At 42.4% G+C, this 286,616-nt stretch overlaps 8 protein-coding genes across 20 annotated transcripts in view; 5 read left to right on the forward strand and 3 right to left on the reverse strand.

Moving 5' to 3' along the window:
* Positions 1-2,028: 2,028 nt before the first annotated feature.
* STRA8 (stimulated by retinoic acid 8) lies at positions 2,029-15,576 on the forward strand. Its single transcript, XM_030003219.2, has 8 exons — positions 2,029-2,228; positions 2,510-2,585; positions 4,023-4,107; positions 4,510-4,662; positions 7,779-8,061; positions 9,356-9,432; positions 11,088-11,199; positions 14,750-15,576. Exons 2-8 carry the CDS (start codon positions 2,579-2,581, stop codon positions 14,822-14,824), a joined length of 792 nt encoding a protein of 263 aa, XP_029859079.1. The 5' UTR covers positions 2,029-2,228; positions 2,510-2,578; the 3' UTR covers positions 14,825-15,576.
* Positions 15,577-19,477: 3,901 nt separating this feature from the next.
* On the reverse strand, positions 19,478-45,892 carry LOC115336373 (solute carrier family 23 member 1-like). 4 transcript variants are annotated; one of them, XM_030003216.2, is made up of 13 exons: positions 45,873-45,892; positions 42,217-42,296; positions 38,495-38,644; positions 37,035-37,192; positions 33,104-33,263; positions 31,568-31,749; positions 28,103-28,223; positions 27,622-27,778; positions 27,172-27,425; positions 23,806-23,970; positions 23,335-23,443; positions 22,174-22,269; positions 19,478-20,977 (listed from the first exon to the last, which is right to left on the reverse strand). In XM_030003216.2, exons 2-13 carry the CDS (start codon positions 42,268-42,270, stop codon positions 20,709-20,711), a joined length of 1,875 nt encoding a protein of 624 aa, XP_029859076.1. In that variant the 5' UTR covers positions 42,271-42,296; positions 45,873-45,892; the 3' UTR covers positions 19,478-20,708. The 4 variants fall into 4 exon arrangements, with proteins under 4 accessions (XP_029859076.1, XP_029859075.1, XP_029859078.1 ...); XM_030003215.1 differs by lacking the exon at positions 45,873-45,892 and adding an exon at positions 42,694-42,736 and having other exon boundaries at positions 42,217-42,292; XM_030003218.2 differs by lacking the exons at positions 42,217-42,296; positions 45,873-45,892 and adding an exon at positions 42,121-42,153.
* Positions 45,893-47,117: 1,225 nt separating this feature from the next.
* On the forward strand, positions 47,118-56,471 carry LOC115336366. 2 transcript variants are annotated; one of them, XM_030003193.2, is made up of 6 exons: positions 47,118-47,210; positions 49,099-49,517; positions 51,266-51,454; positions 53,034-53,181; positions 54,317-54,496; positions 54,824-56,471. In XM_030003193.2, the coding sequence occupies exons 2-6, from the start codon at positions 49,340-49,342 to the stop codon at positions 55,062-55,064; spliced, it is 936 nt and encodes a 311-aa protein (XP_029859053.1). In that variant the 5' UTR covers positions 47,118-47,210; positions 49,099-49,339; the 3' UTR covers positions 55,065-56,471. The 2 variants fall into 2 exon arrangements, with proteins under 2 accessions (XP_029859053.1, XP_029859052.1); XM_030003192.2 differs by lacking the exon at positions 47,118-47,210 and having other exon boundaries at positions 48,961-49,517.
* A 7,514-nt stretch (positions 56,472-63,985) lies between these two features.
* On the reverse strand, positions 63,986-149,350 carry CNOT4 (CCR4-NOT transcription complex subunit 4). 8 transcript variants are annotated; one of them, XM_041120536.1, is made up of 13 exons: positions 149,239-149,350; positions 110,755-110,998; positions 103,014-103,211; positions 100,153-100,239; positions 99,519-99,620; positions 98,564-98,689; positions 92,607-92,740; positions 88,663-88,818; positions 85,937-85,994; positions 85,403-85,652; positions 83,032-83,529; positions 66,160-66,372; positions 63,986-65,389 (listed from the first exon to the last, which is right to left on the reverse strand). In XM_041120536.1, the coding sequence occupies exons 2-13, from the start codon at positions 110,926-110,928 to the stop codon at positions 65,088-65,090; spliced, it is 2,298 nt and encodes a 765-aa protein (XP_040976470.1). In that variant the 5' UTR covers positions 110,929-110,998; positions 149,239-149,350; the 3' UTR covers positions 63,986-65,087. The 8 variants fall into 8 exon arrangements, with proteins under 8 accessions (XP_040976470.1, XP_040976471.1, XP_029858815.1 ...); XM_041120537.1 differs by lacking the exon at positions 149,239-149,350 and adding an exon at positions 148,515-148,613; XM_030002955.2 differs by lacking the exon at positions 149,239-149,350 and having other exon boundaries at positions 92,616-92,740.
* LOC121232637 (formin-like protein 16) lies at positions 146,995-156,161 on the forward strand. Its single transcript, XM_041120421.1, has 4 exons — positions 146,995-147,078; positions 149,228-150,453; positions 151,731-151,913; positions 152,091-156,161. Exons 1-2 carry the CDS (start codon positions 146,995-146,997, stop codon positions 150,182-150,184), a joined length of 1,041 nt encoding a protein of 346 aa, XP_040976355.1. The 3' UTR covers positions 150,185-150,453; positions 151,731-151,913; positions 152,091-156,161.
* An 11,569-nt stretch (positions 156,162-167,730) lies between these two features.
* NUP205 (nucleoporin 205) lies at positions 167,731-222,838 on the forward strand. The gene is made up of 43 exons (XM_030002954.1): positions 167,731-167,849; positions 172,731-172,873; positions 174,488-174,659; positions 175,629-175,773; positions 176,742-176,901; positions 178,862-179,090; positions 179,256-179,420; positions 180,193-180,368; positions 183,467-183,583; positions 185,150-185,287; positions 186,434-186,584; positions 187,357-187,562; positions 188,935-189,117; positions 190,283-190,333; positions 190,932-191,141; positions 191,945-192,044; positions 193,722-193,859; positions 194,111-194,300; positions 195,387-195,507; positions 196,005-196,086; positions 196,511-196,675; positions 199,013-199,137; positions 200,093-200,207; positions 201,213-201,362; positions 202,418-202,492; positions 203,227-203,384; positions 204,323-204,403; positions 205,302-205,493; positions 207,142-207,412; positions 207,836-207,934; positions 209,138-209,286; positions 210,037-210,228; positions 210,430-210,551; positions 211,721-211,859; positions 212,079-212,205; positions 213,143-213,219; positions 214,725-214,853; positions 215,400-215,526; positions 218,385-218,551; positions 218,952-219,075; positions 219,984-220,112; positions 220,849-220,922; positions 222,140-222,838. The coding sequence occupies exons 1-43, from the start codon at positions 167,822-167,824 to the stop codon at positions 222,290-222,292; spliced, it is 6,045 nt and encodes a 2,014-aa protein (XP_029858814.1). The 5' UTR covers positions 167,731-167,821; the 3' UTR covers positions 222,293-222,838.
* A 1,127-nt stretch (positions 222,839-223,965) lies between these two features.
* Positions 223,966-230,422, forward strand: ARL1 (ADP ribosylation factor like GTPase 1). The gene is made up of 6 exons (XM_030002962.2): positions 223,966-224,103; positions 226,154-226,291; positions 227,700-227,781; positions 228,816-228,927; positions 229,640-229,818; positions 230,035-230,422. Exons 1-6 carry the CDS (start codon positions 224,100-224,102, stop codon positions 230,063-230,065), a joined length of 546 nt encoding a protein of 181 aa, XP_029858822.1. The 5' UTR covers positions 223,966-224,099; the 3' UTR covers positions 230,066-230,422.
* A 472-nt stretch (positions 230,423-230,894) lies between these two features.
* UTP20 (UTP20 small subunit processome component) overlaps positions 230,895-286,616 on the reverse strand; it is a 64,479-nt gene continuing 8,757 nt past the window's right edge. Inside the window, exons 11-62 of one of the 2 annotated variants that reach the window (XM_030002953.2) lie at positions 285,498-285,575; positions 284,641-284,819; positions 282,491-282,634; positions 281,868-281,956; positions 279,246-279,351; positions 277,854-278,004; positions 277,410-277,472; positions 276,923-277,081; positions 275,200-275,276; positions 274,328-274,407; positions 273,449-273,692; positions 272,279-272,479; positions 270,455-270,545; positions 269,165-269,250; positions 268,478-268,603; positions 267,751-267,917; positions 267,021-267,229; positions 263,858-264,001; positions 261,348-261,427; positions 260,203-260,429; positions 259,093-259,237; positions 258,588-258,675; positions 257,071-257,214; positions 256,385-256,435; positions 256,143-256,295; positions 255,441-255,596; positions 254,901-255,041; positions 253,855-253,992; positions 252,427-252,566; positions 251,828-251,907; positions 250,680-250,969; positions 250,118-250,257; positions 249,477-249,633; positions 248,579-248,677; positions 247,816-247,983; positions 246,953-247,119; positions 245,871-246,012; positions 245,459-245,575; positions 244,445-244,615; positions 243,528-243,656; positions 243,057-243,167; positions 242,216-242,295; positions 241,415-241,484; positions 240,192-240,374; positions 239,116-239,247; positions 237,499-237,631; positions 236,115-236,314; positions 235,686-235,757; positions 234,626-234,898; positions 233,775-233,901; positions 231,676-231,821; positions 230,895-231,296 (exon numbers count right to left, since the gene is read on the reverse strand). In XM_030002953.2, the coding sequence (XP_029858813.1) occupies positions 231,141-231,296; positions 231,676-231,821; positions 233,775-233,901; positions 234,626-234,898; positions 235,686-235,757; positions 236,115-236,314; positions 237,499-237,631; positions 239,116-239,247; positions 240,192-240,374; positions 241,415-241,484; positions 242,216-242,295; positions 243,057-243,167; positions 243,528-243,656; positions 244,445-244,615; positions 245,459-245,575; positions 245,871-246,012; positions 246,953-247,119; positions 247,816-247,983; positions 248,579-248,677; positions 249,477-249,633; positions 250,118-250,257; positions 250,680-250,969; positions 251,828-251,907; positions 252,427-252,566; positions 253,855-253,992; positions 254,901-255,041; positions 255,441-255,596; positions 256,143-256,295; positions 256,385-256,435; positions 257,071-257,214; positions 258,588-258,675; positions 259,093-259,237; positions 260,203-260,429; positions 261,348-261,427; positions 263,858-264,001; positions 267,021-267,229; positions 267,751-267,917; positions 268,478-268,603; positions 269,165-269,250; positions 270,455-270,545; positions 272,279-272,479; positions 273,449-273,692; positions 274,328-274,407; positions 275,200-275,276; positions 276,923-277,081; positions 277,410-277,472; positions 277,854-278,004; positions 279,246-279,351; positions 281,868-281,956; positions 282,491-282,634; positions 284,641-284,819; positions 285,498-285,575 (7,200 nt within the window). In that variant the 3' untranslated portion in view covers positions 230,895-231,140. Of the gene's footprint in view, positions 231,297-231,675; positions 231,822-233,774; positions 233,902-234,625; positions 234,899-235,685; positions 235,758-236,106; positions 236,315-237,498; positions 237,632-239,115; positions 239,248-240,191; positions 240,375-241,414; positions 241,485-242,215; positions 242,296-243,056; positions 243,168-243,527; positions 243,657-244,444; positions 244,616-245,458; positions 245,576-245,870; positions 246,013-246,952; positions 247,120-247,815; positions 247,984-248,578; positions 248,678-249,476; positions 249,634-250,117; positions 250,258-250,679; positions 250,970-251,827; positions 251,908-252,426; positions 252,567-253,854; positions 253,993-254,900; positions 255,042-255,440; positions 255,597-256,142; positions 256,296-256,384; positions 256,436-257,070; positions 257,215-258,587; positions 258,676-259,092; positions 259,238-260,202; positions 260,430-261,347; positions 261,428-263,857; positions 264,002-267,020; positions 267,230-267,750; positions 267,918-268,477; positions 268,604-269,164; positions 269,251-270,454; positions 270,546-272,278; positions 272,480-273,448; positions 273,693-274,327; positions 274,408-275,199; positions 275,277-276,922; positions 277,082-277,409; positions 277,473-277,853; positions 278,005-279,245; positions 279,352-281,867; positions 281,957-282,490; positions 282,635-284,640; positions 284,820-285,497; positions 285,576-286,616 lie in introns of those variants that run through there. The other variant, XR_005931488.1, reaches the window with a different exon arrangement.

Genomic DNA, 286,616 nt, shown 5'->3' on the forward strand with positions numbered 1-286,616 from the left:
TCACGGGTTTCCCCGGGAAGAAACAGCAGGGGCAGGCGTTCTTACCTCTAGGCCGTACTTGCGGTCGGTAACAGGGCAGGGGGCATCGGTCCGGTTGCCAGGAAAGGGCTTCCCCAGGCGGGCGCCTGGGGCTCTGTCAGGCCGGCGGGGTGGCTGCAGCGGGCCCGGCTGGGCGTGGATCTGGCCCTGTCACGCGTGTAGATGTCTGGTTATCGTTGCCTGCTCTGGTGTCACAGTTAATTGGGGGGGGGGGGGGGGGGAAGAAAGGCGATGCTGTGAAGAAGTCTGTCTTTTAGTACCGTCGGTGGGAGCGGAGGAGTCTCAGCGCTTTGTGAAGCCAAGCCCTGGATATCCCATGGAAATGGAGCATCAGAGCATTGCAGGGAAGGGTGCAGGAGGTGGGAGGTTTGTCTCGGCTGTGTTTTGTGCTGCTCAGTTTATCAGCGGTAGGTGAGGTTTTAGTCAGTACTTACAGACAGCATCCTCCAGGCAAAGAGAAGATTTCAGACCCCATTATTTCCTACAGAAAAATGAGCTGGAGTGCTCTTGTTAGTCACCCTGAGCTTTCCTTTTTTTGTCTGTCCTCTATGCAGGCTGTAAGATTTCTTTTTCTTCACTTACATATTTATTCAGTAGAAGTAAATGTTGCATTGCAGCTTTTGATGGAGACAGCTGGAGACTGTAGGAAGACACATGCCAGAGTGAATCCCAATCCCCTGACACACCTGCAAGAGGTGGAACCCCACGTGGCAAAGCGGCGCTTGGCACAGGCACGCCACCGGGCTACGCTGGCAAGACTCTTCAGCGGATTGCGGGAAGCTGTTTTATCCCAGTCAGACAACTCAGCCTTAAAGGTGCGGAGCAGTGACCATTTCTCTATGCATAGCTACTATACATGGGTATGTTTAAATTTAAACAGGTTTATTAGGATGACCACTGTATCTTCACGGGTGCCAGTGTGTGTGTAATTTCACTGTGTGCAGCTTTCCTGGATCTCTTTTACTTTAAAGCTGCCAGCTCAGCGTAAGCAAATTGTTCACTTTGTAGTCTCTGGGTCATGGGTTTATCATGTGCCTTATCTGCACTTTTATTACAGGGCTTTTGCAGCTTCTTATAGCTTTGTGGCTTCTTTATAGTGTTCTGGAAACAAACCAAGGGATCCCATGATGAAGCAGAATAGTGAGTTTAGGAACAGAAGAAGTTGTAGGGGAGGGAGTAATTCATTCAGCCTTATGAAGTGCACTCTGTCTTCAAGACACTCTGGAAAAGTAAGTCAGGAAAAAAACACTAGTATTGCTTATTGGTCTCTACTAAACTAAGAAACTATTTAATTGACCCAAAATGCTACTGAAAAGATGGATATTACCATGCTCAAGGCAGAGGAATAAACATCAGGAGTCCTTTTATCCTCAACTCTGCCACCAGTTCATTTAGTTAGATTGGGTACTTTCAGTTTTCCAGTGTGTAAAATGGAGAGGCTAATGACTGTTTAGGACAGGAATTGTCTTTGTAAAGGGCTTTGAGGCTCTGAACATGCGAAATAGTGCTATCTAGGGCTTGTGCCTGCTGAGCCCCTTGCCTCTCATGCAGGTCGAGGTGAGAGTTCAGTTTGCCATGTTCTGAACAAGATGCAAGTTAAGCTGAAGTCACCGTGATCTCTGAAGACAAGACTAAACAGATACTTGTTCTGTCTAGTCTAAGGGGACTATCTCCACATACCAATTCTTAAAATTGCTTTTTCATAGTATCATGTGCCCCTTGTGCAACTTTTGGGGGCCAAGGAAGTTCAATATCTTCAAGAGCCTAAATACAGAAGTTCACTTGTAATCCTAGTGCTTAGTGCTGGCTAAAATATCCAGCGTGAAAGCTCTGCGGGGTAGGCATCCTGTCTAAGGTGATTGTGGATGGTCTCACCAATCACATAAGTCTTGAAATATTTTTGAGATGTGTATGCTTAAATGCGTTGCCCATATGTTCTCAGTTATGCTTGCTATAAATGATGAAGGAATGATGTGCAGCACTGAAGTTATTCCAGTTAACATCGGTGTAGCCGAGAGTAGAACATGGCAAAGGCTTCTCCTAGCTAAATTCTCATGGGAAATGATTAGTAAAGTCTGATGCCTAAAGTTGGTAGACGTCCAAGAAGACTTCACAGCATGGTATTTCTGGACATACTTCAAGAAGAGAATGATCCAAACAAGACCATTTGCTGATGAAAGAAGATCAGAGTTAAGTAGCAAATGTCTATGTGACTGGGTGTTCTGTGTATGTAATGCATAATATATACCCAAATATTTTTATTCTGTATTTAAGTTTGCTCTGGTATTAGTTCTTTTCCCTTTTCATGTGGATAAGGGTAGCTGGTGAAACAACACAGTTGTTTTCACAGAGACATTGAGATAACTGAAGGTCAAAATGAAGGACGAGTGAAGAAAACAACCAAGGCATGTTAAAACATGAATCTAGTCAGAGCAGAGAGCAATCAGTTCTGATTTCTTCTTATGTTTAGTATCAGGTTTTGCGTAAGGCTAAGAAATCTATCCAGAAGCTGGAGCAAACCTTGGGTTCTTTTCTGAAGATGAAAGGTAACTGTATGCAAATATTTGCCTTAGACAGAGTGCCTGGACTTGTTTTTTATTTATTTCTTAAATAGACAGATAGGTACGCAGCTGAGCCCATTAAAGCATTAGAGCTAACTGTGGCTTTAGTTGTAGCAATAAGCAAGGGATAGTGAAAAGTCTGTCGACCCACTAAGCGCTGCACCTCAGAAATCCCCCTCTGACTCTCAGCCATTCCTACCCCCTCCCCAGCCTAGGTGAAGGAAGGAAACAAGTAATTCCTGCTATCCCATGGCAGCAGGCAGTTCAGGCAGAGTGCCCTTGTCACCCTGCTGCCGATTCACCCCCAGCAGGTGTGGGGCTGGCATGGGTCCCCAGGCTGCATGCTTGGGCTCCCACTGAGAGGCTGCAGGAGCATGTGTGCTCCTCCCAGCTGCAGCGATGCGGGGCAGTGCAAGTCACAGCCGTCACAAGCACCCAGCGTTGCGAGTCAAGCACGGCCAGAGCTTAAATTTCGGCAGGCTCTGGTGTGAGGTAAAAAAGGACAGAGAAGCTGTTGAGGATTTCCTAGTATAGGAAAGGGAAGCCTCTATTTAAGGATTTACTCTGATAGAAATGGGTAAGAGAGATGCTGCAGCTTGGCAGGTCGTCTTCATGCGCTCCTCTGTTACCATCTGTGACACCATGCGTCACGCTGGTCTAGCATGCGCTGTCCGCAGTTGAGGCAGCTCCTGCTGTGGGGCTTCACGCCCTTGCCAGCGTGCCTTCTGTTTACTGATGCTGGCCACTGCCTCCAGGGGCGGCAAGTAGGCCAGGGGGCTGATGGGGTAGAGACTTTGGACATACTTTTGTGTCCCTTCAAGTGTCCAAATTAGCGTCAGCTAGAAAAAACCACTGCTATTCATGCAACTTGCACCTCCAATAATTTTCATCAATTAAAAGTCCCAGTGCTTAAAATAAGCAGTCTTCTCTGAACCCACATCCTTGGATAACCCATAAAAGTCAGTCATAGGCAGAAGCAATAGTTTGACAGAGCAAAATTGAAGGGGTAACTTCCCCTTGTATTTACTTGCATATATGTACAATTCGTACTGCTTGTGAATCATGCGTTGGTTGTCAGAGGTTTTTACATGCTATTTCCTCATTATGTGGCAATCACAAAATACTGTGTTGACTAGTGCTTGCCTGGACTTTGATTTGCTGGTTGTTTTCACCATCAGTTCTGTCAGACCAGCATTAGGAAAAAGGCATTGATTCTAAGTTCCTCAATGATCATAAACTCCCAATAATGCTAGTTACATTGTAGGAGGGGCAGAAGTTTCTCCTTTCACATCATTTTTGCCTGACAAAAAGCTCTGGCTCGTGAAGAACCAGTTGTTGAAATTATTCTGTTTGATTGGGGCTGAGAGAGAGAGGGAAGCCAAAAGTGCCACTGATGTGACAGTACCTTTCTACTCACAACAGAGTCCTTCAGTCTGGAGGATGGGAACCCGTCCAGCTTGGAGGAAGTCAGGGAGGAATATGTCAAGAGGCACTTCAGCAATCACAGGTAAGGGCTTATACCAATCAAGGAAAGATGATAATACTTTGGATTTGCTTCCCTCCCAGCATCTCTGAACCTCTTTGTCATTGTTACTGAATTTCCAAGCAGAGGCCTTTCATCCTGAGGAAAAAAATGAAGAGATTTCACCTGGACCCTTGTAATCCTGTACAGTGCACAAACACTTTAAGTGTATTGTTGGTCTCATTTCCAGTCAGTGCTTGTATTTCCTTTCCCTTCTATGTAGCTGATCTCCACCAAGGACTTCTCATTTGCCTGCAAAGCGAAAGGAGGAGGAGAAAGCTGGCTTGGGAAGAATGGCCCTGGACTTGGGAGTGACGATGACAAGGGCCTTATTAATCCAGTTAAGAAGTTGCTCATGCGGCTTTTTTTCCTGTGTGTTCTTTCCAGCACTGCATCAGCCTTGGAAGCTGTGAGTGAGAGTGACTCTACCGTCTGGTGTCTGACTGGAGGATGTGAAAAACAAACACTGGAAGAGGATGGGAAGCCAGAATTGATCCAGTCTTCAGAGACTTCATCCCCAGATCTGGTGGAATTTGAACGGTAGGTGCACCCCACGTTGCCTTCAGTTTTTTAACTTGTTGGCATTAACACCGTGCATCCAGTCACTGCCATTCGTGCAGCCCTGCTGGAGCCTGCATCTGCTTTGCAGAAGCCTTGTGCCAGCAGCTTTGGCCCTGCTGGTGATGAAGCTGAGCACCTCCCAAGTTCCTTACCTGTGACTTGCATGTGAATGGACTCCCAGCGTCGTAGCAGCCCCCAGTTCTCCAGGCCTTGGAAAATCCCTGAGGAAAGACAAAAAAATTTCTTTCAAGTGTGTCAGTCCCTGTGTGGCCATGCTTTACCACTCTCCATAGGGCTTGCAGAGCAAGATGCAACATACCTGCTAACAGTAGTGGTTTAACAGGCAAGCACAGATGGAATAGGAGGTTATTCATCCAGAATGATTTATGCAGGTGCCTGTCCCTGTGTGTTTGTGGTATCAGTACCACTATCAAGCTGTATCCCTGCAATGGGGCTAGGTTTTAGGAATGTAGGAATTGCTGCACCAGATTAAATTCTCAAGAGTCTAGCTATATGTGTTCTGGGGAGGTGCAGGAACCAAACGTAGGCAGATACTTTTCCCCACAGTGATGTTCATCCTGCCTCTAATGGCATTGTTATGAGGAGCATTGTTATGAACACTGTTGCTCCTTCCAGAAGTAGACCCATAGCTCCTGGCAGCTTGGAGTACCTTTTTTGTTGGATCGGAGTAGGGTAAGGCTGGATGGGACCAGGGAAGATCATGTAGTCCTCAGCCTGCGGGCTGCAGAATAGTGGTGGTCTGGAAGATATCAGAAAGCACTCCTCAAAATGTAACACGGGAAGGTGGAGGGGAACCTAAACACTTACATGTGTGTTACATTTATAGCTAGGGGGTGTGAGACTGTAACACCCTTTAGGATCAGCTCCTAAGTGCCTGATTCAGGACCTAAAAAGACCACTGTTCTCATGTCAGTGGTCCATGTATTTTAGTCTGGGGTTGTAATGGTAAAATTACTGGGTTTTTTCAAAGTTATTGATATCTTAAGACTGAGTACATTAGTCATCATATTCTTCCCCTTGCTGTCAGACAGCACTAGGAGGTACTTAGAGGTCATGGATGCTTTTCCTAAAGGATAAATTATCATTTCATCATAAAGATTTGAGAAACAGATGGATGTCTAATCTATCCTGTACCACCAAGCAGAGTCAATTTCACCCTAACTGTTCCAGAGTTAAGAATATGCAGTGCAGGAGAATCCACAGCTGCAGCTGGCATCCTCTTCCACAGCGTCACCACCATAAACAAAAACTTCCGCAGTTCCTTCTTCTCTTTTGCTTTGAACTGGTGCTTATTTATAAAATTCCCTTGGATTATTGAGTTTTTCATCAAACTGAGACTGCAGCTGTGCCAGCAGATGGCACCAGCCTCCTGCTACTGTTCCTACTTTTGCTCTTGTGAGACTCAGAGGTGCCTGTGGTAAGGTATCATTTACAAGACCTTGAAAAGTGCTGAATCAAGATTTTCTGGGGGAAGTAAGCTCTATTCATCAAAGACTGCACAACAGAGCTGTAAACACCTGACTTTCTCCTTCTTCACTGACAAGGTGGACCAGGGCCTGTACTGTGTGGACTCTGGCACTTATCCTGCAGTCTTATGGCAGACGGCAGCTGGTTTGTAGCTAATTCTTCTCAAAAAATGATCTTTTATAACAGGCATAAAACAATAGAGACTCTTCAGCAAAGAAAATAACAGGCTTTTGGTGATTGTCCAATCACATTATTTGGGCAGCATCAGAAAAGCTTTGAGCTTCAACGGACTAGTTTTTTTTTTCCATGTCCAGCAGCAGGAGCTACACTGGTAGGACTACACAGTACTCTGTCCAGTGCAAAATGTGGTTGTCTCCTTGCAGCTGGGAAGGAAATAGTGAAGTCATGGTTCAAGCTTAGTTTCTTTAGCAAAGCAATCTAGTGGTGATTGATTCATATTCTTCTGTTTGAGAAACTCCAGATCCTTTGTTTGGAGCTGGACATCCAGAATCCTTAGTGAGCGCAATACCTTACGTGAGAACGCTTATTCCCCTTCCAGTATTTTGTCTCCAGCAATGGTGGAAAATACTGCAGAGTATGGAAACTGGAGTTTAAACATATTTATACTTGCATGCAGAATTATCTTAAGATTTTCAGTATTGATTTGCTGCAACAAGTAATTTTTTTTTTTTTTTTCCAAAAAGAAAAGGCTGAACTCTTTTGAGTTACTTTGTTATGCAGTACTGTTCAGTTAATCAGGAAATGTGCTCATTTGGGACATCTTCCAAGGAATCATTTTGAGCCCAAACTTAGTAACAATGACTGCTGTTTATAGAACTCTTGGTTTGTACTCCTTTGATCTTGTTATTTTCATCTGAGAAGCTCTAAGCATGTAATTAACGTAAAATAACCTTTAGTGGTGCTTTCCAAAGTAGACATTCTTATCCCTGGTTCACTGTGCCGCACAGTGCTAAGAGAAGAAGCGGGCTCGTTCTGAGATTTAGTCACCGGGCTGAAATTGCAACACTTGGGTTCCCTTACCAGTTTCACTACAGACTGCATAGAAGTAAGTCTTAGGGATGCGTTTCCTCACATGTAAAATGGAGGAAATTGAGCTCCCATGCTTATTTAAGTCAGAGCATCCAGGCCTGGGGTAGTCTCTTTCTATCTGCATGTATAGTAACTAATATGTCAGGATATGACCTCAGCCAAGGCTTTTAAGTGTAGTGCAATTCCAGTAAAAGTATAAAAAGTGACTTATAGTGTAAAAGCCTCAGGATACAAAGGCAAGTAACTCAAAATTTATTAAATGCCAGAATGAGGTTTGCCTGTGCAACAAGTACAGCCTGCAGCGCCTGGAGCTTCTGTTGTGAGGCAGGCCGCTGAGGCTGTGGCTGGAGCCTGTCTTTTGCAGATGAAATCTTGGCAGAACGGAGTTGCTAAAATCTTCAGTGTTGGGCAACCTTCAGTAATTGTATGGAGTCTTAGAGAGGGGAGACTGTGAAGTAGTTATGAATCAGAGCTATTCCCCAGTCTCCTGCTGATTTACAGTAGATGGCTGCCTCATAGCCTGCTCTTAAGAGGTGCTCCCTTTCCTTTCATTACAGATACCTGTATTTTTATAAGCACACAGTGGACCTGCTGATAGAGCATGGAATTGTTTGCACTGAGGAGGTGCCTCTTCCTGAGGTCTCCACAGCTATTTCCCACCTCTGGCAAGAGCTTTCTGAAGAAAGGAGAGACAGCATCTTGCAGTACTGTAGCCAGAGAGATTTCCTCGTGGATCCTAAGGCTGCTTGTCAAGAGCCTGCGTGCACTGAAGGTAGTGTGAGGGACAGCCGAGGTAACAGTGAGGAAGCCAGTGGTTCCTCAGTCTCCACACCAGAGGAAGTAAGTGCTGAGTAACATACATGGTCTGCCTCTGAAACTCCAAGCCTTCAGATGCTAATTGGCTCTGCAGCTTTTAATTGGAAACATACAGTAGTTGTAATTAAGCTTTCTCAAGACTACTTGAATGCATAAGTGGAGACAATAAGCAGTCTTTGAGTAAACGCCTGCACCAGATTCTCTCTTGGTAAGATACACAGCAAGCTATAGGAGTGCAGTGGTAGTAATCCTGCTAGTCTCCACTGACCTGTAGAGTGTCTGTGCTAAGTAACAGTTAAATTTGCTCTAACTTGCTCCAGGGGGAGGGAAGAAGAACATGAATTATAAAGTTACTGTGCTCTGCAAACTCTCCAAGAAGCACAGATTATCTAAATCCAGAAGGAATACTGAGTTTGCCAAGGCCTGCTGTGTTTTGGGTTGGGTGTTTTTTTTTCATCAAAGCACTTGGTAGCAAAGAGGAAGTATTTGTAGACCAGTTCCAGTGGAACAGGGCTAATGACTGCCTGTGCCATGCATCTCTGCAGATCCAAGAAGTCAGTGACTGAGAAGACCAGGGCATTTGTTAAAAAGAGATGAAATAACAGCCAACTCTTTGTAAACTGTTCCTGGAGCACTGATTACTTGAGCAACTAGCTGCTCAAAGACATGTGTAATTTTATTAGCTGCAAGGGAGGGACAGATGTCTACCTTTAGCATATAAGTAAATTGCATTGACAAGTGCTTTTTGAGTCACAGGACACAACTCATATTACTGACCTTCTTAGGAAATGTCATGGGGATGTTGTATGTACAGTACTTTCTGGCACAGAAAATGTGTGAACTGCATTATGGCAGAGTGAACTAATGAGCTTATCGGTCTGTCACAGGATGCATCTTAACTCATTTGTAAGCCAGGTTGCACACTGGAAATCAGATTTGGGGAGACTGGCTGGTATAGCTGAGATCTCCAGCCATAAGCAGCAGCCCACAGTCAGGTCTCTAAAGCACTGATACAATTCATGGTTTTTACTGATTTTGGGGCACATGTAATGTTAAGTCTAATACCTAGAGGTTGAAGCACAGGCCTAAGGGAATGGACTAACCTTGTGTTCCTAGTCATGAAATACAGTTATTCCTATTATTCCTGTCTCCACAAAACCCTCTTGGTTTACTCTATGTTTACTCTAGCCGTAAATGTACCTGTTAAATGGAAAGAAAAAGTATCGTGCTTTTAAAGAATTCTTTTTTAAAAATGATGCCCTAGGTAAAACTTTTAGGTGGCTGGATATGTTGACATCTGAAGTGTTTTCTCTGATAGGTAATGTTTGAAGATGCATTTGATGTTGCTGCTGGTTTCCTTGACAGAAGCGAGACTCAGGGAATGTCTAGCCAGAGGTAAAGTACCAACTCACCCCTTTTGCTAGACAGAGTAAGTTAATAGCCCACTGTCAATACTCCATGGCAAGTTTTCTGTGTAGTAATGCAATAGCCTAGCTTCCTTTTTTGTGCCTAATTTTTAGTAAATGGTTAGAATAGCAGCCTCCAGCAATTGTGCTTGCAATAATACTGTCTCTTAATGTGCAAAAGTGAAATTATTAGTAGGCATTTATGGCAGAATCAGCAAGAATCCCTTATTAAGAGCATCACTTCAGGATAACTGGGGTCCTTCTGATTTTCATCTTCACTCTGTGTAGCTTTCCATCTTTTCAAATTACAATATTTGTAATGTTTTCCTTTTCTCTGTCTCACTTGCTAGGTCTATAAGGACCATAAGGCATTCTCTGGATAAGTCAGTTAATCATAAACTGTACTCTCGTTTAATGAGACAAAAAATGATAATTTTTTAACACTGTCTCAGTTACCTTTTTCAAGTACCCTAATTCAATCACAAGGAGGTGATCAAGCTTAAAGTGTGGTTGACCTGAACAGTAACATCAAAGAAACACAAGACCAATTAAATAATAACATCTCTTTCCTCTGCAGGTCAGATGAGTTATCTGAAACAGAACATGTCAGATACAAAGCTGGCACTGCCTTTGATTTTTCGCAGTGGACCAAAGAAAGGAAAGGGTTGCTTTCCTCAAGAGGAAAATCACATTATGACTCATCTTTTATGCATTCTTGCTACTTAGTCTTCATTAGGATTGTTTCACTTTGCAAATAGTGTTTTTGATCTGTTTTTTTAAATCCCCTTTTCTACTTAGTTTTCCATATTTAGAGAGTTCTTTAGTGTGAATCTCTTTTTCTTTCACCAGCATTCTACCTTGCACTTCCAGAACAGAATGAATGGAAATAAGGTTGTTTTGGCTCTTGATCAGAATATACTTGAATACATAATAAAGGTTAAAATAAGACTATGTATTCCTTAATACTGCAGTGTATTGCCATCATCTTTGCAATCTGTTTTAGGTCCCAAATTAGATCAGTATTTCAGTAGTCAACACTTCTCTTGCTCCCTTCCTTCCTTATCACTCTGCCTTGTAATTCTGGACAGAGGCATGATGGCAGAACTTTGTAAAATCCCAGGGAGAATATAGAGGTGAGGTCCAGAATGAATATCTTAGCTTTTTGCCAGTTACCTGTTACCTGAGTACAAACCTGCCAGTGATAGCTAATATGTTATTTCACGACCACATGTTACCGCATTCACTCTAAAACTTTACAGAAGAAGTCAAAGCTGCTCCTCTGAACAACCCTACAAAATATACTAGCAAATAACCATTGTTGCTCTCTGTTATAATGGATATATACTTTTCCTCAAAACAGTGTTACTATAGCTGTCATGTATCAGTGGATCTCTTTGTTGTTTCTGGTTTCTTGTCTTGCTGTTCTCTGTTCTTACATATCTTCCTTGCATTTATTGGACAGTATCTCGTCCATACGTCCACCTCCACTCCCCCCTTGCTTGGCTATTGTCTTTAATATCAGAACCATCTTGAAAACAATTTTAATCTTTTTTAATTTATAAGTAAAATGTGGAGGAAAGAAAGTAAGTAGGAGGAGAAATGAGGGAACAGGAAATTAAATATAGTATCTGGTTCCATTTTCAGTTCAGCATTTGCAAGCTGCACTTCTGAAAGTCCAGAGGATCACCATGGACTCTATCTGCAGATCACTGACTTCCTGAAAAGACTTTTCTTTGCTAATACACAGTTTTGCCAGGTAAGCTTTGCCAAAGGATTCCTTGTAGAAGGAGAAATGTATTTCTGTCATTGTCAGAAAGGGATTTCTGTTTTCTGTGATTCTGATCATATTGTCCAGAATCATTACAAATACGAACTTGGGGTTCATCACTTCAGATGTGTCATTCCAAAAGGTCAGTAGAATTGCCTTTGTAAGAGGCAAAGTGCGAGGGGTTATTACTGCTTTGAATATTACTCAAAATGGCAAATGACATGAGGAATTTTTTTTTTATTGTTTGCATGAAAGTTCCTTGTGGAAAAGCTTGAGTGATCTCATCTGAGCAGGCAAAGCTCACTTTGCAGTTCTCATTAATCCCCGGCCGCTTCATTCTGAGCTCAGTAGGACCACCTTCTGCTTGTCTGGGTGCCAGGTTCCCTACCCTGAGCCCTCCACTGGCAGGCCTTAGGAGTAGGGTATTCGTGTTCTTGAAAGAGCTGATAAACAGCTACTGAGCTGCCTCTTAACCTCAGCCTACTGTTGCAGGTTTGCTGAGCCAGAAGTCGTCGTGTTTGCAGTGTTCTTCCTCCCCTTCTTGCCCTCCTGCCAAGGACGTGGCTCAGAGCTTGCACATGGGTGGAGGACTGAAAGGGAGATATCCCTCAGTCAGAGCGTGCTTGTTTGGGCTCAGAGTCAATTGTATCTCCACAGTAGCCACTGTTTTGCTATTTTCTATCGCCTAGCTTCTACCCAGTCTCTGTTACTTGAGCTCCTTTGAAGGAAATCGAGTGTTAGCGATGAGGGGTAATTAGGACAGAACACAAAGCAGAAACTAGTGTTGCACCACTATCTGAATCTATCACATAGTGACTGCTGTGTGCCATTTGGTTCCACCATCTCAGGGAGACAGTAGAACTAGAGGAGGTGCAGAGAATGGCAGCAGGCACAGCAAAAGGCATTAAACAGAAGCTACCAGAGTAGGACTCTTCTGCAAAAAAAGAATGAGGGGTACCGTGAGAGAATTTTGATCCTAAATCGTGTAGATTTGGTACACAGAATGATTATTCATTGTGTCTAACACCAGAAGAACTAGAAAGCACTCAATGAAATGAACAAACAGCATATTAAAAAATACTTGCACATGCAAATTACCAGATTTAACTGCTGGGGCATCAAACCATTGACAGTTACTAAATCTGAAGGTACAGATACAATTTCCAGCTCAGAAGGTCCTCACAGCACAGTTTGCCGTAATGTGGGAGCATATATTGTGGAACAGAGCACACTGGATGCACAATTCTTGCACTTTCTGTCTAAACATCCACTCCTGGCCGTTGTCAGAGACCAGGCACTGATCTACATAGCCCTTTGGTCTGTGAATAGCTATGTTCTTCATAAGGGCAGCGCTCTTCCTGTGTTTATGTAAATGACCATGAACTGAGCATGCCTAGAAAAGAAAGAAAAGCTTTAGGCAAGATACTGTATTTTCCGGTTTAAAATTTCTTTTGTGAATATCATGCCTGGCAGCATTAGGTGGACCCATTTTGTCCGTCTGCTTGGTGCTGCATTGTTGTATGTGAGCCCAAGTCCACCTCACAGGTCCCAGATGAGGTGGTATGAGAAGAGATAGTGTCTCTTTCTAGCTTTAAAGAGGCACATTTGAAATAAGACTAGGAGAATGGGAGTGATGGGAAGGAACACAGGCAGCAAAAGAAGCTGTACTGCAAATTGGCAGTTGACTCAGCTCTGTGGATCCAAAAGGAAATAAAAGGCTGCACGCACTTCTTTTAGGCAGGAACTTTGAGTTGTCTGTAATAAGACAATAAAAAGGGAGTTTGAGCAGAAATCACCCAGGCTAAAGAGTGCTGATAATATGAAGGTCACAGTCTGTTTTGGATTAGATAACTGCAGTACAGCACATCTAGAGAGTCCTGCCAAGAGGCAAAAAAATAAAATAAAATAAATGACTGACAAGAATTTTTTGTTTTGAGAGCAGAAATTCAGCTCCATCTTAAAGCAAACAGATTGAGGCAGTTATGGAAGTGGTTGCAGAGTGGGGATAGGAGATGTTCCACCTGGCTTGAAACACACCAACTCAGGCAGCAGCAGGGAGCTCAGTCTAGGCTACATACCTTACCCCAGAAATTGGGCTACTCAGAGCATCGGAGACTCCTGAACTTCACAGGGAAGGGAGGCCTTCCTGCTTATCTTATGGGTCTGACTGAACCCCTGCAGACCATTCCCCCTCCCTTGATAAGGTACTTGTGCCAGTGCTACACTAGCTCAGGAGTTTGGGCAGTGCTGGGATAAATTATCCCAAGGATAAAGTGATATTCTGGTGCACTGTGCACACACCTTGTAGAAGAGAGAGAGGCGGGTAGCAGGTACATTACCAAGGCAAGGCATGTGATGTGCACCTGACTGAAATATGAAAGGCAGCCTATGGTCTCCTTTCCTTTCATCTGCAGAGCTGATGAGGTGACGGGTTTTATTGCTGGTCATTACATGCCAGTGCTATGTTATGCTATTTCTGGTTAACTGTCCAGGTACAAAGTACTACTGTCGGCTTGTGTATGTTCACTGTTTCGTAGTCACAGCTCCACTGAGTGCAGCTCCTCTTGAGCCGCTGCCCTGGCTCTCAAGGCTGCCAAGGGCATGCACTGGTATAAAATGCTTGAGAAAGACTCACACAAGAGGAGGGAGGAAATCATTTGGACAAGGAAAGGGAAGGCTCTTAAAAGGACAGTGACCCAAAAATGAGAACAGGAGCATGCTTCCATGGTACATGGTAGAGAAATATTTCTGAGCATGAGATTATTTAAGCAATCTTGTCATTTTTCAAGAGCTGTTGTCTTAAGGTCACATCATAAGATGCTAGACAGCAAAGGCAGTAAAGAATTAATTTAGATTGAGGTCCAAAGGTTTTACAATATCTAAGTGAAAGACTGAGTTTTTTTCTAAATAGCACTGAGCACCTTTGCATCTTCAAAGGCACATTTTCTTTTAAAATTATGGATTTTAGATGAGTCACTTGACAAGCAAGGGGGATTTAGTGCTCCTTAAGCTATATATTTTTTAAACAGCACCTATTTTTAAACACAGTCTTGTCCTAAAGAGTCTTGCATCAATGCAGAAGGTGGACTAGATGAACACTTTCATCTCCTAGACTTTGATTTCTCAAGAGCCACTTTTATTCTCTGTAAGCTGGTGAAAGAGAAGGCCATTTCCTTCTGTTGCTAAAAGAGCAGCAAACTCTGAAGTCAGTAGAAGTTAAGGCCTCGAGGAAGCTCCCATATCTTCAGAGCCTGTTACATGACCCACTTGCTACCACAGTCAGTAACAGCTGTCTAAATGATGTAAATAGACACAGGGTGGAGCCCTGTGATTTTAGAAAGAAATTGGTTGAAAATTTGAGTCATTCTTCATCAGGCACCTCAGGCACTTGACAAGTGCTGGTTGCTGATTCAGAGAGGAAGGAGGGCTCATGGCGCATTAGCTGACAAACGGCAGCATTTGACCAACCCACTGTATATTTGAAACACAGTCAACTCCTGTGTTTTTTAATTCTGCTTGCCTTTGGGGGGGCTTTCAGGAAGAAGATCTTCAGTTCGATTATGAGACTGTGATGCTGAGGTGCACTGAGACCTTCGATGATGAAGATTTCTAAACAGTATCTCTGTTTGCTAATGTTTTGCCAAGCATTGCTGGGTATACCAGGCACGTGAAGAGACTGCACCTCTTTCAGTGAAGCCCCTCTCTGAGCAGAGTGTGGAGACACTGTGTTAAAGTGGTTTGTTACCATTGACTTCCCATTCCCTCATCAGTGCTTCTTGATATATCAGTTGAGTAATTTATACCTTTAAAAGTTCCAGGTTTTAGATATTTATAAAATCTTAAGAAATACTTTTGTCTATTGCTTTTTAATGTTTAACCTCACTTCACAAGTAAACTGAGGCATGTACAGTTAAGTGACCTTGCCTAGCATAAGCTGTGGAAGAGCTGCAGAGAGGTGACATCAGTGACAGCCTGCACACCCCCAGAGGATGCAGGTCTCAAACTGCAGCCTGCAAAAAATCACAAAAAGTGCCCTGCACCCTGGCAGTGATTACTTTTCTGGTGCAATTTTTCAGCTCAGGCTGACAAGGAAAGAGGGATTTCCTCACAGAGAGTGAGATGAGTCTCCTCCATCTCTTGATGAGGACAGCAGCAGTGGCCACCCACTCCCAAATTACCCAGAGAAGTGGAGGCACAATAACACACTTTGGATTATTTACTTTTGCACAGTGTGTAAAGCTGAGTGATCAGCCCTGAGCTCTTCTGCCACATCTCATTCTTTGATGAGTAGTGCTGCTCAGATAGTGTCTTGGAATTAAAAATGCTATGAAGATAAATAAAATCCTTCACATCTCAGAGCTATCATTAAAGGCTCTCTGCCGATTTTGACAGATTGTATTGACAGTGGTTATGCTGAAGTCATGCTAACAGCCATCACAGAGAGAAAGGCTAAAAGTTCTATTTTAAAATCTAAACTAAAGCTGGCATGCCCAGGTATCCATCAGTCTACAGCAGCCAGGCTTTTAGGCTGAATCCAAGAGGGCTGGGCTGTGGCACAGCTCTGCCTTGATGTGTAAGAGCATGCTACATGCAGCTGCATTCAAGCAAACACATTTGGAGCCAAGTACTGAAGTACAAGGGGAGAATAATTCTTCCAGAGCACCTTCTGTCCCTGCGGTTGAGGCTGTGGTAGCACTCCCAGGTGGATGTTTGCCAGGCTGTTGTGGTTGGAAGTGGGGGTGGGGGTCCTAATTGTAAATGCTGTTTGGGTCTAAGAGCCCCTCTGAGTTCTCCAGGGTGCAGCCCTGCCTTTCCCTGGCCTTTCTAGTGTGCTTCTAGTGTACAGGCTGTCATTGTTCTGAGGCTATAAGCAATGCTGGCTCTCCTCCTCCTCCTCTCCCTCAAATTCCAAAATGCCAAGCGTGTGCATTCCCTGGGCAGTCTGGCTTTTGGGACACATGCTGGCTGAAATACATGTACAGACTTTGCAGGGGATCCAAGGTGAAATCATTCTTTCCTTTAGCTAGTATGAGACATACATATATATATATGTACCTACAGTAGTAAGTGTTTACATTAAGTTTCTGCCCATGTTTTCTTATCTTTGTGTAGTTTTGGAGGGAAATACATTAGTTTTTCTCAGTACTGAGGATATTTTTTCTACAAGCTTTTAGCTGTAGAAATCATACAGAGTTCTCTCACCTCTGGTTCCATTTGCCACACAACATTTGGTCAGGTTTGTTACATTAATGATTCTTTCACCATGTCCATCTTAATTACTGCATCAGCTGAGGTCAAACTTGGCAATAGTGGCATGTGCCATAGGACAGCCATGTGAGTAGATAATGTTCGAGGGTTAACAACCTTTTCTTATTAGCCCTTCATCCCCGCCCTTTTGAAGCCCAGTCCAGAACAGAAGTTAAAACAGTAGAATATTTCATTTTCAGATGACTTTCAGCCTGCCATCTACCAGGAGAGACAGTTGTAGATGGACACCATACACTATTGTAGATGCATTCCCTTGATCATCACATGTGAGATCTTCTGATGCTTCACCAGGAGAAGTTTAGGTGTAAGACTGGCCTGAACATTAATGTGAAACAATGGGTGTGAAAATGATAACTCCTCCCAATGGTAGCAGGCTTTGTGGGAGGTGTTATGACATTAAGGAGAACATGAAGAACACATTACTTTGGCTCCTCCTGCCACATGATCACAGTCTACAAGAGTGCAGGCCTGCCTGTAATGTGGGAAGGCAGTTTCCCCTCCTGCAGAGCTGACACTACACAGACAATAGCTGCTCTGCCTTGGCAGGGAAGCAGCCTTAATTCCTGAGCGCGTTATTGCTACATGTGCGCGGGTACCACGTTGAGCAGCGCTCAGTGGTTGGTCTGATGGAAACTTTTCATGAAAAAAAATCTGGAAAAACGTAGGCTAGCAGGCTACTGGGGCAGGGCGGTGGGAAGGAGTTGGAGGCAGAAAGGCAGCAGGGAGGGAGGAGTGGGAAACGTGAATGCATCCATAGAAGTACGGCCGTTGCAGGTTTTTTGGGTGGACCAACCTGAACAGGGCAGAGTGGGACCCAGTACACGACCGCTGTGCTGCAGCGTGGCAGCCCCTCAGTTTACAACACATTGAGCATAACATAGGGCAGTCCTACTGCCCAGGTCATGTCTTCGTGTGAGAAAGCTGTGAAATATGAGCCTCTGATTAGTGCTGGAGCCAGTGAACCTAGGTACAAGCAAATACCCATCACTGGGTCTCCTCTGCCAAAACAGCAGGAGCATCTGCCTGGACTTCCCAATTAGCTGTCTGCCTCTCTGCAAAGTGCAAGCAGGGTGACCACACACCTGGTTGAAATCAGTAAGTCTTACTGCACTCGGAACTCAACAGTAGCACAAAGGGTAATAATACAGTTGACAGGTAGCTGGCTGTTCTCCAAGCAATCTGGGATAGCCCTCAAGTGTTCAGTTTTACACTTGAGGATCCTCTGATTTTCATTTATTTTCATTAAGTAGCAAATAAACAGAAGCTGTGTCCCTGCGGTGCAAAGCCAAAGCTGTTTCCAAACCTCAAGTGGCCACATGCCGCTGGGAAGAGTGGTGGCCCCGCAGCCTAACCCCTGCCTACTTCGTTTTAAAATTTGGAAATGTCCCCCTGAGGCAAATAGAAGGATATTTTATAAACATATAACAAACACACCAAAGGGTGGGATTTTAAAGGACATTTAGGAGCCTGAGCTTGAAATACGGACGTAAACAGCTTCTGAAAAACTGCCTTCTAAGCCTTAGCAACAGCAGACACAGCTTTCCCACCGCAGCCGTCTGCACGTCCTGGGCCATAGGATGTGCCGGCGTAGGAATGAGCCTCCCCTGGGGATGAGGGCCCCCCCCATGCCAGCAGCTGTAAAGTCATGCCCAGCTCTACTCCGAGGAGCTTGCAAGCCAAATGCAGGATGGGGACGCAGACACGGCAGCAGGCTGGGAGAGCAGGGCAGTGTTCTCCGTCTTTGGGGTGGGGAACAAAAAGCCAACTGAAGACTGATTTTTGTAGGAAGCCTATGCCAATATTATTTTTTTTAACAGGGCTAAAGCAAATCTAAACCTCTGGCACTTGCCAGCATCCTAAGATGTCTTACGAGGAGAAGCAAAAAGATACGGCTGCAGCCTCCACAGAGCTGACACGGAGCCAGTAAAATTACTGAGGGTTCCCCGCTTGTGCTTCCCACCTTGCTTTTTCCGTGTGGGGATCCCGACCATAGCACCAGAGGAAATAGTCTTGCACGGAAGCCGGAGCATCTGAAGGCTGTGTAGTACAGCAGGTTTTGGCCCTGTTGGTGTGGCTCGTGTACCTCGTTCATTAGCCGGGTATCCCGTTCCCATCTAAACCACTCCTCGGTGTGTGGCGGGTCTGGCCAGCAGCAGCCTGGCAGCTTCAGTACAGGACAGGGGAAGAGGGTGATGTAGGCTAACAACTCGCTTCCACACACGTGCTCCAGCACAAGTAAATTGCAGAGTGATGATGAGTAAGACCACGGGTTTGTCTGCCGGATCCCCTGGGAGCATAGGCTGGCTCTAAATGAGCTTAGAGACGTAGTCAAGGTTGAAGAAGATACCAGAGCTGAGATGCCTGCGAATAGTCATCTCTCTAAAATCTGTGATGGCGGGTGGGGATCAGATATACTTAAATGTACAACTCATTTTTTTCTCCCAAAGACATAACAACCACAATCTTCAACGGAGGCACTCCAACCTGCCCATAGGAGCAAACTACTTATACCATAATGTTTCCTCCCTTAGGATCCCAGTGCTCACACAATTGATCTATTCAGGCTTCATTCCCTCCCAAAGCAAAAAAAAAACCCCAACAATATATTACTTACCAATAAAACAAGCCACATACCGCTCCAGCTGCATGACGGGACTAAAGAACAGGACTGTAATAGGCATGAGGAATAAAGGCTTTTCATTGAAACCACCCAGGTTTTGTTCAGTCTTGAGACAAGAGGGCAAATGGGGCATCGTACCATGGCCTTCAGCTGTCCGATGGAGGGTGCAGAGAAGATGGGGTCAGATTTGTCTCAGAGGAGAACAGTGACAGGACAAGAGGCAACAGACACAAGGTGAAGCATTAGAAATTCCAGTTAGCCACAAGGGAAAACGCTTTTCACCGTGAAGGTGGCCAGACACAGGAACAGGCTGCCCACAGAGGCTATGGCTCTCCGTCCCGAGCTCACTGGACACTGTCCTCTGCAGCCTGGTCTAACAGGACCAGCTCTGAGCAGGGGCTGGCCCAGATGACCTCCGGAGATCCCTTCCAACCTGAATTACCCTGCAATTCTTTGAATACTACCTGCCACTTGCTATGGCAGTCACCCTGAGAAATATCATTACACTGTACATTTTATTTATTTTTGAAAAAAAAAATCTAAGTATAAATCTCAGTGCAGGAAACACAAGCTTATGCTACAGCAACAGTGTTATCACACACCACCGGCAACCAGCACCACGTGCAATCACATCATATATGGCCATATAGGTTAAGGCTGTTTCTGCTGATAGCGGACAGGAGCAAGAATCTGCAAACCATTTTCCAGAGAAGTGGTTGTCACCACGCAGTCACCACACCAGACCAAACAGGTACAGTGGGGGGACACAGGACATAGCAGGGATGCATCAGATTGAGCAGAAGACTTTTCTCCTTCATCTTTGATGACAATTCTTTCATCTTTGTAGGGTTTGGTGCCCGGGGAAGCTGGCTCCCCCGACACTGCTCCCAGCACCCCAGGTGGGACTCATTTCAGTGAAGCTGGGTTTTTCTGTTAGGTCAAGAACCTAAGTAAGATCTCTAGATTCCCTCTGCGGTCTAAGGTGGGAGAGGCATGTACAGAAGACAATCCATCCCATTAACTTTAGACTCCTCTCTTAGAACAACATTCATTTGACTGACTTTAAAGTATGGCAATAGGGAATGAGATGAATCATGACCTAGAGGTGCCCACTCCTTCCCCTTGGCCAGGATGAGGTGTAAACCACAAGCTGAGAGGTAAGCGTTGCCTTTACAGATCTTTAAGGTGGTGGGGATTGGCCTCAGCCCAAGGGATGCCACATCGGGGATGCCTTCTTCTCCTGCGGCCCCTTGAGCGGCCAGGGCAGGGGACAGAAAGAGCTCTGCTTCAGCTGAACGGCTGCTCCTTGGGGTCCCCAAGGCTCAGCACAAGGAAGGAGACTGAACATCTTTTTCAGGCATTTCTTGGGCTTTCGTGTTCCCCAACAGGGATTATGTTTTTCCTAGAGGTAGGCAGGCAGGAGCAGAGAGGAGAAAAATAACTCCTTCATGGTCACCAGTGGTGCAGGGGACAGAGCTGGGAAGAGAAAGACATTATCATTCTGCTGCTCCAGCCTCTAACAGCTGCCAGCTTATGTTCAAATGATGGGGGCTGCAGACACACTTTTCAGACCTCTGCTTCTGAGACGAGTTCACCTGCAGGCCAGTTCTTATATCCTTGTATCAGCACCTATCTCAGAGTCTCTTTCTGAGCTTGCTTTAACGCTGCTTTCCTGTCCAGCAGCCTTCAGTTCATCCATTCTCTTGCCACCAGGTTGTCTTTTGGGGCAAGCGGGGAGATACCGAAACCAAGAGACAGCGCCGTATTTGGTACCTATGCCAAACGGAAGATCATAGACTTTGGAAACCAGCTGAGAGTTGTCCGCCTCTCCCTTGTGGCTATGCTTCCATGCCAGGAGCCCCCGCTCCTCTTGTGTTCCTGCAACAGCAAAAATGAGATCCTTGTGTTTAAAACAGGGGGTGTTCCAGGCATAGGACTGCCTTGTGTGTCTCACGCCCACTTCTCAAATCCCAGCAGACCCAGCACAACATACAGATCCCTTGCACTTAAACCCTTCTAGCTCCGAAGCTCTTTACAAAAATTCACTCATGAGCTTCTAGACAATGCCCATCTTCCTGCAACAGCTTCCAGACAAGCAGTCTTCTCCACCGCTTTCCATGGGAATCAAGTATACCAAAACAGGTTGTCACAAGCCATGGGGGATCCAAGAACTGTTCAAAGAGGGGGTTCATACAGTCCTAAGAAAGCAAGGCTGGGTGTTAACTGCCCAGATACTGTGGAGTGGGGCAATAAGGTTTAGCTCACAATTACTAGTCGGTCACAGGCGTTTACCCTAGCCAAGGAATCGCTAAGTGCCTGTAATTGTTGCAGCAGCTGCATCCCTCTTGGGAAAAGGAGTAAGCACACCTGTAAATTCTGCCCAGAGGAGCTGAAGATCAAGGGCTACAAGAAAATTAATGAGCCAAAAGGAGATTGGCTTTCCAAGAAGCCCGAGACGGTCAAAGAATCTGGTTAACAGAGTTAACAGAGAATCTGGTCCTTCCTGCTCTTTTTATGTAGCAGAAAAGAGGGTTTCCTCTCCTGTTCTTATGCCATCCCTCCCCAGGCTCGATGAAAATCAGAGGCTCTTTGCTGGCTGGGAGGGCCAGCTGCAGGTGCTATATCCCATCTTTGGTCACCAGCCTTTCCTACTGTTTTCCACTGCTGTGGCACCAGTTCAGCCCCAGTTTTAGCAGCTCTCACAAGGAGGCACACCTTGGCTCCTTCCATTCTTGTAGTTGCCTTTCTCTCTCCTTTCAGCCAGCAACATGGCTCTAGGCTGGCTTTTTCCCTAAAAGACATTTTTCCCAAATAAACATTTTCCTCAGACTGGGTCGTTCCTGAAAAATGAGTTAGTTTTTGATAGCTGCTGTTTTCCAGCCAGAGACCGTTTCAGTGATGGTTCAGTCTCCGGTTCCTCACCCCTCTCTGGGAAGAGCTCAGTCACATGGTGTTTCATGGTTGCTAGCACAACTCCTACCCACAGAGCAGCAGTCATGAAGACAAAAAATACTAGGAAACAAACCTTAGGGCAAGCACAAACTAGTAGCTTAGCTCATTTCAGCAAATCCTACCTGGAATGGTGTTATCAAGGATAAACCCCAGGAGTCCGCCCACAAACATGCCAGTGGTGAGAAGCACCTGGATCACCTGGTCCAGCTGGATGATTCCTAGCAGAAAAATAAAGCTTTGGATAGTGGTGCAGGGAGACGCATGTTTGACCAGCAACATACCCAGCGCCAAGAGGCTGCAAGCTGCATGCTTGTTTAAACAAGACTTGCGAATCCCAAAGCAGAGCTTAAAGATTTGGCAATGCAAGGGAGATTGATCTCTCTGCCAGTTTCAGACCTACAGTTTTATTCTGCATAATTATTCACTGACCCAGCTGCCGGTGGGCAGGAGATGACTCATAAATACATTAAGAGCCTATTAACAGTGCAGACCACAGCACCGCCCCAGAAAAAGCCACCTTCTGCTCCGAACATGTTCTGCACCTCCACGACATAACACCAAGCAGTTCCCTATGAAAGCAGGAGCTTCAGTTCCCAAAGAAATACCGGTATGTTTAGCATGGGATTTCACCACAAGTTAATCAGGTGTGATGTTTCTCCATAAGGGCTAAGAGACAGGAGCAAAGCTCAGTGGCACCGAGCATCTGATAGATCGTCTATAGCGTGTGTGTTTTGTGGGCCCAGGTCTTTCAACAGCCCACCCAGCATGCCATATATACCTTAAGAGAGGACACTACGGCCTCTGTGAGGAACACATTAGTCACACGAAACACGATGAAGGGGTAACTGTTGGAGGACAGGAAATTTCAATAAAGTGAACCTGGTGGAATTTAGTAGAGGAGTCTGCTCTTGCATTTTAGTAGCACAAAGTTTTATTGTGTATGAGCAGCTAAGAAAGCCTCGTTCATCGAGATCTTGATCAGGATTCAGCCCTGGAGTATTCTCTTGCCCCAACCCAGGAACATGTCCCAGGGAAGCGCTCTGCAAGCCTTAGCCCAACAGGAGTCTGGCGAGGTGCAGTCACTGATCAAGAGCAGAGATTTCTGCACCAGAGGTGTGCATCAGAGCAAAGGGCAAGAACAGCCCTCCCAGAAAGAAACAGGCAACAGGCAAAGCACAGGTTTCAGGGTTTTATCAGAAAAACCTGCATTTTAAAAGATTTCTCTGGATCAGCCTTTGCTTCAGTTTTATGGTACGGAAAATGTGTCTGAGGTTGCTTCTTACCTGTTCCCAGCAGTGTACTATTTTTGCTTGCCCAGTTGGGAACCGTGAGGCCAGCAAATACAGAAAATCCAAAGATGAAGATATTTCTGGAGGAGTTCATATCTGTGTACTGCGCAGAGAAATTGTACACGTTATGTTTGCAGTTACCCAGATCTGCGGATTACTGCCGTGTTCGTGAGACACGCTCGGGTGTAAACACTGCACGCAGGAGTGGACGCCGGCAGCAGCCCTGGTGCTGCTGGGGCGTTAGTGATCCTCCTGCCCCCGGTGCCAGCAAACCCTGCCCCGACCAGGGAGCCCTCTGCGATTTAACCCCTCCGGGTACGTCCCCTCGTCTCCACCCGAGGGACTGCCAACGCACAGGTTTGCGTTCGCTGCAGCGCGGTTACGCCTGACTCAGCCTGGTGAGAACCTGACTGGAAACCAAAGTCCCCTTCCCTGGGGACGAAACGGCGCTCGCACAGCTGTTACCTGCAAATTGGAAATCCCCACTGCCGTGATAACTCCGAACATCACGAGGAACATGCCTCCGATCACAGGGGCGGGTATGCTGGCGAGCATCGCCCCGACTTTCCCGAAGATGCCACCCAGGAGCATGGCGCAGGCTCCGGCAACGATCACCGTTCGGCTCCCTACCTGGGGCAAGAGGAAGAGGAGGCAGTCGCGCACCGACCGGTGCGGAGAGGCGAGGGACGGCGGGCGCCGGCGCAGGGGCTGCGCCTCTGGCCGAAGCGCTCGATGGCACATTCGGCCACAGGTTCAGGCGCAGCCGCCGGCGAGCTGGGATGCTCACGCTGCGCGGGAAGCATCGGTATTTGCACGCTAGTAAATATTCATCATGAAAGGCACTCCGAGAGCAATCGTGGATCCACACCTATTTACTTGGTGTTATCCTCTTTCCTACTGTCGTCAGGACTTTAACGGTTTGCTGTTAAACAAAAGATTTATTATTAAGAGCACAGTAATCCCACACACACAGCTTTGCTCTCGCTCCAGCCTAGAAATGTCTTGGCATATCCACAGGCTGGCACTGCAAGCACCCAGTCAATTCACACAACCCTTCCATCAGGGTTTGGATTGCCATCTAAAAATGGCTTTCAATGAGGTGTCCCACACCAATCCCTCCATTCCCTGGAGACCAAGATTTGGGAGACCAGAGTTGGCTGGCTGCTCCAGTCCCAAGCTCTGGGATCTGATATATCCTTTCCATGGTCAACAAGTGGCTAATAAGAAGCGGAGAAGTCTCTTGGTCTGTCCCTATCTCTCATCACCCATCTAGCTTCAGTAAAACCATTTTTTTCTCTTTTTTTTCCCCTAGGAAGAGCCAGGGTGGCCTTTTCTTGGTTGGGCACTACAACAAAGACAGGACAAAGCACCAAGCCATGCCTTTCATCCAGATCTGTTAGAGCATGCGAATAGGAAAGAAAAAGAGTATCTGCCGAACAAAGGGATGAAAGAGAAATTTACAGACTATGGAAACTAAAAAGAAAAGCAGCAATATTTATTAGACTTTCAATTCAAGATACCCCTGGCCACACCAAAACTTGGACAGCTTCAAGAATCATGCTAAGATTTAAAATGTTCATGTCTTAGGCAGGGAAACTCCATAATCCTCTGCAAACATTTTATAATTCAATTAAATATTTTAATCCCTCCCTTTAAATATCTGAAGAATGTCATATTTACAGGACAGGCTTTTTGTGAATGCTTTTACCAAAAACATTCCCAGTAACTAGTAGTTTCTCTTTTTAAGTATTTCTTAACCATGTCCCTTTAAAATACTTTAAGTCTTACTTGATTGTGAAAGATAAATGAAAAAGATTTGGTGGGGCATTTCAAAATAAAATCATGCATTGCCTTCAGGTGGTCTTTTTATATTCCTTGGCTTAAAACCTTGGCACACCATTACCATCAAAACTGTAATCCAATAAAAGCCAACAGATCTATTTGTTCCAGGATTAGAATGAAGATTCAGATTCTTAATTTGCCAAAATGTCAAATTACCCAGTTGACCTTAAAGGCAAATCCACTGATACCACAACTGTGAGCATATGCTGCTAAAGCCTCTAGTTTAGAGTTTGTTTCAATTATGTCAGGAAAACAAGAAAATCAGTTCTCTTTCTTAAGGTCGAAGGAACTGCACAGTTCCCTACTATCTACATGGTGCCTCTGAGGTCTTTACCTCGCCTTAAAATCCTCCTCCTCTTTTCTTGGAAATGAGAGCTTAGTACTGGCATGCTGGGCTTCATCAAGCAGCTTAAATATAGGTGCCTGGTGCCATTTAAGATGTTGCACCGTGGCAGCTTCCAGCAGCTTCTCCTTGCCTTACCTGACAGCCCCTGTGGATATCTGAGATCTCCAAAGCTGTTTCAGGTGGTGCTGGACGCCTCTGCTTAAGCAGAGGAAACAAGTCCCTTGCATTTCTATTTGTTACGGAAAAATGTGTTTCCCACGTAAAAAAACCAAAACAAAATCTGCCTTGTGCTCTCAGCATCCCCATCTATCCCAGCCGGAGTCTTTACACTGATTTAAGGTTGACTGAGATGAGACTGTATTTTCTGCTCTCTTCAGTGCGAACAAAGTGAGCAGAGGTGGGATCTAAGGGAAACATCTCTCCTGAGTCGGCAAGGGTGGCATGTCCACGTGAAGGACTTAGCGTACATGGGGCCAACACGTCCTATACTCTGATAATTACGAGTCTGGGCAGTTCTGCACTCTGCTACATCCCATAGGCACAATGTATGCAGCAAACTACATGTCAGGAAAGAATGGGCTCAGGAATGTGGTCAGTATGCACAGATTTCATAGTGACAAGGTACATGTGGCAACAGACTAAACTGGGCTCCATGCGGACATCCAGACAGCCCTTGCTGCTGGAAGCAGCCACCTCGGTCAAACACTAACGCTTCAGTCTGTGAAAAACGGTTATTGTGAGTGAGGTTTATAAAATCCAGTGAAATAAGCAATATTATAGAGTGGGAGCCATAAGTCAAATTCTGCACCTATTTACTGACTCATAGCTCTGCTGACATGACATTGCTTATTTGACAATGATTTTAAAATGTTCTCCAGTTGGCTGCCGGATGTACCCATCCCCCTGGCTGTAAAGCTTAGCGAAAATCTACCATCTGATTGTCAAGCTTATCTCTGGAAATTTCTTTCCTTTGTAAGAGCAGTAAGATACTGAAGGGATTCACAAAACTTTATAGAGAAGTAAAAACATAAACCTTTGCCATCACATTTTATAATCCCAAAGAAACAGCCTACCTTTCACATGATTGCCATCCTTGGGTTATAAAAATTCTGGATTTGAAGCCCTATTAAATCTTTTCTTTTCCTTTGTTTTCCTTTCTTTCCCTTTCTCTTCTTTCCTTTTTTTTCCCCTTTCTTTTCTTTCGTTTTCTCTTTCCCTCTCCTCTCCTCCCCTCTCCTCTTTATAAATGTATTTAGGAAGACAGATAGACAGAGAGAGAGAGACAGGCGGATCGTCTTTGATAAAGCCAGTCCTCGGGGAGTTTCCAGGTGTAGCTCAGGTGCAACCCGCTCCCTCTAGTCTCACCTAATCCACGTGCCCTGCGTAACAGCCGCGGGCGCTCGTCCCACGTGCAGACCACCGGCGGACGAAGGGACGGACCGGCCGCCCCCGTGAGACGACCCGTCGCGCTGCCGCGGCGGCCGCCCACGCGCCAGGGCACGTTTTATCCCCCCGTGCCTTGCAGGAGGTGGGCTAAGATCGCATCCCCGGTCCGGCAGGCACCCACGCGCGCCCCTCCGTCGTACAAACACCCCCCCGGGGAGGGCCAGGGCACCGCAGCCCCCTGCCGCGGCGAGGCTCACCTTGGTGATGCCCAGGGCCCCCACGTTCTCGCTGTACGACGTGGTGCCGTTCCCCGTCCCCCAAGCCCCGGCCAGGAGGCAGCCGATGCCTTCCACCCCGATCCCGCGGCTGACGGCGTGTTTCGGCGGCGGCGGGGCCCCGGACAGGCGGGCGCAGGCGTAGTAATCTCCCACGGACTCCAGCATGGAAGAAATCACCCCGGCTAAGATGCCGAATATCCCAGCCGGGCTGACGGTCGGCACTCCCCACTGGCCTGCAAGTAAAGAGCTCGGTTCGGGCTGGTGGGGCACGTTTGCCCCGAAATCTGTGGTGGGCTGGGGCGCGGAGAACAGCGGGGGCGTTTATGGGTGTTTGCTTGATTTTTGGCATAAGCGGAGGCGCGAGCCGGAGCGGGGAGCGGCACGGCGGGATGGGGAAAAGCAGGGCGGGGGGGGGGGGGGTAGCGGTACCTGGGTAAGGCAGCCGAAACCAGGGAGCCTGGGACAAAACGTCCCCACGGGTGTCCGTCCGGGCCAGGTGGCCGTAGCTGGAGGGGTCCGCGGGGAGGACGTCGGTCACCGTCAGCACGTAGCAGAGCAGCCAGCTCAGGGAGAGCCCCAGCAGCACCTGCCCGTCACACGCAGCAGTGGGGTCCCCTTAGGGTACGGCCGCGTCGCTGGCACAGTCGGGGGGGGACAAGGTGTCCTCCCCGCCCGACCCTTTCCCCTGCACGTGGAATGGAGGCGGAGGGTCCCGGTGGCCCTCCCTCCTTCCCTCCCTCCCCACGGTCAGGGCCGTGGGGACCCTCTCCCCCTCTGCCCGCTCGCCGCGCAGGCTGGGCTGGGAAGCGCTAATTCGGCTGGACAGGAGCGGGAAGAGCCCAGGCAGCCCGGGGAGGGTGAGGAGAATCCCTCTCCCGCGATCGCCGGGTCTCCAAGAACCCCAACGTACCGGGAAGATCTGGAAGAGGTAGACCGGAGAGAGGTGGCACTTCTTGCCTCTCTGGTAAAATGGCAGCGGCACAGAGACATCCTTCAGGTACTGAGAGAACAGAACTATAAAAGAAATAGTCCTAGGAGGAGGGAAAACCAGACCATGAGACAAAGTGGGTGCCCAGCTCCCCACCTGGCCCCACATTAACTGAAAACCTGCTACCCAAGGACCCAGGACTCCAGAGGACCCCAAAAAACAGGCTCTCAGCACCGGAGGGTGGCTCCCCACGCCACCAAGCCTGAGGTGGAACAAGCTTTCCATCGTACTCCACCCATCGCTCCTCTGCATTCGCGAGCATTTTTTTCCCCCCTTTTGTTTCAAGACTGATCCCCCACATAGTGCATCAGTGGGTACGACACCGTTGCAGGAAGCTTAAAAATGACACTTGAGTAAAAGAAAGACCTGAGAAATGTGCAAGGTCCAGGCAGGTTATGTAGGAATCTGTCCCTGAATCTCTGTGTAATTCAGATATACTGGAAATACAGGATTTAGTGGTTTCCTGATTTCAGGTTTACCGACGCTGCACCGCAAGTGGCAAAAAGCTCCTAAATGGCACAGAGTAAAAGAAAGAGGATTTGATTCGGCTGTGCAAGTGCCTGTTTTGAAAGAAAAAAAGCCACGGTGGGACTGCGGGGCCGCACAGCGGAGGGGTCCTCCAAGGCTGGGGTGCTCACGTGTGCCCCCGGCAGCACCCGGGGCTCGTTCTGGTGGCAGCGACCCCGAGGTGCGGCCCCTCTCCCACCCCTCGCGCAGGACACGTCCCCTGCGAACGGCAGCGCAGCCGGGAGCGCTCACAGCACGACCCGTCTGCCCGCCGTGCGTCCCCCCGAGAACGGGCAACCAGGTGAAGGTGGAGGGAGCACAGACTGGGCAGCCCACCCTGATTGCCGAGCTGGTAGAAGACCTTGGACATTTTCCTCCTGTGTTAACCAGGCCTCTGAAGGGCTCCTTTTTTTGTAACAGGTCTAAATTGTATACATTGAGTGAATTCATCCAGATAGGGTTTGGCGAGAAATCGATTGCACCAGCTGAAGTGCACTGACAGTGCAGGGAAAACTGGTAGTTTTCCACGCGTGAAAAGGTGACGAGCTGTAGGTGCAATATTCACGGGCAGGCAGAATACCAGCGGTGCAAAGGAAACGCTGGCCTCACCTCGCTGCAAAGACACACCACGACATACAGCCGAAGGTTGTCTATCAGTCACAATTCAAAGCACCGAATGGCGGGAGGCGGAAAGTCTGAGGAGGAACTGGTTTCCATTTCTGAAGCTACAGAGCCCAGACAGACTGCGTCAGTGCACATTTTGTGCGTTTGCACTAACAAAGGTGCTCGTAGCCTTATGAATCACTGCAGAGCCATCGTCTATCTCGGGTAGGTGTCACTGCTTGTTATTCAGGTTGCCTGACACATTCCATTAACAAATGCTATTTTCAGCTGCTTATAATTCTGCCTAACTTTACCCATTCAGGATGAAAATTTCCATGGAAAACGTCTGCCTCAGGGCAAGTATTTCTGGAAAAATAAATCCCAAACCTATTTCAAAGTGTGATGTTCAGGAAATAGACATAGTATGTAGCCTGTCTTAAGAGGTCATTTTGCCTGGAGCAGTAGCAGGGTCTGCTTATGACCTGGAGCAGAAATTTGACGTTTAGTAGAACTTTTTCTTTGAGGTAAATGATACTGCTCTTTCTCACAAAAATCTGCTCAGGTATGCTCAGTCTGTAACAATGATCATTCATCCCAGGTCCCAAGCAGTCAGGAGAAACATCTCAGGCTTTAGCATTTGCAGCCCATAAAGATTCTGAGTCTTCTGAGTACGTCCCAGCCTTGCCCAGCAATGAACTGTGTATGGACCATCACCAGGGAGCAAGTGAGCACGCACTAGACCAGTTTCTTGAGGCAACAGTGGGTATCGCCCATCATGGGGGCTCTGGGATGTGGTGGGGCTGAACAGAAGGGCTGAGACCACATGGCTCATGTCTTCCACCTTCTTCATCACCGCTCTCCCTCTTTCCCTAATGACACTCATGGAGCATGGAGAAGGCAGCAACAGAGGACACAACTGAGATGGCTGAGAGCACAACGATCAGGTTGGGGCTAAGGTGTCAGTCAGGAAGGAAAGGACTGGGATTAGTACAGGTAGAGGATGGGACAGAAATGAACCAGACAGAAAGGGTGACCCGGGTTGAGAGTAGGGGCACGGGCTGGAGGACTGGGACCCTGTTAATGGAGCAGCACAGTTGGACAAAGAAGTCAAGCGAGAGTCTGAGGTTAGGAGCCAGTGGCTGGAGAAGGGAGGCAGAAAAAGGAGGTAGTCCAGACAAGGATATACAGTTTGAAGGGAAAATTCAGACTGGCTAAGCAAAGGGGCTAGGACAAATCACCAGAGCTGGAGAACAGGACAACAAGCCAGAGATGTGGTGGGAGAAACAATGGTGAAAGGAAAGCTGGGTCGCAGGCAGGATTTGGAGTTGTATGGGATGCTGGTGGAAGAGACCAGTTAGGTGAGGAACTGGGGGTGGAGAAGAGAGGTGGCTTTGGGGTCTGGGAGGGCAGGCGCAGGGAGGAGAAGAGAATGAGAGACCAGCGGACTGGAGCACGTCCCCAGAACGGCACGCTGCCTTCCCGGGGCGCAGTCAAACCCGGCCCCTGGGTCTCCAAAGGCAGCTCGGAAAGCACTAGCAAACTGATGGGAGTCCATAGAGAGGGTAACAACCTACTCCTGTTGCATGTTATCCCAAGCTGAAGTCTGCATTAGGGATCTGAAGGTGCCAAATCTGCAGGGGAACCACGCAGTGGCATCTCTACCTTTTTAATTCATTTCTGAAATACCAAGGAAATTCTGCCACCAAGCACACTCGTACACTCACGCACAAGGGCACTCACACCAGTGTGCCTGAAAGAGCACTCAATGCTGCAAAGCCACATGGGCAGACATTTCCAGAGCCCCCCAGGCCCTCTGTGGAGAAAACAACTCCTCTGCATCATGTGAAAACAACACATAAAGTACCAGCTATTTTAACTCAAGGAGTACCTAACTTTGAGTGCCCAACTTTGTCATTTTAGGAATGTCTTTTTAACTTAAATAATGGGTGTGTAAGACAGTGTACGCACACAACTGTGATGGAGATTGCCCCCAGGAACAACACACAGGAAAGACGTTTCTCTGCTGACCCATGACCTTTGGATTTTCACAAAAATCAGATTTTTTAACTCATTTTGGGGGTTTTGCTTTGTTGCTGAGGGCTCTAACCTCCTGGGGGTGGGGGAACTATGCCACGCTGCTGCCTTGCACAAGCCTGCCGTACGTTAGCGCTCAACAAATAAACCTCGAACCCAGGGGAACCCTGCTACAGACTGCAACACTTAGTTTTGTATTAGAGGTAGGTGGTTTCAGCTTTCCCATTGGGAAGGGAGACTCACATGAATGCTATGCCCCAGTGCTGCCCAGCCTCGTCCCCAGCCGAGTCAAAGAGAGGTAGCGCAACCAAGGTGATGGTGGGGGCAATTGTCAGGGGGCCGATGAACCTCATCAGAAATCCGATCAGGCCAGAAAATCCAACGAAGATTTGAAAGCAGGAAGCTACGATGACAGCTCCTTGCACCTGGAAAAATGGAGGAGAGCAGCGGTCGAAGGGAGCTCCAGCTGCTGAGCCTTTCCTTCGTACGTCGGTGCAAATCCAGCGTCAGAGCCAGGCTCAGCCTCCAGGGACAGACCGGCACGGAGGCCTCCTGCTGACTACAGCAAAGCCTGGCTGAGCATTACGTGTGGGGAAGGACCACCAAAGCACCAGCACACCAACTCCCCCCTCGGCTGATGGAGTGAGACCTCACCGGGGCTCATTTTGTTCCAGAGACCCCTTCCTCCCCGTCCTCTTGGGCCACCCAAGCATGCATCGGCTTCCCTGCACTCTCTCCTCCTGCTCCCCCAAAACGCATGGGAAAAGCTTTTGCTCTGAAAACGGGAGCAGGGCCATGGTCTCTACTCATCTCCCATCTGGGAAGGGCTTGGGGCACTTCAGCACACTGGTAGGGCAGGTGGGTCATTACAGCCTCTGTTTTTTTCTGAATATTGGTTTCCCTCCAGGGACACATTTATCACCCTGAACTTTCCTGTGTTGGACAATCACTGCTAAGTAGCCAGCAATTACAACCTGAAACGCCGTTTGCTGCTCATGTCAGCTCCAGGCAGGGGACTCGGGGTGAGGGTGCTCTCTGCCTTCATCGGTTTGGTGATAAACCCAGGCTGGGTCCTCTGTGGTGCTGAGCACCTTCCCTTCCCCGGCTCCAGAGGGAATAGAAACACGAGGGCCGGGGTTTCTCCCAGCCTGAAGGGAGAAGGCAGCAGTGCCCTTGTGATAGATTTACAGGTACCAGTAGGGAGGGCAGCCTGTGCTGCACAGCAAATCCTTCGTGAACTCGCAGCGCTTCCCAAGTGCTTTGCAGAGCAGCCCAACGATCGGATCAACAGAGGCAAATTTAGCCACTTACTCTGGTGAGGCAATAGATGTAGAACAAGACAGTGAGATCCCTGACCTCTCCTCCTCTCTTTTGACTACCTAAGAATGCACTTTTCCTTAATATTTACAGTAAGTTTTGCCCTCGCATTTCTTTTTGCTAGGTTTCCTGTGCTTAGACAGGGTCCCTTCCTTGGAAACATCTTCCCTCCCTTCCTTCCTCAAGGCTAACCATGCTTCATGGAGAAGGAATCTGGCTGGACCAGTGGAGACTTGGCAGGGACCATAAATCACCCAAGGTCTGCGTGTCCCCTGTTCAGCAGCAGTGAAGCACCTGCTTTTTTGCCAGAGAAAAGATGCTTAGGAAGCTGCAACAGGGTGAGGGCCAAGGTCCATTGGGGATGGAGGGTTCTCCAGCAATGATGGCCCTGCCACAGTCAGGCGCTCTTCTGAAAGCAAACAGCCCTGACACAGAGCAGGTGCCACTGAAAATGTAATATACCTCTCGCATCCGCGTCTGCCAGACTTCGATGAACTCTGGTGAAGAGGCATTCACCAGGGTGGCGTTCTGTGTCCAGGCAGGGCACTTCCACTTGGGGAGAGACAGCATGGCCAGGGTGGGGGTCAGGAACGCAAAAGTCCCTCCTTGAATAATGGGCAACCTGGAAGGAGAGCAGAGGGAAAAGATGATGAGTGGGAATGCTAGAAACCCAGCTCCATAGGGGTGAGAGAAAGGAAAGCAAAAGAAATTTAAAAATCAGTCTGCCCATGGCCTCTGGCAGTATCTTTTGAAATGTTCTGGCAGGTCTCCAGCACTGACCATGGGTGGGAATTGCTGCCCATTGCACTCAAGAGCAATGGCCCGGGGCGGGAAGAGCTCAGGTTCAAACGCCAGCAATGGAGGGACACATCAGTGCTGCAGTCAAACTCTGCTACCCCACGTTAAGGAAAAAGTAATCCTCTTAAGGCACGGTGAGACAACAGAGCTGCACAGAGTAAAACAACAACCAAAGGAAAAAGCTGGAGGAGGGGAGAAGACCAAGGAAGAAAGATGGTGAAACTCTGAAGAAAAGCTCAGCATCAGCCTAGGCCCAAATCTTGCCAATATCCAGTTGCTTCCTCCGTCCCATTCAGCTGCCTCGGTTTTCTTCACAACCTGCTCGTGAACACAAGGACATGCACTGGCTGCTCCCCGCATCACAGCCATCCTCAGACTGAAGGCAGTAGAAAATGGGACTTGGCTTTCAGTACACCAGGTTTTAAAGCTAATTCCTCTGCCCTGTTTCCACGGACACTGAAAAGGAGACCTGCATGGATGGGTCTGAGACCATGGCTCTCCCCCAACACCGTGTGTCTCCTGGCTTAGAGGAACCCTCACCCTGGAGACCCTCAGGCTATATAGCAAGGAGCTCGCACCTCCAGAGATGCTCAGCACCGGCTTCGTACAGAGCTTCGTACAGCGGAGCCGGTGCTGCCGGGAGCTCCGCCAGCCTCTTCTCTGTCCACCCATGGAGAAACGGAGACAGAGACCTCAAAGTCCTGACTGGCTCTTCAAAGCCCCGCAGGCATTAAGCCCCCACTGCAGTGCAAGTCGTTTTGGCCCTAACGTGCTCGAAAACCCCAAAGCTGCCCGAGGGCGCGGGATGGCACAGCAGCTCTGAACCAGCCGAGGAAGAGCTCCGAGGTGCCTCTGGTTCCTCCATTTAGGAAGCGGCCCCCAAAGCAACCTCTCCTTGCGCCAGGAGCTCTTGTGCTGCCTGCTCAGAAAAGCAGCGGGGCAATGAGCCGGGTGAGTGCTTTTGTAGGGCACGGATTTCCCTGAACCAGAGGCATTTCCACCACTCTCTGGAAAGCACTGAAAAATAAGAGACGGCATAGCTGTATCAGCACCACGTCTCTGTCACCTAAAACAAATATTTATACCACTGCAATTACTCATGCCATGCACAACCAAAGCACTGTCAAAGCTTTGCCAGTAAGTTATATTTGAATATCAGTCATCCGTGGAGTCACTTATTTACGGCACTCGGCCAAATATGTTGCAGCCTTCAAAGGATTTTGCTGGGCAAGGCAAAAAGCAAACAAAAAGAAACAGAGAAGGCCCAGTGCCACCACTGTTGAATTAACAATAGATTTATAGCTCCCGCTGCATTGGCCCTCAAGCTATTTCACAGCCAGTGCTGGCATGGGTGGGCTTGGGGCAAACGGGGGTGCTGAGGCGATGCATACGGGGCACGCTGAGCTCTTTCCAGCGGGGTTTGCAAGAGGGAAAGCTGCAGGTTTAGGGAAGGAAATGTCACGCTCTGATCATCACTACGTGATGTCCAAGCGTCTGCTAAGAAGAGCTCACCATGATGGCAAGCGACCTGTCTCTCCCCTCAGGAGCCTCTTGGATAGTGTCTCCAGTGACTGCCTGGGACACATCGCTGCTTTTTCACGCTGTGTAACGTGACTGAGCTGCAGGTTGCATTGGGTCGGGCTTTTCTCTTGGCTATTTCTTCTGGAGGGCTGCTCCTGAACTGCACTCGCTCTTGGTGGGAACCTCCCCAGCTTCGTGGCCAGTTCCCATCCGTTCGTTCACGTGCCAACATTGTCTTTTAGCCAAAATGGTTTCTCCCTGCCTGATGCCCCCCTGCTTCTCTCCCAGACTAGTTGCAGGCTGCAGCCGTACCCCCCTGAGCCGCCCCTTTGCCACGCTAACCAGGCCAGCCTCTGTAAGACAGACGGTCTGCCTTCCCCATGCCACGTGAACAGATCATCTCCATACCTCTCCTCCTCTGAATTAGTCTTTCTTAAATACAGACACCGGGAACCATGCAGAGTGCTTAGCTGAGGGCTCCCCAGGGCCTTGGAGAGTGGCACGGATGTTTTCCAGGAAAAAGCATCCCTTCCAACTCGTTATTTACCACTTTTCTGGCTGTCTTGCTGGTGACTTATGGCTATCAACTACTACAGGGTTTTAGAAAACAGTAAAAGGAGAAAAAAAAAAAAATCTGCTTCCAGCTGTCTCCTCAGGCTTGGTTTGCCTCCGGCCACACGGCAGGCTGAGTCCCACCTTCCCTGCAGGAATGTCCTCAAGCCTCACAGTTGGGGCCAGCAACAAGGCAATTGCATCCTCAGCACAGCAAAAGCCATTCAAGCTTATCTTATGGGAAGAACTCCTTACCACTTAATTTGAGCTCTCGTTCCTCATTTAGCTGTTCAGCCCCAGGAGAGGCTCCCTGCTACTCTTTCACCCTCAGCTAACAGCGAGCAGGGGACGTCACAGCTCTCAGGTATTCACCGAGGCGTTTCGGGGCTGCCTGGGAGGACTCCAGCCTGAATCGCACCAGCAGCCACAGCCGCGCTCAAGCACCCCAGCCTGAATTTAACCAAACTGAGAACAACCAGATTCTGTCTTTTTTGTGGCCAGGGTGTCCCCCCCACCTCCACTAATCCTGTTGTACTGTAGGAGAAGGGGAGCACCCTCCGGGGAGAGGTTTGCCTACAGCCATTTCCTAAGACAGAGATGGAAAAGTTGCACTGGGGAAAGAAACAGGAGAAGTAAAAACATTTTGTGGAGCTGGCAGTTGACCAGTGATTTGACGGTAGAAGAGTTTTAACCAGGTCCCTCAGATTCAGAAGCCAAAGAATGTGTGATTTTTGCCTTTGAGGCAAGAAACACAGGTTCCCACCATACTGGAGGTAAAAACAGCCTGTGGAAAGCAAGAAGCAGCCCAGTGTTATGACAAGGGGAATAAAAGAAATTTTGCAAGGCTAGCAAAGATACAGGGTCTTTGTGGCAAGGGGGAGTGCTTGCAGTCATGTCTCTTATTAAGTACTTCATTCTCTGGGTAGTGAATGGCAACTCCATGCTCATCTCCTCACCACCAGCTCTTCAACAGCTCAGCAGCAAAGAGGATTTACCTTGCTTACATTCAGATTGTGCCACAAATCCCTGAACATGGGAAGTGGCATCGCTTAACAGGACGTGCTGCAGAGCTCCTCCCTGAGTCCCGAAACGGTGGCAGATGGGCTTCAATTTCTCCCAGTTATCCCCAGCCCTAAAGTTTCCTACAGGATCTGTGCTCCCTTGATCCCAGGTCCAGATCAGAAGGGTCCTGCCTCAGCTGGAGGATCCCTGGGATAAGGAGCAAGCAGATACTGTTTAATGCATGTTTCAATGCTTTATTATTTTGCAGGACACACTCCTTATCAGCCAAACAAAAGGTGCATCAAGTACCAGGAGATGCAAAAGTCAGAACAGCGAGGTAGCCCTGCAAAGCTATCACGTACAGCTATTTCAGGGTGCTTTGGCATGTGCCCCGACTGCCGAAGGGTAGCAAACGTCCCTCGCTGTCAGATGAACTCTACAGCAGACTGGTGGCCGAGCACGTAGTAATTGCATCTACAAACTGTTTTGTCACGTGTCCCGTTTCTTGCATTTGGCCTACCTGACTCCAAAGAGGACTTGCAGCAGGGTGCAAATCCCTGAGACAAAGAAGATGGTGCTGATCAGGTGGCTCTGGGTGAGGAGGTCGTGCTGGAGGCAAAGCTCTTTGGAGAGGATCAGCGGGATGGCTACGAGACCTCCCATGGCTGTCAGGAAATGCTAGGAGCCACAGAGAAAGACTGGGTGAAGAAGGACACCGAACTGGCTGTATATTATTACCAAATTGTTGAGGGAAATCTAAAAGTAACTGACAAGTGTTTGGGTGATACTAGCATTACCCATTCTTCTTTTTTTGGCACCTTTAATGCTCTGTTAGGAGCTGTTCCAAAGCACCTACAAGAACTGCAATGCACCCCCCCAAACTTCTCCCACTTTCCATACCCAAAGACCTTTTGTAGTGCGCTCGACTCCCCACACCACTGTCAGACACAACCAGTTTACCCCCAGCATCTGCAGACAAAGCTGTCGGCAGGACTCTTCCAGGAAGGTGGGGACATCCCAAGGCAAAGGGAGAGAGCTATCAGGCAAAGTGAATGCCAGTGCTTCAGTCCATCTCATTTGCACCACAAAAGATAACATAAAAAGTTGGCAAATTGGGGCTACCCATTCTTTGCTATCAGTAGCTTTTCTCAAACAGTGCAATTATGGATAGCCATAAAAAATTCCAAAGAATGGAAAAATCAGGCATTGCATTTTTCAGAAGAGTCACAGACGTATTTCTACAATGACCTTCCATTAGTTACTAAATCTGAAAATAAATTTTCAAACTTATTTTTGCTTTAAATAATTAACCTTAGTTGTTAGTTCTCACCTCAGAGCACAGGACTGCAGTGGTGGAGCTGGTGGCATTCAGAAACTCACTGTGTTCGTTAGAGGCATGTTTCATTAAAATTATGATGCAGATGTGTTCAGAAAACCTTGGTTTAATACACTCTAAATTTGAGACGACTGTTTCAGGAAACAAAGTACAAACTGCCCACCAAGCTCCATCGTTACCTTAATGACTCTGAGGTCTCTCTTCCCTGAGGCTCTGTACCCAGCACGGCACTGGTGGCACTGGGTCATTTAACACGCCCGGGCACGGACACCACCCAAAGCAGCCTGGGCCCTTCTGCTTAGTTTTTCTTGCCGTGGGAAGGCAGAAGCTAGAAGCCCTTACACATTTGGCTGCCTTCAGCCGAGGCATCCAACCCGCTCTTATTAACTATTTGGCCCCAGCCCCGGCGCTCTGCCTTCCCATTTGCGCTCCAAGAGGCGCAGCGCAGCCGCGGGCACGAGGATAACCGTCGGCGCTGGGGGGGCTTGGGAAGGACTCGAGTTCACCGAGACCCGGCCCCACAGCTCCAGTCATGCCCAGCGAAGGTAAAGCACTCCCAAAATCAGCTTTCACCCCCCTTAACCAGCTGAAGAGCCATTAAACTTCCACCCACCCCCAGCCTCCGCCCGCTCCCCCCCTCGCACCTGAATGCCCAAAAGGATGCACAGGTACCAGGGGGGCACGTCGGTGACGGTGTAGGCGAGCTTGCTGCCGCCGTGGCCCGCGCCTCTGCCTTTCCGTGGGTCCCGGGCAGCGCGATCCGGCAGGGAGCAGGACTGGCTCCCGTCTTCACCCTGGACAGCGGGGAAGAGCCTTCGTTAGCCACGGCCCGGCCCCGCGGGCGGCCAGCAGCCGCCTCTCCCGCGGCCACGCTCCGCGTCTGGCGGGAACACCTCGTGTGTGGTTCTCAACGGGATAAAAAGGAAGAGCAAGGGGGGAACTTAAAACAGAGGTACAAACGCCTATGGGAAATTTCTGTATGCACGTGTGCGTCTAGACCAGAAGAAACATTAGAGGGTGTCTCAACCTCAAAGGGACATCTGGACAAAGCGCGTTAGTAGCATTAATGTCTAGCTAAGGATGGAGAAACCGCAACCAGAAGCAAGGAAGAGTGTGCCGTGGGTTAATCAGTGAAAGCTGCACTGTCCCCTGGTCTCTGTCCCTCCTGGCTGTCCCACCCAAACAGCGCTTTTGATAAAATGTGCTAAAACAACTCCGCCATCGCTAATTACAGAGCAGAAGCACTTTTTATATTTCATTTTCTTAAGCCTTCCACTTTCCAATCTCCTCACGCTCACCCTTACAAACATTCTGCCTCGATAAACACCCCTGCCCTGTGTCTTACTAGAACAACTCGTTCCTACAGAGGAACAGGGTGAAACGCAGGGACACCAGTGTATGGGGAGTCCCAGCGTCCGTTTCAAAGGAGCCGACTGGGAGCAGGGCTGGCGGGGTGCTGCCCCAGGTATGCGGGATGGCTCCCGCAGGGATGCCCCAGGGAGGGGGACCTGGACACGGCCTGGGGACCTGGGGTCTCAGGGAGGTGGCGGGGTCTGAAGTGGCTCCCCAGGAAGGCTGGGATCCCCTCCCAGGCAGCAAGAAGCCCCGGGGCTCCTCAGGGAGCTGTATGCCTCGCAGAGCTTAGTTATACAAAGACGCGTTTTGGCAAGGAAAATAAAAATAATTGCTTTGCTTCAGTTGCCACAGCTTTTAAGCTAAGTAAATGCCCCCAGTCATCCGCTCCTCCTTCCAACCCACCCCGACCCCTGTGCACACACGTGTGCACACACACACACGTGTGCACGCACACACATGTGCACACACACACACATGTGCACACACACACACACACACTCTGCCTGGGCAACATGCACCCCATGCACACATACCTCCCATGCACATCCCGCCTGCACGTATACATCTCCCCCCCACAAACACACACGCATGTGGTAGAGGGAGGCTGCCTGGAAAGCCACAACATTTTGAGCCAAATGCAAAAGGTAATTAAGATCCCAAACCATTTGTTTCATCGACCCTTCTCCAGCCAGCCGGTCCCTGGCACGCTAGCAGCGGAGGGCTTTCCTGGGCTGGGATGCCCTGCTCTGTCAGGCAGGGACAGAAACCTGCTGTCAGGAGAAGCTCAACCAGTTTGTCAGCAGCAAACTTTTTTTTTTTTTTTTTTTGTTTTAATCCTCCAAGTCCTGCTGGAACCTGAGGACACGGAAATGCCCAGCAAAGAGAGGTGCCTGCAGTAACACTCAAAGCCTACCTACCGATGGAGGCAAACAGCTAACGCTGCGGTCAGGGAATAAGGAAGTAAAATTAATGTTATGTTCAGTTGTAAATTTTGCAGGTGTGGCAGATTAATCCTGAAGGACTTTGTCATTTGCCTGAAACCTCCAGGTTTCCATTCTCGCGGCTGAGTGTCCAAAGTCCCATTTTAGATCACGCTGTTGAAAATGTGCTATCCAGCCTAGGCAGGCTGGGAGCATTACAAATACTTCAAAATAGATAGGTGAAGACGGAGTTAATTCAAACTGAACTCAGGCATGAACTTCAAGACCAAAAGGCATTCCTGAATAACTCCCTGGGGAGACATTTTCATTTCAGAACAAGAGAGCCCTAGCCATGGATTAACAATTGTACAGCAAGGTACTTAAGACTGCCCATGCCCGGAGTTATTTGGGGACAGCTACTCCTGAATAACACCACGGGTAGATGGATCCTAAGCTAGGCAGACAGCCGTAAGCTCCTTTCCTTGCATTGCAACTTTTCCCATGTTAACCAGGAGGCATATTCCAACCGGGCAGAGCCTGTGCCAGCCACAGCCCCGCATGATCATCACATGAAAGCCTGAGCCTCCCCAGGAGCTGGAGGGGAGCGAGCAGGGCTCAGCAGGAGAAGGATGGAGCGGAGATAACAGGACGAGACAGGACCAGAGGCAATGGGCTCAAGCCGAAACACAGGAGGTCCTGTCTTAACATCAGGAAACACTTTTTCGCTGTGAGGCTGACAAGTACTGCGCAGGTTGTCCAGAGAGACTCCATCCTTAGAGAGATTAAAAAACTGTCCAGACACAGTGCTGGGCAACTAGGTCTAGGTGGCCCTGCTTGAGTAGGGGGGCTGGAGAAGTCGACCTCGGAGGTCCCTTCCAACCCCGGCCAGGCTGTGATGCGGAGATGCTGGCAGGAGGACGAGGCAGGAGCAGTCTGGAGCAGGGCAGGGGAACCGCTGCTGGTGGTCTCAGCCCAGCTGCTGCCATGAACCCAGGGGACCAGGACACCCTCCGTGTGCCTCAGGCTCCTGGCACAGAATCGAGGCCCTCCACAGCATCTTAAATAAGCGCATCGGGAAGGCGGTCAGAAACCGAACTGCTTGAACCGCAGGTAAAAGCCCTCTGTCTTCCACCTTCTTTGGGGTGATTCAAACCCCAAGGCACAAGCCTGATCTGCGTTACGGCAGAACAGGTAGAAACAGAGACCCCGTTAAGAACAGCAAAAGAAAACCTCTGGCTTGCTCGGAGCATCTCCCTGAGGCTCTGCCCGCCGCTGGCACAGCCCCCGACCTCCAGTGCTCACAGCAAGCTCACCGAGAGTGACCCAAGAAATGGGAGACACGTTCACCGGCAGGTTAAACGTCCGCCAAGGTCCCCCGGGCGGGTGGTCTGTACCGAGGTAGCAAGATGGATGCAGGACCCCACTCCACTCCTGCTGTCAGAGCGTACGCAGCTCTTTTAGTTTCTGATGGAGGTGACCCCTCTGCTGGAGATAGGGAGGGGGCTGCCCTGCCCCAGGCCCTTGCCCTACGGCTGTTACAGCCCGCAGCATTTCCAGGGCACTGCACACCCCATTTACAGCTCTTACTACCCTGCTATAGCTCTACAGGGTGCCCTCCCCAGCAGACTCCCAAATCCCTTTTTCACCTGCCCCTCCGACAATTCACCCCACTAGAAATAGGTCCAGAAGACACAGAAACACATTCTTCACTAGGCTAAATATCTACTGTAATTTTACTAATTAATACGTTAAATGCTCTACCCAGGGACACAGCCAAAAGGAGCCACGAGTACTGTCTTGCTCTTCAGTACAGACACACTTGCACTGCCATTCATCTATGCTATCGTTTTAGAAACAATGGAGAGAAAACAACTTAAAAGGGCACCAGAGAGTAGAAAGTACGCTGAGTCTTCAGCAGCAGCAGCAGGCTGTCCTGAGGAAATAATTCCTCGGATTCCTGAGATAAAGGAGGCGAGACAGACGTTACCACACACCAGCATCCTTGCAGCCAGCCCAAGCCCCCTGGCTCTCCCTTCCTCCCCCTTTCGCCGTTTATGCAAGAATTACCCTTCAGAGATGAGCAGACTCACCACGAAGCTGGGGTTATCTAGCCCGTTGAGCTCTTTGTCTGAGGAGGGGGTCATGCCTTCCACTTGCCTTCACCAACTGCCTTGAAAAAGAAAGACCAGTAAGAAGAGGAAAGCCTCCCAAATCGCCACTTCTCCCAGTCAACACAGCCCTAAAGAAATGGGGTGAGAAGATGCAGAAGCTGGGCTTCAGGAGTCAACCAGTGCTCAGTCCTAGCTCTTCATGTGAGCTGTATCACAGAAGTATTTCCTTTCCCTTGGCTTATATAAGTGACTCCTTTTCTCCAGCTGATTAGAGGACCGGCATTCAAACCAAACTGGAAAGCAGCCCTTCCCTGGACTGAGTGAATCAGTAATTGATGGTACAAAAAACTTCTTCCGTAGGTAAGGATGGGAGGAGGTATCAGAGAGGTGAGACATTTCCTTGTTTTCCTGGCACAGCCTTGAAACTTGTTGCTTCATTATTGATTCAACAGCAACTTGCCTTTTCCCTGTGGGCTGGGCGTGTTTGAAGAGCTTTGTGCTGATCTTTAGAAAATTCAATTTCTAGATGGTTTCACTTATTCTGCATGTAAACTACTGTGTATTTTGGCTTAGGTATAAACATTGTCATCTTGTATGATAATCCTATTAAAACATGAAAAGAATGAGGATTTTACCCGGAACCTATTTAAGGCAGCAACCAATAAAGTCATCAAAACATGACATCAGGGAGGGATAAAAGACATAAGACTGAAAAAGGAATACTTCCTACTAAGGATCCTAGCTGAATGGGTGATCATTGGATGCCCCAAAGCATAATTACCTTCCTCTTAATAAGTAGCAAATGGTGTTAATGCTCTATCAAGCCATTCTAGCCACCCCACTCCAGCCCTCCTCAGATTAAGTATCTATTTAATTTAATGGCTTCCCAAGGCAGTGAACTTCCCCGACCAGCTGCAGAGAGCTCCTGAGAGAGGGACATGTTATCGCCTACACTGAGTGACCACCCATTGGGAACATCTCCTGGTTTCCGCACAGGAAGCAGAGTAACTGAAATAAACTCCAGTCCCTATTTCTCCCGTAGGGCTTTGGTATTCTCAGACCTTCTCTTCAGACCAGGACCGCATTACAGGACGAGACAACCTCGCCCTAAACACCATCAATGAAGCTATCAGCTGCTGGACAGCTAAATATTAAGGCATCAAAATCATCAGATGTTCACAGCTTTGCCAGATCTCCTCTCTAAAGTCCCATTATGTAGGAACGTCCCCGTATTTTTAACTGCAGGGAGTGCATTTCCAGCCCCACTGACCTTGGCACGAGGCCACTGCTTTTCTGCAAGCTATAAACAAGAATTCTTTTCCTGGTCAAACTAGCCGGGACACTTTTGCCCTCAACTCTACCAATTCCCAGCACAGAGGGAGCAGCACAACCCCTGCCCACCCTGTTGTACAGACTTACTCATCCCTCGTCCAGTGCACCGTATGGTTGCGGTTCATTGCGTCTTTACTGTTTCACCATATATATCGGCAGTATCCATTAAGCAATACCAGTGAGGACGCAATACCAGTTAGGATGCACCATTGCAAGGCTCTAAGAAAAGGAGCATCAGATTTTTATATTCCTTTTTTGAAGGTACATTCCTGCTTGCATTTCTTGATGGATAGAGTACAGTTCTCCAAGCAGCCATCTAAGTCTGTCCCTTCTGATATCCTCCACTAACCCTTCCACTCCACTGCAAGAATCAGCCACCCTTTGTGCCTCACAACATCTCTTGCTGTGAATTTTTTTTGTAAAGCCACAGCACAACATTCCTCTGAGGCTAGTCTGTCTTCCCAGTAGACTTTTATGAGACCTCCCATCAAAAAAGTCCTCCACCTTTTAATTTCAGCCCAGCATCTGTTCAATGACTCCTCAGTCCTGCCATAACCTTGTTTTCAGATGAGACCTAGGCATTCAGTAACCAAGGTTTCTTCTTCTCTTTGGTTGTATAAACTTGTGTAACAACGCGGGTGCATAACAATGCCTGTGTCATCTAGGCTAGCATGTGAAACTGCCCACACAAAGAGTATTAAGTGAACAGGGTGAGAACAACAAAAAATAATAATAATTTTAAAAAATCAGTAATGACAACAACCCCTTTTCTCAAAAAAGCTGGGCAGAAAACAATTTTGCCGTTCTGGGAAACTCTGCAGTGCAAGAAACACACTGCAGGAGTACCAAGAGATTGCGGGTTTCTATGAAAAACACAGGAAATAAGTCCAACATAGCCAAAAGCCTGGACATCAGAGTAGGCCTGTTAGGAATGAAGAGTTTAAGAGTACCAGCCTCTGGCCAATGAAAGGTTAGTGCTGTAATCTGGAATCTAGAAGAAGGTTACAAAATAGCACAATGTACATGTCAAAGTAGAAATTTATGGAGTCTATGTGAAATGCCCTGGCCTGGAATATCCTGCCCTTGGAAATAAGCAAAGCAAGTAGTAAGTCTCTGTGTGCATGCAACTGTCTGTGTACGTCATATGTATATGTACATGCATATGTTTGTGCATATATAACAGGATTAGCAATAAATTACTAAACTGTGAGGTTTTCCAGAACAATGAATTGCTCAATTAGCAAAGACGCATGCTTAAGCAGTAATGTTGTCAATAACTGGTTGTTGTGGTTTAACCCCAGCCAGCAACTCAGCACCACGCAGCCACTCATTCACTTCAACCCCACACCCAGTGGGATGGGGGAGAAAATTGGGAAAAGAAGTAAAACTCGTGGGTTGAGATAAGAGCAGTTTAATAGAACAGAAAAGAAAAAACTAATAATGATAATGATAGCACTAATAAAATGCCAAGAGTAACAATAAAAGGATTGGAATGTACAAATGATGCACAATGCGATTGCTCACCACCCACCGATTGATGCCCAGTTAGTCCCTGAGCAGCGATTCCCCCAGCCCCACTCCCCCCAGTTTATATACTGGGCATGACACCACATGGTATGGAATACCCCTTTCACCACTTTGGGTCAGCTGTCCTGGCTGTGTCCCCTCCCAAATTCTTGTGCCCCTCCAGCCTTCTTGCTGGCTGGGCATGAGAAGCCGAAAAATCCTTGACTTAGTCTAAACACTACTTAGCAACAACTGAAAACATCAGTGTGTTATCAACATTCTTCTCAGACTGAACCCAAACCACACACTGTACCAGCTACTAGGAAGAAAATTAACTCTATCCCAGCTGAAACCAGGGCTCTGGTTACTGATGACAGCCCAATCATTGTATGAATGGCTTTTAGGAATAAATGGGCAGGTATCCACCTGTTCGACTTATTCATGATGTATTAGGAAAGAAAACAAAACCAAAGTATAATACAGATTCCCTTTAGACTTGTGCATCTGGCATATCTCCTGCTATCAGTCAAGCTACCTGGCCAGCTGCTGGTACCAGTAAAGGCTGTCTCGGTTTATGCCCCCGAGGGCAGAAGCAGCCAAGTGAGCGTTGGGTCCTGGATCCCACGGCTGCCGGGGGAACACGTCAGTCCCGGGGGATGAGCGCTTCTCCATGCAGGGCTGCTCCTGCCACCACCGCCAGCCCTCGTACGGGCCAAACCACGGGGTGCACCGCGATCGAAACGCCAGAAGGCAAAGCACCACGTAGCCTGTTCTGGTTACCCTTGCAGTTGATCTACCTGTGCTCCTCCGGGGACTCTCCCCCAGACGTCCTCGCATCACGAGGTGGAAGAAAAGCGCTTGTTCTTCTCCAGGGCTGTTGCTTTTCTGTGTTAAAGCAGCACAACAACAAACTGCAGAGCTGACAGGAGCTGTGCCAAAACCAGAACAACGGTGTGGGCTATGCCAGGATGGAAAATACCTACAGGAGATTAAAGGAGGAATCTCCTAAGTGTCATGGTGCCATGTTGATGCCAACACACCTCTGCTTGGCTGCCTGTGCCCCGGGAAGGGGGATGCTGCTTTCTCTGGCCGGGCGCACCAGCAAACGGGAGGCAGGGTACCGGGCGCACCAGCAAACGGGAGGCAGGGTACAGGGATGGGACAAGGCGGAGGGTGGTCCTGCACCATCCCCAGGGCTGGGGACATGCTGGCCTGGTGAGGCCGTGGGACTGGGGAGCCGGGGTGCCAGCTTTGAAGCTGTAGAGCAGGGGCTGGAGGAGAACATTGCCCAGGGCAGGGTGACACTCGTGCAGGTGGGAGCATGTGAGAGGGGCACTTTTGCAGAGGGGGGGATTTAAAAAGTTCAAAGGGACACAGGAGAAGGTAGGGAGAAATGCCACCATGGCTCAGCAAAGCTTTATCCCTAAGTGGATGCCCATCAGCCAGCAAGGAGATCCGAGAGATCGGAGGTGAACTTTGCCTTGCAGGCTGCTGTGGTGGAGGAGCAGCCCTTGAAGGAGGTGACCCACGGGTGATCTGCCGGGAAGGTGGAAGCCCCCAGCCAAGACCCTGGAGCTGGGAGAGCTGCAGCCCCTCGGCCACGCCAGTTCTCCCTTCTTTCTTACCCTCCCCACGAGGAAAGGGCTTGCTGAGCCGGGGCACGGACACGCTCCTCTCCTGCGCCCGGGGTCACAGCCGGCGCCCGGCTCCCCAGCTCTGCACAGAGAGCTGCCACCAGAAAGCAGGGAGAGGAGAACGGCGTTGAAATCCCACCCCGGCAGGATATTGATTTTGCAATAATAAGCCCCTTTATCTCCCTCGGCCCCAGGAATAGCTCTTAAGAGCATTAGCAAAGGAATAATCCGTGTCATCTACTCAGCATTTTGAGCACAAGCTCAAGCATGGCTATTGTGTCCCCAGGGTTTTGCTGAGCCCATTCATTCCCCGGCACATGTGACGAGATTTACCACCGCCGGCCCCGTGCTGAGGGCCATGCTTGCGGCACGTGCTCGGTCCCCAGCTATTTCGCATCGGGACACATCCAGCAGCGGGGAGGGGGACGGCAGGCACCGGTTTGGCTCTTCCCGCTGTCCTCCAGCCATCGGCAGCGGCGGGGCCAGCCCTGGCAGAAAAAGGTACACGGGCACCGGGCTTAGGCTCTGCGGAGGGACCAGTTGATCGACGGGTGCATCCCCAGTGCCCACGGGGTTGCCTGCACCCCAGCTCCCGGCTGCTGGGAGATGACTGCATTTGCACCCGAGGCCGGCTCCTCTGCTGTCACAGCCCAGCCTGCCTCAAAGCTTACCTACGTTGCACAAACAAACAGCAAAATCCCTGCAGTCAGAAGGGGAAAGGAAAAAAAACCAAAAAAAACCCAACCCCACAAACAAAACAAGAAACCAACTGAGCCGGGGCGGACCCCCCCTCCTCAGCCTGCTCTCCAAGGGGAGCCAAGGAAATCTCACTGTTTAAGAAGGATTAAGCAGGAAAAAGAAGAAATTAAAGTAGTTTCTGAGCAAGATCATTATGAGTCACGGGAGGTTGAAACAGGTTTTCCTGATAAAGCAAGTAAATCCCTTGGAGAGAAGCCCAGAGAGGCACCAGCACAGGCAAAACCAAAAAGAAGTGTCTGAGAGACAGAAGGATACACAGACAGGGAAGGATTAATGCGTTCCCAGGTTCAAAGGCCCACGGGGGTGACGAGAAACCTCTCTGCAAGCGCAAGGAGGGCCGGAGCACTGCTGAGCCACCCTGGCTGCGAGCGAGAGGGTGTCCCAGTGCCGGGGAGGGACCGCAGCCACGGTGCAGCCACTGCCCGGCCCCGCAGATCCCCTCCTTGGCGCAGACCCCCTCGGCTGCATCCCTGGGATGGGATGGGGGTTTGATTCCATCCGACATGTTTATTTCCCCTTTATGCGCTGCAGTAAATCACACTAAGACCGTAAGATCGCTGTTTGCTTTTACAAACAGGAGCTGCCCGCACATCCAAGGCAAAATTTTGGGCCCCCCAGACCCAGGCGGGCAGCCATGCTCAGCCAAGCACATTGGCTGCAGCTACAGGACACAGATAGAAAAGAGGCGAACAGAAACCGACCCACAGAGGCAGAGCAGCTCCCTGCCAAGCTGTGAGCACTTGCAAATGTCTTCACACCCAGCCGCGGCCAAGGCTGCCAAGGCTGCTGTATTTGTGCCCGTGCTGTTAATGAGTAACAGCCTGGGCTTTAACCCTTACACCTGCAGTAAGTCCCAGGTTGCCCCAGGACAAGCAAGGATGCAGGACAGGAGGGGCAAAGGAGACCCCAGGGTGAGCGGATCTCCAGGGGCTGCAAGGAGGGGAGAAGATAGCCACAGCAGGGGATGCTCCAAAAAAATGCCACAAAGCCCCGCTGGTCCCACAGCGGGTGCGCTGGCCACTGGGGAAAGTCTTGGGACAGAGGCATTGCCTGCTCGAAAACATCTTCGTCTCAAGTGCTCGGGCAACGCGGGGATTCCTGGGCACACACAAGGGACCAGGCGGGTAGGGGCAGGTAAGAGCAACCTACAGTCCAGGAGGCAAGAGCTGGTCGCTACTACAGCTATAAAACATCATAAAACATCATAAAACATCAGGGACTGAAATGACAGGCAGAGGTGCTGCGCAGAGGGAACCCCAAGGAAAAGGGAGAACAGATTTCTCTGTGGTTCCCACAGCGGCAAAGCTGGCAGAGTTGCTGCTATGAAACCCTTTTGATTCCCGTGGCTCGTATCCCGCTCCGCTGCTGTTTACAGAAAATCAGCCCTAGGGTTGGGTGGGAGGGGAGAGGTGAGCACAGGAGGGTCTGCAGCTCAGGAGTCTCGGCAGCAAGCTCGAGCGTGGATTTCGGCAGGTAGAGGAGGAGGAGGAGGAGGAGGAGGGTGCCCGACGTGCGGCTCCAGCACCCGGAGAGATGGTGACAGCCAGTCCCTGCAGGAGGGAGCTGTAAAAGATGGATCCCAAGCGCTTGCTGCTTCTCCCTGCCTTTCCCACGCCTGGTTTCTCCGCAGGGCTTCGGAGCCGCTCAGCCGAGCGGCCAGAGCAGGGCTGGCAGCGCTAGGAGCGGGGACGTGGGGTTTGTGGCACGGAGAGGCAAGGAGGAGAGGCAAGCGCCGGGGGGAGAGCGGCTGCTAGCTTTGCTGCTCAAGGCTTAACGCCCTAAGAGCCCAGCTGACTCCTGCTCAGAAGCAAAGGGAAACCGCAGGCGCTCGGGACGGCCAGGCACCCGACGATGCCGCGTTTCCCCAGACCATGACGGGACGAAGGTTCGGGAAATGCATCGCCCTTTGCCTGCTGCCCTGGAGCTGCCTGAGTTTTGCCTGGAGCGATGCCGCCGGGCCGGGGACCGCCTCGCCTGGGGCAGGACACGTCAGAAAGGGGCTGCCCAGAGACGTTGCCAACGGGACCGACGTACGCAGCAACATCTCAGGTACTTGAGCGAGCGATCGCCCACCTCTCCTCCCTCTGCAGGGCTGCTCGGGACCCCCCCGGTGCAGGCACACACATGGTGAAGGGCGCGGGGACGCGTCGCCGATGGCGTGACGATGCTTCTCGCGGAGGCACGGCTGGGGCACGCGTAGGGCTGCGCGGCTTCGCGTGGTCCTCACGGCCACAGCGGCTTCTGCGGTCTGGGAGAGATGCGTTGCGTCAGAGGCAAAGTTAAGGAAGGAAATTTAAGGGTCAACTGTCTTCCTTGGAGAGTAAAGTCCTCCTTCACGTTAACCTCTATGCGTATCGTGATGGACCAGCTCCCTGCGCAGGGTACGGGCGCGCTGAACGCATCCCTGTCCCCAAGGGCTGAGCTCCGACCCTTGGGAAGAAATGAGGATGGAGATTTTTTTAAAAGCACAAATAATCTCCAAATGCTGAGGGTAATTATTTTTTTTCAATCCACTTCCTAGAGCAGAGCACTCGATGTTCCCCGGCAAGTGGGACACGGCATCGGGGCTGCCGTGGGGTGACTGCCTGCCCGGTGCAGGCAGCAGCGCAGAGCAGCCCGTGCCGTACTGTCGAACCCTTCACCTTCCCAAACCTTTATGAACTATCTGTTGTTTCCAAACTGCCTGTTAGGAACAGTCCCTGGACCACCTCACCTCCAAATCACAGCGAGGGATTGTCGGGGAAGGTGCCAGCCAGTGCCAGACAATTTAACCGTACAACAGATCCAGTCCAGGCACGTTGGCAGCCTCCCTGGCACTGCTGAATTTACTCATATAGACACAACTCCACTACCTGTTAACAGTATTGCTGGACCTGGAGGAAGTCTGATCTTACTCAACCTGATTTGTTTCTTGTCAGCCCCTGTGGAGGAGAACCCTACATCATCTCAACAAAAGCAGCGGCAAACCAAACCTCTCTCTCACATTAGCTTTACTGCTGCGCTCGGAATTTCCCTCAAAAGTTCCCCCTAAGCTAGATAAAGCACAGTTCCGCCTGCAGGTTTTAAGCTTGGCTTAACTAGAGTTGATCAGAGTATTTTCCCTTAATTCAGAATATTGGTACCTGTGATCCTGTTACATGAGAACCTAGTCATTTGCATTTTCTTGGCCTTGTGTTACTATAGCCAGGGTTTTTTTGCAAGCACACAGTCAGACTGGCATCCCTTTTGGAGCCTGCCTCACTCCCAGCTCTCGCCAGGTACTAGCAAGCTGGAACAAGGACTGCAATAAAGATGCAAAGGGTGCAATGCAGAAAGGATGACCTAAGCAGGATAACTGAGTAACTCTGGACAGTCGTGGGTAACAAATCAGAAAAAAAATTAAAGGCTGGGATGGAAGAAGTATCTCTATAGCATAGGGTAGTAGTTTTATTGCTTTGAGTTCCAGCCAACAATATTCTCCCAGAATACTGGGGTATTAAGAAATGCCTGTCCTCTTCCTTTCCCCTCCTAAGGGTTGCCCTCTGCCCACCGTCCCCATCCTGTACCTTCCCAGCCCCACTTCTGCTGTTCAGCGGCTGCTCACCCTGCAGAGTTTGCAACCAGAAGACTTATTTTCCAGACAAAGCCACTAGACTTCCCTACGCCTCTCCTTTAGGATTACACATAAAAAAAAAAAAAAAAAGTCAGAGACTTGCAGGACCGGCAGGAGCGACGCAGGGGCCACGCAGCCTTTGCGAAAGCATCCCCAGCGAGGGCTTTGTCACCGCCTGCGCCTAACATCTCCCCTTCTCCCCCAGCGCCGTGCACGGCTCTCCCCCCGCCGCGCCACGGATACTACTACGTGGAGAGAGGCTCGGGCGTCTCCGTGGGCTCGGTCCTGGTGTACTGGTGCCAGGACGGGTACCAGCTGGTGGGCAGCCAGCGGCTCTCCTGCCTGCGCCGGGAGAGCGCTTCGTCCTGGAGCCACCCCCCGCCCCACTGCCAGGGTAAGGAGCCCACCGGCGTGACACAGAATTTGGGGGTCCGAACAGGGTGCGGGTGATTGCCGACCGATGGCTGAGTCGGGAGGGGAGGTGCAGCCGCCGGCCCTCGCGCTGGGGTTCGCTCACGAGGAGAGAGGAGGTGGGATGCCCCGGCCACCCCGAAAGGGGACGGGGGTCCAGCTTCGCCCGGTCGGCGACTGTCGGTACAGGTGAAATGCCGTGCTTCAGCGGGGTCCCTGCAGCGGCGTTTCGTGAGCTGCGTAAGGCAGAGGGTGAATCCACCCGGCGTGGGCCGCGCGGATGACCAGCTCTTCTCTCGCTCCCAGTACCCGGCACAGAAGTCACCAAGTCGGGTCAAAACCTGGTAGCGGCTGACGCCCGACTCTGGGTGCCAGGCACGGGGACTCCAGGGCACAGCCAAAAGTTTTCAGGAGGAGGAAAAGCTGAACTTGGCAACAACCCAGCACGTGCTGGTCCACGAAAGCGCGTGCAGAGCATGTGCCAGTTGCAAACGGCCTTCGTGTTTTTTGTGGCCTGAGCTCAATCGAGAATGAATGGCTTAACGTCGAAGGAACAAAGTTTATTGCTTTAAAAGCTTTCCCTCACGCACCGCGTGTTGTGTGCGTATATAAAATAATTTCAGGAAAATTGCTCTCAAGAAAGTTTTATGTTTTTGCACCGGCAAGCAAAACCACAGAAGTTGTAAATGCTATATAGCTTACGTGTGAATTATATTGGTCGTGCTGGATGCTGAGAATCAAAGACCCGGGGCCCTCTCAGAAACAGTTTACAGGCAAACCTGTGGTGCAATGGCTGGCTAAAAAAAGTTAGAAGTAGAAAAGGTCTGCCACATTCACTTTTGCTGCTTCTCTTCCACTTGCTCAGGAGAAGCAAATCCGTTTTGAAATGGTAGCACCTCACGAAGGTCAAATTAGAAACCAAAGTGCCTCAACCATAGGACAACCCTGCAGGTGCTTCACCTCAGAAGCACCCCAGGCAGCCTGCCCTTTAAAAATGAAAACAAAAATAAAGCAATTCACCTCAGCTCACAGCTATAAAACCTGGTGATACACAGTCAGTGAGTACCTTTCATTCACAAAAATGAACACAGCAAAATAAAAGCAATGAACTTTGTTGCAATAGGTCACAGGTACTCCTGTAGTAAAACATTCATAAAGCTCATTAGCAAACCTTGTCTTTTTCTTCTTTTTTCAACTTTTTCCTTTTTTTCCTTCCCAAGGAACAGTTACACAAAAATAAATGTTCCAGGTCAAAAAAAGTTACCACCATTTTTTTTTTTTGAGGCTTAATTTCCGCTACCTTTGTGCTTTATGCAAGACACATCGAACACGTTCCGTTTTCGTCTGATGTGATTATTTTACTTTAATTATCTAAAGAAAATATCAACTTTTAATATGATTCCCACCCCCAACCCTCCATTAACTTTCACGTTTATCGAGCCAGCACGGCATCCCCCACATTCACCATTCTTTAAGTGGCTATTAATAAACACTACACCCTGAAGCGTAACTTCAGGTTATCCCCCCGGCCCCACTCACCGCCCCCCCGCTCTGCCCCGCAGCCGCCCCCCAGCCCTCGGCCGCCGGCTCCCGCGCTGCGGTGGCCGCCTCGCTGCTCAGCGGAGCCGTTATCCTGGCCCTGTCCGTCTCCTTCGCCGTCTGTGCTGGCGTCTGCTGCTGGCGGGATAAGGCGAGGAGGAGCCGTGGCGGGTGAGTATGTGGCGGGGGGGTCGGTGAGGTGGTTTTGGGAAGGGGGGGTAAGGAGCCGGAGCTACGGGAGAATTGCGGAGACACGAAGCCAGGCGGGTTGCACCCACCCGGGACAGACGCGTCTTGCGACCCACCTCTCTCTCTGCACGACCCTCCCCGTTCACGCGTCCGAAACCACCTGCAGCTCGGCACGCTCACGCGTAAAAAAGTTAAAAGCGCTGCTCCAAAGCGGAGCTATGTTTGTCCCTGGTGAGGAAGAGGGGGCTTCTTCGCGAGGGGTCCCGGCAGCGGGGATGCTGCTGGTGATGGCAGAGGGGGCTCCTGCAAGGAACGCCGCAGCGCGTGCAAAGCCGTTAGCTCGGTGATTTACAAAAAGCTCTCCGTAACGGAGGGAGAAGGGAACAGACAACACACGGAGAACGGTCGGTGCGAATATCCCTTTCTGAGGCTGAGGTCGGCGCGACTGCCCGCGCGCGGCCCAGCGGGGCGAAGAGAGGAGCACCCTCCCCTGGGGAGGGCAGGGAGAGAAGCTGTGGTGGGGAGCGGGGCTGGGCGAGCGGAGGAGCCACCAGGCAGGACCACGCTCGCGGAGCAGCCTCTCTGCAGCGGCACTTCCCCGTTCTCCCAACCCACGGTCCAGCAGGACCGCTTTGGTTTTGCCAGCGACGGTATCCTGAACAAGGGATCGCAGCGACAGGGACCATGCAGGAGCCTACCTAGGGACGCAGCTTGAACCGAAAGCCTAATTCCTTACTATCAGAAGTGCATAAGGACAAGGAGTAAAAAAAACCCTGCAAGAGATAACATCTCAATCTCTCAGCAGGCACCAGCCATACCTCTCCCTGCTGACCTGCTCTTCCCCGGGCTGGCCGGTGCCTCGCCAGCACCCCTTTTCGGCAGGGCTGAAATAGTTTCGGTGCTTTCTTGTGGGAGTGGAGGAAGAGGGTCAAAACCACTGGGTGCCAACCTTGGTTTAGGATACAAACATCAGGATACATATCAAAATACAAACAGTAGTATACATACATACATACATGCCAAATCTTTCCATGGCCAGGGAGGGTAAACGAAAACAACCAGTCCACAAAGTGCAAAGAAAAGCATCCGCACGGGCATCTCTCTCTCCACCTTGCAGGCAGCAGCACAGGAGGAAAGTCAGAGGAGGATGGAAGCGTGACCCCTCCACCCCCGAGAGGGGCAGGAATGCTTTCGGGAGACTGAAACACTACCACCGGCGCGACTACCACCTCTCGGCCCTCTCCAGCTCCGTGTTCCCGGGGGCGTTCGCGGGCTGCAATAACCTGGCTTTCCAAAGGTAGGGCTCAGCCCCCGCGCCGGCACTGCTCCCCCAGCCCCTCGCGCAGGGGCAAGAGCTGCTCCCAGACGACCCGGAGGCAGGAGCAGCCAGATCTAAAAGCCCACGTCGCTCGGGCATTCGAGCCCCTGCCTCACCCGCTTACGCGCTCCCCACTTAGCGCCTAACAGCAGTGAAACCCTTCCACCCGCTCTTTTCCAAGGGGGAGAGGATCCAGAGGCGCAGGGCGCCGCTTCGCCCTGCCTCAGCATCGCCTGGGCGGGCTGCGGGCTCCCATCGGCCCCGCAGCCCCCTCTTGCTACCCCCTCGCCCTCTTGCCTTTACCAGGAGCCCCGAAAACCTGCCGGAGGTGCCCCCGCAGAGCTGGCACCCCGAAGCCGGGGTCTTGCCCCCGCCGGCGTCACAGCCCGGCGCAGCGCCCATCGCTGCCCTGCCCGGCCACCCGTCCCGCCGCGTCCTGCTGACTGCCGTGCCCTGCCGCGCCGACCTCCCCAGGGACCTGCTCCCCCTCTGCTACAGAAGCTACGAGAAACATAAGCTCTTCGACAAGTTCGGGAGGCTGGTCTGAAAATTTAAACATTCCACTTCCCCCCCCCCCCTTTTTTTTTCTTTGAACACCATCAATTCCTTGAAACGCTGCAGAGCTCAGGAAAGAATCTCACAAGAGCCAATTACTGCACCTGGGTTTTCAAATGGAGAAAATTTGACACTTCACATTGAAAGGCTTTTTTGATAGAAACCTTTTATTTCTCTCCCCTGTCCAGAAGTGCACATTTCAAACAAGAGTTCCTGCGTTACAAGCTTCTTAATTGATCATTTTGGTGAGATGCATAAAGCCAAGTCTGAGCAGCTCCAGCTTAACCTACAAGCTGAGCATGTGCAGACTTCCAGGTTTTAAACACAAGAGGCTGATTTTCTGTTTAGGGCTCTTCTAAAGGCTGAAAGTGAAGACAGCCAGTTACCAGGAACAAGGAATCTATGTCATTAGATAATTGGAAGCATTTACAATTCATTGCACTTGAATGTAGGCTGAGATTTAAAGGGGGGGTTTTGTTGTTGTTCAGAACTCACCATATCTTCCCATTTCTACACAGACAATCTTAGACTTGCGAGATGCAGTGACAAGTGTGCAAAGACAGCCAGTCACGAGGAAAACATGAATTTATCTTTAATACAAAGGACCTACCACATTCGGGGAAAAAAATCCCAACGACAAAGTAAAAAAAAAAAAAAAAAACCCCAAAAAAAACCACCAAAAAAACCCCCACACTTGGGGTTTTTCATCCCCTCTCTCCTGCATTAGACATTCTCATCAGGACCTACAGCAGCACCCGAAGAGCTAGCCTAAGTGCCATCATTTGCATTCAGAAAGCAAAGACACCCATATTTCTGTCCAGGATTTCCTGGGTGGAAATAGAGGGGCATGTTCCAGGCAGCACATGCAGAGCCTGGCCAAGCAGCGTCGGGACACCTCGGCCCCCGTTCGCACCGCAGGACAGACGTATTCCTGCATAGCACGCCCGACGCAGTTTGGGCAGATGGGGCTCGTTGAGTAACGTGGCATCACGTGTGCGCAGAGATGCTGCTCTTAATTTGGGAGGCGTTACGGTGTTAGTCAGAAGAGGTGCTGGCAGCCCCAAAAGCTGCCGCATGCGTGGGGCAGGGAATAAGAACGAGCACCCAGGACGTGAACCCCCAGCATCACCTGCCATCCAGTGCTCAAGGATGCAAACTGCAATACTCAAACAATCCTGCTGCAAAGGCTAGGAGTTTTAGTCTGCTGACTTCATTTCTATCAACATTTGCATCCCATTTCAAGGAAAGAAGCCTTAAAAGATGCAAGGTAGCACATTTTTGTGCTAAGGCAATTCCTACTAGTGGAAATCTGGGAACCACTGCTGCTTCTCCCTGGAAAGAGGGCTAGGTACGCTGTTTTTTCTATTTCTAATAATAATAATAAAGGAAACTCTCCTCATTCCACCTCCTGTGTCTTCTTTTCACATCACCAAACTATGGAAAGTCTAGTTTGGGGGCTGGGTTTGATGGGGGAGGGAGCAGGTGGTAAAGCTTTTACAGATCCCTCGCAAAAGATGACGATGCCGGCAGTGGCCATTTACCATGGCCACTGCACCATGAGAAGGAAAAAAACTTTCTTTCTCCTAAGACAACTGAAGCTGTAGAAAGGACAGGAAAAACAGGACCTGCTCCATGCTTCCCTTTGGCTCACATCCTCACCTTACCTTTTTCTCCTGCCTCTTTTTCCAGCCAAGTCTAAGGCACAGGGAGGGGAATAATCCTGCTTCGAGGTACGCTGTTCTTCAGTCCCCTCCTGGATGCTCACCAGACTGCCCAGACCAGCTGTGGGAAAGGTGCTCTGTGCGCAGGCACGCCGGCCGCGAAGTTGGACACAGCACCGCACGTGGTTTTGGTTTGTGTGGTGGGGTTTTGGTAGCGGGAGAGGGGCCACAGGGCCGGCTCCTGCTCGAAGCTGCTCAGAGCTTCCCCGGCTCTGAGCCACACCTGCCTCTGGCCCAGGCCGAGCCCATCAGTGACAGTGGTAACACCTGTGGGAGAGCAGAGTTAAGAGGGGAAACCTGCAGTGAGTAGGAGATTGGAACGTGAGAACACCACCTCTGCAGACAGCAAGGTCAGTGAAGAAGGAGGGGAGGAGGAGCGCCGGAGGAGGGGATGCCCCTGCAGCCCACGGTGAGGCAGCAGGCTGTTCCCCCCAGCCCCATGGTGAGACGGCAGGCTGTCCCCCCCAGCCCACGGAGGGGAGCGGGGGAGCAGATGCCCACCTGCAGCCCGGGGAGAGAGGAGCCCACGCCGGAGCAGGGGGATGCCCCCCAAGATGGCCGGGACTCCATGGGAAAGCCCGCGCTGGAGCAGGCTGTGCCTGAAGGACTGCAGCCCGTGGAAGGGACCCACGCTGGAGCAGTTCGGCAAGAACTGCAGCCCGTGGGAAGGACCCACGTTGAGAGAAGTTGGTGAAGGACTGTCTCCCGCGGGACGGACCCCACGGTGGAGCAGGGGACAGGTGAGGAGTCCTGCCCCTGAGGAGGAAGGAGCAGCAGAGACAAGGTGGGATGAACTGACCCCAACCCCCATTCCCCGTCCTCCTGCACCGCTGGGGGGAGGAGATGGAGAGAACTGGGAGTAGAATTGAGCCAGGAAGCAGGGGGAGGTGTTCTAAGGTTTGGTTTTACTTCCTAATATCTTTATTTTTATTTGATTGGTAGTAAATTAAATTGATTTTGTTTCTTCCCCAAGTTGAGGCTGTCTTTTGCCAGTGACCATCATTGGTGAGTGATCCCTCCCTGTCCTGGTCTCGACCCACAAGCTTTTCTTTATATTTTCTCCTCCCCATCCCACCTGGGCCAGGGGGGAAAGAGTGAGCAAGCAGCTGCCTGGTGTTTTGTTGCCAGCTGGGCTGAAACCACAACAGGGTGTTTTGGGCTCTCAGGAGCACATCGATGCCATACCCACAGACTACGCTTCCACTTCTGTCTCACCAAACGAGGTTTCATGGCCAGGAATTCAGCCCAGGATCTGCCCTGCAAACAGCACTGCCCAATTGCTTGTTTACATAGGAAGGAGTTGTCTTGTTAAGAGACAAAATCAGGAAAGAAAAAAAAAACAGAAGGGAAGCTGAAGAGGGTGGGAAAGAGACTTTTCCTATCAATTTCCTTCTCTGTTCCTCTCCCTTGTCATGTTTTAAGAAATAAATAAAACCTCAATACAATTTCCCCTCTCTCCAAGGAGATTTTTGTTCAAAAAAATACATTTGGGACATAGAGTTTTTGCTGTTCCTTGGATCTGAGCGAGGCTTTAAAACCAAAAGTGGGATTTTTTGCTACATAAGATTAGAGATTGACACCTGCTTTCACTGCAAACTGAAATGACGCACATTTTAGATATAAAAATCTTTTGCCAAACATGTCCAGAAAGGTGCTGATTTTGAAGTGTCATAACAGAAAGCTAGCATTTTCAATAAAAAACCAACACAGTAGTTTTTCATACAGAGAAAACTGTCAAAACAAGCATTTTATACAACTGGTATTTAAAAAATGATTTACTTGACAAAATTTAAAAGTTTCCTTGGGGTAAGGTTTTCCTGACTTTTGTGTGTGTGCAAAATTAAGCTTTCTACCACAAAAATTTGATCCCAAAACCTTGGCAGACTTGGCTAAGTTCCTTCAGCAGGGAGGAGCACAGCCAGGTCTTCCTCAAAAGTCATCTCAAGCTCGCAGGAGACTGAAACCCCCAGAAGAAAGATGGGTTAAGGGCAGGAAGCCCAACTCTACCATCAGTTTCCCTACGAACCCCTTAGTCTTTGCCTCGGTTCCTTCTCACCTTGGACCAGCACAGCAGAGCCAAGTCAAGGTTCTGCAGAGCCACGCTCAGCTTCACCCCAGGAAGGCACCCAGAAGCACTGGTTGCATTTATTTGCCAAACAAGGAAGGAGAAGGAAGATAACTACGCAAGAAACAAACCTCACAAGCCTATCATCGCATGTGTTCTCGCCACATAACTCAGAGATTCCTGTCGGAGCCACCATCTACCCAACCTTTCCCCACCAGAGCAGCACGTGAGGTGCTGCCCTCCCCACCGTTTCCCCCCTGCAGACCCCCAGAGGAACTCCAGCTCTCTCCACGCTAGGGAAGGGGGTTTCCAGCTCTCTAAGACCCTCACCTCCCTACAGCAAAGCTAAAGCTCCAAGAGGTTTAGTTCTCACGTTTTATGCAACATCAAATGCAATATCCAGTTATGCAATACGTTATGTATCACATTTCTATTTATTTTTTTATTTCAATTATATACATGCAATAACCAACAGAAAGGTAGGCCCTGGAACTGGAGGAAACTATCTGAAGAGGGACGGAGATGGCTGCAAGGGCAGCTCATTGCCGATTCTGTCCCAGGCAAACATCACAAGCAGTCGCTTTCTGCTCAGCATCTGAACAAAGAGAGAGCACCCTCAGGTTTGTTTTTTTTTTTTTTTTTAAAAACAGGATTTTAAGCTTCAGACTGCACATGGGAAACCTCAGCCCGTATATGCTTATCTAGAAAGAGCTAAACATGTTTTGGTCACAACTTTAAGTTCTTCAGTGAAGCTCAGCATACCAGCCTCCTAGGAGTGCCGGCACTGACAGAAGAGGTTGCAGACCCTCTCTGAAGATCTGCACAAGGTTAATGCTGAGACCTGTAACATTCAAAGGCTAAAGCCATAAAACTCCAGAAAGATATTTGTTGTGATCTTGAAAAGAATGGCCACCCTCTGCCAGTACAATCTTTCTAGACTACCACCTTAAGTGTTGCTGTGCTGGTAGGAAGAGGAGAGAGCTCAGCAAGTCCCAATCTCTCTAAGCATCTCTGAAATGAAGAGGTATTTGTCAAGTTTCTAAGTCTGAGGACTGGGGCAAAGAAAGAGCAATCTAGCAACGTTCCACAGGAGAAAGCAACAGTAACTGTGCAGTGACCGTATCCCACTGAAGGACTCCACCTCATCTGTGCTGCAGGAGATGGGCTCCTCCTGACCACCACAGGTCTGGCAGATCACTCCTCCATCGGCTTTAGATTAACAGGGACTTTTCTATACTGTTTTCCTCCACAGTGACACCACCTCTGCTCAGATGACTTCCACACCTAGTATCACTGCATCAGACCACCCTAAACCAGTGCTTTTCATCGGCAAAGCCGGTAACAAATCTGTTGCTCCCAGCATCACCCAACTCACCTCAAACCTCCACCAGGCAGCAGTTCAGACTCCTGCATCCCCACGAGTTGGTCTAGCTCCCTGTACTTGTATGGCAAGAACTTCATTTGGCCATTTCCATCTCAGGAGCCTTGACTCTGCCACATAAACATAACAGCGGCAAGCCTAGGGCAAAGGCAAACCCTAGAAAGAAGGGAAGATGAAGATATTGCTCATGTACAGTGCTCTCACACGTAGATCAGAGCATACAGAGGCGACACCATTTCTTACAGTGTAACCCAAAGCTTTGACAATACTTCACCTTTTTCCTCTTTAGGAGCTTTGTTTACAGTCACAGACATAAACAGAAGAGCACCCGAGAGCTGTTTCCCATCAGTGGAATGTCCCAAAGTAGGGGAAAAGAGATGCTGGAATGTGGGCAAAGAGGAAGGAGCACAACAGTTACTACACCCACACTGAGCTCAAACAGATGATAATAAATCAGTGAAGAGGGAAGCACTTCTATAGTTAGCCATATAGCCACACACCACTGGAAGACGTAAAGCAACAACTACTCTTGATGCATGGATTCACGTCAAATGGCACTTCGCTTTATTTGCTCTGTGCACGCCAAAAATTCATCTCACTGGCAGCTGGACTGGAGGAGAGTTCACTCCCCTCAAGAAGTTACGAGTACCTACAACCCCTTCAAGCAGGGCTGGTGACAGCTCCAGTGGCCTAACCCTTCAAGCACTGTGCCACCTCTCAGTGCTTCCTGACACACCTCAGCCCTGAGCAGTAAGTTTTTATTCCAGCACTACAGCTTTCCCCAGAGGGAATCAGTCCCAGGCAAAAACAGCACCTGCCACGCAGTGGATTTACATGTGCTGGAGACCAACACCAAACCTAAGCTCCTTTGCAACTTAGTGCAACTTCCACACACCCCGAGGAGAGGGACGAACAAGAAGCACCCAAGTAACTGTTCTACAACCTTTTCAAGTGTCTTTCTAAGCTCCGTTGCAAGGATGAAGGAGGAAATGGGTGCATGACCCCTCTTCTCCCCAGATGAAAAAGAAGGTGTTCAAGCCAAACATGCAGCATAGCCAGCTCTACCAAACTGTAAAAAAACCCAAACCAAAACAGAAAAAAGCCACAAAGCCAAAAAAAACAAAACCAACCCCAAACCAAAATAAAACCACACCCCACAGGAAAACCCAAACACACTGCATTTTCCCTAAAATCTAACATCTTGAATGCCTATGATTAAACAAGCATCTCAGGGAAAAAAAAAAATAAAAAAAATTTGGACAACAAAGTCTGTGATAGAGGAGAAGAAAAACAGAAGTTCGGAGTTCAGGAACTAGAATACAAACTCAGCTTCATGATTAAACACTGTCATGGAAGTTGGCAATACTGTTTTAAGTATGGTTAGAGCAGCCCTGTCAAGACACTGAATTTATAAGGGCACATACCTGCTCACACTTGACTTACAAGTAGGAAATGGAAGTTACAAAAGGAAGGAAAAAGAATTTATGCAATGGCTCTTCCTTATCTAGAAGGTGACGTTATACTCCTTGCTGTAATCCAGAGAAACATCATTCCCTTAACAAAAACAAGCCAGGAATCCTTAGTATCAGTCCAGCACTGCTGACCCCAAATTATTACGTGCGAATTGAGACTTCTTTGAAAACGCAACACAACTTCTTGTGCCAACATGTTCATGGCTAACAACTCCCTTCCCTCAACGCACATTCATATCCATTTTGGAGGAGGAGTCTGGTCCATCATCTTTCTCCAATTCCATCTCCACCAGACACCATCTACCAAATGTGTTGCTAGTCCTGGGTCACCAGCCTTTTAGTCAAGCACTGTTCTTCGCTTAATGCAAGGAAGAGCTGCCAGTGTCCACACAATATATAAAACAACAACAGACCATGCACCGAGATGATCACAGGGACAAAGGAGACACATGGATGCTCTCCTTTCAATAAAGGTTCCTGTGCAGAATTTCTTATCACAGGAAGAGTCCATCAACAACAAAAACCTCAGGAAAAACTAATTGAGCTCCACACAGTTGAACAGAGTGAAATGCCAGGTTGCTTCCCCACTGGGGGGCTGCAGGAATCAATATCAGACAATAGACAAAACTAGGCTAAAAGAGGCAGAATCTGCACCCCCACACATCAACCTCAACACTGATATATTTTAATGTTATAATACCAATGTCACCATAAAGAGAAAAATCATTCTAATTGCAAACCTCTTCCTGAAGGCTGAGTTTGTCAGTAGGCTGCCCACACAAGCTGTTGTATGGCAGCAGGGAATAAGCGCTCTCCTGAGCGGCCGAAGCCTATTTTCTAGTGGTAGCAGACCACAGGCACAGGTTTGCCTGAGCACATCCTAAACTGCAACAGAGACAAATGAAGAGCGAAGGCGGCAGCAGCTTCAGGAATTGCTGTGGTACCTAGGAAGCAGTTACAACTGCTTTGGGAGGTCTGCTTATTTTCAGGCTCAGGAAGGGCACCCTTCTAAAAGAGAAACGTTAAAGGTTGAATAATGTCTGTCTCTAACAACTGGGGAAGGAGAAACATAAGAAAACCCATTGCATTTTCACCAGCACCTCCAGCAGACTGTTCCCACTGGGTTGCATCGCCAGTGCCAGGGGCAGCAGCAGGCACTGGCACAGCAGAGGACATTCCCAGCAAGCAGCACTTCTCCTCCCACCACCAGCGGGGGATTGTGCAGGGGCTGACTGGGTGACAAAACCAGTTTGCTTTGTGGGGGAGTGCTGGCATCAAAGGGTACGCGCGTTCTCCCAAGTCACCAGGGCACACTACTATCTGCAGCAACAACGCCCGTCCAGAAACAGTACATACAGTTCCTTAACGCAGACAGTAAATACAGCACTTATCAGCAACAGAGACAAGAGAAGAGCAAAAGCAGGCAATCGTCAACAAATGATGTTTTACAAAGCAGGATATTTAGAGTCACTTTATGCAGATTCAGTGCCCGGTTCCCCTGTCCAGCGACTGATTCAGGACTTGCTCCCACTCCCTGGACCATGACCGGGCTGTCCTGTCCTGCTCCCGTTAGGTGCCCACAGTCCAGCGATGTGAACTCCCTTCCTTGCCCCTGCCAGCAGCAAACCTTTTAGCAGGGCAGCCAGCCTGAACTATACGGCTCACACCAGGTGAGAAATCCTTCTGCACAGGCATCTCTAGGATTTCAGGCTCTCTGCCACCCTCATGAGCTACATCAATCCAGCACCCCAATCAGAAGGTTGCTAGTTTTAAATATCTCTGGCTGGAAGTGTAAGAGCTTGTTGGAGGCCTTCTGTATGTTAAAAGCTCTTCATTCCCTGTTGTGCAGTGACAGTATTTTACACCTGTGAGCGAGGATGCTGACAGAAACAGGGAGTTGTAACTATAATTCTCTGCCACACCTTCAGACGCATTATTGCATGCTACCTGTCCCAAGTGCCATGGCATTTAATTCAGAAAGTATAAACAAGTTTTTCATGCTTCAGATTTAAAAGGATACCAAGAATAAAGGTTAAAGACAGACAGCCTCTAGCTATTGCCATGAATAAAGACAACAGAATCCCTTTAAAAATTTGAAGCGTGTATGGTTTTTCCACCCTTAAATACAGAAGTCACTGTGCAAAGCACTGTTTCCATGAAAAAGTAGCTCCAGTTTACATGAACAGGAAAAAAAAAAAATGCAATGACATACAGTTCTACCAGATGCAGTAATTAAAAATCCAAGTTTAAAAAAACCAAGAAGCAAACACGAAATCATCATCAAGTTTTCTGTTTTATTTAAGATTTTAGTTTTAATTCTGAAGAAAGAGGTACATTTCCTTGGTTTTAGTTTTAGCGTCAGGTTATAACCATGTTTATTTATGTTTCTTTTTTCCTGTCTTTTCAATACTGCACAAACGTCCAGAAACTACAGGGTTAAGTAAAAGCTGCAGGCAGAGGAGGTCAGAGGTTGCTCCTGATGGTGATCATGTGGCCCCAATGCAGTGCTATCCCAGAGTGCCCTAATCAGGTGAATCTTTGTTTTTTTTAAAAAAAAGAAAGAGAGACTGACAGAGGAGACAGAAAGACTGAAGTAAATATCACTCGTGTTTCAGCTGCTTATAATTATATTATGTATACGCTAGGTATTAAATCTGTGAATACTTTTAAAACATTAAAGTTTACTTTAAATCTAAAGCCAAAATTAAAAGAAAAATCTTATTCTCCCCTCTTTAAACCACTCTTTAGCAACATGCCAGTTACTCATAGCTCTAACTGTTTTGTCTTTCAACACACTTCATGTCAAACTCTGACACAATGAAATCCCCTTCTCAAAAAAAAAAAAAAAATCCAACATAGCAATTTCTCTGTGTAGTGCCACACTGAATGCAAAATAAATGCTAGGCCACTGCTTGCCCCACATGTTCAGTAACTTCATTTAAATTAAATACCTTTTTCATGTTTCTGCATTTGATTCTGCATTGCATTTTTCCCCTACTGCAGATTGACACTTTTCCACTAGGCAGAAATACTCATGTGCAAAAGACATAAGACAGTAATATTCTCCTTAAGCATTGAGACTGCATTTTGATTTTCCTCTCTCTCTCTTTTTTTTTTTTTTCCATAGAATGGTTAGAAAATATTTCAAACAGTGTATTTCAAACACTGGCTCAGCAGAAACTTAACGAAAAGATACGGTCATGACCCTGTGATGGCATTGCATTTGGGGGGGAGGTTTGATCAGGAACTGGATTCTTCAGAAAGAAAGATATGACAGGGAACAGTAGGTGGGCATGGGGAGGAGTCAGGGTGGGACACTTCCTGCATTTCTAATGTTTTGGGTTTTATTTTTCTTTTTTTTCTTTTTCCTCCTTTCCTAATGACGATCCAGCGCTGAGCTCTGTAGTAGATCTGTGGGGGTTTTACTGGGGGGTCTGAAGGCTGTCTGAAAGCCTGGAGGTGGGGAATGGAAGCTGGTGGGGTTTGAAGGAGGAGAGTAGGGATTCCAACTGGCTCTGTGCAGAGGGATCTGTGTGCCGAAGGGGTTACTGTGGTGCGTCTGTGATGGCGCTGCACTGGGGCCGTCCACTTCTGTGAGGGCCTGAAGAGATTTTAGCCAATGTGGAGGATTGTCATCTTGAAGGGTGTCTAAACTGTTTCCCGTGGAGGCTGGGATACCTATGAAGAGAAGAAAAAAGAACAGGGATACAGACAAGTCAGAGCAGAAGCAATGAGCTGAGCATGAAGGAGGTCAATTTAACCTAACAAAAAAACAACAGTGAGAAAACATGATTAGTTTGTACAGAGAATGCATTTTACATTATTATATAGAATTACCCTGCCCGCAAAACATTTAACATAAAATCCAGATAGGAGAAAGCTCCCCCTCAGAGCACTTCTTCATAAACCACAGATTTTTCTATCAAACATCCTGCGCAAGGGCTGCATCCCTGTTGACGTGACCTTACCACACCAAACTACCAGTACACTGCATGCTTCACCTCCTACTCTGCCTACTTGAATCATGCTTCAGCCTCTCTAACAGGGAAACACAACCAGACAGCCTTATAAAAGAGAGCTTTATAAACAAGTGGAGTACGTCCCTTTTTAAATAACAAAGTCCAGTGAATGCCTTCCGTGCCTCAGGACCAGCGGCGCACATACCGGACATGCCATCCAGCAGAAGGGACACCTACGTCGACCCTATAGATAAGCGCTGATCCGCCTGACTGCCTGCAGAGGTCCCGGGCATGCATTGCAAAGGCCTAAGTGACACTGTTATACCTAGCGGTTCCACAAAAATTCCTGGACCCTTGAGGTTTTGTGGATGGAAGCTGGAAGAGACCACCGCATACTGACTTTTTTCTTTTTTCCAGATGTAAATCAGTTTGTGCCAAATACCCATTTGATGGTTTGCCAGCGGAGCTGAAGGAGTGAGAAACGGTTACCTGTGATGATTGCGGGGTCCATCCAGCTGCCAGGGCTGTCCCAATTCAGGCTGTCGGTGGTGGCAGTGTTGGACGTTGGTACACTGTGGTTGGCGTTGGAGGGGGAAGAAGCATTGGGCAGTCCACCAAAGTTGATGTTAATGTTCGGTAGAAGTGCCCTTAGCCCGTCCTGCCATTCCTTCATATTTAAACTCTCTACAGAACTGCTGTTGTCTGGGAGATTTACCAACAAAAAAAAAATGAAAGATAAAAAAAATAAAAAGCTGAAGTTAGAAACAGATGTCCTTCTTTGGTGGGGTATGGGATTTTCTTTTTACTTTAAGCTAAGCATTTAATACTTTCCCTGTCCAAAAACTTGGGTCAATGTTTATGATTGATGAATTACTCAGAGGGGCTGGCAGGTTTTAAACCAAGTGTAAGGGAGTGGGAGAAAGATTTAACTCCTCCCCCAATTAATATTTCCCCATTTTTTTTCAGTTCAGACTTGAATATTCAGGGGCACAGTGGCTCTCCCTCTGTTACTAATAGGGGAAAACCTACCAGATCCTTTATGAGAATACCTCTGTTGCAAGCTAGATAACCCAATTCGGCTGCTTTATTAGTGGGCAGCAGGCTCAAAAGGGTTGTTTTCTTTGAAGTATATTAAAATGAAGAAAGGCTAGGTAGGGCTTTGCAATAGAAACCGAACATGAGGAACCAGGGAGGCGGAGGAGTATCACAAAAGTTGTTTGTTTTGTTATAGCTCGCTCATTCACAGCCCTACAGATGTTCTTCCGAAGGAAATGGTAATTAAGTTCTCATGAAGTTGGAGGGAGTGCAATTTCCTCTTGCAGTTGAAGAACAGTAGTGAAAATTCTTTAGAGACCTTTCAGAATAATTCCCGACACAGCAACATCCTCAAAACTTTGGTTAGAAGCAAACCAGCTGGACACCAAAACAGTCGAGTCTCAACTATTTGCCTAAGTGTTTCAGGGCATGTATTGAAAAAAGAACAACAGGATAACGTGGCTATTAGCCTTACAGCAAATGATCCCTGAACACAAACATTAAACCATGCCATCTAGAACAGACTATCAGGTTCTACAATCCATCTCCTGCTTTAGGTACCTCAAAGCAAAAGAAACTAGACACGAGCATCCCAGTACTCTTATCAGCCAACACAGAAAGTCATACTTAACTTGTGGTCAAATATATTTGAAAAGAAAACGTTGGGAAGTACATTGGGGCAGTATGCTCTTTTTGACAAAAACCTAGAACAAAACTTTTTTTTTTAAACCATCTCTGCCTGTCCTAATTGAAGGACAGACCTTGATGTCAATCAGAAGTGTTACAGTGAGATACTTACATAACACTGCTACTTCATCAACAATGGAAGAGATTTAAGTCTTCATGGAAAATTACAGGATATCAATAACTTGCAACTCTATGTTGCAGAGTGAAGAAAGCAGTCTCACTTGCTATCAAAACCTGCCTTGGCAATTTCTGTAAATCCAAATGCTCGGGAAGAACTGATGTCTCAAGTAATTACCTTTTTGTAACTAGAAGGGGAAAAAAAAAGCAAGTTCTTGAAATCCTGTGTGTTCATGCAGAAATTTCCTTCCCCAGGCCAGAGTTTTTTTTGAATAAACTTTATATAAGATTATGCTTCTGTACAAAATTACAGCAAGCAACTTCAATCACAATTCCACAGCAAGTCATACCTCAGTCCATGTCACCAACATCTTCAAAACAAATTACTATGCAAATCTGCTATATCCACTCTGCCTATGACGACTGTTGGAGCAATGCATTCATTTCTAACCCTATGCATGCCTAACGCAGCTGTTCTAGCACAAGCATCCATCTGCATGCATAAATGCCCCCACATAGCAGGACAGCAGCTGACACCTAGAACATCCATGGCCAGAGTGATACTGTGCACAGAGCCTGGACAGGGATAACAGCAGATGCAAAACTTGTACTACAAAAATCATCCTCTGTGCCTGGACAAGTTTGCAGAGTACATTTGACCACAGGCTCTGGAAGGTTGACAGCTGACTGCTGTTATCCCCACTCGCTGACTGTGGCTGGGGAATCACTCCTCCTCAGAGGTTACAGCATGAGGTACCTCCATGGGGAACACAGACAATTCCTAAGCATTCCCATAAACAAAAGAAAAGACAGGTCAAAAATCAGGTAGCAGAAATAAACCCCAAAGCCTGCCCGCTACCACCTGCGTCGTGTTACATCTAAAGATTAAAATTTTAAGTGCTACAGGAGAAAAAAAAATAGCAGTAACAGACCTGCAGTTCTGCCTCAAGCAAATAACCTAAGATCAGCTTTTTAGTAACACCTTAGTACACAGATACAATCAAGCCTCCAGGCATAAGTGTGACTGTATCCACACACTGTGTGCAGCAATGTGCTCTGTGGGGCCTGGTGTACAGGTCACTTGGGGGGGGGGGGAAGCAGGCTTATGAGCATTTAGCATCGAGCCATAGTGCATACAACTGGCTTTCAATTCTACTTTCATTTCTCCAACTGCAAATCAAATCTACTTTCTGTTCCCTTCCGAGCTCCCACTTTTTTCTTTGCAGTACTAATGCACCCAATAAACAGTTTAAGAGTTTGGTGCAATACATTTTTCATTCAAACCTATGATCCTGGGGTTAAAAAATAAATAAATCAAAATTTTTAAAAGTATTACAAATATCCGTGATAGATATGTGCTCACCATCCTCTTGGACATCCATAAGCCTATTTGACACAAGTTCCAAGTTCATTTTTTTGAACAAAAGTAGCCAGCTCACTGTCACAGAAGTAACAGTGCAACAGATTCTGCATGGTACACCATTAGTTTCCACTTTATTTTCTCACCACTGCTTCCAACAGCTTGTGCAAAGAAATGCAGCTCAGTTTAATTACTTGCTTCTACTACAAGGCAAAAAGCACACACAAGATGCTTACTAGGACCACGCATGAGTGAACACACTCATCGCAATACCTGTGAGCTGGGGATCTGCAAGCTCATAATGATCTTAATCATGGACATTATAACTCCCCACATGCCCTCAAAGCTTATGTCCAAGAAAATAAATGTGTAGTAAACTATGCACCTGCAACGTGTCATTGAGGAAGTCTAATGAAGACGAAGCCAGCAAGATGTCATAAGGAATGGGATCGGAAAATAAATGTAGTAGGGCATTAGGCCACCTTGGGCTAAGAAAATATGTATATTTTTGTCATGTTATTCTCCATTTAAAAAAAAGACATAATACAGCATACATAAGAGTCCAGAAAGATAGCAAGCAGTTGAGATATAAGATTTTCATGGAATGGAAAAGGCTGGCACTGTTTGGTGAGGAGACATTAATCTGTGAGGCAGGCATAGTGCACCATTGCTGTGTACCCTCTCTAACACAGAACAAAAGAAAAGAAGGAGAAACTGAGGAAGACTGTACTTTATGTCAACTGTCAGTATAACTTCTGTGATTCCAAGCAGTTTTTAAGAGATGAAAGGCCTAAAAGGATTCAGTATCTATAAAAATGGTTTTACTTCCTAGCAATAAGGAAGTTTATTTATTAAAATCTTCTGCTCCTGGGTACAAAAGTGACAAAACAGAATTCCAAAAGATTTATTGTTTTTCCCAGACAGCTTGGTTTGTGGGGCTGAAAGTCAAGCTGTGACAAAAACATTGCCCTCTGACACCAAAGGAAAAGCAAGCAACACATTGCTAGGGTGTCCGTAACAGGGTTTTCCAGCGTGGCTAATAAATGCACAAAGTAAAAGAATAAAATTAAAAAACCAACCATGACCAAAGTCTCACAGCTTTGCCAGACTCCCAGCCTCCAAGAAGAAATGCTGCAATTAAATTATTCTTGTAATATGGAATCTGGTAAGGGATTAAAATGCATTAAGGCGTTAAAATAGATGGGATCAATAGAGAATGCAATGCTCTACAACACTCCCTGCACTGCCCTCCAAGGCTTCAGTTACTGGCTATGATAGGTAAAACATCCAGTTAGAAAAACTCCTGATGCAACCCAAGTATGTGAGCTATCTCCAGGCACCAAACAGCAATACCCAAACCAAACAATTAAATCAGCATGTCTTTGCTGGAGTCTGAGAAGTTTTAAAGAGCCTAAGTGAAAATGCAAGTCCACCCCAGGGGCAGGAGTTACATCCACCAGAAAATAAGTATCTTCAGAAGAAATCACCACTTAACCCTCAGCTAATTTGTCCCTTTTGTTAATAAAGTTTATGCTTCACCATAAAGCTAGTACCATAGTTAAAAATGAGAAAAGGTTAACTCTCAGTTAATACAGATCTATTAAAAAGGGCATTTGCCTATTATCTTCCCCTACTTCTAAAATTAATTGGTTGAAGGGAGTAATTTTTTTACTAGCTAGCAGACTTCTCAGTTGGATGTCATAACCTAGGGGCGTAAGAACCAAAACACCACCGTTTCCCTTTCTCAAGGAGTAGAAACACTGTCTTCCTTCCATAGCCTCATCCTAATTTAAAGCAGTATGTCCACAGACAGTGGGAAAACACAGAAGAAAACAAGTTAAAACCCAGTTGACTGCAATGAAAAGATTTTACACAAGGAGATAAATTGGAGAGTCCTACCCCCATGCCCCATCTTTGTCTCTGAGAGGAGACAATAACCTGGTGAAGCATCACTGAAAGGACTGCTATTCATGTGAAAAATAGGCTCAAATACACATCCTGAACTCTAGTCTTACCTTGATGTGCATTCCATAATCCTATCTGGTTTAGTGGAAACTTGTGTTTAGAGGTGAACAGATCCCACAGTTCTAGCACTGAACTTTTTCATGTGTCTGAGGTAGTATGCCAACATGAAATAAAAGCACTTGTATGTAAAATTTTCAAAGCTATCCACTGTCTTAAAAGTCAGCAAAGGGAAAAAGAAAAAAAACAACCTTCATCACAAATTTGTCTACCCAATTTAAATAAAAGATAAAGTCAGCTTAAAATAGAATATGATTGAGAAGGCTGAACATTCATATGTATAAAAGCTGATCATTTAATGAATTTCTAAACTCATTGTCTCATCATGACATCTTACCAGACAGTCTGGTAGCATTACTTCAATATCCTCTACCTGCAATGCCTTAACATTATTCCTTCAAACCAGGCAAAGCAGCATGTGTCTGGGGGAGAGACAGCAAAGAGGACAATGGCCAAGCCGGAAACACTGTTCTGTTGTATATAATCAATACTTTAGAAGATGTTTACACAAGCATCAGCTGCATTGACACGGGCTGTTCTGTGACTTCATAAATTCTGACAAATGAAACCACAATGTGCACCCAAAGATGTTTCAGATTTGGCTGCACCACGTTTGTGATGCTGACGCATTTAATCTTTTATATTGAGGATAATGGGATAGCATGTCTCACAGTTTACTTGGCGGGAGACAAGCCCACTAAAATGAATGTCCTACAGAGACTAGACCATTTCAAATTATTGCCCCAGTTCTGACACAAGTCTATGGTCAAATCCATATCAAAATTGACACAGTACAGGCTTAAATATGACTAACAGCAAAGATCACAAGACCATCACATTAAGTAAGTGTAAAGCAAGTCTATTTCTTTGCTCTGCCAAAATTATATTCCAAGCTATTATATGATTTTGTACTAATTATGTAAAACCATTTAATATCTTCATGCCAAGAGTCCTAAATATTCTAGTCCTGCTGAAAAGCAAGCAGTCCTGCAAGTCGAGGTTGCAATTCTTTATGTCTTTTTTAAGAACCCATCAGTATGTAATGTATGTGACCAAAGCACACAACAGTGCTACAGAAAAGCTTCAGACAAGTAAAAGAAATTCAGAGGAAAACTATCAATGAGAGAAAAATAAACTTATTAGCAATGTCACGTACCTGACTGCACCGAGTAGCAACAAAAGAAGTGAAGTGACTATCAAGGTGTATTCGGTAATAGAATGGCTATTGCAATGACCTCCTTGTAAGAAGGCCCTCATGAAATCTTCAAGGACATTGTACAGTAACAGTTAGTTTTGAAGCCTTGGCAAGACAAACAGAATGCCAAAGTTGGGCCCGGGTTCAGGGGCAAGAGGGAAAAAAAAAAAAAAAAAAGGGGGAGGGGGGGAACAAACAGGAAAGACTACCAGAACAAGTTCACCAGGAGTCTTTCAACTTGATTAGAAACAAATGGGGCCACCAGAAAAGCATACCCTTTGCAGTGACATCCCTGTTAGTCCCACCCTGCACTTTATGCTACCATTTTCACAGATACCCAGATAGTCTGTGCCTTCCATGAGACAGCCTGTTACCCTATTCCAAGAAGTGACTGGGGCTTCTCTATTTTCAGCTCAAAATTACTTTCCCCTATTGGTATTTCTATTTTTGCAAAAAATTGTCCCAATATTTCACTCAGAGGGGAGGAGGAGGAGAGGATGATTTGCCACATCCTAAAATAAAATTATGCCCATCACATTACATAAACTCAAAAGCCTTTCATTCAAAGCTTATATACTTAACCATCAACAAAACAGCTATGATAAAAACTGTACCTATGTCACTTTAATATGAATAATAAGCTTGTTTGCTCATGGATATTTTTACCTGGGATTTTACTCATGGTTTTAACTCCTACAGTCTGAAGGACTTCACTCTTACTTCATTGATTCTGTGTACCTACAATTTCTAGGAATTCCACAATGCTTAAACCAAATGATGGAGTTTCACCCATTCACAGAGGCCTGAGAATGTCACTGGCAGATTAAAGATTGAATCTGTCCACATTTAAATAGCAGTGCTGTCCATCAGGAATACAAGTAGCCACTTCATACTAGGGAAGTATCAAATGACAGCAGCACTAGAAGATAAAGCTGTTTGAAGGGAACATTTCAAAGCCTCACTGACAATCTCTACACACAGGAAGCAACTTGGCAATCCACAAAAACAGCTTTCTAAGTGTCATTCCACAGTGCGGATTTCAAATGAAAGTCTTATGGTCACAAGCTCTAAGAGCTGGGGAAACAAAAGACGTATACATACATACACACATGAATGTACATACACCTACAAAATTGGCTTCAATAGTTGAGACACACGTCTGCACTCAGCTTTAAAATAATGCAAGTAAAGCAGCTTTTATCTTGATTCCACATTGATTTCCATGGTTATATTAATTCCACATAGACCCAATTTAAAAGATAGCCATGTAAACTGAAAAAGCACTATTTTAAAATAAGTTTATTTAAAATAAATTAACATGCCAGTAAGCCAACCTATCAAGTAGAAGAGGAATATATATGAATTCTAAATGATACACTTTAAAGGGGAAAGTAAGTTTTTCTAAGTAATTTTCCTTTTTGATGAGGATCTGACAGTATAACTTTTAAGCTTTCTGTGACTAAGTAAGTGTTAAGAGTCAGAAAATTTAATTTATTTTGAGAGGAAATCCCTTCTGCAACATCAGGGACAGCTCATCTTAGATATTCAATAGGAAGATTCGTATTTGCTTGTATGTACAGTGTCAGAATTTTACTAGGTTTGAGAAAAGCAATTTTACATTAAGTATTCTGGAGAGTTCTTATGATTGACTCATACTTACCATGGCTCAAGAGACAAAATCTAATACATAAGTATAGCAGCCAGCCACCCAATTTTAAGCTATAAGTAAATTTCAAACCGAGACTCTAACTTGCTTCGAAAACATGCTTGACTTCATATAAGATGTTTCCACAGTATCCCACCATTTTTTATTACTGACTTTTTAATTGTTTATTGCTAAAAACGCATAGTGGTCAACTGCAGGACTTCAATCAAGTTGGGGCCCACTGTTCTGCATGCAAAAAAGACAATATATTCTGTAATGCTTTCACCTTAGTCAATAAATAACCTCCTTCTTCATGTGAGCTAACAAGACACTTCTCATCCAAAAAAAGGACCCCATAAGAAAATAGCCAGTTCTCGCCACTGATAATTATTAACAAACCTAAACTGAGCACACAAAGACTTAAGATACTGAAATGAAGGAAAGAGATACTTGAATCCTGCATACAGAACGTCAGAAAGACATGCAATTCCATTAATCTGAGAAAAAGCTCATTTTAACCTAAGTATACCTGCTGCTTACTCTTAGATCCTGCATCAGGGTTCAATCAATCTCACCAGGTTACCCTGTCAATAAAAAAACCAAACCACTTTGACCTCAAATGAAAATCCTGTGTGTACAAGTGTACTTGTGGGTACATGCATAGATATAATGCATAAACAAAATACATGGAATTTGCCCTATGGCCAATGCAATCAATAACTAGAACTGGCAAAGAAAAATCAGATCTTCAAAGCTATATCAATAATTAGCAAGAGCTTATCTAGTTATGAAGGTTCTAGATTCCAGGAGTACCCAACCAATCCTCTGACCAAAGCTGCGAGACCAGCATTACCACAGTGAATGCATACTCTGAGAAATGATAAACTCATTTTTAATTTTTCCACGTGTAACAAACAATTAAGGCTGATGTTTATTTGTAGATACTTCAATCATTCCGTGGGAAGATTAGATAAACTCCAAGAAAGCTGAGAAGAAAAACAAACCTTCCATGACATGAAGTTCATTCTGATTACTAAATGCTGTCTTCCAATAGAGGTGACCCACTTTTTAAATACAGGTGGGTTTTTTTAAAAATAATTCCTTTGGGAAAAAGCTGAAGTTCAAATAAGGTTGTGATGTAGAAGGAACCAATATGGCAAAGCATGGAAAAGAGTAGATTTCCCCACCCTTCCCCTCCCCAAATTGTGACTTGGTATCGCTGGGAGGAGAAACACTTTTTGTAAAGCTGCTCTTTCAATTGCTGTTATCCCTTCAGGATATTTCATTTATGCTCCTCTCCCAATACAATTTTTAAAAAGATTATGCTTGCCTTTTCTCAATGGTTCTTCAAGTTGGTGCATTTCAAAATGTGTTGACACAGAAAGCCTATGAACTGTCTGTGCTTTTTGCTAAAATTCCTCAGTCATAATTGATATTTTGGAAGACAGACTCGACTCAGAAGGAGCCAAAGTTTCAGGTCCATGCCCAAGGCACAGCCTCTTGTTAGACACTGCTATTAGCAGGTGGCACTGCCAAGTGTACTAATTTCCAGTCTTTGAAGGGAAAATGCCAGGTTTTTAACATCACTAAGACAATTACATATTTTAACTCATGCTAGTGGTTTACTGTATATTTTGAAGTGCCAGTTTGTATTTTAGAAAAGCATTCAAGAGAACACAGCACCCCAAGGCTAAGCATCTGCCTGCTGGAGGAGGGAGACAGATGCTACACCAGCCAACGGAGCTGCCTCTTACACTAACTACTGCAGACCCGTCCCAAGATCTTACGGGTTGCCTATGAAAGGTAACAGCCTTTCTAACTTCTGCTGAACCAGCCCTAAAGAGGAAGGGGAAAGCTTGTTCTGTAAGTAATAAATGCAGTCTTCCATCCCTAAAACACAGGCAAAGGCCCAACATTTAGTACAGCTGAAGCTCATTTGGTGACACTACTGGAGACACCAACAGCCAGAAAATTTCATGTAAAATACCTCCTGTGTGCTTGTTTCCCCCTGTTCCTGGGGAAGAGTTACCCGAAAAGCTGTCAGGACTGACAGTCCAGAATGCAAATTGGGTCAGCCACTCAGGCCACCTATTTCAGCCAACACCTCGTTTATTTCAAGTCTAGCAGCATTGATGTGATTAGTCATTCCTGTGATGTATGGCAGCCAAGAGAAGTTAGAGGTTTTGGGGTGTGGTTTTTTTTTTTTTTTTAACACTTTTTTCTTCATATTTTTTTGTCACACTTTCTTCTTCCGAAATAAAATTACACATTTAAAAATAGGCATCTTGCTACTCAAAAAAGCAGGATGCCTGTCTTTCACTGCCATCCCTAATAATCTTACAATCAAAGATTTTAAGAAACTCGTAAGAGCTTAAAATCAAGCTCCCAGAGATGAGGGCACAGTTATTTATATAGAGCTTTATTTGGAACAGTATCTCCTATACAATCATAAGGAAAAATTCCACAGGGTTTTAAAAACAGTTGCAATATTAGCACCAAAAAGGTACTGGGAGGGAAGGGCAGGCGGGCAAGATGAGATTTTGGAACAGATGGAAAAGTAGCAGGACTTAAAGGACAGGTGCTGTGGATGAAGTTCTCTCAGAGATCGTGACAAGATAACACTAAGGAAGGCAGGCCTTAGTAGTAAATGTAGAAAGCATATGGGAGTTAAGGGACAAGACATCAGAGGTAGGACAAGGAATATCCATAGCAGATTTCGAACAGTGTGACTTCAATCTTGACACTGATTTAATATTTTGGAAATTCATAAAAAAAACCCACTTCATTTACTTTATTTTAAACCTAGCAGCACCACCCTGAGTGCATTAAAAAAAAACAAACAAACAAAGAAAACCAACAACAAAACACCCTCCAGAGCAATGGAAGCGAGCAAACCAGAAGTTTACTTTCAAACTGAATTTGTTCCACATTGTGCTGAACACTTCACCTCTTCACCAGTGAAATAGAAATTTAGTTATGACGCAGGAAATAAAAGGAGAATTAATTTCAGGGGGGGAATACACACAGGCATAAAGCACCTCCTAAAGAAGGGGGGTGGAGGCCCGAGAACCTCCATGGAAAGAAATGGTATGCAGCAGGCATAAGTACTGATGAGAACAACAAAATATTCAGTGGCAAAGGCTGCACTAAGAACAGTCATCTTTATTGAGGAAAACAGGACACACAGGGCCTATGCAAGGGTCAGTAAAAGCAATACTGGAAACAACTGAGGGTTGTTTACAAACAGTACTTTTCATTTTTCAATTTCAAAGCAGTATTCAGGCCTTTATTTTCAAATGAGTGACCTTGTTATCAGGGTAACAAATCCACTTCTGAGAGGAGCTGCCACATGTGGCACCTACAACTAATAGCTGTATCAGCCAAGATTTTAATCAGATTTCCTATTTTCTATATTTATACCTAATCAGAGAAAGACTTCAGCTATAGGAAGCCATAGAGCTAACCAGGGGCACAGAAAAGACGACCTTCAGCTGCCATGCTTTCTGCCCAGCTGCTGTCGGAAAGCCAAACATCAAGCAAGACCATCAAGCAAGCAAGCAGTCTTTAAAGGATTAGGACAGAAAATTAATGGACTAATGCATCTCTTACTGTTAAGAGTAAGGCCATCAATACTTAAAACTGGCATTAAGCCTTTCACATATTGTCAGGTCAAGAGGAAAGTGTAGCAAAATGCTCTTTCAACCACTGCATCCAAATAAAGGGATGTGAGGCAGCACTGTTTAAGTCACATTCCCGTTGCTAGGGTATGGGATTAAATGCATTTTGTACATAGCATTTGGAGAATTTTAAGTTTTACAACACGCTGAATTCAACAGCCATACCACACGGGCCAGACCCTCTTTTAAAAAGGCACAGTAGCAGAAGCAGAACCCCCCCGCAAAACTCCATACCAAATTACTATCCTGAGACCACAGAAAAGTGACAGCTGCTATGCTGTGAATTCAATTTTTTTGGTTCCACAACTGGATAAAACAAGCCTTTTTCTTTGTTCAGGAGACAGAATCTACTATTAAGAAGCAACCCAGAGAGAGGAGACAAAGTCAAAAGGACAAAAGTCAAATAAGAAATGTGTGTCCCAAATGGAAACGAGGTTATGTTTTGAGAAGATATCAAGTCAGACAAGGACTCTTAGTATTAAAGGCAGAGCATGTCAACGCTAATTCTGGTATCTCATCCTTCTCTGTGGTCTAAATAAAGTCTTTTAAACAATATGATCATAGCCAACATAAAGGGATCTTCCCTTGTTTTACTAAAACGTTGTCCAAAAGGCAGCATTAGGCAAGAAAGGATTTGATGTTCAAGACAAGTTCAATAGCTGGGGGCACAGAAGACAGAAAATTTAAAGTGGAAGAAGATGCAACACTAAGTTGTTCAAATATGGAAGAGCTCAGGACTTAAAAATAAGTGGGAGTAAGCTGGACATTCTTAATATAGCCTTCACTGCTTTACCTTCCCTGCTACCAGCTACTGCTTCACAAAAACCTAAATGCAGGCAAGACTCAAAAATGTGCACGCTAATCAGTGTCTTGATAAGGAATGCAACACCACTACCACAAAGGCTGCTGGATGGCACCCAAACTTAACAGAACTGTCTACCTATTTATTGTCTCAACCTCATTTTTAAATATACATAATTCCATCAATTAGGCTGTGCACATTCAAGAGATATAAGCCACAACATCAAAACAAAAAGGTCTTGAGAAAACAAAATTTTGATTTGTCAATTATATTCAACTACAAAGACTTATGGCACTCAAGCCCCCTGTTTTGAAGTTTCAGGAACAGTTCACACAAGTCTACCACAATCTCCACATCATTGGGCTTTATGGCTAAAATAGCTTGATGGATTTTACAGTGGTTATCTGCAAGGACAACAGGTAAAACTTTTTTCTTCCCCTACCCTAAACGGGGTTTAATTCTCCATGTTTCCTATCTGTCTCTGTGTCCACTTGACTATTTCCTCTATCTTTGATTTCTAATACATGCACGATACACATAAATTGCCAGTCTGTGTTCAAGAACCATTTGGACAATGCTTCGAGATGTATGGTTTAATTTTTAGGCTGCCCTGTGTGGAGTCAGGAGTTGGACTTGATAATCCTTGTGGGTCCCTTCCAGCTCAATGGCTTTCAATGATTTAAGTGGGAAGAACATACACACAATATTGCGTAGCATTAGTTTGAAATTTGAACTCTTCCAATACTATCTCATTATTAATGAACTGGTAAGTTCTTACAATTAAGTTTTTTCCTCATCTGGATTATGTTCAGGATAATTATGAAATTAATAAATGAAATAAAAGCCAGTGGTTCAAAATGTCAGGTACTTCATCTTGCATAGAACTGACAGAAAGGAAGACTAAACATTTATAACTTTTTCCTCATACTTTTAACTGTGTGAATTTGTTGTTACACTTCTTCTATGTAATAAAATCAATGACTACCAACCACTCAGTAAACTCAAGAAATAAAACTATGTATTTCTACTTTCCCATTATTAATATGCATGCATCTCATTTTATAAGCATCTGTCTCCAAACACACTGTTAATGAGACCTACTTTACACTATGATCCAGTACCTATTATTTTACAACACACCACCAGGCAGTAGGGTAGCAAAGATGATAGCGTATTAGCTATCAAATTACAGAGTTTCCAGTTACCCTAAAGTAACATGAAAATAAAGGCACCCACCCACCCACATTGCTAGCAGTGGATCTTTCCTTCGGACTTATCTGCAGAATAAAGGATAGCTGCTGTCCTATATTCTTAGGATAGCTTGCACACAATCTAGGGTAAGGTTGCTTTTAGCAACAATCATGCTGTCCATGAATAAGAAGTCACTTAACTTTTCTCCTGAAGCACAGTTACACAGTTATAATTACACAGTAAATCATCTAATCCATCCCACATGAGAGAACAGCAACAAGCCTAAATTGTCCCTTACAATGAGAACATGTAACATCTGCTATGGTTTGCAAAATCATACGGTGGAGGGAGGAAAAAAAAAAATGCTAGTTTGGGAATCAGTCAATCAAAAAGTTCATTTAAATATGGGTTGGGGACAAATGTATGCCTGATGAATATGACACATTTCAAGTATATGCTTAATAAAATTATGAAGTCAATCGTGTCATTTCACTGGAAACTGTAGAATGAGTTGAATAAACACTACTTCCTCTATGAAACAGGCTACTAAATTCCACATAGAAATTATTTTAAAATGAGAGCTTAGGGAAAAAAAAAAAAAAATGTAGGTAGTGCCTGTGTCCTCCATTTAAATCTGGTGCACATCACAAAACAGCCCTAGCTGGAGCTGTGGGGTTATGAATACAGCACAGCTCTGATTCTTGACTAAACAAAAGGTAGCTTCAGAACATTACATTTAACATGTTACACATGAGCATTTAAAATTCATGTGAATACTAATGCCTACCTAAAGCAGAAGCAGCAGCAGTTTAAGAGATAGTTTTCTTCATACAAGCTTCCAAACAACAAGTACGCTTAATGAAATCAACTAAAACTGGATTTAGAATGCCTAGAAAATAGTATACTAACTTCATACGAAGTTATAAAAGTTTAGATCTGCTTGTTTTCACATAAATGAAATAGAAAACTTGAAAAGGGCTGATTAAATAGAGCAGGCAAACACACAGAATAAATGAATGGGTTTTGTTTTGTTGGGGGTTTTTTTTGTTTGTTTTTTTAAATGACTGGTCCAGTATTATCTGCTTTAGGAATGTACAGTCCTGTAAAAAATTGTGATCAAAAGACCTTAGGAAACATGCAGAGACCCTCAACTGGTCTTGAAGTTGCTAGAAGACAGAATGTGAAGTTTCACCTGCCCTAGGTTTCTTTTGCTGTTACATCTGAAACAGCTGAGTTGACATTTTCCAAAACATCCCAATACAGACTAACAAAAGAGCTAACAAAAAGGAGCTTCAGGTATACTACAGCTAATCTCTCCATACTACTAAACAGCTATTATGATACACACTGCCTTTCTAGCAGGTCAGTGAAAGTCTGTTATAAAGCACTGTAATAACATCCCATTGACATGATTTCTCTGTACTTGTACACCACTTTCTTTCCCCAACCCCACCAGACAGCTGTATCTATAAAGCAAATGAGGAAACTAGGAAAATTGTGTAATTATATACCTGCTACTGATAGATTAAAAGCAAGCATAAAGAACAGTAATTACTCTTTCAAAAAGAATATAAAAGGAATTCATTGAGAGACGTGTACACTGGATATGAATTTGAAAAGACAGAATAATCAATAAATTGGAAACTATTAAGTCAGCACACAAAAAAGAAGTATGAGCGTATCTCCCGACTTTCAAATTATTTGTACTTCTGAAGCAGTTAGATCGCTAAAGAAAACCCTAGGCACTAAATATCATACAAATAATACAAATCCATAACCCAGCAAACAAAACCAGAACTATCTGAGACTTCAGCTGATTTCTGACAACAGGAAAAGAAAAAGGAGTAATCTGTGTTTGTGCAAATGGTTCTTTTTTCAAGATGTATCAAAGCTGACATGTAGATCAGCTGAGAAGTGTTTGCACTGCAGCAACTGCTGCTATCTAATTGTCAGCCAGGCAACTAACAATGTTTTCTATAACAAGAGATTAAGACCAACTCAAAGGAACTTTCCATAGAGACTACAGCAGATGTTTATTTTCTGTTTTTAGCACTGTATCTGCCAAAAATATTTTGAGATTAATTGGTTCTAGCAGTTGCATACAAAAAGAAGAATATACTTAAATATCAACTCTGTTGCCTTAAAACATATGGGGGGAGTACATGGCATAGGCTGTGCATCAACCAACACCACACAACTGGCTCTTCAGGAATCATACCAAGGATCTATGGAGTCTTCTACAAACACAAAGTAGTCCACTTTCAAACTGCCAAAGGCAATTAAAGTAATGCAATTTAAATAATACTTTCGCAAATCTACAATCAACCGGTACTACAAACAGATCTTTTTCAACACTACAGGATTTTTCTGGTCCCCCTAGTCCAGAAGATGGGTCTTGTTACCGGCCCCTTGAACTAGCAACTTTTAGAACCCAGTGGTGAAGTTAAAACTTGATGTCCTGCAATGTTCCTGGAAGTTCTATGTAGTTTAGGGGAAAGGGAGAAACAATTTGCAGTGCTATGAATGCTGCATGTCAAAAATAATTTGGTTTTGTTTTGGTTTGGTTTTTTTGTAAACACTTCAGTGTAACCCATATCAGTCATTTTAGTCTAAAAACTTTGCCACTGCCAGTATAAAGAGTTTTGAACTACTTGCATTTTTAGTCTGGACCAAGTGTTTATACTATGAATCAGCCTAAGGACCCTACAGCAGTACTGTAGCTTCAACAAGCCTTCAAAGAGGACAAAGTACAGGGAAGTAACAGCCAAAATCAGCTCTTGCACTAAAGCATCAAAAACACACTGACTTTTTCCAGGTCACTTTCTTACAGTATAGCTAGTCCCCCTCAAAACCCATGAAAAGAAAATAACATTGGCAACACCTCAAGAAGCAGTTTTCTCCATCTCAAGGCTACAAAGAGCTTACAAAGACTTTCTACCTGTAGTTCTTTATACACTTAATACAATTTTTTTTCTGCAGGAGGCTATCAATCCATTCAGGGCAGCCTGAACTGGCCTGACTACGCATTTATTTTCCTCCAACATCACAACCCTCACAATCAGGATGAATCCTCTTATACACATTGCAAGCATCCATTCAGTGAAAGATTAGCATAATATTAAGGCCATCTGAAGTACAGAAATGAACAGCACTGAATGTTTTATTGTGCAGCCATTTGGTTATGCGCAAGAGGGAACAACCCAGCCAAGACATCTGGCACAAATTACCATCATTACAATTTTTTGCACAATTTTAAGAACTCTGGTCAGCACCTGCATGTCGACATGGAAGTCGCAATGCGCTTCCAGGGCCTACTCTTAAGGAAAGCCAGTCTGGCAAGACTGAAGAACCAAAATACCAATCTGCTTTGGCACAAAATTAAGCGGGCACAGAATACTCCACCTTCCTTATAAAGCTCAGTATTACAAGGCTAAAGATCCAGATACATTTTTTTTAAAAAAGGAAAGGGCCTATTTAAAACAATATTCCTCCCTCTGTTCATAAACCTGGTATGACAGTCAAGAGATACCCCTCTACCACTTGCAGCTGGCTATTCCCTTTTCCTGTCCTGGCTCAGAGAAGCTGAAAGCACGAATTAAGTCATATTCACAGCTGTCCCGATTCACCTACCTGATATAGGGATCCCTCCCAGACCTGTGCTGTGTTGTGGTGGAAGATTCAAGTCCAAGAAATTACTATTTGAGGTGGGATTTGCTGTGTGGTTCAAGTGCATGATGCTATTGCGTGGGAAGGCCATCCAAGGATAGCGAGCTGCTTGGCCTGGAAAACTGAAGGAGTTGTAAACTGCTCGATGCTGTTGAAACTGTGGGAACCTCTGTGGCATGACTGGGAAGGTGCTACTGAGAGAGTTGGCATTTGTGGGTGCAGCAGGATGCAGGAATCCAGAGCCCGGCCCTTTGGCAGTTGTAGTGTGTGGGGTAGGGTTCTGAAGAGATGTGGGCGAGAGGGAAGGTTGGTCTTGGACTGACAGTTCCTTCTCAATCAGGTCTGCTAAGGCTTTGCGGGTGATGTCAAAGGGGTCAAACCCTAAGTCGTCCTCTTGCTGTTTGGAGGAACCAAACCCAAAAGCCGCTTGCCAGTCTGTGGAGGAGGATACTGGTATAGTTTCTGTCAGAGAGGAACAGGATTTAGAACAAGAATTAGTAACTATTTACCCATACGAAAATTTCACCCTCAGTGTATCTGAATCTATGCTGCCAGTTGTCTTTCATCTCATATTTCTTTATACAATCCCCAGAAGACACCTTATTCATCAGCTTAGAATGCCATTTTCAGATCGAGCTGTCAGATTTCTACTTAAGGGGAAGTGGTAGAACTAGCAAATAGTATTTTTACTGCAGAATTGCTCTGTTCCTGAACTACAGAAAAACCCTGTCAAATAAGTATTTTCAGTAAAAGCACCAAGTAGAAAGAGACCAATAAACACTTGCCTAGAACCTTCTTTACACCCATATTACTTGACAGAAGTGTGAACAAGCAGAGTTTAAATAAGGTTGTTATTCAGTTCAGTATTTTGCTTTCAGTATTAATGCTGTGCTTCAGCTCTGCTGTGCAAGAAAGGTGAGGAGGAAATGTTCCCTCTCAAAGGGGGAACCTCTGAGCAGTAGTTAAAAAAAAACCCCAAACAAAACACAAACCCAAAAAAACCCACAAAACCCCACTGTCTACCATTATGAAGAAAACCAAGCCAAATTCTTGAGTAGATGCCTTAACAAAAGGAAATAAGGAACTGCATTACAAGATATTGTTAAATATTTTGAGGCAGTGTTGCAAAAAAGGGTTATCAGAATTTCCCTGCATTTTCAATTACTACTTCATTTCATTATACTGTAAGTTCCTTATTCAGGTTCAGTGAATGCTGGGTCTAGTTTCAGTTTTTCCTCAAAACTGTGGTAATGCAAGCTGATTTGAGTACAAGGTAGTATCACTCACATCATTATCTCCCTCTGCTGGTAGGGAACCTGGTCTGCTGCTTGAAGTAGTTAAAATTAAGCTCAGTATCCTCTCTTAGAAAAGGAATCTACACTTCTATTTTCACTCTAAAATCCATGACGATAGATTAACAGACTTGCTAGATAGACAAAAACTTGTCCTTTGTATTCTTATTTAAATAGCAACCATCCATTTTATATTGATTATAAAACAAACAAGATTCTCTACTACCTGGAAATTGTCTCTCACTGCTACATAATCCTCACAAAATTGGTGCATATAGTACCTTAGCAGCAGGTAATTTCCTTGGTAATAAATATTGTTTACAAACAGGATTATGACATCCAGAAGTCAGATAAACATCAAAAGGCGACTAATCACTAAGTAAACAGTGTCCTAAAGTATTGTTTACATTATTACTGATATTGTTTCATTTAATTTTCTAACTCCCTCAGATTTATAATTTGTGAGCTCTTAAGTACTGTTAACGACTCCCAAGACTATATAAATACACCTAAAATGATGTTTCATTCATATGAAGTGGTATTTCATAGGAAAGTACCTGGAAAATACAGGTACCTTTCATTTGATGCAATTAACCATATTTTTATCTTTTCTGTATGTATATAATTTCATTGCACCTTCACATTAGGCACCTACTGCAGAGCTTCCGATGCTAGAATTACAGATTGTAACAGATGATTACACCAACATATACTGATACCACGTATTTTCCCCACTCTCAATAAAAACCTGTAACATTAAATATTAAGCACAAATGTCACATCCTATTATTTAGTTTCTCAGCTGTGTGCCTGTCTACAATAAGCACTCTGATAATTTAGCCACGCAGCTGGAAAACTCTGTAAAAGTTTCTTTTAGAAGAAACCCTTAGGTCAGTGCAATTCATTTGTAGTTAAGTGACAAATTTTAATCATTTATGAAGAGGGGAAAAACAGTATGGAACAAGTCCTAGAGTTCTTGGTTCTACACAGTTTTAGACATCAGTTGCAAAAGCAACACCCAGCCATATAAGCTGTGTACATACCTGATGTGAAGAGGCTCTGTGGTTCTGGTGCTGTGGGCCAGTCATTTGAAGTCTGTGGAGAGCTGGGGAATGGAGGAAGCCCACTAGGGATGGGGTTAGGGTGCCGAAAGTTGTCAGAGAAGAGCGACTGTGATTCTGTTACAGCCCCTTCAAAAGGAGACCGTGCACTGTGATTAGATGAACTGATGGGTATGACTGGATTGGGTTTTGTTAAACCAGGCGGTGGTGAAGGTGTGTCACTGTTCGTTATCTACAGGCAAGAAAGGAAGAGAAACAGTTAGGACATGAGTGTTTACATATAAAATATTCTTCACTAATACAGCTGAAAAACTTCCTCAAAATTTTTGGCTACAGTTAGGTTAATATATAGTTCAGTACAAGGTCAAACACAAAAATCAACTTAGCAGTAGCATTTTTAATAGTTTTGCTTAAAATTATGATACACTTCAGAAAGTACTTGCTTCTCCAACTACAAGTTGCACCAATCCCTCAAACTCAGTTCTTACTTTCACAGCATTTATCTTTAAGTCTTACCTGCTGGGAGCTGTCACCATTTCCTATACTGAGGGAATCTGAAGGTTTGTCGATAGGGCTGCAAAAGTGGGAGGGGAAAAGAGACAATAAGACACAAGTATTTAACATGAAAATCAACATTTGCTTTTGTAGTGGTAGAAAAGCCTTGAAATAAAGACAAAGAAAAATTAATTAGGAGGAATCAAGAAGGAAAAAGTCCACTTTTTATTTATGAGACTGGTTTTTTTCATCATAAGCATTTGCCATATACTGTATACTTCTTCCCACCACTCTCCACTCTGCTTGTTGACTGCCCTGTTAAGGAACAAAAGGAAAGTTTTAAACACTCTCGTAGTAACTCTATGCCATTCAAAAAAACCAGGATTCTTGTACTATGGCAGTATTCCATAGTAGTCAGTTCCATCTATGCTACTACCAGAGAGAAAGTTGGGAACAGACTTCTTTTCCAAATCCCTAACCTGTAAGTTCCCATACAAGTCCTAAATAAATCTGGGGAGAGATACAAGATTAATTTAACTATTTAATCCTGGTGGCAAGTTAAGCTTCCCACCAGCCTTCAAGCTTTAACTAGCAGGAATTACTTCCAAGTAAGAAAACTGAGTTTTGAGATGACAGAAGGGTAAAAACACAGGAAAAGACATAGCATAAAAACCTGCCAACAAACATAAAGAGAATAAAAGATAAGACACAGCAGAAAACCACCTCAGAAAGCTATTCACTGGAATTAACGGGACTTGGCTGAAATGGTACATCTCAGGATTCAAGATTCTGACAGGCATCTGTCAGTTGCCTTAATTATGCTAAATACCACACTAACGAAACAGTATTACTTCCAGTTCAGATTAAAATCTCTGCTTTACAACTTCAAGGTACTTTCATTTTTATCTACCCATAAGAGAAGATGGACAAGCATCAGGCTGCACAGCCCAAACCACAGGTCCTTGTACGACCAGAAGTAAGAACATGAATTTCACTTCCATTACGAGACCAGAGTGTGATACAAGTCAAATTACAGGCAAATTACAAGACAAATAGAGAGAGAGTAATTATTTTAACTGTGTGCAGACTTCAGATTTTAGCTACAACTTGTTTTCAAACATCCCTTGCTGCTGCAAATTTTAAATACTGCATAAAGCCACATACCAAGGTCAAAAATTCTTAAGATTGCTTCCCCCCATATTTGTTCTCCCCATCCCAAAATAACTGGAGTTGAAACCCAGCAGAATTAGTTCTTCTCCATTCCAAAGAAACTGCATACAAGTAATCCATCAATAAAACCAGTTTTTGTGTGAAAGAACACTGAGTCGGTATCTCAGAAAGATAACTGAAGCTGAAATATTTATGACTATAAAAGTCAGGGGAATATACTTACAAACAAGCATTACTCCAGTGAAGATTTACAAATACTTTCTACTCAGTGGTTGAACAGCATGAACAAAGTTCTTCCATTTGAAACAAACTGCCTTGGGTTAGTAATTTCTGAATACCTATAGCACAAAAGTTTGATGTAGACTTTTCACTACACAATCATTCTGATTGCAGAGCTGATATTCCAGCCAAATTCTTTTCCCAAAGCTGCTGACAGAAAGTCACAATGCTGCAGTTCAAAAAGCTATGTGTAAGACAACTTTTAATGACAATCTAAATGCTGAAAATGTTTATTATACTTGAACCTGCCTAAGAACCCTTTAATTGTAAGACAGACTTCCAGCCCTCAGGAACGGACAAGATTAATTATCTATTGGCTACAATATTTTTACCTACATTCAGTACATTCTTTTCAGAAAAGATAAGGAAGCTGCAGGTCACTACTGAGATGCAACCATAGGATCTCTGATCACACCTCAATGGGACTGCTATCAAGCCTAACAAGAAGGTACCACTTCCAACAGCACTCAACATTAATGCATCGGTTCAATATTGATTTAAAACGAAGATCAGCCACCTAATCGGCAACACCACTTCTTGAAATATTAAGAGTTTACCTTGTTATTTTCCCATCCAACCTCTGAATGAGCCCAACCGGTATTACCTCAAGGGGTCCATAAAAAACAAACCAGCATGACTACAGACTACCACTGGAACTGCAAGTGATGCTTCTGATGGAAGAGGACATCAGTTCTATTCAAGGAGGACACCAAAAGAGGAAAAAATGTTGGCTAGCAATAAGGAAGTTATTGCAAGCAGATGAATTACTTCTTCTGCACAAAGAAACCTCAGTTGAATCTGCTGGCCTGTTGTTCCTATTACTGAGTGATAATCAGGGAACCCTTACTTCTGCAGTTGTGTTTCTGGAACACACCACTGTAAAGAGATGACAAATACTCAGTCCTAACATTCAGCTTCCTTCTGTTGATGCTTTTCCAAGTGACAAGCCTCCTGATGTATAGCAACTAGCATGTTACTGTTGTGGAAGCTTCTGTATAGAAATTAAGGGCTCAGCTCTGGCTGGGACCATGCAGCTATATAAGCTGTTGATCCCCCAGTTATTCAGTTCCCCTCAGCCCTTACCTGTACCATCACTTACTAACTTCACATTAGGGTTCTCCTGTACAATCTGCCAATCGGTCTTTGACACAGGCTAGACAAAGCCCAGGTTTTTGTGACCTGATCAGGATTTGAATCCAGCTCTCCAACCAGAGAGAGAGACTGGAGAATCATTCCCTCCACACCAATCAGTGAGAGAGAGAGCAAGCTATCTGAAGTATAAAAGGCAGCACAATTACCCGAAATCTGAGTCTGCACCATCTGGAGTCATGTGTTCTGGGTCTGTGCCATTTTCTAATATAGGAGGCGTTTTCCTGTGTTCCATTGTTAAACCGTTGGCTGATTTACTTGAACTCTGTAATGATGGCCAGGCATCTTTGTTATTACTGTTGGGTCTGAAAAAAGGCAAAAGTAAAAAAAAAAAAAAAGAAAAAAAAAAGAAAATAGTTCAAGTTATGAAGAAAGTGTTCTTAAAAATTGTAAGCACTGGGGAAATGAATCCTTGTGCCAGACAATCCATAAGAATAGATTTATCTGGATGTTATTTCTCAGATTTTAAATGGTGATGACTTAAAAAAAGACTTAGTGGGGTAGGGAAGGGAGAGAGAAAACTGGGGGAAATTCTGTTTTCTTCACTGAATAGACAGCTGCTCTGCCAATGCTGAAGTCCAAACTTGTCCATTTGGGGGATAAGAAAAAATGAAACAAAAAAAAAAATATCCATCAACAGCTTCAAGTATCCAGACCTACAGACAACTCATTTAGAATTCTTTGCTTTATCCCATAAGTATTTGCAAGTTCTGTAAATCATGAACTAAATGATTTTTTTGTTTTTTAATAAATGTTTTATATTTGAGGCCCTATCAAGCCTGGCCCCAACAGATGAAGTTTGTGTTTTACACCTACACAAGAGTCCGCAGCTTTACTAACAGAGCATGAGACCAGTCAGACCAACACACTGTTCATTCAAGTTACTGCTCCCTTCATTTCTAGTTTAAAGCCATAATTACTTCCCTCTTATAAAGTAACATTAAATTTCATTTCAGAGTGCACATTAGATCTGAAAGAAGTTCAAGAGAAGACTCAAAGCCCAAGTTTTTGCTAAAAATAGTTACATTCTATACAAATTGAAGCGAGCTGGAATATCATGTATAACCAAATGCATTCGAATACAGTGTCATTTGCTAACCCTACAATCTTACTATAAAAGATTTGCCTTTGTGTTCTTCAGTTTGTATATTAACTTTAGCTTTTCATTTGCTTCAATTAGGATGCTGGTTTTTGTGTCCAAGTGCTGTCTTCATAAGGAACAATATTTAAAAAAAATTTTTTTTTAAATACGTATGTTCCTCCTGATATCCCCCTTCATTAGTATGTTCTTACTACATGGTCCAACATTTACTCTACATCTCTAGGTCAATTTAGGAAGTTCACATTCAGAATCTGGAAATTCCTATAGCTGCTTATAGCAACACAAGTGTTTCCTACTCCTATTTAGACAAAATTGGTATTACTAGCTACCCTCAAATCTCAGTATTGTAAGATTTGCTACTCTACCTCCATCTTCTCATATAACTACACAATATGTGCACAGATGAGAGCCTTGACCCAATTTACAGATCTCATCTTTGCTTTGTACACATTTGAAATAAGTTAGAGATCACAAGTTGATCAGATATTGAACATCAAGGAATGAAGACACATCAGAGCAATGTCAGTCATTTAATATTCTCACTCTTACAAAAACGAGCTGTAATCTAGATGTAACAAGATTTTCAATCCATTAACAGATTTATTTTAAATATTAAAATTCATGTCTGCTGCAGTGCAAAGCCATCTCTATACTAAAACTAACTTTAAAATGTCACAGTTAAAAGTCAGTTTTCATCCAAGGAGAAAGGTAAAGAAACTGGCTTATGTTTTGGGGTGGGCTTTTGCACATGTGGGCTTTTTTGTTTAAGTTCAAAGCCACACACTTCTAAAGGGCTATTCTCTAAAAGACCAGCAAGTGCTTAACAGGTGTTTCCACTTGTAGCATAAGAAAGCATTCATTTCAGTTCTTTAGCAAAAGGTCAGCAGGAAAAAAGGAAAGAAAAAAAAAAAAAAAAAAAAAAAGAGCTTTATCTGTTCTAAATGTGGAAAACACCTCTAATTTTAAGAGAATGCAGTTACCGTGACTATCAACTGACATACCAAGAGATGAGTACCGACATAAATGAAGTGGCACTGTGGGATTTTAACATTTGCCTTCAGCAGCAAGAAAAAAAGGTCTGCAAGTAGGACCTTTCAAATTAGGACACAATTGTGAAAAAGCATTTATGCATAGTTTCAGAAACTGTTTTCTACTACTGGATATTTGTAATTAAACACCTACTATTTAGAAGTCAACTTCTGTTCAATTCCAGAGTGAAACAGAAATCCTGCACCCCAGAAACACAGGAACAACCACAAAATTGTCAGAGGCTTTGACAAACTGCCAGAAATATATTAATATCATATTAATGAATCAGACAAAAACAACAACCCGATTGGGTAGAAAGCTGTGAAGGAAAACAACATGCATTCACCAGCTCACAAGATACATTTTGTACTGATGAGACGGGACTTGAAGAAACATTTCAAAATCCTAGCTGCAAGAGGAAATTCACTTTGCAACCCAAAAGGTAGTGCCTAGCCTTTAGCAAAGAACAGACTATGTCATCATGATGCTGTTCAGCTGACAAAGAGAAATTAACTCTAGACTTGTTGCCTTTGGAGCAACATGCCGTTTTTTTCCCACAAGTGCCAAAATGTTGGCACCACAGACTGGCCAAGCTCCAATTTGTAATTTCTTTCTGAAGGCTTAAAAGTTTGCTGCAGTTTCAGATAGAGCATTCTTTCCCCGCTGGTATCATTTATTTTGCTGGGATCTAACTAGGTTTCAAATTAAGATTAGTTCAGACTTTGAACATAAATAATCAATACTCAAATGAAGGAAACGGTATATCTGCTTCACTCACTGCAGTCTGCCTTCCAAGTCAATACTGAACCAGTGCCCAAGAAATAAGAAGTAGCACAGTCCTTAAGAGAAGATCCAACTGAAGGTCCTGACCACTTGCAGTCAAAGAGCATATGACGCATCCTCCAGAAGTTAAAGAAAATAATCCCAGTAACACCAGCTGGGATACCACTTCTCAGAATTGTATTCTGCTTGTTCAAGCTCAATTGGCAATATTTTAGATACAGTACCCACTTTCTTGCTTAAAATGTTGTGCAGTGGTGCTGCCAATGGCAAATTATTGTCTGAAAAATTCAGTAGTGGATAAACTGGCACACAACACAAACCCTGATTACAAGGCCAAGGTGTGTGTGAAGTGCAGTCTAACTTTTACATTCCACTCTGCCCATCTCATTATGAAAATCCTACAAGGAGTGGATGAAGTTGTTAACAGTTTTCATTTCTTTATCTTAAATATGACATTTGAGTGGTTAATTCACATAAGGACTGATGACCTTAAGCTTTCATTTATCTTTGTATGTCTATGTACTCATATGGAAGAAATCTCTTCATAACTTACTGAACAAACTACTTCAACAGAATATTATTTTAACAAGCTGTAATAAGTGATATCTGCAATTACAACATTGTGAAAAATATTTAAGTTCACTAGATAAAAGCAAGGAACCTTTTATCTGTATCTTGTGAATTTTTACTCACACAAAAGAAACAAACTGATTTTACTTCCAATTTCTAAGGTCCTTATACCTAATGTAAGGACTGCACTACAAATCATGACGTAAAAACCACGTATCAAGACTGTAAGGTACCTCAGCTGTAAAAGTACAGACTGCATTCATCATGACACCATACCAAGAAAGCTGACATCTGGTCTTTAAAAAAATATTATGTGTTTACGCAAATATGAAATACAAGGTTGTCTTTCAGAATAAGAATACCTCATTCTGAACTAGTGATCCAAATGCACACAGCAGAAAAACAGATCTTAACTAAGACTTACACTCACTTTGTATGAGAACAAAGTGGTGCATACGTCTTTCCACAGAGAAAACCGGTATCTGAGTTCGTCATATAATAGCCACTAAAAAGAGCAGGCAACTTAGGGGATGCAGTAGGAATAAGAAAGTTTTCTTTGGGAATAACCAGAAAGAACACATAGCCAGGCAGTCCAGCATCAGTACTTACGCATCATACCTCTGCAGTGCTGTCACTTTGTTCTTGTTCTTGTCAACTGTACCCGTAGATAATTGGAGAAAGTTGGGGTTTAGTTTGTATAATTCTTGCAGTAGTTTCTGTTCATATTCCTGGTGCTTACCCGCCTAGGGAAAGAAACACTCACAATGAATGAATACTGCTTTAATATATATTTTTATAGATTAAAAAAAAAAAGTTTTTTATATATAAATGTACATACGCAAGTCCCAAAGCTTAGTAATTGAGCTTTAACAACTCAACAGGGCACTCCTGAATGAAGCCTAAAATAGTGCTTCTCAATCTCAGCACAGATGTGATCTCCATGAATCTAAAGCTTGCCTACAAATCACTTGGATGTATTTACCAATTTATAATTTTGGCAATAATAAATTACCAAAGCAGACTTCCAAAGCAGAAAAAAAAGTTACCACCTTATTCAAAGTTGCTTTTCAGTTCTAATCAAGAGCTTCTCAATATACCTTCTAAATCACAAATGGCTAAATCTCCAAGGCAGTCTGCATTTGATGTATCAACCATACTAAGCTTTTCAGAAGATAGGAAGGAGCAAAGAGTCTCTCTTTTAAACCCAAAGTTCCAAGATGGAAGTAATTTCTATCAGCTTAATAAAAACAGCTGAGGTGGTCTGAGTGTTAACTATCATGTGACAAGGAATATATTCTGAGCAATAACTGATACATCATTCTTTTTTAAAAACTGAAATATTCTTTTAACTAATTGAATTAATTGAGAACAATTTCTTGCTTTCAGAAATTGAGGACCACCAATCCAACTCCAGAATACTGAATCTGGCGAGTGAAGGAAGAGAGTATTTTTCAGTCTGGCTTATCTATAACATGTGGCTAAATATTTAAAACAAAACCAGCAATATCCACCCTCCTTCCTAACCTTTAAAGTGACATCTGAAACAAATTCAAGATGAGCATTCACATTTTCTGTAGGTTGTTATACCACTCCAACCTAAGAATTACTATTTGCAAGTTAAATATTGTAATGAGTTGAATCAAGATGCAAAATAGAACAGCGAATTTGAAGTTGTCAATAGCTTTTGTCTAGAGTTTCCAGATACCAAGAGATGTCCCTTAGCAAAGCAAACAAGAGCCAAGACTTATGGTCAGGCCTTCTGAATCTTAAGTCTGGAACACATATGTTATTATCTATCACATCTTCAGTATTGATTTAAAAGCCCTCCCACTACTTGTACACCTAAAAATTAACATTTGTACATTTCTTAATTCATTCCCTTTATAAATATTTTGCTGGAACAGGAATGGAATTGATACACAGGCAATGTGGACATCCTCCCAGAAAAACATTACAACCTAAAAGACAACTATGACTTGCTTTTAAAAAAAATTAAACAGGAATATTTGACAAAATTCAAAAAACAGTACTGCTGAGAAACTAAATTCCCTTATGGGCTCCTTTAGAAGGCCAACTTCATATCCCATTTGAATACTCCAAGTCAGTCAAACAGTATAAATGTCTCCAGTTTTTTGCTACTTAGTTCTCCAGTTCTTCATTACTGTTTGATTCTGAACGCGTCTTTATGTAGTCAACCTACACAACCCTCAAAAGGACACTGAAACATCTGGTGTATGCGTCATCTTACCCAACTTTGTCAGTGCCTACACTCAAGCTACTACCTCCAGTAGAAAAAAGTGTGGTTCTAGAGTGTGGTTCACCTAAACGTAAACTTTATGGGATATACTGCACCCTGGAAACGCTTCTCTCGCCACCCACCATGAACAGAATATAAGCAATTAGCTTAGATGCACAGATCTGCACTGCAAACATTAAGCAGCTGAGTAAAAAGAAACCTCCCTGGATAGCTCATCTTGCTTAAGACTTCAGTGGCAAAAGACTGAACATCATGGCCAGGAACATCAGGCCAGTCCTAAGCTCACTTGCCTGTCAAAAATGTAAGAAAGAAGCAAGATTTAAATCCTACATAGGAGCTTGCAGTAATGATGCTTTATTTGTAACAAGCAATCCGGAGGCCATACTTAGCGTCTCCAACCTACCTTACCTAAATTCCCAGTTTCACTTTCAGAGACTTCTGGAGTTCTGCCAGTTCTTTTCCATTTGTCACAACATTTAGCTCTATTAACAATTATTGAGCCTAGAACCTAAGTTCACCCATTGACATTTTTTTTTTTTAAAATAGAGAATCAAAGTCTGTAACAATGAACATTCAATATCATTAAATGGACCTGTAAATTCATTCACACTAACCCAAACTCCAGAAAGCTGGTGCAGTGAAAGCAAATGCACTTTTCAATAGTTGTGTAATTTCCAGTGACTTCCAAGAAAGCAATATGAAATCAAGAAGAAAGATTAAGGAATGTAAAAAGGAACAGGAAAGGAAGATTCATTTAAGTTACCAAGATCAAGTATAATCCACTCAAGATGTCTGAAGGAACTCATATGTGAAATTGAATTCCTGGCCAAGCTATGTAGCCTATCAATTTTAACCGGTAGTTAGGCCAGAGGACTGACAGATTGCCATTGCCTCCTACAAAAAGGGCTGTAGAAAAGATCCTGTGAACTACAGACTGCTAAATTCAACCTCCATCCCTCCTAAAATCATAAAGTCTACCTTAAAAAAAACAAACAAAAAAAGACAGAAGTTAATGGATAAACACAGTCTGCTGGGAATGAACCTGAACATCTTCTGTAAAGGGGAATCCTATTTCACTAACATGATGGAATTTTATGACAGTGTTTTGGTTTGTGTGGTGGGGTTTTGGTAGCGGGAGAGGGGCTGCAGGGGTGGCTCCTGTGAGAAGCTGCTCGAAGCTCCCCCGGCTCCAAGTCAGACCTGCCTCTGGCCAAGGCCGAGCCCATCAGCAATGGTGGTAACATCTCTGGGAGAACAGATTTAAGAAGGGGAACCTGCAGTCGGGGAGGAGATTGGAACGTGAGAACACCACCTCTGCAGACAGCAAGGTCAGTGAAGAAGGAGGGGAGGAGGAGCGCCGGAGGAGGGGATGCCCCTGCAGCCCACGGTGAGGCAGCAGGCTGTTCCCCCCAGCCCCATGGTGAGACGGCAGGCTGTCCCCCCCAGCCCACGGAGGGGAGCGGGGGAGCAGATGCCCACCTGCAGCCCGGGGAGAGAGGAGCCCACGCCGGAGCAGGGGGATGCCCCCCAAGATGGCCGGGACTCCATGGGAAAGCCCGCGCTGGAGCAGGCTGTGCCTGAAGGACTGCAGCCCGTGGAAGGGACCCACGCTGGAGCAGTTCGGCAAGAACTGCAGCCCGTGGGAAGGACCCACGTTGGAGAAGTTGGTGAAGGACTGTCTCCCGCGGGACGGACCCCACGGTGGAGCAGGGGACAGGTGAGGAGTCCTGCCCCTGAGGAGGAAGGAGCAGCAGAGACAAGGTGGGATGAACTGACCCCAACCCCCATTCCCCGTCCTCCTGCACCGCTGGGGGGAGGAGATGGAGAGAACTGGGAGTAGAATTGAGCCAGGAAGCAGGGGGAGGTGTTCTAAGGTTTGGTTTTACTTCCTAATATCTTTATTTTTATTTGATTGGTAGTAAATTAAATTGATTTTGTTTCTTCCCCAAGTTGAGGCTGTCTTTTGCCAGTGACCATCATTGGTGAGTGATCCCTCCCTGTCCTGGTCTCGACCCACAAGCTTTTCTTTATATTTTCTCCTCCCCATCCCACCTGGGCCAGGGGAGGGGTGAAGTGAGCAAGCAGCCTCCTGGTTCTTTGTTGCTGGCTAGAGTGAAACCACAACAGTCAATAAGCATAAATAAAGACGATCCACAAAATTTTCAAAAAAGCTTTTGATAAGGTTTCATACCAGAAGTTATTTACAAAGGTGCCCTGGGATAGAGGAAAGGTTCTTGTGTGGTTCAAAGATAGAAAGGCAAAGGTAAAACTTACTGGTCACTCCTTTAGGTTGCAGAAGCAAGAGAGGACGACTGATGACTGGCATTAGTTTTATGCAATACCATCAGCATGTACAAGAAAGGAATGAAGAGCGAGTTCTTTGCTGACAATACCAAACTCTTTGGGTTGTTATCAGCATGGCAGTTTATTAAGAACTCCAAAAGAACCCCAGAGAACTCACAGGCAAAAACATGGCAAAAAAGCTTCACCAGAGATATGTCAGGTAACACACCAATGGAAAAGCCTAAACCACACTAATGCTGTATTGATCTGTGAACTGGCTGTTACAGCTCAGAGAGGAGCTACTGAGGTTGCTGCCAACAGATCTCAAATTATTAGTTGATTAGGCACTGGCAGCCAAACACAAAAAGTGTGCTAGACATCATTAGGAAGGGCACTTAAAAAACCACAAACAGCACAAAACAAAACAAAAAAGCCCCCCACCACCACACTACACACAAAAACCTGAGGGCTGCTGTATCAAACTTTGCTTCCTTCATGTCATGAGTATGATGTGTCTGACCTCTGCATCTCAAGGAAGACACAGTTAGAAGGCAGAGAAGGGCAACAGAAATTATCACAGAAAGGGAGGAACTGCTTTAAAAAGAAGTTTAAAAGCCCAGAAACTGTGTGATTTAGAGAGAAGGCTGAGAGAGATAAGATCAAGTTTTACACCACGACAAAGGCAATGGATAAGGTGAATAAGGGGTTTGCTTTCAGCAAGTACTACAATGCTAAGATTAGGGAACACTTAACAAAACTAACTGGAGATCAGTTTAACACAGGCAAAGAAAGCACTTTACAAAACAGCTGGTGAACTTCTGGGGCTTGCTGCCACAAAAGACTATAGGGTTGACAGTATCAGCATGTTCAAAATGGATTAAATAAATTCATGGCTGACAGCTTTATAAAAAACCTAAAAAGCCTAGACAGGAACATACCCTCAAACATGTATTGATATAACAGATCTAGTTGGTGGGAGAAATACAGGGAAGTGAACAGGGAAGGTGGCCTGGTTTGCAAGTTCTCCTTGAATTTTACCTCCTATTGCCATTATGTGTGACAAAATATATACTACGGGGGACTATTAATCTGAACCAGCAGAGTATTTTTTAATTTATGGAAATGTAGCTGAAGTCCTCAGAAGTAACTGCTAATTTGTGGAAAAAAATCTTTAATAGATAGGGACATTCTTCCTTATTCTCTGGCTTCCATCAGCCTAACGTGAAATAAAATCTCCTTGTACAACATTTGTGCTAGCACTAGGTGTGGGGACCACCTGCTTCATGGACAGACCACAAGCAAAAGTTACAGCCTGGATGCAAGGCTGGCATACTTGAGATCAAGTTTAAAAGCTTCACCATACCTCATGTAGAGGGACAGACCCAGACCCAAAAGACCTCAGAATGCACCACCTTTGAAAAAGTAAAGCTTTCCATTTACTTGCTGCCCTACTCTGGCTAATAAGCATGTGGATGTTGAGATGAGTCAAAAAATCCCCACATCAGTATTTATGCTCTATTACAGTTACCCTCAATGTTTTATTTCCAAACGCTTTCTATACCCTTCACAGGCTAAAAGGGATATCATAATTCAGACAGCACAGTCAAATCACAGTACAACAGTTAAGTCATAACTGGCCACACACACAAAACCTACAGGAAAACCCAGATCTGCACTAACTTCTTTCACAGAGATTTAAAATAACATATGTTACTTTGAGTTGTTATGAACAAAGGGCTAGTAGCTAACTCAAGGTTATTTGAATGCTTGGCTAAGAGTTTATCTGTATCTTTTTGACTCATGAATACTCAGTGGATTTTTCAGCCTTTAAAAGCAGCATGCAATGAAAAAATTTAACTAACAGTTCACTTCCAATATCCAACTTGTTAATCACCTTTTCAATTTCAAAATTAATCTCTGCCATATCATTCAGCAAAAAGCTACATTATACACATATTAGACTAAATGATATACAATAAAATACATACATGCCACATTTCGTGTATTTCCCATTCACTACACTTACCTGCATTTCTTCTTTTGTGAAACTGGCTGCTTCGTCTCCCAGCTCATGTAGATACATGCAGTCTGGTTTTGGACACTGCATATTTTTTAGAAAATAACTGCAATATTTTGTTGTACCTAATGATGCCTGAAGAAGAGAAAAAATCATTACTTAAGTAATGGAGGTTAAGAATGCTTTTTACAGTATAAGAAAAACAAAAAGTTATATTTGCAAAAAAAAAAAAAATCCTTCCCAAGATTTGGAGTTCCATCATAATGCAGTTTTTGATGCAGATGGACTAGGAAGTCCATTTGTAAGAAGCCTATATACTTGAGGATTAGATAATTAGGATGTATTTCTACTTTCATCCAAACTAAATGCTAAAATAAGAGCCTCAGTAAATATTTGCATTCATAATCATAAGAAGCCAAATAAATAGTTAAGAATTCGTATTACATGAAACCGGTTAATGTTTTGTAGCAGGGTCAGGAAATGAATATTAACTAGATGATTTTCTGTAGCCACCAATGTGGCCAAGTCAGCCTGAATAGCTGTTTACACAAATACTAAAAGGAAAAAACTTGCATTTCCCAGGAAGCTTTTGAGAGGTGTGGTGCTTGGACTACAGAATTGCTCTGTAAAAACAAATAATCGTGTTTTCACACTGTGCTATTAAGCTACACAGTAAAAAAGCCACTGTGGGAAGGGGAAGGTGGTGCATCTCTTTCTTTGCCTCAAACTTTTGTTTTAAGAAGTTACCTGCTAATCTCCTGGAGTTACCTGCTAACTTCCTGGAGCCTGCTGGAAGCTCACTGAACTTCCATGTTGTGATTAATGCTATGAAAATAGGTCAAAACCCAATAAACTGGACATTTTTGTTCATCAACACAAGAATATCGATACAAGTAAAATTTTATATTATGCCCTGATACTAGTGTCCTAGCACATACGCAAAAGAACGTAAAAATATTACCACCTTAAGTGTTCTGCCGTCTACCACCACGTTATTGACGCATTGTATGGCTCTCAGAGCATCTTCTGACCGAATGTAGGTTACATATGCACTGGCACTTGGACCCTAGAAAGAAAACATACCATTTTTTTTTTTTAGTCCCCCCAGACAGATCTGAACATTAAGTTGTCTTTTTAGCAGCTCACTTCATAAACTGGTATATTCACAGCTAGATGTTTTTAACAGGAAAACTAACAAAAATGGTAGAATTCATAAAAACTTAGATGTGATGCATAAAGAATGGGGAAAAGAAGAAATGCATCAAAATGTTGTTTGAAAGTTCTAAAAATAATTAAAGGTATTCTATCCCTGAAATGCAGATTAGTCAATAAATGTCACATTGCTGCTGCTTTGGAGGTTTTCATCCTGTCTCCCAGTTTTTAATCTTTCTACATTGCATCTTGCATCCAACTTTGAAAGTCTGGTTGGACAACGTCTCAGTAACTTAACAGTAATTTGATTTTTTGCAATGCTGTATTTTTTTTTCTTTTTACTTCTTTAACATATTGCTTAATCAGAAATAGGGAGCCCGAGATTTACTCTGCACACATGTATTTTCTCTAAAGGAATAAGAAAATCACAAGGGCTTCTGACTTACCTGTGACCCCGCATATGATGTGCTGTTATTAATGACAACTTTATGTATTTTACCAAACTTCCCAAAATATTCTGGTCGTTTCAAAACCTACAAGAGAAGAAAGTTAAAGTGGTATACTGGAAAGTTAATTCATACAGGGCTGTACTTATCCTTCTGTGTAACTGTACAACTTTAATAAAAAACAGGTCTCTTCTACAAAGAGGAGGAGAGCATGTAGATTTGTTTTCCAACAAAAAACACGGCCACTTGCAATACAAAGTATGTTGCCACTGCAGTAAAGAACTTAAATGAGGGATATTCCACATTTTATGTTGTATTTTTTACATTTCTTTTGGTACTCGGATTACCCAAACCCTACCCTGGCAAGATACATCCCATTCAGCATGAAATATTCCTGTATGTATCTATTTTATAATTTGAGGAAAAAATAAAAATCACATTCATTCCAGTTTTAAAATAAATGACCATCTTAAATTTGCATTCAGATATATTAACTGCTAGGAACAAAATGCTGAATCCTGACTCACTTCCTCCACTCCAAACAGAAAGAGAGTAAAGCAATTAGCTTGAGATAGCCTCAAGTTTTCAGAAGACCAGACTAAATACAGGAAAACAATATATGGCACTTCCCATGGGCAAGAAAAAACGTTTCAGAATCAACATCACGCTGAAATAAATGCGTGACTATCACATCCCTGAAGGGAAAAAAACCCCTAAAACCACTCCTGTCTTGCCCTTCCCTGCATCAGTAATAACACACCATTTAGGGATCCTGTGCAAAGCAGGAACATTTCTAGCATATTAAGCAACTCTGTTGAATAACGGTTACCTGTGTGCCAATGGAATTGGCAATATATCTGACACATTTGGTCCCAAAAGCCTTTTCTTTTTTTTTCTATTCCCGTGACAGAAGGAGGTGCAGAAGTACTGACTACTCAGACTGAAGCTAGATAAGCTAAGGGTATTTCTAGTTCTAGAGAATAACCTCAGCAGTTAAAATGGAAGATTCATTTCCCCAGCTCCATCTTCATATTAACACTGGATAGTACAGTTACACTGTACTGATCCAAGAACTTCTTTACCTAACCACCTCCTCTCCCTTCTCAAGGGAGCATCAATGTCTTCAAGATCTAAAAGCGTTAATCACATTTGGAACATCCTGTAGAACTACAGGGCACGTTGTGTAGACCACCAGTCACTCACTGGTCTCCTCTGACTGCTCTTCACTTATCTACAGCCTCTTGAGAGATCCTACACCCACTCTTGGGCATCATTCCAGAGGAGACTGACAATCCTAACTAAAGCAGAAGACTTTCTTCAAGTGTCTTGCACATTATACTCCTGATGAGATGTGGCAGCATGGCCTTCACAATTTTCACAAGAGCACGTCAACAGAAGTGGATCCACCTGTAGTCCATTATGATCCACAGATCTATTTCCAGAAACAGTAAATAGCAGCCAATCTCCCCTTCTAATTCATCTTTATTTGTGCAGGAGTTTTTTGCTTGCTTAGGTGGAAAACTTAAATTGAATATATTGAATACTTTTGTTTTTTAGTCCACCTCTCTCTTTCAGGCTAGGTTTCTTGGAAATCAAGTCATCTTTCTGCTATATGCAATATTCAGTAAGTACACATTATCTTCTGGTACATCCGTGAGAATACTGCTACCACCAAACCTAGTACAACACACACATAACCCCCCTTACTACACCAATAAACCCACTTCTAATTACTTCAAGTATTCAGTGTGGAATTATCTGAGGTTAAAAAAAAATATTTAACTGTATATATTATTATTTCTCTTACTCACAAATCCTCTATCTGGTCAAAGAAACTTAATACATTTTTCAGTAATAAATAGCACCAAGCCAGTGTTGACAGTTGCTTGCAAATACTTGTTGCTACATTCTTGCAGAAACTGAAGTGTTACATACTAGATCAGTTTAACTTTGATTTTTCTCTTCCCTTCACACCCCCCTTTTTTCCCCCTCCACTAAAAGCAGCTTTTTACGTTTGGTCCTTCCCAGCCTACCAAAATGCAGCCCATACTCTGTGAGTCCTCAGAAACAGCCACTTCTATTTGAGATTTCTCCAGACAATTTAGTCCAATCAGGTGAATTTAATGTGGCACAGTCATTTTGAAGACATCTATCTTATCCTGTAGTAGATTTCCTCCATATTCTAATTCAGGGTACTTTTATTCATTAGCACTAATTCCATTAGCCACCTGCAGCTGGCTGATGATGGAAGTAAATAAAACATTTTAAACACAATCAGTTTTCTCAAATGAAAAGCTTCTTTTTGATGATGCAGACTAGCAAGCCGACTCTTTCCTGGGTCTTCCTCTTGCTAAATTTTCCCCCCCTCAACTGACATCAGCCTTACGCTCCTTCCTAGTTACACTTCAAGTGTTGGCTTTTTTCTTCCATCCCTACAGGTTTGTGCTACACTTCATATTTGTTTATAATCCAACCAAGCTCCCGTTTTAGAATTGGTGGTGCATGACACAGCTGTATAGTGCCAGAAGATCCAGCCTAGGAAAATAAGTACCTAAAAAAAATCCTTAAGTTTATTTTTAGCTTATCAACAAGCCATTTTTAAACAAATACAAAGAACAATTTCCTTAACTAACAGAGAATCTGTACTACCAAAAGCAGAGACAAAACCTTTATTGAGGTTATTTTAGAGGAGAAAGCTGAGGAGGTTCCCTTAAGAAGTGGGGGCCTCAGCAGTAGTGAACCTTTTCAATGCTGCTTCATTTTGTACCCATCAGAGACACAGACAAGCGTGGGTACAAAGGTATTCCAATGGTTCCTTGACCGTAGGTTAAGAGCAAGATCTGCAAGTGTGAACCACTCACCTCTGGATCTGCTAGGCGCTGAGACAGCCCTACCACGAAGACAAGGTTCTTCTGTACAACCCGTACGCTGGCCAAGTGTTTGCGATTCTCTGATATCTTCTGTTTCCTCTCATTTTGTTTCTGTTTCTTTTCATTTTTTATCCTTTGCAGCTCTTCCTGGGAGAGTGGTTTGTACACTGCTGGATCTTCTGGATATGGCTAAATATAACAAATACCATTAAAACAACCCATATAAGAAACAACACATTTGAAAATCATTAAACTCAATGTTTTAACGCACAAATTTCTTTCTTCTGTTACACTGTTCTGATTGTTATGGCCAGCCACATTTTAGAAGTGGCATATTCACTCCTTTGGGAAAAGCGAACATCTTGTCTATTTTCATGAAATTCTCCTATTTATAGACATAATACTGATTTGGGCAATAGTCACATGTAAACTCAGCTGCCTGGTCAGTTTGGTAACACTACAAGCAGCTGCAACATGACAGCCAACATATCCTGTTAAAATTTTACTAACAGCATAGTAAGCAGGATGAAAGCATGCCCTGCATATTCACTTTATATTTAGTTGTCTGATACAGATTTGGATACTTAAGTATATTAACAAAGTAAAGACTACAGGATAAGAAATCAAAATACAAGCGAACTTCGTGGGCCACTGAAATTGCAAGACAGTAACACCATTTCACAGCTCCCTTTTTACATGATAAACTTCTCCTAGTGAAGAGGCAGTTTCAATACAGTTACTGCATACTGATTTAATAGTATTCTTGCCATGCTTGTGTATCAGTCTGAAACTTGGGCTTTATCTTCCCTGGACAAAGGTGATTTTTTAACCTCAAGATTATCGTCTACAGATAACTCCTCAAACACAGACACAACACTACAGATTTTAGTCTCAAAAGTATCTAGCAGAAGTACAAGTGTCCTCAGAGTTACCTAGAAAGACTGCTCTATTCATGCAGAGCGTTGCTATAAAGGCATTATTTTAGCCTGATCTTGTAGACTACAGTGCACTGTCCTCTGCCCCAGATTAGTCCTCAAAACAGTCCAATATTCCTTACCTGTCCTAGTTTTCTCAGACTGAAAAGTTAGATTTCACACTTCATATACAAAGCAATGCTAAGCACAGAAGCAAGTATATAAAAACATCTCCAACAAAAAGTTTTTCTGAACACTGAGATGAAATAAAAAAAATAAGAAGAGTACAGGAGATGTGCATTAAGGTAAAGACTTAAGATAAAGAAGTTAAGCTCACCAATATGTTGAACTAAGTTCTTTGCTTGTACTACCATAACCAAAGGTTTCAGTGTGCAAGTCCAACAAAAATTTAACTGTTTCCTCACTGTCCTCTGTTAATGGTACAATACAAAACTAGCAGTCATACTAAATGACCTGAGCAAAATCTACAGCAGCAGATGAAAATAAGGTTTAAGTTAAAAGCATATATTCCCATACTTGCATGATGCTACTAAAAGAGCCACCAAGTCCTCAGACCTGACAGTCTTCTGAGTACATCCTCAAACAAAACAAGATCGATTTTACAGTTTAAAGAGTTTAATGTTCAGTATCATTATGCTATACTTGAGACATGTTCTGAAAATATGCTGCAGCCAACTTCAGCAGATGGCATCTCATGGTTAAATGCCCAGTCCTCTGGAACATGTTTTTAGTATCACAAAGGAATTTAAACTTGTATGAAACTTTAGGAGTAGCCAAAGGTACACAACTAAGTCCTTAACATGAAAACACAATAAGGACTCCTGTTACCCTTGAAGAACAGTTAAAACAGTATCATTTCTTAAAAAATTATGTTATTCCCAAGTAACACTGAATACCTTACACAGATTTCACATACTTGATGAACAGCAATGACCTGTTAGTAGGATCATTTGAGATTAGCTATAGCCAATGATTACCTTGAGCTTTAACATATGCACGCATGAGGACTTCGGAGATGCAGAATAATTCTGCAAGGCATTTCACTTATTTAAAGAGCTTTCTCAAAGTCTGTGTTAGTCAATCATGTAGAATAAAGAATAGATATTGTTTTGTTTTAGGGAAGGGAAAGACTGCTCAGCAAAGAGAGAGTTAATTCAGTTATCACAGTCAAGCTGAGTTCAGGTAGGAATGGGAAGAAAACAAGTGCACCAGTGTAAGGTAGATATAGTTCCAAAAATAAAATAGCTCGCCCTACGTGAAGTGATGTGGTATCATAACCACAATCCATCCTCTCACAGGTTAATTCCTTCTCCACCTCCCATACTACGCAAGGCAAGGCTTGCAAGCGTGCTGCTCTCTGGTACTGTGCAAAAAATGAATTCATGGTTTTCAGCAGGTTCAGTAAGGCTCCTGAAGGTCCAGGAAAACTACAGCAAACAGTGCCAAAGTTCATCAGCTTCCTTCTTGCCAAGTATAGCCACATTCAGAGCATATTCTCAAATGAGAAGCAAGTCAGACTGTATGTTCCTTCTCTGTACAGTTATTTGCTACTGAAGGTCCTGAACATTAGTCACAAAACATCCCAGGTAGCTCAAGTATAACCCTGAGCAGAACATTTATTTGCCCATAGTAAAACTAGTAGTTTTTAATTGTACAGGAAAGCACAAGAACTGCTGGGAGACACACAACTAAAGAGCAACTTCAGAATCAGGGAAGAGAAATGTCTTCATCTCAGCAGAAAGTACAAGACTGCCTGAATAAGGATTTCAATCATTAAGAAGTAGCAGCAGTTGATTTGCCACCATGGATAACAGCACTTGTTTGAGCAACAGAATCATCAAAAGTTCTAGCTAGATACTGTAGAGCTGTACAATATATAAAATGTTTCACATGTATGTTTATAACTCTTATGACATCTTTAATGCCTCTAAGGAATATTAGTAGTTGGATATCCTGACTTGCAGGACCTGTAAATGAATCTGCGTGCACCTCTTGAATCCCAAGAATAAAACAGAAACCCAATCCTAAGAAGTGATAGACGATTTTCTGATCTATATATAATGTGTGGCATAACAGATAAGAGATATTGCAAATTTAAGGAGGAAGGCAAGTAAGCACAGCACCAACATTTCAGAGGCTAATTCTAAACAATAGTAGTAGAAATCCTGTTCCTTTCAAATAGGGACATAAAGTCAGTCTACAAATATGACAATAAATGATTTCATCTTCAGAGTGACAGCTGCCCACAGTGTTGAAGTTCATGAACTCAGATGATAGTTCAACTACAGACAGAACGCATGCAGGGAAGCATGGCAGAACATGGCTCTGAAAGCCAAGAAAGGTGGATGGACTGCTGGTGTATCTTACAGTACTGTTTCATCTGCTTACTCTCTGTCCAACCCTACAAAATAGGGGTAGGACCACAAGTACCAGAAGCAATCAGGTCTTGCAACAGCTAAAGTGGCAATGCTACTTACATGACTTTTTTTTTTTTTTTTTTTTACAAGAAGTATAAGATACTTGTTTAACCTACTATTACCAATGCCTTAGCTGGTAGAGGATTTGAGATCCAAGCAAAGTAGCTACATCAAGTATTACCAGCATTTGTGTATTTTCAGATGCAAGACATTAAGAGATGTCAACACCACTGATTCACTAAGTTTAGCTGACGCCCTCCACTTAAGTTATACAAATCCTCTTCAGCAAAAACCATGGAAGCCACCTGAACAAGATGTGCCAACAAGGAAACCGACTGGATTTTGTTTACACTAACTGCAAGTTGCTGGTAGTCCTACAAGAACTTCATCAAAAGTTCAAATGTCTCTTCTGTAGTCTCGTTTCTTTAATCAGAGATGGCCCTTGATGAATTCTCAGTCTTCCTGACTAAGTTTGTCTTGTCATTAAGTTTTGTTTTCTTTCAGACTTTTTTTTCCCCACATTTTCCCAACTGATGAAAGCTGAGCTGGGATTTATCAAGCACTTTGCTTCTGTCATTCCCAGATGGGTCACATTCCTTCCACACAATGGATGTACCAACATTTGCCAGTTGTTGCATTGCTACCAAATAGGTTCTGAAATGAGAAATACAGAGAAAGTCAATAAGGTTTATGCATAGTATACACCATACTACTTATATCAAGAATAAAAAAATAGCTATTTCCTATATACTTCTAAGTATCAGTTGTTGCACCAAACTACTCAGTTGTGGGATTAAAAGCAACTGAGGAAACAATTGACATTTGGAGACTGTGCATTAAGACCAGGTGTTCCTTTTACACAGAAGCAGGAGTCTGAGAAACATGGACAAAAGCACGCTTAAAACATGTCAGTGTCTGGTCATAAATGTAGCAGTTTACTATTTCTCTCCATCTCTAATACAAGGTGCTAGGAGCAGTAAAGGCCCCTAAGTCAAGGAACTGGAGAACAAGGCAAAGCCACACCACAAGAACAGCTGTGTATCAAGCTATATTATTTGGTGGAAGGGCAAAGCAATTAAGTGTGAAAGAGCTAGGCTTTTTTATCATTGGATTTAAAAACTGCAACAACTGACACTAAGGTCTGAGAGTGTTATGCTGTATTAAAGCAACACAAGGGACTGAAATGGTACATATTATTCATATGACAAACAGTACCTAGGCGGGGGGGGGGGGGGGGGGGGGGGGGGGGGGGGGTGGTGTGGGGGGGAGGCAAGGAGAAGGCAAAAGGAAAGGGGGTGGGGGGAAGAATCACCACAAAGATAAAAATCACTGCCTTCACAACCAGAACCAGAGTCTGGTAACCTGCAAACCAGCTTTTGGCTACAGTAGTCTCTTTTGAAGACAGCATATTTTCATTTCTAATTTGACCAGTTAGCGGCTATTTCACTCACAGTTAAGAAATCAATTGACTGGAAAAAACAGGAAGGCTTACTTAGCACCTTACCATTGACTACACCTACAATTCTGAAGGGCATCAGGAACTCAAAGCAGGTCAATTCTATTTTTTAAAAGGAAGTACTTTTCATAGTTAAGGAATTAAACAGAAACAATTTCCAAATCCATTTCATGTGTTACGACTAACAAGTACTAGTTTCCAACCACCACTCAAGTTAAATTCATACTAGCACCTTACTTTCACAGATCAGAACAAAGCAAATGTTTGTCTACTACTGTTACTAGCAAGAGGAGACTTAAGACACACTAACTCAATTGACTGCAACCACATGAACATATCTGCACATGCAAGTGTTAAGCTACATAACAGTTCAAGCATGTAGAAGTATTTTCTCCTTAGTAGAAAAAAGTAACATCCTTTCAGTGAGAAGTAAATTAGAGAAGCTTAGGAAAATAACGGTATATATGCAATGCACATTTAAGATCCATCAAACTAATGGCATAGGTGCCACTATAGCGTATAGCCAAATTATTTTATCACAGACTTTTCCAAAATCTCCCCCAAACCTTTCAATCAAAATCCCTGGATAGCAAACTTCTTCATTGCTCCTCTCCACAGACTAGTGATCAAGCCACTGGAGAACTTGCACTGCATTCAATACCATTGGCACAAATAGCAGTTTTCTGTTATGTAATTGTGCATAACATACTTAGCCTTGCTTTAATATATGTTTAGTCACAGTCCACTTTGCAGTCAGTATTCTGCACTGGTATACACATTATAAACATGACATACCTGTTGAAACCATAGCACCTACCATAAACTTTCCTGCAAAGATTTTGTTGCTTTGCTATTTTTTGTGCTCCAGCATTTTAAGTGGTCACAACCAATACACACCACAGTAGATATGAATTTGAAAACTGCTTAGATCTTTTTGCCAGAAACCTCGCTACACACAGATAAGAACTACTTAGGCACACTGCACACAAAAACACATACCTGGTTCAGATGGTCCAGCACACTTCAAAAGGTGGCTTCTTCAGACTTATTTGATGCTGCCATCAATTGTGTAGCTCAAAGTTATTTATGCCCAAGATCCTAATAGTGTCTCTGTGCCACAATGTCTTTGTCTTTGCCACAAAAGGAGTGTACTCCTCAGCCTCCTCCATGCAAATCTCCTACAATCCAGCAATACAGCTGCAACTCTACTCAAGAACATCTTGCAGTCCATGCATGAAGAAAATATCAGGAACATAATCCTCATCCATTGTGAAAGAAGAGGTCTCCTTCCTCTCCTGGAATGGCTGGTGTGCTTCATTCCAACTGTAGCACTGATTCTAGCTTTACTCCCAGAAGTGTTTTTCTGAGCAAACTGTATCCAATTCAGCAAAGTATTTGCACATCCAATCACATGCCAGATTATTCCACATCAAAAAGTTCAGCTGTGGCAGTATCCATATTTCAAACAATTCAGATACCCAGAGGCAGTGAATAGCATGCTGCTTCTGTGATTTTTCAGATACATTCCACAAACTTCCAATAATGAACAGGCAGAGATGAATCAAATTGTTGTTGGCAAAAAGTAGCATAATAAATCCAGGTAAATGAAGCAACTTAGACAAGGAAATTCCAGAAATCTCATGTTGTACCAGAAGAGTAGAAATTTGCTTGTACTATGAAAGTTGCTATACAGCATGTGTCATCTACAGCAGGTATCACATGTAGAAGCTGACTTGGCTGATGACAGGTGGATCTTCCTTGTAGAACATACAGCTCAAATACTGCAGCAAATTTGCGCAATTTGTTAACAAACATATGCTGCTGTGGGATAGCCTTCAGGCTTGCAGAGGTGTCCAAACACAGGTTAGCAGCGATAGCTCTAGTGTAGCCAAAGGCCAAAAGAGCAGCAAGAAAATTACTGGAAGTGCTTATAGAAAGCTGTGGCAGGGAAACCAAGTAAGATTACTTGGGGTCTGAAAAGGGAGCTATGAGACAGGAAGCCAACAAAGGCACAAACCAAGGATAGGATCACAATTCAGTAGCAGGAGAAAGAGGAGACATAAGTAGCTGCGATTACAAGAAGAGGAAGGCCAGGCAAGAAAGTTAGAATCGAGGGAAGTCATTGAAGAGAAGAAGATATTAAGAGAGAATTTTATTAAACACTGAAGATAAGGAAATAACGAGGTTAAGCAAAACACTAGAAGGAGGAAGAAAATAATTCAACAGAAAAAGCAGGCAACTTAGTGAAGTTGAAGTTTATAGTTGTGGCCTACCAAAGTATCAGCCAGACATCAATTAAAAGACAGAGAAATTAAGTGTAACTCTCAAAGTACTACCTTTAAGCATTTGGCAACAAGATCAGAATACTAGACGAATAGACTTAGCCTAATTTTGAAATGCTTTGAAGTTTAACACCATTGGATATATCTTCCAAAGGTTTTATGTGTTTTGTGTCCAGAAAAATATGGATTAAAAGCTCCAGTGCCACCAACAAAGCAAACAGGTGCTTTATAAACTTGCCTCAGACAACTCTGGTAGTTTACCTGAACCTTGGCCCTCAGCAAACCCCTGACGCTGGAATCCTCACCGTCCTTCCTGAAAGGACTTTGTCAGTGCATGAGCACCCCAACTCAAAGGATTTTTTTTTTTTTTTTTTTTTTGGCAGTTCTAGCATCAGCACGCCTTGGTTCTGATCCACAGCTTCCCCTATTAATCCAGTTATAAATTTAACAAACCAAGACTAGCCACTGCACAACAGCTTCAACACATATGCAGATAGAATCTGAAAGATCCAACACCTTACCCTTGATCTAAGCCATGACTAGACGAATGTTTCCCCGAAGGAAAAAAGATGTCTTTGGTACCAACACAATGCAAGAGCCTTGTGATATGTGCAAGACAAGCCGCTGTTCCAGGATATTTACCTTTCTGCAAGCAGGACAAAGTCCATTCTCATCAGTGCGGATACGATGCCAACAGAAACGACAAATTTGGTAGCCACAGGTGCAAGGGAAGAAGTTGATGTCATCAATTTCCAGAGGCTCCATGCAAAGGGGGCATTCCACAGGGTCTTCCTTAGCATCAGGGCTGCGAGACATCTTTATATGTTCGCAGAGCAGCAAAAGTTTATAATAACTTAATAGACCAAGAAGGTCAGCACTTGAAGGTCTGCAAGAGAGAGGAAGGGGGGAAAGAAAAAAGTGATTAGTACTTTTGACAACCTTTCTTTTGCACCTTTTAATATTTCAGTTCTTCACCACTTTCCTTCTCCCCACACAAATTACCTACTAACACACAAGTTACTCCCTAATAAACTTGAGTGTCTCTTCCTACTTACAAGTCACACAAGTTATGTGAAAGATATATGTGATGTACCTCCTTACCTGGATAGACAAGCACTTCTTCAGCAGTTTACTAACCTATTTGTGTTTCAAACTGTACAGTTGCAAAGAAATGCTTAACAGTGTATACCATACATTGCTTCTAAGTTCTGCCATTTCCTTTAACTATTGCTTTCTTGAAGTTTTCTACAAATCCAAAGTCAAATCCTTGAATGCAGGACTTCATGTTTAAGATCAATATATTCCTTTGCTCAGAGACCTGGAACAACATTTAGGCCATCCATTCAAACTTTTCAGTAGGGTTACAGAATTATCAAACAAAACCAAGGAATTACTTGGATATTTGAAGTTGTATCTAATCTCAGCAAGCCATCTCAATCTGCTGCATGAGACATGCATGTAGATGGGATAGAATTAAAGGGCAACAGTAGAACTTTTAGGTAGACCTTTTGAAGAAAAAAACCCACCACCAATAACAATAACAAAAAAACCCCTAGAAACGCACTGAAAAAGATGTGACCAGAACTGCTAGTTGGATGGTCACTCTATCTGTAACAAACTACACCACTTCTTCACAAATAAGCGAGCTCAAAAGTTTTTTTAAAAAACCCAAATTCTTTTTACAATTATGCCTTTCCCAAAACATCGGTCATGCAATTGTGATTTAACCATACACATGATCTGGAGTCCCCTCTACTTTCTCAGAGAGTTTTCTGTCTCATTTCTAACCAAAACCTACTAGATGACATACAATCCAATCCTTCTTTCTATAGGCTTTTAGGAGCAAGTCCAGAAACAAATTCTCACATCCACCTACTCAAAGAAGAGTGACATTTACTCCTGCCCTTGGAAATAAGATGACTGGATGTTTTGAGATCAAAGCCTTGCTCACAGATTTCAGTATGCTGTAGTGTTAGCCTTGCGTATCTTTGGTTTGATACTTTAACCTCAACAAACCAGTCCTGTTTATGATCTTCCATGTGCTAAACCATGCTTCCTAGCATGAAGTCTATCTTGTAAAGCCCAAGAGGTTCCAGCTCAAGTTGGGACCTCCCACCTTACAGGGTAGGATCCTTTTAGCATCAGTCCGCAATACTTGTCCCCGTCCTGCACATCTCTTCAGGGACAGAAATTCCTCTGCAAGCAGCCCGGAGAGAACCCTGAAGAGGAACAGCATACACATACACAACCGAAGCACCATCCAAATACACAGCAGAGAGTATATAGCTTTGTATGGGAATGCTCATGTTGTATTTAGGTTAACCTGTGTTCACAGGCTGATAGGAGAAGTCTAGACAAATTGCAGTTTCGACCAGTTTGGTAGGGAGTGTAGCCTCTAGGCATAAAGCGCAGTTCTGGTAAACATGTACCACTACCCTAGAGAGAAGTTCCACTGGATTCTCACATAAAAGTAAGAATGAGGGAATGGATTTTAGATGCTGTAAGCATTAATTTCTCTATATGGCATGCACTAGCAACAACACTGTCCTCTTTCTGACCTTCACAATGATTAAAATCAAAAAAGTTAAACTCCTACAATAAATATAGCAGCTTTTACTTCATTATCTACACTTTCATTAGTGCTATATTTACAACCATGTTGACAGGCCTAAAACCAGGTTCTGGGACCCTACCAGTGTTTTTTTTACAGAGAACACTAGCAGAACCTGACCTGAAGGAAGGAAAGGATTAGTTTGTTTGGGAGCTTTGTCTTGTTTTTAAGAACACATTCCCACTGGCTGAAGAGCGGGAGGGACTGTTAAAAGGCCACAGCACATTATTTAATTGCTTATTATGCAGATAACACACATTTCTGCAGCAACCTTTACATTTCCCATAAACTTTTCACACTTGTACAGCAGCAAAACCATTGCAGTATGAAAGTGACTTTAAACAGAAGCACAGGATAAACTGAACAGATTTTGTTCAGTTTAGATTTGGATTTGACTTTGTCACAGATCTCCAAACAACAGGTCAGTAAGCAGACAGCATATTCCCTTTGACTGTGTACTCATTCCACCGCATGCTCAGCAGCTTTGAGCCTACTGAAACACATCTAAATAAAGCTATACTAGTACTAGTGAAGCTGTAGTTAAAAGCACAGTTTTGAAGAAACTTCAGCCACCACAGTAAAACTACTGATTTATGAAGTTACTATTTGGAATTTCCGCTAAGAAATGTCATCAGTTCATGTGAAAAAAAAAGTGTGACATATTAGCTAGTGCCTCTGGGATATGCAGACAAGCTCTAACAAAACTGCAACATGATTAACATTTATGAGCTGTTTAAGTTAACGCTAAGAGTTCAGCTGCTGCTAGCAATAATGCCAATAGCTTGCTTCAGTCAGCAAATGGCCCATTATTTTACAACAAGGAGTAAAGAGCAGCTCTGTGTGCCATGTTTCTTGAAACTAAGCAAGAAGCAATATTTATTTACTTGGGAAAAGACCATTCAAGCATCCCATTTAAAGATTCTCCACTGAAGTGTGTCTCCATTTCAGGAGGGTTTATATACCAGGGTCTGTGTTTCAACTCTGCAGAAGAACAATGCCTGTTTTTTCAAAACCGGAATAACATGCATAGTGAGGCATCATTAACGCATTGTTCATATAGCGCTACCAAGAAACACAGAGTAACTAGTCAGCTCTAAGGCTATTCCAAACAATTCAAGATTAACGTCACAGGAAAAGTAACACAGCGATGGCAAAAAACAAAAGGCAGTATTACATGCTATGTTTAATCCAGAGTATTTGGTCTTTGGGATCAGGTTCAAAGAGATTAAATTAATAGCATCTCAGGAGAAAAGGAGGAAGGTTGCACACATGTACACGCACAATACAAGCAGCTAGAATTTTGCCCATATGCTTTCCAAAACGCCGACAACTGCAGTCAAACAGGGCTCCGACAACTCCACATCCTGTTTACAGGAGACTCTGCCAAAACATTAATGCACACAGGGATGGAGCAGAGGTGGACAATGTCCAGCAGCATCTTTTAGATTTAGTGAATTTGTAATAGGTAATAACCAAAATATGGAAATATGTAGTTGTGTATCTTATCCCTTCCACCACACCAACTAATAAGTTCCTTTCTTTTCCAAACACATATGCAAAATGGAAAAAAAAAGATAATTTTCCATCGACTTTTAAAAGTGCTTACTTAGTGGATTTGACAGCTGTGTCTAATCAGCTTCACTGTACAATTGTTTCTCTTGATGAAATCCTCCAAATTTTGCAGTTGGGAAAAAGAGATCCTGCTATTTGAGGGTACTCACCTAAACACAGTTTTACTTCTAATATAGCTAGCGATTTCAGTCCATTTAGGATGCAGGCATTATCTTTCCCTTTTTCACTTGAGGTGAGCGAGTTTAGCTTCCAGCAGTTTATCTTCCCTATTTATTTTTAAAAGGGGCAGAGGAAAAACCAGCTAGCTTGTTACCCATTCTTTTTCCTCAAGTGCACTGTTTTGAGACTTGACACGCACTACCCCTCATCTCCCCACAGCAGACACCAGAACATATCCATTTGCTAGCAGTTCATTTTGGTAAATGTGTCCCTTAAAGTTTAAGTCCTCCTCCAGGAGGGCAGCTAGATCCAGGGGATACAGACACATTTCCCCCCCTCATGCAGTGGGCCGAATCCAGCCTTGCTACTTGCTTTCAAAGTGTCACAGCCAAAAACTGTCAAAATCTAATCGTGAAAAATTTGAGTAAAGGACTTGCATCCCAGCAAATATTTTGAGACTTAGGGCCTCTTGAAGGAAAAAATCCAGACATGTGTTAGCTAATGTTTCACTTAAAGTTCAAACATACCTGACACTTGAAGTGAAACAGGTCGGAGTCTATGCACTGAACCTTTAGTATGGGCTCACTAAACTTATGCAAACAGAAACTCATACTGTTTCCATGGCCTTGTATCTTTTGAAACCCATCAGCCCCCAGCAGTCTCAAAAACATGCTGTGGACGCTGCCTGTGTAACCCCACAGGGAAGGCAGCCCCCCGAGACCCCTGTTCCCACCCTGCTGAAGGATCGGTTCCCCTTCCCCACGTCACCTCTGTGGTGATCCCACATACAAGCTGGAGGCAGAAAGGCAAGCAGACTACAAGCAGCAGCTGTAATGGGTTATCCCTTCTTCCTTCAGGCAGGGGAGCAGGAGCAGTTCTGTCAGCGCAGGGCTCTCCTCCAGGCTGGCACGGGGGCACAGCAGACCGAGGCCCACGCTTGGATTACCTCCTCCCACTAGTGACTCTGTTGGAAGGAGGGCAACCTTGATCTCCTTCGGTCTCTGAACGTAAGAAAGGCTATTGCTGCGCTGCACTGACCACTGGAAGGTTTACATCAAAACCCTTCCTAGGCAGGCTGCAGAGAAAAGCCCATTTTTACTTTTTTTAAGCACGCAGAACTGAGGGAGATCCAGAGTTAGTCGTTCAGGGCCTCACGGAGAGCCCATATGGGATAAAGTTCACGAATGCCTGTCCTAAGTCATGGATGGATGGTCTAGTCATTAAAACATCTAGTCTTGTGTATCAAGTCATCCACACAATTCCGAAGAAATCTGGGGAACTTCCCCAGGCCACCTCCTTGACATGCTACCCTCTACTTGCCTGTCATTTTTTGGAGCACTACACAAGGAGAGCGATCCCTTTCTCCCACCAGCCCTTCACTCACATCAAAATACAGTGATATTTTACAATCGCCTAGTTAGCAACACTGATATAGGAGACGGCAGGAGTGCTGAAAACAGGCTATGCTTTTCTAAAGTTTTATGGCACTGCTACTGACTGAGAACAAAGACACCTCAGTGGCAAGCGTGCAGGCTCTTGAATTCATCCAAGTTAATTTTCATTTGAGACAGAGGGAAAGTTCACTTCCTACTTCTTTTTCCTAACCATGCTGAACATTTAAAGCAAAATGTTCTTTAAGTCAAACTGTACTACTAATTGCAAAATCATTCCCAGTAACTATACAGTTCTTTTTCTCTCATGTCTTCTCTCTGGAATAATTTTTATTATTCTGCCTGTGGTCTGCAGCTACATTTTGATCACAGTACAAACAGTGGTTAAGAAAAGTAAGAAGTAGACAAAGTCCTGAATGTTTATAAAGTATGACCACAAATCACATAGTCATCTCAGTATTTCTAAAAACGGCGTTACAACTGACTGGGATTATCCCTAAGTTATTTAGCTCAAAGAGGTCAAAACTGAAGTCTCTAGAGAGGACTCCTCTGCTTTAAGGCTCCCTGCAGGTGCTTAGGGAGCTCTCTTGTGGTTTCAGACTTTGAATTCTGCCAGCATAAGTAGTTGTACTAACATTTGAACCAACAAGACCAAAACATAACTATTTTTGCTGGGTCCTTTTTTACCTAAATCAGTCCTCCATCCAGTTCATCACACAGCCATGCAGAAGCTTGCACCAGCACAGTGAAGACATAGAAATGAGCACCTAGGGTAGCACCTGCTCAAGTAGCATATTCAGCAACAGTGTAAAAATCAGCCGAAGAATTCACTAGATAAGTTTCAACCTAATGCCCTCAGGCACCTAATAAGAGTCAGATGCCACCTGCTAAATGAAAGGGGAATTAATAATTCTTTATAAACCCAGTGTGAACACACACTATGTCAAGACAGTTATGTGGCCAAAAAAAGTTATGTACCACAAAAAGATGCTTTTCTCATTTAAACTGAACCAAGAATGGGCCACTGTAGGCTTATTGTTATAACAGTCAGAGGTTTTATGCATAAAGGGCTGCATACTGATAGTGACACATGAATGCCAAGTAAGAGATTGTTTACTCTAATTTCTTACAAATCATGAACAGAATCAAGGTGTTAAATTTTGTTTAGACAGAAAATAGGCCAAATAAGATCCTGACAAATACATCCACAAGCACATAAAGTTTTGGACACAATTATCCAAGACAACAACACTATCCTAGCATCTAGGTCAACTTATTCAATGACATTAAAAGCATAATATTGCTCTGTAATTGTCTAAATTCATTTCCCACATTCATTCACGTTGGAACTTGAATGCTAGTATTCCTTATTTTCTCTTTCTGCATGCCCCCATTTTTGTACCTATAGCACCACTATATAGGCATGATACGCCAAAAGAATTTGGATAATGAATTAGAAGTGGGCTATACAATTATTAAATATTTTAAAAGCCTATGTCACAGACAGTGACCATCTAATATTGGTATACATATTGCAGCATGATTATTTCCAACTCCTCAGGAAACTACCAGGAGATGGTCAAACAACAGGTGAAACAAAATTGCCACACCTACACAGATTTGTAAACAGCAAATTACGTATCACAATTTGTTGTCAAAGAATGTTGCAGAGACCATAACATACCATGCAAAAAAAAAAAAATCTGTCAAAAGATAGATCCACCAGCTCCTGTTAAACATGAAGTATGTTCCATCAGAACTATCCTGAATTCCCTAAATCTCTCATTACTGGGAAAAAAAGAGTGCTACTCCATTTCTTGTACTTTTTCTTCAGAGCATCTGCTACCAGTCACTGTCAGAAAGAGGATCTAGAAAGATCAGCTTGCCAATCATGCAGCAACCACAGGCAGCTATTAAACAGGCTATTTGGGGAATGGAGAGTCTTTATTCTGTTCACGCAGCACCCTAGCACAAAACACTCATTCTGCAGTCGGGGTACCTACACATCAGCATACCATAGTTCAATTTTTCCACAATGCCATGTTCTATTTAGTCCTTAGTAAGGTGACACATACTCACACACTTGTCGTCCTTGTAAATCTGTAACACGCTACTAGCATTGGAAAACTCCTATTCTTTCCACGTCCTAATATACCAATTTTCTCTGGTTTTGAAGACTAGCATATTGATTTCATTGTAGAAGACGCACATTCTAGCACAGAAGCACTATCAGACAGTTGGAGCAGTACTTTGAAAAAACAAAGTGTTCTCTAAAAGACAGGTGACTTAGAGATTAAAAGCTTTGTTAATGCATACATATGCAGTAATTTGTTCATGATATAACACTTAATTGTAAACATAGTCACTAACATAATAAAGCACATTCAGCACCAGTGCAGAGTACCCCAGCAAATTGAGTTTTTTCATGATAACATAACAGGCTAACACTGTTCAGCCACTCAAACTCCCTGCAGCAAGGCACAGAGGCTGGGTGAGCAATGGCAGCTCAACCCCACTGACCTGTGCTTCCATCTGTTTCACAGAAGTTTCCAACATCCAGTTTTTCCAGTGCATTTACCTCTGCAGATTAAAAGCCCTAGACAGATGTTTCATTGGTGTTATCCTGAGTAAACTTGGGGACACTGGTTCAACAGCTTGAAGCTTCAACTTATCCCATGCTGCAACCCTCTGAACCATGTCTTTGTGCAACTGAAGCATCTCACTTATCTATGAATTTCTTATCCTTCTGCTGTCTTTTAGTCACTATGACTTAAAATCACCAATTTTCAGACAAACTGCAAGTTAACCCTCCCTTCAATTTAAACTGATTTTAACTTTTCAACTACAAAGTATATTTTTTCTTATTGATAACTATATGTGTTGATCTACAACTAAACAAGAATACACTTTTTTAAACTAACTCAGGAGAAAGTCTGCATTACCCACACTTACTTATGCTGTTGCTGTTTCAGTATGTAACATGTTCCTCTGATTTTTGAGGGTTTGTTTCTTAATCCAGTATCACTGGTGCATTTAATAACTTCTTTTAGAAAATCTACATGGAATTTTTTAACTAGCATAGTGCACAAGAGTCATACAAACTCTTAGATGTGCTGGTAATGTAAGACTATGTTCGCAAAACTTGAAACCAATTAAGTTATAACCTACTGTTAACATTGCTACTTTTAGATATCTCCAAATCCTTCAAGATTTCAGAACTAGTATAGCATATCCTCATTTTCCTTTCCTGAGGGTAAAAAAAGAAAAAAGCTTTTTCACCTTAAGAGGTTCCTCCAGTGAAAGTGAACACATCATTGAACTAGTAAATTAAAGTGATATGGCCTGACTGTGCCATTAACAAAAGAAGTTGGTACAGCAGGTATACAGATTTCAGTTCTTTAGCTAGTGAACTCTACTAACATAATTAATGCTAGAACTCAGTACTAGTATCAATGTGTATTGATTATATGTTAAATGTGTTGACTACTAGAGGAAATGCTAATTTAAGTGACAAAGATCACTAAGTAGAAGACTAACATTATAACACTTGTCAAACTGATTTTGATGAGGGAGTTGAGCAAACAAACTTATTTTAAGAAACACAATCTACAAACCAATTTAAAATTTAAAAAAAAAAAACCAACCCCAAACCCAAAACACCCCACTCCAGAAAACCCACAACCCAAAAACCACAACATGTTGCCTCGGTCACCACACCAGTGCTACCCTTTCCCTTTGCACAGCAGTCCAGGCTGTTCTCCTCCCTCTCCCGTGACACAGCTCAGCTCCCTGCCTGTCTCCTAGGCAGCCCTCTCACCATCTCCCAGTTTTCGTCAGTCTCCCTGGTACCAGTCAATATATTCACATTTTCTTAGGATGCCTTAATCCAAAAGATGAGGAAACCAGTGTTTGCTCCAGGCTTCCAGCTACTGGAGTTTTTATCAGTCTCTTTCTTTCTTCACTGAAGAAGAGAGGTAAGAGCATGCCATTCTGTAAGGAAAACTTCTTGTGCTAGCTTGTAGATTGCATACTTAAAAATAATGGCCAGTATTCCCAGATCCAATTATAAAGAAAAGCTCAGCTCTGAAGAGCTCCACAACCTTTAAAGAGAAACGACCCAGAAATTCTCACACACACAGAAAAAAGTCACCCTACTTGAGGTTGCAAGACTGTATTTGAATATAACCCAGTTTGCAACATCCTGCTGGCAGCCGCCACCTTCTGGATAATTTACCAGAAGTTCACATACACTTGTATTACAACTGGTCTGATCTGAAAGGATGCCTGAAGAACAAGGAGTCATACCATTACTGAAGTACAATCTAGCACAGAGCACCATCAATGCAGTATGCTCAGAAAGAAGCATATGCATTAAAAGCCATCTCATTTGCATTTTCATGGTGCAGCACAAACAAAACCACTGCAGCATCTTTAGAAGTCCTAGCCTGCCTGTCCAGCTGTACTCAGTAATTACAACAGTTGTACTATCAGTTCAAACATTTTGTAAACAGTTTTCTTATTAATTCCTGGATATTTATGTTATCCAAATGAAGGAAAAAGAATATTCAGTTAAACCTCCTGCAAACAGATCTCCAGAGATTTTTTTTTTTATTATCTATTAGATAAATACCTTCCTCTATAGCAAAAGGATTATCTGTTACCTGCCCCTGAAGAAGCTGTTACAGAAACCCTATCTGCCACAGAAAGCGTAACTAAGGAAGATGCCATTGGAGCTAAGGTGCACTACACATGACATTTTTCTCTTTCCATTTTTATGAAACTTCAAGGATCTTTAATTGTTATAAATGCAGCACTATCTTTTGGTCTTAGATGAACAGTATCCAGTAGAACACTTCTGAAATCTTGGGAACAATACTAAAAGTTAGAGCTGCTGGGGGTAGGGGGGAAGAAGCACAGAAAAGGAGGATAAAAGCTGATCACACCAAAGAGATACACATTCTTATTTGTAGCATCATGCATTATAAAGACACACACATACTCCTTTAGCACATAAGAACTCCAAAAATTACTTGTAGAAAACTAGGTATAAAATGGAAGACTGCGTGATCACAGGTCGTGGCTTCTTGTCTCTCCCTGCTAAGTATCTCAGGAACCTTCCAATTTCCTTAACTCTCCCTTATGAGCTGCTGAGTTGTCACAGCAATATTAAGTGGTAACAAACCAGAAAAGTGTATCAGTCACATATTAGTATTGCTAAAAAACGCTCACACAACGCACATGGCAAGTAGTAAGTTTTCTCTTTATGCATAAGTAGGGGGCATTGAGCACCCCACCCTGCCTTGCCTCTACCTGAGAGCCCCTTAAACATCGTTCTTAATTCCACAGACTGCTTGAGATACACTCCTTCTGCTCAAGAAGAGCAAGTGAATGCACTAGGTAACCCTTTTTCTGTGTTACCAAGACATGAATAAAACTAAGAATTATTCACTCTGAAGCTTAATAACACAGCTGAATACACTTTAGATCTAGGGAATGGGAGATCCAGCCAGTGCTAGCAACAACCCCTCAGTTCCCTTCAGTAGCATCCTTGATATTAGGAAAGCATAAACTAAGACACCAGAAAACCTGAGAGCAAACACATTTTAAGTAATTCTCAAAGCTTTTTGTGTAGATTTTTAAAATTTGTTTAAAATAACCTTCAGAAAATGGATGATGAACTACTTAATGTTGATTTGTTTTCTCTCCAGCTTCTCAATTAAGGTGTATTTATTCTAGGCTTCAATTCCTGCAGTTGTTCAACATTTTCAAAAGAGAACAAAAAGGATAACTTGACCTTTAAGTGTTGCAGAGCAACAGACCTATTACACGCTTTTCAAGTCATTTTAAACAGCAAACACGAACATAATATCAGCCTAATTATTGTTTTCTTAGCAACAATGGTATTAGGTCTCCCTTGTTTTTCCATAATCCGTGAAAGAATAAAGACTTTTTAATTGGCTTGGAGGGGAGAGAAGCACCAAAACAAGTCTAAGACTGAGAAATCTGCACAGAGAAAGCCTTATACAGCTCATCTATAGGTTCTGGATGAGCAGCGATTCCAGCTTGAGTGCTTCTGCTAATCAAGTAATAATGCAAAGCATTGAGCTCAGAAGAATAAAAACTCTTTGTGAAAGTCCATGCACTCCTCAGTGCCCACAACTCTATCTTGAAACTCACTGGCAGCTGATGCCAGAGATTATACGACTGGCATGAAGTACACTGTATGACACATTGATTAACAAATCAACAGCCACATACAGCACTAGATTGAACATGCCTGCTTATTCTTATACAAGTAAAACATAAACTACTACGTCATCACTTCCCTGGTCAGAAACTGTGAAGCACCTATGTCAATGACTCCCCTCAGTTCTAGTAGTAACTTGTACTTTAAGACTAACCTTAACCTATGAAAAAAAATAAACCACAGTAATTCTTGATCTTCATTTCACTCTGGAATTACATGAATGCTTTACAAAGAACTCAAATCATCTTCTGATTCTCCAGGCCGTGGCTTTACTTCTGACAATTCAAAGTGTCCTGCTGGATGCCATGAAGCAACCAAGCCTTCACAGGACTTAATTAAATAAGAACTGTCATAACCTGAATAGTCTGAATGGTACAGATTCAGTATCAGCAGGAAGCATGCCTCATTCCTGGAAGTTTCTACAGACCTCAGAAGGAAAAAAAAAAAAAAAACCAAAACAAAACACAACACAAAACCCTAAGGGAAAAGCAGCTCAATGTCTGTGTAAGGAAATCTACATTCTTTAAAAAGAGTCAGAGAACGATGGAGAGAACTCCAGAGACACCTCTCCTCCAGAGCTGAAACTGCTCCCCTGGAAAGCCAGCAGGACTCACACTTCACCTCTCGCTTCTCAAGGCAGAAGTTCCCACACCAAGGTTGGCCCTATGAGCAGGAACCTCAGCAGGTGGTTACTAACTAGACCTCTTGGCTTTAACTGAAGACAACAGCAAGAGTGTGACAATATGATCAAAACCCAACTGCTAATCACCACACAAGCCATTCTTGAAAAGGTCAGGAATGGAACAGAGACAGTAAAAATTAAATTCTAAAACTATTACATCACTTCATATTTCTGGACCCAGAGGTACAGTGTAGGAGCAATAGCACAGCTGCTGCCATTCCCCCTGTATAGGAGAGAGTGCAAGGAAAACTGCTGGAGCAGTAACAGCTTCTGACAGACTTTGTGGTCTACTCTATCAGCTTTTTTGCACTATACTATTTAAAATATTTCCAAGTCTGAATCATGTACTTTGCCTTTTAACGACTCTGGTTACATATGGTCAAACCAAGATGAACAGCTTTTTTTTTTTTTGCTTTTTTTTTTTAAATCAGGTAACTTGGCAGTAATTTCTCTTCATGTACGTCACTTTTTTGACTATGCTATGGTCTAGAGTTCACTTGTAAAGAGCAGCCATAATGCAGACAACTGCAATACATGACAAGGTGAATTTCCAAATTCAGGTCTGATGTGAAAATAAGCCATTACATTTTGTCCAGTCATTTCTTGAAATGGGGCTAAGGGGGGGGGGGGGGGGGGGCAGAATCAAACAGATTCCCTGGTTCAAAGTGTTCCTGACTCAACAGGAAGCACAAAGGCAGAATTTTCTCTTTAGGAGCATCAAGCCAAAGTTACTGAAGTTGCATTTTGAATTTTCAAGGAACACATGCTCTTTGGGAAAGATAGTGACAACCAGCAACCAGTCACAGAATGCCAAAATGTGAACTGCCATTCCCAGTCATTAAATATTACAAAAATCCTGAATATATCAAGCAATAGTATGGCACTGGAACTTCTTGCTTCCATAGGGGAAACATAACCCCCATTTTTAAAAAGGGGAAAAAACAAAGACCTGGGGAACTACAGGCCAGTCTCACCTCTGTGCCTGGCAAGATCATGGAGCAGATCCTCCTATGCTCCTATGCCTCCTATGCTAAGGCACATGGAAAATAAGGAGGTGATTGGTGACAGCCAACATGGCTTCACTAAGGGCAAACCGTGCCTGATAAATTCGGTGGCCTTCTACAATGGGGTTACAGTGTTGGTGGATAAGGGAAGAGCAACGGACATCATCTACCCGGACTTGTGCAAAGCTTTTGACACTGTCCCGCACGACATCCTTGTCTCTAAATTGGAGAGACATGGATTTGATGGACGGACCACTCGGTGGATAAGGAATTGGCTGGACGGTCGCACTCAAAGAGTTGCAGTCAACAGCTCAATGTCCGAGTGGAGAGCAGTGACGAGTAGTGTTCCTCAGAGGTCGGTAGTGGGACCGGCACCATTTAACATCTTTGTCAGTAAAATGGACAGTGGGATTGAGCGCACCCTCAGCAAGTTTGCCGACGACACCAAGCTGTGTGGTGCGGTCGACACGCTGGAGGAAAGGGATGCCATCCAGAGGGACCTGGACTTGAGAGTCCAGGCTTGAGAGGTGGGCCTGTGCGAACCTCATGAAGTTCAACAAGGCCACGTGCAAGGTCCTGCACGTGGGTCAGGGCAATCCCAAGCACAAATACAGGCTGGGCGATGAGTGGGTTGAGAGCAGCCCTGAGGAGAAGGACTTGGGGGTATTAGTGGATGAAAAACCAAGTATGACCCAGCAATGCATGCTTGCAGCCCAGAAAGCCAATTGCATTCTGGGCTGCATCACAAGAAGCGTGACCAGCAGGTTGAGGGAGGTGATCCCGCCGCTCTACGCCGCTCTCGTGAAACCCCACCTGCAGTACTGCGTTCAGCTCTGGGGACCCCAAGGTAAGAAAGACATGGACCTGTTGGAACAGGTCCAGAGGAGGGCCACCAAGATGATCAGGGGGCTGGAGCACCTCTCCTGTGAGGACAGGCTGACAGAGTTGGTGTTGTTCAGCCTGGAGAAGAGAAGGCTCCAGGGAGACCTTACAGCAGCCTTCCAGTACCTAAAGGGGGCCTACAGGAAAGATGGGGAGGACTCTTTATCAGGGAGTGTAGCGATAGGACAAGTAGTAATGGCTTTAAACTCAAAGAGGGTAGATTTAGATTAGATATTAGGAAAAAATTCTTTACTGGGAGGGTGGTGAGGCACTGGAACAGGTTGGCCAAAGAGGCTGTGGATGTCTCATCCCTGGCAGTGTTCAAGGCCAGGTTGGATGGGGCTTTGAGCAACCTGGTCTAGTAAAAGGTGTCCCTTCCCACGGCAGGAGGGTTGGAACTAGATGATCTTTAAGGTCCCTTCCAACCCAAATCATTCTATGATTTGTTAGAATATCATTGTAAAAGCCCCAACATGTTAATACACATGGCCTGAAAAATTGGCAAAAGAGTTTTCCCCTCAATTCCTATACATTCTTTTTTTATCTGATAACTTTTTTCAATACGAGCTCTACTTGCTACCAATGAGGAGTGCAAATTTATAAAGTGAAATGTAATTTATGCTTGATCAGACAATTTTGAATCAAATTTCAGTGGGGTAAAGGATAAATCTCTTCACAAACATTTTATGCGAGAGTGCTATAAATTCTAGTCTATATTTATTTTTAAAGCCATTTTGCTTAAAAGTTTGACTGGGTTTGTCTCTACAAGTTTAGTTTAGAAGTTATTTGCAGGTTTACTTTCACAGAGTCTGGTCAGTTATACATGTTGATCAGGCAGCCAGGGAGGAGCACAGTTCTTCCTTGCTGAGCCTGTACTTCAAAACTTTTGCTAATGAGTTTACACAATTGCTTTTTAACAGGTAGCTGCAGTAGCATATTTTTAAGAACAGGAATTGATAGTAAAAACATTTTAGAAGGGACATTGCATATTTGTCCTTTACTGAAAGGGAACGTTTTGCTTATAAAAGCACTAAGGTATTTCAGAGAAAATAAGTAGATTTAATTTCTTTGCCTCTCCTCCCATTGGGTTTACAGAATCAGATACACCAGTACTTACAGTACCGCACATTATTTCAGCTTCCAGCCAGGTATTAACCATCCAAAGAAGTATCCATTCATAAACAGAAACACATCAGATTCTCCAGGTGTGAACAAATACCACAAAGCCTGCAGTTTTTAAGATTTAGTCTGTAATCAAGTCTGATGACCACACTAGTTAGAGCTAGAGTTAGGAGGTAGTCAAAACAAAGGGAGAAAATATCCAACTGTTCATGGAGAGACAAGTCACCACCCATAAATAATTTTCTCAGGAAAAAGTCACAGATCATGTGGACCAGAACAATTTTGTTTTCTCCTTAAAACTCAAAAAGGCTTTCAATAGGGTTCTGCTGAGCTCTCTAAAGAAACTAAGCTGCCATCAGAAGTGTCTGTCCTCTCATGGATTAAGAATTGATTTTAAAAACTTGGAAGCAAAAGAAGGAACAAGGGAAGTCAGCCATGAGAGCTCCACATGATTCTCTGCTATCCGACATAAGTCATTCTATTTACTAGTGATCTGAAAAAGAAAGTGAGGAGGAAGTGGACAAAAGTTACTACACCAAAGGACTTACCATTTAAGACTAGCACAGAAATCTGAAGGATCTCATGACATTGAAGAGTGATAAAATAGTATGAAATATATTGTTGCTAAATGCCAAATGATGCAACCAAGGAAAAGCGACTTCCAAATGAGCACAATGATGCGCCAATCTACCTAGTAATTTTAAGGAATAAGCTCTCTGAGCTGTCATAAGTATCTCCTGTAACATCAGCTCAGTAATAAGTCACAGTCAAAAGCCAAATTAAATACAAGGAATCATTAGGACAAAAAGCACCAAACAACATCACTATAGAAGTCTACAGCGCACCTGCATCCTGTACTCAGGACAACTCTGCTTTCCTCTCCCCACATGCAGAAAGAACTAGCAAGCACAGAAGGAATAACAAGAATTACCAAGTGTTTCCTAAGGAACAAAACTGGCCCACTGGAAAAAGGGTACTGTGGGTACACAAGTAGAATGGAAGAGACAAACAGAGAATATGTATATTCACCTTTATGTATGTGGGCTGGGTTTGGCTGGGATAGAGTTAGTTTTCGTCATAATAGCTAGTACGGGGCTGTGTTTTGGATTCATGCTGAAAACAGTGTTGATAACACAGTGATGTTTTCGTTACTGCTGAGCAGTGCTTACACAGAGCCAAGGCCTTTTCTGCTTCTCACCCCACCCCAGCAGCGAGCAGGCTGGGGGGGGCACAAGGAGTTGTTAGGGGACACAGCCGGGACAGCTGACCCCAACTGACCCAAGGGCTATCCCAGACCATAGGACGTCATGCTCAGCATATAGCCCTGGGGGAAGGAGGAGGAAGGGGGGACGTTCAGAGTTACAGCATTTGCCTTCCCAAGTCACCATTTTGCATGATGGAGCCCTGCTTTCCTGGGGATGGCTGAACACCTGCCTGCCCATAGAAAGTGGGGAATGAATTCCTTGGTTTGCTTTGTTTGCATGTGCAGCTTCTGCTCTACCTATGAAACTGTCTATCTCAACCCATGAGTTTTCTCACTTTTACCCTTCTGATTCTCTCCCCCATCCAACTGTGAGGGAGGTGAGCAAGCAGCTGCATGGTGCTTGGTTGCTGGCTGAGGTTAAACCACAACAATAAGTTACATTATATATATTTTTGTTTATATATAAAAATGTAACACTGTGCTTGGTTAAACCATGAAACTCCTTCCTATCAAAGGTTGCAGATGATAGAATTTAAACAGTTTAAAAATAATCAATCAGACAACTGACTAGGGTGGAAGATGCAGTGTGAAGCGAGTAGCTCAAACAATATTAAGCAGAAAATATACTGCCGAGGAAGTGGCTGGGCTAGACAAGTCCACAGACTTAGGGACTGCTATCAGAAAGCATCCTAGGACGTATCACTATGTTCACCCTGATTTTACAGTCTTCCCCAGAGCATCTGCCGCTAGCCACCAACCACAGCAAGATAGTGATCTAGATAATTTCATTCTGATCCAGCACAGCAGTTCCTGCACATGGTATTGGTCTAACCTGCTAGGAAGTTTCACACTTTTAGAAACGTAAAAGGAAGCGGAAAAGAACCACTACCATATACCACGGAGTCTGAGTGGTTTTGGACACTGGATTCCTTCCACATCTTTTTATTTTTATTTCCTATCCCTAGAGCCGACTTTACCATTTTTATAAACACACTTTTACAACTACAATTTGACAGAGCAATTATAAGCATAAGCAGCTATTTACCTAGCATTTGCTAAACACAAGAAAGTGAAAGAAATACACCATACAGAAAAGACAGTGCAAGTATATAAAGACTTTCATGTTTAAGTTAGATCAAAAAAAGTTCTCACACCGTAACCTCATTAGAAGTCCTGAAGCCAGTTACCAGCAGTTAGCCAGGCAGCAGATACACAAACTGTGAAGTTTCACAGCTCTTTGCAGAAGTACATCAGGAAATTATGTTGAACTGCTGAGAAATATTCCCTAATTTAGATCAACAAAACCTATGAGAAGCTAGTTTAATGGTACAAATCTCTGCATCAGCCAGGTAACCACACATATACTGCATGAGCGGAATCACAGCTGCACCACTTCCATTTTCACGCTATAGGTACTACCTGAGGTTCCCAGAATTCACTGCTGTCTAGCGAAGCTTTCAGTTACAAGCCTTTAAAAGGCATCATGAGCAAATCTACGGTGAAAAGCATCTGTGTCCAGCAATACCATGTATTATGATGGAAAAAACACTTAGTCATAGCACTGAGATACTGTCCATAAGTAGGCTTTTCTAGACTCTTACAACTGAAAAATTTGAGGAAGACATTAGTTAGAACAAGATTGGTTTAATCTACTTGTAAAGTGGGCGTAGACAGCCATTTCTGTAGTCTTACTTGAAGAACACTACACACACACACAAAACAAAAAGCAGCTATAACCCAGCTCCAAAGCTTCAGCATTCACAGAAGAGACTAACTTACCTACTGCTAATATCACTTGGAACAAGCTGTTTGCAAGCATACTATTTTTGGTTTGTTTACTTGTTATTATAAACAAAACTTAGCTTCTTGACACAGCAATATCTCAAATAACCACATCCAAGCACCTCGACCTCCTAATGTGCTACAATATAAAAGCTGTAGTGGCAGCCACAACTGAAATCTTAACCATTTGAAGAAAAAAAAAGAAGCAACACATCTACAGTCAGTAGGTTTCATGGCCTCATATTGCCTGGTTAGGCCTCTCTTATGTTTTTCACACTGGTGCTGTCCCTTCTCATTAGCAAATGGCTTTCAACAGCAGAGAGTGTACAGTTTTATCTAAAGAGTGACTGAAGTCAATTTTGGAGAAGGGTAGCATCAGAATACACAGAGCTCAGAGTTGCAGAGAGTTACAGCTACTGCTACACGGGAAATGCAAAAAGTAAAAACCAAGAGAGGCTACATAAGCCCAGTTTGAGCAGCGTCCGGGAGGGTCCCTGTTTATCACCCAGTAGCAAACCTTATCACATCCAAGACTCCTACTAGGTGGAAAAAGGTCATCCTCAAACATTTTCTGCTTGTATCCTCTCAGCTGGACAATATCATCAGTAGTTCAAATCCACACATTTTCACTTTGCCTTGGATAAGGTTTCTGCGAAGAAAATTAGTTAATCATGGATTTGTTCAGATTAAGAGTTCAACCCTACTTCTGCCAATAATTTAGGGCTAGATTTTACAGTAATGCTACACTTTTGATAAAAGTAAATCACAGCCAAGTTACAAGAGCCTGTATCCCAGTGATCCCTCTGGTTAACTGCTAGAGTAAGCTTGCCCTCATTGTATTCTGCCCTCATAGGTATAAAATAGAGGAAGCAGGCTGCCATGGATTATAATAGACTATCCAAATCTTTAGGATCCAAGGCATGGGGAAGACCCCACAATGGACCAAAAAGCCATGGAAAAGGAGTTCTGCTGTAATGGGAAGAATGGCAGAAGCACAGAGTACATCCTTCAACCAGCATCAGTAGGCATGAACAATCATCACATGCAGCCTCATCAGGTTCAGAGAAAGTCCGTATCTCCTTAGCAAGGGCAAGCATCTCAGAGAAGTCAGTATCACAATGAAGTGTGAAGAAATTCTTCACTTTTTCTGGAGATGATCAAACATACAACAATAACAACCAGGAATTAGAGATAAGTCTCTAGAAAGACATTCACACAGCCAGCACACAAGCATCTGATCATCTTTATAAATCTGGTCATATCACAGAAATTTGAGAAAAGCCTAAATCAGTTCCTCGAGAAGAAAAACTACCAATCACAGCCCAGAGCCACAACTCTAAGAACTAATTCAATGTGTTCCAAAACTTTTCATTTACAAGAAAATCCTGTAAAGAATTACCACAGAATTTCTCCAGCAAGGGAAGTCAGTATACAAGAATTTTGTTTTAACATTTAAAAGGCTGCAGTTACCCCCATCAGCTAAATGGCACCTTGCATGAAGATGAGGTCTTTTCTTTGCCTTCCCACAATGCATCTATCCTGTGAAAGAGCAACATTAAACCTTGCAAGTCAGGCATATTACCCTGAGTTGTAGGCTGTTCTCACAGTTTGTTTTTTGTTTTGGTGGTTTTTTGGTTGGTTTTTTTTGGGGGGTGGTGGGGTGGTGGTGGTTTTTGTTGGTTTTTTTGGGGGGGGGGGGGGGGTGTTTTGGTTTGGTTTTTTTTTAAAGAAGAATCAGTCACTTCTAAAGTAGGTCCGCTGTGCTCAACCATTGCATTAAACATAAAGGACACACCATACGTTATATCTACAGACCCTGTCTTGCAGAAGAGGAATTCAGAGGGCTGGTACTAACAATAAAGCTGAGATGACTGTAGTAACACTCCGCCTCACAAGAAAACGCCATTGGTTTTCCCTGAGATAGGGCTACACAAGATTTCAAGAGCAAAGGTGGAAAAACTTTTGCTTGTAAGGGGAACATATTCTCTATGGTCATTGAATGACTGGGCTGCTATTGAAGCAATTAATGTTCGAAACTACAACAGAAATCTCATACCAATGTCAGGTGCCACAGCTCTTATACCCAAAGTCAACTTTCAGAATATATTAGCAAGTATGTTCCATTCCTGGAAAATCTGTAACTCATTCCTTAATTGTATTGTATTAGAGACTGATCCAAATAGACTTAGGAGGCTGATGTTTAGACCTCAGTAAAATCTGAATGCACTTGTAAAATATTTCTTACCTTTCTACAAATTAAGCTGAATGAGTTTGCCCTGTAGCCTTCCTGAGTAGTTGAGATCCTTGCCTTTGCAAAAGGTAGTTTACTGCATTAAGGTTTCACACTATCCAAGCTAATATGATTAAAGATTGTGGAAGCATCAAAAAAAGCAAGTAGAAAAAAAAAAAACCCACACCACAAAAATACCACCCACCCACAAACCAAAAACCTAGTATGTTATCATGTTGTCTCTGAAAAACTATAGCTCCCTCTGAAAATCCTTGGCTTGATTATCACTGCCCTTTTGCACCCTATGGGAAGAAGCACAAGAAGAAACACAGCTGTCTTCCACTAGTAACGGTGTGAGGGTTTTTTGTTTGGAGCCAGAGATGTTAGTGTCTCAGATTAGGAAAGGAATTTTTCAGACTGTACCCTTATATTCGCTCCAAGTTTCTCCACTCTGAGACAACTAAAAAGCTTTGTTTATTGTGATCTGCTCCAGTGCCAGACTCTGCATGGCCAGCACAGCGATAAGCACCGAACTCCTCAGTGCAAAACAGTGCCAGAAGCATCATGGTCCTCTCTAGATAAAAAGTCAGGAACAGAGATTCAAAAGAAGTCTCAAAGTAGGTCTAGAGGATTAAATGCAGGAAGAACATCCTAGTTTCTTGATCAGTATGGCAATCCATCGTAAGCCTTTGAGCAGAACACTTTCTCTTTCAAGACACTGGTCATGGGAGATAGGCCTCTATAGGCTCAGGGAGGCTCTCCTGGCATTCCTTCCAGACAAGCTGAACCCATACAAAAATGTATCAAAGCAGGTCATCAAGAAATAAAGTTACAAGCTGCAGGGATTTCTTAAAAAAAGAAAACAAAAGTTTCAGGTGCTTTATTCTCAAAGTCATTAGCACCAAACAGCAATCCGAATGAGCAATATATTCCAAACAAGCCTCACACTAAAAGCAGCCATATAATCTATCATACATCGGAACAGTAATTCCTGAATTCAGGCAAGAGAGAGAACCAAGAAGCAGCTGCACCCTTACTTTTCCTTATTCTTTTAGCAGCCCAGCCCAAGTACAGCAGCTCCTGAGGACAGAGCTGTTCAGCATGTCCACACTTGCGTACAAGGCCCTGAGAACAGAACCCAGCAAGCATCAGAACAACATCCTTTTCCCTTGCTATGATCACGTATTTGAGATGTGCTGTTACTGACTCTTGCCCTTCAGTTTTCAGAGCTCAACCATTTATGAATACTCTTCTGACAACATCATTCTCTTTTCATTAGGGCATTGCACTTACTGGTAAGCTTTATGATATTTGAGCCTTGGACATAACTACAGCATTACTCGCACATATCCTAAAATTGATTCTCAAAAAAAACAAGTGACACTTCTAGCTTAGAGAAAAATCATTTGCAAATCCAATTTTAAAAGGGAAAATGGCTAGCATACATAGCTATTATAAACAGCCACATACCCCCACTAATCAAGGTATTTGAAATACTAATATGCAAATAAACCTAAATCAGCTCAGTAGTTGCATTCAACAAGAAGAATAATCCACTCAGTCTATTGTTTTACTGTTCAGAATTTCTAGGGTCTTGGCATCAGGAAGCCACGTAATAATGAACCAGAAAGAAATACAAATGTGTGCTTTTTACATTGATGCTTACTGTGTGTATTAACTACAGGGCAGACAGCACTAGCTCATATCTGACATGCTATATTTGCTTTAGGAGAACAGTTAAGCACGATGCTTAATTTGATGAGAAAAAGTCTTCCAAAATTAATCTTAAAACCACAGAAGCTCCATTTGAAATGTGTGTGCAGAAATAAGAAAATAAAACAATGGGTCATATTGCACTGCCACTTTTGTGTGGGCTAGCATGTGATTACGAACCTATATTAGAAACTTTACAGTGTGGTTTAGTCTTCATCTGCAAGGTGCTGAATAGTAATTAAGTGTTTTAAAGAGCAACCAGAAAACCCTTATTAGTGTTCCTACATTAGAGTGGAGTGGTTTTGCTGCCTCTAATAGAAATGTGCACTTTCAAAATAATGCTAAGTCACCGCACCAGAGACTTACTCCCTGGGTTTTAAAAAGGTATTTCTCAATATTTATCTAGTAAAGAGCATAATTATAGAAGCATCTTTCCTGGAGACTTGGAGAGGGAGGGGGCTATCATATTATTCAGGGACATAGCACCCAGGTTATCTGCTTCCTGACAAGTGCTGTAGCCATCTCACAGGGAACAGGCTACACATTCCATGTTCTTTTAATACCCATCTGCATAAGGGCCAGATCCCTACAGTAATGAAGAGGGTGTAAAATAATCTGTAGAGACCACACCACCACATACAGTAAATATATTTGCTGCTCTGACTCAATAAAATACGACAGATTTTATCTGCTTTTTAAGAAGGGACATTTGTCTTTGAAAAGCACATAAGCGTTTTCCCCTTAGCTACTCTAACAGAAAAGGCCTGTGATCAGTACTGTGCATACAGATAGGTAAATCAGACATTATCCAGAGTTTTAGTTGATAACATAATGCACATAGAAAGACACGGGTAGCTCAGATTGCCCATAAAGTATTAACATGGCAATAGTTAGCTAACAATGAATAGTCAGGGTGAATAAACAGCACCTTTGGTTTTGTGATTCTGGCCTCCCCCCTTGACCCCCCCTGTTTTTTTTCCACTCTGTTTATTAAAACTTGGTTATGTATGCACATCTCAACTACATCATCATTCCCAAATTTACACTAGAACGTCAGTCAGACAAATTCCCAGCTCTCGTACAAACAACAAACCTTTGCAAAGGGATGAAGTATTCCTGCTGCTGCTGGAACGTCAGCAATTCAATTCCCAGACCCTCTGGAAGGAAATGCTCATTGGGTGGAGTAGGTAGTGCAGAGAAGAAATCCAAATTCAGAGAGTAACAGAAAAGCAACATCCTATCCCAGGAGGAAGAGAGGCTGGCGACGTCAGCGGCAGGGATGTGCTTCCCACTGCCCCATTCCTTAGGGTTACAGATTACAGCAGCTGCCAGGTTAGCTTCCTTCTCTGCAAGGCCAGAGCTCCATACTGACAACACACAGAATTCACATTACCTTGGGACTCCTTGCAGGGGGGAAGTAAAGTACTACTTCCCAGAAATAATCTTTCAATGAAAACTCCAGTTTAGTTTTTCAACTTTCATATGAAAATAGTTTCAATGAAAGCCTGAAAACTGTTCTAAACACTTTTAAAGGGACATTTATAGCCACAGGGTTTTTTAATTCCTTGAAACACCTGGCTATGCATAAGACTAAGAATGCTAGAGCACACAGAATATTCTCTCTACATTAAGATCATAGACAGCATAAAATAGCATAAGATATCATAGGCAGAATTAAGGTTTTAGACATGAAGTCACAAGTCACTTTGTTACACCTGAACACAGAGGTTTCAATACCAAAGACAAAGCATGTGCCCACAGCAGCTTTTCTTAAATAGCAGGACACGGATCAAGGACAGCCACAGGAGAAGATGAGAGCAAGCATGGAGGGAAAGAAAACTTGTCTTCCTTCTAGCACTGTGCACCTCTCCCGGGTCCTGAGGCTGCCAAAGATGGAGAAGCTACATCCTTGTGCCTCACATACGCTCCTGCATTCATCCTACTCCAAAGCAGCCACAAGGTTTGTAGGCTGAGATTGTATCTTTTATTAGACCAACACGTATAATGAACTGGTATAGTGGTCTAACACAAGATACTATCTCTGCATCCAACAAGATACTACCTCTGCATCCCCCACCTTGCACAGGGGGACAGGATGATAAAATCTGACACTTCCAAAATTCAGTAATTATTGACTGATATAAATAGGGTCTTTAATATATACGGCACTTAATCCCGAGTTCTGATGTACCAAACTGTCATCAGAATTAAGAATTTGTTAAATTGATTTAAAAATTGTGCTTAGGGTGTGCATAAGAATTAAAATTAATAGTCATTTACCTTGTTATTCTCAGTGAACAGCAAGAGAAGCATGGTCATTTTGAAAGTAAATTCATTAAGATCAGCTATGACATAGCAGAGGAAACAGCTACACTTGGGGGGGGGGGGCATAGAAGAGGTCTTTAAGATACTCTTAGAACAAAACACATCATAAGTTACGCACTATATCAAAGTCTTTTCAGACAAGGTTGGAGGAGAAAAATAGAGCCTTCAGCATACTATACTGAGCAGTAAAATAAGCATCTTGCATCAGTTTAAAAGGGATCAAAAAATCCCTGAAGTACTTATTACACAGTGATTGCACAGTGTCCATAATAGGCAGCATATGGTTGCTGAACATCCCAACTACATTTGCTTCCTATTTAAACGTGTTTACAAATCTTGCATTTAGTCTTTTCTCACAGTTCAACACAAATTTGAGGTATAGGTGACAAAATCCATTACATATGGGTGTGTAAACAACGCCAAGTATTTTAGGCAAAACTGCAGTCACGTACTGCTAGAATTTGTTATCACAATGCACTTGGCACAGAAAAAAAAAGTATTAACTGACACAAACTTAAACTGAAAAAAGCTTAGGAGTTTACTGCTCTCCACAAAACATACAGGGTCTGCTTCTCAGCTTTTTTCAACCTTTAAAAGGAATTTTTGTCTTTCAGAATGGTTCTCTTACACTACTTATCTATAAAAGGACTATGATGTAGAATTGCTTATATGGTACAAGTAGCTTTCCCCCCCTCTATCCTTCAAAAAAATCTTACTCAAGATAAACATTACACTTGCATTTTTAGATAGAGAAAGGCAATATTATTTAAATTTTATTTTCAATATATCCAGCAACAGTCAAAGTACCAAATGGAATTCACTGATAAATTATATAGGAGGCAAACTGCAACAATTCACAACAACAGAAATAGTACTGTTACGTTCAACATTTTCAATTAAGAAAAAAAAATAAATCATACATTTAGGTGAAGAGCCCATCCTTCATCATCTCTGCTATTCTTGGAACAAAATGCCAAAATTATGTTGTTTGCAGAGCACTACTTCTCCAGCAGTCACTGAATATTTTAGAACTCTGACCTTTCAGCTGGCATCTAGATCTAGTTGAGGGTTAGTGGTGACCATGACATGTAAACTACCTATTACACCTATCAGCTAGAGTCCAGGTCTTCAGTACCCACAGTACCCCAGTTTGCCCATACCACACCAAGTTATGAGTTGTAGGGAGAAGCAAAAAAAAAGTCAACCTGAAAAATTAACTTCCTTCGCATTCCTCCAGGCCAGACTTCAGGTACACTTTTATGATTATTTATATTACTCCTGCTAAACTTGTTTGACTGACAAAGAGCTGAAGAATATTACTGGACACACAAAAAGCTCTAACATGCTCTCTTTCTTTACAGCATTCTATAAAGGTACTAGACAGTTTACAAACACCTATATGGGTTCATCAATCCCTAATTAGTTTTAGTTTGCAAATGCCATTAAACCATCACAAGTCTTAGTATATACAAGTCAAATGAGTGAGAATTATTGTCCAGTGTTTTGTTTTTAAAGGAAATAAAGGAAGTATTAAGGTACTGAAAACTTGTGTCCTTCACCTTTCATCTAACAGCAATATCAACATAAAGGGTTAGTTTAAAAACACTCTTCTAACTACCCAAACAAAATTCCCAGGCTTGAGAAAAAATACCTGCAAAATCTAGAATAACTAGTGTAAATGACACTATCTGTAAACACAGTGCAGAGATTAAGAAAGTTTTGGGTGTTAGGACCACATTTCCTTCATTGCCTGCACTCTCCCAGGGGACATTGCAGAAGCTATGAACCACCATAATGATGTTCAACATTTAATTTTATCCTTCATTCAGGACTCTATTCATAATCCTGATCACTAGGAAGCTACCTAAAGGTCTTAGTTTAAGCAGAAAATTGAGACTTTAAGTTCTGCCATACAACAAATTATAGCATACTTGCAGTTACAAATTGCAGAAGTTATTCTGGATTTTTTACTATAAAACTGTGCTTTTTAGCCAACAGAAGCAAAGTCCATTTCTCCTGCTTTTTGCAGGGACACAACTACAAAAACAAGCATTTAGCCACATACACCGCTGTTACTATTCCTGAGGCTTTGAACAGAAGTATCTAGCCCAAAGGACAAATGAAAAGAAAAACCTTACAGGACAGAGAGAACGAAAAACACCCACAAAAAAAACACCACACACGGAGCCTCTCTCAACTTTAGTACTAAACTACTTGTATTCCAACACATTCTCAGACTGACTACCACTGTGGAAGGGCAACGCCTGCACCTGCAGTACCATGGACAGTGTATGGAAGAGTTCTTTCACTCCTGGTAATTTCATCACTGAATTTTTAAGCAACCAGCACAAACTTTAAGAAAGCAAACAAACATCCTTTGACAGCACAAGAGATTCAGCAATCTTCTGTATTACATCCATAAGCTTCAATGTTTATATCAAGGAGTACCTTTAAGTTTAAAAACCTTCTTGCATTTCCACTGAAGCCACACATCAAGGCTATTAATATAGGCCCATTACTGATACTTAGTTTCAAGCTCCAACATGGACAACTTCATATTCAGGAAGTTGAGGATTTTTACTTTTTTTTTTTTCTTTTTTTTTTTCCTACAGAATCATAGAATAATTCCAGTTGGAAAGGATCTCCAGGGTTCTCTAGTCAACCTCCTGCTCAAATCAAGGTGAGCAAGATCAGTCTAGATTACTCAGGGCTTTATCCAGTTGGGCATCAAAACATCCAAGGACAGATGCTGCAGAACCTCTTTCACCTGCCCCAATGATTGTCCCACTCCATGGTGAAACGCATTCTTCTTAAATGCAGCTATTTTCATGCATGCCTGCTGTTTCTTGCCTGCCTTCCACACACTGCTATAAAGAGCCTGGGTCAGTATTCTCAATAGCCTGCTCATAGGTACTAGAAGGTTACTATTAGTTCCCCCTGCTTCCCAAAGCCTTCTCTTCTGCAGGCTGAAGACCCATTTCCCTAACAACCGATAGAATTTTAGCAAACTCTTACTTCTCATATGCATCTGCTAGACTTAGTCTTCCATTACAATGTAAAGTTTTGATTCAGGGTGGCTTTTGATCTTCATCCCTGCACTTCTTCAGATACAACTGCAGGAGCTAAGACTTCATACTAAAACCTTTTCTAGTACAAGCTGAAATGAGTTGTACACTGCCTTTCTAGGCTCACTATAATCCCTCTCTAGGGCATACCTCAGCTTGAAAGAGAGAGCGCTTCTTGTTCAGCCTGTAGCTCTGTTTCTAAACTAGAATTTGAGTTACGGAAGAACTTCTAAAAAAACCCACACAATTAAATGACAGTTCTGCCGAGTAGAGCAGAAGTTTTACAGGCTTATATATATACACATATTTGGATAGTTAGGAAGAAGTAAAGATGCCCAGAACAGAAGAGGGAAAAAAAAACCCACCCCAAAACCCAAAAAAACCCTCAAAGTATGTAGATCAGAAATACACCAGGAAGGAGAATAGGAGTACATTACTAGAGCTGCTGTCTAAACCATTAAGTTGTTATAAAAAAAGTGAAAGACATTAACAGAGAAGCCAGAAGTACTCCAGTGTCTGAAGTAACTTTCTGGTAAGGTACAGTGCCCTGCTGACAATTACAAGCAAAAGTTCCTCTATCAGTTTTCCCAATCCTCCATCCAGTCCCACAAAGTTACTTATCAGGCTAATGGCAAGGTATTTCAGGACAGTATCAGCTCTTCAGACACAGACACTCACTCTTTGGTGAAGCCAGTAACATCAAGAATTGTTAACTACTGGAAAAATCCATGTCATGACTAGTCAGCCAATGAATCCCAGAGACAGGAGGGGAAGGAGTAAAGGAGAACAGAAGAGATGTATCCAAAAATTTACTTCAGATCTAGCAGTAATTAAGATGTGTGCCAGCCCTTTTTTCTCAAAAGGTGGGGGGTTGGGGGTGGAGAACCTACAGATACTGGAAAAAGCAATGATGCTTCCTTAATGGAAAAAGTAATCCTCTCTACAGACCTCCATATCTCTCTGGAAAACCCAAGTCCTTTCTTTTACTCCTAGCTAAAGGGGAGCAAATATATCAGAGAAAGGTCTGTACTCCTCATCCAGCCTCTTAAAAAAAAACAAACAAAAAAAAAACAACAACAAAAAAAAAAAAACCAAAAAACCCAAACCTACAAATAAATTAAATCCTTGCACCTCCTTAAAAAAAAAATTCTTCAGAATCATTGAGAAGCTACCAAGAATCACACAGCAGGAGGAGGATTTGGTCAGTCTCTTCAATCTCATCCAAAAACATGGAAAACAGCAGTCATGCTCTCCAGATTCATTCTCAGCCATTCACACTCTTAATACCTTTACAGCCACAAGAGAGCGAAAGAAAGCAAACTTGACTTTTGCAAAAAGTGACAATGCTTGCCTCTCACCAGAGAGGAGCAGCCAAGTTGGTTTAAGCCACAGGCGAATGAACACCTAACAATTTGGAGATAGCATATCAGTTGAAAAACTGAGGCCCCCAGCGTAAGAAAGACATGGACCTGTTGGAGCAGGTCCAGAGGAGGGCCACCAAGATGATCAGGGGGCTGGAGCACCTCTCCTGTGAGGACAGGCTGACAGAGTTGGTGTTGTTCAGCCTGGAGAAGAGAAGGCTCCAGGGAGACCTTACAGCAGCCTTCCAGTACCTAAAGGGGGCCTACAGGAAAGATGGGGAGGACTCTTTATCAGGGAGTGTAGCGATAGGACAAGTAGTAATGGCTTTAAACTCAAAGAGGGTAGATTTAGATTAGATATTAGGAAAAAATTCTTTACTGGGAGGGTGGTGAGGCACTGGAACAGGTTGGCCAAAGAGGCTGTGGATGTCTCATCCCTGGCAGTGTTCAAGGCCAGGTTGGATGGGGCTTTGAGCAACCTGGTCTAGTGAAAGGTGTCCCTTCCCACGGCAGGAGGGTTGGAACTAGATGATCTTTAAGGTCCCTTCCAACCTAAATCATTCTGTGATTCTATGAAAATGCAGTTATCAAATAAACCCAATGATCTATCAGTTCTATTGGCTGGAAAAAAAAAAAAAAAGAAAAAAAACCATTAGACTCAGAGTTCAGTTTAAGTATGGGAAACGAGAATACTGTGCTTAGGACATTGTCTGCTTGTGATAGATGAGAGCAGGATGCTGCTTCAAAAAGATTCACTGACATCAGAGTCAACAGAAAAAAGTACCATGTCACAGTCACACTCAATCACACTTTGGGATTATTGTTGGCTTCTAAAGAGAATACTTAAATTTTACTTTGTGAGGAAAAAGAAAAAAAAAAAACCACAACCAAAAAAACCCACCACCCCACAAATGTAGAACTGGAAAACAGGACAACAAAAAACCTAGATCTCTCCCCCATGCTCACTTTTTTCTGGATTGTACTTCAGAATCTTATACAGCCTGAAGACACTGCTGGGACAAGGAGAAATACTAGGAATTGCAGAGTGAAACTCACTTCAGAAGTAGCCACTCCATTCCCAGCCTTTCTACTACTTCAACATACACTGTAGTCTTCTATAAAATACACCTTTCAGAAGGTGGAAGATTACACTTAATTCAGCATTCTTTAGCCAACAAGATTGTCATCATAACAAAAACCAGTACAAAGCAGAGGTCAGATCTACAAGCCTAAGTATTTTAGGCAACAACTACCGGAAATTATTGATTACAGTTGACTTTTAATCAGACAGAAATAAGGATAAGAAATTCTAAAATCTACACAAATGAAAATAAAGGTGGAAACTACAATCACAAGACTGTCCCAAGGGTAAAAGTTACATTACAAGAAACTAAACTCCATTCCTTTGGGGCAGAAATTAGGGAAGACCTTAAATTATTCAAAAGTTGGTATTTATTATACCTAAACACAGGAGTTCAAAGACTCCAGATAAGAATCTTACATCACTGCCTTCAAGTGAAGGTTGCATCCCCCAATGGGATAAAAACTAGGAAGTTTTCAGGATTCACAAGTTAACAACAACAAGGTATAACCACTTACATGTACTCAAGTCTAAAACTGGTCAAAGTAAGTTTACAGCATTACTGTAGACATCCATTTTGTATTTGCAAAAAAATTGAGTTTTATTTCGAAAAGCAAACCAGAGTTCAAACATTTAACCTAGAAGCACAGGAAAACCTCAAGAGGATAGATCACTCACTCCACATACCTGCTAGAAATCCAGAAGGGTAGTTGTTTTACGCAATATTCACTCACATCATAAATCCCCATCCCCACATATCTGGTACACAAGCTACAAATCTTCTGCTTCTACTTTTCAGAGAAATACATATTCGCTACTAAACAACAACATTGAGAAAGATCAAGACCTGCATTCAGGGAAGTACCTTTATCTCAATGGGGAACAGAACATTAAACTGCTTGAAGATAACCTATATGCTGTAGTAAACAAATTCTAGAGACAGTCGCATACAAAGCAATTGTCTTAAAAGAAAAAAAGAAAAAAGGAAAGGGAGAGCATTAAGAAGTATCCTGAGGAAATAGATTTCCAGGTCATTTTCTAAAAAGGCTGGGCAGAAAGGGAAAACTGATTTAGTATTCTAAAAAGAAACAATCTAGTAAAAAACTCAAAAGCAGAGCATCAGCTTCCACAAACTTAAGTAGAACATGTAGTACTGGTTTTAGATAAGCTCCTTCTACTGCTACCTCAACTATATAGAGCTGCATTAACTCAGGCAGGTGAAGTTAAGGAGTCATTTGGCATGTACAAAGCACTGATTTAAATCCCAAACAAATAATCTGTCAGACTATGACAAATATACAGTATAAAAAGCACAGAAGTTCAAGCTGACTGCAAATGCACTTGCCCAGCATATCCTTTAAATGCTGTGACTTTTCAATACTAACAGAGGCAGTTCTGAGTTTTTACTGATCAAGAACAGCTGAATGCAGATCCTTTGGAGAAGCCTAAACCCATGTGAGACACAAACTAACCAGAACCCATAAGAAATTCAAATAACTGCCTTAAAAGAATGAAGAACTATTAGATTTAAGTTTCTTTAAAAAACAGAAAAAAAATACAAAATGAAGACAATATTAAGGAGGCCTCAGAAACATTTATGCTGATGTCAGCTCTGTTTGAGGGGCTGCTCTGTAATATCTGGGTTTATATTTATTAAAAAAAAAAAAGAGCATGACACTGAGTCCATCTCCTTTCTTATACTTCCATATACTAGGGTCTTTCCCAAGTCCATTATAAGTCTCAGAAAAAAATGGTACTGTCAAAAGATGCTACACTGCACCTCTATGGAAGTTACCTTCACCACGCTTTCAGAGTTGGCACACACTGAATACAGCAGAAACAGCAGCTGGTTGCTCCTCTCAAGCAGTAAGTGGCTCATTTATTAAGCACAGATGACTACAGCACTGCAAGTGCCAAAAGGAACCTGCCTCTCTCACCTAATCCTACCAAATTAGATTGTTTGAAAACAAATTTTGCTTCACCTCTACTCAATAGTTCAATATATATATATACGTGCAAAGAATTTAAAGAGACTTATGGTAACTGGTATTAATTATTAGCAGAGACAGAATATGCATTTTACTTCTAAGTGCCCGTTTTCTGATTCTTCACTTTAATTATACTCTGTATAACTAAGCTCAAAAAAATAAAAGTGATGCCACTGCAGGCTTCCTTATAAAGATGGCTGTATTGGTCTTCTCTTTTTGGTCACCAAACTTGAAAGCAGTCAGCTGGCTTCCCAGAAAAAGATACGGTTGTCTACAGAACCAATTCCAAGCAGATTCTGCCCGAGGGATGGTGTTTTCTTAACACCGTCAGAGTCATATGGTCACACAACACAGCTGGTTCTTACCAAGTTTCACTGTGCTATGTATTTATATAGTAGTAACCAGAGCAATAGTTCTCGTACAAGGTATGACGCTGCCCCACCCCCAGGGAATCACAAGCCTCAAGGTTAAATCAGAATGAGACCATGAGCAAAAGAATTAAGACATTAATGGCTCTAAAAGGGCTCAATTAGAGCAGGAAGCCACTACACTGGTGAAAACATGAGAATGGACCTACCTTGAAGCATGCTTACAATTATAACTACTGTTCAAGACAAAAATGAAACTGTAATCCCGCCAGAAGATGACACTACCCATGTGCAGAAGACAGCTTGATGAGTATAAGAGCTGATATTTCCTTAAACACCCCAGCTGTTCTTCCATATTTTCAACATACACTAACAGTTATGTAAAAGAAAACCAGTGATCATCCTCTAGTTTCAGACTTACCACCTGATGTTCTAGAACCAGTTTGCTGCTAACTGTGAAACCACAACATTATGTTAAATATATGCTTTACTAAATGAAAGGATTAGCAAAGAAGCTCTCAAATATAGAAAGAAGCTATAACTTCTCAAATGTGGTTCCTCAGTTATAACCTCCTTGACCCTTAACCTAGGATGAAGTTTCATAAAAAGGAAGCCTTACCTTCTCTAAGAAAAGGGATTCAACTTGCTAAACAGCCATCAGAGGCACATGCAAGCAGGCTCCTTCAGAGGTGCAGCAGTTGTATGATAAATGGCAGTAAGATTAAGTCACTAGACAAATTGGCTTAACACTACCGGGCCTCTCTCATTCCAACCAGTGCTTTTAACGTAACTCCAACAGTTTAGGGGCCCCTACAGTTCACACTGATTGGGGGACATGCATTCAAATTAATTATCGGTCAAGTTGACCTATAAACACCAATTTTGACCTAGCAAGTTTTGGCTTTTCATTTTATGCTAGTTCAGGAGTTCTCAGAGGACACTTTTAATGAATGACAAACCGACAACTAATTCTAGATTTCACTCAAAAAAAGGAAGAAGTCACATGTAATAAAGCAGTAGGTATTCAAAGAGAGGGAACAGTTTCAATTTTTTTGCAATGTCCAACAGCCCAAGGCAACTCCTACAGCTCATAGAGAAGCTTTAGGTCTTTAACTGACAGGCACAGCTATAGATACATACACCTACCTTCATTCATTACACTTGGTGAGAAGGTAAAGAAATAAAAGAAGGTAGCTGAACACTTTCTCCACATATCTAGTGATTACTGCTATGTACTTCTTTCCCCATCCCATTTTTCTAAATTTCTAAGCTGTATTGCAAAACAGAAACTATGAACAGTCAGCACATGCTTACCTATCTGGGACACTACCTTCATCAAAACTTCTATCACTTAAAGTCCCTCAGGTAGGCAGTTCCAAAGCACATATAAATATAATTGAATTACTTCCTCCCTCCCATTCCTGCACTCAAATTCTGCCAAGTTTTTTTAAGATGGTAAGTTATTGTAACATGTAATAGGAGATGGGTTTAGAAGTAATAAAATTACTCCACCTGCAAGTACAGTATTTCACACTCTACGTATCTTAGCCCATGGATTTTGCAACTTAAAATTAATAATATACACCATTCAAACAGGTTTCACATTAAATCTACATTGGTGACAGAAAACTATAAACCAAAACACAACATGTAGCCTGCTTTCAAATAAATCTCATCTGTTATATTCAGTGTTCCTGAAACAAATTGTCCAGCTTCTCACTTTTTCACTGCATTAAGCTGTGAAACTGGTAGCAAGTCTTCCTATGCAGTGGATTTTGTCCTACAATGAGTGAGACTGCTACTCTTTTAGTTACTACTTTTCTGTATCAAATCTCACATGGAAGAAACCATTTAAGAACACCCACACCAGGAAAAGTAAATGCCCCTTCTGTTAAGCAAGGAAAAGATTAGAGCTCAGTAGTCCGAAACATAAGATTAGGTTGCAGTCCACCACAAACAAGGCCTAAAAACGTGCCAAAGTAAAACCAGAGATGAAGCACTACTTGAAAACCATAGTACACTCTCACTTACTCCCATCACATTTTTTGGTCATTCCTACAAAGCTCCTATGATTCTGTTCAGAATTTGAAGAATTAGTTAGAAGTTCAAAGTCGAGAAAGGGAAGTGCGCTATCATTGTTACAGTTTCCTTCTCTATCCACTTGATTTCTTTGGGGAAAAAGAAAAAAAGAAAAAAACAAAACCAAACACAAGCCCAAATTCCTAATGCTAATAATTAATACTTGCAATCAAATAGAAGATACTGCAATGTTACCTTCCAGCAACCAAGAACTGCTAAGCTGTGACAAGTAGGAAAAGAAAAAAAAAAGCCCAGAAGGGTACGGTCCAAGGATCTGCGCTACAACAGGAGACCCTCCATCTCACAACCAAGACGTGTAGAAGTACAGTTACATCATATCAGATACTGCGGTCAATTGGAACCCACTTCATATTAGGCATCTATTCCTCTTGAGATAGCAGCAAGATAGAAGAAACTGATGCTGGGATCACCGTATGTTAGAAAGCCACTCACAGACAGTTGAGATTTTCCCTTCTTCCCTTGCAAGAAAACAGAACCTGATCAAAAGCAGACAGCACTGCTCAGGGCACAAGGCTCAGCCAAGAGCTAAGCTCCCTCTCCATGAAGTTCAGTAGCATGTTTGCTTGATCTCTACATCCACCTTTATTTTTAACTCAGTGACTAAAAGATAAAAAATCCCCCCTATGCTGACCCCAACCCACCTTTCCCCAGTTTGAAAACCAGCAACAGATGAAGTACCCAATAAAAAACCACAAATGATTGATTAATCATTATGAAATTAACACTGACATACCCTGCTCCAGAATAAAAACACAGTACCTAGCTTTTAGGGTACACAGAAAGGGATAAGAAGGAGTGTCATTCTCTCAGCCTGTACTCTCCTGACGGTTTTAGATGCAGGCTTCCTCAAATTGTTAAAGCATGTGCTTAAGATAGTTTATGAATGCATTACTTTGTACATATGTGTTTAGAAAACACGTCTAAGCTCCACTTAAATGATAGACTCCTACAAGAAATACCTTGGAGTAGTCATGTTCCCAGAACAGCCAAAGGGAAGGAAAGAAAAAAAAACCCCAAAAAAACCCACCACCACAAAACCTACTTGATCTTAGTACTATGTGGAAATCACTAGTTTAAACACTAATTCCTTCCTTTAAGCTGGTATAGCCAGCCTAATAACAGCTAGCCAGAAGTCAGGAATGTGTATTCTGAATGTTCACTAAATTAGTAGAATCTCTGATACAGTTTTGAAGTAAGAAAACGATGAGGATTCCCTTTTCAAGCTCACACAAGAAAAATGCCATCTGACAAAACCAAGCATATCATCGAAATTTCTGGTACGACATAACAAAACGCAGTTTGATGAAAACATGCACCTAACTGATCCAAATAGTTTAATGCAAAAACGCATACATGCTTTTACTTACAGAGGTTATATTCATATTTCCTGCTAGATACTTATATTGCCCTCCCAGTTTGCTTACAGGAGGAACCAGAAGGTCTGAGCAGCATCTCAAGCCATGCCAAACCATTCGCTGCCATACTTCATTTTCTAAGTCTGATAAGTGTTTACATTTGTTAAAATGTTAACAAATGCTAACCAATCTCCTGAAAAGAATAAATTCCTGGACTCTTCTCCAAGAACCAAAAGAGGGGGGCCCAGAGAGATGGGGGCTGTATTCATTCATAGAGCTCTGACTCCTCACGCTGTTCCCACCCCATAAAAACGAGACAAAGCAGGTAGAAAGATACACACTGGAAAGCAAAGAAAGCACCAACATCTTTAAAGAGCTGAAACATTCAGGACATTAAAGCAAGGTAAGTTACACAGTCTTTCACACGTGCACTTACTCAAGTTATCTCAGCAGTACTATACAACTGTGAGTGGGAAAAAAGGTGGTTGGTACAACCCAAGACACCATTCACCATGTTAAAGTTTAAGAACCCTTGATCCTAGCATCTTGCTGAGCAAGTAATTTCCTTCCAATCTGTGGTAAGGCTTATAGATCAGCCTCACCTTACCAGAACAATGAATTCTGTTCTCCAAGGCCTAAGATGCAATCTATGATCAGCCACTTAGAAGTTACCCGTGCTTACAAAACACTGCCTATTTGCAACAATCTCATTTATTCCAAAGAGGTAGGCAAAATTCTGAGAAACAGTTGCCAGAGTTAAGCCTTTAGGGCCCATACTTAAGATCTTGGTCAGAGTAGTTTCAAAACATTGCACTCGCAAAGAATATCCTACCTTTCCTGAACAACAGCCAGGAAGGACAACATGTATCTGTTTATAATGAATATTTTTAATTAAACAAAGAAGCCACACACTTGTGTATATTCTCTCACCAGTTTCTCTAACCCAAGCCTTTTATTTCATGGGCACTGTATACCTATTCTTAAACTTGCTGAAGAAAAGGTACTGAGGAATTAATAGAGCACTATTCCAGACAGGCACTCATCACCTTGTCTCTGCAAAGAGAAAGCTGTTAGGATCCTCCAAGACTCATCATTTTAAAAGCTAATAAAGAGAGACACCTGAAGAAACAGGCAAGTTAAAAGCAGAGATCATTTTGTCATTGTATTCCCCCTTTCCAAAACAATCCTTTCTCCTAGAATGAACTTTGTTTGCAATTCAGCCAAGTTCAACTGCCAAGCATTTCTAAACACTTGCATGTGTTCGTCTTGTTTATGAAATGGAAACTCTATCACAGAATCCCAAAAGCCTGAAGTACAACACATCTTAATCCTAGACCATGTGTTAGTTCACTACGTTATTAGAGATGCTAAGAAACTAGAAGTATATTTGAGTATTTGTAGGCCATCTGAAACTAATTCACCCTCCCAAACCAAACAGCTATTTTATTCTCTGCTCTTCATAAGCCTGCACTTTATTTTTTATTTTTTCTCTTTCCCTTTTTTTTTTTTTTTTAAAGCGGGGAGAGAGAGGAGCTAGAAGGAATTTCATTCTCCTACATATTCCTCTTGCGGTACAGGTCTCTCTTCTGTTACCGCCAGTCATCATGTTCACAAGAATATGAAGTCAAAGTACAGGGATGCTCAAGTCAAGACATTTTAAAACTAAAACAAAATACAGACAATTAAAACACAGCGAGTTAGAAATCTGTACAGGCTCAATAAACGTGGGATTGGCCAACATTAACTTCTAAAACTTTGGGGCAGGAGTAAGCTAACATCTGCAGGCCTAGGGTTTCCACAGCTTTAACTAGCTGATGGGTTTTGCTTACATTAACGTATGCTCTAGAGAGAGCTGCCTCTCCTATGAGCTACGTACTTGATATTACCGTACTGACACAAATATATAAGCCGTGGACAATTAAAGCCTTTCAGGTACGGTAACGAAGCATTTTAAGATAATTATCTAGCGTATTTTCCCTCCCCTTTCCCTGCACAGATGAAGGCACCGGCAGCTGACTTTCAGACTGGCAGGTAGAGCTGTACGACCGTCGCTGGAAGTAGGATGAGAGCCCGTACGCAGCCTTGTCATTCGCTTCTGCTAACGCACAAAATGGAAAGAGCTTCTCGTATTTTGCGAGTAGGAGAGGGAAAGTTACGTACCGGTTATTTTACCGACAGACAAATCTCTGGAGGTTACACGGACCGTCCAAAATAACACCCCAAATCAGAGGCTGCCATTTACCATCTGTTTGCCTCTCTCTCTCTCTCTCAGGAAAAAAAAAAAAAACAAAAGTGCAGATCACAAGAACAAATGGAGCCTGGCTCCGGGGAGGAGGAAGAAGGGGAGAGAGGAAATTTCCACGCAAATCCTAAGTGAATCACGCCGCGGTCCCCGCGCCCGGCCTCCCCCGTCAGAGACGAGCGGCTCCGGGGGCACCAGCCCCCCGCGCCCCCGGCCGGCGGCACGGCCCGGCCCGGCCCAACGGCTCCCCCTCGCCGCTCCGGGGCGGCTCGGAGGAAATCGCTAAAGCCTTCCCCCCCCTCCCCGGGGCAGCGGCACGGAGGGAGCCCCCGTTCCCCGGCGCCCCCCGGAGAGGAGCCGCCCCCTCGCCCTCCCCACACGGCCCGGTGCCCTCCGCGCACGGCAGCGGCCCGCCGCGTCCGTCCGTCCGTCCGTCCCCCTCAGCCGCCGGGGCTGGCACCGGGGGGTGGGCTGAGGCCTGCGCCGTCCCAGCGAAGCCTCGGCGCTCTCGTAGTCAGAGCGGCCCGGCTCCCCCCCCCCCCCCCCCCCCACCCCCACCTCCTCCTCCTCCTCCTCCTCCTCCTCCTCCTCGCCTCTCCCTCCCTCCTTCCTTCCCCGGCCCGGCCTTCAGCTCGCACTCACCCGCCTTCCTCCTCCCTGCCCGGCCCGCGGTGCGTGTGCGCGGCTCTCCCTCACGCTGCCCGGCGGCGGCCGGGTGGGTGGGTGTGCGGGGAAGGAGGCTGAGGGGAGAAGGAGGAGAAGGGTGGGGAGGAAAGGAGAGAGGCGGCGAGGAAAGCGAGGAGAAGCGGGGCGGAGGGGGGGGGGGGGGCAGTGGTGGTGGGTGGGAGAAGGGCAGAAAACCGCAGCGACGCTCCTGAGGCGGGACCTGCGGCGGCGGCGGCCGAGCCGGGCGCTTGGGCGGCTGCTCCGACGACCTTTAAGCGAGAGACGGGCGATCTCCGAGCTCGGGGCGCTCCGCTGCCAGCCCGGCCACCATCTTACATTAGGGAGACTGCCCTGGACGCCGCCTCCCCTGCGCTTGCGCCGCCGACAGTGGGCGGGACCAAAGGCGGGGAAGGCGGAGGGGGAGGAAGGATGGGGTGCGACGGTAACAACCGCGACGGCGCTGGGCACGGCGGGACTTGTAGGCTGCGGCGGCGGCCCGGGCAGGGCGGGAGGAGGAGGAGGTTGCTGGGCAGTGCCGAGCCGGTGGGGACGGGGCCGGTCCCCTTCCACCGCCCGGTTAAGGCCGGGGACCCCAACCCCTCTCCCCAGACTGGGCCGCCCCATCGCCCACCGTCCCGGGGAGACGCCGGCCGTTCCAGCCACCTGTTGCCGGCCATTGAACCTGCTCCCACTAAATCCGGCGCGGCCCCGGGGTTTCTCACAGCCCGTCCATCTCCCTCAGGCGCCGGGAGAGCGGGACTCTGCCCCGGCCACCCCCCCCCCCCTCCGGGAGGGGACCCCCGACCCACCTCCCCCCTCACCCCGCCTTTTTCCCTTTTGTCCCTTCCCCCCCCCCCCCCCCCCCCCCCATCTTCACAGGCGCCAACCGCGAGGACCTGGTGTGACAGGATTGCTTCGCTGACGAGGACATCTCTTTCTAAAGTTGCAAAATTTAGAGACCCCTTCCACGTCCCGTCCGTCCCCGGTTCTCGGGCCGCTGTCCCGCTGGCCCCCACAGGCCTAACTTCAGGGGCCCGAAGCCTCCCCCCACCTGGCCAGCACCCCTCTGTTCCCCGGGCACGGCTGACCCGTGCTGACCCTTTGCTAAACCGATTTTTGTTATTACTACTACTACTAGGATTTTCCGGGTCCGTCCCCCATTTGGAACAGAAGCCAAAGGCACAGAAAAAGGTATTTTCTTGCTTTTCTCTCTTTGCTTAGAATATCCAGGCAAATTCTGTTTTTATGCATAGGGGCTGTAAGTAATTTTGACAGAAGCAACTTCCTGCAGGTCCTCAAGGAGAGGATCTCTCCCCGGCCAAAAAGGCTCTTTTTTTTTGGTCTTTGTATTGTCAGAAAGGCACACAAACCACATTGGTTCTGTCTCCCCTTTCTACCGCAGACACCCTGGGCCATGGGGCTGTGATGACTGAACCCGTAACTCTCCCCTCCTTTTTCCTGTAATCCCTGTGCCACTCGAGGGACCTCATCACCTCAGCTGACAGGCAAAAAGAGCACTTTTACTCACCGCCTTTATAGCTCTCCAGTGGCAATCCTGCACTGGCATCCTGAGCTGTCCAAACAGGCAGCTTCATCCTGGGTGTTTAATTATCAGTTATCCCCCGCCGCACAAGCTGTTACTACTTTTGCCATAACAATACCCATCTGAGAATTTTACTTATTTCAGCAATTGATAGGAAAGAGAGGTGTTCATCACAGAATGCACTGGCATAACTATTTCTTTTAGTGGCATGATGTTTTTCTTCTTTACTTTTGTGTCTTAGGTTGAACTGTTGTCCTAGTACAGCCTCGTAAAATACGCCCGTTCCACTAACAGTAAAGTGCCTTGTGTTGGCATAGCTTATTCTCCTTCCTAAAACAAGTTAACGTTACTTTGGGCGTATTAAATTTTATATTGATACACGTATATCCACGACAGGAAAGCTCTATGAATTAACTTTACCGCTTCTGACTGTAGGCAAGACCCAGGCCTGGATAAAAATAAATGCTGTTTTCAGTAGCAGTCCTGACATGTGAACACAAATGCAATGCTCTTTTGAAAACTAAACATACAATGGAATATAAGCACCTATATATGTGAGAAATTCCATGTTTCTCTCCATATGTATTCAACTGTAACACATACTTTGTATATAGAGCTACATATTAATCAAATTCAGGTGAATATATAGATAAAAAATAATATATTTCTCAAAAAGTTTATAGTTTTCACATTTTCATACCAACCTATATATAAACCGTTGGATTCCAGAAGTACCCATTATGTAAGTAACTTATATAAGTAATGTACTTGTTGACAGACCTAATACCTGGCAACGTTTCCCGTTGAATAAAAGCAAGTACTCTGACTCGGAAAGAAAGTTTAAAAATAATATATCTAAAAACTGCAATTCTTGGTCAGAGTTGAGGCTGTTTATTAAGGGAATCCTGTGATTTCATTCAACCAGTATTGAGGAGTCTTTCCCTTAGTGAGAGTCTGTTCATATCCCTTTGCTGAGACCTGCGTGAACACAAATTTCAGCAGCATCCATAATAACGTAGAAAAAAAAAAATCTACATGGCTGAAGATTACTTTGGCTGATGTTACGGAAGGCTGCCCATAGACCTGCTTCCACCTCTGCTTTAATCTGGTAAGAATAATTCACTAGGCCATCATGTGGCCATTGTAAGACTCAAGATGTCCTTAAATTAATTATTTTCTTGCTTTTAAGTAATTGTAATTGTTTTCATTAGATTAGTCTTACATAGCCACATTTTGACACCTTATTTGTTTTTGGAAATGTTTGTTTTTCATTTGTTTTGAATAGGTCTGATAACTGAGCGGGACTGTTTCTAAGAAATCGTTTCCATATCTACAAGGAAAAGCTTTCAGAACATATTTTCTTGCATATAACCAATGTGTACTAGCTAGAGTAAAAATGTGTATCCATATGATTTATTTATTGTGGTTCAGCCCCCATTTCCCCATGATTCGTTGCATACGCACTGTTGTGTATTCATTCATACCGCGTGCTGGGAAGGTGTTCTCCCGAGCAATGCTCCATGGTCGTTGTCTTACAGAACAAATACAGGAACCTACCAGGATTCTGCAGTTTGGGGTAAAACCAAGCTATTTTCAGGACTGCTCCGCTGTTAAGCCACTGCCATTTCAAATGGCTGCCAAGCTGTATGGAGGAGATTGACAGTGGAGTGTCCTGAGAACGGATTAGAAAGAGGCACGATGGTGGTGTACCGATATGGGCAGAAAAGGAGGAGGTGGAGACTGAGTCATTCCCATGCCTGGTTGGGATGAAGAGTAATTATGCTGGGTCTTCAGGATGGTAAAGTTTGCGAAGCATCTGTGTATGGACTGCAGTCTGAATATTCGGCAACAAAAAAACCAGTACAGCAGCACCGCTGCATGTGGACTTGTGTAACCATTAGTGCCTCGGTGCTTGCCAGCAATCCAGTTGGCTCGCTGCTCAGTGGATTGGTGCTGGTCTACCAGAGTGGGCTGGAAATACATATTACAGTGTGTTTCACTGTGCTGGTACTGAGAAAATACTTCCATATTTGGAAAGGTCATGATCCTGAGTTGTGCTGGAAGCAGTGGCTGGACATGTGTGCCTATATTGCAGACTGAAAGTCAGGTTTCATAAATAGTAAAAAAAAAAAGATATTTTTTCAAGCTTCTGCAAAGCCTCATTGATTACTATAGAAAGTTCACAGATATTAATGCAGAATGATATACAGTAGTTGATGACAGGTTTTTTAGAAATTCAGCCTTATTTACTGCAACAAAAATATGAATTACTCCCCAGATTGCAATGGATGTTAATGATTTGTCCATTCCTTTTGTCACTCTGGGAGATCCAGACGTCTTTCTGCTTCTCTGGCTAATGATGCCTTTTACTGGGCAAATGTGTTGGAGAAAGGAACTGTACAACTGTTCTGAGTAACTGTAGAATAACAATGAAGGGCTTTGTTGGGAAATTGAAGGGCAGGTGGAGGAGCCTTACACTCTGATCAATATTTGCTGCAAGTGGCAGATGTTCACCATGTCTTGTTTGAAATCTGTGAGGGAAGGAGGAGGTGTCTGTCCATGCTGCTCAGGGAAACAGGATGAGGGACTTGTCCTGCTCTTTCTTAAATGAGAGAATACAGTGGTGAAAAACAAATGTATTATAGCCAAAGATATGAAGGAGATGCATCTTTGTTAAAGTTTTTGTGTTATTAGGGGAAAATGAGAACTTTAGTGGGATGCTTCAGCCAATTTTTTCACGATAATCTTCACTTACTCAGCATAACTCTGGCATGGAGCACCTTATCTGCTAAGTGCACCTGTCTTTGCAAATGAAAGCAGAAATCACTCCTGTTTTCTGGAAGGGGTGCAGTGGGGACCTCCGGGAAGCTACCACTACCCTTTAACATCAGGGTGCACTTGAGGTAGCGGTATGATGTCCACATATTCTTCAGAGGTCTGTTTCCTTCTGCACAATTTATGGCAAATCTTCCTGTCTCTTGTTTTCCGTGTCCCAAACTCCTCTGAATCTAGACACTCGTGTGAAAGTTAACACAAGTTGTCACAAGCATCCTTCCAGCTCTTTTTTTGCCCTCTGGGTCCTGTGCTGGAATCGATTCACAGAATCCTTGGACTTCTCCTTCCTATCCTCCTTTTCTTTTTTGAAACATTTTTTATGCATCAAGCAGCTTGCAGGTCTCACGTTCCTCATCATAATGGTGCCTCAGTTGCCAGAGACAAATTGCAAGTATTTGTTATTTCTACACTGAACTCAGCAACAATGATAATAGGTTTCATTTTTTTTTCTCAATTTTGGAATGTCATTCCCATCTGTTTTTCTAGCCTGGGCTTCCCTAGGAAATGGATGTTCCCAAGGAACCCAGTAGTGTGTAATAAAATAAGATGCCTCCCACTCTACATCTCCTTTCCATAGAAATCCTGTGCTGGTGTTGGAATGGGAAGGAGGGAAGAAGATGCTGGGTTAATGAGAGGTGAATAGTAACAGGATTCAAGTTAGCAGTTTTATGTGCACCTCTGTAGCAATGTTACCTTGAAGTGTGTTTCCAAGAGGTGAGAAAAAGTCTTAGTGAAAAAGGCAATGGATAAATCAGAAAGATATGTAGCATTCCATAGAAGGGTACTGAAATATATTCAATTGCAGAAGCAAGAGAGACACATCATGCAGATCAGCAACCGAGAAGGCTGCACTGCTTTGCTCTGTGCATAGTAAAATGGAGCGCAGTCTTTGCCTTAAGATCTCTTAGAACACACACAGGTCAGCATCATGTGCACTGGAAGGGAACAGACTTTAGAACAATTGGCCTGCATCCAAGAATTTTATATTGCTAAAGATTTGATTATAAGTGTCTTATAATCGCAGCATTTTGAAATGTTTAATTTTGGTAATTCCTCTCATAAAATGTGAAAGGAGCTAAAGAGTGCTGAACAAACTATGAGCCAAAGTATATTTGCTATTGCTTTTTTTCTGTATCCGCTGTTGCAATAAATACGCTTGCCCTGCAATCTGTATTCCCTTTAACTCATGCGGTGCTGCCATGTTGTTTGAGTGGCAGGAAGAGTAGCAGCGAGCCCAGATGTGTAGTCAAGCAGCACAAGGTGGGGACAGAAGATTGAGTTCTTGTTTCTGGAGCACCACAATGACCACACTAGGGAAGGTAGTGCCAAACGGATGGAAAGAGGCCCATGGTTCATACAGCTCATTTCCACCGCTGGTGATGGCATCCAGATACTACCTGGTTTAGAGATGCAGAGCTACAATATAATACAGGACATGATAGGAGTATTTCCCTCTGCAGCATTTTCAAGCTGACCACCTATCTGGATTTCAAACAGCATTTTTGTAACCTCAGTCTTTGCATTTCAATTTAGCGGTTTGAAAAAAAAGTATTAGCTCTACAACTCCCAATTTGAAGTGACATCATTTGACAGCTGTGGTAAATCACCTGGGTATGTTACAATACATGCATAAATCTTTCACAGCTCACCCTATTCTGAACAGTTAGAAGTCCTGGAGGTCCTGCTCACATCCCTTGTGCTCCTGTAGACCAGCCAGCGTTATTTTGCTTTATGGCGGCACTCGTCCATTTCTCAGGAATGCATTTAGTTTGGCCAACACTCACAAATCCTAATATTTGAGGCAGTGTCATAGAGCTGGGGCTGGACATGCTACACAAAGCCAGGAGACAGTATCAGGGAAGGAAAAGAGGTGCTGCTCTAAAAAAATGTGTGAATCTTGGGGGGGAACACACACTGGAATTGCAAAGGAAGCCATCAGCATTCAGCGAGAGTGATAACATACCTAATCCAGATGATCTTGTAACAGAAAAGGGCACTCAGGGGCCAGACAGCAGATAAACCTTATCACATTATACAATGAGGGAAAATCATTCAAAATGGACAGAATCCTCTCATGAGCTTGATGCAGCTCATAGCTGAAGGCCATGGGCTGGTGAGCCCGGGTTTCATTCATGCAAAAAGAAAGCCCAGCCTCTTTAAAACAATCTTTGTGAATGCACTCAAGCCAACTCATCTAAAATATTTGAAGTAATATTCCTGTGTAGACAGGACTTCATTATGTTACTTGGTATTGTTTTCAGGGAGTCCTCACCTGCTCTTTAAAGCACAACATACATTATGAGAGAGAATGATTGCTCATTATTGTGGTATTCCTTAATTGCCTTCTGTATTAGTGTATTCAAAGGAATGTATTTTTTCTCTTCTGCCCTTCTTTGCCTGCATCTGACAGGACTCAGCATTTTCCACAGAGCTCAGAATTGCTTGCATTCTTATAAAAATGCCTCAGCCGTATGGGATTTGCTGAGAGGAAATAAAAAGTACATGACTTGAGAAAACGCAATACTTGATCCTGTGTATTGATTCTATGGCCGCCTTGTAAACAGGAACTGGTAGCTACAAGAATTTCCACCGACTTTATCGGCATTGGAGCTCCGGTTCTGCATAGGCCAGATATGACAGGAGCTCACCTGTCAAGAAAGTATGACGTTGCGTCAAAGGGCTGGGGTGAACTTTGATGCGTGTAAATGTATTGCACCAGCCAGGCTCCAGCTGCAACCTTGCAGTTTTCCAGGCAGATCTACTTCCTTTTGCCAAAGGAAAGTGAGCTACCGCAGCTAATTTTATGCTATATAAATAATGCTGATAGAGAGACAAGCCTGAAATTAGGTAGGTTAGATAGGCAAAATAATAGATTAAATAGGAAAGTCAAAGCATTTGTTAATCAGAAATACGAGTATGTTCCTTAAGGAGCTGCAGGAACCCGACTGTAATGATGACAAATGAGAGATCCCAGAATAATAAGATCAGTCTTGCATATAGGCAGCACCGTAACTGAGACTCTGTATGACATAGATGTGCTTGTCGTACAGAGAAATTGGGCCCTTATATTCTGATAGAGAACATTTCCTCTTCTTAACAGCCTGGGCTTGACGTGCTGACAGAGCGAAGGTTGTGCTGTGTGTCTTGTGCTGCTCTGCTCCCCTTCCCCTTCTGCTCCATCTTCCCTCCATCACCCTGCAGCGTGACGGGGTCAGGCTGAGAGCCACCGAGGGCAGGGATCGTATCCAGGGGGAGCGGAGCATAGGCTGTATAGGTTAGCCAAGACACTTAAAGGATGGTAGATATTTTTCTATTTTAATGTATATTTTTTATTCTTTCATAGGCATTTTAAAATTTTACTGTGTCTTCCCCTGCAACATTTTAAAATCATTGGCAAATTACTGCAGAAATAGGAGAATTTCCTGCCAACAAGCCAGACATAGCATTAAAGCCCTGGGTAGACCTAGTTTGTTTTACTCCTAATGATCTAGCACTTGTTTTTTTTTTAAGGAGTGATAAATTGCCTCCAACTCTTAAATAGGTTATTTTAAACTGTAGCCAGTCAGCCTCTAACAGGAGCCGTATTTTGCTAAACCATGTAAATCGTGCTGATTTTTACTTTAACTTACTTTCATTTTATTTTCTTCTCCTTACTCTCCTTGTATCAGTATCATACCTGGGAAACCAATATGAATTTTTGCATGGAAAGCTTCAGAAAGGATGTGCCACCAGCACTTCCATTGATAGTGTATTGTGTCATGCTTGCCTGAAGTGCTTATGATTTGTTTTATGCAAACTCACTGCATGCTGGGCTTTAAAATGTACTGCACAGTTGTTGGATTGACATGGGGAGAAGGAAGGCGTCCTGCTTTTGGCTGGGATAGAGTTGATTTTCTTCCTAGTAGCTGGTACAGTGTGTGGTTTGGGTTCAGTCTGAGAAGAATGTTGATAACACACTGATGTTTTCAGTTGTTGCTGAGTAGTGTTTAGACTAAGTCAAGGATTTTTCGGCTTCTCATGCCCAGCCAGCAAGAAGGCCGGAGGGGCACTAGAATTTGGGAGGAGACACAGCCAGGACAGCTGACCCAAACTGGCCAAAGGGGTATTCCATACCATGTGGTGTCATGCCCAGTGTATAAACTGGGGGGAGTTGGCCTGGGGGGATCACTGCTTGGGAAGTAACTGGGCATCAGTCAGCGAGTGGTGAGCAATCGCATTGTATGTCACTTGTTTTGTATAATCCAATCCTTTTATTATTTTTATTGCCATTTTATTATTATTATAATTATTAGTTTCTTCCTTTCTGTCCTACTAAACCATTTGTATCTCAACGCACAAGTTTTACTGTTTTCCCTCCAATTCTCTCCCCCATCCCACCGGGAAGGGGGGGAAGTGAGTGAGTGGCTGCGTGGTGCCTAGTTGCTGGCTGGGGTTAAACCACGACAGAAGGATATGCTGTGTTTTTTTCTGTGGTTTTAGTCCACGCCTAGCAGTATTTCTCCTAACTAGTCAATAAAATGGTGTAATGTCTAAAAGCCACAACTTTCAAATCTTTTAGGTGTTTATATTTGCAGGGGATCCCATGAAAGTAGTCTGATTTCCAAAACATGTGAGCATTTGTAACTTCTCCTGAGGTCAATGAAAACTCCTCTTCTCTGAAAGACAATTCCATTCTGCAAGTTTCCCACACAGGATTTCCATGTTGCATATTAGACCTACACTGTGGAAAACACTGGGTACAGTATTATGATACAAAAAAAAGTTGGGCACCCACCAGATTCTACCAAATGTATCCAGAATCTTCCATGTTTAATCTCTTGGGTGCATTATGTTGGAATAAATTTTGAAAAGACTTCAGGGTAAAGCTGTGACTAAGCAGAATAGTAGGTAATGAAGAATCTCCTGAGAAGAGAGTAGGGAATGTACCATGGAGTAAGATGCACAGGGTGATGCCTAACAGTAGGTTCTGCCATAAGCATGTGGACAGCTTTGTTGTCCTTCAGAGGCAACCCATTCATTCAGCCGACATGGTGGGCTACCACTTTCTTCACTCTCCAGTTCAGAAGCAGCAGCATAAAAGCGTTAAGATTAGGTGGGCAGCCAGCTACTTCTCATTTTGGTAAGACGACTTTGCCACACTGAGGGACGAGAGGGAAGCGAGTTGCTGGTTGCTTGCTTCTTCAGTCCTCTTTGCAGATAGGAATCTAGACACTGGACTTTCTTCCTTCTGAGTAATATATACCTTTCCTCATTCTTCTGAGCAGTATGTACCTTGACTCATTGCAGGCCTACTTCAAAGGCACAGAAATCAGAGGGAGCACCCTCAGACCTTTTCTCACTAGAGTGAAGTCATACATTCTCACATCAGGACAGGTAAACAGTAAGTTGTCTCAGCTGAGATCTTAGTAAAGACAAGTGAGTTATTTTTTCATCTTCAAGATCTAGTTGAAATCCAAGCTTATCTCAATTTAGTAATGTAAGTGAAAATACCCCTGTGGATTTTATTTAAAAATAGTTAAATAAGTACAGTATCTATTTATTGAGGTACGACTATTTTCATGAAAAGAGCAGAAACAAAGCGTGCAGGTCTCAAAATGTGAAGTAGAACTACTGAAAGAATAACAATGGTTCTGTTGTACTCCTATACAAAGCAGAATGTGATGGCCTAATTGAGTTTTATTAGGCATTGCTTTCTAATTGTTGATGTGACTGAACAATCAAAACTGTAAAAGGCGCTTAGCTAATATTCTGAGCAGTGTACTGCCTTAAGAAAACTTTGCTATGATACAGCATTCACCTTTAATTAGTACCTTTCATCTCAGATAACTGAGGAATTAAGAGGATAAATAGAGCCACCTTAGGTTTTCATGGCTCATCTGCACCTTGTATAGACCTTTAAAGTTTAGTAGCATGTTATGTCCTCAAATTCAGATAAAACAGCTCTGCATTTCACAAAGCAACCAATTCATGAAAGAAGTCTCCAAAAAATTCAGCACACACAAGTTCAAAAGGATGGTGGCTCTAAGCCCTCTTTTTAGGAAGTGCTCCAGTGCTTAAGCTTTTGCACCTGTGAAATTCAAGCAGTTGTTTTAAATAAAAGCTCTAAAAGTAAGCCCTGGCAGCTCAGTGCACAGAGGGCTGACAACTGCCATGGAGCAGATTGACAGAACAATTACCTGTGAGGTGTGCCCTGCTGGGAAAAGGCTGAGCTTGGGCAGTTTGTTCAAGTCACAGCATGTGACAAAAGGTTATCAGAAAGGTGATTACTCCTGTTGTACCACAACAGTCCCTGTGTCAACCGGGTCTAGCAATGGCAGCCGGGCTTCCATTGAAGAACTTCTTACTATGACATGGCTGACTGCAGCCATGACTTGGATGAGAAGGATGCAGGCAGAGCAGCATCATGTGAGTAAGAACATGTGCTCCCCTGGGTGATACTAGCTGTGTGTGTACTTACTGTCCCCTTATTTTTTCCCCTTAATTTTAAATACCAACAATTAATACTATCCCCTTAACTTTCTCTGTGTTTGCACAGTATTTCGAGAGGAGGTAAGTTGTTTAGGAACAGGGAGTCATAGAAATGCAGAAGGCTGTTAGCTCTGGGGGGAGACTAACTCCTCAAAAAGTCTTTTTTCTGGTGTTATGCATGAAAGTCGGTGTGAGGTAAGACTTGGAGTTGGATCATTATTTTATGAAGCCATGAAGAGAGAGAAAAGACACAGAACTTTCACAAAAGAAATCAGTTTCTTGAGAGCACTGGGGCTATATGACTCACTGATTTATCTGAGTAGGCAAACAAACCAGAAAGTATTAAAAGAGTGGCTCTGATCAATAAAAATAAAAACCATGTTTTTTTTCTTGCTGAGATCAGAAAAAAAATCCACCTGTACGATGCAGATTGCCTTAGTTTGGAATACCTGTAAAGAAAAAAAGGATATAGCTGATCAGGTTGACAGAGCTGGTGGAAGTGGTGTCCCCTTTCACATATGGCTCAGGCTTTCAAGAACTCTCCGAATAGACACTGAAGTTACATTTCTTTGTGATTTAGGCAGAAAGTGAATTAGTATTTGGGTCTTACATTACTTGAGCAAGAGCTCTAGGCAGTTGAGGGCCTTGGATTGTGCTTCCCTCAATTCTTTTGCTGATGCTGATACTTTCGTCCAAAAGACTTAATCATGGAGACAAATTGCAGGAGAAATATTCTTTACCTGGTCATCAGATTAGTCTTTTGAATGGTGGGATTATCTCTAGCCCATTCCCTGGCAGGTTCAGTTCCATATCTGGTGAAAGTTTAATTATTTTTGCAAAATGAAGTGGCAGTAATGAGAGACTGAGAGCATACAATGCCAAAGTCCCCTCCAACTTTTATGGGAGGTAGGAGGTGTATGTTAAGCTCGGGGGGCAGAACTTAGCAAGCCTCTCAACCTGAACAAGTGATCTGAATTCTTCCAGTGAAAGGGAGGCACTAATCTTTCCTATAATGCTGTTTGGATCTTACCTTAAAATTGACACTAGAATTTCTGAGAAGTTCTGGGAAATCAGACTTTGAAACACGTTTACCATCTGTCAGTATAAAACAATGTCAAACTAAGCAACCCAAAAGGCACAATCAAATCTTCATTAAAAATAAGGCCACCTCATTTTTAGGGGTTTCTCATAGCTTAGTGTCCTTGTGTAGTTATAGTCTAAATATACCTGCAAGCAAACCTTTCCCTCAGTGTCTCAGAATGAGTCAGTACCTCAAGCTTCTCCTGGGCAGGACCTCACTGCAACTTCTTGTTTCTGCGGACAGACTGTGCATTAAATAAGACTGAGAGTGATGCATAAGAAAAACAAAATTATATTGTTAATAGGCAGATGCCTAGGAATGCAGCCTAGTGACACATTCTGAGTGTTATTTCCAAGCAAATATTGATTGTCGTTTGTAAAAAGATAGCACAAGATGTAAAGCTATCTTGAGATCATAGTCATAATTTACTGCTGTCTACTTAAAGAGAACTGGTATGACCCTTTATGCAGATACCAACCATAATGATGAATGTAGGTCTCGACCTTTGAATTTCTGTTCTTCAAATCAGTATTTCTTGTATGCATGCTTTCAATAGGTTATTAACTTTGGAGTTAACTATTCTCCTAAGTATGCTTCATTATAATTCCACTAAAGTTAATTTACAATAGTAGTAGTTTTGGCTTGCAGAAGGACCTAAAGGATTACCATTTCACCATGTTGGACATCTACAGACACACACAATTAACTCTGAGAATTTTGTCTTCTCCCTTGGTTAGGTCTCATTTTATCTGAGAGTTCAGATTAGCTGACCAGGTGTTTTTCAGCACTACATTTCAAAGACAGAGATTTAGCTTTGTCTGATTTAGAATAGGAATGTTCTTGAATGATGAGGGAAATTAATTTTGACCATCTGACACCATCTAGAAGAAAGGTATGAGAGCTATATGTGCCAAGCACCTCAGAAACCTGTGCATAATATAAAGCTTTTCCACTATTCTGCTCTTAAGCACTCTAGCAACTGAATGAGCATAAGCCATAAACTCCAGCCTTGATCACTCAATCACATAATATAGTTTAGTGCTCCAATGTCTAAGGTGTCACCTTCGTAGGAGTTATTGAACATGTGGTCTCAACAATTGCCCCATTAATTGTGAACAGCTAATACTGCTTCTCATTATCCTTCTGCAGCGCAGTCATAACCAAATAAGGCAGGAGGAGACTTTAATAGACATGTGACTTCCAGTGAAATATTTTGACACCAGAGCCAATTAATACAGAAATTGGATTTGTTCAGTCCATTTCCTTCAGATTCTTGCTCCTGAGGATAATTCTCCCTGATCCTCAGGAAACTTCAACAAAACAAAAATAGACTTGAGCAGAAAGCAAACCCTTTCTTATGCTATGTATTCAAACAGGGCTTTCCTTCCAACAAAGTATCTCAGAACATCAGGCCACGGAAAATATTTCAGTAACTGACTGTCAGAAGTGCACAAGCCAAATTCTGTACACATCTTTGGTGTACAGGAGCTTCTTATCTTGTACCCAGAGAACTCCAAAGAAGTGGACAGTGCTAGGAAGATAATTAACAGAATGGTAGTATAATTTGTGAAGCAATTTTACATTACAGTAGAGATGGTACTGCGAGATGCCCTTCTTCCTGAGTCTCACTGGTTCCCATATCAAATTCACTCAGTTTGTAAGTATAAAGTAATGATTTCTTCCAATTTAGCTCAGACTGACTGTCAAGATACTTCCTCTCCCATCTCCTGTACTATATCCACTTACAGAAACCCTGTGCTTTACGTTCTTGGCACAGACATTTTTGTGCAACTTTACACACCTTCAGTGCTGCCCAAGTGACCTCGTACTTCTGTAGCTTTACACCTATTCCAACACATCCATTCTCTGATGGGAACCCAAAAGGATGCAATAAGTGTATAATTCAGCCTGCAGAATACATACAACATGCTTCGGCAAGAGCTCAGCATGAATTTCAGGACAAAGCCTGAATTTGTGGAACTGGCAACTATCAAAAACATCAACCATCTGTAAATCTGATACAGAAATCACTGAACAGAATGAATATCAATAAGGCAGTTGATGTGCCAACACTTCTACTTACTATATCAAATATCTCCACTTTGCTCGTACTTTGTCTTTCCATCATTTCCCCTGTTGTATGTTTCTCCACCTCTTGTCAATTACTAGCAGCTACATCGTTACAATAATCAGATTATCTCCCGGCTAGTAACTGCCTCGTTCCCTTCAGAAGCTGAATGGAGAAATTATTACAAAAAAGAAAAGCTATTCTTCATTCCGGGGTAGAGCAGAAAGAACAACAAGACGGATAGCTCTAAGGGCTCCAAAGCAGGAATTAGGAAAAAATTAACTCACAATACATCACACAGCCAAGAACAGTATTTTCATTTTACCTCTGAAGGCTGAACAGGGATCATAAAGACTCAATTGTCAAGCAGGAAAATCACTGATACTGTTTATCAAGGCATTCATTTCTGGTCAGATGCCTATAATCAATAATTGTCCTCACCTACACAGGAAGGGCAGCACTCGCCGTTGTTCAGCTCCTCTCCCCCTGCTCCCAGACCCCGAGGAAGGTATTCATATAACTTTGAGAACATGTAGCTCTTTGTTGCCTTGGACTAGATAAACCACTTGCTTACCCAAGCTAGCAACAACCTTGCACAGTTTCTGTGATGAGCTTAGATACCATGGTGACAGTAGAAACATCTAGGATGGAAGACAGAGAAATTATGAAGTTATTTTGTTGAGAACCGCTGCAGGGAAAGGTCTTAGACTTTATTCTAAGATTTGACACTGAGCTAACTATCTCGGAGTATAAAACATGCTTTTTGCAACAAAGACAAGATTATAGCCAGCTAAGAAGTTTTCAGGAAAATTAGCCAGCACAATAAGAGAATTCAGTTTTTTTACTCTGCCAACTTAACGTAACCCAAAAACACATTCTTTTTCTCTGTTCAGATGGGGCCAGGCTAAAGATCCAGTCAATCGGCATTCCAGGCCTGCTGTGAAATGTTATACCCATTTTTACAGACCAGTAAGCTGAGATGCACAGACAGAGTTAGTGTCAGTCAAAATAAGAGCTCAAGGAAGTTTTATGGTCTAATCAGTAGCCAGAAATGCTTTTGACTTTTTGGGTAAGGAGGCATATTTCACAATGTGAAGACTGGTCTATTTATGTAGATGCACTTCTACAAGGCATCTTTTTCAGCTGCAATGCAGAAAAGCCTTTTAATTTGCATTTTACTCCATCATGCAGGATGTGATCATGATGACACTCTAAAGGTAGGAAATTAAGCATGGCCTCTCGGGTGTTTGAGTAATGCTTTTTTTGCTAATAATTATTCTTCCTGATCATAATAAAATATAAAGAAATTATATCATCATCGTCATTACCTTCATATCTTGATGTGTGATTTGGCTATGAACCACAGTGTTATTATTATTATTAGTTAGTATTATTAAAATTAAGAATGTTATACCTCTAGTACTTCACAAACCACCTAGAAGTCCAGTCAAAGAGCAGGTTCCCATTGTGCAGCTCATTTTAATTATTACTAGTAGTTATTTCCGCCTACAGAAAATAACATCTCTTACACGAAGGTCTCCCACCGCACAAGCAGAATTTGCTACCCCACAGGCGATCTGGGACCTCCTTTCCCTGGAATCCAGAGGAATTAATATCCATCCAAGGCATTTAGTGTCAGCCTACCTTTGATACTTCGCAGATTTCTGTCTAGTAATTAAGGATGAAAGAAGCTGGTGTCCCTCACTGAACCCAGCTGTATTGGAGAACTTGCTGAGAACTATTGTTAGGAAGAGGAATGAGGTATTCTTTCCCTATAGTGACATGGCAAAAATAGTCTACCAAACCAGCCAGTGATCCTAGGTAAACAATAAGATCCTAAATTAAAGGACAGCAAATAAAGCGAGGATAAGCAAAGCATTACTATTCATGGACTTGCCTACTCATCAAAGCATGGATGGATGCAGTTATGTCAATATAAGTATGTGCAGAATGTATGGTATGGTGTATCTAGATACCTCTCTTACATCACCCATACTAGGAGCTGTACTGTCACAACTATTTTGCATTAAAATATCACCTTGCTGACAGAGAAAGAGTATAATAAATGCTGTGCAGCTGGAGCTAAATGTGGTATTTTTCTTCTGAAGTTCAGCTGCCCAGTGACCTACCCCATGCCATCTACTCTTTTCAGGGTGGGTTTTTTTTTTTCTCCATGTTGCTATGTGACCGTTGGCCAATTGGCAAGGAGAGGAAAGAATTATCTGGAAATTTAAAATATTAAATCTGCAGTGGTTAGAAAGGATTTTTTCCTCCAACAGAGATTAAAAAAAAGTGTGTGCAATCTGGCTGCATCTGAATGCCAAAAGAAATATGACAGCTCTTAATGCCTGGGAAAGGCTTTTTAAAAAAAATGGATTCATTTATTTCTTTTTCTCTCTATTTTTTTTTTTTTTAAAGTCTCGTTTCTTAAGGAAACAAGGCTTAGGAAATCACACTCTGTCTGCCAAACTTTTTCAGTAACTTTTGAACCTGTTGCAATTCCTGAACCAATTCCAACCTAATCTGATCAAGGGCTAAAGGGCTCAAAAACTTATGTCCTCACATTGTGAAAATCAGGGAATGTAAAAAGGAAAAAGATCAAAATTAGGACGTCTGTGGTTGGAAAGGCTGAAGCAAAACCTCAAGCTATGCATTATGTTTGCTGTAGCCAGGCGATCAGCATATGCGTCTCCAAATTTATCATGATACCTGCTTTTCATAGTCATGGGTCTTGGGGTGGCACATGGGCAGCGTAGGAGCAGAACTATGGCTTTGCAGTGATGGGTACATGGGAGAAGATACAGGAATGCCGTACCCAGGTACCGAGGCTGCTTTAGTTCTGCTGCTTGTGGAATAACTTCACTTATTTTCTGCTTTCACCTCCTGCCTGGCACTCTTCCTTTCCCAGAATAAAATAAATAATTCACTATCATTCTCATCGCAATAGGTCTGTTCTGGTTCATGTTTAAGAGCAGGAAACGAGAAGTCTCAAGGAAATACGAGCTCTTTGACTAAAAGAACAAATTAGGCTGAATTAATGAGAATGGATTCATCTATTGAACTCTGAGAGGAGCTGTTCTTGACAGGACAGACTTCCCTGCCCCTTTAAATTTCCTTTTCTCTCTCCTCTTTCTCTTCTGGCTAATCCTTGTGAAACTGTTTCTCTGGTTTCTGTCTTTTTTTTTCTTATAACTGCCTTGCCAATTCACTCTCACCCCAGGACCACTGCTCTCTCTGTATTGCCCCCTCTGCCATCCCATTATAGGGAAGATCTAGAGAAGCAAAGATAGTTATTTTGCCAATTTCCCATGGCTCTTGTTCATTGGACGTGGTTTTGCAACCATGAAATACTGTTTTAATAAAGTTCAAGAGGGGAAACCATTGGCACTAAAAATGAATATGTACTTTTGGCAGAATCTTTTATCTTCAAGGTAATAGAGGAGGGAATTTCTGGAGGAGACTTGATTACTACTGGGACAGAGGGTGGTAAATTGACTTCAGATATGGGATACTTCTAAGGTGCTAATATTTGTTCCTTAGCTCCAGATAAATACATGTACAAATGTCCTTTTTGCATTGTTTTCTTCATTCCTGGTACTTTTTTCTTGCACCTACTTTGAGTTTAAATGCAGCTTTCTTCACAGGATAACCCTTATCAGGGCTGTTTTTTTTTTTTCTAGACAAGATCGTAAACCCTAGTTCACCGATCAAAGCCCAAGAAACACGAATTTCAAATGCCACACGCCTGCTAACAAAGTTGAACAAGAAACTTAAATTTACTGGTTTTAAGTGATCAGTGCTGTTTTAATTATCTGTGTAAGGATCATCCATCATTGAAACATTTACAAATTACTTTTTTTTTTGTTTGAAGACTTCAGTCTGAAACCATTCTGGTTTTGAAAAAACAATAGTAGCACTTTTTTTTTTAACCGAAAAAAAAAATAAAATTGAAAGCGTTCTAATAAATTTACCTCCCGGTGCAGTGTCCTCAGGCGTTTTGCCTGATTCAGTGAACACGGGTGAGAGGGCAGGGCTGGGAAGGAAAGCCTCCCCTCAGCCTGGCACGGAGAAGGAGGGGGGAGAAGACAAACCGCAGGGCGCCGAGGCGATGCCTTATTTACAGCGGAGGAGCGGACGCGGGACTGCGGAACGCCGGCGCTCTGCCTGGCCCGCAGCCACCTCGAAAAGCCTCGAACACCCACGCGAAGCCGGCCCGCGCACGATCGCTCCGTGACCGGCGGCCGCCCAGCCCGCCGCCGGGGGCTCCGCGCCCCTCCCAGCGACCACAACTCCCGTCAGCCCGCGGAGCGGAGCAGGGCCCGCCGCGCCGGCCTGCCCCGGCCGCCGGCCCGCCCCTCGGCGAGGAAACGGCCATCTAGTTAACGTTCGCCGGCTGGGCCGCCTCAAAGCGGGGAACGGCGGGGAAGCCGCGGGACCCCCCTCCCGTCCTCCGCGGCGGGGCGCTGCCCCCCCGCTCCCCGGGAGGCGCCGCCGCGGGCAGCCCGGGCTGTCGGCGGGCCTTCCTCGGGCGGCGGCGCCGCCATCGCGCCTCCCTCTCGCCAAGATGGCGGCGCCGTTGGCGGTAAATTCGGGTAAGAGGAACCCGGGCGCGGGGCCGCGGCTCTCCGTTCTCCTCCGCGGCGGTGCGCGCTCCGTCGTCTTCCCCGCCGGTCCCGCGCCCTTCTCTCCTCAGAGAGCCGCGGGCGTGAGGAGGCGGCGCGGGGCGGCGGGCCGGGCGGTGGGGAGCGCGGCCTCCGGTGGGGGCCTCCTCCCCCGCGGGGGCACCCGGGGCCCGCGGGTCGGGCACAGGCGATGGAGCTCCGCGGTCAGAGCTGCCGCCGTGCCTGGCCGGTCCCGGCGGGGAGTGCGTGAAGCTGGCGGCGTGGGGTGGCAAAGGCCAGCTCGGTTCGAGAGGGCTGTGGTAACTGGGTGCACGTGTGGTTAAGCATCGCTTCTGGATTGCGCTCCTCTCTCAATGCTGTGTGCAGTAAAAGGGAAAGGAAGAAGGACGTCCTGAGTTTTGCTCCGTGCTGCACAAGGAGTCTGGAGATGTTGAGCTGGTTCCTCTTGCGTTGAGTGTTGCTAAGGATTAGGAGTATCAGGAACACCCGTAGTCCTTTCGGAGCCTGTCACAAGGAGCAGTTTTAGGTTACCGAGGCAGCGCTTATCCGGTATGACTGGGGAGTAAGTCTAATACAAAAGGAAGTGACTAGATAATCAGAGAATAACTTCGGAGGTCACTTGGCCCAGCACTCCTTCTCTTCCCCTCCTTAAAGCAAGGCCCGCTCAATCAGGTGGCTCAGGGCCTTATCTAGACTAGTTTTGAATACTCGTGAGGATGAAGATCCTCCCAAAGGCTTCACTGGGCCTCTGTTCCAAAGTGTGGCCACCCTCACAGTAATTATTTCTTTTTTCCTGATGGCTAATTGGAAGTTTTGGTATTGCATCTTGTTGCTGCTCATCTTCTCCTGGGGTACCTTTGTCTCTCTTTTCTGCGTATAGTGCCATTCAGTAGTTGAAGATGACAAATCTCCCATCCCTCTTCAGTCTTCTTCTCGTAAGACTGAACAAGGTCAGTTCTTTTAGCCTCTCCTCATTCATCCTGTTCTCTGGCTCTCTGTTTCAGTGTCTTGCTCTGGGGAGCCCAAAACTGGGCACGGTACTGGAGTGAAGGACTCTCAGAGATCCCTAAATAATCACTTCCTTACACCTGTTGGCTGCAACTCTGTTAATACAGCCCGGTGCATCGAGGCCTTCTTTGCTATGAGGATGTGCTGCTGGCTAGTGTTCAGCTTCCCGTCCACCAGGACACTTGGGTGTTTTTCTGTAAAGCTGCTTTCTAGCTGCTTGGTCCCCAGCCTGTACTGTTGCATGGAGTTATTCTGTCTCAGGTGCAAAATGTTGCATTTGCATTGTTGAGATTCATTAGGTTAATACAGGGAGAATGGAGACCCTCTGAAAAGCAGTTGTGACTGGAATATGGGCATGGCCAAAAGGTCTGTAACTAAGGTGGGTGGTGTGTGTCATAGTGACTAGTTAATAAAATTAAAAGCTCCATTCCTGTGTCAAGCAAGGAGTAAATCTTACAGAGAAGATAGTTTGATCTAATTGAATCAATTGCATCCCTGCCCCCTCACAGAAAAGCAGTAATAAAGCAAAGATCCTTCATTGAAATGTGGCTTGGTTAAAGTGAAAATTGGAGTAGTTCAAATGAGACTATGCTTTATTGTATGGATTACATGGCCAGAGATTCTGTAGTCTTATAACTTAAAAAAAAAAAAATAGGAGAAGAAGGAGTTTTGTACATGAAAGCTTAGATAAAAATGAAAGCAGATGTGGCACTAGAACTAATGAAGATTTTGCCTTGGGTTATAGTATATTGTTTGTGGGGACAGATATAGCATGGTTAAGTCTATAAGTTGGCAAAAAGTTCGGGCATAAGCGTCAACTGCTATTGTTGCTAAAAGAAGCGACCCAGCCTGTCCTTCCTTGCTGCCCCAGATGGGACGCTAAAACTAAAACTGTAATAATAATAGAAACAGCATAAGTGGGAAAAAGTCAGCATGGTTGCTAAAGTCCAACCTTTTTTTCCATCCCAGTTGCTTAATTCCTTTCTCTGCAATACTTGCATCTTTGTGCTAGCATAGCTTGTGCCATCACAGAGCAAACTGCGTTGTAGATGTGATCCTGCTGAAAATAAACTCTTTTTTTGGATTAGTTTTCAGTTAGAAAAGTTAGATTCTTTATTTGTTTTAATGCCTTACAGTACATGTATTTGGGTTGGTGCAAAGCAATGATGTTGCAGGGACAAGAGTAAACAAACGGGCCAGGAAAATAGTTGAACAGCTTTTGGCAGGCATTGTGGATTGCTGCTGGTGTTTATTGGACTCGCTAATTTAATAAGAGTGAAAAGACCATTTCAAGTGGAAGTAAATCTCTGAACTCTGAAGTTATGTGGGAGAGCCAGTTACAGTCTGGAGTGTGAAATTATTTTTAGTGAATTTGTCTAGGCAGGGGTAACATTGTATGATTAAAACACTGTGATGCTTAAAAAGGACAGAGGATTTGTCCTTTTTTACAGGCTGTCCTCTCGGATACAGCTCTACTGGCACTGCTAGTTGTGTTGTAAATGACTATAGTTATTGTTAGTGCTGAGTTTGGGGTGAGAGGGTTTGTTTTGTTTTTATTCTTGTTTTGTGTGGTTTATTCCTTTGCAACAGAATAAAACTGACAAAGTTTTACTTGGTTTGCCGCTTCCAAGACACCTCAGGTAGTGGTAAAACTGACCAAAACCAGGGGTCTCGCTCTGAGACCTGCTCTTGTCTCCATGCTCACTTGCTACACTTTGACTTGGCTTACGCTGCCTTTATTATTCAGGGTATACACGTAGCATTTTGCATTATTTTGAGGTGATGTCTTGATTGTATGAAAAAGAGGGGCATCTTCACAGCAGAGTAGCTACCTCTTGCTTGCTGTCTTAATGTAAGCAGCCTGGTCAAGAAGAGGTGCAGATATGTTTGACTTTGATGCACCTAGTCAGGTTTACCTTAAAGGTTGGAGCTAGTCAGAGCAAGCTACGTGAAGATAAAATGTTGCCTCTGTACTTCATTTTATACCACAGTGTTAACTTGTACTTTAAAAAGAAGTGGGGGGGGAAGTTAAGCCAGTTTTAGGTGAAATGCTAGTATCTTTTGTATGTAGGCTACTCTGCAAGGCATAGTTCTATTTTATCATTTCTCCAGAAACAGCCAGTTTCAGAGGTCTCTGCTGTTCACTGCCCACTTGTTCTTTCCCTCTGTGCTTCAGGCATTGCTCTTTCATTCTTTCAGTTGTTTTATGATTAGCAGGGCTACTTTGTAACCTCTGTTGATGAAATACTCTGATTTTTAAAAACAAGAATGGAAGAACTCTGGAAAATGTTGCTTCCTCCCCTTCTTTAATTTGGATCATTTGACTAACATGACTTATAGTGGAGTCCATCAGAGTTAATGAAGCAGGCATGTGTACTGTTGGGAACAAGTGGCTCTGAATGAATGAGAGCAGCAACTTCTTAAAGTAGCTTTTCCACTAGCAAAATTGTAGCATGCAAAAACCACCGCTAGCTTATAATATCTTTGGGTCAGGGACTATCTCAGTAGATGCTCAGAAACACATAACCGTACCTGCAATCAGGCAGTGGGTGTTACGTGGTAGCTTGCAGGCAAACAATAAAATTGGTAATAAATTTAGCTGGTATGTTTAGCAGTGACTTGTGGTGTGTAGAATCTGAAATTTTCACAAATACAAATGGTATTTAGCAAGGGAAACATTTTGGTACTTTTGTTTAATGTGGGTCTTAAAATTTTTAGTTTTTTTTTAAATAGGATGTTAATACTAGGAGGTAAGGATAATTTTCCATCTCTAAGGTTTTCAGTTTAGACAATGATTCTGGCTGAAGTCTGAAGGCTAGTTTGGTATACTGTTTTCATGAGATCTGATGATAAGGAAACTTCTATTGCAGTCTTCATGCTACAGACTTTGGGTTCTGAATGATACAACTTCTAGTGAGGAAGAGGTTGTTCAGCTGTACTAGTAAATTCAGATTTGAAATATGGAAAGGAAACTTCAGTGTTGAGGAAGAAGAGAGATTGTATTTCTAGAGCAGGGTCAGACTTCTCTTATATAATATATTTGTGCTTGCTAGCTTCCAGAAATAATCTGGTCTCTTCTAAACATAGTCAGGTAATTATTTATATTGATCTGTCTATCTCTAGTAAAGGAAATTCATATCTTTATGAAGCTCTTGTACGGAATGTTAGCAGCAAGTGTTTCTCAGGGATTGAAAGTACTTGTATTTATTTATTTTTTAAATTAAAATGAGAAATGAAAATATGAGAGGAAGTATCCTTACACTTAGGATTTTTGTTTCTTATGGAATGTTGCCTTTAATCTTACATTTTTGGTTTTTAATTTATTTTATTCTACGCAGACTGATGCAATGGTGTGACAAATTCTGATAGCACTACTGTTCATTTTCAGTCCCTCATATATTAGGTATTTTTTTGTTTGGGATTTTTCTGTCAAAAATGGAGAACAGGAAGCCTGCCTTGCCAAGTTCCATTCAGATTCAAGGTCTGCTGTCCAGTTCTTAGTTATCCTTTAATCTTACCAAATTGTATGGAATTTCTTAGGCGTATAAGGATGAAAGATTACAGAGCTTAAGGTGACTTTCAGTCGCCAGAACTTAGCTGCATACATCATCTTTTCTGCTTTTCTAGCTCCCTAAATGCAATTAGGTTTTATATCAGACCACTGTTGTTATTTTTTTTGTGCCTTAAGAAAGGAAAATAAGCTTTGCTTAATGGGCATAAGTTTATACTGTCAAGCAGAGACTAACAGTAAGTTTAAAAAGTCTACTTATTGAAAATAGTGTATAAATAATTTGTTTTCTTTCTTTCTCCATTTCAAATATATTGTTTTATTTCTTCTTTTAGCTGCCAGCTTGTGGGGTCCATATAAGGACATATGGCAGACTGTAATGAATGCCATTTGGAAAAGGCAACCTGAAGCTATTCATCGCCTCGACCAGGTTTTAAAGAAACACAAATCTGACTTCATTTCTCTCTTCAGAAATCCGGTACTGGACTAATCCTCTCTTGTGGAATGAGTTGGAGAGCTGATGATTTACTCTGTCTCATATTGTTGTGTTACATACCATTTAGGCCCTGACCATTCTTCTCATTCTACGTTTTTACAGTACATAACACAAATGTGTTATAGCAATCTTGTTCTGCTGTAAGAACACAAATAACTTGAATAATACGTATTATTTTGTGTCTTGCACAGGATAATTTTATGTATAACGTATTTTTTTTTCTCTCATTATTTGAATGCTATTTTGAAAGGAATAGTAAAAGTATCTGATGATCCATCAGGGTCGTGGTTTAACCCTAGCCAGCAACTAAGCACCAAGCAGCTGCTTACTCACTTGCCCCCCCACCCGGTGGGATGGGGGAGAAAATCGGGAAAGGAAGTAAAACTCGTGAGTTGACATAAGAACAGTTTACTAGAACAGAAAAGAAGAAACTAATAATGATAATGATAACACTAATAAAATGACAACAGTAATAATAAAAGGATTGGAATATACAAATGATGCACAATGCAATTGCTCACCACCTGCAGATTGATGCCCAGTTAGTCCCCGAGCAGCGATCACCCCCAGGCCAACTCCCCCCAGTTTATATACTGGACATGACATCACACACTATGGAATATCCCTTTGGCCAGTTTGGGTCAGCTGTCCTGGCTGAGCCTCCCAACTTCTTGTGCCCGTCCAGCCTTCTTGCTGGCTGGGCAAGAGAAGCTGAAAAATCCTTGACTTTAGACTAAACATTACTTAGCAACAACTAAAAACATCAGTGTTATCAACATTCTTCTCATACCTAACTCAAAAACATAGGACTATATCAGCTACTAGGAAGGCAATTTATTCTATCCCAGCTGAAATCAGGACAATCAGTCAAGTATTAGCTTTTTTCGCTACTCTTGTGTGTGTGAAATAAAGCAGAAAACTCTTTTTTCTGGTTTTGGTCCATGCTCCAGTCAGGTTAATGAACACACAGAACAGGTGAACACATGAATTTAAAAATATAGAATGTGTCTTGTTAGGAATGTGAGATGATGTGGAAAAATCACTGTTTCTTGGCTGATGGATCACAAGGTAGCAACTAGAAATATGTCTTCTCTCGGTGGTGTTACTTCTGAAACAGTAGATGGCTTTTTAAACTGATAGGTTAGAAAATTTAACAGTCAGCTATAGAGTTTTGTCGGTACATTTTAGCATCTGAGTTTAACAGAAAAAAGAATGATGTAGAAAATAGTGCTTTGGAGTAACACAACATGTCTGATCAACGACCCAGATGTTTTTCATTGAGCTGATACCAATTCCTGTTGAAGAGTTGTATCAAAATTTACTTTCAGTCTCCATTATCCTGTGTAAACTAAATGTCAGCACTGATTATATAAGATTATTTTTGGTACATTGCCACGAAGAGCCCATTGCTGTGCAAGTGTGAAGCATTTTTAGGATGCCTTCACTATCTCTGTGTTTAAAAACACTGCCTTTGTTTTTATGATGACATCTTAACCTGTCAGAACTGTATTTGCGAGGAAGGATTAATGTGTAAAGCTTTATTCAGTATTTGATCTTGCCATTTTGAATAACTTCCGATGCTTGTTTCTCTTGCAGCCAAAGAATGTTCAGCAGCATGAGAAAATTCAGAAAGCAAGTACAGAAGGGGTTGCTATCCAGGGTCAGCAGGGAACTAGGCTTTTGCCAGAGCAACTCATCAGAGAAGCCTTTATCCTCAGTGACCTCTTTGATATCGGAGAATTGGCAGCTGTTGAGCTCCTTCTAGCTGGTGAGAAGGGAAAATATTTAAGAGCTGGAGAAATAAAACTTAAATAGGCCCTTCTTATTTCAGTGTATGCTTAACATGAATGCATGATTCAGTCAAGGCCTTAGCTTCCTAACATAGAATGTTCTTAAAAAGAAATCTACTGTCACTGTAATGTAATACGATAACAGTGTTTTGAACCTTAGTGTTCATATTTTACGCAGTGATTGCAAAAGGGAATAATTTGAGGTTTTTTTATGATTTGCTTTCTCTATCACTGAATATAAAAATAGTTTAAAGATAATTGATTGAGAGTTTTTCCATAAAGCAGTGTAATAGATACTGGTTCTTCAAATTATGTATTAGTTATACATTGATGTGTGACTCTATTTGGATCATAATCTAGTAACTGATTAGGAAGAGAAGTATTCTGGAAAGTGACACATGCTTTGCATGTAGAAAATTGATTTCAGACTTATTAAAATATAATTGTTATCATTACTTGCTACTGTTCATCATTAACTTTTTAAAAATTCATTAAATAACTAGCTTGTAAATTTGTCACCTTTGGAAAGCCATCTTCAAGTCAGCCTCGCTTTCTCTTTTGAGCTTAAATTTTCGGTGTAAATTCAGACAGGAAATTTTATTTTGAATAAAGAAAAGAGATCTTGCTGATAATCAGCTTGAATTGATTATTAAGATGGGTAGATATCAGTTGCAAATACCATTTGGACTAGGATATTTATGGACTTGCACTTCTATTTCTTTTAAATTTTTGGATGTTCTAATAGTTGAATATCAGTTTTAATAATAGAACCCAAAATGTCTGTGATTTCTTTTAAGTAACTGAAACAAATCAAAGCGATCGTGAATGACCATGTTTGCTTTGAATGCTACACTTGTATTTCGATTAGAAATACAAAGGTATAGAGCTGTTATCGAAGTGTGTATGTTCAACTTCCTGTGACTACACTGTGCATTTTCATTCAATAGGAGAACACCAGCAACCTCATTTTCCTGGCCTTACAAGAGGCTTAGTGGCTGTTCTGTTGTACTGGGATGGGAAAAGATGCATTGCCAATTCACTACGAACCCTCATCCAGTCGCGCCAAGGCAAGACGTGGACATTGGAACTCAGGTCTGTATTAGGGTGATGAGCTGATCAAAGCTCTTTGCTTTGAGTGCTTTTAGGACTGATTAGACTCAAGGGAATACAAATATTCTCAAATTTGTTTGTTTCTCATAACCTGATGCAGCTGCTTTCACGTTTGTTTTTTAAGCGTAATGTTCTTTCTTCTTACACATATTTTTATTGGATTATAAGGATATCCATTTTACGTTCAGTTCTTTCATGCTACTTCACCTTTTAGCAGTGTTTTGCTTCAGACACCCTTTCAGTCAGCGTTCTTCTAACTAGTGATGATTACTCAGTATTTCAGAGACTTGAGTTTCTGCCCTTGCTGTGTTCTGACTTCCCGTGTCCCGCAAAACAGAGAATTGTGCTCCTGCCTTTGCTTAAAATGGATGCACTATTTACTGGCGAACGTAACATGCTAACATTTTTTGACTTGAAAAAGAAAACAGTACGTACTGTTTACTTCCAATGCGCAGTGATTGCTTGACTAGAGAAAAATTAAAAGATGTGTTCTACTGTAAATACAAATTCTGAAACATAAAATAAATGATTACTTTAGAACTAGCTCCACCACTTCAGTAGGGTGTACGTAATTGGACAATTGCATTGTCCACAGCCACATGAGTCACAGCTCAAGAGGCTGTGAGCTTGTGAGTTGTGTACATCTTATGTATAGTACTTTTTCCTTTTGACAGAGATCTTAGCTAGCTGATCCATGTTGTATTCTCATATTCCATGCTCTTGAACCTACAGTTACCTACAGTTACCTAAAGACTTTGTATCCATGCAGCATAAAGTTTTGAGAGGGAACTGCTTACTGATTAACAATGCACATTTAGTTACTTTTTGTATATAATGTAGTTGGACATTTTCTGTCAGCAAATACATTTGATGGGGTTTGTTATTTTAGACTTCCTCTGTGACTGGGAATAGTATGATTAATTGTTAAATTTATGTTCTTTCCGTTTTAGTCAAGAGTTAATGACCATGACAACACGATTTACGGATGACCTAATGGAGCAGGGTTTGACTCAGAAGATCCTCACTCTTGTGTCTCATATTGATTTGAACAATGAATTTGATAAACTCCAGAGAGAGCGAGGATTGGGCAGTGAGAAACATCGCAAAGAGGTAAATATTCACTGGGTATGAATATTATTCTGAATTACTGCACAGATTAGAGTACAGTTAGACTGCTAAGCGATATGGAGTGATTTTTCTTTTTCTTTTTTTTTTTTTTTTTTTAACTTTCCAGTTTCTGTTCTCTGCCTTTGCAAGCTCTGTTACTGTCTGAAGGATCATAATAACTACTCCACAGCTTGTGCTATGCCAGTGTGGGATCCAGATTACTTCCTGCATTTTTGTTTTGCTGTTGCTCCCTGATGCTAGGGCATACCTTATTTTTAGTGAAGAAGTGTAATCAAGGACAGTAAGAAAGTAAGCCTAATATTTGCAGTATGTGTAAATTTCTTTCTTTTTTTTTTCACTTTTATTCTAAAGACTCTGTATTAAATCATCTGCTGTCAGTACTACCATTATCAGCACCGTTGGAATAAAACCAGCAAACTAAAATTCACAAATTATTAATAACTTAATAATCCAATTGTGTTCATATGAACAGAAGCATTTCTAATGGTGAGAATTGCTTGAAAATGAGTTCTCATTTTTGTAATCCTTGAACTTAATTGAGACTGTGACTAACTGCAGAGTATGTTTCTAGTAGGAATATTTTAAACATTATTGTTTTAATTTCTGAACTTCTTTCTAATGGGCGATCTGTCTAAAAATTATTCTAGGTTATAATCAGTCAGTCTGTTTTCCACCAAATAAAGAACTAGTTTTACACTTTTGCTGTTAATCTAGAAACTATGCAAAGAATATCCTTCTAATTTACCTTAAATTACCTTCATTTACCTTAATTTTACCTTAAAATTAATTTAACGCTCTAATGTTAGAAGTTTTTTTTTTTTTCCCTTTTAGGTGGACTACCATATTTCCCTCTGTATTCATTAGAACTATTATTCTGCTGGAGTCTGTGCGCAGATTTCTTGCTGTGTTAAATGTTGAAACATTTTTCTCTTTATCTCCATGCATGTGATTTTACTGGAGATAGAATGCTTATAGCTCTTTTTTTTTGTTTTTGTTTTTTGTTTTTTATTTAACCAGGTACAGTGGGCATAGGGCAAGAATGTTGTTAGAAGCTCGTAATTTAGCTAAATAAAATACAGTTTTACAAATACCATTATGAAAGGCCATTAGTGGCTTTTTATTTTTTAACTTCTACTGTTTTCATAAGACTTGAAGCAGTTAAAGCTCAGCTTGGGGGGAGCAAGGAAGTTAAATTAAATAAATGTTTGTCCTTCTTTGAAAACAGGTAATTTTTGGTGTAACTGTTAGAAGAAAGACAAACTTTGTTTTCAAGAGCCGTTGTACTTAATTGTATCATAGCATGGCAGTATTTTGCCAAATTAAAAGGAAAAAAAATATTTTTAGTACGAAAATGCTTGGTAGTCTTTATTTTGGGCATGGTATTTGTTCCATATGTAATAGGGGATGATAGATTTCATTTATGTTTACATTCTGAAGTTGATATAAATACTTTGTCTGGGGGAAGACAGTTCTAATTTTAAATGTTGTTCATATTCCTCGGTGTCTTAAAATTTAGGTATTTGTATAGTCAGTTGAGGGCATCTCTTGGGGCAGGGGGGAAGGCTATGACCTTATCTGGATATAAGTACCAGTGTTGTTGTGTATTAGAGACTGGAAATGAGACTTTGGTGTGGCACATTTACAGCTACAAAAGTTCTGTGTAGATTGATGTCTCCTGACCTTGACAGAGGTGCTGGTTTGCATGTAGTCATTGCAGGATATCTACTCACACCTCACATGAAATACATGGGAATATGAATGCATTTAACAAACAGAAGTGTGCCTTCTGTTATTTAGCAACTAAAAAAGCCCAACATTTTCTGTAGCTGCTGTCCTTAATTTTTAACTTAAGCTAGTCATACTGATTGACTGAGAAGGAGAAATTGAACATGTTGCCAGAATATTTATATTCACTGTTTTTTGTTTGGTTTTTCTTTTAAAGGTTTCTGACCTCATTAAAGAATGCCGACAGTCCTTGGCTGAAAGTCTGTTTGTGTGGACCTGCCAGTCACCACTGAGTAAGGATGACACTCTAATCCTCATAAGTTACCTGGAGAAAGTAACAGTGGAAGCTGATGGCTCATTGGATGGCGTGAACTTGTCTCTTCTTATGGCTCTCCTTTACTGCTTTGATGTCAGCTTTCTGGAACAAGGCACAGAGGATCGTGAAGGTAATGCTGGCAGGTTTCCCAAAGAAGATATGTTGTGCAGATGGATAAATTGTTCTTTAACCAATTTTGTTATTGATCAGTAACAAATTGGTAAGGTTTTGCATGTTTGTTTTCACATTCATTTACTGGGTGTTGGTGTTGTGTTTGTTTTTGCTGTTCTTCAAGATTTGATGCACCGGCTCCCTCTGCTAGCAGAAAGACAGTATATAGCAACAATACACACTCGTCTTCAGGAGTCTCAGCCTTGGAAATTACCAGGCCTGCAAGCTACTGTTAGATTAGCCTGGGCGCTGGCATTACGAGGAATATCCCAATTGTCCGATGTGACAGGTAAATTACCCTAAAGTGCAGTTGCTTCATATTAGTATTCAGATCTTGCAAGTGGTGTAAGTCAAAGTATCTGTTACGTTTTTGAAGTGTTAGTATTTATCTTTATGATAAAATTACTGTTGACACTCTGTTAAAGCTTTCTCAGTATGTGAGTTTGGTTGTCGAGAATTGAAGTACACAGATTTAGAAATAATTAGTTATTAGACAGTGATATTGCAGTGTCTCACTGAAGTGAAAGAGTTTAATGTACTGAAAAATGTGAAAGATTGCATTTTAGCAGCCTTAGTATCATTTGAACACTTAAATTAAGAATAGGTTCACGCTCCTGACTTTTTACATCTGTAAATGTTAAACCTCAGTATCTTGAGAGGACAAATCTATTTTTAATTTTTTTTTTTTCTCTTTGTACTTCACAATCTTTCCAGGCTCCCTACTAGGTCAGAATTGAGTCTGCTCTAGAATATCTATTAAAGAAAATGTAAACATTATAATTGATGTTTAATTAAGGTTGGTTTGTGATTCTTGGTTCACAGCCTTAGATTTGAGTGGGTAAATGGATTATGCACTTTAACACTTACTAACGAAGAAAATTGAGATCATCACCTGACATTAACTTGCCTTTTCCATTCTGGTGTTTCCCTGTACAATAGGAAAAACATAGTTGATAGAAGCATGTCAATTTGCATGTCAGCCAGGTATTCTGAAATATATTTCGTTTGGTAACAGGTAATTGTAATTTATTTTTTCCCCTCTTGTGATTTTTATTGCCCAGCTCTTGCAGAATTCACTGAGGCAGATGAAGCAATGGCAGAGCTAGCAGTTGCTGATAATGTCTTCCTGTTTCTAACTGAATCAGTTGTGGGGTCTGAAAATTTCTACCAGGAGGAATTTTACATTCGCAAAATTCATAACCTTGTCACAGACTTCCTTGCACTCATGCCAATGAAAGTAAGTGGTTTGTGTGAATAGCAGTTCTGAAGAAAAGTGGGCATCTCTTCTATATTTCTAACACTAGGACAGGTAGCATAGAGATTCAGATGTGACCCTCACCTTGAGGTGCTGCAATTCAGAAAACTTGTTGACTTTATGGAGCCAATATGGTTTTGGGTTTGTTTTCCACACTGAAGTAGAATGTGATTTTTAAAACACTTCAGTGTGGTGAGATTTGCAAAGCAAGCTTTTGTGGTGGAAGTGGGTTTGTTTTGTTTTACATGATTAAAATTTAAATGGATGCTGAAATTGATGGCAATGCATGTGGGTATTGATTTTTGTTGTTGGTCGTGGTGTTTTTCTTTTTCTTTTGATACAGGCGGTAGTGTAACCTAAAGTAACTTATGTTTTTTGTCTCTCATTTTGAATTTATTCTTTTAGTAATGATCTTTTCCATTTTTAAGGGGAGGGATTCTGCTTTTTCAGTAGTATCAATTGTTGGGAAAATGAGCAGCTGTTTTCACTAGAACAGCAGAAATGGTGCAAAAGGGTTTTAAAAAAAGTTTGAAGCAGTTACAACTGTTTCATTTGTGCAAGAACTTGTATCTAGACATGGAAAATAAAAATTCTATGAAAACACTTTTATTTAATTGATGGAGGCTTTATTTTGTGACCTTCATTGTGTTGAGCTGTAGTTGGAGTTGCCAAATAATTACTTTTCTCAATGTGCAGCAAGAAGGATTTAAAAATATATTTTGTTCATTGTAACCTCGCAGAGCGAGAACAATATTGGCAGGAAAAACAATATTTGAGCCTTAAGAACCTTTAAGGTCATATATGAACTTGTTGTAGACAGCTTTTAGGTTTAATCCTGATTTATTTATAGTCTGTTGGCGTTGCATGTTGTTTTCTCAAGCTGTCTTTTTAACCCACAGAATATCCATAGATCAAGTATAATGTCAGTTCAAACAAGTTCATGTTGATAACTTTACAGCTATATTTCTGCTGCAAAGCCTGCCCGCATACAACACTTACCACGTTGTTAACTGGCTTTGGACATCCTTTGAAGGCTGCATGCAATGGTGTTTTCTGTAATACAGACACAATACTCCCTTAGGAGTCTTTTGAATATATGAGGAATATGTGAGGTGTATTTTATGGAAGTTCCTTAAACAATGAAGTGCAAACAGGTTTGGAACTGGGAACTTTTTCATGAGGCAGTTCTTCATTGGATGATGTTGCTTTACGAAAGATGAAATGTCTCCCTGTAATGATACCAGTTTTTATGAAAGAGATACAAGGTGGATTTTTGAATGAAGGTAGAAGAGCTGGAGAATGACCCAAGCTGAGGTTGCTGCCATATTAGATTTAGAACAGATGTGACCTTGTCTCCTGTATTCACAGAACGGCCTGAAAATCCCAAGGCTGTTGGTTGGTTTGTTGGTAGATCTCTCATCTTCACTACATTATGGAATTGGAAGCTTTATCTCTGGGAAGAATATTTCTCTTCCATTTCAGTTTTTTGGCTTTGGTTCAGATCTGCAGTTGATTGTAGCTAATGCCTAAAGATAAAGAGATATTCTTCATTACAAGTAGGACTTTGTAATACAGGATATCAGCAAAAATCTGACTGTTGGCTTGTATTGTAGTTTGATAGAGGCCAGTACTAGCTGTTTTACAGGAAAGACTTTGTTAGCAGGCAATTGGTATATAGCCCTACAAGGGAATTTTTTGTCTTAACTGCTGCTAGTGGTTGGCTTATACACTCATCTATTTCTACTGGATCTCAAATTTTAGGTACAGAGAAGTGTCTGCTTTGCAGGATCTCTTTTTTTTTTTGTATATCTATAACCTTTGTTCAATTTTATTTAAATCTTTAAGTCAGCATTTTATTTAACTCTTCTGTATAGTTTTAACATTTATGCTGCTTGCCAGTGATAATTTGGGTAAATCTTTTGGTTGACCGCATTACATTCAGAACTTGGTAATTAGCTTTAGTAATTCAGATAATTCATTATTTCACTTATCAACTCAGTTTTGTCTGTGTATTAATTTTGTTAGTATACTAATTTGGCTAGTTTGCTCTGACCCTTTCCACAGTTTTTTCCAGTTTTTAACTATTTTTTTTCTTGATGAGACACAATTATTTTGCTGCTCATTCAATTTTGCAAATTAAGATATATTATAGACCATGAACTGGTATCTATTGACTATCACCATGTTTTAATTTTTGGTGTGTTGAATTGGTTGCTTATTTCTGTTTCTTGTTCCTCAATGTCTGCTTAATATTTAACAAAACTTAACTTTTCATCTCATGGCTATTTGTTTTCTCTAAGCCTCTGGTGGGGTGTTTTGTCAAAGGCTCTTTGACATTAGAATTAAATGTCAGCTGTTTTTTGTTTAGTAATTACTTTTTTCAACACAAAGAATTTTAGGATACAGATTAAAGGCTGCCTTTTTTTTTTTTTTTTTTAATTGCTGCAGTTGTTCTTCCCCTCCCTGCTCTATTCACACACCCCTCCCCCCACCTCCCCTTTGTATTTATTGTGGTAATGCTTTTAGTTGCGACAGACTGGGTCTGAAGTAACTACATCAATCCAAAACTTTTCAAAACATAAAGTAGCTGTAAGTAGAAGTAGGCTTAAATGCTAAGAAATGTGCAATCCACAGATCTGTATACAGAAAACATTATTTTTACAGTGTTTTCTGTTTATTTTCGCTCCTTGTGGATAATGGTCCACCTTTCTTTGTTTGACGCTAACCCATCTGGCTTTTGAAGTAAAAAGAGGAAAAGGATCCACCTTTTGGGGCCAAACTAAAGGATCTGGTGAAGTCAGTTGGGAAAAACTCCCATGGTATAAGTTCAGGGGTTTTGCTATGAACTGAGGGCCTTGGCAGTAAGAAAAGTGTTTGAATGAATCTTTGAATGTAAGCTCTTTGAGGGGAGAGGATTAAAAAAAAAAAAAATTGAATATTCTTGTTACGTATGTGCAAGTTCATTTGATTTCTTAGTTTTTAATAGGCTGTTTAGACAATTAAAAATCCGTTATTTCTCTTCTGTTTCATTCTTAGCTAAATAAAGACCGGTGTTTTTTTCCACTTCATAAACTGTGTAGGTGAAACAGCTGAGGAACCGTGCTGATGAAGATGCTCGCATGATCCACATGAGTATTCAGATGGGTAATGATCCACCTATTTCCCTTCGGAGAGATCTGGAGCACTTAATGCTTTTAGTAAGCCCTATTTTCTTTTAAATTACTGTGGCAAAAACTGATTGTGACTTTCCTTCTTCATCAGAAAACCCGTATCTGAATGATCATGTACAGTGCTGGATCTCTCCCTTTCTGGATTAGAGGGATTTTTTTTTTTTCTTAAATATAGACACTTTCTGTAACTTTTCATGTAAAGGAATTCATTTACTGCCTTGGCTTCTGATGTTAATGAAGTGTCATTTAATTCTTGTTTAGTAAGTAAATACTGCATTGTTTGTTATGTTTGAAGAATTCTTGAGCTGAAGTTATTTTACAAAATATCTAAAATTTAAATTATAAGATTATCTTAGCATATCTATTATCATAAGCCATCTTATTTTAATGTAACTTAGAAAGAGGAATTTTAAGACTACAGGCTGTCACTGGAGTTGAGATTTGGCTAAATGCATGGAAGTTCTTTGGAATGGAACACCTTTGTGTATCTAGACCTTTATGTTTACACAGTGTTTTATGTTTCTGTAAGTCTTCAAATTTTTCCCTATTTACTGTGGGTAAACTATAATTAGGTTTTAGGGGTTTCCCCCCACTACTGACAATTATTCTGATAAAGAATTGGAATTTTTAAATAATTTTCATGTGTTGATATACTTGTAATGAGAATTTTGGAAGACTGTTTGGTATTTGCTGTAGAGTAGGCTAGGCAAGGTGACCTCATTAAGGCTGCTGGAATTACAAATTCCTTAATTTCGGTAGAATTTTGACCACGTGTATATTTAAAAGAAAGATCTTTCTCTTTCTGTTATATTTTTTTAATAAAAGAAATGAAGTTGAAATAAAATAAAATTGAAAGAAAATTTAAATAATTGTTTATTTAAATATTAGTTATTAAAGTTACCTAACTGCACTTTCAAAAAAACCCCACATCAGAAAACAGATGTGCATATTGAACTGATGCATATTATATTTTCTGTTCATGAATAAATTAAAAACTTGCATATTTCCCCTTATTTAACATGAAAATGCACAAGCGTGCAATTTTCAATATAGCAGTCTTTAATATAGGGATTACTTGCCTTTTCCAAAGGTAGTCCTTTAGGTTATAGGACATTAACAGGAAAATTCATAGTGAAATGTGTTCTTAAGTAGCTCTGAGATACATAGTAAACTTAAATGAAGACCTAGAAATTAAAATTGATTCTGAGAAATTTGTATGTTCAGATAACAGGTAAGATTTCTAATCCTGATATTGGCTAACTTGTTTTTAAGTTAATATATCAAGGTACGCAAATGGTTATTTAAGGAGAAATGACACTGTTTCCTTAGCAATGATTTAATCTATAATAATTAGATAGAAGTTATGAAAGTTTTACTTCTGTGTACATTTTGAATTTCTCTGGCTGTCATTTGTTCTGATATTGCTATTTAGAAGCTGTCATTTTCAGAGAGTTTTAAGGAATGGAACACCAGCTGTGGGATGCTTTGCCTCTCAGACGTGTTTAGCTTACCTAGAAGCAGTGCTTATTGTTGAAGTAATCATCTATTCTTTATATAGTTGATATATTTCTAACATCTTCCTTTCTCTGATAGATTGCTGAATTGTATAGGAAAGACCCCTTTAATCTGGAACTTGCGCTTGAGTACTGGTGTCCATCAGAGCCTTTGCAGTCATCTACCATCATGGGGTCCTACCTTGGAGTAGCTCATCAGCGACCCCCTCAGCGCCAGGTTATCTAGATTTTCTTGAGTAACTACTAATAACTTGAAATTAAAGTAATAAAAAACCAGGCAACAAAGTTTTTGGTATCCTTATTACAGCTAGTGTCTAAGAAGACATTATCTTTTATCAGTGGCTTATCTGCATGTGTCCTGCTTTGCATGACATGGTTATTGTTGCTTGCTCTAAAGTGAGCTACTGCCAGTCATTCGTGGTTGTCAATGATCTTAGAAAGAGTCCTAACAAAACTCTTTGAAAATTTTGTTTAGGTCTGATTTTATTGCAGTTGCTAAATGAATTCTGGTAACAGTGCTCTTGTGTTTTCTGTCAGATGACCTCTACATACCTTTTTGGTGTAACTGAGAAGTTAAATTCCTTAACTATAAAAAAACTTTATTAACTGTCATTGACAGTATTTTGGGGGGTAAAAATCCATAAGAGTATTGTAATTATTCAAAGCCCAGAGGTTATAGCCCATGAGAGACAGAACTTAAAATGAGAATGAAGCAGCAATCTGAACAGATGAAGCAGATGTTCCAAAACTCTTTAGATACCTGGGATGCTGTCAGCCTTCAATGCTTCTTGAAGGACTGTGCAGTGTTAGGCAAAATCTAGTACAAGACATACTGGACACACCCCAAGCCCCACCCAGAATACTGGCATCTTCAGTTAGGGCCTGGTGTAATCTGCAAACACCTTAATATGACCCTGGGAGGAACCACTGTGTGTGTGAGTTACTGTGCAGGGATATGACAAACATAGTGAATTCTTTCCCAATATCGCTTAACTTGCACCGTGAGATGTGTTAATAATACTGCTGTGCAGCACTTGTGAGCTGAAGGAAATTTTATCACTAGAAATACAGAATTGGAGAGTTAGTATAATTTGCAATAGCATGCATTATTTTGTTTTGTTTATTTTCTCTTTGAAACATATTCTCACCTTCAGGGAAACTAAATAGGCCAGTCTACATAGGATTTCTTTTTTTTTTTTTTTTTTTTTTTTTCCTCCTCTCAGTTGTGATTCTACCCCTCTATCCTGCCCTGATTACATTAGAATCTGTTTTCTGACTTCGGCTGCCTATTGTTCTTCTAAAATACTCACATTTAATTTTTTTTTTATTTTATTTTTAAAACACTGATGTTTATTTTTTCTAGGTTGTCTTGTCAAAGTTTGTTAGGCAAATGGGAGATCTACTTCCTTCCACAATTTACATCCCATACTTGAAAATGCTGCGGGGACTGGCTAGTGGACCTCAGTGTGCTCATTACTGCTTTAGTTTGCTAAAAGTCAATGGCAGTAGTCATGGTAAGAAAAATGACACTTCAGCTCTTTCTCAACTCTTTTTCTTTAGAAAAGTACGAAGACTCATTTGAGATGAATTGTGGCTTCATACTTTTAACATTTCATTATTAGTACAAAGATGAAACTGGAAGGCTTCACTTGAAAGTGTAATCTGGAAAAAAAAGACTGATTAGGTAATTAAATGTCTGAGCACCTTAGCAAGTAATTCACATAATGAAATAATGCATTTTTTTTAAAAGCTCTGTCTTAACACCATAAGAGATGCAGAACATCAGTAATGCTTATTGTAAACTATAAAATGAGTAATGTCTTAAAGTTATCTTTCCTGAGCTGACTTTTTTTAGACGCACTTTGTTCTGTTACAATTTTTTGATACATGTAATGTAATAGGACTTTCTGAAAGTAAAAGATGATGGTTAGTCCTGTGTTTTGCATTAATTTTGCATTGATCAAATTGGGAAAAAAACCCCCTACTTTGAAGATATAAATAACGCCGCAAACATTCTGATTCATAGAATGGAGAACTTACTTGTACTGGCTTTTCATATTAGCACCTTTCTGTCTCTATTAAAAACCAAAACCAAACAAAAAAACCCCAATAACAACAACAAAAAAATCCCAAACCAGAACCACTAATTTTGGAAACAATAGCTGTACTTTGAACTTTATTTTTTCCTCTAGATAAGAAAGTTTTCCTTTTAAATTTAACTACTCTGCTTGTCCCCCTGTGAAACAGTAGAAAACAAATCTTGTCACCTGTTTGTCATTTTTCTAGCGGAAAACATCCAAGGAGCAGGTGGCAGCCCTGTCTCCTGGGAGCATTTCTTCCACTCTTTGATGCTTTATCATGAGCACTTAAGGAAAGACTTGCCGAGTGCAGATAGTGTCCAGTATCGTCATCTGCCTCTCCGAGGAATCACACAGAAAGAACAGGATGGATTAATTGCGTTTTTACAGCTGACCACTGTTATAGTAAATTGGGTAAGTAGCCTTTTATTTGGTGTTCTTTGTTAATACTTTTTTTTTTTCTTGCAAAACATCATCATTCAGCTGTGAAGTTCACTTGACCAAAAAGGTATGTAGGGCAAATTTACCTGTGTAAATAGAACAAAAGTATGGGAAGCATCAGGAATAACTGTTATGACCAAACACGCAGTCCAGGTTAAGCAGGAAGTGATGACACCTTTTCCTGTGTTGCTGGTGTTAACTGATTTTCTTGCTGCCCTGACACTTTGGTGTCATGGAGATGTCTTTCAGAATTGAGGTATATTCAGAAGAAATGACTACGGAGTAGGAAATTTCTTTGCATTTAATTATGAGTTTGAAAAGGCAAAAATAATAGATGAATTTAAAAAGAAATCGTAGAAATTTGGCAAGGAAACTGATCAACTGTGAAACTTGCCTCCAGAGTTAGATTTAAAATGTCCCCAAACCAAAAGAGTAAAATGCGCCATGAATTGACTGGAAGAGGATTCCAAGAGAATAAAACTGCAATGCAGATTTTGTATTGTGAATTGTCTGGGTAATTCTGGATAGTGTGGAATTCAGCTCTTCAGTACCCAGCAGCCTCTGCAGCTTAAAAATTCTGTGATGTAGTGAGATGCCCTTGGTTTTGCTGATGCAAACACAAGACAGATTGGTGAAACTAATTAGGCTTTTTAAAAATCATCCTTGGTGATGGTGATAATGGGGTGTTCCTATGTGAGCTATCATGTCAGCATTAGATAAGCATGGGGAAAAAGGAACTCTTAAAACTAATATTTCCTGGTGTCATCAAACCATAACCTGGAAAGAAGCATATTTGTTCTAAGGCTGCAGGGAATTATCATTTGCAGAGGCTAGAGGCTGCCCAGTGGTTCATCTGAGAGTCTCAAATGAGCTTACATTGGTGATGACCCTGCTCTTAGACTTAAACAAATTCTTCTAAGTTCCTAGCAAATGTCCAAATGCAATTTAAGTTCATAATAGAAATATTGATAAAGTTCCTCTACCAGTGCTTGAAGAAGCTGTCTAGAGTGTAAGTACTTAAACTTATTTAAGACTAATTCTATGAATGTGTGTCTACTAAAAAAAATAAAATAAAAAAAAATTGGGTTGTTATGAGAAGGTTATATTATGCACATAATTTTTCTGTATGGATAAGCACAATTTTAGTACTCGTGAGTCATTAAATTGGGCTTTTTTTTTTAATTAAAATTGTTTGCTTTGGAATGGTCTGCCAGTTTTCTGTTGTTTTGTGTACTTTCAAGTACGAAGCAGAGTTGTTGATACTGAACTGTGAGTTAGAGATTGGAAGACATGAATAATCTTCAAAGTAATAATCTGCAGTTTTGTTTTTGGTTGAACTCTGTAGAGTGAGAACGCTCGCTTGGCTCTTTGTGAGCACCCTCAGTGGACACCAGTAGTGGTCGTTTTGGGACTTCTGCAGTGCAGCATTCCTCCTATTTTGAAAGCAGAGCTATTAGAAACCCTTACTGCTTTTGGAAAATCTCCTGAAATAGCTGCTTCGCTCTGGCAATCCCTGGAATATACGCAGGTATTTTAGGATTTTCAGTGCTTAGAACTTATAGCATCCCAATCTGTTGAAATTGTCAGTGTATTTGAAATAGTATTGCATTTCCTCCTGAATTTTCTTGTTGCCATTGTTGAATATAAATTTTTTTCACTTAGTTAATGCAGTTCTTACTTTGAAACGATTTTGAAAATGACAGTATGGTTTTATGCCTCAGTGATCTCACTGGCTGTGCTTATTTTACATAAATACGGGTTTCCTAATACAGTCCTGTGTGTTCAGTGTGTTTTTTCCTCAGTGTATGTCATCAGTAATAAATGTTCTTCAGGTTACATATTTTTCTGTTTGGGTTTTGGGGTTTTTTTGGTGTGTAATATTCTTCCAGTGTGAGTGGTGCTCATAGAAAGAAGGGACTGGCTAAAAGGCTCCACTTTCAGGCATTTAATTTTCAGAGGAAGTTAATTGTAATTTACAGGATATTGTTGCCAACTTCCACATTTAGGTGGCGAATGTCAGATACATATTAAAAGCCCTACCTTTCAAAAAAGTGTTTTTTCCCTTCTGTCTTGATTTCAGAGAAAAATTTTAAATGTGAGTCCTAAGGAAGATGAATATCAAATGTAAATGCTCTCAGTATTGTTAATTCAAAAACCATAACAGGATGGGCTTATTGTATAGTCTATATTATGGTTCAGACTAATTGCTGTTTTATTTGGAAGAACTTGAGGCATTTGAACTGCAACTGCTGGTTTATTGTTAATTACTTATAGAAAGACCCTGACAATAATGACATCTTATAATGGTAGTATTGTAAATGCTCACCACCTTTGCTTCCTAATTTATGATATTCCTTAAAATATGCTCTTGTAAGAGATAACAAGGGAAACGTCTTTCCCCTAGCCAATATAAGACAAAAATCGTTAATGTGAAAGTATTTCTGTTCTTTGTTTCATTTAACGATAAACATGATGCAGATCTTTGAGGATGTAAAGCTAGAAACATACAAGTGTACAACATATAATCCAGCCTTTCAGACAGAAAAATCTTAGCTTTTCACCTTTTAAGAGGATTTAGGAAACCTCTTCTTACAGCTCAGAAGTGATGAGTACCTTTTAGTACTAATAGACATGATGGAGACGCACTTCAATTATGTGAAATGTGTTGTTTCATTTCTCTTTCTCTTTTGAAGATACTACAAACTGTGAGAAGTCCAGGGCAGAGACAAGCAATTGGTATTGAGGTAAGGGTTTCTTTGTACCTAGGCAGCCTCTCTGACCATCTGCATACGAGTTTGGGAAACACCTGCAGACACAGCACATGCTGCTGTGTCCATGGGAAGCCCTTGGAATAGGTGCTGTCATTTCACTCCTTCTCAAATTACTTTCAGGCCTGCTTGTAATTTCTGGAAATTTTATCCATTTACGAATCTAGTGCAGCTTTGTACTAGTAAAAGAGCAGCATCTAAATTCTCAAATTCCTTATGAGCACTTCTTAGGAAGATTTTAATTTTCCTATTTTCCTAAATTGGCCTCACTTTTGTTATACCTTAGTACAGCCCACTTCTAATACAAGTGGTAAATAAAAGCAAAGTATGTAAGTGTTGAGGCATACCTTCTAGTAGCTCAGAAATGGATGAAGAGTGTATTGCTGAACTGACAGTACTGTTGCTTCACAGCTTTTGCTCTGTTTGTAGCGTACCATTGCCAAAAAAGCAGCAAAGTCAATTCACTGTGAAGTAATTCACAGACGATGCCCTTACGTTATTTGTTCTCACGTGTTTCTTCCTCCCTCAAAAGCTTTGATTTTTCTTCTTCTGTTTTTGCTGTCCTCTTGGGAAGGTGGAGCTGAATGAGATTGAGTCCCGATGTGAGGAATATCCTTTAACGCGTGCCTTCTGTCGACTCATCAGCACGTTAGTGGAGAGTTCATTCCCCTCGAACTTGGGGGCAGGTCTCCGCCCACCAGGCTTTGATCCCTATCTCCAGTTCCTCAGGGATGCTGTGTTTCTCCGATTCCGCACCAGAGCTTACCGGAGAGCTGCTGAAAAAGTAATTTTTGTTTGAAGACTTTTTTTTTTTTTTTTTTTTTTAGGATGTAGTTAAAACGATTTGTCACTGGTGATGTGGCTTAGATCTGTTTGAGAAGCTGTGTAAGTTTGATGCAGCAGAGGTAACCTGGAGCAGTTCATAGTGTTTTGATTCTGTAAACAGGTGATTTTTCAACTCGTGGGTCATCAGGATCTGTGAACTACTTCTAAGGAGCCTGTATAAACTATCTTTTTAAAAAAACAGAAGCAGTTTATATTATTGCTAAATTTCAATTTGCTATATAGGACTCTGCAACTCTCCTACATGGCTAATGACTTCTGAACATCACATGCCCAAATCTACAAGTCAGATTTGTCCTTTCTTCATGATACTTCAGAGAATATTTCTGACTTGCTGAACCGAGGAATTTGAGTTTCCTTTATGATCCTTCTGGATTAAAGTGCATGCTAAACTGTATCCTGGAAGCTATTAATGATCTCTTACTAACTGTATACCTGTTAAAGACTCTTTATTGTTTGTAGTTTCAATAAACTAATATGTATATTGTATCATAGAGCCTAAAATAGGCAGTAAATCTGTTTTGGTGTTCCATTTTACTTCAGAAGGAAAGCTTGGCCTTTCAAATTATTTGACATGATGAATTATAAGTGTTGTTGGATCGTATTTCAGAATTAGTTAGTCATGCCATACATACGGATCCATCACTGCACTGCCTGTTGTATTCTTTGTCGTCCTGGTCTTGTTGCTGCAGTATCAGTTTTATTCTGTGTATGACTTTGTCTTCATTTTGTAATTATCTACAGTGGGAAGTAGCTGAGGTAGTTCTGGAAGTGTTTTACAAATTGCTGCGGGACTATGAACCTCAACTTGAAGACTTTGTGGACCAATATGTGGAGTTACAAGGTTAACTTGTTCATTTGTTCACTGACAGACAGAGTTGTAAATTGCTTTGCTCTCTTGCCTCTATCTTGTGATCTTGTTCAATATTGCAAGCAAGCTGGTGGAAAGCTAGACCATGGCTTTAAGATAGGAAGACGTTCAAAAAATGTCCACGTACTATCAGGAGCTCTGTTGCTAATTCAGTAGGGCTTCATGTACACTGTTTCCTATTTCCCGAGCTTTACTAAGAGGATGATTTCTGTCTGTCTTGCATTGCTGGTTTGATCAAAGAGCAGCATTTGATGCTTAAAAAATACCGTGGTTTTGGGCTTCTTCCTCTGGATTTCTTTGGTCTATATCTAAATCACCACTATTCATAGGGTTAATTTAAAGGTGTCAGTGTATTTAATATATCCTCTAATATTAATATTATTGATAGATTAATTATTCAGAGCAGACAGTAGCAGTAGAATTATGATCTGAAGACATTTAATTCTGAACAGCTATTCTTTAAAAGGCGAAAGTAGATGGCAGTTGCCTCATTATAGGAAATTTAAGGCTTATTTGGGCTGCAGATTTTTTTTTTTAATATGAAGTTTCTTTTTAACTTTGAATGCCAGCCTCATGCCTGTGGATTTGCTTGTAGCAGGAGAGAGCTGTAAGAACCACTTCTTAAGTGAACAATAACTTTAAGACATACTTCTCCAGTGAGCTCGCCTCAGTCTGGGAGGCCTCTGTGCCCTGTACTTTGACAAACAGTTCTTGGTAGCTTAACTGGCTTGAGCAATTTCTGTTAGCTCATTCCTGTCCTCAGCTAGTCCTTCAGCTTGTATGATTATTTGTGGGCTACATGATATTTTGGAGAAATGGGTTAAAACCGATCTTTTTGACTAGATCCATTTCTTGAACTGATGCAGCGTGTGGCTCCATAGTGGCACGGCATGTCTGTTGGCATGTTACGGGGCAGCACAGCCATGGAATGAATGGAAGGAGAAGGGGATTGTTGAAGCTGATGCCAAAAGAAACCACCCTTGTTCTCACTTGCATATTAAAAAAGATTCTTACTGCTCTCCTGCTTTTATCCACCATTTATCCACCATAGTTTACTAGGAGACTAGATAAACCAGAAACATTAGTCTTGACTTTTATTTTGTTTTATGAGGATCTTTGAGTTTTAGGCTAGTACTTTCATTTTTGCATACATTGTTGCAACAGACATGCAAGTATCTATACACTATGAGCATTAGGGGTTCAGTGGACCTTCTCAGCTTTCATTTCTGGAAATGCTTTTTCCCTCACCCAGGGTTTTCATGCAGGTTTTGGGGGGATGTAAACTTTTTCCACTTACTTTTCAGTCTTGCAAAATCACTTAATATAGCTCCAAGTGGTATAAAGTCCTAGCATTGATTTGAATCTAAGGTCAGATCTACTTAGGGAAAGTCTTAACTGGTTAAAGTGAAATTGTGTTATTAGATATTGAAAAATAATGGTAATTGCCATTACTACTCTTCCCAAGCTTTTTAAATTACCTAAATGGCTATGTGTAAAGAAAACCTCAACACTTTATATGCAGTATGTTTCACCTATTTAGATGTTGCTTACAACAACAGGGACTTATGTTTTGTAGCTCAGGCAGCTAGCTTGAGTAATGAAAGTCTTTTCTATTAGATGTTAATTCTTTTTTTCCACTCCTCTCTTTAGGAGAAGAAATAATAGCATATAAACCACCTGGATTCAATTTGATGTATCATCTATTGAATGAGTCCCCAATGCTGGAACTGTCCCTTAGTTTGCTAGAAGAAGGGGTTAAGCAGCTTGATACTTACGCTCCGTTTCCTGGTATGTGCCTAGAATTTATTTTTCATGTGAAGTTAAAATGCATACTAAGTAGGATTTAAAGCTGACGCTGCATATCTTCAACTTGATATTGTGTCTCTTGCATATAAAAATTGTGTTCTGGGGGGAATTTTCCTACTAGTAAACAACTGACAAGTTTGTTCTTGGAGCAAGGCTTGATGAATGAAGTTTATGAATGTAGTCTAACTGCTCCTTTGTTTTCTGTATGGTTTTTTGTTGTTTGTGCACTGCAGGGAAGAAGCATTTAGAGAAAGGTGTACAGTATTGCCTTGCACTTCTAAACTTAACCCTACAGAAAGAGAATCTTTTTATGGATCTGTTGCGGGAGAGCCACCTTTCCCTTATTGTCACACCACTGGAGCAGCTGCTTCAAGGAATCAATCCTCGCACTAAAAAGGCAGATCATGTGGTGAATATTGCTAGGTATGTGCAAATTACTGCGAAGGGAGGAGTTTTGGAGGCACGAAGCATTTGGATCCTGGTCCTTTCGTTAGTTTTGCTAGCCAATGCTTCTTTGCACAGAGCATCTCTGAAATTTTCTTGGAGTGGGGAGGTGTCTTCACAGGTGGTATGATCTGTGTATTTTCTAGTGCAAGATTGGGATCTGCATTTATAGTTTTTCTTTCTGAATTTTTTTTCCCCTCATGATTTTTTTCCTGGTTGCCTTATGTGCAGTGATTCCCTTGCATATAATTTTCAGTTTGCCCCAGACTTTGGTTGTTATAGAGTTGGAGACTAAAACTTCATGTGGTTGCTATTGGCCACCTAAATGTTTTATAGTATTGTCCGTTAGCTACTATATTGAAAGTATCAGGCTAGTACTCTGAAACTCCGTTTCAAATGTGAAACTTTAGGATTTCCACTTCCCACAGACACCTTCTGTTACTGTTTGTTTTTATAACAACTTTACAGACAAACCAACATTGAACAGTAGAATTGAGTGCATAAAAAAGCAGTGATATTCTGATGTGGAATGCACAAAAAAAATGAACTCTTTCTGTATACGTGTTTTTGTCTTTCATTTATATTACTTTTTTCACATAACAGTAGTTGACAAATAGTTTAAAAGAAGTGTGCCTTTTAAGATGCTTTTATTTTTTTTCTCTCACCTATTTTGGGTACATGCAGTAGTTGATTTTTACCTAGTTTTGGTCTTCAGTGACGCTTGTTTCTGCATGATCTGAAGGTATTTTCTCCATGTTTCTCATGTGAGCCTGTGGCCAGTTGTTTTAACTTGCTCTGCAGTGTTTGAGACAGATTTTGGATAATAAGAATGATAAAAATTCCAGGAGAGATTATTATCCCTACTCAGCCTACTACCCTCCTTTTGATGGAGGCGTGTTAAATGCTTCATGTAGACTGAAATTTTGTTTGTAGCTTTAACGTTATCTCACTTAGTTTGATTTGTAAATGTTTTAGTTCTAAATGTTAATTTTTCATCTGTGCATTACTGTCTTGAAGTAGTGAAATTCTCAACAATTTCATTACAATAATTTTGTATTTTTGAAGGTATCTCTATCATGGAAACAGCAATCCTGAACTGGCTTTTGAAAGTGCAAAGATTTTATGCTGTATTTCTTATAATTCCAACATCCAGATAAAGCTAGTTGGTGATTTCACACATGATCAGGTAAGTGTCAGTTTCTTTGGATCTGGACAGAGAAACTGGTGGAGAAATACTGCTCCATAATGTTAATTTAAAGGATAGGTTTCTAGATCAAGTACATTAAAGCTATATTTTGTCTTATATCTACCTACCTCTAAAAAGTCTTACTGTGGCATTGTGAAAAGCAACTACTTCATTAATTGGAAAAAACCAAAATCATGAATGTTTGCAAGAAGGAAAAGGACAATATTCTTTGAGATACTGAGACTTTTTCTCGACTTTATAGTCTTCAACCTGTGAGGATAATTTAGCATATGTAACAGTGGATTTTTTTTTCTGTTCAGTAGCTAATTGCTAACTTATGCTTAGAACAGCTACAACTCTGAACTCCTGCTTATTAACTAGGTTATAAAATTTTTGTCTAGAACTTCTGTCAACTTACATGGAGGGAATTATGAAAGGTATTGTTTTTAATACTCTTAAAATCCTCTTCATTTCCATCCTTCCATTGTTGAATACAGAGTATTAGCCAGAAGCTGATGGCTGGGTTTGTGGAATGTTTGGACAATGAAGATGCAGAAGAATTAATTAATCCAGATGAGGGTATGTCAAAGGCTTCTTAAAAATGGCTTACACTGTTGCCTTTTGCATAGAATGAAATTAATGAAAGAGGTGAAGAAAGTGCTTTTAAGTCAGAAAACCCCTTTCTTGTGTTGTATTCTGGAGAATTGGACCTTTAACAGAATGAAAAGCACCAATGTCGTGTTAAGACACGTCCACAGTATGATGAGCCAACCACAAACTGAGTCTGTTTTCAGAAGACAAGTATTTAACATTGCTTTGGATGTATTTAGAGGTGTATTAATAGTAATTTGAAATTTGGTCTTGTATCCCTCTGTACTAATATAAGTTGATGCCTTAGCTTTCTTGTATTTAACTTGAAGGCTCCGAGGATTATTCCATTAAATGGTTTCTTCACTTTATTATTCAATTTTTTATTTTTTTTTTTTTTTTTTTTTAAATCAAGAGCTGGAGCCTGAAAAGAAGCGGGCACAAATCCATCATGAAACAAGGATCCATATTCTGAATCTCCTTATCACCTCTCTTGAGTGTAGTCCTCCCAGCCTTGCTCTGTATCTCTTGGGATATGAACTAAAGAAACCTGTCAGCACCACAAATCTGCAAGATCCAGGTATGAAGAGGAAAAGTTGATCTGGCATTTAATCAGTTCTGTTACCAACACTGAGAATATTTATTGGAAAGTTCATGGGGAGAAGCAGTTCCTCTTAATGTTAAGACAACAGGCCTTGTTCTAATCCTCAAAAGCTAAATTAAAAGTTATGTTGATATCCAAATGCAGCATTTAAATGGCCTCAGGATTTGATCCTTTGTTTAAGTTGGATTTTGGAACAGACTAGAAATTGAGTTGTGCAGGACAAGGATAATTTAGAAGTGAAACATTAATTTATTTACTATTTTATGCAGTGTGGTTGTGTCCACAGTACAAAGAAATTGATTTGATCATCCAAGAAGTACCTACATATGACAACATGGGAATCTACAAAGCAGATTGTCACTTTGAACTAGTTACACTATTTGACTACTCTTCTGTCCCTCCTCAAACTCCTGTTAAAATTAATTATAGGGAAGAAAACCAGTTTTGTTTAACATTGTAGAAGAAAACCTTTTAGAATATGTGGGGTTTCATTCTACTGCTAGGTATATTAATATATTTATATATTCATAATATATATTTATATATTCGTATGTACAGATATATATGAGAATATGAACTTTAAAGCAACAGGAGCGACATTTCTAATGTTTCTTGAATTGGTGAGAAAAATAGTGTGTTAGTATGTGTCTTGTTTGCCGCCTCAGCTTCTAACTTGTATTCAGTACAAGACAGACATTGGTAAACTTGAGCAAGTTCAGCAGAGATGGTCAGGGGCTGGAGTACTCAGCCTATGAGGAGAAGCTGAGGGAATGGGACTTCTTCAGCCTGGACAAGAGAAGGCTTTGGGGGGACCTCATAGCAGTCTTCAAATACCTACAAAGAGGTTAATGAGAGGATAAAGCCAGGATTTTCAGAGGTGTGTGGCAGGAAGATGAGACAGTGGGCATAAATCGAAACAAGAGGCTCCAGCTGGATGTAGGAGAAACTTTTTCACCATGAAGACAGTGAAGCAGTGGAGTGGGTTGGCCAGGGAGGTCATGCAGTCTTCATGCTTGGAAGTTTTCAAGACCCAACTGTATAAAGCTATGAACAATCTGGTCTGATACCATAACTAGGCAGTAGTTTGGAGTTGAGACGTCCTGAAGTCCCTTCCAATCTGAAGTATGAGATTCTTTCTCAGCTGTTTTAAAGGATGTTTTATATGAACATGTTTGAACAAACATTTGATTTTAGTTACTTCGATAAGAATATTTCTCATTATCTTTAGGTTTGTATTGGACGCTGTGGCCCAGCAGTTTTTAGTCCTTCATAGTTCTAAATGAAGGGTAGATAGGACTTGAATTATATTTGGGGGAAAAAAAAGAAGTCTTAAAATTATTTGATATATCAGAAAGATGAAAAAAAGATGCCAACCTATTTTTTTCATCTGCAAAGTAGCTTACAATTGCAGACCATGTTTTGGATATTTTGAAATGCCATAGTTACATAATACAGGTAACTCATCTGCAACCACACAATTTTACAGGATATCTCATGTTAGGTTAGTGATAGGGGACTTTGTCTCAAAGCTGTGAGAGAGCCTTGCACGCCTCTTTGAATTATCCCATTAATAATGTGAAGAAATTATGACCATAAGCCATTTGCCTCAAGATAGTAATTTCCTACTAAAGCATAAATTATACGTGTCCAAACAGAGAAGATTATTTCCCCTGTAAGAACTACGATTATTGATGCCTTTGCTGCTTCAGGACATCTTTCTGGGTTGATTAAAGAATTAATTGGCTAAAGGAAGAATGCAAAAAGACAGGGTTTTGACTTCGGTATTGAAGTCTCCTCCCCATTCCCCTTGGTTGCAGTGTCAGGTGCCTTTAGGAGCGTTAGTCATAAAATGGCTGTAATTGTAAAATAAAGACAGGAATTTAAAGCTTCTCTTTGAAATTGTCAAATGAGTATTCACTTAAAGTTTAAGAGTAAGAATTCAAATTTTCATTTGGTTCATGCAGAATATTAAAGAATCAATTGAATCTCTTTTTTTTTTTTTAATAGAACTGAAGAGAAAGTTCTTAAATAAATTTTGATTGCATAATTTATCCTCTTTCACCAGTATCTCAAAAGCCTACAGACTAACTATAAATGTTTTCATTAGATTTTTGCTGAAACACAGTTCCTTCTTTTATTTTCATTAACGGAGAAAAAACTTTGCCAGATATTTTTGCTGCAGCTCTGTGGAGCAGTATAGTGCAGCACAAGGTATCTGAACAATTTAGTTTCCGTAACTCTGTGTACTAACTTATCTTTGCTATGGAGGCAAGTAACATTGGTAATGTTAAGAAATTATTTTTGTATTTTAAGGTGTCTTGGGTTGCCCACGGACTTGCCTTCATGCTATTTTGAACATTCTGGAGAAGGGTACCGAAACAAGGAATGGGCCTACAGCAGTTCAGGAATCTCCTCATCTTGCAGAACTCTGTTACCAGGTATTCAGCATATTTTCTGTTGGCATATACTGAAAGTAGGCTCTAAGTAAAATAAGCTGCTACTTGGTTGGTGAACACAGATGGTTGATGATTTTGGTAATAGTTTCATTTTTAAAATGCATCTGTCAGGTTTTTATATACATTGAACTCTTTCTATTTTACCTTTTTCTGTGTGAAAAAGTATTATCTTGTAGCAACACAGAAAATAAAGAATCTGCACTTATGTCAGAACTTGGAATTGGGATATACTTAGAAAACTAATGTTCTAAATATTTTTGGTGAGCCTTTGAATCTGTTGTGACATATGCCAATTTTTTTTTTTTTTTTATTTTGGAACTGCAGTTTGCCAGCAAGTAAGATAACAAATAATCCCAAATAAGCCAATAAAATTCTCTTCTTTATTCTGTAGCAGTGACAGAATGTATATATGTATGTCTGAGGGGGTGAGATGGGGAAGACAGCTGAATTAGACGTATGTGCAAGGTAGCTGATATTTGGCCTTAAATCATATAATAATATGGTTACACACCTGTATCATGTTGAAAAATCTGTGGAATCTAGAAAGGATTTTAAACACCATTAAAAGTGAAAGATGCCATACTGTAGAAGGAGGGGGGAAAAAAAAAAAGATTACATTTCCTGTCTTGGCGAGCCTGGAGGCTGAAAAAGACACTCATTTTTTAAGTGAGCTGAACAAACAGAAAGGTTTATATAGTGTCATGTTGTGGGCAAATAGCCGTTGGAGTCATCCACACGCTGGTAGTCCTTTAATGTCATAATTCAACGTCTGTTACAAATAATATGTTCAGCTTTGGAGTAAGCTGATGGAAAACTTACTGTAAATACAGGTAATATTGTTTGAGCAGTAAAACAGTGTTATGGATCTTTTGATTTGGTGGTTGGTTTGTTTTTACAATAAATTCCATAAATGGGTATCTCTGTTTTTGATTGTCAGGTGATCTATCAGTTGTGTGCATGTTCTGACACATCAGGTCCAACTATGAGATATCTGAGGACCAGTCAGGATTTCTTATTCACTCAGCTGCAGTATTTGCCATTTTCTATCAAAGGTAATTTTTGTGCTAAGATAAGATTGTGCATGCTTAAAATTCAATGCATCTTTTGACTCCCTAGGAATCATAGAAGAAACATAAGTAGCATTATTAAACTGAATTAATTACTGTCTCCGCTAACCTTTTAATTCTGCAAAGATTCAACTCTGCCTATTTAGGAAGTTCAGATTTTGTAAAAAAATGTTAATTTTGGAATGTGTTAAGTGTCCAGAAGTAACTCCTAATCTATATTTCAATTACCATTGTAGTTTTGTTAGATTATGCTACAGAAAAAATATTTTGCAAAGTAAGAATGCTACTAAGAACTGAAGGTAGAGAAGGCTGGTGGTTGTAACCAACTGTATCTTCACTTCCTTTGAATAAAGAATTTTTATTTGGTGATGGCATTAATTTTTAAGTTAATAGATGTGGTTTTAATGTTTCAGACCAACATTTCTCAGGTGTCTTAAACTGAACTGACTTTATCAGGTGCTTGACCACTAGTCCTTTGTTAAATGATAGTAAACTTAGCATTCGGATACATGGATCCAGCGTGGGTAAAGCACTTTAGATGATTCTTATATAACTTAAGAATCTAAATTAGATGAATATAGAATATGAAGATCCTTGGAGAGCCACGTTTAAGCCTTATTAACTTTGATTAAAGTTATAGTTCATTTTGGGTAAATGTCTGATTATTTTCACTGAAATTATAACTGACCCTATTTGCTCAGGAAGCACTGCATTCTCCACAATGACTGTTAGTACAGGTTATATCCAGGTTTTTTTGTTTATACATATAGTATTAATTGCATGTATGTGTATGATTTGTTTTCACAATAACCACATGTTCATTTCATGACCTTTGTCAGATCTCTCAGTCCTTTTGTCTCATAAACAAATGGTGAACAGATAATAAGTAATGACATCCTTTAAAAGCTTTTTCAAATGAAAAGTGCTTTCCTTGGAGTAAGTAATATTATTTACGTTCAATTTTATAATTGTTTCCTTATCCTTACCCAGAACACGAGATTTCAACACTGAACCAAATGTCTTGGCTGATGAAGACTGCAGCTATAGAAATGCGAGTGACATCGCTGAACCGCCAGCGCTCCCACACACAGAGACTGCTGCATCTGCTGCTTGATGACATGCCTGTGAAACCATACTTGGGTAAGAGGAATTTATTGTGAGGGTAAATAAGTTGAATAAATGGAAGTATGAGTGACTTTATTTGAATCCCTTTCCGTATAAGCTTGTGACAGTTAATGTGTGATATCAAGTCTGGACTTGCCATTGGAGAGATGGGAAGAAAGATGATGGTGGTTGTAGACTCCAAAGTGAAAGAAATTAGGGCATCTTTTTGTTCATTGCTGCTTTGTCTGTCTCAAACATCTCAGTGTATACACTCATACAAAAAATAAACATAGTTTCTGGGGTAGGAGAGGAGAATATAAAAAAAATGATTAAAATTATAAAATAATTTATCTTGGGATGCTACCCAGAGTTGTTACTGTGTAGAGAAGGTGGAGTGTCTTCCTTGGTAAACAGTTTTAGACAAAGTTTTCTCAGTCTTAACTTCTGTCTGTCTGTCACACATTTTCAACCCTCTCTCACAGAAGATAGTAGCAACAGGTCAATTTGGCCTTTGATATTATAACATGATAAAAATGATATTTCATCCCAATGTGATGTAAAGCGCAATGTTAAATAAAAAGGCAAGATTTCAGAGTTTCAGAACAGAGTAATAGTGAACCAAGAAATCGAAACAGGTGGCAATAAAACTCTTTACATGAAGAAAATAAACAGAATAACTGGAAGATATTGTAATGGGCTGCAGCAGTATGGTGTTTTCCCTCATTTTTATAGGTCTGAACACTGTCTCTTCATCCTTGTGGAGATCTGAGTACGGGAAACTGTGTTCAGATACCCTATTCATTTCAGTGTTCATCCAACTGCATTACTCATACTGGAGGGTGGGGTGTCTTTTTAGGAATTTCTAGTACTGTCTAGTCTGTTTGATAATTGGCTAGCTTCTGTGAGATAACTGTTGTTTTCATTTTATTAACAGTCAAGGCTGTATTTGTATTGGAAGACTTTAACGTAAGAGGTTTGTCAGTGTGTGCTGTATCCATCTTTGTCTTTCAGTATTAATAAAGTAGGTGGTATTTTTCACTTCAATTTTTTTTTTTTTTTTAAATTTATTTACTATGTTTCATTACCTTCAGCTGATGGTGAAGGAGGGATGGAAGATGAAAGTCGATCGGTCAGTGGATTTCTCCACTTTGACACTGCTTCCAAAGGTAAGCATTATGGCTGTTGATAATTTCCCAGTAAAGTTTTTCTGATCCTGAAGGGGGGAGGGCTGCCTCTAGAAAGGACACTTTGAAAAAGAAAATACTAAACTTTCTAAACAGCAGCAGTATGCGGAACAACTTTATTGTGGAGAAGAGAATGAATTTTAGAACCTTGACATAGATGGTTGGATTGAGTGGAAAATACTGGACTGGAAAGGAAGTTAGAAGAGTCTGTGTTTAAGTATCTATGGAAGGGCAGAATGGGAGGGTGGCAGTCCGTAAATTTACTGCTAACAGTAAAACCGGTGAGACTGTTGCTAAGGGTGAACTTATTTGTATTGTCATGGCAAAGAATATAAAACCCAAGTAAGTAACTTCAGATTCCTTACTATGTTTCTAAGTCTCAACAAAAGACTGCGTGACTGTCATTGAAAACCAGCCTGCTTTTATTTAGGAGAAAAAAATTAGTCTTATATTTGTAAATATTGGATTACATGCATACATAACAGGAGAACAATACAGTATAAAACAAATTAAGAATTTAAGGCTCTAGAAAATGTTTTTAAGCCCCTTATACAGACTGATTGCACTTTCTGAAGATTTAATATTTTCTTTTGAAACTTTACACATTAAGATTTGGATTTACAAAGGTAGGCTCCTCTTGTCGTTTTTGGTTTTTGTTTTTTTTTTTTTCCCCTTTGATATTTCTGAAAACAGTTTGAATTGATTTACATTTCCAGTACGCAGGAAGATCTTAAGTATTCTGGATTCAATCGACTTCAGTCAGGACATTCCAGAGCCTTTACAACTGGATTTTTTTGACCGGGTTCAGATTGAACAAGTCATTGCTAATTGTGAGCACAAGAATGCACGTGGACAAGTGGTCTGCAATGTCAAGGTGCGCAGTGGTCTATGTTCTCAAGTTGCATGTGCTATTTTGTATCTTGATAATAATGATCAGTGTATTAATAATACTTTGAAACTTGCTTTCACATAAAAAGTATGGCTGTTTCAGATATGTGCATAATTTATGCAAACTATTTGGGTTAGTTTATTTCTTCTGCATTGCACATACCGATTTCTCATTTGCAGTAGACAGATGCATCAGTTTAAGACACCTTCAGGAAATATTTTCTATCATAATGATTTTCCTATCTTGGAACACACAAGTAATATTGCAGATATGACATCCACCTTGCATATTTCATTGGTCTCCAGTACACAGCTATGTAGTACTACATATGTGTACGCAATTACATACACAACATAGCTGTGTACTGTAGTTGTTCTTAGAGGCTTTAGTTAGTGTCACATTGTGATGAGTGCTTGACAAGTGTATAAGTAGTCCTGAAAAATTTGTGATCTGAGGGACAATGGACAGAGCAGGAGCAGAATGTAATGTATAAGTGATCTTGATCGTGATAGGAATGCAGCTATTCCATATTAGGAACCAGATATTCTATGTTGTAAAATGTATTTTAGCCTTGAGAGGAAACAAACCCTTCCTTCTGTGCAAGAGGACTACAGTGGAGGTTGAAGAGGAAAGGGAGTGTGATGTCTTAGAAGAGCTCGTGAAAGGGCAGAGCAACTTAGGACCAGAAGGAAATGAACGAGTGCAAAAATGAGAAGCGTAGTGAGTAGGGAGACGACTAGACAGCTAAAAGTACTGCAGTTAGAGAGCGAAGTACTGGAGAAACCTAAAAAAATGAGTAAAACTTATTTGAATCTCAATCCTTCAGTTGCATCTCATTATGTAGCTGTCTCCTAAATACTTTTAGGAGGCACAAATACATCTTCCTTGTCATTAAAGTTTCTGTTTTAACTTTTTAATTTCAGTACCTTCACAGAGTTCTGGTTGCAGAAGTCAATGCCCTTCAAGGAATGGCAGCAATAGGCCAGAGACCTTTACTTATGGAGGTAAGTATAGAAAAAGTAAACTACTGTTTGTTGGTGGTCTTGGTGGATTTCATATACTGTCAAGCTTTAAGCTTTACTATGAAAGCTTGTGGATTTGAGTCCTAACTATGACTTAGTAATTCCTGAAAGGGGGGGGGGGGGGGGGGGGGGGGGGGGGGAGACATTAAAATTTCATTAAAATTTGGTAAGATAAACTACTTCTTCATGTATTGTTCTCTAAACAGCAGACATGGGATCTGGTTTCTTTTTTCTTGAACCTTTTCCCTCCCCATTACTGATAACAATTGCAGCTCCCACCCCACTGTACAGAAAGCAGTATATATCGATGTCAAGATTGGCTGTTGACAAGTACAGTCTGTAGCAGCCAAGTTCATCTTGCCTTTCTCTCACAGGGCATGCCAATTTATTTCTCCTTTCTTCTACACAGCTATAGTTTCAGTGAACTTGGAGTTTAATTATTTTCTGAGATTCCTGCCATCTTTTAAATTTAGTTGAAATTGGCTGAATGGATTTGAAAGTTGAAGGAGAATTGACTCAGACTAAAATGGGAAGAAAATGCACAAATAGATTTTTCATAGTTGTTTTTGTTTAAAGTGTATGTTAGGAAATAATTTCCCTGGTTGATTTTTTTTTTTTAATTACTGTGAGCTTGAGACATTCATGATGGAAAGGCCTTGTGAAAATGAGCTCAGAAATGGTTTGGCCCATCTTGTTAAAATGATTAATAGCAGCTTGTTTCTGATAAGCTGAAAACTTCCCCCCCCTTTTTTTTTTTTTTTTCTTTCCCCCCCCCCCCCAAAGTCTATTACTAATAGATAAAACTGTCATCTTGAAATCTGTCTTTGCCACTAACTCTTTTAGCATATTATAATTCAATTTCTTTGTCATGGGTGTTCAGGAGATCAACACTATCCTGCAGTATGTAGTGGAGCGGAACAAGCTGCTGCAATGCCTCCATGCTAAAAGGCATGCTTTAGAGTCATGGAGACAACTGGTGGAAATTATACTCACTGCCTGCCCCCAGGATCTCATACAGGCTGAGGACAGACAACTGATTATCCGCGATCTGTTGCAGGATGTGCATGATAAGGTAATGCTATACTGGACGTCAACTCTCTCCTTGAACTTTGTAGCTGTATCTTCTTGTGTGAAAGAGAAACTATGCTTCCAGTAGCATTCTTGATTGTAATCCAAAAAAAACTTGTCTGCCTTTAGTTTTTTTTTTAGTTTTCTGATTGCTACTATGCTAAAGTTGAATGCACTGTGGACAGAGGGGATACTCTGTATTCTTGCATAGCTACTGTTGAACTATGAACCATATATTGACAAATTCAAAGACACTTCAGTATAATCCGGTATGATGGTAGTCTGGAAGGAATGTGTGAAAAAGAAACAGCCCATTTTGATGAGGAACATAGGAGAATTCATCTGGAAGGGATGAAGACAAACAGTACTGCAGTTGCTGATTTACTGCATTTAGATAACTCACTGCAAATCCTACTGCTGCCTCTTTTAAAAAATGAGAGAGTTGAATGAAGCTTCAGAGTAGTAAAAGTAAAGATTTTACAATTAGAACGGCTTTTGGAAATGCAAGAGTTTGCTTTGTCTTGAAATATTTAAAGTCTAGGTGGTTTACTGCTGAATTATAATAGTAATTTTTGAGACAGACTAGGCAGTTACTACTGACCCAGCCATTCTCAAAGACAAAATGTAATGAAGGATCCTTGTATTGTTTAGGCTGCTGTGGCTTTTTTTTTCCTCTATTTATTATGATTTATGCTGTTTGTAGTTTTCCTGATTGAACAAGCTGTGTTTTGAGAAATATATGTGAAAATATTATATTTTTTTCAAGCAAAAGGTAACCTTTTGGATTTCTGTTGTTGTTGTTTCCATTATTCTTTTTGTAGGAGTTACCTAAAGCCTACTTTTTAGTGGAGTGCTGGTTTTGTTTTTTACGCGAAAAAAATTTAAAAAATGGGAAACAAGGGAGGCCTTTGCTAGTTGAAGGAATTTCAGACTCTTAATTTTCTCTAATACTTAATTTTTAGTGAAGATTTTGTTAATTTGAGAAAACAATTATCATTATTTTCTTTGAAAATAATTGATCTCTTGTATTAAACAACTATATTGCTTAAAAGGAAAGCTCCTTGAGCGTCAGTGATAAAGATACCAGGTTTACCTTTTAAATGGTGAACTAAAATAGTAAATGCAAACTTCTCGTTAGTGTTTCTCCACATTGTCTTAAATGCTCCTTTGATGCTTATTTCTTTGGTGCTCACCCCTTTGAGTTTTCTAAATTGTATCTTCACATTCTTAATGGAAATAGTTTTCTTTAAAGAGCTGTAAAGCCAAAAGGGTGTCAGTTGTTCTCTTCCTACCTTAGGTTTAGATATTTAACTAATAAAGCAACTCAAACGTCAGCATGTTCCTTCCCTTTTCCCCATCCATATTTAATTATCATCCTGCCTGTGATTTGTGTAAATAAAAAAAAGGCTAATGATCTTCTCAATTAAAATGTGTTCAACTCATCTTTCTGAAAAAGTTTCTGACACCACTGATTTTGATTTGTTTTAAATAGTGCCATGTTAATGAAATCTTTATGCATACATAAATGAAATAGCTGTGAGAGGCTAAATTAATTGCTTTAATAGCTCATAAAATGAGACACTTTTCGACTTCATTTTTTTCTTTTTTTTTTTCTTTTCTTTTTTTTCTTTTTTTTCTTCTTCTGTATTAAGATCCTAGATGATGATGCAGCTCAGGAGTTGATGCCGGTGGTGGCAGGGGCTGTGTTCACCCTGACTGCCCACCTGAGCCAGTCCGTGAAAACCGAGCAGAAACAGCCACTTGCACTCCCTATGGCAGGACAGTCCCAATATGTCTTGATGCTGGATGGTTCTTTTACCTCATCACCTGGCTCTGAGAGCATATCCATGGGTTTTGCTTCCATTGGTGACTCCTCCCTCCACATCATCTTAAAAAAACTGTTGGATTTCATTTTGAAAACAGGTGTGTTGACCTTTGCAGTGCATGTGTGGGAATTCCAGCCACCAAGAGCAGAAAGATGGACTGAGCTACTTCCTGTTACTGCAGTGAGGATTTTTATTACAGTCAGTTAGGTGGATCTTACATGATTAATATAAATCTAAGTGATGTTACTAACAAGAAAAAAATTAATAAAGGCATATTATTTTTTTTAAACTGAACAACAAGCAGAAGACGCGTAAATTTTGCCACTTTTTGGGAGCAGCATGAACTTGCTGAATTGTCACAAATACGCTTTTGTGTGAACAGTAGAACTCTGACTTAAGGAATCTGTTTTATTTATTTCTGCAGCATTGCCGTAGGAAAGTTAAATTAAGTACCAGTGGAAGATGGTGTTACAAAATTTACTTTTATTTGGTTTTAATTATGCATGTTTCTCATGAACAGGTGGTGGCTTCCAGAGAGTGAGAACACACCTTTATGGATCACTGCTTTATTATTTGCAGATTGCCCAGAGACCAGATGAACCAGACACTTTAGAAGCAGGTATGGTCCAACTGTATTATGGAAAAGAGGGAAAAAAAAAAAAAAGGTTATTTAACCCTGAATGGTACAGTTTCTTCACGCTGAGTTGTCTTCTGGAAATAGATAGATTATGTAGATAGAAACCATCTTACTCCAAGAGCCTCTGAAATTAGTTGCTTATGCTAAATGATGCAAATCTTCCTCTATTCTGACCGGTCTAGCTACATATGCATTCAAAATGTATTGTTCTGGATGAGGATATTAGACTTGTGACCTCCAGCACTAAAGAAGATATTTCATTTGTGTCGATTTAAAGCTATGCGTCATAGCTACAAAATTGTCAAAGGACTAGAGATTACTTCGACCTACTTGAGAACAGTTACAACTGTAGAAATGTATTGCCTCCACATCTGTGTGTACACTCATACCAGAGTGATCCTATTTAAAAGAGAAACAACCGAAAGATTATTTAATATTCTTCTGTTACTTTAGCTGAAGACCCCTGAGGGGGAAAACAAACAAACAAACAAAAAAGCATCACCTCTACCCCCCCAAAAAATAATCAAAAAATAAGCCAGCCAGAGTTGCTGCTTAACCAAGAGAACTTATGGTGAATATCACACTCTTTCTGTTAATGGCTTAAATACTTGATTTGTCAGTGTTTCTAATCATTATTTCATCTTAGAGCTTGGACAAGGATTGAAAAACAAACTTGGGGCTAGTAGCTGTGCATGTAGACTCTTACTGCTATTACTTGATCACCATTTTGACCTACAGTAGTAAAAGTACCTTTGAATTTGTTATGACCCCATTGTAGTTTATTACTGGCTTTGGATTTGGCCCTTTCCCACTTAGGTCACCTTGTTTACATCCCTTCAAAACCAAGTGTTTTGGTCCCAGTGAAAGTTCTTAGGCCTAATAGTCTGCTCAAAATGATTCTAAGATTCAATACGTGTAATGTAGAATATATATTTGCAAGGGTGGTGTATGGATACAGGCACACACATTTTTTGTGCTGGCTGGCCTGTGTGTGATATTCAGGAAAGAATGGATTTGTAGGAAAACATATGCACTTCAGTCAAAAACCCCATCCAATGTTCAGGGCATTTCTGTTTTAAGATAGAGAATGCTCTGAAGGATGTAGCCTCAGCTGTACTGTAGCTAACCTGATGCTAAGCTGTTCATCTTCGCATTTTTCATTTTTTGTTTTACTTCTTTTTACAGCTAAAAAAACAATGTGGGAACGTCTGACAGCTCCTGAAGATGTGTTTAGTAAATTGCAACGGGAAAACATGGCAATTATTGAGAGTTATGGGGCAGCTCTCATGGAGGTGGTCTGTCGTGATGCTTGCGATGGTCATGAGATAGGCCGGGTAAGTAATCTATTTCTTTGCAATCGCTGTTCAGTTTGTTTTAAAGAACATTTTACTACTGTGCAGAAAAAGGAAATTTCATGAGGTAGAACTAGAACATTTTTTGTAGGTACTTAATCTCTTTCACGTTTCTGTCCTCCCACTCATCCTTCAAGCTGTTGAAAGTAGGGGCATACATGCATATTAATTTTTTTTCTCAAAGAAGCTACGTGCCCTATTGTTTAAGGGTGGCAAGAACTGCTGCTAAAGATTGTAGGTATGAACTGCTTTGGCATTTATTTGTTGTTATTCTTCAATCATGGACTTACCAGTTTATTTTCCCACTCTGGGAAGGTTTGGTGACTTCAGGAAGAAATATTTTCTGATATTAACTTCAGTGGACAGGAATCTAGTCAGAATGCAAACTAGTTTTAAATAGCAATTGTGCTTGTAACAATATTTCATTAAAATACTTTGGAATAGTTCAACAATATCTGTGATATTTTGTTAAAGAGTAATAGAGAAAAGGTAATTGCCTCGTACTACACTAAAATGTCAAGAAATGTTAAAATATTTTCCACATAAAGGATTGTGATTGTAGTGCAGAAGTGCATTCTGCTTTTAAGAAGCTGTTAGAAGGAACTGCTTAGCATTTCAAGTTTCCAGGTATTTGTTAGAAATCTCATTGATCTCATAGATTTAATTGGTTTGATTTTTCTTTTTCTTTTTTTTTCTCCCCCCCCCTTTTTTTTTTTCCTTCCCCCATCCTAGATGCTGGCATTGGCTTTGCTTGATCGTATTGTTTCAGTAGACAAGCAGCAGCAGTGGCTGTTGTATCTCTCCAATAGTGGCTACCTGAAGGTGCTTGTGGATAGCCTAGCAGATGATGATCTGACTCTTCAGAGCTTGCTCACACCTCAGCCCCCTTTACTTAAAGCTCTGTACACCTATGAGTCCAAAATGGTAATAGTACTTCAGAAACAATTTTGTGGTATGGTGGTGGGGTTTTTTCAAATAAAAGTTGTTTGTCTATACTTCACATTGATTGTACTCAGAGATACTTTATTAAAATAATATTATTTGAAATTATGTTAAAATCAAGAGAGAAAATAGTTATAATAAGTCTCATTGTGCATCTCCAATACTCACCCTTCTTGTCTCTAGGCGTTCCTCACTAGAGTAGCTAAAAGTCAGCAAGGGGCATTAGAGCTGTTGCGGTCTGGAGTAATTGTGAGGCTGGCACAGTGTCAAGTGTATGACATGCGACCCGAAACAGACCATCAGGGGTAAGTGTTGGTTCCCTGGCTGATTTTGAAACTGTAATATAGTCTTGGAAGGATATGATGTCTTTTTATAGCCACAAGCTTTTGAGTAAGTATTTGTGGGTATATTCTTTTTGTGTGTTTCTTTAATCTATCAGTTCAGTTTAAAACTACCTTTTATTGAGTGAAAAATTCCAAATAAGTGGGTGTGAAGTTGTACTTGCGTGTCCAGTTACTTAGACTATGTAAAATCTTATTTGTTTGATACCTTAGATAATTATAATTATAATAATCATTCCTATTATTATTATTATTATTATTATTATTATTATTATTATTATATCATTTAGACTGTAATGTTTGAAAAACAGCCTAAAGTGTAAATTTATTTTGGGGGCTTTGCAGTTAGTGAACAAAAAGTGCAGAGTTTGTCCTCCCCCATAAAGCACTAATGAGTGAGCAGTGGAGTAAATGACATTTCAGAAATATTTTATGTGTTTTTAAGAAAAAAAAAATAATCACAGTTATATATTGCTTGACAAGTTTCTTGATGTGTTGCCATGTTGTTAGTCATTGTGAGATGACAGAGAGAAGATCTCAGAGAAGGAAATTGCATATTTAGGGGAAATCACCTTGGTTGATTTCAAACCTTGGTCCTTGCTTTAAATTTACAGTTCTTAGTGACACACTGGGGGTTCAAACACTTTGGAGGAATTTAAGACTTAGACAAGTATTCTGTTTAAAAGTGCTAATGAGATGTATAAGATTGCATGGAACCTACAGGGCATTTGTAGAAGATTGTATTTATCGGTTGCTTTAGAATTAAGCACACCTCTTCCTAAAGTTTTTGAAAATATTTAGTTTATATATAAGTAGAGAAAACACATGTCATATTTCTACAACAAAGTAATCTGATTTAACATAGTAAAGTACAAAGAAGTAATTTTCTCTGCTTAGAGGAAATGTCTGGCAGCAGCTTTCTAGGTAAATTGCAGCAGCTATGTATCATAAATTTGTTGCTTTTCCAAATATAAATTCAGTTCAGGTACAGACCTATTATTGAAATATGAATATTTGCAGATTCTTGAGGATGATTGTAGGCTGAGGCTCTGCCTCACTAGTGGGCTTCAATTTTCTTACACTGTTTATCTTTTTGGTTTTTTTTTCTTTTTCTTCTTTTTAAACCTCTTAAGAATGTATGGAATGAGAGATCCCCCAGTCTTCATTCCTGCTCCAGTGGAACGTTACCGCCAGATTCTTCTTCCAGCTCTTCAACTGTGCCAAGTTATTCTCACATCCAGCATGGCACAGCACCTGCAAGCAGCAGGACAGGTAAGTTCCAAAAGATGCTAGAGTATCGCAGCTACCGCTCATTCAAAGAAACTATGTGTCCTTTTGCTCTGAAAGTAAGCTTTTTTTTTTTTTAAAATCCCATCCTCACTGGCATGGGAGATCACTTTAAAATTCTCCAAAAGTTAAAGCATTGCTTCCTCTCTGCTCACTGCTAAATCTTGAGTCATTCATATTTTCCCTTTTCTTCCTGTGGTACAGGTTTTGCAGTTCCTAATTTCCCATTCAGATACTATCCAGGCAATCCTGAGGTGTCAAGATGTTAGTGTTGGATCTCTCCAGGAGCTGGCCTGCCTGACAGGAATAATCAGCAAGGCAGCTTTGCCTGGTAGGAACTGCAGTTTTGAAGTCTCTTAGCCCCATCTGCATGAATTTCAGGCTTTCTTTTGTTTTCTGTAAAGAAATAGTAAGACATATAAAGGAATATCTACGATGATACAGAATTTTCTTGACGTGTAGAGCTCTGGGAAAAATAAAGAAATGTTAAATAATTGTTCCTGAAGTAAGTATGGTGGATTTGCAGTGGACATAGTGCCCTTATCAATATGCATTTGACTTCCCATTTTCTTTACATTATGCTACCTGAGAGTAAGTATTTTTTGTCTTTGAGATGACTTGCAAATGGTAGTGTTCAAAGTGTGTGTGGTATCTTTAAAAAGAATTTTCATTCAGCAAATTCTATTACTGAGGAAATGAAGACAGAAAATTGTTTGCATACCTGTATCTTTGTTAAGGTCCTCTCCATTTTTATTTATTTGGAAAAGAAAGCTTCCAGGGAGAAGCACTGTGGATTAGCGTACTGATATTTCTCTTGGGTGACTTATCTTCACAGAGGACTGATAATTATTGTGATGGATATAGTGATTTCTTCTGCATGCTAGAAGACTTGCTCACCATTTCAAAATAACTTCTCTATTTTGATTTAATGGCTTGCTTTGTTCAGGAGAGACGTCTGACTACGATAGAAAGGGGTGTAGAGCTGTAGGTTGAGCCCAAATGTTTCTTTGCTTACAGCATACTGAGCTTTGCACAACAGCCACAATTTTCATGCTAAGCTACATGCTCTTGTGTGTCTCGTAGTAGCTGCATTCACATCTGAATGTTTTCCTCAAACAGTGTGCAAAATAGAAGTTGTGTGTTTGGCTGAAATTTTTCTGATCAATGCTTGTATTTAAATGGATATACTGCATAAATCTGTTTTCTTTAAAAAACAAACAAACAAACAGAACCCCAACAGTTAATTTAATGGCTGTACCTTTTATCAGGAGTGCTAAGTGAGCTGGACATTGATGTTAATGAAGGGACGCTGATGGAGCTACAAGGACATATAGGCCGATTTCAGGTAGTGAAGTTGTATATTTAACACTTGTCCTTTTAGAATTGTGTATGTAGATGAGTTCCTGGTTTTGTACTCTGAGTGGTAGCGGTTATAAAAGGGATGTTTTCTACCATTAAGGAGAATGTGTGGTGGTTTGGGGTTTTTTTTGGGGGTGGGTGGGAATGGTTTGTGTGAATGTGGTAGTTTGGGTGGTGTGTGGTTTTCGTGCTTTGGTTTTTTTGGGGTTGGTTCCCCACCTCCCAACCAAGTAGAAGATATAACATCTGGCAATATCGGAGTTGCGTCAGTGACTCTCTTGCCCTGCCTGGCTTAGGATTCCACTTATGTGGAGGAGAAGAAGAATTTCAGGTCAACACGAAAGTATGTGAAGTAATGCAGAAATACTCTGTTACCACTTTTGCCACAAGCATGTCTTCAGCTCAACAATTTGGAGTCTCAAACATGCTAGTGTTTTATTTCTTTCCTCCCCTTTTAAAAATAACCCTTAGAAAGCAGAATGAAAGCCCCGATAGAGTAAGTCTTGCTCAAAAGCTATCACTGCAGACCTCTTTACAGCTCAGCATTCAGCATCCAGCAATGTTTTTGAAGCTTTGTCGTTCGTGTGAGCAAGGACTTCTGTAAAGAAATATATAATTGAAAACTATCTATAGAAAGGGCTGCCCTATCAAGTACTTCTGGTTGTAAGAGAAGGATGTGTTCTCTGGACACTTAGATAGTAACTATTAGGCTGACCAGCCTGAAGCAGAGTAGCAAGCTGTAAACGATTGCTGTAATGCTGGGGTACTCTGTATTCTGCTGTGTCATGTCAGCAAGAAGTTCCCATGGGAAAGCAGAAAGATTTTTTTTTTTTTTTAATAAGTTTTAATTAGTTAGTTTGAAACCAGAGCTGTTCTGAGCAAAACTGTGAATCAGTCATCTGTTATTGCAACTTTTCTCTCTAGTTTGTCCTGTTATTTTCATCATGTAATAAAAGGATTTAAGTGTACTCTTCCCCAAAAGTAATTACCAAAAAATCTTTAAGCTTTGATATCTTTTTTTGCCATTCCACACAAAACTGATGTACAGTCTGAAGCACTTTGGTGATCTTAACAGCCACATGTAAACTAAAAACAAATTTATTGATTTTACTTCTTTTTATGAAACTATTGAATTGGTTTTTGCACTCTACTTCCATGGAGCTTATAATCTTCATATCCAGATTTTGTTAGTTTGTCTGTATAGGTAAAGGTGTTTTAAGTGGGAATGGGTAATATTGATGCTAGTCAGTATAATAGTCTGGAATAGACATAAGACAAAGTTGTACACTTTTGAATTGCATTCATTTCTCGAGGAACTGTTTTAGGGTGTCTTTAATTTATAAATTGAGTTTTAAAAATTAAAATTTCACAGAGTTTTATCTGCATTGCTCTCTTGCTGTTGTGTTTTAAGGGATATGTATCACTTAAGTGTAAAGAATCGTGCACTTCATTTGTTGGGATATTAATTAAAATGTTCATTTCTTACGGCAGCGCCAGTGCTTAGGACTTCTAAGTCGGTTTGGTGGTTCAGACAGACTACGTCAGTTTAAACTGCAAGATGATAACGCAGAGGGAGACAGAGTGAACAAGAGGGATGAAATCGAGTTGGCCATGCAACAGGTAAGGACACAAGAAGCTGCTAGAACCTTCAGTCTCAAATTGTGAACTTCTTACCTGCTGTGCAGATTTGTTTAGTTGTCATACTTTCATATGATACTGGTAATGCCTTACACTGTTTTTAGTTTGGTATGGGATCCCACATTTTATTTCTATTTAAAGTAAACCTTGAAAATTTGTTTACTTAAATTTGCATTAGTAACCATTATTGTTTTGGGTACAAACTCTGTGAACGTCAAAGCCTTAAACTGATGAGAAATTTTCAAAATAAAGGCTGGGTGTAGAGGGCAATGACTAACACTAAGTTACAGCCAAAGGGGACTTAAAAGTGACCAGAAATTTTAACTAGCAGGTTTGGGAAAGAGGCCAGGTTGCAAGTCCTAGACTTGAAATAGAAGGAGGCTGTAACTGCTCAGAAAAGAGAATCATCACATTCTAGTGAGAAGAGAGGGTGCAAAACATGTTGTTTATTGACATTTATCCATTTAAAATTTAATGCTCCAAAGCCTGTAGTTATTGTAACTGACATGCTGTCATATTTTTTGGCAGATCTGTGCAAACGTGATGGAATACTGTGAGTCACTTATGTTGCAAAGTGCCCCCAGTTTTCAGCACGCTGTTTGTCTGTTTACTCCTAGCCTGTCAGAATCAACCAACCGAGATGGGCCTCGTCAGGGTGAGATTTTTGGCTTGATATTTGATGAGACTGAATGGTGTGACATTTGGGCTAGTAGGAAATAATCAGAGAATGGTTTGGGTTGGAAGGGACCTCAAAGACCATCTAGTTCTGATCCCCCTGCCATGGGCAGGGACACCTTCCACTAGACCAGGTTGCTCAAAGCCCCGTCCAACCTGGCCTTGAACACTTCCAGGAATGGGACATCCACAACTTCTCTGGGCAACCTGTTCCAGTGCCTCACCACCCTCACAGCAAAGACTTCTTCTTTATCTATCTATATCTACCCTCTTTCAGTTTAAAGCCATTACCCCATGTCCTGTGTTGTGGTTTAACCCCCATCACTCCGAACATCCCCCCCCTTCCTTCTTCTTCCCCCAGCTTTGTATGCTGAGCGTGATGTCCTGTGGTCTGCAAGACCCTTTGGTCAGTTTGGGTCAGCTGCCCCGGCTCTGTCCCATCCCAACTTCTTGTGTGCCTCCCAGCCTCCTCGCTGGTGGGGTGGGGTGAGAGGCAGAAAAGTGACTCTGCGTGAGCACTGCTCAGCAGTAACGAAAACATCCCTGTGTTATCAACACTGTTTTCAGCACAAATCCAAAACACAGCCCCATACCAGCTACTGTGAAGAAAATTACTCTATCTAGCCAAAACCAGCACATCCTATTACTACAGCCCCTTGATAGAAGTCCTTCCCCATCTTTCCTGTAGGCCCCCTTTTAGGTACTGGAAGGCTGCTATAAGGTCTCCCCAGAGCCTTCTCTTCTCCAGGCTGAACAACACCAACTCTGTCAGCCTGTCCTCACAGGAGAGGTGCTCCAGCCCCCTGATCATCTTGGTGGCCCTCCTCTGGACCTGCTCCAACAGGTCCATGTCTTCTTTGTACTGAGGACCCCAGAGCTGAACGCAGTACTGCAGGTGGGGTCTCAAGAGCAGAGCAGAGGAGGAGAATCGCCTCCCTTGACCTGCCAGTCATGCTGCTTTTGATGCAGCCCAGGATGCAATTGGCTTTCCGGGCTGTGAGTGCACATTGCTGGCTCATATTCAATTTTTCATCCGCTAATACCCCCAAGTCCTTCTCCTCAGGGCTGCTCTCAACCCACTCATCGCCCAGCCTGTATTTGTGCTTGGGATTGCCCTGACCCATGTGCAGGACCTTGCACTTGGCCTTGTTGAACTTCATGAGGTTCGCATGGGCCCACCTCTCAAGGCTGTCCAGGTCCCTCTGGATGGCATCCCTTTCCTCCAGCGTGTCGACTGCACCACACAGCTTGGTGTCGTCGGCAAACTTGCTGAGGCTGCGCTCAATCCCACTGTCCATTTTACTGACAAAGATGTTAAATGGTGCCGGTCCCACTACCGACCTCTGAGGAACACTACTCGTCACTGCTCTCCACTCGGACATTGAGCTGTTGACTGCAACTCTTTGAGTGCGACCGTCCAGCCAATTCCTTATCCACCGAGTGGTCCGTCCATCAAATCCATGTCTCTCCAATTTAGAGACAAGGATGTCGTGCGGAACAGTGTCAAAAGCTTTGCACAAGTCTGGGTAGATGATGTCCGTTGCTCTTCCCTTATCCACCAACGCTGTAACCTCATTGTAAAAGGCCACCGAATTTATCAGGCACGGTTTGCCCTTAGTGAAGCCATGTTGGCTGTCACCAATCACCTCCTTATTTTCCATGTGCCTTAGCATAGTTTCCAGGAGGATCTGCTCCATGATCTTGCCAGGCACAGAGGTGAGACTGACTGGCCTGTACTTCCCCGGGTCTTTCTTTTTTCCCTTTTTAAAAATGGGCATTGTTTCCCCTTTTCCAGTCAGTGGGAACTTCCCTGGACTGCCATGACTTCTCAAATATGATGGATAGTGGCGTAGCCACTTCATCCACCAGTTCCCTCAGGACCTGCAGATGCATCTCATCAGGTCCTGTGGACTTGCGCACCTTCAGGTTCCTTAGATGGTCTCGAACCTGATCTTCTCCTATGATGGGTGGTTCTTCATTCTCCCAGTCCCTGCCTTTGCCTTCTGTGACTTGGATAGTGTGGCTGGAGCACTTGCCGGTGAAGACCAAGGCAAAAAAGCCACGGAGTACCTCATCCTTCTGCATGTCCTGGGTAACCAGGTCTCCCATTTCCTTCTGGAGGGGGCCCACATTTTCCCTAGTCTTTCTTTTATCACCAGAATGAACCAGAGGCTGTAGTTTCACATATACTTTAAGTCACTTTATGACTTTATGCCATAACTGTAGCTGCCCATTTTCTAATTCTGGAACACATGCTTCTGCAGCCTTGCACTAAGCCAAATTGGGAAACTAATCCAAGTTAAAACAAACGTGACTAAAAATCCTTTTTAATTCACTTCCCATGGCAGCCTCAGAAACACATATATCAGTTAAAAAAACTGTATGTAAATAAATAGCACAAGGTAGGGGAAGGTTAGGATTTATTTTTTTCAGCCTCTGTGCTGGATTACATTTTGTGAAACTAGGACCTCATTTATGGCATGTAAGATGTGTTTTGATGCTGACTGGAACTCTTCATTATGCCACATGGTAAGTGTTTACAGCATGCTATTATGCAGCTGAGTGGTTAAAATACTTAAATAGTAAGTCTTCTGGTCTAGTTACATTTCATGTGTTACGCTCAGTACTGTACTGTGCTGACTGCCTTCTAGTACTGCAGCCACAGAACTTCTTGCCTAGACTTTCATTTGTATTACTTCTGCCGCAGAAGTATAAAATACAAACTTGTCAGTGCTTTCATGTCTTTCACTACTTTACTGACAGAGACCATACCTTATTGATTTCTTGTTCTTTTTTTAAATTTTTTTTTAATTATATTTTGTTCACCATGTTTTCCAGATCCACAAGCACCTGTGGTCCCATACTGGCACTTGCCTGGCTTGGGCATTATCGTCTACCTGCTGAAACAGAGCACTAGTGATTTCTTCAGTTACTATGATAGCCATCGTCAGAGTGTTAACAAACTGCAAAATGTGGAGCAACTCCCACCAGATGAAATAAAAGAGGTAATAGGTCTTCTGACTCTGTAGTCTCTGTATTGTTTGTAACTCAGACATAGCTGTAACAGACTCCAAAGCATCTTGGATAAGTAAATAGTTCCAGGTTTTGTGCATATTCCTTTCTACTGTTGATGAAGGGGTCCATAGAATGAGTGACCTAAAACTTCAGGGAAAATATTGGGCTTAACTTTGTAAAAGTTGTGATTTTCATTATAGTTGCTTGGGGATACATTTAATTTCCCCATTTTTTAGTCAGCAAAGTTATGCAAATTAAAAATGCAGAGCACATTTTTAAAGAAATAATAGCTGACAAGGAAGTTCTAGGTATTGATAAGTAATTTTATTTGCTTATTCTTTTGATGCTCTGTGATTTGCTACAATCTTCTTGTTTTTCTTCTTATCACAGCTGTGTCAGTCAGTTATGCCAGCTGGGGTTGACAAAATCTCCACTTCCCAAAAATACGTTTTGGCAAGGCGACGCCTGGTGAAGCTGATAAACAACCGAGCCAAGCTGCTTTCTCTCTGTTCTTGTATCCTTCTAAAATTGAAATGACCTCAAGGTGATGCTCCAGAAAAAGCAGAGAAATAGGAACAGGTTCTTTTTACCTGGATTTCTGACCACTTTGAACAACGCTTTTTGCAAGAAGGAAATTTGAAATTATGAAAATTAAATTAGTAAGAGGGTATTGTTCTGCTATTGTCAGAATGTAAATATTTTCAAGTTAGTAATTCCCATCATGGAGACCCTGCTAGGACTTTCTACAATATTATAATGGAGGAGTTATTACAGCCCAGCTCTTCAATTCAGTATCCAGACCCACTAAACATTTGCATGTGTACAAGTGTGGTGGAAGAAATATTTTGACAAATATTTAATTTTGAGGTGCCTGTCAGAGCAACTGGAGTTTCCAGTCTTACCGTCAACCTTGTATAAACCTGATCTCATAAACATCAGTAACTCTATGGAAACAGATAGTCACACACAAAATAATTGTCTGTAGTGGATCAGATTTTTCCTCTGAAAGCTAATTTGGGAAGGGTGTGCTCTTGCAGACTTACCTGTTGTAACTTAAGATGTTACTGCCATCCCCAGCTTTGTAACCTCAGCTTTAATTCGCTGTCTCTGCAGCCGAGCTATCATTACAAATCACATGAGCACTCGCACCCTGCTGTGGTGCATCGCTGGTTTAAAGCCTCTTCGGGGTGAGTAGCAGTCATTGAAGCAACCCCGCCAGCACTGCTCCTGAAGCAGGTAAGGAGGGTGCAAGCGATCCGTTGCCAGGCCATAGCGGTGAGGGTGAGAAGCTTCTCCTGGAGGAGGTGGCAAATGGTTGAGCTAACGTCTTCAGCTGCTTCAAAGTGTATAAATATGCTCATACAGTAAATGTACAATCGAAAGACAACAAAATCAGACTCCTTCACTTAGATGTGTCTACAGATATTATAGAAACATGTCTCTTCATTCTTTGGCGTCATCTGGAACACTATCTACTGCATTGCACACCCACTGACTCCCAAGACCCGCTGCTGTCCTCCAGGATGTCATTTAAGAAAGGAAGGCTGCAAGGTAAAATTTCTCAAACATCAAAGTGCCTTTGAATAAATTCTGATGGTTAACTTTAAAACTGATTTGCTACTATTAATATTTTGCCATTTATATTTAATAAGAGGTTTGGTTTTGATTTGGTATACCTTTGTATTTTTTTTTTTTTTTTATTCTTACTGGAGAATTGGTAATACAAATATTGTTGAGTCATAGACTTTTGGGTTTTGTCTATTACACATAACCTCCAAAGGAAGGTAAAATCAAGGCTTTTACTTCTGTTGTTCAAACCAAGTGAAGTTCAAGTAATATAATCAGATCAGTGATTCAAAACAATTTATAGGAAAATATTTCAATGAAATAATCTAAGATGAAATAAAGAACTAAAATTAATATTGGTGGGTTTAAAAGTATTTTCAGAATTGTAGGCCCTATTGATTCAATAGAAGATTTCAAGTTTGTTGAATTTTGGTTTTTAAAAAAAATAAAAATTAGGAATGGAAGTCAGTCAGAAAGGGAGAAGTGACCCAGAGAAGAGCTTTTTGCTTAAAGTGCCATGTTGTGTGATCAAAATTATTTATGGCTCTTACTTAAGGTATTTTCTCTAAATCATTTAAGTCCAAAAATGAGTATAATTTCTAATGCACAAGTTTACTGACCAATTTGGAATACTGCGTTTTAAACTCATTTTCTAACTTGATGTGGAGAAGATAGTGTGGAGCAGCCAACATAATTTTAACGTCTCGTTTTCTATCACTAGATTCCTTTGGTTCAGAGCCTAACTTGGATTTCAGCAGCGGACTGAATCGAGTGAGCCAGCATGATATTGAACAGGTGAGATGTGACAGTCTACTGAAAAGTACCGAATGCGCTTGATTACCATACAGCTATCGAGAGCAGTCTGATGACTGTCGCTCTCCCACCTCTGAACAACCTGTGGTAACACCAACAGGATATAACTTAATTTAGGATTAATGAAGCATTGCAAAATTTTGGGGGGGAAGTATTATGATGCAGGTATCAGTTGTGCTGCTGCACACATATTTTTGAGTCTTCATATAAAAAGTTAAATGAAAAATGACCTAGACTTACCAAAAAAATTAATCATTCTTTTTCTCTTGTAAACCAGTGAAATGGAATGTATTTTTTTAGTAATAGCTTTCTGAAAATGTCAGTTATCCTTGAAAGACTCGCAACATGAGGGCAGGATTCCCGGTCTTCTGTGATACTATAGCTGTTTACTACAGGTCACCTGCAGCTAGGCTGTAGAGAAATGAGACTGAAAAGGGTAACAGAAACTGAGGAGACTATAAAACGTGAATGTTAGCAAAGAAGTGATTTCTGCTTACAGAGTGATTTAATGGTTTGTGTAAATTTGATGCAGAGGTGGCAGAAAAAAAATACCATTTTTATTAATAAATCCCACTAACATTTCTATTGCTGTTTGTGCAGAAAAATGTGCTCAAAACCTGTGCATTCTCAAGTACCCTTATAAGATCTAGAATTATAAGAACAGTTGTGTGTTTTCTGATGAGGCATCTGTCTTATTTCATTTGTTCAAAAGCAAAATATACAGTAACATCTTGCGAAAATACTTAGAACATAATTAATTTTTTTAGGGATGTTTACATATGTATTAATGAAAAATGTTGTCTATGCACATGAACTGTGCACTCCTAAACAGTCCTTAAAGGACTAGGTAAATTTTAATGGGAAGAAGTGTTTGTATGACTGTAACTGAAGAAGCTGAATTATATGAGACTGTTTAATTCCTAAAACTTGGAGGGGTCGTAAGGTGGCAATATTTGGGTAATCTGTAAATGCTCTGAGTCACCCAAAAACCTCTGTAGAAAGGCTATCCATTACACAATTTAGAGAGAAAAATGTAAGGGAAGAATGCAAGCAGTACTTACTAGGGGAGTCAGAAAAAACATACTTTTGAAAGTGGCTTAGAGAATAAATCATAGTTGACAGGTAGTTGATGATGGATAAGCTGACATTCCAGAAAGAGAAGATTTTGTACTGATGACTGCAACAAATCTGTTTCTCAGCTTCAGATAGAAGCCACAAACAGCTTTGGTGAATCTCTGCAGAAGAAGCTCCTGGACATCGAAGGATTATATTCTAAGGTTCGGTCACGATACACCTTTATTCAAGCCCTTGTTAGACGTATCCGTGGTCTCCTAAGGATATCAAGGACCTAAAAGACTCTGATACATGTTGCTTGCCTCTTGAAGCAGTGTACTAGCGCAGGCCTTCTGGATCATCAGATTTTATAGATCATACGTTTTCTAAATAATGTCAGAAATATTTTGTTACTTTTTTTCTTATCCCTATGGATCAGTTTTGTGTATTCTTTCCTACTGCTCCCAACTTGACAGGAAAAATAAAGGATTGTTTTTAACAGAGTTATGATTAATATTAAAATTCAAGCAAGAAAGAATTCTGATGGAGGACATAAAGGAAACAAAAGAAGATCTGCAGCTGTGATGATACCACATTTGTGGATGCTTTCAGAGAAAACTAGAATGTCTGTGTGTGTTTATGCTGCTCTTGCTTCACACACAGGTTTAATGAAAACCTGGGGTTCACGTTTCAGCACCTGCAGACTGTGATCACTGGTGTGGATTCTGTATGAAAGGTGATAATTTGGCAGTGTGAACTGCTTGTTTCTGCTCCCTCTTGTCCTGCCTTTTTTCAGCTGACAGAAGTAGAAGCTGCTTCTCTTTGGACAAGTCTAGATAATGGGGGGGTGGGGAAATGGGGAAAGTCATGGAAGGTGACTGCCCTGGGTTTGGTTCTTATGGCTTGGGGGAGTAAAGTTTTCTGTGCTGTGCTTGCTGGAACAGGAGTATAAAGACAGAATAAAATGCATGAGGAGGAAGCCAACATGCTTGAGTGGTAGATTGGTGCTATAGTTAGATTGTTCTCATAAGAGATATTCCTATCTCCTCGTCTCTTATGTAAAAAAAGAAAGCGTAACCACTGATTACTGACATGAGATCTGTTGGATTTCTCTCTTACTAGATTCTGATCTTAAAGCCCAATTCTCCGTGTGCCTTCTAAATTCTGTCTGCCCTGTGCTTTCATTACTTAGTATTTCATGTGTTTTATGATTTTATACTTATTCATCTGCACAAACTAGTTACGAGAATTACATCATCTTTTGTGCAGGGATGGTGACAGCCCTGCCGTCCCGTGATGGTTATCGGCTGTTCCACAGGAGCAGATCGATACTAACGGTTGACAGAGCTGGACGTTGTTGATTCTCCAGAGGGTTTTTCTTGCTCCTCTGCCGTCTCAGCGGAAAACGGGAAGTAACGTACCGAGTTTCTCATTAACTACAGGAACGTGACTTTGGAATTCTGCCGGCTCCGAGGCATTCGCTGCGCTTTACAGAACACCGTGACGGTAACCGGCCGGTGGGGGTGTGGAACGTCGGGAACGTTCGTGCCGTGACTGTCCTGTGGCGGCCTCCGGGTCGGGGCAGCCGCCCTCGGCTCCCGGATTCGGCTCCCGGATTCGGCTCCCGGTTTCGGCTCCCGGTCTCCCTTCGCCGGGGGCGGGCGCTGGGCCGTCGTTATTTATTCGCCTTTATGGCGGGCTGAGCCGCCGGCCCGCGCCGGCGCTTCCCCCGGGGCGGGAAGCCGGAAGCCGGAAGCCCCGCCCCTCCCCTCAGCCCGGCGCTTCCGCCGCCGCAGATTCGCCACGCTTTTTTTTTTTTTTTTTTTTTTTTTTAATTATTTTTTTAAATCTTTCCCCCCTTTACTCCTTCCCGCCCGGCTGTATCCGCGCGGCGGAGGGCAAGGGAAGCCCGGCGCTCGGCCCTTCCCTTGCTCGCCGAGGTCGGTCGCCGTCGTCCGGGCTCCGTGTGGAAACGGCGAGGCGGCGGGATTGGGCAGCGCCTCGTTTACTCGCCGCGGCGATCGACGTGGAGCCTCCGGGCGGCGGCGGCGGCGGCGGAGCGGAGCGGGGACGGGTGGCGGTGCCCGCGGCGTCTGGCGGCTCGACATGGGTGAGGAGCGGAGCGGGGAGGCGGCGGGCCGTCCGTGTGGGGGCCGTTTCCCGCCGGCGGCCTGCGGAGCCGTGAGGGGACGGGGGCCGCAGCGGCGGGCGGGCGGGCCGGTGTCGGAGGTGTCGGGTGACGGACGGGGAGGCCGCGCCCGGGGGGGGGCTGCGTCTGAGGCGGCTGCGTCTGAGGCGGCCTCGCCCCGGACAGAAGCTCGGCACCGGGCGGCCCCCGCCTCGGTGGGAGAGAGTGGAGGGAAAAGGGTGAAACTCGTGGGCTGAGAGAAGAACGGTCTCGTGGGACAGAAAGGAAGAAACCAATAACGGTAACGATAATAAAACGACAATAATAATAAAAGGATCGGAGTATACAAAACAAGCGATGCACAATGCAATTGCTCGCTACTCGATGCCCAGTTAGTTCCCGAGCAGCGATCCACCCCTGCAGGCCAACTCCCCCCAGTTTATACACTGGGCATGACACCACATGGTGTGGAATACCCCTTTGGCCACTTTGGGTCAGCTGTCCTGGCTGTGTCTCCTCCCAAATTCTAGTGCCCCTCCGGCCTTCTTGCTGGCTGGGCATCAGAAGCCGAAAAATCCTTGACTTAGTCTAAACACTACTCAGCAACAACTGAAAACATCAGTGTGCTATCAACATTCTTCTCAGACTGAACCCAAACCACACACTGTACCAGCTACTAGGAAGAAAATCCACTCTATCCCAGCCAAAACCAGGACATGTAGGAAAAACATATTGGAATATAAAAAGAGGGAGCGGGAGGTGTCTGGCAGTAAGCAAAGTTACTGACTGAGAGGAAAGAGTTACCATCTCTTAGGCCTCCATGGATCGCACAGTACCCTTCTACTTGAAATGTTGCTGTTGAAATCCCTTTTGCAGCTCAGTTCTGTAAAGGTTATGTGCCTGTCTCTCAGTGAACAGTGCCCTGCGCAGCACTCTGCAAACCAGCAACGCCTGGTCCCTTACACCTTCCCTTTGTTTTCCAGGTCTGTAGTGTGCATGGCTTCTGGGATGGGATGGGCTTAGAAGAAGTAAAGCAAACTGTTATCTGTTTGAATTCCTTCTTATGCATAAGCACGCAGCTCATTGGTCCCTCCTTTCCCTGGAAAGGCATCATAGGTGCCTAGAAAGGCAGACAGAGGCAATAATTTTTATCAACACCTCTGTTGATAAGATTTTGGTTGCAAATCTTCTCTAATTTGTCTCTTCTCTGATACGTTTATCAAATGTGATTCTAGGTCATGTGGTGTTTCATTACCTTTTACAGGGTTTAGGTGGATTTGCAAAATTATTATTTAGTATTAGATATATTTGTTATAAAAACCATTGGAAAAAATGTCATTGTTACTGGCTTAGAACGTTGGTATTCTTTCCACACTTAAACATCTAATAGGCACAAATCAGGTATTAGTCTGGCCACAAGCACTTTTACATGCATTTAAAGGATAAATGAGATGTTGGGGCAAGCCAGTTGTCAAAAAAAAAAAAGGCGGGGGGGCAGCTCCTAGACTTCTCTGTAGCATTAACGTACTTAATTTAGTGCAGCTTCATAGTTTGTAACAGACTGTGATTTGACATGTACCTACTGATTTATACTTCATTTTAAGAAAAAAGAAGTGGATGGTCCTGTGGGAGACCATAAACATCAGGAAGAATTCTTTCAGGCTTCAGCATGTCCTTGTATAGTCCCTTGCACTGAAAAGATATAGAGTCCAATACAAACAAAAAAGAAGTTGGCTCAGATTTTGGTAAATGAGAGAAAAGAAAAAAAAATCCTAACCACAACGAGGAAGCTTGATGCTGCTGCAACGTGATTTTGCTGGATTGAGCCACCATAAAATAGCAGCATAAAACCAGGAAAATACAATGTGGTTCAGCACACAGATAGCTGGGCCACAACCTGAACTTGCCTGTTTTCACTGGCGAAAAGCAACATATTGCTGCTCAGTAAGAAATGAGGTCGATCTGTCTGCCTTTCCATATCCTCCATATTATTAGCTGACACTAAAACATCTTTTTGTTATGATTTTTGTAGGGGGCTTTTTCTCCACCATCTTTTCCAGTTTGTTTGGAACTCGAGAGATGAGGATTCTCATCCTGGGACTGGACGGAGCAGGAAAAACAACCATTCTCTACAGGTTACAAGTTGGAGAAGTTGTTACCACCATTCCGAGTAAGTGATAAGTCCCTTAGTGAAAAAAGCCCATTTGCCTGTAGCTCTAACACGTAAGCTTTCTCAGCTGAACTCGCTACACGCTTCTGTCATAAACAAAAGGACCTTACGTTGTGGGAGCCTTGCACTGTTGTATGTAAGAACTTTCTTGCGTAACGGTATTACAGTGTGCTATAGGAGTACTGCATAAAGGAATATTTTATGGTGCCCTGCTGAATGCAAAAAATATTTGACCTTAAGATTGTTACCATGATTTGGCAGGCTTTTCTTGATAGGTTAAATGGTAACTGTTGACTGTATAAGTCTTTTGTCTCTAAATATAGCTATAATGTGAACTCCAGAGATCATTATTATTGTACAAAAAAATTTTTACATAGGATGGTGTCAGTGAGTCGTACCTATTTAATTTCTTTTTTTTTGACAAGGGTCTTCAGTTTGTTATGTAAACATTTCTGTTTAATGCAGAGAAGAAGAAATCAGGTGGTTTAACTTTACATTATGTAGAAGGTGTAACAAAACTCAGTGTGAGATCTCGTGGAAGGAGATGATGCTTATTTAAAAAATGGAACTGGTTTCACCAATTGTCTTAGCGTTCATGCAGCCATACTCACCTGTTGCAAACACCCAGATGTGTGTGCTGAAGTGGTCTGGCCAGGATCGCTCTGTGCAACGTGAAGGACAAGGGACGCTTGGCTTTTGAGTCCCCGTCATGTCTCTTGGATTCCTCCTGAATGGCCACGATAAACTGACTTTGGTCAGGTCTTTTTTACCTTTTAAAAGAAGCCAGCAGTTTACTATGCCATAATCCTTTTGCCCTAGGGTTTTGCTTATTTCAGCCTCCATAAATTTTAGGCAGTTTGCATCCATCGTTCACTTCCCTGTGTTGTGTTTCTCTGGGTCAGCAGGAGAAGGAATGAATGACATACGTGATGTACTGTAACCTTATTGCCATCTTCCAGATACCGCAGCGTCAAGTCTTCTGCTGAGAAGTTGGTTCTGCTGTGGTCTTACGAGAGCGCAGATCTGGTGTTGACAGGAAGGACGTGTTCCTTAGTGTTTTATTGCTGTCAGTTATGTACTTGGCTATCAAAACAGGCCATTCCTTTAACCCTTGCTCTGTTTCTTTTGGTGAGTTCAGGCAGGCTTCTGTTGATTTTTAACAACCTTAGCATTTGTTACAAATCTACAATATGTTTACAATGTGTTTTTATCATCATTCAAAGAAAAAACTTACCGCATTATTTTGAGCCATAAATGTTTGTTGGGCTAACTTCGCAAAGGGCATGAACTTCATTATGTAGCTACAGAGAATTTTCAGGCCTGAATTTTAAACTAAGTGCGTGCTGTAATGTTCTTCAGAAATATAAAGAAAAATCACCAACAGTGAAATTGTTTAACTTTGTTTCAGCCATTGGCTTCAATGTTGAGACAGTGACATACAAGAATCTGAAATTTCAAGTTTGGGACTTGGGAGGACAGACAAGCATAAGGTAATGGATCTCTTTTTTAAAAGATACAATTAAAATTCTCTAAAAAGTGCTAAGTTCTTGGAATTCTCATAGCTGGCCCTTTGGAAAATTGGTTAAAAGTTCTATGATTCTAAGTTTTAAAAACAGCCCAGCGTCAGAAGAGCACTTTGATCTGACAGAATTCAGTTAGTAAAACCTGTTTTGGACTACAGATTGGAAAGAAACAAGTGGCTGTTTTCACTTGTATGCAGTTTTGCTTTGCAAAATGAGCTTGCTTGTGTAGTAGGCCATTGTGTAGCATTCTGAGAAAGAAGGAAGTGATGGAAACCTAAAAAGATACTTAAATATTCTTAAGAATGCAAAGCTAGGAATTTAGGTATAGACGATAATTTTTTTTTTTTTTAGCGAGCTTTACAAGTTTTGTAATGAGTCATTATATGCATAATTGCAGTGATCTCTTCAGTAGCCCTGTATGATCTCTTTGTGATTCCTTTCTGCACGCTAGGTAGTAAGGTGCAGCGTAGTTAGGTTAGTAAGCAAGGTGCAGTTAGTAAGGTGCAGGTTCCTTCTGTTTTTAGCTTCAGTAAGAAAGGTAATTCTGAAAAAGGTGGGATTTTTTGATCCTTGTTGATTACTTGCCTGTATAAATTAGTCATTTAAGATTTCTCTGTTTGTTTGTACTTCTTTGGTGACCATGTTTATCTATGGCAGAAGCTTGCATTTAAACTTTTTGTTTCCCTGTCCCTCAGTTATGGACCTGATGTCCTGCAGGCAGAGTCCCAAATGAATCTGTCCCCAGCACTTCTGTCCTCCCCTTTTTTCAAGCTGCTTGTTGTTTTTTTGGGTTGTGGTTTTTTTTTTTTCTTGCTATTGAAAGTATTTGTACTGTCTGTTCCTTTTTGTAGCCTCTTGAAGATATCTTCTACTTGCTTCCTGGGGCCTTTCACCCCAAAGCCAGTTTTTACTTCCTCTGGGTAATCTGGTTTTCATTATCTGGCTAAAAAGCACTGCTAAAAGTGCAAATGATATGACTGGAACTTATCTTTCTTCTGCAGGCCCTATTGGCGGTGTTACTACTCAAATACAGATGCAGTCATTTATGTAGTGGACAGCTGCGATCGAGACAGAATTGGCACTTCAAAATCTGAGCTTGTTGCTATGTTAGAGGTAAGAAAACAAGGATGACATTGTATCAGTAGAACAGAAATTGAAATGAAAATTTTTTTTTGGAGCAAAGGTGATGTTGATTCAGTGAATCAAGTGAAGCTCAACTTCACTTTTGAAACTTCAGCCCTTAGAATAGGCCTGTGCAACACTTCTGACTGAAAAACACTAACTACGCTGCAGATGTCTCACAGTTTTGTGCAGCATTGTCTGCATTTGTCTGTAGCCTTTTGGTCGTATGAAAATTTATCTGTTGGCAAGGACAGCTGCTCAGTACTTCAGCAGTGGCAAAGTCAGGCCCTGAAGGATTAACAGTAATTAGTATCCTACTGTGTTCTGATGCTGAAGAACATATGTATGTAGAACAGGGTAATATGAGCAAGAAGATGAGCTGAGCAAAACTCACCCCCCCCCCCAAATTCCTGAATTCCTGCAAGTTTTTTGATATGCCTTGTTAAATCCAACTACCAGCTTGTTTCATAATGTAACAGGCATAAATAGCCATATTTTGAAATTGCTCCTATGTGGTATCATGCTGGAATTGAAAGTAAGAAGTACCATTCTTTCACTGAAGAATTTTGTAAAGAACAAAAATCAGAAAACTGAAAATCATTATGAGAGCTGCTGAAGCTTCTTTTCATTCTGTGGATTTTCTCTGCTTAAATAAATTCAATAAAAGTCTCTGCAACAACCTGCATGATTCTGCTTTTTTTAGGAAGAAGAGTTGAAGAAAGCCATTTTGGTGGTGTTTGCAAATAAGCAGGACATGGAACAGGCCATGACTCCCACAGAAATGGCAAACGCACTTGGCTTACCAGCTTTGAAGGACCGAAAATGGCAGATATTCAAAACCTCCGCGACTAAAGGCACAGGGCTTGATGAAGCAATGGAGTGGTGAGTAACAGTCTTGTTATGCTACCTTAGAAAAATAGCTGTTACAGGTTTTGGTGTGTTGTTTTTTTTTTTTTTTGAAGACTGGATCTGTGGAAGATCTGTCTGACATAAAAGACAAGAGTCCACATTAGAAGAAAGAAAGAGTAGCTTTCTCCTGAAAGTATTTCAACATAATTGAAATGACTTTCCAGTAAACTGACGTAACCTTTTTCCTAGGTTGGTGGAGGCCTTGAAGAGCAGGCAGTGATACAAAGCTGACTGGTGCAAAGAAGTTTCAGCTATATCCAACAAACATCCTTCTTTCTGCAGACAGGTATTTTCAGGCCACAAATGCTTGTAAATAGGACAGATTTGAGTTTGACTCCTGTAACATGGATGCCTCTCTTGATTGTAAAACTGAACCAAGTGAATGTCTGTGTACAGTATGATATTCCATTTCTTTCTTTCTGTTTAAAGGATGTACTTACGTTAATTTGTATAGAAGTCTTACTGGCTGGGAAAGGGGTTTTTGTGTGTGTCCCTCCCCCGCTTTGGTGGTTTTAAGTTTGAGTGAGTGGCTATGATATTCATGTAATTAAAACACTAATAAAATCTGGAACTGTCAGCTGTACTCATATGTGTGTTGCTTTGCTAAAGGCTGCTCACTTACAGAAACAAGTCCAGCTGCTGCCAGTTCTAACAAACAAACAGCCATGTAGCTGAACAGTTGAGGAAGTCTCCTGAAGCTGCTGCTGTTATACTTCAGAATCCTTCAGCATAGACGTGCTGTTAGAGTGAAGGACAGCAACAGAGATAATTAGCTTAGCCCTAGCTGTTAACGTAGCATTGGTTTTCTGAGAGGAAAATAAATGTCTTCAATAGCCACCTACAGCCCTGATGTGCCAGGGCCACAATCTGGATTTAACTTCCACCTTCATAAGCTGTTATTCCTATACTCTCAACTCAGCCAGAAATGACAGTTAAGCCGCTCAATATAGCTGCAGAAACTGAAAGACGAATCAAAGTCGTGAGGCAGATTGTTTTCTCTCCAGGAGCTAGGATGTGCACAGGCATGAACGCAGTCATCACATAACCTATCTTTTAAAAATGAAGTAAAATTTAATATAAAAGATATGGTGGTTGTCCATTCATCTGTACATGCTGTGGTAAATACACAAATTGAAAAGCTTTTAGTTAAGATCCTAGATGACAAAGAGGACATGAAAAAATACTAATAAATACAATTAAAATATGTAAATACTTTTTCTTTTAAAAACAGTTATTAGTTCTTTAGCTTGAAATTACTCTTTATAAATTAATCCTCAAGGAAGGAAAAAGCCTTTTCATTCCACCATTGCTAAATCTTTCACTGCATGACTTCGAGGTCTCTTGGCCTTGTAGGTAGGGCGCAGGGATTCTATTTTTCTCTTCCTGGTTTCTGCTTTATTCTTATGTCTCTTCAGCTTCCTCCTTGCAGCAATGTCAGGGTTTGCTACAGTCTAGTGAAAAAGAACACATTTGTTTGTTTAGCTGCAGCAAACAACTGTCCCTGTAAACATCAGGTACTTCCTAAGAAACTGGTGACTGGTAAGACAACGCACAGGTTCGCTCAGGCTCCTCAAAACTGAGGGGATTCCGGCTGCTCTGCCCCGGTTTACCACCGCTCTTCAGGCAAGCGGGAAAGCACAGTTGCACTGTCAGCCAGAACCTGCCCAAGGGGCTGAGCTTAAAACAGTTTCTTGTGGAGTTTTGGAAATGAAACAAGGAAACTGTCCCAATTCAGGATGAAGTTCTTCCTCAAGCTCACCTTCCTGGTCAGCTCTCAAGCCTTCAGAGAAACCCTATTTCTTTTTCCCAGAAGAAAAAGCAGAATCTTACCTGCAACGCCCTCTGCTTTTTCCTCATGGCTCTTTTCCGATTGGCCTGTTTCTGCACGGAAGAAAAGGCAAGCGAAAAAGCCTCCAGTCCAACTAACTTCTTGAGCAGTTCTATGATTTCTTGGGAGAGGTTCTTCAGTGTTGGATCTAATAAAACAAAATGAACTTGCTTAATCTTTTCAGCATATGGAATGAATCCCAGTAGGGATTCCCCTTTCTTTACTGAAAGATGACTGCACTGATTTGTCTTGCCCAATATGCTGTAGAGACCAGAGCAAGGGCGCTTGTGAAATCTGCTGGTTCTTCACCAGCCTTCCCAGAGGACCACAAGGGGCCCTTCACACAGGCAAACAAAAAATAATGTTTCTGAGAAGCAAGTTTTTTTCAAAAGGATAATGGAATCCCAGAGGTTATTAAAAGTATATAGCCAGCAGGGCTCTTCTGGAATAGGCTTTGTTGGAAATAAAAATGATTCCAGCCTTGTCAGTCAGCATCTCTGCTCAGTGTATGCACAGTAAGGCCTGGCTGAATGGTCAGGATCACTGGTTAATTACAATGTATTAACTACAATCACTGAAAAAAATATACTGGGGGGAAAGAGGGGAAGGCCACAAAGAGATGCTAAGGGAAAAGTGAGAGCAGGGCAAATGTTTCCCCCAGTCTTCCAACAGATCCCTCTTCCATGTGCTTGTACAGCCTCCAGAGAAGCTCGTGTAAGCTGCTCGCCTCCACAACATCCTTCAGTGACAAGTTCCCTGGGTCTACAGCCCCCAATATGTGAAAAACCATCTCTGCAGTTACTCTAAAAAATCATTTGAAGGCTCCTGCTTCTTGTGCTGGTGGAAAAAGCAAAAAGTTGATCTTTATCCACTCACAATACTGTCAATTTCTACCATATCTTTTCCAAAATCTCTTCTTACTTGCCTAGCTAAAAAAAAAATGGTAGCCAAGGCAGCTGTTCCTTACCTAGAACACTGTTACTGCACTCCTCCAAGTTTTTTCAGTTCTTCTGTATCCTGAGATGTGGGGACCCAGTGCTGCACACTGAATTTTCATGGCATATACAAGCCACAGATTTACAGTAATCTTTTTTTTGGTTTGTTGTCTGTACTTTTCCTGACTTTGGATTTTGCTGGACTTAACACATTTTCATGAACTACCTAAACACCACTATCTTGCTCCTAAGCCAAGAGTCCCTCGTGTTAAATGGGAAGTTGGTTTGTCTTTCCCCCACCAGGCGCAACTTCTTAAGATCTTTTAAACAAACGTGGATCTCCAGGGAGAAACGAGCATTGTTGCTCAGATAGCGTCTAGCAGGACAGAGCGACCTGGACTGATTCGGGAGGAAGGGAGAAGTTCTGTGCACCGTTCCACAGGCGTACGCCTGCCCGCACACAGCCCCTGCTGCATTCCCGCAGCAGACAGCTCTCTTCCCCTGCCTGCGAAGGTTCCTTTCTTTCAGTCACTGCGCACATGTGCCACACACTAAAGGTCATTTTCTCTTATTTCAAAAGGGGGAGCTTGGGGAAGACATCAAGCAACCACCACCAAACTGGCAATTCCAACTTGTACAGTCCCTTGCTCTACTGTAACACAAGCTGCCATAAAACATACCCTGGTTTACATTAAAACCGAAACACACTTTTAACCACAGGGCATGGATCTTCATGCCCCGAAGCCTCACAGCAGATCTAACACGGCAATTCAAAAATAATGAGGCTTGGCAGCAGTCTTGTTCTGACTTCCTGAAGAGCCACGCTCTGTTCCTCTCCTCAGCAAGGACTCCACAAGTCTTGCGACCATGAGTCCACCTACGAGTACTGAGCTTTTTCCACTATATCACATACTCAGGCTTTACTCACTTGCATGCAGGAGCCTGCCTGACTTTATTCCAGTCTTTGTCAACACATAGATTTTTCTTTCAGCTGTCATACACTCTCCTCCTTTCCTGATACTTTAGTTAGACTACAAGCAGGTGAAATTCACTGATTACAGCATCTATGCCTCAACAGACAAAAGGAATGATGGGCAGTGTTTGTGCCGAGGCAGAGCTCTGACACGCTTTGCTCTTTGCTAGCCTTTGTGAGGGAAATCACTTACCTTGCTCCGCATAGGTGCTGTTCAGCTCCCTGTACAGAGGGGTGAGAATTGTTGGAAGGTACGGCTTGATCCTGTCTTTCCCCAGATCCACCGAGACTGCTCCCAGGAACTTAAAGATGCAGCTTCTCTGAAAATGAGCATGTGGGACATGAAGTAAGGAAGGTTGGAAGGACAGTGCCTAACTGAACTGCTGCAAGAGAGCTGTGCATCACTGTTCAATGTACAAGATGTGGTTTCAGACACCTGTGTCAAACTCACTGCTGTTACAAGGTCTTACTGCAGCCAAGTACAGCCTTTAGATGAGACACAACCCCATGGGATCAGTAAATGTGTGAGCTGTGACTCTGCTGCGTTGGCAGCTGTTAACGGTTTGAACAACGGGCTTGTTCTCACTGTCCTCTACCGAGGCAGCTGAAGACATGAAAGCTCAACCTCTCCAGCTCTGCACCACGGGGAACCACAGTGCTTTTCCTGACACTCTCCCACACCCTCCCCTTCTCCTAGCAAGTAACTCCACACTGCCATTCCCCTGCCTGCATCAACTTAGCACTCTTGGGCTTTGAAAGGCAGTGCTCTGTCCCCTTCAGCTTGGTGCCTGTGGGTTTACTACCCTTCCACCACCCCACAAACAAGAAGGCTGGAAGCATCAGCAAGGAGAAGCAGAGTGGCACAAGCCTTTCCTGAGAATCCCAAACTGAAATGCTTGTTTCTTTGGCATCTACTAATCCTCGCTTCAGCGCCAGCTCCCAGCACCCTCTGCAGCTGGTCCCCTGGAAGCAAAGAGCCAGAGCAACACCCTCCTGTGGAAGTGCCTACCACATCAAAAGCAGTCGGTCTAACCCTGTTCTTACCTTTAAAGGCACCTTAGGGGAATATGCTGCTTCTCGCTTTGCCATGAGAGAGAGCTTCTTCATTAACCACAGCAATGTGGCTGGCTGGCCTTTCTCTTCTGTGTCCTCTCTTTCTCCCTCTCCTTGAGCAGAAACGTCTTTCTCTTCCTCATCTTCTGAGGCCTCCTGCTCTTCCACTTCACAGCCGTGTTCTCCTTCAGCCTCTTTACCTTCTTCTGAGGCAGGGGCTAGCAAGTAAACAACTTTGGCCACAAAAAGCAAATTCTTTATAACCTGAAGTGCGAAAACAGAGTATTCAGTCACTGTGGGTTCCCTCATTGTCAGCACCAGGGTATGTAAGAGCCAAGACTAGATCTGAAAGAGGAATCTGCCAACCCAGGAGGCTGTAATAACTTCACCCACTGCCGTCCGAGCCGCGTGACAGAGCATGTTGCTCCTAACAGGAAAGCACACCTCAGTATACTCCTGCAGTTTGGGAGTCTTTCCCCATGAGCTACTGTGCCTTTTGGGCTCCAGCACTTCCTGAGGCAGGGCTGCTCCTTTTGTCTTCTCCACCTCTGGCACAACCTGGCTCTCCACAAGGAAATCTCTGACCAGGTTCACAGTGGAGTCAGACCTTCAAGCAACAGCGTAAAGCTGGACTAAACGCTCCCAGCAAACAGCCAGGGCTCCAGTGCAGCTGCAGGGAACCAGCACCAGTGATCTGGATCCCCGCTCCCGGATACGGTTGCCCAACCTGCTCCAGTCCGGGCTGCAGAGCCAGACTCTCCCCGACAGCAGGGACCCCAGTCCTGCCCTGCGTGGTGCCTCCCTTTTCTGTCCCCGTCACCCCTCAGCCCTTCCAGCAGGCTGACAACAGGAGAGGGACTTTCCTGGGCCCCTCTGAGACATGCACCTGCTCAGATGCCCTCAGCACGGAGCAGCTGGCCCTGCACTGTGTATCTGCCCTGAGCCACCACCAGCCCACAGCGCTGCTGTCCTGACTAGGATGCAAGACTCCCTCACGGGCCGGGGCCGGCTCTGTGCCCTCCTGCAGCCCCAGACCCGCTCCTGCTCTTACCTGCTCTCCCAGAGACAGGTCCAGGAACTTGGACTGCAGCTGATGGCAGAATGCAAACGCGAGTTCCTTCATCTGGGGAGAGGAAAAGAAGGGAATTACTCTATGAAAGGGAGCCAGTAGCAGAAACTCAAAGCAGTGATCTGCAGTCACCAAAGGCGGTTCCCAGGAGAGGCCAAGGGATCGGCTCAGCGCACCTTCTGTCTGCATCTTGCAGCCTAGAGGGGAATCTTTGTGCTGATGAGAATAAAAGCCCAGAGAAGCCCCCTCCCAGGAGCAGAGACACCTCCTCAAATGCTTTAAGTGATCAGGATTAGGCAGCAGACAAGCAACTAAAAGAGAAATGTGCGTGCCAAACTATACTACTATTTTTATATCCCAGCCAGGGAATGGGCACAGGCGGGGTGGAAGGAGTGGTACAGACCTCATTACCTTTTTGTCCAGTTCAGCAGTCAAGAAGACTGTGGATGCAGACAGCTCTACTGACGTCTTTTTCCTTTTTCCTGCCTTTCTTTCCCTCCACTTATTGACAAGATCTTCTGGCTTGTTGGATGCAAACAACAAGCCAAAGATCTCAGTAGCTGTCAGCCAGACCCAGCTGTGAGGATACCATAGGTGAGACTGGACATGACCTGGGGGAAAGAAAACCTCTTTCAGCACAGGAGCTGGTCCAGTGAGAGCAGAAAAAGAACCAGGTCCCTCCAGGCACATGCTACAATAAAAAGGTGAAGGAAATGAGCTGTGCTCATCTGCTCAGAAAATAATCAAAGACTTCTTGGCAACTCTATCCAGCCAGAAAGTGGCAAAAAACTACAGGTAGCCAAATATCCCCACAGTGACCAGGTGTTCTTCAATGCACCCGCAGCACTTCCAACCATCCCAAGACAGGGCCATTGCTGGAAAGCAATGGCAATTGGGCAGGAAAAGTGGGCACGGCTCAAAAAGACAGCTGCTCCGATTCTGGCTGACAAGTCATGTTTCTGCAGCAACCGTGGTCCCCTCCGGGACTCAGTGCCACAGCTCATCTGCCCGCGACTGGGCAGCCATCGGGGGACTGGCTGCTGTGAGACTCAGGTGAACTGGCCCTGCTGCAGATGGTCAGATCAAACCCCTGGATGGAGGATGAGGATGCTTCAGAAAACAGATGGAGTTGCCCTCTTGTCTCGCCTCTGTCCAAGCTGCACATCACCAAGCAACCCAGGATTTACAAGGGTTATCTCTTATCTCACTAAAGGCACCTGGCAGGCTGAACTCTTCGAAGACATTAACCAGCCAGACCCAGGCCTTCTGATAGCAGCAAATGAAGCAATTAAAAACAAGGCAACAAAATGCCAATAAGCCAGCTTGACATTGTACAATCTCACTCATGGAGAAATTGCTTGAATGCAATGACCTCCAGGCCTTAACACCTCCGGCAGATGCACAGTATTTACAGCACTATTACAATGTGTCATTGCTTGCTGGCTGGTATGTATGATCTCATCAAGAAAATCTCATCTTCCCAGGAGAACTGAACATTTTCATCCAAGAGGATGTAATTATGGTCAAACATGCAATAGTTTGCAACTATTTCCTCTTGGGATAATAGAAGATACTTCCCAGCAACTAAGACTGAGGGCGTGTTGTTTCCATCAACCATGTAACCTTTTCCATTGACATCTTCTCTTTCACTGCCCAGTAACTGCCATGCATTAGCATTTTGCAGCATGCAAACCTTGTATGACACAATTCAGTTGTTTATATTAGGGTGTGAAAAACCAGATGGCACACAAAGAATCTTCCTTGTAACACAGCTGTAATAATTCTTGATACTTACCCCAGATATTGCTCACAACATTACTGTTCTTGGTTAATTGAATCAAGTTGCACTCTGTTATTAGCTTTGTTACCAGCACAAGAAAGCTGAATAGCAGCCTGTCTGCAGCCTTCTCCTCCTCCTCTTCAGTTATCTAATAAAATCAGCAAGTCAAGAAAGATGCTTATGAGAACCTGAAGACAGTGCTTATTTACCCTACTAGATAAATTTTAGATCAACCCTGCAAAGAAAGAGAAGACTGACTTGTACCAAATTCCCAAAATAAACAGAAGAGAAACTGCTCCACTAAAGCACTTCCTCTGGAGACTGAACCTCTGCAGGAGATTATTACTACAATCATTCTTGCTTTTCATACAGACATTACTGTAACAAACTCTTAGTTTTCTAAATATAAGCAAGCACACACTGAATGTATATTGCTGACATCTATAAATGTATTTGTGCACGCTTGACTCATTATTAGAGCCAAGCTGAGCTCAGATTTGCCTGTGTCACCTGGGAAGCCCCATGTTTGTTATGACAATGTGTGCACTGTGTTTTACTAAATTGCCTTCAGGTCCTCACCCTGCCTACAATCACCAGCTGGCTTGATATAACTAGTCAGTGCTTTACCTACATGTCACAGCACAGGGGGTGATTACATTGAATTTCTCCTCACTGCAGGTATTTTATTTTCATCTCTTGCCAATTTACATACCCCAAGGCTCTTCTCTCTTGTTCAGCATGTTGCCCTTGCACATTAGTAACATACGTGGCCGCTCCCCAGGCGCAGTGACTGGGATCCCTCTGGGATTATCACATCAAGCAGAATCTGAGGCAGCCTTATTAAATCAGCCTTACTCCATCTTATTCTGAGTTAATCATGTGCATGAAATTGTTTTTCCATAAAACAAAACCACAGTCTGAAGTACAGGAAGGGAACTCCTTTGAAAGTTAAAGCTGTAGACAACACTGAACAATGCAGACGATCACAAGCGATGCACTCCTGACCTTCCATGCTTACACAAACCTCTGCAGCTAGCAGACACATTTCCCAGTTAAATGGATGTTTGTGTGTGATCGTCAGGCTGTTTTCCAACTATACAGATTCTAACCCATCCCAGTGCTACCTGTGCAACCTGCCATTCTTTCTGATGGTGTTTTTTGTAACTCCACTTTAAACAAAAACCAGAAGATCCTTCTCTCCTGCGACTGCAGGAAAGACCAGAAGCAGGGAAACCTACCTCAACATACATACTGCTGCATGCTGTAAGCTAAAAGCCTGAGACTCGAGGGCTGTCTCAAGAACCCCTTCCACCCACAGAGATCTTGATAGAGGCTGGGGCAAAGAGCAATATGTCTGCTGGTTACACAGTATGGCTGCAGGCTCAGCCCAGGTGGCTTTGCAAAGTTCCTTTGCCCCTTCTGCTGTGACACATGACATCAAATTTGGGCTTACAGACAAAAAATGTGGTTCTAGGTCAATGAGGTCCCCTTCAGAACAAATGTGTGTGTTTCATGTCTTTCCTCTGTCCCAAACAGTAGTTAAAACAGCTAAGTCTCTCCCCCACTTATTCCCTTTTTCCATTTTCTTAATTCTCTTTCCCCAAACCTCACACATGGGAAAAAATTACTTACGTGTTCAAATTTAATTGGGTTGATTTCTTTTTCAATCAAGGTGAGGACAGCTTCAAGCCGCCGTTCAAACATTACTCCCTCTACTTCAACAAATAAACCACATGCCTGGGCAGCCAACCTCCTGTGTAAGCTCTGCCAACAGAAAGAATAACACCCATTGTTACTTCTTGATCATCAAATCCTGCAGCTCCCACATGCAGGAGCTGGTAGCAACCCCTACTTTTGCCTGTAGCAACAGTATCTTAAGAGAAGCTGGTTTTCAGAGTACTATTGAAAAAGGAGATGCTGCCAGCTAGGGAAAAAAGCACCTGGCAGCACAAGTTATCCCTGAAAACACACCCTAAAACTGAATGCCAAAAGACCTTTTCTAGCCCGGTTCCCAGCTGCAAAGCTCTGGGGGCTACTTTGCACTCTTTGACTCTTCACAGCGCAACAGGCGGCTCACAGCTATAAACCAGAACTGAACATATTAGGGATGAAAAGGATGAAGTGTTGAAGAACACTTACTCCACTAGTGTAGAGGGACAGAACCCGCGTCCAGTTTGAGAATAACTAAACATCCAGGCACCCAGATCAAAATGGGAGATCTGTAAGACTAGGTTTGCCACTTTCCAGCTGCTGGTGACAGAACAACGCAAGTCTGAGCTAAAGACAGCACAAAAACCCAATTACTGGGATCAGAAGAGCTTTAAGGAATTTGCTCAAACCTTTAACCTGAGCAAAGACTACACTTGGTGAAATACCTGACCCAACAGAGGAAGTGTTAGAAAGCAGCGCAATGCAGCTGGGAAGTCTGTAGGCTGACCGACAGCAGCAGCAGTTCCCTGCATTCGTGCAGCTATACGAAGCTGTATCATTTCTTCCTCTTCTTACTAGCAAGAGCTACGGTGCTGAGCATAGCTTTAAAGAGCTTTTATTCTAAGCTGAATCTTGCTCATACTCCTTTCCTAAAACTACTAAGTCAGGCATAACTGAACCCACCAATGCACTAGACCTGGTATTAGCAATCTCTCACTTAATCTTAATCAGCCCCCAAACAGAGTCCAGACCTGGTCAGTGAAAAGACCAAAGAATACCTTCTTGCTGTGAAACCACTCTGTGACCAGTGAAAACATCAGATCTTGTTTTTCATTGTTTATCTTACTGAGGAGAGATTTACACGTCAAAGCCGCCATCTTTTTGCATTTGGCAGAGTCATCATTTATCATCATCATACAAAGAGAGAGAAAAAACAGCCCGCAGTATTTGTGGAGGAGATCCTAGAAAGAAACAATCATTAGTCAACCACACATCCCCAAGAACTCCTGGCATTGAAAGGGGAAGAGGGGTATTTGTTGCACCGCATACAGGAACAATGTCAGCCCTGACTGGGGTCCACATCAAGGCAGGTGAACTGAAAGGAGGAGATGATCCAGTTGTTGGAGCATGCAGGGAGTGTACAGCAGCCTCAGCCCTGCTCTGATTCTGATTTGCTAACATGTCCCTGAGACAGCAACTTGTCAAACCTTAAAGGGCATTTTTATGCCTAACTCTCACTGAAACAGGCTTAAGTCCCTCAGCACTGCAGCAATCAGCCCAAAGGCCCTTCTTTCAGAGATAGCAGTTCCTGCTACTTTACAGAGTTGATGGGAACTAAGTTGAGATACTAAATCTAATCAGGCAGTGGTGAAGCACAGCCCACTGTGCAGAATTTCTCTTCCTTCCTCCCAAATTCTTGCCTGATTGCACTTCTCAGTCTCCTGAATGATCAGTCAAGCTCCAGCTGCAGAGCTTTGAGGCAGCTTAGCATTTTGCGTATGTTATCCTGCATAGATGCATGGTTATTTTTCAGCTTTCATTTTGATCCACTCCACTGAGAAGCTCTCCCTCTCCAGTTAGGCCAACAAAACAGATATGGTACATCACATACCAGTTCAATCAACAACATCCCTCATGAATGTTGAAAAAAAACCCACAATGAAAAAACTCTAGACTTCACTTTTTATTCATACTCCATTTCCTAAACTGGTTGCGTTTCTTCCTGGCATAAATCACCATCAAGTTTATCTAAACTCCAGCTGACAGAGCTTTATTTTACTTGCAGACTGAGCACATTAGATAAAGAAGTACTGCAGACTTTCCAGCATGTCATTTCTCTTTTGGAGCAAAGCCAGGTTCTTTGGAGATAAGTGAACGTTCTGCTCACGGTAAGAGATAATAGGAACTACCAAGTACTCCCAAAATAAACTGCTCTGAAAATGCTGTTACTGCAAGCCACAGTAACTGCTTGATGCTTGGAACACCAAGGGGCGCTTGTTACCTGTGGGAACATGTCAAGGAGGTACGCGATCATCTCCAGTGCAGATTCCCTTCCAGTTTCATACTCGTACCTGTGAGGAAATGATTAATGGTTAGGGCTGGGTTAGTACTTTAGAAAGTTGTTAACAATTTACAAGAATGGCCAATGCCAGAAACACACACTGACAGGGATCTTTCTACAACAGCTACCAGACCTGGCCTGATACTTAGGAGAAAAGAAGCAACAGACCCATCGGCTCCATCTCCCAGAGACAGGCACAGAGACAAATAGGAGAAAAAGGGCTCCAGCCAACTTGAGTCAACACTTGTGTTATGGTGCTGGGGAACATGGTAAACTACTGACACCTTGAGCAAGGGAGGGGTCATGCTCAGAAGGAGGTTTCAGGTACACTGCTCCTGCTGAACTGGTGCAGTTGATCTCAACTGTGCCTGCAACTGCAGTTGAGACTATTGCCATGGGACAGCAGTCATATAAATGCACTTTCCCTTAATCTTTCTGGATTTCCAGTTCACCTGGTTTACAACCAGTGGAGCTGGTTAACCACTAGGCAAACAACAGAACCTTCGTCTTACAAAGAAATGAAGAACAAAGCCAGCTGTGAAACAGGGAAGAGAAAAAGGGCTTGCTTTATCAAACAGCCCCTCTCCAAAACAGGGAAGTGTTTTACAGGTAGGAAAGTGAAGACTTCAGCCACACCCTCTGCTTCTCATGAACAGCCCTTTGGCATGCAAAGTGGCCTCTGAAGTCATACTTAAGCAACAAGGTTCTGTTCTGACAGAGATGTCAGGAATACAAACTCACTCGAGTTGTGCCAGCATGAAATCCAAATTGGGTTTCAGCTTGTCTCCAAGGGGGTAGTCCAGAATATATTTTAAGTAAATCTGGAAAGAAAAAACAACAACACAGAGTAGTTACAAGAAACACTCAGGAAAGCTTGTAGAAAGGTTATGAAGAAAATTTAGTGATGGAACAGCAAGTTTATGAGAATCATCCCTTTCATCCCAAAAGTGCCAACAACTGCTCTCAAGCTCTGTGCCCGGAAAAGGATCTGCAGGCATTTGACAACGGCCAGATCAGTCTTTAAAGTATTACTGTGATTTGTGCAGGCTTCTGTTAAGAGAGATTCTGCATCCTTCAAAATTCATCCTGTAACCATGGAAATGCACTATTTGGTTACGCACAGCTCCTGCTGCAGCTGTATCCCAATGCTTGAAATGAAGCAACCAATTCTGCCTTTTGGTGGCTTTTAGCTTGGAAAGAATGAGGAAGTAGTGGGAAGGAATCACGGGTATGTGGCAAATTCTCTTCCGCTGGGATTCAGAAAAGGGCAAGGCTCTTGGTTACGTGGGCCTAAAAGCCTCCAAGGGAGGGACCGTGTCACTGCTGCTGAGCAGCTCTCTGGAGGTACACCACAGCAAGCAGTCTCACTACAGGCAAGCAGTCTGTGATTCTGCTATGCACCAGTCACAAGAACTAAAGCCAGCCAGATAACAAGTGGAACAAGGATTAGCAAGAAGGGGAAATAGGGTTAGGGGTTCAACAGGGCTAAGGCACATGTCTGTGAGAGCTGGGATGGCCACACTAAGACCTCTAGCCTGTTAGACAGCTGTCAGTAAAGTGAGAGACTTTCCATTCTACCAACCTGCCTGCACTGGACTCGCACCGGCTCACTCTGACCCGTGATGGCCAGTTGGGCAACCTTCTGCAGCACATCATCAATTTCAGGGACAATCAGCTTCCTGGATAAAATAGCCTAAAAATACAAAAGCACAGCTGGAGTCATGTCATTTTGCTTGCACGGTGTGAGATGCAATACAATAACCTGGGATACGCTGGTCTCAGGTGGTATATTAACACTGACTTTTTCACATCTTCAAACATAGCCAGAGCAGCTTTAAAAAAAAGTGTATAAACCAGCCTCCCAAACACTTTAAAGAGTGACTACAAGTCAAAAGGGAAAGCTTTGCTGCTTTCCCCGCCACCTACAACAGAGAGCCTTAACAGCATTCTGTGGCCTGTTCCTGACATGAGATCATACAGCCTTTCACCAGGAGGCAGAATCACTGCCATTCCAGTGGCTCACAGAACCCATATGCCTGCTGCACAGAAATACCTTGAGAAGGCCAAAGGCAGTGGCTTGGCGTGATGAATCATAGATGTCTTCTTCAGCAAAGCCAAGCAACACTTGGAGCTGTTTGCTTGTTATCTGACTCTTTGCATTCTTCACAAGTATCGTTACGCACTACAAAATCAAATTGCACGTTGTCAATACATATGCAGTGCCATAAAATGTAAGGCTGCACCAAAGCCTGACTCATTTGTATCACTTAGATTTGAAAAGACAAACTGCTGCTCTGAAACATGCAGCTAACACTGTTCTCATCACATTTTGCTTTCAGTTGGCAATTTTGAGACAAAAACCAAACACAAGCAAATACACTAATTCAGACTAGTCTTTGAAATGAGTGGGGATGCTCAAACACATGAACCATGATGCAGGAACACAGCCAGGAAGAAGGAAAAATTCTTCTGGCACTGGTATTCAGCACGAATTACTCTAACTTTCCCTTATGATCATGAAGCTGTAATTAATTCAGCAATGCATTTAGAAGACATCTTCAGGAAGACACTGCATACTGTAAGTGTAGTTATTACTACTATTAATTGCCCCCTTCCTTTGTCTCACTTCAGCTGCCAGGGTTTACTCCAATGAATCATGTTAAAAGCAAGCTATTCAAGCATAAAACTGACGCCTCTCAAAAGACAGGGTGGTAACAAGATACTATTATAAGGAAGAAAGAAAGCAAATATGCTTCTATAAAAATACTTCAGATCCAAGCTGTGCATTTTTGGGGGATAACTTTAAGTTCGCATTTGAGAAAGAATCAGCAAGGCCACATCTCCCTCACTACCTTGTGATCTCCAGACTACCTCTCCAGGGACAGCTGCAGGAGGGATCTGCAGTTGGAAGAGTCTCATTCTACAAAGTTAATCCTGAAGCAGAAAAGAGCAGACCTGGGTCTGACTTACTTTGAAACAGCTCACAACCAGGTGGAAATTCTGGCCTTTGGCTATTCCTGTCTTGGCAAATTCTTTCAGCAAGAGGAAAAGCTGCTTGATCAGTGACTCCAGATTTGTACTGACAGAAGGCAAAGGGAACTTTAAAATCCATACCAAGGACTGCAGAGCACCAGTGATCACCTGTAAGAAAGAGCCAAAGGACAGCACACGTATAATGACACTGAGGGAACACTTCTCTCTCTCTGTTACAGACACAGTCAGGCTATCTGCAACTGTGATAAAAGGCAATTAGCTAACAAAATCAACCTCTTTCAAACCATTCATATGTAATACAAAGGGCTTCTCAGTTCTAAAAACACTATCTGCCACTCCCTAATTCTCTAACTTTGATATTACTATGTAAAGACATTAACACAGTGCTGATTCAGCAGATGGCCAAGAACTCTTTCTGAAGCAGAGGTGCCTTCAAGGCATAGAAGTTGCTCTGCCAAAAACCCAGGTCACCTGAAAGCCCTGCTCCAGGTAACTGATAACATATGAAGCATGGCTTCCATTCCTCGGAAACTCAAGGTTTAACAGATTTCCTCCTAGGCTCACTTAAACCCAAAGCTTCCCTAAAAGGACGCTGCCTATTGTGCTGGGAATAAAGCCGTTAGAGTTGGATCAAAAGAAACAACAGTTGTAACAACACTGCTCCCAGCCGCCACAGGACTTCATGAACCTCCTCACAGATAGCCTACGAAGTCTGCAAGCAAAGTCCTTGTATGAACATGCTCCAGGAGAACTTGTCCATACTTGAATCTGCAGCACTAGGGGCAGAGCATTCAGTCCTCCATCAGCCACAATCCTTCCTCCCCCTTGAGATAACATCACCTCAAAGAACTTAATCTACACATCTATGAAATCAGGTTTGAAAACGGGATGGCTTTCTCTTCTCTTGCAGAAACTGCAAGATGACATGTGTGGGCAGGACTTTTCTTAGTAGAACAGACAGAATAGACAGACTCCAGCTCAGAAGTGTACCTTGACATCCATAGATTTCAGGCAGTCTATAAGCAGCTGAACAAAAGGGTCTAACATTTCCAAAACATGATCCTCAGAAGAATTTACTTTGGACCTCTTCAGGCTCATGTGCAGCAGCTGGCATAGAAAACACAGGACATTCATCTCAAAGTCAGGCTGGGACTCAAATAAGTCAAGCAAGGTCCCACACTGTTTCAGGTTGTAGTAGAATTTATGCCATATCCCATTCAAATATCTGCAACAGGCTGAGCACTTTTTATAGGTCTGTAAGAGGCACCATTGGAGTTACCACATGCAAAATAAAGTTAAGGCTAATGGCTGTGTTGTTAACACAATATATCCAGAATACCTTCCTTCGAATACTCTTTAAAAAATTTCCATTGCAAAGCTTTGTATCTGAGGAGATCCTTACCCGAAGTCCTGAATCAACCAAGATATACGTGTTAGTCCTGCTGCTGACACGTGCTTTCTGCCCTCCTCTTGTGGGAGTGGGTTGGAGCAGCAGGCAGCTCTCTGGTTGCAGCCGAGGATCTGGAGGAGGGGCAACTTTTTTTCTGAAAAGCAGTGTATGGCAAGGGAGAATATTCAGATTTCAACCCTCTCCACAAGAAGCTTGCTGTTGGGAGTGGAGAGAGCTGGACTGTGCTCAGCTGCTACCCACATAGCAAGCAAAAGCAGGTCACAGCCAGAACACAATGAAATAAAACAAAAACTTGAGAGCAGCATGACAGATGGGACTCTCAGCCCTGAGAACAATATCACTATTACAAAGATAACAAATGCACACAGATTTGCATAACATCCCCACCTTTTCTTCTCAGTGGACAGACCAGTTTTGGTAAGTTCCTTCAAGCAAATATACCTCCTGCCACTGCTCACTGCACTTCATTTACTGATATTTACTTCAGTTTCTGATGCCTTATAAACATTGCTCCAAGAAGTCTGCAAACAGTTGTCAGATTCTAGAGCAAGCCGGCCTACGTAACATAGGAAATGCAAGACACCCAGAGCCAGCTCTGAGCAGTGACACCACCAGACAGAGGGGAAATCTGACAGTTCTCCCTGACTTCTGCACCAGCACCAAAGCGATAAAGTGACAGCCCACAGTTTCTCTTGTTCCTGACCCAATGAAAATGTCCAGGACCCCAAACACCTCTTACACGGCAGTTTGTAGCTCACTTCTAAACACTGCTCCTCAGTCCCTTCATCGGAACACCCAAATGCATACACCAGCTTACCTGATGGTGAAAAAGCCTTGCTGAAGGCCCTGAGCACTTGCAAGAGCAGACTCCCGTGAGTTCAGCAAGCACTCACTCCCATTTCCAAGCTTTCTGCTTGCCCTCTGCCCAAATAACTCACTCACATTGACAAAAAAAGGCAAATGAAAGCAAGGAAACTCTCATACATTTCATCGGTTGGATTTGAGAGCTGCCATTTCTGCAAGCAAACCTCCCAACTGATAACAGACCATCTGGCTAACATCCTGGAACTCACTTGGACTTCTCGGTGAGCAGAGGCAAGTTTTCACTGATGAGACCATGACTGAGGAGGAGGAGGGATGCTGCGTTCATGTCTGAATTGAAGATCAGCCCTGCCATGATGTGACGCAGTGCCTCATGCACCTTCCGGACTATCTTCAAACTCGTGGTGCTCTCCAGAATCTGCAAAGGCACAACCATGAGAGTCAGGCGGGCAACATGAGGGCAATGATCTGCTATCTGTATTCAGAAATCATGGGGAAAGCCAGAGCAATTCCTCCCTCATCACATGCTGCCATTAAGTCCCCAGCTCTCTACATAAACAGCATCCCATCGCCTTAGCTCTGCCCCCAAATCCCTCCCTTTCTCTCCAGTGCCTTCTCAGCCTCCAGGCAGTTCACCTATCGCCACCAGGACACTCCAGAGCTCACGAGCAAACCAGGGCTCCACTTCTGCATGAGCTTGCACTCTACTCAAAAACTGTATCTCTGAAAAGGCAATTACTGCACATGGACAGACCCTGAATACATTTTGGTGACATTTCCTCCATGCGCAAGAGATCAAACCACAGAGCAGCTTTGCAGGACTTTGGAGCTCCAGGGGAAACAAGAGTTGACAGAGGGAGAGGGCATGGACAACCCATAATGGGATGTTTCCTCTCTAGCAGGGGTTGAAAGCTTCCTAGAATGCCAATCCCTGTCCTGGACACCCATAGTAAAGTCTCTTTTTATGAGCTGGGTGCATACTGCTTTCCAAAAGAAAAATGGGAAGCCAAAGCAGGATAATTTCACAGTAGCGACCCAGAGGCTCTAGAGTTTCTTTTAGACCATACAGAATTGAGAGTGCTCAGAGTTAAAGACTCTGGCTGACTTTTCTTACCTCTTTCAGTGGCAGAATAAGTTTCGTCACCTGCCCCTTTCCTATGAACTTTCCAAGAATTTCATAGGATTCGTAACTCTTGCTCTTGCGTGCTTCCATGACCTTGGAGACAATTCCCTTCACTTCCTTCTCTTCAGCCACATTCCCAAACAACTCTTGGTTGAAAATCTTTGGAAATCAGGAAAGTGAATGAGAGGAGCAGAAAAGCAGAGACAGATTCCTCCAGTAGCAGCAGAACACCACTATTTTTCCCCAGTCACAGAAAAAAAAATTCTCCAGGTTTCCCACAAATCATGTCTACCTTTCCTTTGTCAACATAAAACACACCAGTTTGAGCACACCAGATGAGGATGCTGTTCTCACACCCCTCTGTGGTGTTGTGATACAACGAGTAGGACTGCAGTCAGACCAAGATATCTGAATATACCCCATCTGAGCTCCTGGGCTCCGCGGACAGCACTGACTAGAAGTCTGTTGACTTGCTCAACCATTTACAGAACACGGAAAGATAGTTAGGTATCTTAATCTTGAACCCATTGCCTCTCAGGATGCAGGGCTCATGATACCGCCCCAGAGATACTTTGCTACTCTGCAAGGTGTCTGCTGATGCCTCAGTAGAAAACAGTCTCCTTCCTCTGCAGTACACACACAATCAGCCCTGTTTGCCACCAAGTCCGAGACAAGCTACACAAAACCTCCTCCTCCCAGATGCTGCCCCAGGCATTTCATGATGCTCTTTCCTTCAATCTTGAATAGCTTTTACCTCAATCAGGATGTCTAAGCAAGGGTCCAAATCACCAGCACTGAGCCTGGTAGTAAGGCCCTTCAGTAACAGGTTCACAGTGAAAGTCAGCACATGGAGCTAGAGAAAAAGAGAACAGATAATGTTTCCAAACCCCTGCATAGAACTCTTTAATAATAGTGGATGGGGAGACTCCCATAGCAGAGACAGCACAACTCACACACAGTACTTGAGCTCTCATTATAGGAAAAAAATCACTGGGAGGACAAGAATCCATGTACTGGCAGTGGGAAGAGGACCCCTGTCCCTCCACATACTGGCAGGAGGGCTGGAGTCTCCTCTTTCCCCTGTGTTCTTACTGATATTTTTAGGCTGTGCTAACTGGCACTTTCACTGTTACAGCAGCTAGAAGCTCATGCTATTCCACAGTGGTAATTCACCTAGAAAATTATTCTTAACCCCAACCACCATGGAAAGATGAATTAATAGTCAGAGCCTTGGCTCTGGATCTAGGAAGTAAGACTTCAATTAGCATCACCACATACTGTCTGTGCAGTCTCTGTGGCAACTCACCTCAGACAATACTTAGCCCTAATGACCTTACTGGAAAGATTTCCACTAATCTTACTGGAACCAGAAATTCATCCTTCACCTCCATACCTCAACTCTTCACTGGGAAAATGGAGATCCTCTCTTCTTCCCTACTTAGACTCTAAGTTCTTTGGGTACAGACCCTCATTTGACACTTAGCATAACGAAGACTGATAGTATGCACTAGCACTAGCAATAGGATTTAGTGTATTATACCAAGCTGTTCTACCAGTGCAAAACAATTTCAGTAGCAACTTCCCTTTGGATTCTCCTCCTAACACATTAAAAAAACCTACAGAGAGCAGAAGAGGAAGAATTTCAGCATTACCTGGTACCCATGGACGAGAGTGGACTGCATCTCTTTTAAGATGTACAGAAGGTACTGGACTCCCAACACTTCCATGATTTTTGTGAGGGTGTTACGGGCGATGTCCCGGATTTCCTGAAATCTGTTCCTCAGAAATGTGCAGACTTTCAACAGGATGCTGGAAACAGAGATAGACAGCTTAGTTCCCAAACTCTGCCCCAAACAGAGCAGAACTAATTACACTGCTAAGGGGGCTGCTCTTCAGGGCTGTTTCACAACTAGAGCTATGCTCAAAGCCAGCCTCACAGAAAAGCTTTATAGTCATACACACACCTACTGTCTGTCAAGACATTTTACCGATTGTCCTTTCTTTCTGTACATTGTTCTTTCCCCAGCTCTGCCACCCCTACCTCTGCACCTTGCATCACAGCTTTGCTCTTACTTAAGGATTGACCAAGTTCCTTTCAAACTTAGCTTTACAGAAGTGAAATGCTGACAGAGGGTAATGTCACTAGGAAAATGAGTTTCCAAAAAAAAGTATTTGAGGAGTGTAAGGATGCACCTCTTGGATTTAGCCTTGTACGTAACCACAGCCTGAGAAAGGTGCCTGCACTCATTCCCAGCACAATGAACAGCATTTAAGGAGCTCCGACAGGATTTACCTTGGCAGGTTGGCTTCCATCACTTCTTGGGGAAGACACTGCATCATCCTGACCATTGCAAAAGCTAATGGAACACGAACTACCTCATCATCATTCACAACGTTGGATTTCACAAGCTTGTGTTCCTCGTCTCTTTTAACCTTTTTAAGAGAGCAAGACACAATGCACTTTTAATACACATAAACAAATCCTGCTTTTTCTCAACTAACCCTAGAAGAGGCCAACAAGGCAAGTTGCTGTCCTCTGCTGACTACAGGAAAAACCCAGACAGCTAAAGGACAAGTAAGAGGAATCCCTGTGTTTTCAATACAGGAGCCACGTTGGGTGCTAGCAAGTGGCTGAGAACTTTTCAACAGGCTGCACAAAGTGAATTGTTTCAGTCTGTCAGTAATCTACATGATACAACAAAGGCGATGAAGCCTCTTCTATGCCTTCAGGTGGTCTCTCTCCAGTTGTGTCTATTTTTAATGTGCTGCATTTCCACTGGGCTCTGAAGTAGCACCCCAACATTTATAGTAGCAGCACAGCCCTGCAGAACATCTTTCCAGTGCCAACTCCTCACCTTTGCAACAATACACCTGTGCAATTTAGGCAAAATGTTGACTGTCACTGTCTCTTGAATGTGTTTGATCAGACACTCCAGCTCCTCTTTATTTCGGGGTAAGAAAGAAACAGGTTTGGTCACTTGCTCAGCATCCTCAGATGTCTCAGCTGCTTGCTTAGGTTCTGCCGGCTCCTCAGGGAGATTTTTCCCTTTCTTTTCCTCAATCACCTCCTCTTCCCCTTCACTCTGCTCCAATTCCATGGCTTCTTCACCCTCCACCACTGGCTCAAGATCCATGGCAGCGGCTTCTGTCAAGTAATTGTCAAAAGCACAAGTAAATATAGGAGGCCACAAAAATCGAGCCCTTAAAAAGAGACTCTTTTGATGGCTTTGTTCTGGACAAAGACCTATCATCAATGACAGCAAGCAATCAGTAAGCATCAGAGTTGTTTTAGTTGTTTTACTGGGTAGAGCAGCTCTGGCATGCCAGTTTCTGATAATTGCCCCTCAGGGATAGGCTTAAAGCAACAGCTAGGTTACTCTTCGGCTGAACTTCATAGACAGCTTAGCAAAGGTCAATGTGCTTGAACCTTAGAGAACTGCCATTCACTTACATTTGAGAATTTCACAAGGCAAGAGGTAGTGACAAGCACAGGTGTGAGATATCCTCCTCCTTCCTCAGAATATCCCAAAGGCCATAACATAGGTAACCATAACAGTGAAGAAGCCAAAGATGCTACTTTTTCCCATGAAATGGCAGGGGAAGCAAGGCGAGGACATACAGCACCCTTCTCAGGCTACAGATAACCATGAGAGCAGCCAACATCAAGGACAAAAATCTCAGATGTGTCAGCAGCCACATGGGTGGGTGCAGACCTTGGAGAACCCCTCAGATTTCCATAAACCCAGCTGGGGCTGTTTTGACTTATGGAGGCCTGAGATGGAGAGGTAATGTGGAGATGGTTCCCCCCACCTCTCCTCACTTTGTCAACACACAGGAGGACAGTCTGCACTGCTCCTGAGGAGGCAAGTCAAAACTAGCTTCCAATGTGCACATTTTAAAAAGCTGGGAGTAGCTGACCTCAAAAGCAAAACACGAAATTTCGATAAGCTGCACTTTGAGCAGTTAGAGGTAGTGTTTCTACAATCAGGAGCAGAAAGCTCACCTTGGTTGTCAATGGTCACAAGCTGCTTTTCAAGCGTTTCATGATCAAAGTGAAAGGCTTCCAGCACTGTCTCTAACAAGCTGTGGAAGAAAAACACAAAGACAGATCAGCCCTCCGCACAAAAAGGGGAGGCTCTATAGACCAATACAACAGAAAATCTTACAAGCACTTCTTGGAAAACTTCATACCCAGTGACACTGCAGCATAAGGACGTTTACCCTGAAATAACAGCCCAGGAAATAAAAACTGGCTGCTTTTCAGCTAGATGCATTCTGTGATCTAGCTCACTGTGAAACCTCACAGGCGGTGGTACTGAAGCAACGGAGGTGTCCCAGGAGCAGAGACAGCCTGACAGAAGCAGAAGCTGCTATTGCTGGCATGCACTCAGTAAGACACAGCGTGAGAAAGTAGGGACCTGTTAATCCTTCATAGTTGCAGGCTGCAAGGCCATGCCCACTTTCACTTGCATAGGGCCACCTCAAAGTGGGCAACCTCATCCCAGGGAAGAGGCTAAAATCCATGTGATGCTCCTTAAGACGCTGAATTTTGCCTTAGCAGTCTTTGGTTAAACCTAGAGCAGCATTGCTCATGGTACCTACCTGACTCCCAGCTTTGGACTGATCTGTCCTGTTTGCAGGACATGGATGAAATGCTTTAAGTGGTACAAGTACGCTGACCACGACAGATGTTGGCAAACAGCTCCAACAACTTCAACTGAGGCTGTTACCATATTTTCATGCTGCCCGAAAGATAAAAATTCAGTTACTGTTACACATTCATGATGAACATGTGTCTAAAGCATACTTAAAGCAACAAGAGCCAGAAGAAGTAATGTCTGTCTAGTGGGGATGCTTGGTGTTCAGCCTTTAGATCTCCGCCCAAACACCAGGTTAAAAATAAATACATGAATAAATAAATAAATAAATATCACACTTCACCAAGCAGCTCTCCAGACCCACTTCCTCCAAATATTTCTGCACACATTTAACTTTTCTCACATAACTAAATCTATGGGCTCACTTGCGTGAAGAACTAAAAACCAGTCAAGATATCTAACCACAGACACATGGCACGTTGCTGGGCTATGCTGATCAACTAGAAATACACATCGTTAACCCATTTCTGATGCAAAATAAAATGTGTTGATTGAAACCTTGGTGAAGAACAAACACATTTTACCTCCCATTCGTCAAAGAGTGACTGCAGTCACTCTACTGATGGGCACAGTCTGAAGGGCTGCAGGTGCTGGGTCCTGTGCCTAAGCTCTAATTGTTTCTGCTTCAGAAGAATATTGCTGACAGTAAGCAATTAGACATTTGCTTGGTCTGACATAAGCAGCTCTACTGCTCTCCTGACAGTGTGCAGGGAACTACAGCAGTGTGAAACCTTGCTTTTCCAAGTCACAAGTAGAAAGTCTATCCACATTGACATCACAGGTAATTTCACCGCATATATTTTCAATAAAATGTATGGGAAATGACAAACTATGTCACCCTTCAAACTTTAATTACAAAGCTGCTAATGATTTCAGAGGTTTTCAGCAGATTCCTGCAGCTCCCCTGTAACTCCAGAAAAAACAGTATTTATTCCCACCTCAATTACTAGGCACAGCCTATGTTCCCCACCACACATATTTTGCTGCCAAACAGTAACTAATCTCACAAGTGAACAGGAAGAGAGCAGTTTGGAGGCAGAGGGGAAAAAAATAATTACCTGATTACAAAAAAAAGCAAACAAATATAACCCAAGTAAAAAAACCAAACCAAAACAAAACCCCAACCAAACACTTAAGAGATCCACCTTCAAGAAACAGGACAGGTTTAGCAGATATAGGATTGGGCCCAGACTGCATCTGCACCTTCCAAACCCTCTTTCTGCCACAAAAAGCAGCACACTGCTCTTGTCTGAAAGGGGAACACTCACTCCACAAACCTATCAGCCTTTTAAAGTGGTTAGTCTTTTAAAGCAGAATGGTATACAAGAAAGGTGAAAATATTCAAATGGATGCATTCAATCTAAAAGCCTACCTTAAGCATTTTTTCATTAAAAATGGCAGTAGTAGCATAAGGCATGATGTAGTTCTGCAGGGATTTAGAAGACAGCACAAGCTTTTTTTCAGTGAGCTGCTTAGCCAGTTTCCTCAGAGCTCGTGCCCTCCTGTGGATCTGAGCCAAACATGAAAGACAGTGAATGAAGCCTTTGAGTCACAGCTAGCACGAGGGAGCACATACATTCAGCAGTTCTGAAAATGTCTAATTTTAAGTAATGACATAAACATACTATGGTCATTTCCAAGGACAGGCCATGCCCTTTTCCTTCAGTCTCTGGGCTTTCACTAGCCTTTTGCCTCAATAAATATTCCAACTCAATGGGATATTTCACTGTGAATTCACAATCATAAGACTGTGCCATCCTAAGGTCTCAGACAGGGAAGGGAACTGATACAAGATAAGGCCTGATAAAATTACAAAGAAAAAATTTAGACTCTACATATAACTATGGATGTAAGAAAGGCGCTCTCTGATTGCATTTCTGAAAGCAGGAGAAACCCTGTATTTTCATACTGCAAGAAAAACCAGGAGACGAGGCTTTGTGCGACACATATTACAAAGGTCTGTGAATGAAAAGGGGCTGCAAAGCCTCGAGACAGAGAGCAGCAGGGAACAGGCTAGAAAAAACGAAGACCTGTTCCCTGCCTGTGTCAAACGGATCCTCAGGGCGCTGTGCTGACTGTGGGTTGGGTCACACACAGGTTGTAATGTGGAGCTGCCTGCTCAAGATCATGAACAATCACTTAAAATGAAAGCCATTATTTTAGCTAAATTAGGAAGAGGTAAAAAACAGTGCTGCTAAATCATAAACCCAAGAAATTTCTAGATGGAAATATGACTTTGATTCACAACCACCCATATGACAATGCCCACATCCCTTTTTTTCAACAATATCTAATGACACAGGTTCAATTTCCCTGTAAAGACAGCACACAGATGCTTTGGAAAACATTACCCCACAGTAAAATGCTTTTGTTTTGGCAGGGGGAGAAAGGCACTAGGGAATGCCTGTTGCCTTTTACCTGCATGTGTTTCATGTTCTCAAAGAAGTCCATGTCAGGATCATGGCAGTTGGTCAACTGGACCAAGTCCCGGAATTCAGGATTTGCTGGGAACGTCTGAATGAGGCAGGAAAGCAATGATGTGTAGTCCTGCTGGATGCTCTGCAAACAGCAAGCAGTGAACATTAAGTACCCCTCAGAGAGGTTGCTACACACTCCTCAGAACAGCAGTGCTGTCATTTACAAATATTTCAGGCCAGCAAGTCCTATTCTTTGGTAACAGCAAATACACCTGTATTTTGGACTGCACATTAATTAAAGTTTCCCCTCCAAAGCATAAACTACAACTAAGAAAAGCTGAACAATGGCAAAGAAACAGAAGACAGACGAGTTCTATCACTTTTTAGATTTTAATAAGATTTCAGATGAAGGGTAAGTTTACAGTGGGTATCTGCACTTCTTATCCCAGCAAGGGACTCAGAGAACTCATCCATAAATGCCTCATATACCCTGGTGTCCTGAAGACAGCTGGAGATGTGTAATCAGATAACACTGCCTTACCTCAGTCTTACTCTTCAGCCCCCTTCTCACAGACTCCAGGAGAGTGTGCTGGATTAACTCCTTGTAGTCATCTTCTGTGTGGTCAATTTCTGCCAGTCGGCGAATAAAACTGGTCAAGCAAAGGCTTGCGTTGTCACTAAGAGCCATATCCCCTAGCTGAGTGGATGAAGAAATTGCACCACGTGAGTCTGGATACGACACCTTTTTCTCCCCAAAAGACTGGACTGAACAGTACCACCAGACACAACATAACAAGGCCTGTAGAGACCCAGTCACTCTTGAAATCCTTCCTGTAGAAGTTCTAGTCCTGAATTAATGCCCACCCTTCCAATCAGGAAAAATCCTTTTACATTTACCAGCAGGCCCACATAACCAGAACATGCTGCAACAAAAAGAAAAGCAGCTTTTCAAGACTGTAATATGCCTTTTATACAGTACAAATGGACTGAACAGTTCCAGGGCTCACTGACAGAAAGGTGCACCGTGCTCAGGTGAGCGTTCTTGCTGCACTGTATTTGCCCTTCCAGACACACAGATGAAAAGGCAAGTGGACAAAAATTAAAAACAGGTGTTTCTAAGGAGACTAAAATATGCTCTCTGAAAGTTTCAGAGTGTCAAAAAACAGCCAATTGAAATAATTTGGAAGTTAGATCCATCACAGACACATGGTGCACAAAACAAGAGAAGGAACATTCAGCCAACCTGGATGGTATAGAAGCAGTTGTGCATAACAGGGATGAGGAAGTCAATATCCACTGCTTGCATTTCCTTGATGTGGGCTGTGATTGACTGGAATGCTGACAGACGTACATCGAAGTCGATATCATCGAGATGTCGTTGATCAAAGGCATTCAGCTAAGATAGAGCAACAAGTCATTCATTAAAAAGGCCAGAAACATGACAATACAATGTTGGGGAAAAAAGTGAGCAAAGAAACTGCATACCTTAACAACATCAGTAATATATTTCAATTCACAGTCCAAATCAGATAAAGTCTAAAAAGAAACATAAAAGAAAACAGTTTAACTGTTATAGTTGTTAAAAATTTGGAGAACTCAAGACTTTACCACTTCAGAAAAGAAATAAAGCAAGCAACAGCATCAATCTTTCTCCTGTTACAAGCTTAAAAAGAGCCATTCTTCCTTAAGTTCGAAGATGTGTGTTTTAAGTTCCTGAGTTTCTAAATAACTACACTGAATGTTTCCTGGATTTTCCTGCTGAAAAAAAAGTTATGTAAGTCACTTCAAAGATGTACAAAACAGCCTGACCGCTATAAATCAGTAAGAGAAGAATACAAATAAACATCATCTTCAGGATGCTGAAATCCATTCTTATTTCATAAAGATAGAGGATTTGTTAGGGATGAAGTATGCTTTATTTGGCTTCTCTTATACAAAAGAACCCTGGTGATGCTCACATCAACCAGGCTGTAAGCCAAAACTTTTAGAAATCTTCGTGCAGTTCATTAATTTCTATCATATGCAATTCTGTTACTTTCACTTAACAGATGATGTAGATTAAAAAGGGTTTTAAGCTCATGTACAACAAAGATAAATACTGCTATTTATTTTGTTCTTGATCTCTTAGACTGAGTAAAAAAGGAACAGAAAGACATGTAAAAATGCAATACCTGAAATACCAAGCACAACTTATGTCGAGACAGTTTGTTCTGGATGACAGAAAAAAGCTTTGCCAGTGGTTTGAGAAAGCTTGTAGGGTTTGAGCAATGCCTCAGCAAGTTCTGCACTGTCTCCAGAATGTCAATCTCTGTACCCTGAAAGAGACAGATAACTGTCAATAAATATTGAAATCTCACGAGATTATTCCATTTCCTTGGGAAATATTTCAAGACAGAGTGAACTTAACCACTTTGCTGTATTTTATTCAGATCACAGATACTGAATAAGAACAAAGAATTAGGAGGACACAACGCAATCATCAAATCTCAGAAGCACTTGCAACCTTTCAATTAGACACAAGCACAGTGTTGGAGAAGAGTGCCATCACAACCAAGACTTCTTTTTTGTGTCTCTCCTCAAATGACTCAAAGGTCAGGAGAACTAATAGAGCTTTAAAAAGCAGTATTTCTTTAACTTGTGAAATGAACATTAACAGCACCATATACTTGTATGATCTTCCTGAATGGAAACCATGTATGGTCCCCTAATGACTCACAGATTTAAAACCAAAGAATCCTCTCTGAACAATTAAATGACCACTTGCAAAGCAGAAGCTACAGGTTGCTGCCTAGCAGTTCTTTCTGCAAACCTAAAATCTCTCATTAAGCAACTGTATGTCTTTTAAGAAAAAAGAAGACCCAAGCCTGGATCCAAGGATTCAGGCAATCAAGCCGAATAATTGATAGATTCATTCATTGTAGATGGGACTATATTTCTGAAAACAAGGTTTAGCAGCGAGGGAAGCCCAGACAAAATAGTCTACCAATATTCTCAGTGCTTGATTTATTTAACAGTTTACAAAACCCTAAGCCATGGAGAGCTCTGCTTCCTTCAGCTGCAGCTCATATGCTTTGCATGCCTGAGGAATTCAGGATTTCAGGGAAGTTTCAGTTCTGAGATACACTTCTGTACCCACAGATGGATTCCTTAAGAGTGGAAGGACAACCGAACAGAAGCAGCAGTTATGGGAGCATGTTAATAGCACTGTACAAAGTTTGCCTTTCATCCTGCAACAGACCAGCGTAGCACTGCCCATTACACAGCATGTACTACATACTCAACCATATGTATTCATATTGCCGTCCAGATGCTGTGGCTTTGGATTTGGGGTGCATAAAATCCACAGTGAAGAGCATTTATTTCAAACACTGCAAGGAATTTGGTGGATCGACTACAGTGGCAAAGGAGGTAAAGACTGCATAAAAACTTCTGCAGACCTTCCCCACGAAAAGGGGGAACAGAGTCAGCCTGGGCACTGGCATCCCTGCAAAGTATCCAGTAACTCGTACACATCAACACACAATGTCACAGCGTTCTGAGCAGACTACAAATACATGAAAACTTAATTTCTAGCTAATCATGAGAAATGGCATGTAATCAGTAAGATTTTTAACCGCAGCTTAAACAAATATACTTTATTAAAAGAAAAACATATGTTTAATAGGGAGGGAAAGTAATTTCTACCTACCTGCTCCATGTTACTCTGATAAAGGAAAGGGAGAAGAAGGCTCACAAGCACTGAATTCTGACTCTTTTCTTGTATAAATTTGCTGATCCTGCACAATGAGACAAGGTAATTTACTATTCCGTATCAATCCAATCACCAGTATAGAGCAAAAAAGAACTCAGTCAGCACTAGTGCCCTATCACAGGGCTTTGTCAGCCCATCCAGGCTAATAGACTGTACCCACCAAAATCATGGTATCAGCCCAAGCATTCAGTTCCCAAGCATTTCTGTACCTTTTCCTACCCCCAAGAGGCGATGGCTTTGAGTGCCAGCAACAGAAACAGCTAGAATCAATTTCTGTAAACTTTTCACCTCGGTCACCAGCGACTTGCAGGTATTTTCAACTGTTCTAATTTTAAATAGTTTGAGACTTAACGTTTTTTAATTTGGACCTATTACAAAAAGCCTCTTTCTTCCTCCTTCCTTCCACCTTTTTAAGTGTTTTGAGCTCTAAAGAATCACTTACTTGGAAAGTATACTCAGCTCCTTGCTGACTTGAGCTCTATACTTCTTCTTTTTCACCTTCTCCATGCTTAACATTGTTTTGCTGAAGTATTGAAGTATGGCAGGAACGTGAGGCAGAACCAAGCGGCAACCTAGGCTGAGGGTCTCTGTAAGGGATACAACAGTTAGCAACACCCAACTCTGCACTGCAAGCAACAGAAGGGAGATCCAACCCTACACAAAGAGGGAAACGCAGACAAAGGAGGTTTCATCAGTGGAAAATCAATGGGATCTATGAATGTGCAGGGCAGCTGACTGCTGGGAACATGCACCAACACTTGCTGAGACCGAGTCTACCGTGTCTGAGCTGGGACCAAGGAAAGCACGCACAGAGAACAAAAGCTCTCACGGATTTCAGTAACAGCCCCAGTAAGTGTGGGCTTATCAAAAGGTACCAAGGCTGTTCCTCAAAGGTAGTAACCATCTCCTAAAATGGCTGGAGCATTTATAGATGTTGTTTTCTTTATTCTACCACCAACCTCTTGTGCAAATCAAAGCTGCCATAACAAGGGCACAGCAGTAAGTGCTCTCCTTTCCACTACCTTTGAGTGTTACAGGTGAAAGATGGCTCCACAGCATCAAACACAGCACACCACCCCTCCTGTCTACTACCACTCAAAGATAAAAGGAATCAATGGCAGATCTTTCTTGTCAGGGAGCACAGACTAAACATCAAAGTGATACCTGACCACATGCATATGGGGAGTAAGCCTTTATATAGAACTTGATGCTAGGCTCAGGGTCAAGGCAGTGATGCAGCTCTTAAAGTTACCATATCAGTCAAAGCTTCACAGACAAAACAGGTCAACACCACAAACATTTTCCTTCTTCTTAAGGAATTTCTCCATGCTCAGGACCCTGACACTCAAATGTGGATCTCAACAGTCATTAGACAAGCAGGACTTTATAGTTTTTTAGCATGTCAAGACAAATTTGTACACTGACGTTTCCATCTCCACTGGGAGGTCTCCTTCCCTGGTATCCTCAGCCAGTGCAAAGACAACCTCATCATAACCTAACACCTCCATCCAAAGCACCCAACGGGCCTCTCACGACTCTTACGCAGGCATACCTTCTGTCATGTCTCCAGTGACCATGACAACACAGTCAGTCACGCTCAAACTGGAAACCTGCTCAGTGGGTTCAAAATCTGGGCTGTTGAGAAGGCTATCAGCTATGTCCATCACAAGACTGGATGTGGCCTCAGACAGATTCTTGGCTGACAGCACAGCGAACACATTTGACAGTATATCACACTCCGGGTGATCTGGCTGTTGCTTGGCCAGCAAGGGGAAATACCTGAGAGAAATATTATAAAAAAGGCTGGCTGAAAATTTAAGTTCAGAACTTTATATATAATTCTTTTGTGCAAGAAATCACACAAAGAGATAATGACTATCTTCTACTTCAAACAAGGAAAAAGCGCAAAAAATGAACAACGTCATGAAAAATAGAATGAAGGGAGGTTGAAAGGTCATCAAGTCCCTTTTCTTGCTTCAAGATAGCATCATCTAAACCTAACCCTTTCTCCACAGATGTTTGTCCAAGTCTTCTGTTAGTTTGCTCCTAACCTAATGATCCAAGACCATCTTTTTACAGAAGTTTGTATACAAGTTCTTCATGCCTACAAATGATGTGTCTTAAAACAGATACTGGATCTTCCTAGCAAAGGAAAAGCAGTGAGTCTGTGGAAAAGGCAAAAATCACTCAAGACAGCCGAGCTGGAATTTCTCACAGTGTCTGCATCAAAAAAAAGCTCTCCTACAACTTTCAGTATCAGAATCTCAGTCACAGATTCTGTGCTGAACGTGCCCACATTCTTTCATAAAATAGAAAGCAAAAGGGAATCAAAAAACATGAATGAAATTATATATTGTAAAACTGACTTGGTACCTGCTAAGACTAAGAAGTCGTTGGTCAACACACGGACATATTCTAAGAAGTCAGCCCTCCTCCTCACCTGTCAGCTGGGTTTGGGCTACATATGTGCTTAAGTTGTTAATATATGGGAAAAGCAGCCCACTAAAAAGAGAGTAACTGCATAAATTGGAAAGCTTCCCAACTGCATCTGGACTACTATCAAAAGAATAATGGCCTAATGGAAAAAGAAAATATAGGTTCTGACACAATTATTCATAACCTGTTAGTGTGCTCTTTCTTCCTTGAATTTTCTGTACTCAGGAGAGGTACTTATGCCTCTGTGAGGAGAACACTTACCTGGGATTCTTACTCCACGTGTGAATGAGTTTGAGTAGAAAAGTTGGAGAATACTGACTCTCTGAAGCCAACCTGCAGACCTAAGGGAGATAAAAATCAGACACCAATGCAACACGAGTAGGTAAAGCCACTTAAAAACCTCACCTCTAACAAAGACCTCGCTACAACCTATAGTTACCTTTCTTAGAAAGTGATTTCATCATCACTTTTCCAGCTTCCTCAGTACTTGAGGAATCACTCTTAGATTATCTTACTTGTATTTATACACTATTCCAGCTACCATTTTTGCCCTCGCCTTGAAACTGGCTCCCCATGGAGCCTCACATTTGCTGCAGAGACCTAACAACCTCTCCCGGACATACCTATGAGATCTCAAGCGCAACACCCAAGCCTCGGTCCTCCCACGCTTCCTATGCCCTGGCCGCAGCACCTCCCATTCCAGCATCTGCTCTGTGTCTCCATGGCCTCGCTGATATAAAAGCACCCCCTCTGCTCAGGAAGAGGCTCGAGCACTGCACTGCAACCCAAGAATGGGATCTCCTAACAGGGTTCTGTGTCCAAAACCACCCCACCTAAGAGTTGCCCAGCCTCGGCCCCACACAGTAGCTGCTGCTCCTTCACATGACTGGACACAGGCAAAAGAAACCCAGTGCACAGGTCTGGCTCCCTCCTCTCTGCCACTCTGCAACCCAACAGGCTGCACGCAAGTCACACAGCTGGGTTTCCACCCTGACCACAGCTGGACTGTCAGCAGGGCACTGCTAGCGAACACACAGGCAGGGAACGCTCCAGTGCATTTGGCGGCAATAGCCAGGATGGCACATGTGGGGTTTGGACTAGCTCAGTCTGGGCTCAAGGCCTGCACATAACAGAAAAGAAGGCAGGTCTGACCGTCACAGCCAGGGTCTTAGAAAGCTTCTTCTCCTGCCCCCAAAGGCTGGTAATGTTATTGCTGTGCATAAAACAGAGCTTTTCTGAATGCTGTACAATGAAGAGTAAACCGTTAATCCAATCCTGCAGGAATGCTGCTGTGCAGGCTAATGATATTGAGCCTCTGCAGCAAATTCCTGGGGTATGAAGGGCAGGAAACTCCAGTTCCAAGTACAACAGGCTTAAAACAATGTGCCCTCTCCAGGAATTTTTATACACCTCAGTTCCATAGCCCTAAAAAAGGAAAGCACACAAGTCAAATGATTCTTCTGCCAAAACCAAATCTTCCTGCAGTTCACCAGTAGAGACTGCCTTTAGAGGGAGCTTCTGGATCACACTACCATCCAAGCTCCAAAACCAGCTCTGTCTTCCTGACATTGATAAGGGCAACAGGAATTCTAACTATTTAACAACAATTTTACATCTTGTTCAGATTTACTTAGCGTTTCCAAACACAATACTCCCCGAAAGCATTAACTGCTTTGCTGACTTAAAGCCCGAACCACACGCTTGAACTGCTCTGGGACTGCAGTAAATGTTCACTGCTTTGCCCATGTGGCACCCTGGCCTTGAAAAGACTCCATGGACAAACCAGGAACATAAAACTCTCTGGTGCTCAGCACAGTGAAATACAGAGCTGTATGAGCTGCCTGAAACTATTTTATGTACTGTTTGTCCACATACATATACTACACATCACATATTGTTACTGGTAGAGCAGAGAAACAGGGTAGGAGTAAACAAACACAACGTTTAGAGATCTGGGGTTTCCTAGACCACAGCAGTTACTCCTGGTGCTCTCTGACAGGCTTTTTTGCCGCAAGGAAGTTGGACGTTTGGATACCTCAAAAGCCTCAGTGGAAGAGCTCTGTTGGAGTCAGCCCATCTTGTTCAGTTAGCCTTTGGGTGGAGGCGACTGCCTTTAGAGCAGAGACAACCCAGCAGCTGGTACAGGCATTCCCTCAGAGCCCAATGCACCAACACCACCAGCACAATCTCATTTTTAATACTGTGTGTTCTCTCTTCCTCTCACAATAGCGCATTTTCCCAACTCAGAGGTGATCTGAATTTCTCTGATGAAGGCCACAACCCTGTGCTTTGTCGCTGTGCTCACACGGGACTCCCAGCAAGCAGGTACAAGAGCACACAGCCCACTGACAGACCCTGCTGGGTCCTTCTTTTGCTGCAGCAGCACTTGTTTCAAGAACCCCCTACCACAGGCCCAATAACCATCTCACAGAAAAGTAACAAAGTGCACCTAGAACTGACTAGTATTACTTTGCTTCCCTGAAGCATCCAGGGAAGAAGTTTGCTTCTGTGCTTAAAGAACAAAGAAATGGCATCCATTTTATTCAGATGAATTAATTTGTACTTCAGCCTATGATTTGATTCTTCCAGGACAAATCAGACATGAGCCAAGAAACTGGCCTTGCACACACACATCAGAATGCCAGAATCTGTCTGAGGCCGCATCCAATCTTGTGACAGACATAGCTGACGTGATGGACTCCAGTGTAGCTGGAGTTCTCCAAATGGTACATGTTATACACAAGCTGTTTGGAAGAACAAGAAATACTTACCTGAGGCCATACCACTGCATGGAAAACTGCATCAATCTCTTCTACACTAAAGCTGTAGGTCTCATAATCAGAAAAAAACTCTGCCACAAGCTTGAGTCCAAGACGTCTCAAATTCTTCAGTGGATTAATCAACCTAGGCTGGACCTGTAAAAACAAAACAAAACCCCAGTAAGACTTTTGCAGAACAACTACTAACTATTTTCTCTGAAATTAAATACAGCAATTCATTGACCACAGATACAACCTTTGCTGGAACTATCACAGTGTTCTTCTGTTTTCTCCTGTAACTTGTTCACAGTAGCAATCTACCTCTCACAGCTGACCTCAATTTTTCTAAGAGGTGCCTATTCTTGCACTGAGTCAGTTACACAGGACTCCTTCAGCTCATGAAAATCCATGCTGACAGGTTTGCAGTAGCATCTGCCCTTTTTGGACAAAATGCAGAAAGCTACACCACAGTTACATTTCCAGTCCTGACACTTAAATAATTCTCTTTTACACAGGAAAGGACCCAAATCAGCTCTCAAAAACAAAGTTATACTTTGCACACTGAAATCTACTGGGAAGAAAATAAATCAACAGACAAGGAGAAGGGGGAGAAATAGAGAAGGCAGCAATATGAATCACTTCCTCCAGCAGCGCAGGGGAGGAGTATAGCATTTGGTTACAGGAGGATGCTTCCTGTACCCATTTAGCAGTTACGTTCCATAGCCTTTCTTGGGGAAAATAGTTCAGTAAGAAAATCAGCCACACAGCTAATCATGAAGTTATTCATGCACTGCTGCATTCTGACTCTCCTCCCTGAGAAGAGTCCTGACTTGAGTAACCTAAAATGTTTCCATACTGTGCAATGCAGCTCACAGCACAAACATGAGGTAGCTCCCTAGTGCAGAGGTACTGAACTCCAGTCTCAGAAACAAGAGCCACATCAGAGCAAATAAAGGCTGCTGTCTGAGACTGGACCTATGTCTTGCATTCCTCAGTCTCCAGTACATATCACGATCCCCCAAACAGAATAAACACTTATATCTCTTATTTTGCAAAGCAGCTTTGGTGTCAAAGCCTCACTGAAAGACATCACAATTTTTTTATTTGATATACCTATGAACTTCTGAAGACACTACCCTCTAGTATGCAATACACTTCTATACCCCCTTTACGCCCAAAATCACAGGTAAAAAGACAAAGAGAAGATGGTGGAAAATGTACCAAACTCTTGCCCAGGACCTCCTAGGTTGTGCTGAATGTGAACTAAAGGTGTGCAATCAGCTTCCAGGCAGCAAACGAGCTGCTTGAGGGGTCAAAGAAAGCACAAACCAGGCTGCTATTGCTAATGGTGACACCCAACCGAAATAATTTTGCGTCTCCCTCTGTTCAATTGCCAAAAGAGCAGTGCTCTGAGATAGAGTCTTTGAGAGGACAAAGAAACTCAATGCTGAACACAATCAGTAGGAAATGGTAAATGAATAATTTGGCTTAAAACAGTCAAAGTTGATGTTTAACTCTCCAGGCAGTATCAGCCTGCAATAAATTACTCTCAAATTCCAAGAATGTCTTCTAATCATTAGCCAAGATAAACAGATTTCTCACACTCTTCCTTGAGCTTTTAACATCTCATGGGCTAATGAAGTGCTAAATTAAGTTCAGACAAATGACTGTCACTCCGCACATTACATAATGATGACAGGATTACCGTAGTAACCATGGCAAAATGTGACTATCCCAGCAATGAATGAAGCAGCTTTTAAAACTCCTTCCCAGTCTAAAACATGTAGGCACATGCAATCCATTGCTTAAGGCAGACTATGGGATGCTGCTGTCCTAAAGTTTGCTTATCCCCTTCATAAATGAAGACAGTTGCAAGGTTCTGTGCAGCCTGCAGGCAACTATGGGACCTTGAATGCCATGTTTGATGGACTGTTTCCAAGGCAAGTTCTAACCTCGAATGCTCACAGATGGGTCTTGGCAAGAACACACGTGCACGGTGACAAAACATTCATTACCTAACACCACTTGCTCAGTCTACCATCACAGAATTACTTTCAACACACCACTTGCTCCGTCTATCATCACATAATTCCTTTCAACACTGCAGCGATGATGATGACTGTGCAGTTTGCTTGTTTCGCACCTAATATACAATCAGGCTCTGCACCAGACCAGATGAGTTTTCCTTTTCCTATTTGGACTGAAGCCTGGCAAAGGCACTGGTTTCAGAAAGATAGAAAAGCCTGGCTCAATATCATAGTTTCCTAACAGCTGGCAACAGACCCCCTGAGCTGGCTGAGCTAGAGCTCAGGGATCTCTGTGCTGCTGTCCTGGGCACAGGGCAGCAGTAAGCCAACTTACCCCATCTTTAGGTGAAGCCAATCTTTAACAGAATGTTCTCCTCATCTGACCCTTTCTGCATGTACAGCCATTGCACAGCAAGGGAAAAAAACATTCACAGTGCTCTGCAGATACCTGGCTGAGACCCAAATTGTGACACTGGATTAGCACGATTACTCCTGATACAGAGCTGAACATGCTTCTAGTGTGCTGAAAGCATGGCTGGTAGCCATGTTGTCCCTGTGTCCCATGACAGGAGACAATCACTGTAGATAATCACTGTGATCATCCACAATGCTGAGCTCCCCAGGGGTCTAGCACTGCAACAAAACACCTCAAAGATGTTTTGCTCTAAAGTCCTCAGGCAAGGAACTTTAAATCCTCTCCTTCCCCTGCTCAGATGTTTTATACTTGCAGCCAAGCAACTACATCTTTTAGGCCAATTTCAACTTCCAGCCATAAGATCTTGTTACGTCCTTACAACAAATCACTTAGCTCCCCCTCACGCCCATCTCTCCACAGAGCAGGCAGGTAGCAATGCACAGAGGTCACCTCCAACTCTCTCTTCAGTAACTCAAACAAAAATGCAGTCCAAAGCAGCTTTCTAAATACATTAACTCCGCCTGCACTACCTGAGCCCTATAGCACTTTCAGACAAGTATCATTGGCCTCTGTTTTGACAGACATCTAATTGCTAAACTTCACTCCATGCTGGCATTAAACTTGTCTTTACCTGAACCAGTGAAGGTGTGTGTACATGTGCAAGCTAAGGGGAGGAGGACGGAAAGGAATTTAATTTACATGTTTGTTTGTATATCATTTGCATATATTGTACCTTCTCTCTTTGCTGGAGGATGCAGGATACCACAGCTGTCATGCAGAGCAGAATCTGTAGAATTTCAGGCAGGTACTGATGGATCAAATGTCCCATGTTTTTCAACACAACTTCGAGACCATTGAAGAGGCTATGCTGACGCCCAAGAGGCAGGACTTTAGCTAAATCCAGCTCTGACATACTTCGAAGCACTGCAGTCTGGCAAGGCCCTGCAACAGGCAAAGGGACAGCAACTTATCCAGAGAAGCCCCATGAAGATATTCACTACCAAAAATAATTTTCAATGAAAAATAGTATCATCTGGCCCTAAATTACAGATCCTCACATTCAGCTTTTTACATAAGGACAGCTCTAGGTATCCATCTCTCTCTGACACTCAGACATCTCCCACTGCTACAGTATCAGAGCACTTTACAACCTTTGTTTATTGCCATCATATGCAGGCTAGCTTACAATGCCAGCGATTGCTCATTCCTGGCCTGCTACAGCTTACTTGCACAGCTGTGGCAGTCATTAAGTTCTTCTGACCTTGAACCTGTAAAACAGAGCAATCGTGCTTTGTAAGAAAAAACTCAGGGGAATCTCAGTCCTTATCAGAAGTTTACTTTCATCCTTCCAAGGCACTGTTAGAGACAAACTGAAGCACTTAACAGTACTAAGCATATTTAACCTCCCACAACTCTACAGGTCAGGAAGTACCATACCCCCAGGTTCTACTGCCTGTACCTACCATTACTGAATTGCTTCACAGCTTCAAAGAGTAGATCCAAGAACATCCGTATCTCTTCTGGCAGTGAGCCGGCAAGAAATCGCAGAACGATTGACATGCGAGTGCCCGCTGAAGACTTGCCCTGTGTTTTGCTCCCTGTTTTGTTTCTCATTCTGCCATAGAGAATTCTTCAAAAGCCAAAAAGAGGTTGCATTAGCTTTCAGCAAGCCATCTGCTTCCTAGCCTCTTATTCTGCAGGAGAAACTCCATTTAAAAATATTCTCTAGTGAGAACAAGCTGAGTGGAAGTCCCCTCTTCAGGGTCTCCACTGAATTACTACACATTGCCCAAAACCATCCCAGTGATAGATCAGCTTCTGCTACTACAATGGAAGCTTTGCTGGAGACTTCAGGTATAAAAATAGTTATCTGCACAACAACTTGCATCACTGTATCTTAATAAAAATAAGTGGCAATACTCGGTGAACTGAAAGGTTCTCACAGTTCTCTGTAAGACTTAGCAGAAACAATATTTACCAAAATGCTGTTTTTGAAGAAAACACCATTTGCATAACATGTTACATAAACGTGTTAATTAGGAAACCATACAGAACATCACAAACTAAGTCATCAAACTATACCATTAACCATAGATTTATCTCAACTGTTTAAAATGAGAGGCAGCAGCATTACATCTCTGCTCATGCTACTTTGACATGAAACTTTTAAACCCACACTTCATGACACACCTCATAAGAACAGGGATGAGATCTGGTCGATGCTCCATTTTTACCACTGCGGTCTCCTCAGAAATACTGAAGTGGACTATTTCTTCTTTAAAACTCTTGTCCTCCAGTAGCCTTTGTAAATTCTCCCTGAGAATAATAAACATTATCTGAGGGCAGGTAGGGTTATAAAAATAAACACACACACACACACGCATCTATATCTAATTACCTACCTATCTAATCTATGCTGTATATAAAATATTAAAGTACTATGTTCCCACCCTTTTATCAGAAAATATTTTAAAACCCAGCAAGTTCAAGCTAATTATGTAGCAAAGTACCTCCTGGACACATTCTGAAGCGATTATTCAAACACAAACTACAGTTTTTATGCTGTCACTTTGGGTGGTTATGATTCACCAGTACAAAAGACCCCTTTGAAAATGATGCAACTACTAAGCACACACTATTCTGGGACAATGAAAGTGATGCCATTTTCCTGTAAACAAAAAAGAGACACTGACCAACCTCAAGACCTTATTATTTCATTTTAGATAGGAAATATACAGCTGGCTAAAATTAAAATTTATACATATGTCTTCAACAAATACAGGAAAGGATCTCTCTTTGAGGCAACTGACCCCAAGCAGGCTTCTGATATCACAGCAGGCTCATTCACAGATGCTAAAATAATATAAAAGCTTTTACCTGTATGGCAGTAGATGAGGATGCTTGTACGTCATTATACAGTCAAGAGCTATTCTCTGTACACTTTGATCTTGATGGGACAGTAACTGCAAATGACAAAAGAAAGAAGTTGAGCCCCTATCTAGAAGACAGAAGTGCTTACTGAAAATAGTGAAACAACCCAAAGGCTCCAAGCTCATGGACTAACTTATCAAAAAGGAAACAGAATGTATGTGTTGACAGTATAAAGCCAAGATGTGAATACACAACTGCCACTCATAAAAAGTGGACATGGCTGCTAGTAGCTCATATACACTTCCCCCCCCGCCGCCCCCATCTACATAGGATAGGTATATCATCTGTTTTTTCATAATTGTCTTTTGGACCACTGTCAGCTTGCATTTTCAACCTCCAAAACCAGTTACGTATCTGGGAAGACCAGATTAAAAAGCAGACTACCCAAACCAGTAAGTGATGAAGTAATCTCTCTTCTTATGTCAGGCTGTTCCTCACACACTGTTTCGACCTTTACACATCTGTTCAATATTTTTGTAAGAATACAAGCAAACACATAGACCAACTCTTTTCCTAAGCAAAACTCTGAGGTTGACTGAAACAGAGTGGATGTTCTTTAGAGATTCTCAAATCTGGGGACTAATGAATGGACCTTCCAACTCCCACACTGGGTGCCACATGAAACCCAGGGAACTAACAAGTTCATGGTATTTAGTAGAGTTCTACAGCCCACTGACCGCAGCCTCAGGGAACTCAAACTGGGAACAATTAGGTCCTATTTTTCACAATCCCTTCAGGGAAATCCCTCAAAAAGGAATCTTATCAAACTGAGTATTCTTCAGGAAGAAATTCTGTTTTCTTTTTTTGATGCAAAATGATCTGTTGTTCACACTGACCATACTCTTTGTAGACACAACACTGTAGGAGAAGGACAAATCTCCTTGGGTCTTCACCAAGCGTTAGATTCAAAATCCTCTTCCAGATCCTGCCATGCAAGTGGAACAGACTCCCTCTACAGCCACTCCTCCACCTTGCCAAAGACTACTACTTGTCTGTTCCAGATCTGTTTCCATGAGCCACTCCTGACAAACTAAGCCAGGTATCTCACATAGGTCTTTACTAAAGGGGCTCATATCAAGTGAAGCCTGCTAGGAAGCCCTCTCAACGACAGCTCCTTTTTCAGCTACCATGCCTGGGTTCAGAAAATGACAGGCTTCTGCTGTCTCAGACACTGCATTCAAATAACAATGAGTTCACTTATTAGCAGTAATTCTAAAAGCCAGCAAATAGCATCACCTGGGTATACAATGTGTTCAACTTCTGCTCCAGATACAACGCACGAGGATTTGAGAATTTAGAGAAAACTTGTAAGTGGGCTATTAGTTGTCTGTAAAAGCAAACAAAAAAAAAATTTTTTTAAATGACCAGAAGAGACAATCCTGCACTGTCATAAACAAATTGAGACCTTTTATTAAAACTGATTAACAAGAAAGAAAAAAAAAAACCAACACAAGAGGATCCTTAGTCTACAGGCCTCCATTTCAGAGACATAGTGAGAGGTATCCTGTTTCCTCTCCTAAGCAGCTCTTTCCAGCTGTCACTTCACTGCACAGAGAAGGCCATTTCCTCAGTAGCTCTAGATGGGTTCAGCTTTTGACGAGAAAGGAATACAAACAGCCAGGATGCAGGCTGTGCTGGACTTATGCTGGGCTGCAAGCACAGATGGGACTCAGTTCCTCTAGAAGTGGCTGTGTCACCCCACATCTGCCCTACCTCCACTTTGTGGGAGAGGAGAGAGATGACCAGGATAAGGAAGGTGTGAGATCTCCTCTACCATATGTGCTGTGGGGCTGGCAGAGGCTGTCCTCGTCCAGCTGCTCCCCCTGGTAGTTTACACTGAACTCTCCAGACACTTAGCTGGGCCACTCTCCCCCACGGGCTCGGCCGAAGGACGAGTACAACACCTTCCAGCGACCCCACGCCAAGTTTGGGGCAGGCGTGGGTCCTCCTGCTGCTACAGCCAGACCTGGTGGTCCGCAGGGTGCAGCCCCACCAGGGCTCTCCTACCGTGGCACAGGCCTGACTGTGTGAACTGTCCAGGGTGAAGGCAAAGGGAGGTCAGTCCAGAACTCATTAACACACCTCCGGTAAATCTTTTATGCCTTTCTTACTGCTACCAGAAACTAATGTTCCACTTAAGTACATGAACATTTTGAGATGGAGGTTGAAAAGAAAAAAAAAAAAACAAAACCAAAAAACTTGGACTGTCACTGTATTTTAATTGCTGCTAATTTACAGATACAAGCCAGAATGTGGGAACAAAATGAAACACCTATAAGACACACCTGGGATTAAATGACAATTCAGGTTACATATCAAATACTTGTCGTGTTCCAACATGTAAGGTGACATTTTGAAGTTCTCTGTCATTACAAGGGCCATCCTTCGCAGAAAAAGTGGCAAACTACAAATCTTTATGATGTATTTGTAATGGACATTTGACAGAGGTCACCAGGGTAAAAAGACTCTGATTAGACAAATTGTGGAGAGTTCATACGAAGAGTCACTTTCTCCATGTGTTCAGCACTGCAAACAATGACATTACAATGGCATGTAGGTTCAGTCTAAACCACCACCAAATAAAAATCTTTGTCCCTAAGATGACGACTGGGACCAAGATTTCTAACAGGTAGGCAATGGCAGAATCCCAATATTAAAATACCTAGATGAATAGTCTCATTTTTCGAAGTGTTTGGCAATGCTCGTGGTTTTAAAAGACTAACAGATCCACAGAGAGAAGCCAGGTGAATGCAGGTACAATGACCTCCAAAAACTTCAGAATGGCTTCAGAATACCACATAATTTTTGCTTAAAGTAACACAAACCACAGACTGTCAGCAGGTAATGAGATAATGATAAAGCCTGGGCAGGGTCTTTGGATGTTTAGTACTGTGCAGGCAGTTTCTGACTCTCAAGTGCTTGTAATCCACTGAAAAGTTATGAAGTGCAAACAAAAGAAGAAAAAGGAATATATATAAAAACATAGCGTTTATCTCAACATGAACTACTGAATCTGCCTTTCCGTGAGAGCACTAGCAAGGGAAAACTAAAAATACTCACTTAGCAGCAGCTCTTCTTGTTTTCTTTTTCAGTAGTCCTACAGTAATCTGTTCCCCTTCTTCCTTTTCTTCCTCCTCCTCCTCCATAGCAGCATCATTCACCTCTTCAGCAGGTATTTCTTTTGCTGCTACTGTACCACTAGTTTTCTTTCTAAGATCCTGAGATGGAGCCACTAATGAATCTGCTGGGTAGTACTCGTTCCTGTGTTTAAAAAAGAAAGCAGGAAGGAATTAAGCAGCATAGCATTTTTCAGGGTTTCAGGGCAAGAACAACTAAAAACTCCACAATCCACCATTCTCATCATTAATGGCACTGTGTCTTGCGACACTATATGGCTAAAAATTCCCCAAAGAAGTGTATTTCAGTAAGTATACGCTTCTTTGCCTACAAGTTGCAGAGATATAAGGCAGTGAGCGAATACATTAAAGGAGACTGGAGTTACCTGGTGGAAAGGAGAAGACACATGAATCACTGAATTATTAGAGGTCTGTAAAGAGGTTCTGTGGAGGACATGGGGGTTGTGTTTGCTTGAGTGGGCAGGGAACAGTGAGTATGGCAGTATGAGAGTAAGTGAGGAAACTAACCTACTACAATATGGTTCAATTTTTCCAGGAAGGCAAGCAAAACATAGGTTTTCTAATCATAGAAAAGGAGTATCAGAAACCTTCCCCTGCCATAAGATCACATCAACCCCACGTGCATCATACTATCTGATATGTGCACACATGCAAGCACACCACTGCTCTCCCTCCAGGGGCAGGAAATTGAATCAGCCTCCCTCTAACAAAACCAGTATTTTCCCCATCTTGAGGGAAAATATTTTGGTCTTCTGTGATTCCATATTAAAATGTATTTTCATTTTTTTAAAAAGTTACTTTATTTCTACTGAAATCACTCTCTAATGGTGTAATGAGTCTGTGACAGTGGCAAGTCAATAAATGAGAGACTAAGCAGCAGAAATGTACTGCCAGTTTAATTTCAGCCTGCTTCTTGTGTGATGTTTCTAACAGAATCCACATTTCAATCAAAAGGTTATCTTAACTGGAAAGAGACATCTCATCAGCCATGCATTCAGGAAATAAAGTCTATAATGGGATAACCATAGTCTTAAAGCTCAGCAACACACTGAGAGCAATGTGTCCTCTCAAATGAAAAGTAAATCTTACTTACCTAATAAATCTCAAAAGAAGTGGGGAAAGTTCCCTCGACCTAGGCTCCACTCTGTCTGGAAACTTATCCAGTGCTTTCCACAGTAGAAAACGGAAGTTTGTGTGGTCCAGCCGCTCACTGCAATCTGTTCTAGTCCTCAGCTGCTCCAGGAAGACAGTCCCCACCCCTCCTTCTGGCATCTTCTTGCTTTCTGTTTCAGCAATGCTTTCTTCCTGTTCATCTAGTTCATTTTGCAGCTCCATTTCTACAGAACAGATGAAGAAAATCTCTTCAGGTTACTTCATTATCACCACTAGCAAGGGATCGGTCCCCCGTTACATAAGTAATACTTTTGGTGACAGGTACCTGCTCAGACAACTGTATTTAACACTGACCTGAAAGACCTGCATTGCTTAGAAAGTATTCTAGGATGCCTAACAGCCCTGATGTGTCTCAATTAAGCTCAGTTCTCTTGAATAACACAGTAGTCCACAAATGGCTGGATGCTCATGGCTCTATCATGAAATCATAGATTTCATACACCCATAGCTAAACCTCAAGAGCACACCCAAGACAGACAGTGCAGCAGAAAGATGGTCAGCCCCATTATACAGGTTTTGTCATTGCTCCTGATCAGTCCGGGCAGAGCCAGCCTTAAGCAGGGATGAAACTGCTGCATGGCTTCCTGCAACCTGCAACTCCCTCCTGTAATGCAGGTGCCTTTTCTATATACTTCTTGGTGTTTAGGACAGGAGAAGACACAGTTTTCTCCCAGGCCTCTCCATTCCTGTCCTGGACATTCCCCCATCACATGTAAATTTGGGGCACATAAAAACACAGTCATGTCATTCACAATTAGCTGGGTTACTGTCATAATAAGATTTAGGATCCATGACTTACCAGCATAGGTAGCAGCCCTCTCCAAATGTTCATATAAGACCTTCCAGAACTGTTTATTCTCCATTTCCTTTGCATAAGAACTAACAAAGCATAAGACAGCACAAAAGTAAAAAGAAAATAAAAAAGCCATGCGTCACTAGGCAAATTAACAACTAACACGATCAGAGGCTTTGATCACTGCTTCAGTGTGGGTGTCCGAAGACAGGACATCTGCACAATACAGCTGTAGCACTTCCTTGCCTTTACTCCTGGATCCCAAATGTCAATTGTTATTAAAATAATCTGGTTGTACCTCATGACTTCAAATGAACTCAAATTGAGTAAAAATGTTCTCAAGCCTTCTACTGACTTCTATACAGTAACATCATATAGAACCAAAGGAAGAATTAGCATGGACACATCTTTTGAAGAGCTGGTTTAATATTTTTTTTATTAATTCACTAGTTTGAAGGGGGAAATCCCATCCTTTTTAATCATACAACAGAGGGGAAAAAACAAGAAGATAAAGTCATGCTGAAAGCAGACACCTGAGACGGGAAAACTGAGAGGGACTTCTCGCTCCTTTAAGCATTTGTGAAATACTAATCAAATCCTGCTACCTTTGACTCAAAACTCTGATGCTATTTGACCATATTTGTTACAAGTTCCCTTTAATAGTAAGAAAAATCAGAAACTAAGTTAAAAAGCAAGAGTCTGCACAGGTTGTGATTTATTTGAGAGATCAAATTAGTTTCAGAAGATTTCACATGAAGGTTCTCATGCACACATCTCTCCAGATCGGGTGTTTTTACCTCAGCTTTTGTGTACAGAACAATAGAAGGAATGTTCTGTGAGACGACCACAGATTGCAGCATCCAACTGCATATACTCACGTTACGAGTTCAATTACAGGATCCCAGAGAGGGCTGAAGTTAATGTAAAGCATTCCCAGTAAATACCGAAGAGGCACCTAGAATGGCATACAGTACCGTCTTGTTGAGACGTAAAAAATGATAGTTAAAGACCAACCAACCTCCTCTAACCTTTCTTCCTCTCACAGAGGAAACTTTGATCAAAGAAGTCCTCAGAAGTACTACAAGTAATGAAGCAAGCCACACACCTTTGTCTCATTGCTGCATGAGGAAATCCATAGCCTATTTACTGTAAGCTGCACTGAGATCTAGTCACCACACCTACATACCACGAATGTGCAAAAAACAGTTCAGCACAGCAGATGATCTGGATCGCCTGCCTCCCTCTCAAACTTCAGGGATCCCATAGCAGCATTAAGGACCTCAGAAAGAGGAAAGTTTGCCCTGAGGAGCCTTCATTGCAGTAGGCCTAGAAGCATGTCCTCTGGACTGGCTCCTTGCTGACCTACATGCAGTAGGACTGACCTACAACCCTTCCTCACAGGAGCTTACAAGTCAAGGTAAAAAAATTATACAGGTACACCAACAGCCAGAAAAATAATTAAAAAAACCCTCCCACCAAATCCATGATAATTTTGCTGGTTTTGGCTGGGGTAGATTTAATTTTCTTCATAGTAGCTAGTATGGGGCTATGTTTTGGATTTGTGCTGGAAACAGTATTGGTAATTCAGGGATGTTTTCGTTACTGCTGAGCAGTGCTCACACATTCGAACCAAGGCCTTTTCTGCTTCTCACCCCAACCCTCCAGCAAGCAGGCTGGGGGGAGCACAAGGAGTCGGGAGGGGACACAGCTGGGACAGCTGACCCCAACTGACCCAAGGGATATTCCAGACCATAGGACGTCATGCTCAGCATATAAAGCTGGGGGAAAAAAGAAGGAAGAGGAGGACGTTCGGAGTGATGGGGTTTCCCTTCCCAAGGAACGGTTACACGTGATGGAGCCCTGCTTTCCTGGAGGTGGCTGAACACCTGCCTGCCCATGGGAAGTGGGGAATGAATTCCTTATTTTGCTTTGTGTGCACGGCTTTTGCTTTACCTATGAAACTGTCTTTATCTCAACCCACGAGTTTTCTCACTTTTACCCTTCCAATTCTCACCCCCATCCCACTGGGGAGGAGTGAGCAAGTGGCTGTGTGCTGCTTAGTTGCCGGCTGGGGTTAAATGACAACAATCATTTAACTAGTAAAATTGTGACCCTTCCAACATCTAGAAAGTAAGGTCCCCTTTAGCTCAGCAGTAGAGGAGATTCAACAGTCACAGGCATGCAAGATTTTCACCCTGCAGCAAGATCCAGAAGCTAGGCTCTCCAAAGGCCAATGTCAATCCTACCAATGTTCAACCACGCTGAGGGTATGGCAGTGTCACGGTTTTCAATTTGCTCATGACTCACTTCTCCCTGGAATCATTTGCCTTCCTTTCCATGATATCAAAACCTGATTAATCTGGCTGTGGGCCATTTATCTAGATATCACTGTTTTTCTACTAAATATCCAAGAGAACACAATAGTCCCAAGGACAATGGGAGCTGTGATCCTTACTAGCAAGTAAGTTTTCTAAAACCTAATCTGGGAGCTAATTGATTTTTTGATGAACTCTTATTAAAAACTCTGTAATCCATGTGATGGAATAAGAACATTCTCTTGGAATAAAGGAATGCAACAACTGCTTTTTGACAACTGCTTACCTCCTGCAAAGATCCACTTGGTATTGCAGACTGCACTATATCACATCTTAGTTTCCTCAAATGCAGAAGTTTCTCTCTGTAATCATTTACTGTTGCTGGCACAAGTTCTGCTTGGAGCAATATGGCAAATACTGGCTGCAGTTCCCCTGTGCCATCACCCTGAACAAACAAGTGACATTTATTTTGTTAGAGTATCCTTTCCTCTTTGAAAGGTATTTCAACAAAACTACAGAGTCCCAGCCATTTTGGACGGAAGAACAAAGTCAAGGGACTTGCTCTGTTTTCCACCACTTAGGCACCAAAACTCACACATCTGAAAACATCAGGAGGCAGGGGCACAAAGAAATAAAACTGGAATGTGAAAACACAAAAGCAGAGGACAACCTCTACCAGACACATGCTTTGTTTCTTCAAAGTGGAAAACAGTTCACACACAGCATCAAACACAGATGGCTTTGAAATGTTAAATGAAAAGTTTTAGCCCTACCTCAATCTGTGTAGAAGGTGGATTCTCAAAATGGTTTAGAATTCGAACAGTCAATAGCCGGACCTATCCAAAGTGGAAACATATGTCAGAAGCATGCAGGAGAATGCGGGCTACAATATGCAGATACATACACACCTAGACAGAGGTTTATGTTTTGCACAGGAGGCTGATTTTGTTAGGTTCCTCCTAGAGTTGAGAAACAGATGAGCTCCTGTAGTCTAGCAGGCAATTCAAAATGAATATATTAGGCTCCTGATCTGATTCACCTCTAGGGAAGCATGGCAGCCTCTTAGAAATGGACACAGTCCTAAACAGATACTATGGAAGTAATAGCTTTACACAGTCTCATGTTTCTCCTGTCAGCCTTTGCCATTTAACTCAGTTTACTTAAATTACATTGTTAAAATACAAATTATCTTGCACAGGCTCAAAAAAGCAGATTACCTTGGAAATACCAGTGGAAATATTAGGATGCAACTTCTCAAACAAGTCCATTAGATTCTCTTGGGAAAGGGGTTCCTGGCAGCCACACAATGCCAACCTCGTGTAATAGAGATCAGCCAACAGCAACGCAGAGGGGTCTGAAGGGAAAGTGCTATAACAGAGTGTTTTATTAGCATACTGACAGCACTGCAACAATACAGATATTCGAAAATAAGGCAGTAGTGATGGTAACAATATTAAGGTAAAATTCCACATGACTTCAGACTCTGCTGGCACCAGCAGACCGGTGAAGTCAGACTTCACCAGTACGCTGGCTTGCAGCCTCAAAGCCCAATTACCTATGACAGCCCAAGAGGCATGAGATTCCTCCTTTGTACTTACTAATCAGGCTTGTCAAGCTGGGGCTAGCAGGCTGGGCCGACACACACAGAGCTGCAGAAAACAAATCTGCATATGTCAGACAAGGGCTGCTGCTACTGCCCAGGTGCCCAGTCAGTGATCAACTTCAACAGAAAAGAAATAATCCAGGCTTAGGTGAGGCACCAGGAATCCTGCCAGCCCACAGGGAAACCTCCTTCTGCTACCTTACATCCCTTGCTCCAAGCAGGTTTCACACCCCCAGCCCAAAGCTGGCAGAAGAGCACTAGACTGAAGCTCCCTGCCAAGACTTCCTGCCTGATCTGGGCAAGTTGTTTCGTCTCCATCGTGCCTCACACATGGGCACCATGATTTCCTAACTGAACAGGATGTTTTGAAGCTCAAGCCACCAAAGACTTGGAGATGCTCCAGCCCAAGAGTGATGGGAGATGACAAGTTCAGCAGGATTTGCTGGAGAGAGATTAATGGTCTCCCTCAATCCCTTCAGCCACTCAGTTATATGTGCTAATTTTAAGTAGAATAGAGTTATAATAAATAAAATGGAGCATACAAAACCTCCTCCCGCTGTGGAGCAAGCACACACATGGGTATGTAAGGACATGGAGGAATCCCAACACCACCAGCAGATTGCAGAAGTTCAGGCTTTTGACACAACTCAGAAGTGCTGTTCCTGTCTCTTTTATCATTATAATGTAACACACAGTTATTAAGTATAGTGCTTCTATGTAAAACTAGAACCAACGTATTTGACACTGCCCTGCAGCTGGCTATGAAAGCTTCAGTTTGCAGAGAAAACACCACTGAACAGGCACTACACCTACCTGGCTCTCCAAACAAACAGTGCCTACAACATTGCTACCTTACATAACCACAATACTGAAGCACCATGCCAGCGTAACAGAGCGGGCAACACACAAAGAGGAATTTAACAAGCCCCTACATAAAGGCAAAGTCAACTCTTTGCCGTACCAAGGAGAATCACGAAGAATCACAGAACAGGCAGAGTTTACTTACGTCACCAAGCTCTTGACACGCTCCACAGGTAACAAATGGAGTATTTCAGAAGACTCTGCCAAACTAAGAAGAGTACTTACAGCTTGGCAGGCCACAAACAGGCTTCCTGGAGCAGAGAGAGAACAAGAACAGCCTGTATATTTACTCAGCTCTCACTGACTTGTGTTTGTATGGTGCTTGCCCATCCTGAAATGGCTGGAGTCACAGAAGTAGGGTAACATATGGATCCCAGAACTGGCATGTGTATTTTCTAACCATAACCCATAAAGGAAATGCTCCTCTAGCTATCAAAGTGCATGCCTACTCCAGCAAGCCAGCATTGAAAGCTGTGAGCAGTTCCCAGTTTGCACCTGTTTCCATCGCACCCGTGTACACAGAGAGCAGAGATCTGGAGCTAAGCATTGTTGAAGGAATCTCAGCCACCTCTATGCTATAAATGGCACTCAGAAATGAAGAAATGCCACCCAAAGTGATACCAATGCAGCAAAATAGAAGCAAAAATATATACTGATGCTAGCACACAGGCACCTATAAACCTCTGCACTTTGGCAGTGCACTACTGTATGAGATCTCCAGAGCTGTCCCATGTACTTAAAGACTGAATATTTGTTAGTGAATGGAAGGAGGGTTTGCTGAATTTTGTTACAGCAATCGCATCTCCTTCCTAAACCTCTCAGCCTTCTTCAGGGACGGAGGGTTTCCCAGGAGCACAGCAGAGAAAGCCCTTCCAGGCAAGAAAGGGGAAGGGCAATTCCTTTCCCCTAACACTCCTAAGTTAGCAAGTACATTGTTTAAAAAAAACCCAAACAAACAAAAAAAACCCACCCCAAACAAACAAACAAACAAAAAAACATTTCCCTCTCCTTCGTCTCTTCCCAAGCAGAAGAAACACTGTTCCTAAACAGGCAAATTAAAGAAAGTTTTTAAAGGATATAATTTTCTTACACGCTGCCAGCTGCCATAGAAATGAAAGGGAAGTGAGCATTCATTTCCCGTTAATTCCTTTGAAAACGTCCCTCTACTCCAAGTTGCTTAATTCCCCAGGTGTGTGCCAAATCCTGCTCACCATTAACCTCCGTAAGGAGCTCCTCAAAGAGAGGAGAAGAAACAGCAAGTAATGGCAGGCTGAAGCTTTCTGCATCTATAGTGTAAGGGCACAGGTTCCTCAACTGTAATCTGCATACCATTTGGTAGTAGTACGTCTGTGCTGGACAAAGACAGCAGCTCCCACCTCACTATAGACACGCTTATATGATCAACAGGGTAAGCACTGCACATACAGGCAGTTACCCCTGAACAGCTGCCGGGGTAACTTGCTGTTGCTCTGTCCCAGTTCACAAGCCTGCTTCCCTGCACTCCACGGCAACTGTAGAAAAACACCCAGTTCTGGGATTTGCACTTTGCCTCAGGCCTTGGAGGCCAGGAAGGTCAAATAGGGAGCACGGGGCTGGGGTGTGCCTTGCACAGGCAGTGAGAGGAGACTGGAGTCCCAGTAGGAGGTGAAGGAATTGTAGAGATCATGGAGCTGGAAAGAATGCTGGAGGATGAAGAAAGTGTTCAGGAACCCTAGTTTGGGAGGAAGGTGAGGAAAATCAAGCAAAGAAGCGTAGGATGGGACAATAGGAGGCAGGAGCGTAGGACTGAGGTTGCATTTGTTTTCTTTTCTCTTATGGGCAAAGGTAGAAATAGCAATGTGCCTCTTGCACACACACAGAGCTGGTGCAGAGCTGCTACTACTGCTGCCAAAGATGAGACCCAAAGAAAAGAAAGTTTGGGTATTCCTTTTTTAGAATAAGTACATTGCCACTAAAATAATTACGACAGCACGCAAATCCTGCAAACAGGATAGAAGAAAGGGCTAAATCAAAAAGCTTGACCATGCTTGACAATGACTAGAGAAGAAAAAGCAGAGCCAATTGGTGGATACATTTAGGAATGTTAATAAAGGGATTATAAAGGGAAAAGGCCAGACTCTAGACAAGCCCTTTCAAACCAAAGAACAATGAACACTGAACCTGGGGCATTCCGATACTCGCTTATACTTCGGCACGAGGCCAAATACTTGCAATCGTCCAGATTAACAACTGCCCTGCCCAATGCAAGCTCAGTTAAAACATTTTTTTTCTGGCCAGAGAGGGAAGACAACCAGTGACCACCCATGCCTGGAGGAAAAATGCAGCATTTTAGAATTGGTGCTGTGACTTCGGTCAGAGATGGTCATGTCCCAAACTTTGCACTATAGGTTTGGAATAGTCTAATTGGAGCTTGTGAGTCAATAGTCTCTCCTTCACTTGACTGCTTCAGCCTGGATCTGGTTTAGATTGATTTCCATCCTCTTTTTTTTTTTTTCTCACTTTCTTCTTTTCCTTCCCAATTATCTCTGTCCTCCACTTTGCAGAACATCTGTCACCTAACTGTTATCATGAACAGCAAACACAGAATCGTTTCCTGAAGGGTGTCTCCTCTCAAGCTTTGTTTTTCTAATTTTACTTGAGCTGGTCAACAAATTTGCATACAACACCAATGCTATTCTTTTCATGCTTTGTGTCATCAGAATAACTGCTTTATGTTTTTTTAATGTATCAACAAAAAGCAAATAAACAGGAAAGAACCATAACTGACCTTTGCAGAGGCTTCCTTTGTCAATGGCTGTGAAGAGAGAGTCTATGAAACTTGTCACATGGGGCAGAATGTTTTCTTTGTCCATTGGTCTGTCCAAAATAAATGGGAAGATTTTTATCTCTGTTACACTGACACCTACACACATATGAAAGCTTTCTTTCACATCTATCTTGTATTAAATTACAGATAGCTCACCCTAAGTTTGAAACCTGCAGCAAACCATTTTTGCTATTTCCAATTCACAATTTAAGTTGTAGCATTCATTGCACCTTCTTTCCAACTCTTCTTTCCATACAAGAACATCATAATTATTGAAAAAAACAAAAAACACCCCACTGTCTAGAGAGGACAGTGCTTAAAACACAGAAACTGAAATGTGTCAAGAACATCTCTATGTACTAGAGTACTAAGTTTAGGCAGCAGGCAATCAAGAAACTGATATCCTATTCCTGACTTTACTATTGACTCATGGTATTTGCATACAGCATTTTTCCACCTTCTAACCCTGGGTTCCTCAAACTAGGGTTATTAATTATTGCCCTTCCCTTAGTAAAATGATTTCTGATAGTGAACTAGACAGTATTACAGAAATACATGAAATAGTACCTTAGAATATCCCTTACCTAATATGAGGCAGTACAACCAAGGCAACCCAAGGCTGTGAAAGGTCAGTGATGTCTTCCTTCTCCGGTAAATGGATTAAAGACACTACATGATCCAACACCGGTACTTCTGCCTTTCCTTCTTGTCTTTTACTTGTTTGTTGCCTTGTATTAGAGCAAAAAATAAAACCAAACTTTTTAGTAACCCACCACTGCATATCAGAGATTGTTCCTTTTCCTCCCATCATATTCAACCATGATATTCAAAATTACATTTGCTACTTCTAGCAAAGGACAACCCAAGGGATTTTTTTCTTCTTAATGTCCTCCACAGCACAAAATATCACCTAGTCATGCTGAGGAGCACAAAACATGGCCCACAAGAAACGTCAGGTCTTTATTTCAAGTTCAAATAATATTTCTAGAAGGAAAGACACTAGTTCTCAGTTGGACACCCTCACAACTAGGACATATAGCCTCTAGGAGCACCTGAGAATTGTCTCCATGATTATTGTCAATAAACCATGATCATGCCAACGTAGACTAATGGACGACAGAAAACAACCAGTGAGGTAAAAGTTTGGGGACTTAAAAGGAGTCACAAGCTGAGCCCAAATCAACAAGCCTATCTGCAGGCAGAAAGGGTTGACACCATACTGGAACATACGAACAGGAGTACTTCACACCCCATGGACAGCAATCTTTCCATTCCACCCAGTGCTTGCAAGACCAGTTAGAAGACTGCATAGGCTCCACCCTTCAAGAAATACAGAAGCTAACAAAAAACAGCATCAAGAATCATTAGAGATTTAAGAAACAAAATTTATGAGATAAACCTCAAGGTTGTGGGTCCAGAGAAAAAAGAATTCAGATGTTTCTGATGATCAAAGCCTGCTATTTGTAGAAGCTGGATGCAAAGAGCAAGAATTATTCTGCTCTTTATGTTCCCTGCAGGTAAGATAAGCAGCAGTGGATTTAAGCTGCAGTAAAGGAAGTTTAGTTCATACACTGAGGACTGGGAAAAAAAAAAAACAACAAAACCAAAACACCTGTGTAACCATAAAGCAAGCGAACTACTGGCACAGACTGCCAGGGGCAGCTTGGGAATCTCCAGAATTGGAGCATTTAACAATTTGGTCAGACATCTTTCAGGACTGGTTCAGGACTTGCTATTTCTATCCTAGGTAGGAGATGGATTATGCAACTCTTGAGATGTCTCCCAGCCTTCATTTCTACCACTGACATTGCAAGAGCACAAAAAAGTCCCAAGCAGGTCCAAGGTCCTCTCAGCTATGTACTCCATACGACTGAAAATCCAGAGAGATCAACAGACAAAGAAAACAAGGGAACAAACCCAAATTTAATTATTTTGACTCAACCTTCTGTTTCCTAAACCCTAATACCTCCACTCTATTAAATAAAAGCAATCCACTCTGTGGGTTTTCCATATTTTTAGGAAAGATAAAACCTTACATAAAAGGCAATACAAGTCACCACTCTGCAGGTCAAAGTTTTGAATTATCTGAGCTAGAGTGATTAGAACAATCACTATCAGTAGATTAGCAACGGTCATTCTGTGCTTGACAATGGTTACCCCAAATCTTTCCAAAGAGGCTCCAGGGTGAAAGCAACCACTTCATTGCAACAAAGCTAGCTTTGCAACTAGAAACAGTCAAGCTGTGCCAGCACAGTGCTGTATCTGGATTAATTACATGCCCTTTGGTACCCAGCTGTGCTCTATGGTAAGACTGTAGTACTGCTGCCAAGAAAGCTCCTGGACAAGATGTATGTATACAGGGAAGAAAGAAGGGGCACTGGCAGGAGTTTAGTAATGATAAGAACCTGGACAGCAGCACTCGCTACAAAGATTAACTGCCCAAGGAAGCAGCGTGCATCTTGGTGTAACAAATCCCCATCACACACCTACCACAACACTCACTAGTCTTTTTATATCAGTGATAATCTTTCCAGAGCAGTATCTCTTCTGAAATAATCTCAGCGAGAAAAAACGGGATCCTACCATCTCACTTGGTTTGCAAATCTGCCAACAACATTGCCATTTACACAACTCCAGCAAATACTGGGGGGCAACTTTTATGTAGCTCTGCACTGCCTTCGGGCCTGCAGCCATGCAGACACATCTAGTGTTTGCTAAACTTGAGAAGCCTCACCTGACGGACGATTCAGTGAAAACAAGAGGATACTTTTCAAATGCCATTGAACCAATGGTAGGAGGCTCTGCTTTCACCAGAATGAGTTTAGCCAGAATTGCCATCGCCTCATCCTTTGCGAGGGCATCTGTGCCAGAGAAGCAATGCTCAATGTACTCTAGAAAGCACGGAAGAAAATGCTGAAGGGGAAAAAAAAAAAAAAAAAAAAAAGTGTTAAGAATTGGTAAGTCTCTTTAATCATGACCAAATCCACAAAAAACACATGACACCAGACATAGAAGAATCCGAACACTCACAAATGAGCCAGCAAAGCACCAGACTTATCAGTCGTGGTGCCCCAAGACACCAGCACACAGACATCCTCTTACCCCAGCAGCAATAGTGATTTGATGTAAAAACTCAGTTCGCCCCAAATCTAGTCTCATCAGGACATTACAGATCCCTGACTTTACTTTCACCTCCCACTCGTTTAATTAATTTGATTCCTCGCAGATCACCAGTTCCAGGCCTGACCTATCAGACATCCCTTATTCTTCACTTCCACTTACCTTCTCCAGAACTCCTTCTCTTCATCCCATCCATAACAAGCCCACCCTTTTAATTCCCAACAGGCAAGCTTCTTTTTGTGACCACAGATACCTGTCACCTTCTCCAACCCTGAGCACCATTACCAAACTTCAACACAATGGCATAAGTAACCTCTCTCATTCTTACCAGATCACGACAGAAGTTTAAACAAACATCATGTCAATACACAAAAATGCTTCGGCATACAAGGCAGGTAGATATACTATGGATTTCCCAGTTGTTCTCTTTGGCAACAAAAGTAAACAAAATGCACAAAAGCTTCCACCTACCCTCTCAAATTGCTTCATTGTGAACACCGCTTCGGAGAAGTCCAAAAGAAAGTGCCGTTCAAATCCACTTGCAAATACCTGCAAGATGCAAGCGAAAGGTTGACAGGAACACATTAACAAGAGGCATTTCATAGTCAAGTTGCCATTACCCATGGGACGTTTTTTCTGGTTTATGAATCAACCATGCTCTGAACTCTGAGACACCCAGCCTGGCTCTCTGTTCATGGCTAGCAGGGCTTGTTAGTTCAGGCACACACAGCAATACTGTTTCCAGTGACAGTTCAGGTACAGAAAAGCGCAGTCCTTTTTAACAAACCCCGCTGACACAACTCTTTTTAACAAACCCTGCTGGATCTGAGCTGGCTCCGTGCAAAGATGGCTTAGGTAGCTCTTTAGTGTGATGTGGAAAATGTAAGCTGAAAGTTCTAGGACTGCAGCATAGACACACCAACTGTTAGGAAAAAGCTTAAGCCCAAAAGAACTTTCAATTCAGCATTTCTCCTGTGTAGCAGGTTGCAGAAAGTTTACCACCTCATGGGCAGAGCCAACCTCTGTGCTTCTGAAGGACCCAAGATAGGAAGAGTCCTTTGAGATACCCAGGACCAGTGCTTCTCAATGCCGAGATGTGCAACAGAAATACACACCCAGATCTCCATTTCCCAGACCCTTCAGAAAACAAGGACAGCTTTAAGCCTTCTCCAGTTTAACAGAAGCCCACACAAATATCCTCAAATGTCTGAAGGACCACGTCTCCCGAGCGAAACTGGACTCGTGACACAGGCAGAACCAATCTTACTTCAACACAAGCCAACACCGAAGACCAGATGAAATTTGATCTTTTTTAAACAATTGCAACAGCCTTGTTTTCTCATTGTAAATCACATGACATCTTTTCTTTCAAATATATTTTTACATACAGAGTACAACCATGGTCCACACTGTAAATTGCAAAACTATAAGGTACTGTAACAGGAAAACTGAAGAATCAGACTCCATAGTAGCATCTCCTATTAATCTTTGCAACACTGCACTTGATAGGAATGCATGTAGCTAATCCTGTCAATGCTTCAGGAGCAATGGTAGTACTGAAATATGCCTACCCCTGTACTTTCTAAATCA

Source organism: Aquila chrysaetos, chromosome 26 (assembly GCF_900496995.4).
Source record: "Aquila chrysaetos chrysaetos chromosome 26, bAquChr1.4, whole genome shotgun sequence".
Taxonomy (NCBI): Eukaryota; Metazoa; Chordata; class Aves; order Accipitriformes; family Accipitridae; genus Aquila; species Aquila chrysaetos.

Bases quoted from the DNA above. Each gene is read 5' to 3' on its own strand.
- STRA8 (XM_030003219.2), top strand. The intron at 4,663-7,778 runs GTAGGTGCACCC...CTTTCATTACAG, and splicing joins GATCTGGTGGAATTTGAACG to ATACCTGTATTTTTATAAGC. The intron at 8,062-9,355 runs GTAAGTGCTGAG...TTTCTCTGATAG, and splicing joins CAGTCTCCACACCAGAGGAA to GTAATGTTTGAAGATGCATT.
- LOC115336373 (XM_030003216.2), bottom strand. From the start codon at position 42,270: ATGACCCCCTCCTCAGACAAAGAGCTCAACGGGCTAGATAACCCCAGC. The intron at 27,779-28,102 runs GTACGTTGGGGT...TGTGACGGGCAG, and splicing joins ACCTCTTCCAGATCTTCCCG to GTGCTGCTGGGGCTCTCCCT. The intron at 23,971-27,171 runs GTGAGCCTCGCC...CTCTTGCCCCAG, and splicing joins GGGCCCTGGGCATCACCAAG to GTAGGGAGCCGAACGGTGAT.
- LOC115336366 (XM_030003193.2), top strand. From the start codon at position 49,340: ATGACGGGACGAAGGTTCGGGAAATGCATCGCCCTTTGCCTGCTGCCC. The intron at 49,518-51,265 runs GTACTTGAGCGA...CTTCTCCCCCAG, and splicing joins CGTACGCAGCAACATCTCAG to CGCCGTGCACGGCTCTCCCC. The intron at 54,497-54,823 runs GTAGGGCTCAGC...TGCCTTTACCAG, and splicing joins AATAACCTGGCTTTCCAAAG to GAGCCCCGAAAACCTGCCGG.
- CNOT4 (XM_041120536.1), bottom strand. From the start codon at position 110,928: ATGTCTCGCAGCCCTGATGCTAAGGAAGACCCTGTGGAATGCCCCCTT. The intron at 88,819-92,606 runs GTAAGTACTGAT...GCCTTTTTTCAG, and splicing joins GCACTGCAGAGGTATGATGC to ACCCAACAGTAATAACAAAG. The intron at 65,390-66,159 runs GTAACCGTTTCT...TTCTCTTCATAG, and splicing joins GGACCCCGCAATCATCACAG to GTATCCCAGCCTCCACGGGA.
- LOC121232637 (XM_041120421.1), top strand. From the start codon at position 146,995: ATGCAATCTATGATCAGCCACTTAGAAGTTACCCGTGCTTACAAAACA. The intron at 147,079-149,227 runs GTAGGCAAAATT...CCCGGCCTTCAG, and splicing joins ATCTCATTTATTCCAAAGAG to CTCGCACTCACCCGCCTTCC.
- NUP205 (XM_030002954.1), top strand. From the start codon at position 167,822: ATGGCGGCGCCGTTGGCGGTAAATTCGG. The intron at 195,508-196,004 runs GTAAGTGTCAGT...TGTTGAATACAG, and splicing joins GTGATTTCACACATGATCAG to AGTATTAGCCAGAAGCTGAT. The intron at 202,493-203,226 runs GTAAGCATTATG...TTACATTTCCAG, and splicing joins CTTTGACACTGCTTCCAAAG to TACGCAGGAAGATCTTAAGT.
- ARL1 (XM_030002962.2), top strand. The intron at 228,928-229,639 runs GTAAGAAAACAA...TGCTTTTTTTAG, and splicing joins AGCTTGTTGCTATGTTAGAG to GAAGAAGAGTTGAAGAAAGC. The intron at 229,819-230,034 runs GTGAGTAACAGT...CCTTTTTCCTAG, and splicing joins CTTGATGAAGCAATGGAGTG to GTTGGTGGAGGCCTTGAAGA.